Source organism: Nelumbo nucifera, chromosome 1 (assembly GCF_055504915.1).
Source record: "Nelumbo nucifera cultivar China Antique chromosome 1, China Antique-T2T, whole genome shotgun sequence".
Taxonomy (NCBI): Eukaryota; Viridiplantae; Streptophyta; class Magnoliopsida; order Proteales; family Nelumbonaceae; genus Nelumbo; species Nelumbo nucifera.
Window position 1 is genome coordinate 198,012,409 of NC_142649.1, and position 288,358 is coordinate 198,300,766.

Genomic DNA, 288,358 nt, shown 5'->3' on the forward strand with positions numbered 1-288,358 from the left:
TCTTCCCTTTTCTTCTACTTCTCTATCTTCTCCTTCTTCTTCTGTCCCCTTCGCCCTCTCTCTCATTCTCTCACCGCGCTTGCAGCGGCGGTAGCTCTTTTTTTCTCCGCCCGCCCGCGCTCGCTCTCTTGATTCTCTATCTCTTTTCTTCTTATCCTTTTTCCTCCTCCTTTTCTCCTTCCTCTTCTCTCTTCTTCTTCTTCTTCTCCTGCTTCCGCCGGATCTATTCTCAGACACTGACGGCACTGCCCATCTCCTTCTTCATCCGAACCCAGAAATACAGCGGTGGTGCGGCGGCGAACGAACCCCCTTGGATTGCTCATTCTTTCCCTGTAAAACTCCCCCTCCATTCACTTCATTTTTTTTCTCCTTCATCGCCTATCCCATCTTCAACATGAAGCAAAGGAGTTGCAGAGCAAGCTCCCGTACGGACAGAAACCCCCTGTGCAAATGAAGCATTTCGCGTCCGCTCACCGGTTCTCCCGTCTCTATCTTCATCGTCAGCTCGTTCAGCGGTGCTGTAAATTGAAGCCTTCCTCCTCCTCAAGCTCCCCTGGTTGAAATCGGGAGACTGAAACTCAGTTGAAGTTAGCCCCGTCTGATGATATTGGATTAAACTCGACATCGCTGGTATTCCCGTGCAGATAGTTCTCAGGCCACATCCTCCTCATGTAATTCCTCCTCTTATTCTGTGTGTTCTGGTTTTCTTCCCCTTGGTGTTTTATCGGCATCTGTAGTTGGGAGTAGAGGGAATGGGTTGACTCAGCCCAGGTACCTCTCGGTACCAACCCAGATTAGGCTTAGGATTTCATTTTTTTTTCTTTGTTTCCAGAATAAGCTGTTTCATTCGTGAATCATGTGATTAATCTTGAGATTTCCTGTTGTTATTGTCGCCGTTCTTCCTTATCACCGATCATCTTATTTTATTCTACCCCTCTCTCTGAAATTAATTCCATCGTGCTAGGCAAAATTAGTGCAATAGCTGTTAGTATAGTTCACTTAATTGTCCTAATCCATTTATTTGTTTTAGAAATTAGTATAGCCTGCGATATTTTAATCTTCCTGTAGTGTTCAGTTGGTTTGTTTTCTCTTTTCATAGTTAGATTATACTCTCTTGTTGAGTTTTTTCTCATTAAATGAATATCCTGCTGAGAAATAAAGTTCTTAAGGGAACAAACATGCTCGTGGGTGAGCAATAAACAAAATAAAATATGATCATGGTGTTTCTCCTGTGATGCTTTGTTATTTGTTGGTTTGATTCAGTGAATAATCATCTGTCTTGCGTTTATGCTTATTTGAGATCAACATGTGGGCCCCACCTATTGGACTCGGGAGAGGGGTGACTAATCTCTTCCCTCTCCCAACCAGTCTTACCTAGACTGGTTTAGACTGGTGCCTTGGGTCTTGGAGTCACTATTAAAATAAAGCATTTTAAAAATCATTTCCGGATGTCCCATCACCTCTAGTTCCTAAATTGATGGGTGGTGATTCCATATCTGCCCAAATGGTAGGTGAACGGGTTTTTCCTGACGTTCATAGACCGGCGACTCCACTCGGGATTTAACTCGGACCATAGGTGGGGCCCATTTGGCTTGCATTTGTCTTTTGTATATAGACATGCTTTTATGTTATTTTCTACACTTTATGATAATAATTGCTTCTTTTATGATGCTCATTGGATGATTACTTGCCTTTTTTTTTACTTTCATTATTGCTTGCCTGATCTCACTCACAAAGTGCACACACCATTTGCATTAGATTTTAGAATCCATGTCCTATTAGGAGGGGGGCCAGTAGATGCCAGGACATTTGGACAGCATCGACAACCCACAAACCAGCCACCAACCTGAGAAGCTCACTTGTCCGACGGGTGGAGGTTTGAAGGCTGGCCACCTTGTTGGAGCCGTGTGTCTAGAAACAAACCGGGTAAATCCATGCATGTTCACTTAGATCTTAATTCATAGTTTAGAAAGGAGTGGGATAAATTACCCTAGTTTCTAAAATATGAAATGTGCGTTGTGCACTTTAGCATAAAAACAAAAGAGAAAACTAAAAAAAGTAAAAATGACAAAAAAAGAAAAAAGTGAGAAAAATCAAAAAAGAGAGGAGAAAAAAAAGGAAAAAGTATAATAAAAAAATATAGATCATAAAAATTGAAAAGGAATAACAAAAATTATTAAAAATAAATAAAAAATAAATAAAAAATGGGATGAGAAGATCCATCCATGATCTAAATTTTTGAGAATCCAAGTCAATTAGCCAAGTGATAGGATCTCTGCTTTTCCTTAGATGTTGATTGAAGTTTGGAAGCATGTTTTTTTATTTCCTTTAGTTCAATCTAAATCACCATTGGTATTCAGATTCACACCTGCATGTTGATTGGCTCTGCATCATGTCTTTAAAGCCCAAGGTTGATTCAAAGCTAGTGTTTCAGTTCGTGGTCGAGGGTAACAGCTTTGTGTTCAGGTATTTACCTTAGATCTGGGTTGTAAATTTGATACAGAAGTTGGAGCTGTCAAAGGGTAAGTAGAGAGTTGGAAATGCAGTTTAGGCTTTGGATTGAGTCTTTCTTCCTATGGTCTACAGGGCACTGTCTAATTTGAATAATTGATTCCTAAGAGATCAGCTTTGGTCCTTGTCTTCTCACTCCAGCATTAATTTTCATAGGAGAAATTTCCACTTCCCAGGCCCATTTCAGCTTTTTGAGATTCCAGGAAGTGATTCTAGGTATGTATAGAATTACTGACATGGGGTTTTCATTGGGGTTTGGGGTTCAAGGATTGAAATCCTATTCCCTAGTAAGAATCCAACTCAGATGTATGGGTTGTAAGATTGACTGCGGGGAGCACTTTGGTGGTTAGCTTAATTTAACATCATAGGGTAGCAGTTGTTTTAATCCATAGAGACGTGGATTCCCTTGAATTTAGGTCCCACACCACATTTCTTCACCATTTAACCATAAGAAGGTCTGTGGCTATGTGCAATTTGCCAAACTCAAAAAGAAAATCATAAAAACAAAAAATATAAAGAAAAGAAGTATAAAAAAATAAAAAGAAGAATAAAAAAAACTCAAAACAAAAAAGAAGAATGATATGAGTGAATCCTACACTGAAATTACCATTCAAAAGTTTTAGTTGTGTAGATGACTGTTAATTTCATATCACCATCAGAAAATCTTTCTGCACAGTGAGCTTTCAGATGGCTAGTTAATCCATGAAAGGGATCTCCATGGTGTGTTACCCATGCCAGTTTACTTCCAATAGCTAATTTAGACCTGATTTCAAATCTAGAGAGGCCCTTGCGAAATCTCCATGGTGTCTTTGGACCCCTACAGTGGTTCTCATGGTGATTGTTGCTAATTCTTAATTGTTGAACCACTGAAAAGGTAAACATCCACCTCGAATGGGAATTGGGAAGTTTGACTTGTTGATTGAGCTGTATGCATCTTTTCTTGATTTAAATAAGTTACTGTTATTGAATCTCAGAATTCTTTTGTTTGATGGCCCAAGACAAGTTTTTCTTCCCATGCTAAGGTTGCTTCCCATTTTGTCCAAGGAATGATTAAAGAAGTAATTTTTTTTCTTTCCCATGCTTGACTCTCAATTTAGATGTGGGAATAGCCCCGCCTGTAGGATGGAGTTGTCTAATGCAAATTTCCATTGTTCGCAGCCTTGGATAATGCAGTAGACACACCCCTATCTGAATTGATTTCTCTGTGTGTTCATTTAGTTGTAATCGCCATCTTCACCAGCATCTTATGGCCAATTTCAGTGCTCTGTTAGAAATAAATGTCTCTTCTCCCATGGAAGAAGATAGATACCAAACTGAGGTAGGCTAAACTAAGGATCATGGCTTATCTTACCTTTCTGCTTTCCTGTACATGCTCAGACTCAGCTGCATGATGACCTGCAAATTTGGCTTAGAAGATTGAATAATGGTGATTGGAGAGTACAAACATCTGTTGTACTAGCCACGTGACTTTCCTTTTGATCGCCATGTTTTAGATTTGAAGGTGGAAGAGGAAAATTCTGTTTTTTTTTTTTTTGGATTTACTTTCAGGCTTAGTCCTCTTTTTGTCCTAATATGGGTTTTAGAATGTTCTATGAAACTTTTGATTGGATTTTAGGTACAGGCATACAATCTGAGTTTTGTTGTTGTGTCTTGTGTAAATAACAGATGTTTTGCCGCGATTATGGCTAAAGGCAGTAGAGGATTCGTGTTTGCTCACAAATTCCTTACTTTTATGTGAACTTCAAGCATTTTGAGGATGGTAGCTGGTCTTTGAAAAAAAAAAAAAAAACAGCAGCAATTAGCAAATTTAACCAGCAAATAATGAATACAGGCTGAATCATTGTTGGGCTAAAATGGGCAGTTAGATTAAACTTGCTATCAATTTCTTTGATTAAACCGGGTTCCTTTGAGGCCACATGGCATACCTTTTGTTCTGATAATCTTCAATCCATGATGGAATTGGAGCCACTCTTAAAAAGGGTCTAGTGGACCAAAGAAATGAACGCGGATTAAGCATCAAGTAAGGTAGACTATACTATCATGTTTATGCCAGTTGCCTTATGGTTGATAAATCTCTGTTGGTTGAGTTAGTTTGTCAGTTGTCTGATGTATGGCGTTGGGCATTTTTGAATAATGTGGTCTCTACATGTGTTGTCCTTTAGTTTTCCAATGAAATTATACTCTCTCTAAGCCAAGCCAAGCTTGGAATGCTTCCATTGAGTAATAGATGATTGTATTAGGATTTGAGTCCTTTTGAACCCGAGATTGGACCTCCATTAGAGACGAGGCATTAAGTAGGTCTACACAACGCCTAACCTTCTCCATATGCTTTGGGCGTTAAGTTGCTCTTAGAATTAAGACTTGAACCAAGCAGGTCTACACAACGCCTAACCTACAATTGAACTGAACCAACCCGTAACCTTTTGCTGGTCCTCACTTCAGAGAAGTTGGACAAAGTAGCTAAGAATCCTGCCCTAGAATGTTCGGGTGATAGGGCTTCTGAGGCTTGTAGGAGGGACTACCAGGAATGGGAAGAGAAAAATTCCCTAGCCTGCTGCTACATCATTGCCTGCTTGGATAATCCGATACAACGACAGTTCGATCAGATCAAATTGTCTAAGGATATCTTGAATAGTCTGAGGACGATGTACAAAGAGCAAAATCGTTCTACTCAGCAGAAGGTTTTGAAACAACTCATGATCGCGCAGATGTCCAAGAACCAGTAAATTCATGACCATTGTTTAAAGATGATGGGTTATATTAATGAACTTTAGGCTCTTGGATCCGGGTTGGACCATGTGACCAAGGTAGATGCCATCCTAAATTCTCTACCTCCTTCCTTCAATCAGTTCATTATGAACTACAACATGAACAAGCTAAATGTTAGCATTCAGGAACTCAGCAATATGTTGCAGAGGGCCGAAGAAATGATTAAGAAGGATTAGCCCATTGCCATGCTTGTTGAAGCCGGCAAATCGGGCAAGAAGAAGAGGAAAGCAAAGAAAAAGCCTCAGAAGAAAGCTACTAAGTATAAGAAGTAGAAAAAAGACAGGGCATCAGATGCTTGTCACTTCTGCAAACAGGCCGGTCTCTGGAAGAGGAACTGTCCTCAGTACCTGGAATCCAAGAAACAAGGTAATTTCGAATCCTATGTCATAGAAACCAATTTGTTGGTAACTTCTGCTTCCTGGTGTATTGATTCCAGGGCTTCGACTCATGCGTGTAACTCACTGGGTGACGGAGAAGTAACTCTTTACTTGGGGACTTTTGCAAGTGTTGCAGCTACAGCTATAGGAACTGTAGAGTTAATTTTCAAAGAATGAACTATTGTACTAAAAGATTGTCTTTATGTACAGAATTTGAGAAAAACTTGATTTCTGTTTCAAAACTGTGTGCGGATGGATATTCTGTTATTTTTAGTAATGCGATTACTATCAAAAGAAATAACAAATTCCTTGCGTATAGAGAACTTGAGAATAGTCTCTATGTTCTCCATCATTCTCCGGAAACTAACATAGCCGAAACTATGTTGGATGACTGATGTGTGGCTCATTATGACACTAGCAAGTGCACTAGCCGCTCAAGTAATAGAGTAGTGAGTAGAGTATCGTTACCACAAGGACTTATGTAGCAACTACTAGTAATAAATCAGTCAACTGTTATCTGATCAGCCGAAATGTAAAACTAATGAAAATCTGAAATTCTAACTACAAGTTATTTCTAACACATTAGACCAAACACCTTGTATGCAAGTGAGGAGACAAGCTAAAGATGCATAGAAAAATAAATTCAGCAACTAGTTTTCTAGGCAATTCGAGTAGAATAGGATTCAGCCTTGGTTTGGTGAAATCCCAAAGCAATGAACAACCTCTCTCGAGCGCATGTTCAATTTATGCATGAGTGATGGTCCTTATATCTCTATCAAGGATCTAATCACCATGCATGCATTCAGATCTTAGCAATTCTAGGGCTTCATTTCAGCTGGATGATCATCAACTCAACTGAATGAACACCAACCGAATTGTGCAAGTTATCTCTAACCTTGCACTCAATTCGGCTCTTGATTAGTAGATTTGAATTCTTAGAGTATTTCTCAAGCACTCTAGGAATTCCAAGAAAGATGAGCAAATCGGCCAGACTGAATTAAAGCTACCTGAATTCTTTCTCAAGTAATTCATGTATTACAAGTTCATGATTTGAAATCACAGATCTGATTTTATAGAATAGCAGTTCGGATCTCACTATTTCATGATCTGAATTTACAGATATGAGATTGGAAAATAGCAATTCAGACCTTGTAAATTCATGATCTGAAATTTCAGATTTGAGATTTTAGAATAGCAGTTCGTTCAACAATCCACAATTGATATTCCAAACAAGAAACTTCAAGATTTAATCTACTTTACTCGAATGAACTTAGAAAACAAATTACAGAATTGAATTTACATAAAACATGCTTTGATTACAGCAAGAAAGGAAAATTTGATGGAGAAGTTACATAAATCTTAACTGAATTCGATTACCAATTTGTGCAGAAATCAAGTGAGGATAAAACATTGATCTCCAATTGCTTTCTCCCCCTTTGAATTCAGCTTCTTCTTCTCTTGAAGCTGCTTGTTCCTCCTCTCTTCTCCTCTGTTGCGCCTATCTCTCTCTCTTCTTCTCTCTTATAACAGGAGCTCAAGGAGAGTATGAAATCAGGTGTTGGACCATTTTTCCCCCTCTAGAGGCCTCCTTATATAGGCTTTCAAGGAAGCTCTTGCCTCTTCTTGAAGTCTCTAGAATTGGGTGTATTATACCTCTCTTGAACCTTTTAGAGTGCTCCCTCATTCTCTTCAAGAAATTTCTAGGAGTTGCCGCCCCTAGCTCCCTTTGGGCTGTAACTTAGCTTGCTTTTGAGCTCATGTAGGCTGCACTCTAGGTTGTTCTTTGTGCTAAAAATGGGCTGGGCCGAAATTTCCTTCTTGCTAGGCTTCTTTCCTTGGGTTTTCCAAAGAGTTAGCTTGCATTACTTGGGCCGAATGAAACTCCCTTGCTCTCATGGCTGGGTTGGGTTGAATTTGATAAATTTTGGGCTTTCATTTTTTGCTTTTGTTTTCTTTTTCTTGAGTTGGCTGCCCCTGAAATCTTTCTTGCAATAGGGCAAAATCTAATTAAACCGGCATAAAATTTCATGCAAAATCTCATAAAATATAGATAAATTGTAGGTTCATCAAATACCCTCAAGCAAAGACATTAGCCATAAACTGAACATTCCCCCCTCTATTTTCACTATTTACCTGATGAATTTAAGATAGAAATGCATTGAGTGGTCAGGGAACTTTTGTAAGTGTTCAGTTCCTATTCTTATAAATTACCATTTTAACACATGTATAAGTTCCAGGGGAAGGAGAATATGAATATCATCATAGTCTAGCCATCACTCCTAATCCATATATAAATCCGCTCCTTAATTGTCAAGGTTAATGATCGAATTTCACTAAGTTTCACATCTGTAACTAAATCTTAATGAGAGTTCAACTTTGGAGTGCCCCTTTAAACCTCAATTGTCACCAAAATTACTTATTTGTAGGGGTGAATGCATTTTATGCTCCGTCTCACCATTTTCTTCTTCTTTTAGTGTGAATGCATTTTATACTCCATCTCACACTCTTCTTTTTTTTTTTGGTATGAGTGCATCTTATGCTCCATCTCACACTGGTCACATGCTTGAGGTAAGACTCATGCTCTAAGCTGCTAGTTTTACTATTCAGCTCAAAATAGCGGAGTCAATTTGGGCTTTTGTCCTTTTTTTTTTGCAATTATTGAACCTCAAGAATCATCACTTCAGATGTGCACTAGCTTTCTTGACCATTAACCATGAAATCAAGTGCTTTCATACACATGAAGGTAGTTAGGGCTAGTCATGCTAAAAGACATATTCAGCTCCCCTTTTTCTCATGCATATACTAAGTTGGTCATTTGCAAGAATAAAAACTTAGCAAATACATTGGTCTCTATCAACTCATTGTATTCCTTCTTAAAAAATCACCTAATAAATAGCAATGGACTTGGGGGGTTCCAGTTTATTTGGGTATGTCATTGCCTGCAAATGTGTGTTGGGGTGAATGAGGTGTATGGCTTTAGCCCCCAAATTCTAGTTCTTAGGCTCACTCCCCCACACTTAAGATGAACATTGTCCTCAATGTTCGTAGTGATAGGGAGTAACAATAAAATCAACAAGAGCAACATCAAGTAATAGGAGGTGTTTAGAGCACTTCCCTTAAATTCTACAATAGGCTGTCAGTGGGGAGCTTCTTCTGCTAGAAGGGGGAGATCAGTAAATTTATTCAATTAAATTCGAAGAAAAACTAACTAAACTTAAATGCTATGAATGAAAAAGAAAAACAGAAAGCAAGTAAGACAGTTTATGACTAGGCATCTGAATTGGGGATTCTCTCAACAGCCTCTTGTTCTCTTTGGTTGACCACGGTGTTGCTTGGTAAGGTACCCGGAACCCTTTCTGAAATCATCTGTGCCAACTGCCCAATCTGAGTTTCCAAGTTCCTTATCAATGTTTCATTATTCTGAAATCTAGTTTCTGCACTAGCTATGAACTTGGTCATCAGCTCCTCCAAGTTAGATTTCGGTTCCGGCTGATGGAAGTTTTGGTGGAAAGGCTTAGGTGCGTGATGATTCTGCCATGGCTGATTCAGGTGGCCTCTCCATCCGGGGTTATGGGCCTGATGGTACTGATTTCCTGGCTGTCTTGTAAAGTTGCCAACAAAGTCTACTTGTTCTGTGGACTGAAAAGACTGATTGCCAACTTGGCATTCAGTGCTATTATGGCCTCCCCCACACTTATCATACTGTACATGCATAGCTGCCATCTGCATCTCATCAATTTTTTTGCTAAGTGCTCCAATTTGTGCAGAGAGAGCTGTGTATGTATCCACATTATGAAGGCCATGCTGCTTTCTAACTGGTGTCCTTTCTGAATGCCATTGGTAGTTATTGGTTGCCATCTCCTCGATGAGTGCATGGGCAACCTCGGGAGACTTATTGTTTATGGAGCCCCCAGCTGCTGCATCTAAGATGGTCTTGTTTGAATCGGTCAGACCATTATAAAATGTTTGCACTTGTAGCCAAATCGGAAGGCCATGGTGAAGAACCCTCCTTAGTAGCTCCTTGTAACGTTCCCAGACTCATAGAGAGATTCCCCCTCTTGCTGGAAAAATGTAGTAATATCATTCCTCATTTTTGCAGTTTTAGAGGGGGGAAAATACTTAGAGAGGAATCAGCTAGCCATTTCATCCCACGTGGCTATAGATCCTGCTGGTAATGAGTTCAACCAAGCCTTGGCTTTATCCTTCAAAGAAAATGGGAATAACCTCAGCCGGATGGCATCATCACTTACCCCATTGTGTTTGAAGGTGTCACAGATTTCCAAGAAATTAGCAATATGGGCATTCAGATCCTCATGGACCATACCACAAAATTGAACCGTATTTTGTATCATTTGGATAATGGCCGATTTAATTTCGAAGTTATTGGCAGCAATAGTTGGCCTGATAATGCTGGAGGCAGTCCCAGTAAGGGTGGGCTTAGCATAATCCATCATAATTCTTTGTTCAACCATTTCTTGTGCTTCTTGTCTGACTTGCCTAGCAGCTCTCAAACGGACAGTCCGTTCAATCTCCGGGTCGTAAAGGATCTCCTCTAGTTCAGTTCTGCTTGTCATAAACTGTAAAGCTCAAAGCAATAAAAAGGCCAATATTCACAAAAGAAAATAAATAACTAATCTTATTACAACTGAAAAATGTAGTGAATTATTGGAATACAAAAACCTACATCCTAAAATAAATAAATGCAGCTAACTAAAAGCAGATCTGAACCAACATCTTATTCAATATACAAAATTCAGTAGCAATTTACAAATTCTTAATCAGTAACGTCTGAGAGTAGTACAATAGTTTACAAATTCCTTCTCTTCATATTGCTGAAATCAATGATGAGATTACACAGATCTGAATTGCTGAGACCTGAAATCTCAGTAGCTACTGAGAACAGAAATATACATATCTGAAATCTTAGCAGCTATTGAGGACAGCCATATGTGGATCAGTAGTGACTGTGTTCAGGTCTGAGCTTCAAATGGAAAGGCTACTGTGTGCTACTGAAGGTCAAAACACAGAGCTGAAATCAGTGTAAATAGGATTGTGAGAAAGCAATTCAAACATCAGTTCTACACAAAATTGAGATCAGATCTGAAATCTCAGAAGCTACTGAAAACAGCAATAACAGCAACTACTGATACTTAGAACAACTGTGACTGCTACTGAGATCAGATCTAAATTCGGTAGCCACTGAGAATAGTACAATTGTGTTTAGATCTGATTGCAGAAGTAATAGGTAAGGTAATCAGATCTGAAATCTCATTATTTTCAAAAGAAAAAGCAAACCAAAAAGAGCAGAAGCTATAGCAACTATAATGAGTTCATATCTGCAATCTGAGTTCACACCACTAACCTTATTGAGTACAGATGCTATGCATGGTTTTTACACATTTAGATTTGAAATTTATGAGGGTACATGCATAAATTATTTACACATTCAGATCTGCATTCTTAAATTTCAGCAGCTTGTATGGCTGCCATCTACTGTGATTAGGGCTGATATGAGAAGTCAGCAAGGAGAATTGGTGTATACAGATCCGAAATCAGTGGTTATGAATGGTAGCAAAGTTTTAGGTCTGTATATCAGGTCTATTCTAACTTGCTTCCCATAAGACTTGCTAAATATCCGAATTGATGTGGGTTTCAAATCTGAAATCATGGTGAATACAGGTCTGATTTCAGATCTGAAACTCTGAATTGAAAGCACCAAGTTAGAACAAAAATGTTTCATTAAGTGTTCAGATCTGATTGCAAAAGTGATAAGCAGTGTGATCAGATCTGAACCACAAAATATGTAGCAATTATAGCAATAAGTTCAGGTCCGAATTCTATAGCAATTATAGCAATAAGCAATTATAGCAATTATAGTACGGGGTGGGGAAGGGCCACCCCATATTGCTCCGGACTACGAAGTAGTCCCGCTTCCAAGCTGAGACTTTGCTCGGGAGCTTGAGCATGAGTTTGAAACCCGGGCGGGGGGACAGGTAATAAGACCGCCTATGCCCGGGGAGAGCGCCCGAAACGCTCTTCTTTATAGCCAAAATTGTACTGAGAACATCTAAATCTATGGAGAGGGAACGGTCAAAGCAAAGAGAAATGGACCCCACCACATTCCATATGGAGTTCGGGTGGAGTTGGTCCAGGGTGATATTAAAGTGTACCAACACCTCAACGATCAAAGGGTGAAGGGGAAGTCTGAGCCCGACTATCAGTTTTTCCCTAAAGATCACGATCTTGTTGGGACTGTGCTCCCATGGAAAGTTGCCGGTGGGAAGACTATATGAGTACTCATTAGGGAGGTGGAACCTGTATGAGGTCCTGAAACCTCTCCGAAGTCATTATAGAAGGCCCAAACTGATCTGGATCCCGACCTCGGTGGGAGGTGGACGCCAGATGACCCGAAGCTACCCGTACTTCGGATGGCTGGGCAGTAGAGGAGACACCTCGAGTCGAGGTACCTACCTTGGGCTCGTCGATGAGACTGTATACACTAAACGACATACTGAACTAAAAGAAAGAAACAAACTAGAAGGGAAAAGGAAGCTCAAGAGGACTCACCAAAGAAATGCAACTGGATTGGAAGAACAGAACGAACTGGAGGACCCGAGATAAGAGACCCCTGGCGCGAACTCAAACGCGAACGACGAAAGCTTTGTGGCGAAGAAAATGGCCAAGGGACCCCCTATTTATAGCCACAACCGCGGGTTCATCGAGGCGAAAACGATTTAGCGCGTTTTTGGCGTCTGCAAAGTCCAAGTCGCGTGAAGTCCGCACGTAATTTGGACGCAACTCGAATCTTTTTTCGGTCGAACCAGGCGCTAGACCAGTACAACTGGACGGAGCAAAGCGACATAAATACCGACGCCAAATCCACCCGGTGCGTCATGACCTCCCCGCGCTGGGTCACCGCCGCCAATGCAGGGAGTGGGGGGCAATTGATGGAGGGTGATTTGGCCCAACCTTGTAGCATAGGTACACGTGAGCGTGACCTTGCTCAAACAGTGACTCAGCATGACAGCGCAATGAGCGTGAGCACAACTCGGAGGGAAAGTCCCACCGAGTTCAGCACGGCAACTCGGTAGGTAAACTACTCATCGAAAGCCGCCTTGCCCGCGCCTCCTCCACAGGGTTAAGGTGCTTCGGGGGGTCCCAAATTCGGGGCACCCTGACCCCTTTTTTGAGACCCGAGTTCCCCTCAATGGACCTCGGGTCACTCCCAGGCAAGAACGCACTGATTCTTCTCCGGACCCCCCGAGGCACAAACACCTCGGATCGGCTAGCTCGGCATAACCGGCTACAGGCGGCCCGTCACTCAAAGGATAGCCCAGCTCAAGGTAATTTGCAGGAGACCAGTTCGGTATACCATAGAAGGGCTTCCTGCCCTACCGCCGTACCCGACAAACCTGTGGATAGTAGGCATGTCCCCCTCGCCTCGCATGCCACCTTTAGAAAGGCGTTTCGCACCAGACGGACACGTACCCTGCAACAACGGCCCCGCGTGTGCCACCTCAGCCCTGCCTGTAACGGCTGTGGTAGACTGACAATGGCGGTTATACCTGCTCTGTCAGAGGTCAGAAAGCCTGAAGCAACGGAATTCAGTTATAAGGGGCTTATTCTCTAGGAACAAGGTATCTTAAATCACTCGCGCAACCTGCACTCTTAGCCTTTGTTTTCCTTTAGCTTTTTGCACACAATACTAACTTAAGCATCGGAGCGTTCCCGTGGGGAAACCCCCCGGGAGTTCTTCCTCTTTCCTCTCATTTCAGGTACCTCTCAAGAGCCACGCGAGTGCCAGCTAGGAGTGACCGGATTGCGCTACATCATTTGGCTCCATCTGTGGGAAACGCTTCAAAAGGCCTTTCTCTCTAAACTCTTTCAGTTCTTTCCCACCTTGAAACAATCCAATGCTCATGGCTTCCTCTAGCAACGTCGGACGAAGCACAAAAATGGATAACTCCAGGGAACAACCCCAGCTTCCTACTATCTGTATCGGACAGTTCACCGTCCCCCTCTCAGCGGACGGAATCCCCAGCTTGAATGCCTCTCACAATGGCACCTGTCATCGCCCCACTCCCTGCTACAGTCGGAACGACGTTCACCAAACCTTCAATCGTGCCCCCAGCGGCCAGCCCGAACCAGCTAAAGGATTTGATGCAGTGCATGAGGGCCTTGCAGGCTCAAATGCAACAGTTCCAACAACTTCAGCTCTATCAACAACATGTACTGCACTAGGTCTCCCAGTATCAGTATCAGCAGCAGTTCCCCCAGCTGCTCCAACCTCAGCTTCAGCAGCCTCAGCTCCTGCCTCAGCGCCCAGCCTCGCAGCAAGCCAAGTCTCGCCGCCAGAACGAGCACCCCTCCGACCAAGGAGAGGCCCCCCAAAATCTCCCAAAAAATCAGGCCTCCCCCCGCGGCAGACAGGAGAGACCAGCTACCCCGATCTCGCCGTGGGCGGATAGGTCGGGAGGACCCCAGCTCCGCAGGTTTACATCACCTCGACATTCAAGGCTTGGAACCCCGATCCTTGAAAACCGGTTTGAGATCCTGGCAACAGACTCCAAGTAGGACCCCTATGTCCACAGCCATCACCAGCAGACCGGGTTACTTCCTGCGCAAACCATTCCAGACAGCGCAGAGGTCAGCAACATGAACGCTGAGCCCACCAAGAGGCAGAGATGCCACCGCCGAGCTCGTTGATCCGTCACCCGCGATTTTCCCGAGCTCAGGGGCAAAGAAGAGGTAAGCTCGGCTGAGGTCAAAGCTCCCCTCCTCTCAGTTCCATCCCCCCTGTCTTTCGAACTCCTGGCAGTCCCGATGCCCAAAGATTTCAAGCTCCCCCCTCTTGACAAGTACGACGGGTCGTTTGACCCGAATGATCATGTAGATGCCTTTCGGTCACAGATGCACTTGGCGAGAGCTAGTGAGTCGTGCATGTGCGTGGCCTTCTCCACCACTTTTAGAGGAGACGCCCGCACGTGGTACCGGAATTTTGCACCTGAGTTGATAAGAAGTTGGGCGCAGTTCGCACAAACCTTCACGTCTCACTTCGTCACCAGTAAACGGTGCCCGCGAACTAAAGAAAGCCTCCTCAGCATAGTGTAGAGAGAAGGAGAGTCCATCCGGGGATATATCAAACGGTTCAACGATGCCTGTATGCAGATACCGCGCCTGGACCCCGTCGTACGCCTTGCAGCAGCCAAGAAGGGCGTGACACACATAGAGTTCAAATGGCACATGGTCGTCAACCAGCCCGCGACCATAACCGAGTTTCTGAAGCTTGCGGACAAGTTCATAACCACCGAAGAGGAGATCAACCAGCAGGGCGAGTGCACACCCGAAAAAAGAAAGAGGGAAGGAGAGCCTTCCAGTCAAGGGGACAGCCGAAAGAAAAAGGAAACAGTTTGGGGGGCAAAGTCGGGTCAATTGTTTCGATCTCCTGCAGCGGACCGAGCTGATTACACCACACTGAACGCGAAACGGGCCGAAATCCTGAAGGCGATCAAGGACGCCCCGTACGTGAAGTGGCCATCCCGTCTAAGGGGAATCACAATGAAAGAAATAAGAGTCTGTATTGTAGTTTTCACAAAGATCACAGTCACAGTACCGAGAGTTGTAAAAACCTCCGCGACGAGATAGAGGAGCTCATTCATCGTGGATATTTGAGAAAGGGGAGCATGGTAAGGATGCTCTCGAGTCCAATAGCAGGCTGGTCGAACAGTCATAGAGGCAGCTTCCGGAGGAGAGGCCAGTTCGGGGGACCATCCACATGATAGTGGGAGGTTCGATCGTTGCGGGTTGCACTTCAGCAGCATCTCAGACGTCAGTTCCTGAGGCCACCCGGGAAGAGCAGAACCCCCCAAAGTGGCCGAAGACGGGAGACTAGATTTTCTTCACGGAAGACGATGTGCGGGGGGTCCACTTTGCCCACGATGATGCGCTCATAATAAAACTAAGAATCAACAACTTCGAGGTTAGGCGTGTACTCGTTGACTCAGACAGCTTAGTGGACATTCTTTTCAAAGTTGCGTTCGACCAACTTCAGTTGCAGAGAAGTGACCAGAAGCCTACAGACACTCCTTTGGTGGGTTTCAGCGGAGAAGAAGTTTGTCCCCTTGAGAAAATAACAGTATCTGTAGAAGTCGGCACATGGCCTTGTGTGGTCAGTTTCAAACACGACTTCCTGGTGGTCGCGACCCCCTCCACCTACAATGCCATAATAGGTTGACCAATCACCCATGTCCTACGGGCGGTGGTCTCCACTTACCATTTGGCTATGAAGTTCCCAACAGACTTCGGTGTGGGAGTAGCACGGGGCGACCAACTCGAGTCCCGCAAGTGCTATGTTGCCCCCCTGAAGGGGAAAACCAAGGTGGCCGATGACCTCGAACTGGAGTGACCCACGGAGCAAGGCGATGAGCGAGCCGCGCCCACGGAAGAAGTAGTCGCGGTCCCGACCTCAGCAGCAGACCCAGCTCGGACGCTTCAGATCGACGCTTCCATCCAGGAGCCCCTACGATCCGAACTTGTAAGCTTCTTACTTCAAAATTTAGATATTTTTGCATGGTCCGCGGCGGAGATGCCCGGTATAGACCTCGACCTTATAACTCACAAGCTGAATACTGACCCTGTAGTTAGGCCCGTTAGACAGAAGAAACGCAACCTAGCCCCGGAGCGGTGGAAAGCGGTCGACGAGGAGGTCGAGAAGCTCCTCGTAGCTGACTTCATAAGAGAAGTCCACTACCCGAGCTGGGTAGCCAACCCCGTCCTGGTAAAGAAGGTCAACGGCAAGTGGTGCATGTGCGTCGACTACACCGACCTGAACCGGGCTTGCCCGAAAGACTGCTTCCTGCTCCCCATAATTGACTGTTTGGTGGACGCGACCTCAGGTATTGAGTTGCTAAGTTTCTTGGATGCCTATTCGGGCTATAACGAAATCAAGATGGACCCGGCGAACGAAGAAAATGCCGCCTTCATCACGGAATTCGGCCTGTACTGTTACAAGGTCATGCCATTCGGGTTGAAAAACGTTGGAGCAACCTTTCAAAGGCTTGTAAATAAATTGTTTGTGCTGATAATCGACATAAAAGTAGAATGCTATGTAGATGACATGGTCGTCAAAACTCAATTCTCGCATGAATTAATACAAGACTTGCATTCCATTTTTGAAATTCTGCGTAAGTTCAATATGAGACTGAACCCAAACAAATGTGTATTTGGTGTGACCTCGGGCAAGCTTCTAGGATACATCGTTAACCGGCGTGGCATTGAAGCCAATCGGATAAGATTAATGCCATCTTAGACATGAGACCACGCCGTAAGTTGAAGGAGGTTCAGAGGTTGAATGGCCGCATAGCCGCCCTGAGCCGCTTCATGTCCAAATTGGCAGACCGCTGTCTGCCGTTCTTTAAGGCAATCAAGAGCAAAGGGTTCGAGTGGACCCAAGACTGTCAGCTCGCGTTTCACGAGCTCAAGAAACAATTTGCTAGGGTGCCGCTCTTAACCCGGCCCGAGGAGGGCGATGTTTTAGGACTGTACCTTTCGGCAAGTGACGAAGTGGTCAGTTTGGTACTAATAAAAAAGGTAGATCGGGTTCAACGACCCATCTATTATGTTAGTAAAGTATTGTAGGGAGTAGAGACGAGATACCCAGAGATAGAAAAGCTAGCATATGCACTGGTAATCGCAGCTCATAAGCTCCGCCCGTACTTTCAGGCTCACACTGTTATCGTTCTCACCGACAAACCTCTGAGGCAAGTCTTACTTAAGCCCGAGGTCTCTGGTCGGCAGACGAAGTGGGCCGTTGAGCTCAGCGAGTACGACCTCCAATACAAGCCGCAAACTACCATTAAGGTCCAAGCCTTAGCAGATTTCATCGCCGAATGCACATTCAGCTCTGAAGCCACCAGGCCGATTGAGCACGAGGCTCCCAACTCGGGTGAGCCCGAATCTCCCAGGCCGGTCGAGTCCGAGCCCCGTGAGGTAGCAACCAATGCGACATCTCTCCTAGTTCGGCCAAGCCTGAGCTGGAATGAGGAGCCCTAGATCCTTCACGTAGATGGCTCCTCGAACCAGCAGGGCAGCGGAGCCAGAATAGTCCTACATGGCCTAAGTGGCACAAAACTGGAGTACGCGCTATGCTTCGAGTTTGCGGCATCTAACAATGAAGCGGAGTATGAGGCGTTGATAGCTGGGTAGCTCTAGCTAGAGAAGTAAAAGCCAAGCTCTAGCTACAGCTCGTTACAGAACGGGTTGCTTCAAGGCAGCTCGCTACGAAGGAGCTCGCTATTGAGTAACCCGGAGTCTTCGGGAAACTTCTTATCCGACAAGACCGTGCCTGTCATACTGCTCCCACGTCTCTTGTATGGCGGCGCAGCACTGCCAGTCTAGAGGACTACACCCACGTCTCACGTCAGGCGGCGTTGTGCACGCCAGCTCTGCATAACGTCTCTCAACTGATAGGACCGTACTTTGCGACGGTTACCTGCACCAGTCGAATCAGCCTGGCGAATAACGACTGTAGCAGAGAATCAGAGGCAGTTACACCCGATTTGACAGAGCATCAGTATATAAAGGCCCTGATTTCCAAGGGGCAAGGTAATTTTTTGAACGAAGTGTGCATCTCCACTCTTAGCTCATTTTTCCTTTACAACTCTTTAGGCTCTCCACCGAATTCTAACTTAAGCATCGGAGTGTTCCCGCCGGGTGAGCTCCCCGGGAATCCTTCGTCTTCTTGTCCTTCTCAGGTGTTGTCCGTTGCCAGTTAGGAGTGGGGCCCCTGCTAGCTCGGCGTGATCAGATCGCGCTACATCATTTGGCACCGTCTGTGGGATACACTTCGAAAAGCCTCTCTCACCAAGCAACTTCAGTAAACTTCAATGGCTTCCTCTAGTAACGCCGGACGAAGTGCCGACCAAAACACCTCCGGGGAACGACCTCAGCTCCCTACCGGTTCACTGTACCCCTCTTCGTGGACGGAATCCCTACCTTGGGCGCGCCTCAGGTCATGGCGCCAGTAAATGCTCCACTCCCTTCGCCGATAGAGGTGACCTTTGCAGAACCATCAGTTCTCCCGGTGGTCAGATAGAACCAGCTAGAAAACCTAGTACATTGCGTGCGAGCTATGCAAGGTCAAATGCAGTAGGTTCACCAGTTTCAGTTGTACCAGTAGAAAATGCTCCACCACGTCTACCAACAGCAGTTCCCCCCGCTGCCTCAGCATCAACAGCAAGTTCCACCTCGACACCCCGCTATGCAGCAGGCCCAGCCCCGCCGTTGCGACGAGCGTCTCCCCCGCCGAGGAGAGACCTCTCGAACTCAGAACCCTCTCAAAAGCCAGGTCTCATCCCATGGCAGGAGGGAAAGACAAGTTACTCCCCCACCTCGTAGCCTGTAGTCAGGTTGGGGGCCTCTCAGCTAGTCAAACCCGCTCGCCTCGGCCTTCACAGTTCGAGCTTCCGCTCGCCGAGAATCAGTTCGAGGTCCTGGCCGCGGACTATAGACAAGGCCCTTCAGTTCACAGCCACCGGCAGCAGTCCGAGCCCCTTCCTGGGCCTACCGAGCTCGACAGGAAGCAAGCAGTACTAATGCCGAGCCAGCGAAGAAGCAGCGGAGACGCCGTCGAGCTCGCCGAACTGCCACTAACAACTTGCCCGAGCTCAAGGGTAAGGAAGAGGTAAGCTCAGACAAAGTGAAAGCCACTACGCTCCTCTCAGTGCCGTCTCCCCTGTCTCCATAACTTATAGTCGTCCCTATGCCAAAGGACTTCAAGCTTCCTCCCTTGGACAAGTATGACAGATCGTTCGATCCAAATGACCATGTCGATGCCTTCCAGTCGCAGATGCATTTGGCAAGGGCCAGTGAGTCCTGCATGTGCGTGGCCTTCTCAACAACCTTCAAAGGAGTAGCCCGCACGTGGTACAGGAACCTCGCGCCCAGATCTATAAAAAGCTGGGCGCATTTCGTGCAAGTCTTCACCTCTAATTTCATCACCAACAAGCGGTGCCCGAGAACCCAAGAGAGCTCCATCGGCATAGTTCAGAGGGAATGAGAGTCCATCCGGAGTTACATCAAGCCGTTCAATGACGCTTGTTTGCAGATACCCGACTTGGACCCCGTAGTGCAGCTCACAGCAGCCCAGAGAGGCATCATGCACAAAGAGTTCAAGTGGCACGTGGTGGTCAATCGGCCCAAGACTATAACCGAGTTCCTCAAGCTCGCGGACCAGTTCATAGGAACGGAGGAGGAGATCAACCAGAAAAATGAAAGTGTGCCGAGAAAAGGAAAAGGAAAGGTGAGTCCTCGATCCAAGGGGACAACAAGAAGAAAAAAGACCCAGCTCGGGGGGCAAGGCCAGGACAGCCTTTCCGAGCTCCTCCAGCAGAAAGGACTGACTACATACCCCTGAACACGAAGTGGGCCGAGATCCTTATGGCGACCAAAGATGCCCCATATGTGAAGTGGCCACCCCGACTGAAAGGGGACCCCAATGTAAGAAATAAGAATCTGTATTGTACTTTGCATAAAGATCATGGTCATAGTACCGAGAATTGTAAGAACCTCCGCGATGAGATAGAAGAGCTCATCCATCGCGAATACTTAAGAAATTTTGTACAAAAAAGTAATAATAAAGCAGGTCGGCAGGGAGAGCAAGGTGGAGATGCTCCCGAGTCCAGCACCAGGCAAGCAGAGCAGCCACAGAGGCAGCCCCCTGAAGAGAGACCAGTTCGGGGGACTATTCATGTGATTGTCAGAGGTTCGATCGTCGCGGGCTACACTTCGGGTGCAGCTCGGATTTCAGCTCGAGAGGTCGAATGGGAGGAGCAGAACCCCCCGAAGCGGCCAAGGACAGAAGACCTGATCTTCTTCACTGAGGACGACGCACGCGGGGTCCACTACCCCCACGATGATGCGCTCATCGTAAAGATAAGGATTAATGACTTTGAAGTCAAGCGCGTCCTCGTTGACTCTGACAGTTCGGCATACATTCTTTTCAAGGCGGCATTCGACAGGCTTCAGCTCCAGGAGAGTGATCTCAAGCCCGCAAGTACTCCATTGGTAGGTTCAGCGAGAGGAGGGCACCTGGCCTAGCATAGTGAGGCTTAACCACGACTTCTTGGTGGTCGCAACTCCCTCCCCGTACAACGCCATAATAGGTCGGTCCATCACCCATGCTCTTCGTGCGGTGGTCTCCACCTATTATTTGGTGATGAAGTTCCCCATGGACTTCGGAGTTGGGGTAGCGCGAGGCGATTAGCTCGAGTCTCGCAAGTGCTACGTCGCCGCCCTCAAAGGGAAAGCCAAGGTGGCCGACAACCTCGAGTTGGAGCGATCTACGGAGCAATGCGAAGAGCAAGCTACACCAACGGAAGAGACTGTTTCCGTGCCAACTTCGACAGAGGACCCAATTCGAACACTTCAGATCGACGCTTCAATCAAGGAGCCTCTGCGATCTCAACTGGTAAGTTTTTTGCTTAGAAATTTAGATATTTTTGCATGGTCCGTGGCAGAGATGCCCGGTATAGACCTTAGCATCATCACTCACAAACTATACACTGATCCTATAGTTAGGCCCGTTAGACAGAAGAAACGCAACCTCGCCCAGAGCGCTGGAGAACAGTTGACGAGGAGGTCGGGAAGCTGCTCGCAGCCGACTTTATCAGGGAAGTCCATTACCCAAGCTGGGTGGAAAACCCCGTTCTGGTAAAAAAGGGTAACGATAAATGGCTCATGTGCGTCGATTATACCGACCTGAACCGAGCTTGCCCAAAGGACTGCATCCCACTCCCCAGGATCGACCGTCTGGTGGACGCGACCTCAGGGCATGCATTGCTGAGTTTCCTAGACGCCTACTCGGGCTATAACGAAATAAGAATGGACCCTGCCGACGAAGAAAAAACACCTTTTATAACTGAACGAAGCCTGTACTGTTACAAGGTCATGCCCTTTGGACTAAAAAATGCCGGGGCTACCTTTCAAAGACTTGTAAATAAATTATTTGAGCCATTAATTGGCAGAAAAGTGGAATGTTATGTAGACGACATGGTCGTCAAGACTCAGTTTTCACATGATTTAATAAAAGATTTGCATTCTATTTTCGAAATTTTGCGTAAGTTTAACATGAAATTAAACCCAAACAAGTGTGCCTTCGGTGTCACCTCGGGTAAATTCCTAGGGTACATCATCAAACGGCGTGTCATTGAGGTCAACCAGGATAAAATCAAGGCTATCCTAGATATGAGACCACCCTAGAAATTGAAGGAGGTTCAGAAGTTGAATGGTCGTATAGCCGCCCTGAGCCGCTTCATGTCAAAATCGGCAGATCGTTGTCTGCCTTTCTTTAAGGCAATTAAAAGCAAATGCTTTGAATGGACCGAAGAGTGCCAGCTCGCGTTCGACGAGCTCAAAAGATACCTCGACCCGAGGAGGGTGATGCTTTGGAGCTATACCTCTCCGCGAGTGACGAGGTAGTCAGCTCGGTAGTAATAAAAGAGGTAGATCGGGTCCAACGACCTATCTACTATGTTAGCAAAGTGTTGCAGGGGGCAGAGACAAGGTATCCAGAGATCGAAAAATTGGCGTATGCTCTAGTTGTTGCAGCTCGGAAGCTTCGCCCATACTTCCAAGCTTATACTATCGTTGTTCACACTAATAAGCCTCTAAGGCAAGTCTTGCTCAAGCCCGAGGTGTCTGGTAGGTTGACGAGGTGGGCCATCGAACTCAGCGAACTGCTATCAAGGCCCAATCCTTAGCTGACTTTGTCACGGAATACACTTTTAGCACTGAAGTCCCTAGGCCGGTCGAGCCCGAGGCCCCCAGGTCGGATGAGCCCGAGGTTCCCAGGCCGATTGAGCTCGAGCACCGTGAGGTAGCAACCAGTGCGGCTTCTCTCCTAGTTAGGTCGAACCCGAGCTGGGATGAGGAGCCCTGGATCCTTCACGTGGATGGCTCGTCCAACCAGCAGGGCAGCGGAGCTAGAATCGTTCTGTATGGGCCAAGCGGGGCGAAACTGGAGTATGCGTTACGCTTTGATTTTGCGGTGTCCAACAATGAAGCGGAGTACGAGGCATTAATAGTCAACCTGGCTCTAGCGAAAGAAGTGAAAGCCAAGCATATCGTCATCTGCAGTGATTCTCAGCTTGTGGTCAACCAAGTTACATGTGAATATGAAGCTCGCGAGCCAACCATGATCGCCTACTTAGCCAAAGTAAGAGAGGCTCTGCTCAACTTCCAATCACACTTCATCAAGCAAATCTCGAGATCAGAGAACACTAAGGCCGACGCCTTGTCCCGGTTTGCCAGCACTAGTGATAATACCATGAGAACCGTGTACATAGAAAACCTGCCTCAACCTAGTATTCTCGGGGGGAGGGGGGGGGGGCAGAGGTGGCCGCTTGTGTCGTACAAGAAGAGCCGAGCTGGATCAATCCGTTCGCGAGCTTCCTGCTGCCCGGGACCCTCCCTGCGGATCGTAATGCCGTCAGGCGGGTAGAGCGTCAAGCAGCCAAATACGTCATAATAGACGAACGGCTGTACCAAAAATCTTATACGCTCCCCTATCTGCGCTGCTTGCGACCTTCCGAGGCTGAGCTCGTGCTCCGTGACACTCATGAGGGCTTGTGTGATGGACACTTGGGGGGCAAGGCTCTCACCCGGAAAGTGCTGTGACAGGGATACTACTGGCCAACGATGAAGGCAGATGCGATCGAGCTCGTCAGAAGATGTGACAAGTGCCAGAAGCACGCCGGCATCCACCACCAGCCCGTGGCCTTTCGCAGAGTGGGGGATCGATATACTTGGACCATTTCCGCTAGCGATAGAGCAGAGGAGGTTCTTAGTGGTGGCAGTTAATTATTTCACTAAATGGGTAGAAGCTGAACCTCTCACAACGATCATAGCGTGGAATGTGCAGAACTTCTTCTGAAAAAATATAGTGTGCCATTTTGGACTACCCCGAGTACTGATCTCTAACAATGGTAAGTAGTTCGAGGATATTAAATTGCAGAACTGGTGCAAAGATATGGGAATTCAACAAAACTTTACCTCGGTGGCACACCCTCAAGCAAACGGCTAAGCGGAGGTCACGAACAGAGCCATTCTCCACGGACTGAAGGCACGTCTCGACCGAGATAAGGGACTATGGGTAGACGAACTACCAGTGTACTATGGGATTATTGGACCATCGTAAAGACTGCAACAGACGAACTACCAAGTGCACTGAAGCTGTCATCCCAGCCGAGATCGAGGTTCCCACGCTACGTCTAGAAGTGTATGACGACAAAACAAACGAAGACGAGCTATTCACCAACCTCAACCTACTTGACGAGGTACGGGACCTCGCATACGTTAGGATCGCGGCCAACCAGCAAAGAGTAGCTCGGAACTATAACACCAGGGTCAAGAAGCGGAACCTCCGCGTCGGATACCTAGTTCTTCGTAGTGATGGTTCCTGAGCCCGGTGTTGGTAAGCTCGGGCCAAATTGGGAAGGACCCTACTGAGTAAAGCGGGTGCTCGGGGAAGGAACGTATGAGCTCAAAACCCTAGAAGGGAAACAAGTACCTTGGACATAGAATATTGTCAACTTAAGGCAATATTACCTGTAATCATCAAGTTGAGTGGGCTACAAGTCGCTACCAGAGCCTAAGGGCCAAAATGCCGAGCTAACAAAGACCTCGGCACTATAAGACCTAGTCGCCTCTTCGACATGGATAAACTCCAAAAGGGGGTGGACCGTAGTCGCTTCCAGAGCCTAAGGGCTAAAATGCCGAGCTAACAAAGACTTCAACACTATAAGACCCAATCGCCTCTTCGGCACGGGCAAACTCCAGAAGGGGGTGGACCGTAGTCGCTCCCAGAGCCTAAGGGCCAAAATTCCGAGCTAACAAAGACCTCGGCACTATAAGACCCAGTCACCTCTTCGGCCTGGGCGAACTTCAAAAGGGGGTGGACCGTAGTCGCTCCCAGAGCCTAAGGGCCAAAATGTCGAGCTAACAAAGTCCTCGACACTATAAGACTCAGTCGCCTCTTCGGCATGGGAGAACTTCAAAAGGGGGTGGACCATAGTCGCTCCCAGAGCCTAAGGGCCAAAATGTTGAGCTAACAAAGACTTCAACACTATAAGACCCAGACGCCTCTTCGGTATGGGCGAACTCCAGAAGGGGGTGGACCGTAGTCGCTCCCAGAGCCTGAGGGCCAAAATGCCGAGCTAACAAAGACCTCGGCACTATAAGACCCAGTCGCCTCTTCGGCATGGGCGAACTCTAGGAGAATGGACTATAAGTCACTCCCCCAGCCTAAGGGCTAAAACACCGAGTTAACGAAGATCTCGACATCGTATAAGACCTAACCGCTTCATCGGCATAGGCTAAGTATTAGTACCAAAGGCGCAGGCAGCTCGGGTGTAAATCCTATGATGCATAACCCGCCCCGGTATACAAGTTGGACCTGTTAGGGACAACTGACTTTAACTTCAGTAACACAGGTCGGGCATATGCCTTACTATGTTGCTCACCTCGGTGTACATCATAAAATCACCCCCACTAAGTACGGGGAGAGCTCGAGCAAACAAGGCGAAGGCGCAACCTCAACCCCGAAAGCAAGGCAAGTTGGCGTAAAAGAAAATGAGGCTTGGGGCCCTCCTATTTATAGCCACTATGCCCGAAAGCCAACGGCTCCGATTAAAGCGAATCCAACGGCTCACAATAAAGACGGCCGCATGTCTTCCGAAATTGAAGGCAGTTTGGCGCATTTTTTGGTGCCCGAAAAAACTGAAAACCACGTGCGGTCGGTCAAAGTAATTTGAATTACGGGTCAAATCCACCCGTCATTTCATGAACTCCCCGCGCTAGAACAAGACCCTTAGCCCAAGGAGTGAGGGGCAATTGATGGAGGGTGATTTGACCCGACCTCCTAACCAGGGGACACGTGGACATGACTCGACGTAAGCGACAACTCAGCATGACAGCTTGGCTACAACTCGGAGTAATGAGCTTGCTGAAATCCCAGCATAACAGCTCGCCACAAGACAACTCGCTACAGAACGGCTTGTTGCAAGGCAACTCACTATTGAGTAACCCGGAGTCTTCGGGAAACTTCTTATCCGACAAGACCATGCCTGTCAGACTGCTCCCACATCTCTTGTCTGGCGGCACAACGCCTGCCAGTCCAGAGGACTGCACCCACGTCTCACGTCAGGCGGTGTCGTGCATGCCAGCTTTGCATAATGTCTCTCAACTGACAGGACCATACTCTGCGACGGTTACCTGCACCAGTCGAATCAGCCTGGCGAATAACGGCTGTAACAGAGAATTAGAGGCGGTTACACTCGATTTGACAGAGCATCAGTATATAAAGGCCTCGATTTCCAAGGTAATTTTTTGGACGAAGTGCGAATCTCCACTCTTAGCTCATTTTTCCTTTACAACTCTCTAAGCTCTCCACCGAGTTCTAACTTAAGCATCGGAGTGTTCCCACCGGGTGAGCTCCCTGGGAATCCTTTGTCTTCTTCTCCTTCTCAGGTGTTGTCCGTTGCCAGTTAGGAGCGAGGCCCCTGCCAGCTAGGAGTGACCATATCGCACTACATCCATTTTTATTTCCAATTGGTTTTAAATTTTACATTCCTTTTTCATCATTAATAAAAACATTTCTTATTTAACATTAGGGGTGGATTCGAGCCGAGCCGAGCTGAGCCGAGCCAAATAGTACGAGGCTTGAGCTTGGCTCGAGACTATTCTACAAGGCTCGAGCTCGAGCTCGAGTCGAGTAAAAAATTCATAAAATCGAGCTCGATTTTGAGAAAACATGTTTTATAAAAAAATTATATATAAAACTATTTTTTACTTGATATTTAAAGAATTAATAATTATAATATTTTAATTATATATTATTTTCTATAATTTTATTATATATTATTTTCTATAATTTTATTATATATATATATATATATATATATATATATTCAAGCTGGCTCGCGAACCTCATGAGCCAAGCTCTAGTAGGCTCAAGCTCAACTCGTTTCATAATCGAGCTAGTGAATTGGGCTCGAGCTCAGCTCGGCTCGGAGCTTTTCACGAGCCGAGATCGAGCTGCTCGTGAAAAGCCTGGCTCGTTGCCACCCCTATTTAACATACTTACTATTGTTTAATATGTATGTTAAAAAATGTTCCCACTATATATTGAACCACTATTATTTTTAAATCAATCAATAAAACCGTTCGTGTTAAACTATTCTATTCTGATCAAGATTCTAATTTTTGTGGCAAATTCCTAACTATTTCAGATACAAACTTGTATGGACCTTTTCCAATGAAGAACACTTGCTCCTAAACTATTTTACTTACAAACTTGTAAGGACCTTTGCCAATGAAGAACACTCGCTCCTAAAGACTCATTAAATCGTAGAAGTGTTGTTAAGGTGGAGGCATTGCCGGAGGCGGTGGGGGGCGGTGGCGCTAATGAATGATATGCAAGAGGAAGAATATGAACAGCAATTTTATCCTTATTTGATATTATTTTTAAAAAGTTAACCTATTTTTGAAGTTTTATTAAAAATATTACTTTTATTGATATTAGGGCCCAAAAGTTGCCCTTATCTGTTATAATCCCAAAAATATAGAGCGTGGCGACTTCCGAAGCACTTGCCTTGTGGCAAGGTTGAAATTTTCAAGGGCATTGCAATTGATGTTCTGTATTTTTTTTAATGTCTTGTGGTGGGTCATTCTTTCAATCATCTAGGCCAAATTGGTCAAGATATGACATCATAAAAGAAATAATAAAAATATATCAAAAATTAAAGTTATAGAAAATAAATTGGACATGCCTCTAACATCATAGATTTGTCAATTCAATATCACTTATTTTGAATAAACATAAGTAAAATAAATTAGATTTATTGTTATTAATGATAAGAATGACTAAACACACACACATAGAGAGAGATGTCTAGTTAGGATCCATTTGGTTCCCTAGAACAGGTGTCTGGAATGGGAATTAGAATTATTACCCATTTAATTCTAACCGTTTATTGAAAGGGCCATTCCTATTCCCATTCTTTGTGGAGTGGAATTCCCCATGTGAATGGCCATTCCAAGCTCCCCCCCTTGGGAATGGGATTCCCATTCCATAGTCTACTAAGAAGTAAAGAACTCATCACAAAAAAACCCAAATCCTAATATTAATTAAATATTATTAAAGTAATAATAAAATAATATCGTATTAATAATTAAATAATAATAAAACAAATAATTGTTAATAAAATGTTAGTAAGATAACAATAAAATAATATTACTATAATAAAATAATAATATAATATAATTAAAGCAATATAATAATTAAATAATAAAATACTAGTACTATAATAAAATATTAATACTATAATAATAAAAAATAAAGATATTAATTATTAACTAGTAAAAAAATAATATTAAAATAATAGAACAAAAAATAATGAATATTAATATTATAATAAAAAATAACATTAAAATATAATGACATAATAATTCAATAATAACCTATTAATAAAGCTAATAAAGTAATAATAAAATAATAAAATATTCATAAACTAAGAATAAATACTAAGTTGTTAATTAATAAATACTAATAAAATAATAAATAACAAAGTAACAAAGTAAGAAAGTAACAAAGTAAGAAAGTAACAAAGTAGTATAATAACTGAGATTGAGACTGAGGGAGGCAATATACTATGCATGAAAACAACAAAATAGTATAATTCGATTTCTTATTAAAGAAAGAACATACTAGGTTAAATGATCCAAAATTGAAACTTGGATTTGAGATAAACTAGTAATGATGCCCTTAAGAGATGCTTATTTATCTCTTTATCTCTTTGAGCTGGACAGAGTCCAGATTAGGAAACTTGGATTTGAGCTTTTTTCTGATAAGATTCAAATAGCTTGGAAAACTTCATTTTTCTTCCATTGGTTTTAATGTTGGTGTGAGATGGAATTTATCCCACCACTTTATTTCCATGACGATTTTAATGATTGAGGGCATCCATAAAATATCTAGATGAGTTGTAACAGTCCAACCAGTTCAACCAACAGCAGAAAGCTGAAGCGGATGAATCATGATCTTTACAGTGAACCGGATCAACATCCGGGTAGGGTTTTAGAGCAGTGGTTAAATCCGTTTAACTGTTCAGACAGCGATCCATTTAGAACACTGATTGCTCTTCATAGGGCAAACCATACCGTTCTAACAGTTTTTTGCAATCTTGCACTAGGAATATCTCCTATGAAATAAACTCAATTGCACAAGGCTGCTCGAATGGGCTTTGCCCTGACTGAAGCCGAACTCCAATATAGTGGCTTCAAAGCCTTCAATTCAAATACCCCAACTCCTTTACGAAACCAAGTGAAACGAAGACCGGACGAGACCAGCAACTGAAGACTGGTACAATGAAATTGAAGCACATACCAACTCCTTTCCCCTTACCCTTTCTTTGTCAGACTAACAAGACTCATGCCTCCGAATCATAAAGAGAAGACTCGACGCGCTCACTCACTGCTTAGTTACCCATAATGTCTCTCTGCATATTTCATTTGAAGCTCGACGTTCGATGTTCATGGCTTCCTCAATATGCAGAACACTTGTTTCCAATATTGTCCTTCACCCCATAACCCGTCTCAACCCTTCATCATTCGGCCGCATCAAGTGCCAGCCGGTTCGAAGCATGAGCTCTGAATTGTCTCAGCGCATTTTTCAGTTGAGATTCAATCCCTTGACAGGAAACTCGGAATGGGTAGTCATCGAAGAGAGCGAAGAAGAAAATTCACCTAAAGCCCTATTGTCATCGACGTCTTATCTCGACATGCTTAACGACTCACCGCGGAATAGAGCATTCTGTAAAGCCATAGAAAAGACCGTAATAAAGCCATGCCATGTTCTTGATATCGGGTACCTTAACGTTCTTTCCTTTTTTGGGTTTCTATCTCTATTTTTTCTCGTTTAAATAAATTCGAGTTCTGATGTCTCAGTGATACCGCATAGATTGTTGATTTGAGTTAGCTGATTTACTTTATAAACACAAGGAGCGTTGAAACTTTTCTTTTTAAATAAATTCAGCGCATTGTAAGTAAAAGTGGAAGTTCCCCTCTATGTAATTCAATGCATTTCTTTCTGTAGTTAGTTATTTTAGTTACTTCTGAACCCCTCTGATAATACTGTCACTGAAATGATGAATAGATATTCAGCTAACTTATGAGTTTGTTGACAAGTTTCATTTTTATTCCTCCAGGATGCCTAAACACTCATATTTCCCTCTACTTCACTTATATCATTAGGTTACCATTAGAATTTCTTCACCATTAAAGGATGGACTCTTAACCTAAATACTTCTCAAGCCTCATCCCGAAAATACTGTTACTGAGACGATGAATAGGTCTTCAACTAGATTATGCGTTTGTTGACAATTTTCACTTCTATTCCTCCAGGATGCCTACATGCTCATATATTCCCTCTACTTCACTCAGATCATCAAGCTACCTTTAGAATTTCTTGACCATTAAATGATGAACTCTTCATCTAAATATGGGTTTTGGTGTTGTCTGAGTTTGTGCAACCTTTATATCACCATCTGAGACATGATGCTCTCAAGCAGTGTTTTAAAAGTGCAAGGCACATGGTGAGGTGTGCACCTTTTCAAAGCAAGGCACAAAAATGCAAAAAATGCTAAAAATTAAAAAAGCTAAAAAATAAAAAAAAGCAAAATATTAAACACAATATTAATTTAAAAAGTATAAACTTAAATTTTAAAATAAATGTTTTTAAAAAACTATTATCTCATATTAAAATACATAAACATGACATGTAAAACATATTTAAAATGAAAATTTAAAATAAAATCAAGTATAACATATAAAACATATTCTAGCATGTAAAACTCTCAATCTCATTATTTTTTTTCCAACCGCATTACTTCAAATAACTTATGTGATGTTTTTTTGGCAATAAAATAAAAAATTATTAAAAGAAAAAAAAAGAAATTATAGGGAAGAGTGACAAAAAATACTCGAAAGAAGAATGAAGAAAAGCAAGAATTCAACTCCCAGCCAAGCAAACCAACTGAAGCTCAAAAAACCAAACACAAACTCAAAAGCCTAGCAAAACATCAAAACAAACCCCCTTGACACCACCGGAAGCAAAAGCAATCCAAAAAACAACTCAGACTCAAAAGAAAAACACAAAAGATACAACTCTCATTCCCAAGCACCACTAGCCCAAAAACACCCTCACAAAAATACAACCTTTAGACCACTAAGATCTTCTTGTGGATTTCTAGATCTTCAAGATCTTCTTGTTTGGTTTAATCCCAAAGAGACTCCCTTTTAGTTTGGCAAAAGCCTTTGAAACCAAAACATCTCGATGTTTTTCAGTCTAGCTAATGTGATGTTAAACATTATGCATTCTTGATTCCACATGTTGCCTTTATACCAAATCCCTCAAGGCAAGCCCAAACAAGTTTATATCAAGGTTGTAAATTCTTAATCCCTATAAAAAAGGTTTTATAACTGATAAAGTTTAGACCTGCACTTGAATTCAGTTAGAAATAGTAGTAGAAGAAGAATGTTAGAGGAGATGGAAGAGAGAACAAGAAGAGAAGAGAAGAGAAGAGAGGAGAAGAAGAAACTAGTTTGAACAAGAGAGAAAAGTCAATTCTCTCTAGTCGGCCAGGTCTGTTATGCCCCTACTTAAGTATGGGACAAATCACTTAACTTAAACATTACACCTCACACCAAAACATAAAAGACTAAACCACCCCTACACACTCCCCCTCAAGCTAGTGAGTATATATCATATAGTCCTAGCTTGTTACATATGTAGTCCACTCTTATCCGCCTCAACCCTTTGGTGAACAAGAATGCTCATTGACTTCTTGTGTGAACATATGTAGTATCTATCACTCTACTAAGCACCTTCTCTCTCACAAAGTGACAATCACTTCTATATATTTTGTTCTCTCATTAAAAACTTGATCAGAAGAGATGTGGACTGCAGCTTGGTGTCACAATAAAGCTTCATCGGAGTGTTAATCGAGTATGCCGCAGCTTGGTGTCACAATAAAGCTTCATCAGAAGAGATGTGGACTGCAGCTTGTATGTGCTATGGCTTTGTATTCAGCTTCTGCACTGCTTCTTGCCATCGCTATCTGCTTCTTACTCTTTCATGTCACCAAATTGCCCCCAAGAAAGGTACAATAACCTGTAGTGGACCTTTTGTTAGATACAGAGCCAGCCCAATCGGCATTAGTGTATACCTCAATTTCAAGGTTTCCTCCACTCTTGTATAGGAAGCCATGACTAGGAGCTCCCTTCAAATACCTTACAATCCTCAGAACTGCATTCCTATGTGGAACTTGAGGATTTTGCATAAACTGAATCACCACACTAATTGCAAATGAAATATCTAGCCGAGTGATGGTTAGGTAGTTTAGCTTGCCCACCAACCTCCTCTACCTTCTAGGGTCCTTGAACTCCTCAGCCACATCACTATTCATCTTGGTATTTGGTTCCATAGGTGTTTCAGCTGGTTTGGCACCTAACAATCCTATCTCCTCCAAATCAAGAACATACTTCCTCTAACACAGGTTAACACCTTGCTATTTCTATCCCCAAGAAATATTTCAATTTACCAAGGTCCTTTGTTTGGAAGTGCTCTTGTAGAAAGGTCTTCATCCGATCAATCCCCAACCTGTTACTGTCAGTAATAACAATGTCATCTACATATACCACGAGTAAAATCTTCCCAGTATGTGAACCATAGCTGAATATTGAGTGATCAACCTAGCACTGTTTCATGCCAAACTTCTTTATCACTTCATTGAATCTACCAAACCACGCATTGGGGGACTGTTTGAGTCCATAAATGACCTTCTTTCGCCTACACACCTTACCACCATCCTCCCCCTGAGCAACAAACCCCGATGGTTGCTCCATATAGACCTCCTCAAGGAGATCACCATGTAAAAAGGCATTCTTGATGTCAAGTTGAAACAAAGGCCAATCATACATAGCAACTAGAGATATCAAAACACGAACTGAACCAATTTTAGCAACTAGAGAGAAGGTCTCGGTGTAGTCAATACCATACATTTGGGAATATCCTTTGGCAACCAGTCGAGCTTTCAACCGCTCTACACTACCATCAGGTAAATACTTAACAGTGTATACCCACTTACAACATACAACATGTTTACCAGGGGTAGCATGGTGAGATCCCACGTACGATTATGAGCCAAAGCTAGGAGTTCTTCTTCCATTGCATAGCGCTACCCTAGAGAGGCAAGAGCTTCCTGGACATCCATAGAAACAGAGATAGAAGACAACATAGAAACAAACTGGTGATGGGAGGCAGAAAGGTGAGATACAAAAACATAATTTGAAATGGGATGAAGTGTGCAACTGTGTTTGCCTTTCTGCAAGGCAATAGGAAGATCAAGGTTAGAAATAGGAAGTGGGGCTGGTGTGGGAACAACTGTCGGATCTGTTGACGACGAAGAAGCTGGAGGAGCTGGTACGTGTAGTCGATGCGTATACACTTGGCGGATGGGTGGCCATTCAATGGGGAGCTGCACTGGAGGCGAAGACTTGGTCACTATTGGGACAAGTGGGATGGGGTCGTCAATAGGAATTGGAAGAGGAAGAGGAGGCGGAGAAGAAGAAGAAGAGACATCACCTGACCTAAAAAAAAAAACGGAATAGACTCAAAGAAAGTAATATTAGGGCACACAAAGGAATGCCGAGAACTGGGGTTATAACACTTACACCCTTTCTGGGTCCGGGAATAGCCAAGGAAAATACACTTAATGGATCGTGCATCTAACTTTTCCCTTCCCGGTCCAAGATTATGAACAAATTTGACACACCCAAAAACCTGAGGAGTAAGGGGAAACGGAGACAAGGTAGGAAATAAAGTGGTGAAGGGAGAATGACCTTCAAGGATGTGTGTGGGCATCCAGTTAACGAGGAAGAAAGATGTAAGCACAACATCACTCCAAAAACGTTTGGGTACATTCATATGGTGCAAAAGGGACCAAGCGGTTTCCAAAAGATGGCGGTTTTTTCTTTCAATCACCCCATTTTGCTGTGGGATGTAGGTACATGAGGTCTGATGGATAATGCCATGTTGTCCCAAATACTCTTGAAACAGTGTATAAAAGTATTCTCGGCCATTATCAAAATGAAGGATCTTAATGTGTACACCAAATTGGTTGCGTATTTCAACATAAAATTTTTGGAAAATGGAAAACAAATCACTCATTTCTTTCATAAGATAAAGCCATGCCATCCTTGAATAATTATCAACAAAAATAACAAAGTATTTGTAACCATTGTATGATGCTATCTTATTTGGACCCCAAATATCTGAATGAACTAAAGAAAAATAACTCAGCATATGATTATCAACCTTAGGACTAAAGGGAACATGATGATATTTCCCTAATTGGCACGACTCACAATCCAAAACAGAAAGATGACTCAACGACGAAACAAGTGACTTCAATGCTTTAAGTGATGGATGACTAAGTCTATAGTGCCACTGAAGAGGAGAAGGAGATGTCTAAAGAGCTGTTGGCAAACCACCACCACCATCAAGATAATATAGTCCACTAGCTTTGTGCCCTTTACCAATTTTCATCCCCGTCTTGAGATCTTGAAAAACACAAGAAGAGGAGTAAAAGGTGATAGAGCAATTAAGAGACTTGGTCAGCTTACTAACAGACTTAAGATTCAAAGGAAATTTGGGAACATGCAAAATTGAGGACAATGATAAAGGGTCTTTGTCAATATTACCAACACCACAAATGGAAGATGTGGAACCATTAGCAAGGGTAAGAGAGTGTGATGTAGGGCAGTGAGAAAGGGAGGAAAACACACCTGGAGTCCCAGTCATGTGATTGAAAGCTCTAGAGTCGATAATCCAATAGGTGGGTTTGGATGCTAGACAAGCCATACTTGAATGTGCTAGGGTAGCTGTATTCTGTTGAGATGTGGCCTGGATAAATCACTCATACTCATCACGTGGAACACTCATCATCTTCTTCCTGGAGACATTTGTAGATGTAGAAGAGATCTGGTTAGCTGTTTACTATCTTGTCTTGAACTACCATCATTGGCTACTGCATGATTTACCCAAGTTGAAGGTGGGCCATGCAGATCATAACAAAAGTTGATGGTGTGCCCTTCCATACCACAATGTGTACACCTCGGACCATTACTACGTCCTCTGCCACGAGCGCCCCCTGAATCTCGACCTTCAATTTGTCCACCACCATGAGTATACATCGGTTGACCACCACCACTACGACCATACATGGGTCCACTACCGGTCTACCACCACTATGACCGGGCTGAACTCCCTGAGCTCCCCCTCTAATCCCACGACCTCCCCCTCTTGTCACTACAAAAGCAGACTTGTTAGAGATATTAGAATTCTCTGTAGGTCCAACAGAAATCCTCCGAAGTTGGGCAAACACCTCTTCTAGAGAAGGAAGAGCTGACCCACCTAATATCTATGCTCTCACTAGTTAATATTCAGGTTTCAACCCTACTAAAAATCTGGTTAGGTCTAGTTGTTCTCTCTGTTGTTGCTGAATCTTAACATCAGACGTGAGGGGATGGTACACATTCAACTCATTACTAAGATTCCTCATGCTAGCATAGTATTCCTCAAGACTTTGATTACCCTGTTGCAGATTAAAGTGCTCCTGATAAAGCTGATACACTCTAGTAGTATTGTTTTGTCTAGAGTACAACTTCTTGGCATGGTCCCAAATCTCCTTGGCTGTATCTAAGAACATAAGATTCATACTGATCTTGGGTTTCATATTATTTCATAACGAGGTCATAATCTATGCATCTTCTTGTTCCCAATCACTGTACTCCTGAGAATCAGTGGGAGGTTTTTCTTCTCTTACATGCTTCACTTTCTCCTTGGCTCTAAGAAAGACCTCTATAGATTTCGCCCAAGGCACATAGTTCTCACCATTTAGTTTGATAGAAGTCATCTGAACGTTTAGGTAACTGGTGGGAACCATAACACTAGATTTGTGTTCACTACCGTCTCTCATATCTGCTTTTTTTTTTTTCTTTTCCCTTCCCCCCTTTTTTTCTCTTACCTGTATATCACACTTCTAATTCATTTCTCACCACACTACACACTAGTGACAAGTTATTGCTGAAAGCACCTACAGTCACAGTTTTCAGCAATAACAGTCACTGATATTCTTCACTCTCAGCACCCCAAAACTACTTGAATACACACCATAACCATAGCAACTCACCAACCACTCGATTCACATTGAAACACCCATACAACCCACCTATCTGATCAACAAAAAACCAATCTGCACTCGACTGTCCACTGCACCACCTGAAACAACCCTCTTCATACCATCAATTAGAGGGCTTCCTACAAACCACCACAAACACCCAGTAAACCATTGACAGGAGGCATGAAAACCTCCAATGGGAAAGGGCGATCACTCTTTTTCAGCCCTTTTTCTTATCTCTAACATATGATGAAGAAATCTGGAAAACCCTAGGCTGAATGGCGATGGAAAAGAATTCTGGGCAGATCTGAATTTGTCATAGTAGCTCCGATGCCATGATAAATGATAGCTATAATAATATAACCCTAGCAAGTGCACTAGTTATCAAGTAGTATAAAGATATCGTTCCCACGAGGATTTAACAAAATAAGTATTAGAACTATAGTTTCCCTCAATTATTTGAACAACCGAATTCTAACAATAGGAACTACTAAAAATTAAAGATAGAAAAAGAAAGAACAGAAATAAAAACCAAGGCAATCAACGACTGAACTTGCAACGATTTAATTGAAAGCGCTAGGACTATTGGTCCACCTAACCATCCCAATGAACATCAGACCTACTTCTATCAAGTAACTCTTCGATCCCTCGATTAGGGTTCTCGAGATAGAAAGTGCATTAAGTTCTATGAAAAGCCTGTATCATTAGATGAATCATGTATATATATTCCTATATATCATTCAATTCACACTATAAGTTATTTAGTCTCTTATATGAATTCTTCTTCCGATTCATCCACATAAACCAAATCAACTAAGAGGTGGCCAAACTCCTAATTGTATTACGCATAATAACTCATAGATAATATGAAAATAAAAACAACTTGATTGAATTAAATAAAAATCAATCCATGGTCGTGGTTGGGCTTTCCATAGCCCTAGCTATAAATAAACTAATTCATGATAAAGGAATTTAAACAAACAAGGTATAAGAAAGAACTCATGATGTCGCCCTTGAGGTTAAGATCGATGAGCTTTCTTCTCCTTGCCGCCGCCTTCCTCCTTTTCTCCTCCTACGTTACTGACTGCTTCTTGAAGGCTGAAGCTTTCTTGGAGGATTTCTCCTTGATTGCTCCAGAGATTGATTGATTGATTGATGCTAGTCCGCCCCCCCTTTATATAGCTTTAGGAGGAGGGGCTGTTTCCAATTCCTTTTTGGAGTTCTTTCTCAAAAATAGAAAGTCCTAATTCTTTTTAGATCTAATCCTATCCTATCTCTTATCTGGTAATCACAATCTCCTTTATCTTTCTAGAATTACATCAGAAAATTAAATCTGATAGGACTCTTTGTAGTTTCCTTATTCTTGTATTCGTATTGGGCTTCTTCACGAATTGGGCTGCTGCAAGGCTTCTCTGTGAACTGGGCTTCTGCGAATTGGGCTTCCTGCGAATTTGCTCAAACTTTGGGCCCGATTTTGACTGTGATGCAGTCCGAATCTATCAAAACTCAAAACATGAAAGTTGTAGAGTTTTTTCTTATCTTTCCAATGCATCTTGAATCATCTCAGTCGGAGTCCGGATGGGGGAGTTATGTCCAGATTACTACGCGGCGCCGAAACTGTGAAAAATTACCCGATTTGCCTTGTTTTTCTCCTGACGCCTTCTTTCATGCCCTGAATCGAAATACAAGCATAATGAGTCCAATTAAGTACTAATTAAGTATAAAAGACTGAATATTTTGTGATAAAAATATGATAATTTTTATTCTCATCAATAAAGTTTAGACCTGCACTAGAATTCAGTTAGAAATAGTAGTAGAAGAAGGTTAGAGGTGATAGAAGAGAGAAGAAGAAGAGAAGAGAAGAAAAGAGAGGAGAAGAAGAAACTGGTTCGAACAAGAGAGAAAATTCAATTCTCTCTAGTTGGCCAGGTTATATGTATAGTTTTCTATAATAAAGCAAAAGGTCTGTTATGCCCTTACTTAAGTGTGGGACGCATCACTTAACTTAAACATTACACCTCACAGCAAAACATAAATAAAAAGACTAAACTACCCCTACACAGTCGACACTAAAATAACTTTAAGTGTCTTTTAAAAATATATTTTTATTAAGATGAATGAATGAGCAACATTAGCAAATAGGGGGTTCTTAGGTCTAGGGGCGGAGCCCCTAGCCCAGCTGATAGGCATAGAGAACAGAAAAAATGCACAAAATTTCCAAAGGCTTGTGCCTGGGCTGAAGCTAATAAGCTTAGCTGTGCCCCTTAGGGTAGAGAATAACATTTTTCTTATTAGTGAAACCCTACCACAAGTTAGTATTTATTTTACTATTAACTAGTTCTCATATATGCCAGATCTATAAGAGATACATATTGCCTATTCTTTTTTTGGCAATAAATAAAAAAGAGAATTCATTAAGAAAAAAGAGAGAAATTTACAAAGTGGTCACAAGGAGTCACCTGTCACCCTCAATACAGAACAGAAAGATCAATAGCCCTAGAGGTCTGTCTTCCCCTTTTAGCCTTCCACTATTAGTTCCCCAAAGCCAAAATCAAAATTATCCAAACCTGAACAGGAAATAACCCAAAAATACAATAAAAGAATCTTAAACCCCTAAACAACCTGAAAAGATCTAACTGACTGACCCTCAAGAATCCAATGCCCACAACCCTAACACCAAACAAACACAAGACCCTTCAAATAATTGCGCAACCAATTGCTCAGTTATTCATCAGCTTCAGTGACTGCAGCAAGAGCCTACACCCATTCTTTTCTCCTTTTCCTTCCCTACCTTAGCTAATTTCTTCCTCATTCCTCAATGTCATGATCCTCTAAACAATTCTCAATATTCCTACCTTCTCTCCAACCTCTATTCCAAATGTTGCTTTGTTAATATTAATCTCAGCCAACTTATCCTTTTCAACTCCTTCACCACCAGTGTCCTTGCCCTCCTCTCTCCCCTCAACACTTTCTTTTTCATTCCCTTCCCAAAACAAGATTTGACTCATTGCTTAAGTTCTGTCCCTCCGCTAACCCCAGCCCCTCTCTTCCCTTTCTCCTCCTACCCTCTTCGAAATCTCTTGTTTTGTTTTTTCCTCTAAAAGCCTAGTTGTCTCCTCTTTGAAATTCACTCTCTATCCTTAATTTATCTCTGGTGTCACTTGAAACAGCTGTTTTGCGGCCCTCACCAAGATCGATTATTCAATTTTTGCCTGTACCCTCTCAAATACTCCTCTTTTTCTTGAAGGACACACCTCTGCACTTGGCCAACCTGTGGAACTTTTCTTATTTGAACAACATTCTCCTTCTTCGTGGCTTTCATCTAAGGTTATCTCGTTGTTTCTGTAAACAAGCCTTGTTTTATACCAAGCAAAACCATCCTTATCTTTGGATGAAATCTCCTATATTTTGAATTTGATAATTTAATAATTGCTGTTTGTTAATGTTGACTGTGTAGGGGCATTTTAGTCTTTATATTTATGTTTAAAGCTGCTGATGTGTAATGTTTCTATTAGATGGTGTGTCCCGTACTTGAGTGGGGACAAAATAGTCTTTTGTTATTATGGATAGAAACATATAAATCCAATCTGGCCGACTAGAGAGGAATCTAAGTTCTCTAGTTCGAACCAGAATTTCCTTCTCTATTCTCCTCTCTTCTTCTTCTACTTCTTCTTCTAGTCTCTTTAATATTTCTTCAACCCTAATTCTAACAGAATTCTAATGCAAATTAGGTTTATAATATGGTATCGGAGCTACTGTGACAAAATCGAATCTGCCCAGAATTTTGGTTTTCTCGCATTCAGCCTAGGGTTTTTTTATTTTTTCTTCATCATCGGTTGAAGATAGGGGAAGGGGCTGAAAAGGAGTGGTCGCCCTCTTCCCTTGGAGGTTTCTGTGCCTCCGGTCAGCAGGTTTGTGGGTGTTTGCAGTGATTCGTAGGAAGCCCCCCTAATCGATGGTGAGAAGAGGGCTGGTTCAAGTGGTGCAGTGGACTGTCGAGTGCAGGTCGATTGTTTGGTGATTAGATAGGTGGGTTTTATGCAGATTTCAGTGTGGATCGAATGGTTAGTGTCCAAGTAGTGTGGTGAGAATTCAGGTTGTCGTGTAGTAGGGTTTTGTGCAGATTTCAGTGTGGATCAAATGGTTAGTGAGTTCCAAGTAGTGTGGTGAGAATTCAGGTAGTCATGTAGTAGGGTTGTGGTGTGGAGAGTGAAGAATTCAGCGACAAGTGGTGCTGAGTGCAGTGTGGTGTAGTGTGCAGTGTGGTGAGAGGTGAATTAGAAAGAATTTTTTTTTCCAGATATGGGAGATAACAGTGAAAACAAAACTAGTGCGGTGGTTCCCACCGACTACCTGAATGTTCAGATGGCTTCTATCAAATTGAATGGGGAAAACTATGTGCCTTGGGCGAAATCTGTAGAGGTCTTTCTTAAAGCTAAGAAGAAAGTGAAGCATATAAGGGAAGAAAAACCCTCTACTGAGTCTCATGAGTATGGTGATTGGGATCAAGAGGATGCACATATTATAACGTAGTTATGAAATAGTATGAAACCCAAGATCAGTATGAATTTCAGGTTCCTTGATACGGCCAAGGAGGTTTGGGACCATGCCAAGAAGCTGTATTCTTGATAAGACAACACAACTAGAGTGTATCAACTTTATCAGGAATACTTTAATCTGCAATAGGGTAAACAAAGTCTTGAGGAGTACTATGCTTGCATGAGAAACCTTCACAATGAGCTGAACATGTACCATCCCCTCACCTCTGATGTTAAAATTCAGCAACAACAAAGAGAACAACTAGATGTGACCAGATTTTTGGTAGGACTGAAACCTGAATATGAACCAGTGGGCACAAATACTAGGAGGGTCAGCTCTTCCATCTTTAGAAGTGGTGTTTGCTTGTCTTCGGAGGATCTCTATTGGACCTACAGAGAATTCTAGTATCTCTGACAGGTCGACCTTTGCAGTGTCAAGAGGGGGAGGCCGTGGTGTTAGAGGTGGAGCTTGGGGAGCTCAATTTGGCCGTAGTGGTAGTAGTGGATGTATGGTTGTAGTGGTGGTGGTGGACCTATGTATAGTCGTGGTGGTGGATGTATTGGAGGTCGAGATTCAGGGGGAGTTCATGGTAGAGGATGTAGTTCTAGTCCAAAAAGATGTATGCACTGTGGTATGGAAGGACATACCATCGATTATTGTTATGATTCGCATGACCCACCTTCAACTTGGGCAAATCATGCGGTGACCAGTGATAGTAGTTCCAGACAGGAGGGTCATCCAGCTGATCAGATGCCCTCTATATCTACAGATGTTCCCGAGAAGGAGATGATGAGTGTTCCACGTGATGAGTATGAGAGGTTTGTCCATGCCACATCTCAACAGAATACAACCACTCTTGCACACTCAAGTATGGCTTGTCTGGCATCCAAACCCAACCCTTGGATTATTGACTCTGGAGCCTCCGATTACATGACAGGAACTCCAGGTGTGTTTTCCTCCCTTTCTCAGTGCCCAACATCATACTCTGTTACCCTTGCTAATGGTTCAACATCTTTCATTTGTGGTGTTGTTAATATTAACATAGACCCTTTATCTTTATCCTCAATTTTGTATGTTCCCAAGTTTCCTTTTAACCTTATGTCTGTTAGTAAGTTGACCAAGTCCCTTAATTGCTCTATCACTTTTTACCCTTCTTCTTGTGTTTTTCAGGATCTCAAGACGGGGATGAAGATTAGTGGAGGGCATGAAGCTGGTGGACTGTATTATCTTCATGGTGGTGGCAATGCATCAACAATTCTTTAGATATCTCTTTCTCCTCTTTAGTGGAACTGTAGACTTGGTCATCCATCGCTTAAAGCAGTGAAGTCACTTGTTCTGTCGTTGAGTAATCTTTCTGTTTTGGATTGTGAGTCGTGTCAGTTGGGGAAATATCATCATGTTCCCTTTAGTCCTAGGGTTGATAATTGTATGTCGAGTCATTTTTCTTTAGTTCATTCAGATGTTTGGGGTCCAAATAAAATAATGTCATACAATGGTTATAGATACTTTATTATTTTTGTTGATGATTATTCAAGGATGACGTGGCTTTACCTAATGAAAGAAAAGAGTGAATTGTTTTCCTTTTTCCAAAAATTTTATGCTGAAATTTGCAACCAATTTGGTGTACACATTAAGATTCTCCGTTCTGATAATGGCCGTGAATACTTTTATACAGCATTTCAGGAGTATTTGGAACAACATGGCATTATCCATTAGACTTCATGTTTCTACACCCTACAACAAAATGGGGTAGTTGAGAGAAAGAACCGTCACCTTTTGGAAGCTGCTCGATCCCTTATGCACCATATGAATGTATCCAAACCTTTTTGGAGTGATGCTGTGCTTACATCTTGCTTTCTGATTAATTAGATGCCCACACCCATCCTTGAAGGTCATTCTCCCTTCACCACTTTGTTTCCTACCTTGCCTCTGTTTCCCCTTACTCCTTGGGTTTTTGGGTGTGTCTGTTTTGTTCATAATTTTGGATCGGAAGGGACTAGTTAGATGCACGATCCATTAAGTGTATATTCCTTGGCTATTCCTGAACCCAGAAAGGGTATAAGTGTTATAACCCTAGCTCCCAATGTTCCTTTGTATGTGCTGATGTTACTTTCTTTGAGTCCACTCCGTTTTTCTCGGGGTCAAGTGATGTTTCTTCTTCCTCACCACCTCCTCTTCCAGCCCCTATTGAGGACCCCATTCCACTTGTCTCGGCTGTGACCAAGTCTTTGCCTCCGGTGCAACTTCCTGTTGAACGGCCACCTATTCGTCAAGTGTATACACATTGACAACATGTACTGGCTCCTCCAACTTCATCACTGTCGACAGATCCAACAGTTGTTCCCACACCAGCTACAACCCCAGTTTCTGATCTTGATCTTTCGATTGCCTTGCGGAAAGGTAAACGCAGTTGCACTCTTCATCCTATTTCTAATTATGTTTCTGTTACTCATCTTTCTGCTTCCTATCGCCAATTTATCTCCTTGTTATCTTCTATTACTGTTCCTACGGATGTCCAGGAATCCCTTGCCTCTCCAGGGTGGCGCCATGCAATGGAAGAAGAACTCTTTGCCTTAACTCATAATCATATGTGTGATCTCACCACACTTCCTCCTAGTAAGCAGGCTGTCGGTTGTAAGTGGGTATACACTGTTAAGTATTTACCTGATGGTAGTGTAGAGCGGTTAAAAAGCTAGACTGGTTGCCAAAGGGCATTCCCAAACATATGATATTGACTACACCGAGACCTTCTCTCCTGTTGCTAAAATTGGTTCAGTTCGTGTTATGATATCTCTAGCTGCTATGTATGATTGGCCTCTCTTTCAGCTTGACATCAAGAATGCTTTCTTACATGGTGATCTACTTGAGGAAGTCTATATGGAGCAACCACCGGGGTTTGTTGCTTAGTGGGAGGATGGTAAGGTGTGCAGACTAAAGAAGGCCATTTATGGACTTAAACAGTCTCCTCGTGCGTGGTTTGGTAGGTTCAGTGAAGTGGTAAAGAAGTTTGGTATGAAACAGTGTCAGGTTGACCACTCAGTCTTCAGTTATGTTTCGTAGGATGAAAAGATCTTATTGGATATGTAGATGATATTGTCATTACCGGGAGTAATAGATTGGGAATTGATAGGTTGAAGATCTTTCTGCAGGAACACTTTCAAACAAAGGACCTTGGTAAACTAAAATACTTTTTGGGGATAAAAGTAGCAAGGTCTAAACATGGCATTAATTTGTGTAAGAGGAAATATGTTCTTGATTTGTTGGAAGAAATAGGATTATTAGGTGTCAAACCAGCTGAAACAGTTATGGAATCAAATACCAAGTCGGGCAGTGATATGGGTGAAGAGTTTGAAGATCCTAGAAGGTACAGGCGGTTGGTGGGTAAACTAAACTGCCTAACCATTACTCGGCTAGATATTTCATTTGTAGTTAGAGTGGTGAGTCAGTTCATGCAGAAACCTCGGGTTCCATATTGGGATGCAATTTTAAGGATTGTAAGGTATTTGAAGGGAGCTCCTGGTCGTGGCTTGATATATAAGAGTGGAGGAAATCTCGAAATAGAGGGATATACTGATGTCGATTGGGCTGGCTCTATATTTGATAGAAGATCCGCTACAGGTTATTGTACTTTCCTTGGGGTAATCTGGTGACATAGAAAAGTAAGAAACATATAGTTGTGGCAAGAAGTAGTGCAAAAGTCGAATACAGAGCTATGGCACACACCACTTGTGAATTAGTGTGGTTGAGAAATCTTCTACAGGAGATGGGATATTCGATTGACACTCCAATGAAGCTTTATTGTGACAACCAAGCTGCAGTGCACATCTCTTCTAATCCAGTGTTTCATGAGAGAACAAAGCATATAGAAGTTGACTGTCACTTTGTGAGAGAGAAGGTGCTGAGTGGAGTGATAGATACTGCACATGTTAACAAAGGAAATCAATGGGCAGACCTGTTCACCAAAGGGTTGAGTCGGGGGAGAGTAGACTATATATGTAACAAGCTGGGACTATATGATATATACTCACCAGCTTGAGGGGGAGTGTTAATGTCGACTGTGTAGGGGTATTTTAGTCTTTATATTTATGTTTAAAGCTGCTGATGTGTAATGTTTTTGTTAGATGATGTGTCCCATACTTGAGCGGGGACAAAGTAGTCTCTTGTTATTATGGATAGAAACATATAAATTCAATCTGGCCAACTAGAGAGGAATCTAAGTTCTCTAGTTCGAACCAGAATTTCCTTCTTCTCTATTCTCCTCTCTTCTTCTTCTACTTCTTCTTCTAGTCTCTCTAATATTTCTTCCACCCTAATTCTAACAGAATTCTAGTGCAGATTAGGTTTATAATACTGTTTGATACTGTTTTCATAAACTGTATTGGTCTTTTTTATCCTTCTTTTCCCTCTCCCACCTTTTCTATTTTCAATTTTTTGGCTTTTCATTTAATGAAAATATGGGTAGTCTGAGACTCTGATTTACTCATTTACATCATTCCCTGGATGACCCTTTTCACATTATTATTAAACATTTTCTGCAGTTCTGGTACTGGTTTGCTATCAATGATGGCTGCACGGGCAATGGATTCTAGTGATGCAAAACATTATACTGGTTCCAAAGGGATATTATCCGCATGTGAGTCTTACCTTCCCATGGTTAAGCTGATGCGGAAAGTTCTGCGAATCAATAATATGGAGAAGAAGATACGAATCTTCCATAAGCGATCTGATGAACTCAAAGTTGGGCACGATCTTGCTTCACGTGCAAATATTCTAGTAAGAATTACATCTGCATTTTTCATTGAGATTTATTTATTTATTTTTGAAGTTGTATTAATCAAAAGGAAAAGGATTACAAGCGTGACTGTTCACTAAACAACAGGATTCTATACATATTAGCAACTTTCAGTCACCCCCCCCCCCAAAAAAAAAAAAAAAATCAACATCCAAAAACGAAGAAGAATAAACATTCTGCTTGAATAGTGGATTGACACTCAGTCAGCCTCTAAGAGTCTCCACTATTATATTAATCAGCTGCTCTTCTTGAAAGGAGTTTCTGCTCAATATTCCTTTCACCCCAAATGACCCATAGAACAGCCAGAGCTAAAACCATGAAAACTGAAAATTGAGATTTATTGTCATCTTAAATTTGGTATTGTTTGCTTTTCTTGAGGCTTGACTTGAAAATCAAACAGTTTAGCCACTGCAAATTGAGAAGTTATTCTGTTTGCTTTTGATCATTTCTGTAATCAGAGATAGGGTGCATGCCATGAAAACTGAAAACTCTGCTAAAGTAGAAAGAGTAGAAATTGCATAAAGAGAGCAACACATTCTTATAGCTCAGCACATCAATTAAGTTCACTTCTCAATTGGGTATATTTGTTTATGTTCTCTACCTTGAGGAGTTAAAGAAGTGGTAGTGGATTTGAAGGCCAATTCTTTGGTCTTCCTTGTATCGCCACAATGATGTGAAGGGTTTTATTTTGTTGAACACAACAGCTCTATAAACATAAATAACTGCAGATTTTGTTTAAACAGGGAAAATGTTTATAAAGTTGACGGCCGTTGTGTAGGCCAGCCAGAGCCTGCATGGTTTACTGATCCAACAGTTTGGTTGATTGAATGTTGACCATTAGATCAGATTTTTACTGTCCTATTCTAAAGAATGTTTTTCTTTTTCTTTTTTGTGGTCAAGATCATCCATAGGAACTACTTTTTCTTTTGTTTACTTTGTATACTTTACTATTGTAAAATTTGTTTAGTTGTTATTATTGTTTTTTATCATGTCATCCTTTCTCCCTTCTGTATCTTGTTTCGTTCCCATTTTTCTTCATTTAAAATACATTCTTGTTATTATTAATGAGATTTTTCTCAAACACGAAACTGTTAGGATACATAAACAGGAAATTTTGGTTCATTTGGATGGTCCCGATTGAGGGCTAGATTGCACTTCCCTTATCATGGTTTCAATTGTTTTATTATATTCTTCTTTTCAGGTAGGATCTCATAGCTTCAGTAATTTGTAGAGAGATGCTCCAATGTTTTTTCCCATTCTGATGATTGAATGCTAGGTTGACCCTGCATCAGACAGTATGGTGATGACAAAGTTAGCTGTCACCATGTCTTAAAACACACTTTTGCAGGAATGGAGACTGAAGTGTTGCTTGAGAGAACATATTCCAGGTTTCACACCATGAATATCCTTGAGTCTTGTAATAGGCAGCTTAAATTTTGGGGGATTTAATTTAGAATATCATCACCTTGTCACTCATCTGACTTGGCTTTTTACAAGAAATGCATTTTCATTGTAATAATGCAAAGGAAATTTTGTGAATGGAAGGTAAAGTTATCAAAGGACATACACCCTCTTGACCAGAACAAAACTCATATTGTAAAAGGAGTTCAAAATGACGGATTATGCAGTTCTTAAGAGTTGGGGAGATGGTTGAACAGTTGACACAAAAGAAATATTTCCCAGCTCAGATATGCTAATGCAAAGTCTTGCAGTTCACCCTCAAAAAAATGTCAAGAGCTGTGCTGGAATGGCTAGCATATATGCCCCATTGGCCAATTTAGAGAATCCATGCATGTATTTCTTGCATGAAAGAACATCAAATTCCAGTTTTTCTGGTCAATGTTCATATGGGATCCAAGGGTAACTGTCAAATTAGATACGTTTTTTCATTTCCTATTCTGCATATTTCAGGGTCTCATATCATATGCTATCTCTTGATTATGTTATTTATTTTTAATATTTACTACATGGTATTGCCTTTTGAGTCCTTGCTTACAAGTTAATTGGACATATCTAATTTTAAATGTAGGTTAGTGAGATACTAGACTCAGAATTATTGGGTGAAGGGCTAATACCGACTCTACAACAGGCTCACGATGAGCTATTGATGGAAAATCCACAAACTGTTCCATCCCGAGCAACTATTTATGGCCAGGTGTTCAACGGTGCCTGATTTTCTTCTTCTATACTTATTTTCCTTTTGGAAGTGGACATAACATGTCAAAGACGTTTATTAACAATTCCATGTGAAGCAACTACTTGCTGCCAGGTGTTGAGCCCCACCTAAGGAACTGAGTAGCCATTTGATAACAGCTGATTTTTTTTTTTTCTTATCAGCAGGGAAATTTTATTAACTGTAAATTGAGATTAGCACAACATGATGGAAAAACCAACAAGCAACAATCCAAGAACATAAAAGTTTAAAATGATGCCCCAAATAGCTGCTGTCTCATGACCCCCTGTTTTGCTAGGGTAACAGCCATCCCATTTGCAGTTCTCACCCACTTAAATTCAACATTTAAGTCCTTTGAGATACTTTCCACTTCCCTACATGCCTAAATGTCCAGGGAACATGACAGCTGCACTCTGCCCATGAGATGATCAACTTTGAGTCCCCTTCCACGTCCAACTGTTAGAAATCTGATTGCTTTGCTAATTGTAGGCCTTGCAGCAATGCCATCAATTTGTTTTTTTCAAAGAATTTCCTACTCCAATAGGCCCTGGATACAGAACCACCACCCTGCTTTCAGAATTCCTGAATACACTACTTATACCTGCCAATCCTGGATTTCCCATAGAACTCCCATCAAAGTTCAGTTTTAACTTGTTAACTTCTGGAGGTTTCCATTCCATGATTATCCTGTCTATTTTCTTTAGAGGACTGTGCCGCCTCCATCCAAGATCTTACTATTTCATTCGAAGGGAAGACTTGAAAGGTTTCCACTGTCTCTACCCAATGTGTGATCTTTATGCATTACAGCTGCAGTTGCCGAACCGAAAAGTTTATTACTTTGTCCTTTATGGTGAATACATTTTTAAGGAGGTTGTGCACTAATGGCTGAAGCTGAAGCTGCGTAGATTACTATACCCTTGAATATTTTATTACTTAATTATTTTATCCACCAAAAAATAAAGCAATAGGTCGTTCAATTCAGCAACTTCAGATGTTAACAAATGGCCCCTTGGTAGCTATGTCAGATTGTACTGTTGAACTTTCTTTTGGTCAAACTTTTTTGGAAAAAAACCCGATTTTATTCTTTATCTTTGTGAAAATTTTCATGGAACATAGATGTTTATATTTGTGTTTTCTTTCTTGAATATATGAATTAAGCTGTTATGAAGTATTAGAAATGCATTTGCATACCTAATTTATTACGATTGTATTGGTAGAACGAAAAAGGGCTAATCTTTCCTATATAGTAAAGTAGTATCAGCAGGTAAATGTAGAGTGAAATACTTTCCAATAAATGAAGTGGTGCGTGATACTGTCTAGGTGTGTAGGCTCTATTTAATTTTACCGAGTTGACTGTCACAAAGAAGGGGTCCTTTTATGAATTATGACAGGCAGATTCAGGGGGCTGTTAGGGGGAACATGTTCTGGGCAGTGTTGTGACTTGGTGATTGTATCTCAAACCCTACTCTAGGGGTGACAGTTGTATTTTTAAGTTTTGTTTAATGAAGCTACCGTTTTCGATAAAAAGAAAAATTATGACAGTCAGATTCACTCTACCTGTCTAAGGGCATGTGATGTGTGCACTTGTGCATATCAGCATATACCTATGTGTTCTTGTACAAGTCCATGTTACATTTATTTTTGTTTGGTGTCTTATTCCCAAGGTTTAAAATATTCATATCGGTGGAAACACCAATCATCCAAGTACAGAAACATGCCAGAAATGGTGGGATGTTGAAATGTTGTATGTAAATATTGTGAGAATTACATGGTGGAAACATTATGAAATATGCAAAAATTATACAATGATATTTTATGAAATGATAAGAGAAGCATAATTATTATCTTGCTCTAAACCATCAAATAAAAGCCAAGAAATGAAGGTTAATAGACAAGAGAATATGCTGCAAAGTTCTGTGGACTTTAAGAGTTTAAACTAATCTATACAATACAGTAAGTTCAAGCGAATTGAACTTACAAAATGTGCAAATACTTCTAATAGATCAACCAAATAATCTATTACACAAATAAAAACTACGGTTTAACATCACATCCAAAAATAATTTTGGACCAGGGGTCATCATCACGTTATAATACAATATTGTGTACTCCTTCACATAGCATTATTAGTTTTTCATTAGGGAGTATGCCAATTCTTTAGTAATGTTTTGTGTCAGTACCCATGTAAATGGAAATATGTTTTTTTTTTTTTTTTGATAATTGATGGAAATGGAAATATGTTGTGGAATTAGGAAATATGTCAACATTTTAAACTATGCTAATGCTTATTCCAAGGTTTCTTTCACTATTTCTTCCCTTTATTACTTATAAGCAACCTTTAAGTTAGGAGACTTACAATTAGTGCCAGACCTTTAAGAGGGGTAGGATAATGTGGAGGTGTGTCAGGGCAGCATTGGTCTGGACGACTTGGGAGGAGAGAAATGCAAGAATTTTCACTGAGAATGCAGTGTTGGATTGTGTTGTGAACAGAGTTAGACATTGGGTTACCACTTTTCTTTTGGTGATATTTGGAAGAATTGGGAAGCTGTAGCAAAGGGTTCAGCCAACAAGGAAAAGGCTCCCTCAGCTTGGGTTGGGTACCACCTGAAGAAGGTTTTATAAAACTCAACTTTGATGGAAGCAGTCTAGGTAACCCGGTAGTTTTGGGAATTAGGGGGAGTTTACAGAAATAAAGACTGGCATATTATTTCTTTATACTTGGATGCAGCAGGAATAGGGGACTCCGTTAAAGCTGAGTTCCAAGCAGTGTTGCAAAGGGTACAGATAGCTAGAGATTTGAATTTTGACAGAGTACTCATTGAAGGGGATTCCAAGCTGGTAGTTGGTTGGTTGAAGGAGACAGACACAATAATATGGACTTACAGGGAAGCTATCAAGAGATTTAAGTGGATGACTACAAATATGGCTGTAAGGATTCAATAGGAAAGGAGACCGGCAAATGGGATGGCAGACTATTTAGCTAAGAAAGGGGTGACTAGGTATCATATGCGTTGGGCTCAATTGTAATATATCTTATGCAATTGAGGCTGCATCTCACACATCTGGTTGGGAAGTTTTAATTGTATATTACTTTGTTTTGATTAAATTAATAAAATTTCTATTACTTTTCAAAAAACAGGCGAGAACTTTATTTTTTATGTTCCTTTTATTCGTCATTTTTTGTTCCTGTTATGCTTGAACATCTATTCTTTATGATTTATATTAGTTTGTAGTAAAGTAGTTTTTTTAATACATTTTTTGGTGTTGAGAGAGGATTATTCTAATGATATCAAGGCTGAATTACATTTCATCTTTTGATGCTTCAGCTGGTTGAAAGTACATTCTTATGGAAACTGCATGATTTATACAATAATGAAGCAAAAGCATTGGATAATGTACATCTTGTTCCAGCTGAATTGGAGAGAATTTTAAGAGTCAAACCACAACAATATGCTATGCATTGTGATGCAATAGCAGAAGAGATAAGATTGGTATGAGCTTGAATTTTCCATTAAAAAGTAATTAGTTCCTTAGCATAAAAGTGGTCTAATTTCTATTCAATTTAGTGTTTATCCAGTTGTCAGATCCATTCAAAGTTTTTGAATTTGACTTTTCAAAACGACCAGAAAGTCATGGACAAACTGAACTACACATAAAGGCAACTAGTGATGGTAGAGTTCATGCTATAGTTTCCTGGTAAATATATTGTCCAGTAATAATAGTCCTCTACCACAAGTTTTCCCAAAGCAATTTAGTTTCACACAATTATTTTGCTCTTGTCTTCTCAGGTGGGTACTTCAGCTTGATTACGAGGGGACGATCTTCTATTCAACTGCCCCTCGGTGGATAAACTTGCCTTTCAACTGTGAAGATTTGCAAACACAATCTCATAGTGAGTGGTCATACTCGTTCTATCTACATCCAAAACAAATTAAAAAAGGAAAAAGAAAATAAGGCTTCTAATTAAGAAAAGAGCCTTTGGATTATTATTTTTTTGATAAATAAATTCATTTCCATTAAAATAATGATTGGATACAAGAAAATCCCCTTAAAGGTGCGAGATGCCGCCTCTCCTAACAGCAAATAAAAGAACTATAACAGAATTACATGAGTTTTGATGTTAAAGCAAGAGTTACAGTTGTGCCCAGAACAATGTTTCCCTATTTACCCCTTGTTTGGCCAAGGCAAGAGCCTTTGGATTATTAAATATGATCCGTTTGCTCTTTCCTTGGCATAGGTTTTGAAGATTTTGAATTATTAAATGCATGTCACAGTGGACTAATGAGGCTTTCCTCTTTTTTTTTTGCAGATTGGTGTGACCATTGGAAACAGTGTGTTTGGTTCATACCAGGGATAGGAATTTTGGTATCCAAGGATGAGCAGGTTGATTTTCAAGCAGTTCATAATGATATTAGTATCTCATACAATCTCAAGCATGGGGACTCAAAATTGGAACAAGGGTATCCTGACTTTCATACCAGAGGTTGTCAACTTATACTATCACCAGAAAGAATTGCTATATATGGAGACAGAGAATGGAGATATGATATGCTAAGAGCTGTGATGAATGCAGTAAGAAATTATCACTTTTTTTTTCATTTGATAACATTTGATTTTACCAAAGATGAAGTGTACAATGGTTGGTGTAAGCCAAGGGAAAATTGTAAAGAGATAAAATAACAATAAGAACCACAATGATATATTCAATCATTCTTTTTCGAAATCATGTACCAACCTAGGTGTCCAATGTATATGCAAAAGCATAAACCTCCAATTCCTTTTTGATCATATTAACACTGGTGAATGCCAATCAAACAGGATTTTATTGATAAAGAAAAATCCCTGCTATTCAAATCAAACACCAGAGAACAGATAAGAGAAAAAACAGTTTGAAACTGATAGGAAAAAAATCTGTAACTCAACATAAGAACCAGTCTTGTAAATGAACCCCTGGCCCCAGGACTCTCCATGCCATAATAGGTCATACCTTAAAAGTTTTTCTCTTTTGAGACCATTATCTAAAGAGTTTGCTGATCTAGGTGTCCAGATGAATCTGATGTTCAATGAAACAACTAACACTTTGGCCTCTCTAATTAAAAATCTAAAAGCCAAGGTCCCATAAGACTACCCAACAATACACTCAATAACAACTTGGTAGTCACCCTCTCTACTAAGACATTATTCCAACCGAATGAGAAAGCCAGTTTTAGTCCTTGCAGGTGAGCTAGCAATTTTGCTCTAAGAGAGGTACCTTCTCTGATTGGGCCTGAAAAGGTCAACAGAATGTTACCGGCACCTTCTATAAAGACCATTCAAATACTAGAGGTACCCACTTTTCCCAAAGGTTGCCCATCAAAGTTTACACTCTCATTGCAAGCACTCCAAGTTAGAGCCCCTCTAAATGGGCTACATGCCTCCCCTTGAATTCCTTGGTAGAATCCAATTTGCAATTCTAACTGATAGTAGATCAATAAGAATATGCAATTTTTGCTCCAAGTTTTTAAATGTTCTTGAATTTCTTTCATTCAAAAACACTCCAAAGAATTGGTGGGAGCGGATTTAAAAATGATTGTGTGTGGCTCAAGAACAATAGTGTGGGGTTCTGGAAATACAGGCATATTCTGAGAGAAATCAGACATTTAACCAAAGAAATAGGAGCTAGCTTTCTTTGGATTCAAAGATTGGCTAATTATGACAGATGAGTTGACCTAGCAAGGGGCTAACAGGACACAATTGTATTGGGGGAGGGTCATTCTCGGAATGATGACATGATGCATCTAAGGCAACAAATAAAGGCATAGGGGAGAATGAGTTAGGTAGTAGGGCTAGCCTAGAACTTAGTGTGATATTTGGTATACTCCATTTTACATATCAGATGAATATTCAGTTACTGATCAATAAAAGGGAAATGACCCCGTCACTTTCATGGTATCTTAGACTCCTTGTAAAGCCAAAATCTCAATCTTGAGAAATAAGTAAAAGGAGAAGCAGTTTGTTCAGTCTTGAGAAAGGTGAGAAATAAAAAAAAAAGTCTTGGGAAAGGTTGTCACAACTCACAAAGTTTAGTCTCTCCTCCACCAATCCTCCAATAACTTGATCTTTCGGCCATAGACTGGTCATACATGCCATGCTCAGAAAAGAAAGGTAGGATAGCCTTAATGGCTTTCCAAGGGCATCACATTAACACTTTGGAAGCTGAACCAGAATCCCATCAATTCACGTCTCACATTGCCTTCCATTCTTGATAGTCAAATCACCTTCCCATGTTAAGAACAACTCCATGGATATATCCTTATCTTTCACAATATCTTAACCCCTTTTCCTGAAGAGCATTAATTCATACATCACAAGAAATCAATCTATCCTTTAATATGGTCAATACAACGTTCCACAAATTACAGTTAATCAAGGAGGAGCTGAAGGGGAGAAGGAAAGAAGTGGTTGGGGAAGAGGAGAATAGAAAGAAGGAAGTGTTGGAGAAATTATCAAAGCTGGACAGGTTACTAGAAGATGGGGATGGCAAGAGAGAAGTTCAGGTGGAAAGGCCAGTTTTGGAGAAAGAGTTAGAAAGTCTAATTTTAAGGGAGGAAATTAGATGGAGACAAAAATCCAGGTTTAATTGGCTAAAAGGAGATAACAACTCTGCCTTTTTCCATGCTTTTGCAAGTGGCAGAAGAAGGATAAATCTGATAACAAGAATCCAAGTGGGTGGAAACTTGGGGAGAGATTCAAGAGACGGTGGTGGACTTTTACGAGGCTGTATTCAGGTAGACAATGGAGCTGGGTGTCATTGGGCGGCTAGAAAGGTGGTTTGAAAAAGAAGTTAGGGAAGCTTTGAAGAGGTTAAACGGGGACAAGGCGCCTGGACCTGATGGTTTTAACTTTAACTTTATTAAAATTGTTGGAAAACGTGGGGTTACTGGTGCAGATCTATATTTGGTAGTTGTGTAAAAATAGAATTGTATATATTCCTAGGATTGTGGAAGGATTGATTTATAAAGTTTTTCTTTCTATTTCTTTCTTTCTATTCTTGTACTTTCTATTTTCTTTTCTTTCTATTTATTGCAGCAACTTACTGTATAAATATGCCGATTGGAAATAGAATGAAATACATCAGTATTCTACCATTCCAAAACATGGTATCAAAGCTCTAGGTTTGTCACCCTTGAGATTTTTTCGGCCTTCATTGCCAGTTTTTCTCTTCTGGCCTTCAGTGTTGATCTGTAACCAGAAGTGGTCATTTATTCTCCTTTATTCCGGCCAGTTCTTCCCTCCTTTATTCTCCTTTCCTGTTGGCCTTATTTTTCCTCCATTAACAATGTCCGACATGACTGCAACAAGTGCTCCCGTCCAAACCGATGAAGGAGCAACAAATTCTCATCCTCACACTGGTGATTTGCAGAATATTCAGACAACATATAGACTAAATGGCCAGAACTACTTGAAGTGGTCACAACTGGTGTGTACCTATTTGAAGGGAAAAGGAAAAATTAGTCACCTCTTGGAACAGGGCCAAAGTTGGGCGAGCCAAATTTTGATGCTTGGGACGAAGAGGACTCCATGATTATGTCATGGTTGTGGAGTTCAATGACACCCGAGATCAGTGATACTTGTATGTTTCTTCCCTCTGCAAAGGCTATTTGGGATGCTGTTCGACAAACCTATTCCAAAGCCTATGACACTGCTCGTGTCTATGAGGTCAAAGTGAAGACAATGGCGGTCAAACAAGGGAGTAGAAGTGTTACATAGTATGCAAATTTGCTGCAAAATTTATGGCATGAGCTTGATCATTATTGGGTTCTTGAGACAAAGTGCCCTGATGATGCTGTGATCTTGAAGAATTTTATTGAAAGAGATAGGGTGTATGATTTTTTGGTCGGACTGAATGCTGAATTTGATCAGGTCCGAATACAAATTCTTGGCAAAGAAGAAGTGCCTCCATTGAATGAAGTCATAGCCCTTGTCAGAGCTGAGGAAAGCCGCCGTGGAATCATGCTTGAGCCTAAAGATCCCGAAGGCTCAGCCATGGTGGCAAGGGGAGGAAGTTACAGTGGTTCAAAGGGTGAGAACAATCACAACTTGGCTCGTGACACAACTACCCGTGATTCTAACGATAACCTCTGGTGCACCTATTGCAAGAAGCCTAGACACACAAAAGATCGGTGCTGGAAACTTCATGGGAAACCTCCCACATCCAGCAAGGAATGGGGAAATCGAGGAGTTTCAAAAGGAGTTCAACATGCCCATAATGTCTCCACAACCCCGCAGCAAGAACACTCAAGTCAGGGACCATTTAATGATGAAGAAATTGAAAGGCTAAGGAGCTTCCTGAAATCCTTGAAACCAGGAAGTGGTTCTACCTCTCTTGCTCTCTCAGGTGAGTCTTTATCTCTAGGATTACATGCCTCGGCTAGTGTTTTTCCATGGATTCTTGATTCTGGAGCTACTGACCACATGACACCTTCTTCACTACATTTTCTCACCTATACACCCTGTCCTAGTAATAGAAAATTTTTTGTTGCTGATGGTTCTTTCACCACAGTGGCAGGGATTGGGAATATTCAAATTACTCCATCCCTATTGCTTAAAAATGTGCTTCATGTTCCTAAGTTATCCACTAGCCTTATCTCTATACATAAACTCACCCAGGATGTGAACTGCAATGTTGTGTTCTTTCCTTCTTACTGTGTATTTCAGGACCAGGTTTCGGGGAAGAAGATTGGACTTGCTAAGGAAAGGGATGGACTCTACTACCTTGAAGCAACCAACAAACCATCTCACACTGTTATGCATGTCACACACAAGTCATTCTTATCTACCTCCAATAAAGATTTAATTTGGCGTCATCACTTCCGTTTCGGTCATCCTTCATTTCCTGTTTTAAAAACAATGCTTCCTTTCTTGTTTAAAGGAATTGATGTTGAAACTTTTCATTGTGATGTTTGTGAATTTGCTAAGCACAAAAGGGTTTCTTTCCCAACCAGCAATAAAAGATCTTCAACTCATTTTTTTTATTCATTCGGATATATGGGGCCCTTCTCAAATTCCCAACATTACTGGTTCTAGATGGTTTGTCACCTTTATTGACGATTGCACTAGGGTCACATGGATCTTTCTTCTTAAGTCTAAATCTGATGTGGGTACCATTCTTCCCAACTTTCATAACATGGTCCAAATTCAGTTTGGTGTGAGAATTAAAAGGTTTCGATTTGATAATGCTACATATTATTTTAATCAGAATTTGTCCCCATTTTTTCAGAAAGAAGGCATTGTGCATGAATCCTCCTGTGTTAACACTCCCCAACAGAATGGGATAGCTGAGAGGAAAAATGGCCATCTTTTGCAAACCACTCGAGCCTTTCTCTTTCAAAACCGGGTGCCAAAACAATATTGGGGGGAAACTGCCCTTACTGCTGCATACACCATAAATAGACTACCATCTAAAGTTCTTGACAACCGAAGCCCAATACAAGTCCTTTCTCAATTCTACCCTGATATTCGAACCTCAAATAATCTCACATCAAGATTTTTTGGCTGCACTGCCTTTGTTCATGTCCATAATAAGGGAAAATTGGATCCAGGAGCAATCAGGTGTGTCTTCTTGGGATATTCCCCAACTCAGAAAGGTTATAAATGTTATCATCCTTCCACCAGAAAATTCTACACCTCCATCGATGTCACATTTGAGGAGGGACAATCCTTTTTCACTGAACCTTATCTTCAGGGGGAGCCCTCATTAATGGAAGATAAGGCCTCGGATTTACTCTCCTTAGATGTATTGCCCTCCTCACAGTCATCCAACCGTTAAGAATCACATCCCTCTGAGTCACAATCCTCTAAGCCCCACATTCCCGAGTCTCAACAAGAGTCAAACAACCCGACCATTGAACCAAATTCAGACACTGTTAACCCCACCAATGATGTGCATGATGATGTGAGATATATGCAGGTTTACTCTAGGAGAAGAAATCCAGATCCTCAACTTGTGCAAGTCCAAGATTCAACTCCTAATCCTGGAACTGAGGAATATGCAGAACCTGAACCTGCACCTTCACAGTCTGAGTATGACCTACCTATTGCACTGAGAAAAGGAACTAGAGAATGTACCAAACGCCCATTGTACCCTTTAGCCAAATCTGTGTCGTTCCAAAGATTCTCTAAATCCCATAAAAGTTTTCTAGCCAGGCTTAACACCATTCCAATTCCTAATACGCTAGCCGAGGCACTTTCTAATAAGGAGTGGAGAAAAGCCATGAGAGTGGAAATGGAGGCACTAGAAAAGAACAACACATGGGAAGTTGTGGATCTACCAAGAAACAAGAAGACTGTAGGTTGTAAATGGGTGTTCACAATTAAGTACAAATCTGATGGGTCATTAGAAAGGTACAAAGCACGACTGGTAGCCAAGGGATATACACAGACTTATGGGGTAGATTATCAGGAAACTTTTGCCCCAGTAGCTAAAATGAATATAGTAAGGGTGTTGCTGTCTTTGGCTGCTAACTATAATTGGGATTTGCAACAGTTTGATGTAAAGAATGAATTTTTCCATGGTGATCTAGAAGAGGAGATATACATGGACATTCCACCGGGTTTTGGAGAAGGCATTAAGGGGAACAAAGTTCGTAGGTTGAAGAAAGCACTATACGGTCTCAAAACAATCTCCGAGAGCATGGTTTGGAAGGTTTACAAAGGTGATGCTTAGTACAGGTTACAAGCAAAGTCAAGGTGACCACACATTGTTTATCAAACACACAACCTCAGGGGGAGTTATTGCACTATTAGTCTATGTGGATGATATAATCGTTACTGGGAATGATAAAAAGGAGAAGGAAGCATTGAAAAACTACCTTTCCAGAGAAATTGAGATAAAAGACTTGGGGAGACTAAAGTATTTTCTCGGAATTGAAGTTGCACATTCTAAACAAGGCATCTTTATCTCTCAACAAAAGTATGTTGTTGATCTTTTGAGAGAAACAGGAAATATGGCATGTAAACCAGCTTCCACGCCTATAGATCCCAATCATAAACTTGGAGAAGCCAGCGAGAATGCAAGTGTAGACAAGGAGATGTTCCAAAGACTGGTTGGAAAACTCATTTATCTTGCACATACACAACCAGATATTGCATACGCTGTAAGTGTAATAAGTCAGTTTATGCATAATCCTAAAGTTCATCTGCAGGCTTCTCATCAAATTCTGCACTATTTGAAAGCCAATCCAGGAAAAGGAATTTTATTCAGAAGAAATGGGGGACTGGCTCTTGAAGCATATACAGATGCCGATTATGTAGGATCTCCAGTAGACGGTCCACTTCCGGTTACTGTGCCTTCTTGGGAGGAAACTTAGTCACTTGGAGGAGTAAGAAGCAAAATGTAGTGGCTCGGTCAAGTGTAGAGGCAGAATTCAGGGCTATGGCACAAGGAGTGTGTGAATTACTCTGGTTGAAGATAATTTTAGAAGACTTGAAGATTCCACGAGAAGAGCCTATGAAACTATATTGTGATAACAAGTCAGCCATCAATATTGCTCACAATCCTGTTCAACATGACAAGACGAAGCACATTGAAATTGACCGACACTTTATAAAAGAGAAACTGGACAGCAAGTTGATTTGCACTCCCTATGTGTCTACAAAAGGACAACTGGCCGATGTACTTACCAAAGGGCTCAATAGTACAGACTTTCGAAGAATTATAGCCAAGCTGGGAATGGAGGATGTCTATTCACCAGCTTGAGGGGGAGTGTTGGAAAACGTGGGGTTACTGGTGCAGATCTATATTTGGTAGTTGTGTAAAAATAGAATTGTATATATTCCTAGGATTGTGGAAGGGTTGATTTAGAAAGTTTTTCTTTCTATTCTTGTACTTTCTATTTTCTTTTCTTTCTATTTTTCTACTTTCTATTTTCTTTTCTTTCTATTTTTTTTTCTTTCTATTTATTGCAGCAGCTTACTGTATAAATATGCCGATTGGCAATAGAATGAAATACATCAGTATTCTACCATTCCAAAACAAAAAGTTGCCAGCATTTCATGGAGGAAGATGTTTTGAACTGGTTGCAGGAGTTTTGGGATTCTGGATTACTAGAAAGAAGGGCCAATGCAACTTTTCTTTCCCTAATAAAGAAGAAGGATGGGGCTTTGAACTTGAAAGATTTCAGGCCAATTAGCTTGATATGCAGCCCATACAAGCTTTTGGCTAGTAGGCTGAAAAATGTGGTGCACGAGGTGGTAGGGGAAACTCAGATAGCGTTTGTGGAAGGTAGGCAGATCTTGGATGGAGTTTTGGTGGCAAGTGAATGCATAGACTCAAGATTAAGGAGTGGGAGGCCAAACCTGATCTGTAACCTGGACATAGAAGAAGCTTACGACCATGTGGAGTGGGGCTTCTTGGAGGAGAGTCAGAGGCTGATGGGGTTTGGGGAGAAATGGAGAAGCTGCATTTATGGCTGCATCTCTTCAGTGTCCTTTTCCATTATCATCAATGGGGTCTCATTGGAATTTTTTCAAGCATCAAGAGGGCTGAGGCAAGGGGATCCAATTTCCCCCCTGTTGTTTGTATTAATTATGGAGGTCCTGACTCCTGAATCTTCTGATGAATAAAAGTTCTCAGTTGGGTTGGATCGAAGGTTTCAAATCAGGGGTAGAAGGGCCTACTATCTCTCATCTCCAGTATGCAGATGACACCCTCATCTTTTTAGATGCATCTGCTGATCAGGTGCCGAGTTTGATAACCACTTTAGCAAATTTTGAAATGGTGACAGGTTTGAAAGTAAATCTTGAAAAATGTCACCTTATCGGAATCGGGGATATTAGCAGAGGTAACATGGAGCCGTTTGCATCAGTGCTGAATTGTCAGATTGGGGAACTCCCTTTCCTTTATCTGGGGATCCCGGTTGGTTCAAAGATATCTGCTGTTAACGTCTGGAGTCCTCTGTTAGAATGGGTGGAGAAGAGGCTGGACTGGACAGTTGGAAGGCAAAGTACTTATCCTTTGGAGGTAGGATTATCCTCATTAGGAGTGTGCTTTCAAGCCTTCTCACATGTTATCTATCTCTATTGAAGATTCCAAAGGAAGTGGCTGTCAAACTAGAGAAGATCCAAAGGGATTTTTTGTGGGAAGGGGCAGGAAGGGCCAAGAAGTTCCATCTGGTGAGCTGGGATAAAGTGTGTAGGCCTAAGGAAAGGGGAGGTTTGGGCCTTTGGGTATAAGAAGAATTAGGACTTTTAATAAAGCTTTATTAGGAAAATGGCTGTGGAGGTTTGGGCAGGAAGGAGAGGAGGAAGCACTGTGGAGGAGGGTGGTGGCTAGGAAATATGGGGTGGTGAGGTTTGGGTGGGAGCCAAGAGAAGTTTCAAGGACTTATGGGGTTGGTGTGTGGAAGGGTATTATGAGATTCAACCAGGACTTCAGGGATCTGACAAAGTTTAAAGTTGGAAAGGTTCAAGGATAAGATTCTGGGAAGATGATTGGACTGGAGTGGGGAAACTTTGTGAAATCTGTCCAAGGCTATATAGACTGACTGAACATCAGGTCACTATTGACCAGTGGGGGGGGGGGAGCAACTAGTATGGATCCCAAGATTCAGAAGACCCCTGCACGAACGAGAAGTGGAAGAGTGCATTCAGCTGTTGAACAAACTAGAACAGTCCAATGTCTCTCCTTCTTCAGAGGATGGTCATTGGTGGAAAGAGTGTAAGGATGGCAGGTTTTCTATGAAATCCTTTTACTTGGCTTTGGTAAGAGATGATCAGGTTTCTTCTAGCTTAAAAGGAGTGTGGGGGAACCCAGTGCTGCCGAGAGTGGAGGCATTTTCTTGGCTGGTTGCCCTCAACAGTATTCTAACCACAGGTCACTTGAAGAAAAGAGGCTTTTTCCTTCCAAGTTTCTGCTATTTGTGCAAATTGGATGAGGAGACACTGAGATAGTGTTGCATCTGTTCAATTTGTGCAAAGTGCCAAAATTCATCTGGAATTTCTACTCCCTTTTTGGAAAGTCAGTCTTCCAGCCTTCATCTCCTGCTGAGATTTTGTCTAGATGGCTGAAAATCAGTGGCAGCAAGAAAGCCAGAATTATGTGGAGCTGTATTCCTTTTGCAGTTTGTTGGTCACTGTGGGCTGAAAGGAATAGAAGAGCATTTGAAAACAAAGCAAAAAATATGGATTTGATAGAGAATTTGTTTATTGACAAAAAAGAAAAAAAGTTTCTGCCGTGGGTTCTTGGGTCTCAGACTGGGTGCTGGTTCTTCCAGAGTTTGATCAAGTTAGAAGGGAGGAATTGATAGAGAATTTTTGGGGTGTTCTGGAATTACAACCTTGTAAGGAAGAATCTTCTCAGATTGTCTAGCTGTTTCTCAATCTGGGATGTCTCCTTGACTTCCAATGCTTCGTTATCTTTTCTTTTTTATAAAATTTTTATTCTATCCTTCAAAAAAAAAAAAAACATTCTTAGCACTTAAAACTATAATATAATTCATTCTCTGCTTGGTTAGCATTTCCATTTAGTCTTTGTCTCTCAATCTATCCTTTAACATGGTGAGGACATATTTAGGAATTGGGGAGTGGTTGCAGCTACAACATCTATAAAACCTATTGTGCAGGAAATGTGGTCCCCTCCAACACAACAAAGAATAAAGTTGAACTTTGATGGGAGCTCTAGAGGTAATCCTGGGCCTTCAGGTATAGGGGGAGTTTTCAGAGATGGAGATGGGGGAATGGTTGCTATGTTTTCTGGGCCAATAGGGGTGGGAGACTCACTGAGAGCAGAAGTGATAGCTCTGCTTCAATATGTAAAATATGCCAAGCAATTGGGATTACACCAAGTTGAGATAGAAGGAGATTCTAAATTGTTAATGGACTGGCTGCAATCAGGCAAGTTGGAGCATGGATGTATCGACAACCCATATGGGAAATTCTCAATATAAGAAGGGATCTTGATGCAGGCTTCAAGATCAGCTAATGGTCTGGCTGATACCTTAGCAAAACAAGGGACAGCGAGGGAAAGTTTGTTCTGGGCAGTTCTGTAATTCAAATTACTTGGGCTCAACTCCTATCTTAGGGGTTGACATTTGTATCTTAATTTTACAGTAATGAAGTTACCATTTCCAATAAAAAAATCTATCCTTTAACATGGTCACCCTTCCTCTTTGTTCTTTCATCTTCTCTTCCATCAGATGACTAGATGACTAGATGACTAGATGACTCTTGAATCAGATCTGCGCACCTTTCATTGCCCCTTGTCTCCATTCCTCTTCTCTTACAAAATACCTTTTTGCCACCAGCAAGTGCATATGATAAGCTCATGTATGATACTGCATTTCTATCATTTCAGTTTTTACCACTGGTACATATTATTCACTTTAGGTACTCTGATAGACATTGGCAATTTATATGATCTTGTACTATTTAATATTGTGATGGTAAGCACAGCCTATTGATAACGATATATTCTTTTGCAGTTGCAGAAGAAGGTTTCCCCCTTGTGCGTTGTTGCAGATGATAGTGTGTTCTTAACAATTCTTCTTGCAAATCTTTCACCATCCTCAAATATAATATCAGTATTTCCAGGGCTACAAGAGAAGGGTGCCCAATATTTACAAGCTGTAGCTGATGCAAATGGTTTCTCTATTAATCGTGTTAATGTTCTTGGGAAGAGACCAACATGTTTGACTACAGATGATACCGATCAGAAAAAGGTAATGTGTTAATGTAAGTGGTATGCCAATATGAATCTGTAAGTTGACAAATCACTACCTTAACCTTTATGTCTTTGCTCCATAAGATCTCCTCTTTACCTTAGATGAGCATCAACTTTAAGTTCTGTGGAGAAATAGTGTAGTAAATTAGTTACTGTAGTTGCCGTTAATTTTTTATTATGTTTTTAGTTGCTGTTATATTGCTGTTAGAGTTACTTGGGTGGCAGGGGTATTTATGTCTTTGTACTGTTTTTTATATTAAAAACATATAAATACTAATTGAGAGAGTGGGCGGCAGACTTATTAGCTGCACCCTTATCATTCTATTCTTCTTCTCTTCTCTTCTCTTCTCTTCTCCCCTGCTTTCTTCTATTCTTTTTCTCTTTTCTTTCTTTTGTTTCTTGCTGAAACTACATCAGAACTGTCAAGACTGCTGGAACAAACCAACATAAGGCAGTTAAGCAGTTTTACAAGAGGAGGCCACGTCAGCACAACTAACAATCCACTTGTAACAACTGTAACAATCAAGATTGTAAAACTACAAGTAGTAGAGCAGGAAAGGGAATAGGACATTGATTGTTTCAGCATTAAACTCTCTCTCTCTCCCTCTCTCTCTCTCTTTTCCTCTCTCTTCTTCCAAGAATTCAGGAGGTTGGCCCCTCGAAGAGCCCTGAGTTAGGCAGGTTCCTAACAATTTGGTATCAGAGCCAGCATGACCAACACAAGAAACACGTTAGTAGACACCCAAATGGATCAGATGGAGGTAGAGATCCATCGAATGTCTTTAGATCTCAAAGAAATGAAGGAAGGCTTCACTGCTCTCCTCCTTCGATTGGAGCAGGAGGCAACGAACATTGATAGAGGAAGCAAAGAAGAGCGCAGTAATGAAAACAGCCGCAGAACAGGGGCGGCAACAATAATAGCCAAAATCGACTTCCCCATCTTCTCAGGCGGCGACCCAACTCCCTGGATTCTCAGAGCTGAAAGGTATTTTGATTACCATGAAACACCGGGGCAAGATAGGGTAGCTCTGGCTTCTACGCATCTTGAAGGGGAAGCTATCCTCTGGTTTCAATGGTACAGAAGGGGGCACCCTCGTCAAACCTGGGCAGACTTCACGAACGCCGTGACTGTCCGTTTTGGATCATCTGGATTCGAAGATCTTGATGAAAATTTGGCAAAGCTGTGGCAGGTGGGATTAGTAAAAGAATACCAGATGGAGTTCGAAAGGCTAGCCGTGAGAGTTCAAGGGTGGACGGAGAAGGTAATTGGTTCCATCTAGTCATAATTTCACCTTACTACCTGTGAGATACCCTAGTTTACCTCTACTTCAAACATAAATCTGTATGGATTATGGATTGTGCCCAAGCTAGGTAATTGGTTCCATCTAGTTTAATTATGGTCTCACTAATCAAAAAGGAATCTACCGGACCAACCTTGGATACCGGCATCTGCTTCATTTCACTTCCAGATTGCTCCATTGATCATACGAAAATAAAAAAAAACTAGTTTTTCAATCTTTATATACCTAACTGAGGTCAGTACAATACCTAGAGATTCAAAAACTAGGGTTTCACTGCACCCGACGTTCGGGAAGGAAGAGAGAAGTAGCTGCTCCTACCAGAGCTTACCAACCTTCTTCAAATCTCAACCGCACACTTCTGGGGATCAAACTACACCTCCCAAGCCCTAAGCGCCACACCCAATCCTTATCCTTAACCTGTAACTTGAAATCTCACTAGTCGGCTAGGGTTTTGGGCAGAAAAATACAGCTTCAATTCTTGGCAATTTTCGGCTAGATTCTAACTCTCCAAACCCTCTACCAACTAGGCCAATAGCCCTCAAAGGCCTCTTGACATTCTCTCGTCCAATGCCATGGTTGGTTCTTCTTAAGGAGATTAGTCAAAGGTGCTGTGAATTTGTCCTTCAAACCTGATAAAAAAAAAGAAAAGTGAGAGAGAAAAGAAGGTTATTGCAGAATAGAAGAAGATGGAGGAGAAGAAGAGAGTTCGATGGGTTTCTCTCTCCCTTCACTAATCTTTTATTAATCTTAATAAGCCCATTAACTCATAAAACAGATAGAACACTACTTAAACATAAAAACAAATATTAGGGCCCATTCAGCTCAGTCTCTCTGCATATACAAAGGGAAACAACGTTGCACCTTATCTATTGCCCATTCCATCTCCTAGTTTCTTTCTTATGAACACCTTTCACCTTCATATAAATCCTTTTGGGTAACCATTGCTGCTATACCCATTCCCAAAATAGTACAGGAAGCCTTGGTAGTACTTGAGTGGAAGGAAGTGGTGAAAGTTGAGATGGATGCTCTGACAAACTTATGGTATTGATTATGTACAATGCAGATGGTTCAATTGAAAGGTACAAGGCCCTACTGGTTGCTAAGGGATACATGCAAACTTATGGTATTGATTATGTAGAAACTATGCACCAGTTGCAAAAATTAACACTACCAGAGTGTTGTTGTCACTTGTTGCAAACTTCTCATGGCTGTTGTTCTAGATGGATGTTAAAAATGCTTTCCTGAATGGTGATCTATAGGAAGAGGTAATATATGGAGTTGCCTTAGGGTTTCTATGCTGGGGATTTTGGAAAGAAATTTTGTCAGCTGAAGAAGGCTTTGTATGGTTTCAAGCAGTCTCCAAGGGCAAGGTGTGACAGGTTCGGACTTGCCTTGGAGAAATTTGATTATGTGCAGGCTCAATTTGATCACACTCTCTTTATCAAGAAAACAGGTTCAGCCTTAACTCTTTTGGTTGTGTATGTTGATGATATTGTGGTGACAGGCGGTGATAGTGATGAGATTAATTCTCTGAAGGAGTTAACTTAGTAAGGAGTTCGAGGTGATTTGTGATATTTCTTGGGAATTGAAGTAGCCGGGTCTAAGCATGATATCTTCCTCTCCGAAGGAAATCTAGAAAATTGGGAGTTAAACTAGTAGACACACCAATTGAGCCAAATCATAAGATAAATGCAGTAGGGGTTAAGCCACTTGAAGATAAAGGAATGTATCAAGGACTGGTTGGAAAGCTTCTCTACCTCTGCCTAACACGTCTTGATATTTCTTATGTTGTTAGTGTTGTTAGTCAGTATATGTAGTCTCCTAGAACATCCCATCTCCTTGCAGTCGAGCGGATACTTGCCTATTTGAAGAGGTGTCCAAGCGGAGGTATACTCATCAAGAATAATGGTCACATGAAGATAGAGGTATACACTGATGCAGATTATGCTGGATGTGTTGATGATACATCTACTTCAGGCTACTATGCCCTTGTTGGGGGTAATCTTGTTTCTTGGAGGAGTAAGACACAAAATGTAGTTTCCCGCTCCAGTGCTGAAGCAGTGTACAGATCTATGACTAATGGTGTGGCTGAAGTGTTATGGCTAAGATCCCTACTTGAGGAGTTAGAGATTGAATACGAAAGGCCCCTTATGCTGTATTGTGATAATCGGGCCGCTATTAATAATGCTCATAATCCAATACAGTATGATAGAACCAAACATATTGAGGTAGACTAACACTTTATTAGAGAAAGAGTTGCCTCTCAGGAAGTGTGATAAAACTCAGACTAGATGTTGTATTAGTTCAGATCAGAAGAAAGAGGAGAAGAAGAGAGAGAAGAAGGAGACGAAGGAGAAGAAGAAGAAGGAGAAAAGGTCACAGCTGAACTAGAGAGAAAAATTCAAATCCCTCTAGTCGGCTCTTCTTTTATTTATACTCTTCTAAGATATACAAGAATTACCATTGTGCCCTCACTTAAGTGAGAGCCACATCAGCTGAACAATACATATATAACTAAACATAAAAGGACTATACTACCCTTGTACAGCCGACTATAACACTCCCCCTCAAGCTAGTGAGTATATGTCATATAGTCCCAGCTTGTTACATATGTAGTCCACTCTTCTCCGATTCAACCCTTTGGTAAACAGGTCTGCCCATTGATTTCCTATGTTCACATATGCTGTACTTATCACTCCACTAAGCACCTTCTCACGTACAAAGTGGCAATCCACTTCTATATGCTTCGTCCTTTCATGAAACATTGGATTAGAGGAGATATGAACTGCAACTCGATTATCACAGTATAGCTTCATAGGAGTGTCAATCGAGTATCCCATCTTCTCTAGGAGATGCTTCAACCACACTAGTTCGCATGTTGTGTGTGCCATAGCCCTATATTCAGCCTCTGCACTGCTTCTTGCTACCACTGTCTGCTTCTTACTCTTCCATGTCACTAAGTTCCCACCAAGAAAAGTGCAATACCCTGTAGTGGACCTTCTGTCAGATATGGACTCGACCCAATCAGCATCCATGTATCCCTCTATCTCAAGACTTTCTCCACTCTTATATAACAAACCACAACCTGGGGCACCTTTCAAATACCTCACAATCCTTAGGACTGCCTCCCAGTGTGGGATTCGAGGGTTCTGCATAAACTGACTCACCACACTGACTGCAAATGAGATATTAGGTCGAGTGATGGTTAGGTAATTAAGCTTACCCACCAACCTTCTGTACCTTCCCGGATCCTCGAACTCCTCACTTGTATCACTACCCAATTTAACATTCAGTTCCATAGGTGTTTCAGCTGGTTTGGCACCCAACAACCCTTTTCTTCTAGCAGATCAAGAACATATTTCCTCTAACACAGATTAATACCATTCTTGGACCTCGCAACCTCTATCCCTAGGAAGCATCTTAATTTTCCAAGATCCTTTGTTTGGAAGTGATCATGCAAGTCTTCAACCTGTCAATCCCTGGTCTGTCACTGCCTGTGATAACAATGTCATCTACATATACCACCAAGAGAATCTTCCCAGCATTTGATTCATAGCTGAATACGGAATGGTCAACCTGACACTGTTTCATTCCAAACTTCTTCACCACTTCACTAAATCTCCTAAACCATGCACGGGGAGATTGTTTAAGTCCATAAATAGCTTTCTTAAGTCTACATACCTTCTCACCCTCCCCCTAAGCAACAAACTCTGGTGGTTGCTCCATGTACACCTCTTCAAGAAGTTCACCAGGTAAAAAAGCATTCTTGATGTCAAGCTGAAACAAGGGCCAATCAAACATAGCAGCAAGAGAAATCAGAACACGAACTGACCCAATTTTGGCAACCGGAGAGGTGTCTGTGTAATCAATACCATACTGCTGTGAATAACCCTTGGCAACTAACCGAGCTTTCAACTATTCAACACTCCCATCAGGTAAGTATTTAACCGTGTACACCCACTTACAACCGACAACATGCTTACCAGGCGGAAGAGTGGTGAGGTCCCACGTATGAGTACGAGTCAGGGCCGAGAGTTCTTCCATTGCTTGGTGCCACCTTGGAGAAGTGAGGGCTTCCTGGACATCCTTGGGAACAGAGACAAAGGATAACATAGAAACAAATTGTCGATGTGAAGCCGAGAGGTGAGATACAGAAACATAAATGGAAATGGGGTGGAGAGTGCAACAACGTTTATCTTTCCACAAAGCAATAGGAAGATCTAGGTCAGAACTTGGGGTTGGGGCTGGGGTGGGAACAACTGCCGGATCTATTGACGGTGATGAAGCTGGGGGAGGAGCCATTGCCTGACAATGTGTATACACTTGCTAGATAGGTGGTCCTCTCTCAGGTAGCTGCACTTGAGGCAAAGACTGGGTCACAACTGGAACAAGAGGAACGGGATCTCAATAGGAACTGGAAGAGGGGGTGATGGCAACGGAGAATTATCTGACTCGGAGAAGAAAGGAACATACTAAAAAAATGTAGCATCAGAACACACAAAAGAACGTCGAGAACGAGGATTATAACACTTATACCCTTTTTGAGTCCTGGAATAGACAAGAAAGACACACCTAGTGGATCTAGCATCTAACTTGTCCATTCTAGGCCCAAGAATATGAATGAAACACACGCATCCAAAAACTCTAGGAGTAAGGGGAAAAGGAGACAACGTGGGAAACAAAATAGAGAAAGGGGATTGACCTTCAAGGATAAACATGGGCTTGCGGTTAATAAGAAAGCATGATGTAAGTACAACATCACTCCAAAAGGGTTTGGGGACATTCATCTGACGTAAGAGGGACTGAGTAGTTTCCAAAAAGTGACGGTTCTTTCTTTCAGCCACCCCATTTTGTTGAAGGGTGTAGGTACATGAGGTTTGATGGATAATGCCATGTTGTTCCAAATATTCTTGAAAGGGTGTGGAAAAATACTCGCGGCCATTATCAGAACGAATAATTTTAATATGTACACCAAATTGATTGCGAATTTCAACATAAAATTTCAGGAAGATAGAAACCAATTCACTCTTTTCTTTCATAAGGTAAAGCCATGACATCCTTGAATAATCATCAACAAAAATTACAAAGTACTTGTAACCATTATAAGACACTACTCTGTTTGGATCCCAGATGTCCGAATGGACTAAAGAAAAAGGACTTGATGTACGACCATCAACTCTAGGACCAAAGGAGACACGATGATGTTTCCCAAACTAACACGATTCACAATTTAAATTAAAAAGACAACTCAATGACGGAACAAGCAACTGAAGAGCTCTAAGAGACGGATGACCAAGTCTGTAGTGCCACTGATGAGGGGAGAGAGATGACTGGAGAGCTGTTGCCGAACCACCTCCATCAAGATAATACAGTCCTCCAGCTTCATGCCCTCCACCAAATCTTCATCCCCGTCTTGAGATCCTGAAACACACAAGAGGAAGGGTAAAAAGTTATTGAGCAATTAAGAGACTTAGTCAATTTACTAACAGACATCAGGTTAAAGGGAAACTTGGGAACATATAAAACTGAGGAGAGGGATAATGAGTTTGTGTCAACATTACCAACACCACGTATGGCTGATGTAGAGCCATTGGAAAGAGTAACAAATTGGGAAGTGGAGGATGGAGAAATGGATGAAAACACACTTGGAGTTCTAGTCATATGATTAGAAGCTCCAGAATCTATAATCCAACGGGAAGGTGTGGATGCCGTACAAGCCATACCTGTGTGTGCAAGGGTAGCCGTGTTCTGTTGAGATGTACCCTGAATGAACCACTCATACTCATCCCGTGAAACACTGACCATCTCCTTTTTGGAAGCATCTGTAGCTGTAGTGGGGATCTGATTAGTAACTTGAGAGTCTTGTCTTGAGCTACCACCATTTACAGCTGCATGATTTGCCCAGGTTGAAGGTGGGCCATGTAGATCATAGCAAAAGTTGATAGTATGTCCCTCCATACCACAATGAGTACACCTTCTCTGAGTATTACCACGTCCCCTACCACGAACTCCCCTTGAGTCTCGTCCTCCAACACGACGACCACCACGATTATACATGCCACCACCACTACCACGACCATGTTGACCTCCTCTACCACCACGACCTCGCCCTCTCGTAACTGCAAATGCAGACCTATCTGACATAGTGGAAGTCTCTGTGGGTCCAACTGAAATCCTTCGAATACGAGCAAACACTTCCTCAAGAGAGGGAAGAGTAGATCCACCTAATATTTGTGCCCTTATGGGTTCATACTCAGACTTCAGCCCTACTAAAAATCTGGTCACATCCAACTGCTCTCTCTGTTGTTGCTGAATTTTGACATTGGGTGTAAGAGGATGATAAACATTCAACTCATTTCGTAAATTTCTCATACTGGCATAATAGTCCTCAAGACTTTGATTCCCTTGTTGCAGATTGAAGTACTCTTGGTACAGTTGGTAAACCGTAGTAGTGTTATTTTGTCTAGAATATAGTTTTCTTGCGTGATCCCAGACTTCCTTGGCTGTATCTAAAAACATGAAGTTCACACTAATTTTGGACTCCATGCTGTTCCATAGCCAAGTCTTAATTTGAGAATCCTCCTACTCCCATTCATCATATCCCAGAGAATCAATTGGGGGTTTATCTTCCCTCACATGTTTCACTTTCTTTTTGGCTTTCAAGAAAACTTCAACAGACTTAGCCCAAGGGACATAATTCTCACCATTCAGTTTTATAGAGGTCATCTGCACATTCAGATAATCAGAAGGCACCATCACAGTTGATTTGTATTCACTGTTGTCTCCCATGACTGCACAAGAAAACAATGGGAAGCTGTACCACTAAATTGTTACTCTACTGCCCTAATGAATCACCACACTCCACACAAACGACTGAACACCACTAGGGTTCCTAGTACCAGGTTTCAGCAACAACACTCACAACTATTCACCACTGTTTCAACAACAATATTCACAACTGTTCACCACTCTTAGCAACAGCACTACTGTTGCCGTCTACTGTCAGTACTAGAAACCCTCACAACACACCTCACGAATAGGATATTCAGTTCTGCAACATATAAAAAAAACTTGCTACATACCACAACTTAGTTCGAAGATCATGTACCTGTCGAGTAGAGGGTACCAAGTCTGCACTATCACCATCACAAAACCAGCCCTCTTCGAATTTCCGAGTAGAGGGTTTTCTACCAACCACACAAAACCACAACGATTGCACTCACTGGAGGCATGGAAACCCCCGAAGGAGAAAACGACCAGTCCTTTTCTTTCTTTCTGGAAAACTCTCTAAGTATCAATGATAATTCTGCAAAACCCTAGAAAGGAATGCACAGAACAGAGAGAAAAGGAGATGACTGATCTGAACTGATTATCGTGGCTCTGATACCATGATAAAACTCAGACTAGATGTTGTATAAGTTCAGATCAGAAGAAAGAGGAGAAGAAGAGAGAGAAGGAGACAAAGGAGAAGAAGAAGGAGAAAAGGTCACAGCTGAACTAGAGAGAAAAATTCAAATCCCTCTAGTCAGCCCTTCTTTTACTTATACTCTTATAAGATATACAAGAATTACCATTGTGCCCTCACTTAACTGAGAGCCACTTCAGCTGAACAATACATATATAACTAAACATAAAAGGACTATACTACCCTTGTACAGCCGGCTCTAACAAAGTGTGCCTTCCCTATGTTGCCTCCAATATGCAGCTTGCTGGCCTCTTTACCAAAGCAGTTACAAAAAACAAGTTAGAGACAGACTTATGCAAGTTGGGAATGACCAATATCTATTCCTAACTTGAGGAGGGGGAGTGTGGAGAAATGGTGCAGTAAATTAATTACTATAGTTGCTGTTAGCTTTTTATTATGTTTTTAGTGGCTGTTATATTGCTGTTAGAGTTACTTGGGCGGCAGTGGTATTTATGTTTCTGTACTGTTTTTTTTTTGTTTTATTTTAGAAACATATAAATACTAATTGAGAGAGTGGATGGCAGACACAGCAGACTTATTAGCTGCACCTTCTTCTATTCTTCTTCTCTTCTCCCCTGCTTTCTTCTATTCTTTTTCCCTTTTCTTTCTTTTGTTTCTTGCTGAAACTACATCAGAACACAGGCCGACTATGAACAGATCACCCAACTTGTTCTTTGTGGTTCATTGCGTCTATATCTGAATTATGATTATATTCTGTTAGAGTAACAAGAAAAGCATGGAGCAAGAAAGGGCTTGATCAATTTTCTTTAAGTTGTTTCTTTTTCAGACTGGCAATCATATTAGTAGATCAAGAACTACATATCCATTTCTAAATTATTAACTTTTGGTATCAACTCTCACGGGCTTCACCAATCTTGTTGTCTATAAAAAAGAGAGCAAGTTGACATCTACAATTGTCTCTTTGCTTCTCTCCAGCACTTTAAAGATTCTTGCATTCCATTCTTCTCATATTGTCCAAATGAGTGCTATTTGGGTTCCTATTAATGAATTTGACAAGCTCACACCTGCACAAGGGTGAAAATAGCAAGGGATATCAATAAAGTGTTATAACTAAGAAATTATTTGGAACATCAATAGTGGGTTTAAAGAAAATATGGGGAAAGGGTTTCTATAGGGAGCAGCTTACTCAATGTTAAATTCTCATGAGTTTTCCATGGTTGCAAGAACGTCTACAAGGTGGTTCTTATATCACCAAGTGTGTTCAGAGGATATTGTACCAAACCATTGGCATAACTTGTCTTGAAGCTTATGATACAATGCCATCCTTGGTCTTCCAACCGCCTATCTGGTTTAATGGCATGGAGGTCAAATTGTTTCTTCACACCTTTATTACTAATAAGAAAAAGAAGGTATAGTTAAAAGTATACCCTCACTTAAGATAAGTAAGATTTTACATAACAACACTTTGACAGAACTCCCTTTCAAGATGAAGCATAAATGTCTTGCATGTCCAGCTTGTCATGTGCTTCAAATAACTAAGATTTGCCAATAGATTTTGTCAACACATCAACTAATTAATCATCAATCTTTACAAATAGCAAATGGATCTCTTAAACGTGAAGCTGCCTTCTCAGTTCTCACAAACAATATGTTGATCAATTTCAATGTGTTTGGTTTAATCATGCTATTACGAGATCATGCGTAGTGCTAATGGTGGCCTTGTTATCATATACAAGCTCATTGGTCCTTCTACAGGACATCCAAATTGTTTGATAAACATCAACTTGAAGCAACTTACAAGCTCCAAGTGCCAAGGCTCTGTATTTTGCTTTATACAAGTGTCAACTTTTTTTTTTGGCTTTGCCATGCAACAAGATATCCTTCAACAAATGTATGAAACCCATCTTCTATTTGTCATTGATCCAAGTCCAGTGTGCATTGGTTTAAGCCTCAACTCACATATAACTGTTTTTGAAGAATAGGACTCACACAACTGTTCTGTGGTCAACCATATATTATTTACTCACCAAAAAGAAACATTTATTATTTGATTTGATTAACTAAATTATTTTCATCTTCCTCTATAGGTTGACCTGTTAATTGGAGAGCCATTTTATTATGGAAATGAAGGGAAGCTTCCATGGGAAAATTTACGCTTTTGGTAAATAATATACACTTAAATGATTTTTGCATGGTTCCCATTATCTTTGTGCAAACCAGCTGAACTTCATTTTAGTAGGGATGTGCTAATCTTATTGATAGTGACTTATCCCAAGTTATTTGCCTTACTAACCACCTCAATATATCTTTTAAACATATTTGAACTGAAACAAGCACCATAGGAATCTTAATCCATGTTATGTTTATTGTTTACTAAATGTGTATAAAGTTATTTATGAATTGAGAAAGAAAAAACAGGATAATTGCAACCAAAAGTTCTTATTCTTTTTCTTTCCAGTGACAATAAAACAATTGCATCAATGAAGAAAAGGGAGTAGATACAATCCCTTTAGGAATATCAGAAAGAAGCTAGGGTAAGCTCAAGCCCTTGAAAATGGGCTTAGAAGTACAGCTTTCCTTGCAAGGTGGGCCTGAAAACAACTCCACACCACTCACCTTTTGGAAAGTTTAATGGCACTAAATTGGTGGTTTAATTCATCTTAATGAGGTTCAATATAGGATAACAACCATAGATGATGCTTCTTTGATCTAGTACTAGAGTGTTTGTTGACCTTTAGGCATTTGTATTTGCTCATGTAGTCTAATTTATCTCATTTTGAGAGTCACCCTGAATGATAAGTCTCTCAAAACACACGGAGAAGGATAAATGGAGCCCTAGATTTTGGGATACAATTGTTTGGCCATGCAGTTTTGAAGTTTAAGAACAAGAGGACTCCTCCAATGGAGAAAGCACGAGAAAGAACTTTTGAGCAGGCTAGGTGATGGAGAAAGCAAGTGATGATAGAAGTGAAGGACTTCATCACTGAAGAAACAAGAACAAAGAAGTTAGAGGCATTGAAGTTGTGAGAAGGGGAGAAGCTACATTTTTTTTTGGCGGAAGGAGACCTATAATGGTTCAAGTGTTTCGTAGTAGGGGCTTGCAAGTTGTTTAGAGTACAAGAGTGGAGGAGTCTAAAGAGTTATGGAAAGTATTTTGAAGTGGAAACAAGAAACAAAAGGATGGTTTATTACTTTGGCCGTGTCCTTGCAAAACCACAAGGCATTCTTGGAGCTCCCGCTCCCTTTGAATGACTTCCATTTGTAGATTCAAATGAAAGAAGGTTGTATCAATGTCTAGCGTTGGAGCCCTAGCTTGAACTCAATTGCTCTGGGGGAGAATCCTTGGGTGAAATCGTGGGACTTCTTTTCCATCTCTAGGCGAACTCGACATTCCAAAAAAATCACACAATTATGTGGTGGGGAGCTTGAATATCTTAATTAGGCCTTTAAACGGGTTGAATTTGAATCGAGCTAGATTTGAATTTGAAACCAATTACGAATCGTGATATTTGAATTCGATTCGATATTCGACAGATATCTAAAACTCAAGTTCGAATTCGAATTCGAGTACAAGTTGAATATTCGATTCGATTCGATTCGATTCAAATTTGACCATTAATTTGCTCTGTAGCATAACCCTGACATTCTAATTCCATGATAAAATTTTCAAGCTTCGTATGAAACAAAACCTCGAAAGAGATCGTTCTAACTTGAAGAAAAAATAAGACAAACATATAAATGTTGGATTAGGTTTTCGGGTTACCTGAGAAAGGGGAAGTGGAAAGAATGAAGAATCCTATTGTTGTACCAGAGCTTTAGAATTTTTTTTTGATATCTTTTGAAGGGCTACACAATGGAGAGGGGGGGGGGTAGCCCATCCCCCAACCCATAACCCCTCCAACCCAGGTGTAGGTGGGATTCGATCGCAAGTCTCCGCTATGACTAACATGAGACTAGAGCTTCAGATTAAAACTCCAAATCTACAATCTGAAAAACGACTTGATGCTGGAATAGGTTTGCTGATGCGAGTGTGAGATGATGGTGGCCGATGATTGGTGCTAGACGCTTGGATTGCTGGAGTCATGGAGTGGTGGTTGCTTTGCTTGAGTTAGGCGGCGGTGAACTAGCGAGCTAACGAACTAGTGGACAACTGATTGAGAGAGACTGATACAACAGTGCCAGTGTGCGACAATGGTGCTGCGGTGGTTGGTGACTGGTGCTGGATGCTTTGATCACTGGCATTAGTGGTGGTGTTTGTTTGAGTTTGGCGGCAACGAAGGGTTAGGAACTTAGGGTTTTGGAAACTTCAGAGAGGAAGATGAGAGGTCTGAGAGGCTGGGTGAATCGAATAGAATGACTCAGTTGAAGGTCGAGCACCCTCTCTTAATCGATTTTACCTATATGCCCTCATTACTTAAAAATTATTGTTTATATATATTATATATATGTATATATATATACATATATATATATATATATTAATTAATTGGTAAAAAAAGTATATTCAAATTCGACTGAATACCCGATTTGATTATGCCGAATCTTGGATTCAAATTCGGATTTTCGAATACTGTTTACAAGCCTAATCTTAATACTAGCAACCCTCAAGCAGCTTCCCTCAAACTTTGGGAGTAAAACCAGAGAATGTTCCTCGAATGGTGGAAGTTCAAGTAGAAGGTGTGGCATACAAAGTCTGGATCCTTTCGACAATGGAGGCAGAACTTTGAGAGGAAGCGGAGGAAGAAGGTGATGACATGGATCTAGGAAGAACATACGGCACCTTTCTATTGGGTGGAGAAGACAAACAACCTCTTGCTAAAGAAGGCTAATAGTCACATCGAGGAGGAAGTTACCTGTAGACTATCAAATTTTCTGATCCGTTTATATTAGGAGATGAACCGAGACAGATTAACTCAATAGAACCAAGCCTTGTAAAGGCACAAAACAACATAAGAGATCATGTGCCCTACTTAAGTGCTTTAGACGATGATAATAGGGGTCTATCATTGCCCCCTTTGCTCGATGGAGAAGCCCCTACGATATTATCTCTTGAACCGGGCTTGACCTTAGGCGAAGAGAGCTTTGCCCCTTTAGAGAAATGTGAAAAATGTTCCTTAGTTTGGGGGCTGGTGCAATCGGAGAACTCTACAACCCTAGATAGGCCAAGCCCGATGTATTGTAGAAGTACTGATGAAGATGAGGAAGATGATGAGTAGGAAGATTCACAAGATTTTCACTTTGTAGAGGAAAAGGGAGTTAATGAACCCTGCAGCATAGGGAGCATTGATTCAACAAAGGCTTGTAAGAAATGGGAGGATGAGGGGGTCTGGGAACAGAATTTTTATTTGCAGAAGTTTTGACTAACAACACTATGGAGTTGAAGGGTGTTGGGGTTGAAGATCCTACCATGGAATGTGAGGTGGTGAATTCTCAATCCAAGAGGGACAAAGAGCTGCTTCTTAACCAAAGCCAAGAGTAGGTGTTATAGTAGAGGAACATAGATTTCACCACTGATCTAAGTGTGGCAGCAAAAGAGGGACAATTATAGGATGTAGTCTAGGTGCTTTCTAACCTTTTAGGCAACCAAGAAGGGCTTAATCCAAGGGAAGCTTGCGAAAGAGTGAAGCAGGGAGGATCTAACCCTTCTAACTCCCCCCCACCCCCTGTCTTTTGTTTCTCCCTTTTTTTACAGTAAATTACAGATAATACCCTGTACTTTGGGGGTAGTGACAGATAGGTACCCTAACTTTCAATTGCAACACTTGAGTACCTTGAACTCTCAAAAAGAGACACTTGGGTCTATCTGTTAGTATTCCGTCAGTTAAACATTACATAATGTCAAAAATAACCTTTTCGTGTATTTTGGAGATCATTATACGAAGTAAAATCATCACCAGAGAATGCCACCGTAAGAAAATTTGAATATGTAATTTACTGTCCATGTGAGAACATCATCATGGGGAGACGTTCGATTACCTGAGAATGATCTCAGAAATATATGAGAAGGGTATTTTTGGCATTATGTATTGTTTAACTGATGGAATAGTAACGGATGGACCTAATATCTATTTTTGAAAGTTTAGGGTACTCAAGTGTTGCAATTGAAAGTCCAAGGTACTTATCTGTAATTTACCCTTTTTTTAGTTCCTTTTTCTACTGGCACTAACCTGGAGTCCTCGGTTCCTGTTTCTCCTATGTTTATAGATCTAGCTACAGGACAACCACCCATTTTGTGAGCTTTGGGAAGATCGTGGCCGACTCACAACAAAGAGTTGCCACCCATTTAATTTAAGAGGAAATGGGTCCTCTATAAATTCTAGAAAATTGATTTTATTTTGAAAAATAGTGACTCCATTTCTCCACCTATGAGTCACTCAACCAAGAGATTCTAAATTCATTTGGATTGGGAGAGGGAAGGCGTTTAGCACCCCTTTCTCCAAGCTGTAAATGACAACCCACTATGGGAGTTGTTTATGCTTACAACTTCACAAACTTTAATTAAAAAAAAAAAGATGTAACTCTAATATCTTGTGAAAAATCCCTTTTAGCAATTCTTAATCTTGGTTTTGAGGGGATGTTACAAGGAATTAGGAACAAATTTCCCTAAAACCCTCACCTCTATCTCTGTAACCCCAAAATTGCAAGAAACTTAAAGAGAAGCTTCCACAAGCTTAGAATCTCAAATAACTCAAACTTAAACTAACGAGATATGTTATAAAAATAACCAAGTAACCAAAAATTAACTAAAAAAAGACAAACAAGACGGGTTAGGAGGCTTACCTCTTCGATTTAGCCTTGATAGAAGCTATCCTAGAGCCTGAGATTGGCGTTTTTTATGTTTTAGACCAACAAAAATTAATCTTAATGCAAAAGAATGTATACTTGAGTGGTTTTTGCTCTTCTTTAAGGTCAGAACGTGAATACACAGAGAAATGAGGCAATTTTGGTAGGTTCTAACCCTAGATTTTGAATTTTTCTCATGTTCTTGTTAGAAATGGTTGGGGATTTGAATGGGGGTTTTCTCTTTTGTTTCTTCCATCTGAAAATCGCCCCTAGAACTCGATTTTTGTCATATTTATAGAGAGGGAAGGCTAGGAAGGTTTGACGTGTGGGTTTTGGAAACCTAAACTTGCAAGAAGACTTAAAAAGCCGATCTAATTGGCTTTTTCAGAGGATCTGTGAGGGTTTAATCAATCAAACCAAGATTTCCAAGAATATTTCTAGGGTTTCTCATGCCCAATGGGGTTATTTTTTGAACTTTTATATGTTAGGTTCGAATCTGACCTCTCAGTGGCGAAAACGTAAATTGAAAATGGCCATAATGGCCCTTATGTCACTTTCTATGTTCAAGAAGGGTTACTTTGGGGTTTTTGGGTTGCTTTAGTATATTTGGCTTGTCCTAATTAGTTTAATGGGCCAGTGGCATTTAAGTGAAGGGCTGACATCAGCCCCCACTCTCTTGAGGTCTTAGGTTGGGAGTTGGGACAAATGAAGGTGGTTTAATCTAGTGCATTAAAAATCTTTTATATTTAAAGGTCAAACGTATGAATTAGGTCGTAAAAATTGACATACTGGCCTACTAGTTTTTTTTGGGTCTCTGAAGATGGTGGTGAGGTTTGATTGGTCGAATAAGGCTTGGATGATGGAGATCTACGGCTTGATATGCTCTAATCATTGAGATTTGTTGAAATGGAACATTGGCTTGATGCTGGGTTAAACGAGAGAATTTTGGGATGAAATTTGGTGGGTAGGCATTTTTTAATGTCCTGAATTTGATGCAAGAGATAGATTTTTGATCAAAGAGGTGGATTGAAAGATTTGGTTCAGACTTCAAACCAAGGTTTTAACTTATGACTCCTTAACCAATGAGAAATTTTGAATGAAATCTTGCTTGTTTTGGAAGGAAATGAAGGAATTTAAGGCTAAAATTGGATGGGTGGGTTATTTTGAGGATTTTGGACTTAATGAGAGGTGCTTGGTTGCTTGGGCTATGACTTCTTGTACACTTTAATTATAAACATCTAATTGATAACTTTGTTGATCATACGATTAAATAAAGGAATTTTAAATTAGAATTTGGCGTGTGTGCATGGATTAAGATGAGGAGTCAAGTGAAAGTTTCAGATTTGAGAAAGAATCTATTGATCTTAGTTGTCTAGTTTTATTTATCAAAGGCTGTCGAAATGGAATGTTGGCATTTTTATGGTTTATTGTTGTAGGTTTATGGAGGGATTTGGTGGTTGTTTATATCTTAGTATCCTTGAGGCAATGGGTGTGTTGGATTTGATTTAATGTAGTCAAGGTTTTGAACATTGTGCAGATTGGGACTGTTGGAGGGAAGATTGGTGTGAACGGTGTAACTAAGCTATAGTTTCCTACGTCTAGGGGTCGTGTCTGATCGGGGTACTAAAGCCTATGTAGTCTACACGCAATATGGGATTTTGGGGTTTTAACAAGTCTTAGATTGGCCTGGTTATGATTTCAAATTTTGGGGTCTCAAAAGGGGGTATAAAGAGGTGGGTGAAGGGACCAAACAAAAATTGGGTGCTGACACGTGTACTAAAAACTCAAGTGCCAATGGAATTGAGGGATCTTAGGAGAGGACAGTAAGGAAGTGGGGGATGGGAGTAAAATTCTTAATCTAGTGATGAACAATTTATCTCCCTTATTGGAAGAAGAGGTGCTATGATGGATGGCGGGTACGTGAGCCCTACATGTAGGGAAGCTCTTGTACTAGAAGAAGGAAATGAGAACCTGAAGGCAAATAGTGTCTTGGAGGCTTTGCTAAAGTAAAAGTTTACTCAAGAAAGGATAAGGAGGGGAAAGCAGAAAAAATGGAAAATGAAGAGTGAAATAGAGATTGGTGACTGAAATAACTTATGAGAAGGAGAGTTAGTAAAAGGAAAGAAAAAAAGGCCTCCACTGATTTGGCCCATGGCATATAATTTTCACTACTCAACTTGATGGAAGTCATTTGTACATTCAGAAAATCAAGGGGAATCATAACACTGGATTTTTTATCACCGTTCTCTCCTAGGGTTGCCATGGGTAAAAAGAAAACTTCACTTTACAACACTTCACAACACCACACTATACCACAACCAACCAACTACGACCAAAACATGTGCTGTATTTAATTTTCAGCACCATTCTGATATGGACGCGTTCCTCGGGAAGAAATATCATCGCCGCCGGCAACAGCAGTGATCCGATGTTCTCATCCTATCCAATTCGGCAGCAACAATATTCTTATCAGTTCGGCAGATTGGATTAGATTACCTTATCTTATCTTATCTTATTAGGTTGCCTTATCTTATCAGATTAGGATTAAGAGAGACTTATCTTATCTTATCAGTCTTATCTTATCAAGATAAAGCTGGAGGTCTCCCTATTCAGCAAGGAGTCTCCCTAAGAACAGGACTCTTTTAATCTCCTATTTAAGGAGCCACTATTAGTGAATAAAGGCATTGAATATTCAGTCAAGAAGAGAGTAAGGAGAGTTGGTGATCTCTTGAACAAATCACCAAGGCGCCAAGATGGGTACCTCAAGAAAAGGAAGGGACAAGGGAAAACAGGAGGTTTTTCCCGTGGTCCAACCTGTGATGAGATTCTATTCCCGGGCCCTTAACAACTTGGTATCAGAGCAAGGCGTCATGGGTGATCTGGAGCAGCTGCCGTCCAGGGTCCACGAACTCGAGCACCGGCTCATGGAGACTAGATCGGAAGTACGTGAAATCAAGGACGAAGTCAGGGAGCTACAGCGTCTGATGGAGTTATTCCTTTCTAGCAAGGAGAGGAACACAGAAGGGGCGACAACCACTAGCGGCTGCCGACCACATCTGCTAGTCTTCCGGCGAGCAGCAGATCGTCAACCAGGGGGCCGCGGTCATTCCCAAGTACAGCAGGTTGGAATTCCCATCGTACAACGGCAACGGAGATCCCTTGAGCTGGCTGTACCGGTGCGAGCAGTTTTTTCGGAATCAACGGACAGACGACCGAGACAAGGTAAGCCTAGCCGCCTTTCACCTAACAGGGGAAGCGCAACTCTGGTTCTATCGATTGGAATAGGAAGAACTCGGGCTCAGTTGGACCTAGTTCAAATCCTACTGTCTTATTAGGTTTGGGCTCCCACTGACAAGCAACCCCTTAGGCGAAATGATCAACCTTAAACAAACCGACACGGTGGCAGAATACCAGCGCCAGTTCCAGACCCTCCTCACCAGGTCATCTTCAGTGCGACCGGACCAGCAGGTAGACATGTTCACCTTCAGGTTAGCAGAACCCCTGAGGGTGGACGTGGAAATGCAGAATCCCCCCAACCTAGTTACAACCATGAACTTAGCCCGTGCGTTCGAGCACAAGCTGCAACTCAGCCGCAGGACCTTCAGTATGGGACGTCCATTGACTTCATGGGCACCCCCGAAATCAGTGACAACAACCCCTTCTTCTGCAACCAGCCGAGAACAGAGGTCTCACACGAACAACATCTCCAGATTGACGACAAGTGTAGGGAGCAACGTAGTGGCTCCCCCCATTAAGCGTTTGACCAGGGCCGAGATGGCAGAACGCCGAGCGAGGGGTCAATGTTTCAACTGCGACGATCTCACTCGGCGGGACTTTAGCGCCCTAGGTCCTATTTTATGGTTGATCACCCTAGGTCCTATTTTATGGGACTTTAGTGCCCTAACAATGACATTCCACTTGAATGAGAAGCAAGTCTCTTGGCAAGGTTGCAGGGTAAAGGCGAGAACGCCACAGGTTCATGCGCTTCAAACAGAAACGACGCATACGACAACCATGGAAAGACTCCTCTACGAATTTTCAAATGTGTTCTAGGAACCCAAGGGACTCTCTCCGCCCCGAGCATGCGATCATCGAGTCCCCCTGGTGGCGGGTGTAGAACCAGTCGTTGTCCGGCCTTATCGCTATTCTCATCTACAAAAGGACGAAATAGAAAAACAATGTGTTGAGATGCCGAAACAGGGGATCATACGCAATAGCCGCTCCCCCTTCTCTTCGCCGGTCCTGTTGGTAGCAAAACGGGATGGAACTTGGAGGTTCTGTGTTGACTACAGAGAGCTCAATAGCCGGACGGTCAAGGATAAGTTTCCTATTCCCATTGTGGACGAACTGTTGGACGAGTTGCATGGTGCCCAGTACTTCTCCAAGTTAGACCTTAGGTCCGGGTATTTCCAGGTCTGAATGGCTCTCGGAGACGTGGAGAAAATTGCCTTTCGAACCCACCACGGTCACTTTGAATTTTTAGTCATGCCGTTCGGTCTCACCAACGCCCCATCCACATTCCAGTCCCTGATGAACGAGGTATTTCAGTCCCATCTGCGCAAATTTGTTTTAGTATTCTTTGACGACATTCTCGTTTACAGTAAATCATGGGTAGAACATGTGCACCATCTGCGGACCGTTTTCGAGCTCTTGTGCCAACACAAACTCTTCCTTAAACGGTCCAAGTGCTCCTTCGAGGAACAACTGGTTCTTTATTTAGGTCACGTCATCCACGGGCAAGGTGTGATGGTCGACAGTTCCAAAATTCAAGCTATCAAGGAATGACCCAAGCCTCAATCCGCCAAGGCCCTACGCAGGTTCCTAGGTTTAACAGGTTACTACCGCAAATTTGTGCAGAATTATGGTCTGTTGGCTGCCCCGTTAACCAACCTACTAAAGAAAAATTCCTTCTAGTGGGACGACGCAGCCGATACAGCTTTTGCGACATTAAGAGATGCCCTGTCCTCCACCCCAGTTCTGCAACTACCGAATTTCGCTCTCGAGTTTACAATCGAGTGCGATGCATCCGGAATGGGTATCGGGGCCGTATTACAGCAGCAAGGGCACCCGATTGCCTTCTTCAGCCGCAAGCTGGCCGACCGACATTTAAAACTTCTAGCCTATGAGCGCGAACTAATCGGGCTAGCTAGAGCCGTCTAGCACTAGAGACCGTACTTGTGGGGGTGGTCATTCGTCGTCAAAACCAATCACTACAGCCTCAAGTACTTGTTGGAGCAACGACTCACCACTTCTCCTCAACAGCATTGGGTTAGCAAATTGCTTGGGTTCGATTTTCGGGTAGAATACAAGGCGGGATCCTCGAATCGTGCAGCTGATTCTTTGTCAAGACGCGATGAGGACGCGATGTTTCTATGTGGAATTTCCCAACCCCGGATCTCTCTATTAGACGACATCAAGAAGGCAATACCACAATCACCTGAATGGTCGCTCCTTGTACAAAAAGTTCAGTCCGGGGCCGCCGACTCCAATTGGTCCCTTCATGACGGGTTGGTATCGTATAAGGGCCAGGTACATCTCCCACCAAACTTCCCTTTGATTCCCTCCATCATCTCCAGCATCCATAACTCCACCCATGAGGGCATTCAGAAAACGCTGCACCGCGTCTGGGCTGATTTCCATTGGCAAGGTATGAAGGCTTCTATTCGGGATTTTGTCCAAAATTGCTCCACGTCCCAACAACATAAATGGGAAAACCTGCACCCGGCAAGCCTCCTTCAGCCCCTTTCGATCCCAACACAGATCTGGGCCGACATCTCCATGGACTTCATCGAGGGACTACCCAAGGTAGGCGGCAAATCAGTTCTGTTCGTGGTGGTGGATCGCTTCTCTAAATATGCCCACTTCATTCCTCTATCACACCCGTACAACGCCACTTCAGTTGCCCTCACCTTCTTTACGCATGTTTTTCGCTTACATGGGTTACCGGAATCCATCGTTAGCGACAGGGACCCGGTTTTCACTAGTGCCTTCTGGAAGGAACTGTTTTGACTACATGGCACCACCTTAGCCTTCTCCTCCGCATATCATCCACAGACCGACGGGCAAACGGAGGTGATAAACCGCACGATCGAGATGTATCTTCGTTGCTTCGTAGGGGACCAATTGTGACGGTGGGTGGATTGGCTTCCTTGGGCCGAGTACTATTACAACACTGCCTACCATTCTTCCTTCGGATGACCCCTTTTTGCGTCGTCTATGGCCGGGACCCTCCTCGCTTGTTATCCTATGAACCCGGTTCTACTCGTTTGGAGGAAATTGATCGCTCCTTACAAGAACGCGATGCCCTTCTAGCCGACATACACCTTCGCTTATAGCAGGCCCAGCTCCGCATGAAGCTCACCTATGACCAGCACCATCGGGAATTGTCGTTCGAACTGGGACAATTTGTTTGGTTGAAACTTCAGCCCTACCGGCAACGCTCTTTGCGCCACAGGGCTGCCCCTAAACAGGTCCCTAAATTCTATGGCCCCTTCAAGGTTCTGCAGCGGATTGGCGCAGTTGCATACCAGCTGGAATTACCGGAGAGTAGTCGGATTCATGATGTTTTTCACATCTCCTTGCTAAAACCATTTACGGGTGTTCCTCCGGACCAAGTCCCCTCCCTGCCACCCTTGAAGGAGGGCAAACTTATTCCCCAACCTAGGGCTCTCGTCCGCTCCCATATCAATCGAGGTATTCTTGAAGTTTTGGTGGAATGGGACAATCTACCGACAGCCGAAGCCACCTGGATCCCCTTGACTGAGTTCCAAGCCACATATCCTGAGTTCGAGCTTGAGGACAAGCTCTTAGTTCAGGAGGGGAGTAATGATATGGACGCGTTCCTCGGAAAGAAATATCATCGCCGCCGGCAGCAGCAGTGATCCGATGTTCTCATCCTATCCAATTCGACAGCAACAGTATTCTTATCAGTTCGGCAGATTGGATTAGATTACCTTATCTTATCTTATCTTATTAGGTTGCCTTATCTTATCAGATTAGGATTAAGAGAGACTTATCTTATTAGATTAGGATTAAGAGAAACTTATCTTATCTTATCAGTCTTATCTTATCAAGATAAAGCTGGAGGTCTCCCTATTCAGCAAGGAGTCTCCCTAAGAACAGGACTCTTGTAATCTCCTATTTAAGGAGCCACTATTAGTGAATAAAGGCATCGAATATTCAGTCAAGAAGAGAGTAAGGAGAGTTGGTGATCTCTTGAACAAATCACCAAGACGCCAAGATAGGTACCTCAAGAAAAGGAAGGGACAAGGGAAAACAGGAGGTTTTTCCTGTGGACCGACCTGTGACGAGATCCTATTCCCGGGCTCTTAACACATTCTCACACATATCATCCACTTTTATCAAGAAACACAGACAAAGTCTTTGAAACATGTGCTGTAACAGGTTTCAGCACTGTTCTCACACCTATTACTTACTTCCACTAGAAGAGAAATCCAGAAAAAAATACTTCTCACCTCTTAATAGGCCGACTACAACCAGTCCAGAAAACCACAACTTTGACCTTTCAAATAATCATAACACTCAACATGAGCTGTTGCACACCAACTGATCACCGACAGTCCCTCTTTGATACATTGACTAAAGGGTTTCTCTAAAACTCCACTGAAACCAAACCTTCTACAGAAACTGGAGGCATGGATACCTCCCTAGACAAGAAACGACAACTCCTTTTTAGTCTCTCTTTGATCCTCCAAGTATCCACCAAGAAATCTGAAACTTGATCTGCTGAGGGTGCTGAGAAGAGCAAAAAAAAAACTGGGAAGAAAATCAGGGCTCTGATACCATGTTAGATATTCAATTAGACCTGGTTTCCTTCCTGAAATAAAGGGAAAAAGAGAAGAACAGAGAGAAATAAAGGGCACAAAGTACAATGGGCTTTGTGCCCCTCTTTAAGTATGGGACACTCTTTGCAATCTCAAACCTAATAAACAAAACTCACTAGAATAAACTATTCTGAAATGATTCAAATACCCTTGGGCTGTCAACTCTAACAGTGTTCTAATTGTATTTGGATAATCAGTTGGAAGTGTCTAATTTACTCACAGTAATGTAACCTCCAATTTAATTATACACTTAATAAATTCTACCTTTGCTGATAAAAAAGGGTAAATGGAACCCTTGAATAAAGGATTAGGGTGCTTAACACCCTAATTTTAGGGTAGCTTCATTGTCTAACACCCACCATTTCATCTATTTCTTTACATATATAAAAATCAATATCCAATGGATGCATTGCCCCAAATACGGTTTTGGCTGTAGCAATTGTCTAGCTAATGCATTAGCAAAGTTGTTTGCTGATTTCTGCACTCGTGACCTCGGAAGATGTTTCACCTCCCTTATGATGTGTTTGTACTGATGCATACCTGAGTTAATACTTTGAACCTAGCCTACTGTCACCCTGCAAATGCAATCACCTCCGGCCTCAATATTTTTGTAATTTGAGTGATCTTTCCAATCTCAAGAATTGGACCAGTTTGGAGGTACACAGTTTTCTTGCTGTTGAAGAGCATTGTGGATCTAGAAAAGATGGTCAAAATGTCAAAATTGCTGTTTCTGAGAATGATTGGACCAGTTTGGAGGTTCACAGTTTTCTTGCTGTTGAAGAGGTTATTCTCCCAACAAAAAGCCTGAATTAGGGTTGGAGGATAGTGTAACTGTTTTGTTTATATAGTTCATTTTGAAGATGTTTACCTCTTCAACGGTTTCTTGCTTGTTGAAGAGGTTTGTTTAGCAATTGATAAGGTTGCCATTCTCTTTTTGTTTTATTCTGATCATAGTATAATTATTTTCATGTTGGTCTCACTAATTTAGAATTACTCAAATGATTTAAAAATTGCCTATTAATATCATCATCATCATCTTAAGTCTGTCCCAACTATTAATATGTTTTGACTATTTTTCGTATTCTGAGATTTCTTTAGGAAATATGGGTATCCAACAGGGATCATGTACTACTTTTTTATAAACGAAGTAGCTCACCTAAATTTCACTTTCTTGAAATGGGATAGGAAGGAAAGAACAATGCTTGACAAAGTCTTATCCAAAGATGTATTAATCATGCCTTGTAAAGGGATCTTGAAGGGTTGTGCCATGTCTCTTCCAGTGAGTTGGCTTGCATTTAGCACTTCTATGAGGTTTATGTTTCTTAATTCTAAACAAGTTTATATAATGAGCATGTAAACTTTCTTGTTCAGGATTTATGGAGAAGTCGTCGTGCCCTTGAAATTATTGAAGGTTTTGATCATTCAGTTGTAAATACAACCTTAGGGGCCTGTGGTGATTTACCTGTATCACAAGGTCCTTCCCTTCCATATTTTATTTGGCAGTGTGGGGAGATCAAGGTATCTAGTCAACAAACTTTCTTCAAAGATGAGGCTTTTTTATGGGGGGAGAAATTTCTTATTTTGTATACCATCTAGACCATAGCTCTTGTAAACTAATGATGATATGACCATTGTTCAATAAATTCAGGAACTGAGTGAGGCATTTACAATCATGGAATTTGACTTCTCAAAGCCCATAAGCCTATCTTTTGGGAAGACCAAGGTATTGTTGGCTTGTCTTTTAATGTCATATTAACACATTTTTTCTTTAATTGGTGCATAGTAAGCATGCTTGGATGGCTGCATGCAATCTCCCAAAATAATAGTTTGCAAATCATTTTGACTCATGCAAACCAGGTGGTGTCATGAAGCCAAAATAAAAAAAAAATGTATTGCCTTATTTATTTATTTTTTTGATCATTGAATAGTAAGATTTATTAAATCATAGCCAAAGAAAGTACAATTTAGGGAGAGGCACGAGATGCTACCTCCTCTTTAAGGAGGGGGGATGGAGGATTCCATCTACCCTTCAGTTGAAAATACATAATTAAGGACAAATAAAATTACAGAGAAGCCTAATACAAAGTAACCCGAGTAGCCCTTTGTTTAGCAAGATAATCAGCCAAGGCATTTGCTGATCTACCCACCCACTGAAACCTAACTGTCATATTCCTCGTGAGCCATTTAACCTTTGTTAAAACATCCTTAAAGCCCCAAGTGACAGTACCCAGGTCAGCCAACCATCCTACTATCACATTGGAATCTCCTTCAATTTTTAAGTTCTGCACTCCAAACAAGGTTTAAAATGTCGATGTCGATGTCGATGGAAATGTTGCTTACCAAAATATAGGACATATGTTGCAAATGTCGAGGGGAAATATTATAAAAATTAGAGGCATTGTGGATTTACTGATCAATAACAAATTAGTAAATAACGATTATATAAAGCTAAGAAACTAAGATCAATAACAAATTAATAAATGACGATTTACTGATTTATTAGGCATTTTGATGTTTTTACAAATTTAATAAATTTATTCTGATTTTTATATTAAATGTAGAATATGATTTATTATAAAATTTAATAAACATGTTCTGATTTTAATAAATATTTTAAAATCTAACTAGTTAATATTTTATTACATGAAAAATATTTTATGTTTTATATTATAAAGTAATTAATTTATTCTTTTATTTTATATTTTGTTAACTTTTTTTTATAAATATTAAATAAAAATTATTAATGGAATAACTTATATTAATGTATTGTGTTATATTAATATAGTATGTTATTTTAATATATTATATTATTAATGTACATTAGTCGACATTCTGTTGACATAATAGGAAAAACTGCCTTTTTTTTTTGGTTATTTGGACCGATTTGGTTGACATTTCCGAAATATAGGAAATGTCGACCGAAATAATGTAATTTTTAGATTACCATCCATTTTCATGTCGGTGAGCCTCGACATCGACATATGTCGGGCGACATTAGCGACATTTCGCGACATTTGAAACCATGACTCCAAGTTGATATACAATCTATATCCCCTGTACCGCAGCTAGGAGTTCAGCCCTCATAGAGTCTCCTATTCCCACTAGTTCTAAGAATAAGAGAAAGAATGTTGTTGCCTTCGTTTCTCAATATACCACCAATGCCAGACAGTCCTGGATTGCCCTGAGTCCTTGACTACTCCCATAAAAATTCAGCTTAACAAAACCCTCCATAGGCAGAGTCCAAGTTGCTTGAATTCTGGGCTTCGTAGAAGTAAAGACAATTGCAGACCAATTCCTCCTTATATCATCGAAGGAGTAATTTTCAAAGTGTTTTAAGGATTTCAGCCACAAAATAGCCCTTGTCAAAATAGTCCTTGACCTCAAGAATGGCTCTTTCCTTCTCCTGTAATATTCTGGCATTCCTTTCTTCCCAAATAGTCCATAGGAGAGCTGCTCTTTTACATTTTATCATTCTCCCTCTTTTCATGGGCCACACAAAGGTAGAAGGAGAAAACAACAAATTTACCTTAGCTGGAAAGTTCCACCTGCACCCAAACAGATCAAATACCCAATTCCAAAGAGCTGCAGCAAAAGAACAGAAAATCAATAAATGGTAACAGTCCTCATTCTGCGCTTTGCACGGAGTACACCAGTGAGGGGGTAAACACAAGAAAGGTCTTTTCTTCTATAGGTTATCTAGCGTGTTGATTTTACCATAGTATACTTCCCAACAAAAGACAACTAGTTTTGAGGGAATAGGCCTAGACCAGACTTCTTTAAGTGGGAATGCCCAACCCTCTACGGAAGCCAAGGTCCCAGTTTGTAGACAAAAGGGGTAACCAGGGATAAAAGAAAAGTAGACACATGCTCTTTTTTATAAAGGGAAATAGAGAAAGGAGAGGGGAAAAGGTCCTTGAGGGGCAAAGTTCCCACCCAAGTGTCTTCCTAGAAAAAAAAACTTGAGTCCTAGAGCAAGCATCATAACTTACAAAGCGGAGGAACTTGGGGAGGATGCCATGAATTTCCTTCCAAGGTGTTACAAGAGTAGCCCATCTAGATACTTCTGCATCCCAACCATTTTTTTTTTTATAAATAACACTTTCATTAACTCATCAATAGAAGATTTACAATAGGAAGACAAACACGCTTATCTTCCAAGAGCAACAAAGAACCTCAAGAAAAGGAAAAAAAGAAAGAAAACACACTATAGTTACAGCTTAGCCCAAAACAGTGAATCCCTTTCTGCCCCTTGTTTAGCTAAACCGTCAGCTAGGGAATTAGCCGATCTTTTAACCCAACGTATCTTAACTTCCATCTCCTGCACCAGCCACTTGAATTTCCTCCTCTCATTATTGTACTTCCATAAGCCACTGTGATCTTTAATCAGCCACCCTATCACCACCTCTGAATCCTCTTCAATTAAGAGTTTCCTGATGTTCAACTCCTTAGCTTTCTGGACTCCTTCCATAACTACAAAGATCTCAGCTCTAAGGGAGTCACCCACTCCAATTGGCCTGAGAACATGGTAGAAATGACCCCATTTTCATCCCTAAAAACACCCCCAATTCCCGATTGTCCCGGATTTCCCCTGCTACACCCATCAAAGTTTAGATTCACGAATCCACCAGGTGGAGGGGTCCAAGCCACACTCATTACTGACTTGGTCTGTGTGCAATTTGCAATTTCACCCCACTTCCTCAGCATGTCATCCACAGTGTAATCTGTGAAAAGCTCCAAAGATTTCAGCCACTGTACCGCCCTAATATGAATGATAGCCCTCAGATCTGCTGCTCCTCTCTGAGCTTCTGAGAATATCATGGAGTTTCTTTCTTCCCAAAGTGTCCAACATACTGCAGTCCTTAGTCCTCTCCACATTGTCCTTCCCCTTTTTATCCGCCACCTGAAAAAAGAAGGGGAAAAAAGGCCCTGCAAGTCTGATGGAGGATTTCAGCTACATCCAAATAGGGACAAAGCCCATTCCCAAATTGACCTCGCAAAATGGCAAGACACCAGTAGGTGAAAACCAGTCTCCCCATCCGCTTTACAAAGAACACACCACTGAGGTGACAAACAAGTATTGAGTCTCTTCTTTTGGAGTAGATCACCAGTGTTGATTCTTTCCAAATAGGCTTCCCAACAAAAACTACCAACCCTAGGAGGTATTTCTCTGCACCAAACCTCATCAACAGGAAAAGAGGGGAAGGTAGGACTGGTGGACTGACTTAAGACTTTGAAGAAAGAAGCACAAGAAAAGATGCCGTTGGGGGTAAGTGTCCAAATTCTAGAATCTGCCCTAGTGGGGTCTAAGACAACGTTATCAAGAAGTGCAATAAGGCTCAAAATATTGTCAAAGTCTGAGTCCCTCAAATCCCTTCTTAGACCCAAGTTCCACCCAATTCCAGAAGTGGAAGAGGACGGGGTGGTGAAGGACGAGATTGACTCATTTTTCAATCATGGATACTCTCCACCACCTTGGGAGCCTGTGCCAAAATGTATTGCCTTATTAAACCTTTTTCATTAGTCATTAGGAATACAGGTACTGATTGGCACAGGCCAAGTCTAGAAACATAGGTCCAAAGTTGAGTTTTACACACAAATGGCCATTGAAGATTGGAAAATGTAGTGACCTGGGTCCCTCAGTTTAGGAGGAACTTGTTTGACTAGGAACTGAAAAAGGTTGTAAGGCTTCTGGCAATTCTTCAAAATCAGGTATTAGACATTAATTCAGAGGATGAGTGGAGTTGGAAATGGAATAAGAATGGGTGCTTTTCAGTTAACTCTTTGGCTTGCAAGTTAAGCAGTTCAGATATTGAGAACTTTCCAAATAAGCAGATTTGGACCTCTGTCAGTCCTGAAGTTAACTTTCTGGTTTGGACTATGGCCATTAACAAATGCTTGTCCAAAATGAACCTAGTGAGGAGAGGGGTTCAGATTTCTGATATCTGCTGTGGGTTGTGAGAAACACATCCTGAATCCACTGATCATCTGTGTTTGCACTGTCCTGTAGCAGCCAAGGTATGGGCTCATTTTCTCAAGGTGATGGGACTTAGTTGGGTCATGCCGAGAATTCTTTAGTTGCTGGAAAATCAGATGCTTGAAAGAAAGAGGAAAAGTGGTGTGGAAGACAATCCCGGCAGCTGTTCTGTGGACCATTTGGTCTGAGAGGAACAACAGAGTATTTTGTAACAAAAAGAAGAGTCCTGAAGAGATGGTGCAATGTGCAGTTGGCAAGCTTACTTCCTGGATTGCTGTCAATCCCGCTTTTAATCATTTGAATGTATCTCATGTATTGAGAACTCAGTCTCGTGTTTGTAAAGGCATTTGTTTCAGCCTTTCTTGGGATGATTGTAGTTGTATTCTAGTTCTCTTTTTTAATGAATTTACTTTACCTTCTCAAAAAAAAGGGAAAAAGATTGCAACTTTAATAAAATTCTATTCCGTATTAATAATCAATTCATACAATAAAATAATTAAATGAAATTGAAAAAAAATTACAATGGAATTGAAAATTTACAAATAACTCACAAGTTACAAATAAAATTAAAATTCTCAAAATTTACAATAATCTCAAAATTTTTCTTCAATTTCAAGTTCCACATTCTTCTTCATATGGTGATACATTGGATGATGTGTCATGTCCTCCTTTATTCCCTTTTTTCTGTTGCTCCATGGGGCTATACAATGGGGGTAGTCCATACCCCCAACCTTAGTGCAGGAGGAACTCGATCACAAGCCTTCACTACAAGCAATAGGAGGCCTTACCAACCAACTAGTTGGCGCCCTGCATGTCCTCCTTTATCTTGTAGCCTATCTTGCGTCTAACCAATCTTTTAGGCAAATGCACATCTCCAATGTTTCATTTGTCATCTGGCTTCTCTCATCCAATACTTTGTTTTCTACACTAAAATAAGATTTTGATGCTACTGTGGACACCGGAGGATGTAGTATACCATGTGTCATGGCAGAAAGCACAAGATAATTATTTTCTTTCCACCAAGCTAAAATATCAAAATTATCTATTTCCTCAAATGTGAGGAAACTTAAAAAAAACTATTTTGCAAATAAAATTAAGTTCATTGAAAGGTGAACTTGAAGTAAAAGAAGAATATGGAAACAATGCATCTATTTATTAAAGACCACATCTTAGTTCTACCTAATATGGTATTACTACTACTACTACTACTACTACTACTACTACTACTACTACTACTAGGTTTAACATGTAGCACTGAACTATTTTACATATTATACGTATCAAATAATATGTTCTCAATATTTTTTAAATTTAATTTCCATTTGTTCAACAATATTTTCAAAATATTCTTCATTTCTATGTTTCGTAAAACACTCACTAATTAAATATAAGTTATTAAATAAAATAAAGGAAATTGGATAATAAATACTAGAAAAATGTTTATACAAATTCCCATATCCCAATCAAATCAGTTATTATATCATTTGGCATTCTTTCATTATAAACGTTTGTTAATATTTCTCTATATACTATACTATTTTCCAGTGTTTTAAAAGGCTTGGGAGGCGTACGTCTGGAGGCACGACGCTCCCAAAACGCCCTGAGGCGTATGCCAGAGGCGCTGATACCTTTGAGGCGTACGCCTCTTGCGCTTTTTTCATGAGGCGTGCTAGAGGCGTACGCCTCTTGCGCCTCATGCACACCTGATATGAAAATACAGGAAAAAAAAAGAAAAAACAAAAAAAAAGGAAAGGAAAGGAAAGGAAAAGAAAAGAAAGGGAAAGAAAAGGAAAAGAAAGAGAAGAAAAAAAGAGAAAAGGAAAGAAAAGGAAAGGGAAGGGAAGAAAAGGTAAGGGGAAAGAAAATGGTTTGCCCCCTGCCCCTTCCACTTTAAACTATTGTTATGCATCTTTATCCTTCTTAATATAAAAGATTTTTATTAAAAATAAAGAAAAAATGAGATCCCCCCTTCCACTTCATCCTCCTCCTAACCCCCCTCCTCTTAAGAAGGCTTACACCTCCTTGTGTTCAGGAGGCTTACGCCTCTTGCGTTCTGAATTATGCCTCACGCTTCTAGGTAGTGGAACACCTCGCGTCACACCTCCGCGTTTTAAAGCATTGCTATTTTCTAACATAGCATAGGTGGAATTCCACCTATGTTGGAGATTTAATGAAACTTATTTATGAATTTTTCCACACTGATGAAATAAATTTTTAAAATATTGTTTTCTTATACCTGAAGATCTATCTATAAAATACAATTTCTAATTTTTGAACATGTTGTGAAATAATTTCTAAACCTTGTACAGATAAATTTAAAATATGGCAAGCAAATCCAATATGAAATAATTTTCCTTCTAAAAGAGGTTTTAATTGAGATTTTAAAATACTTGTAGCTAATCGTTATTACTAGCATTATCAAACATTATTGAAAAAAACTTTATCTTCTATACCACATTTACGTATAGTATTTTAAATACTAGCTGCAATAGCTGGGATAGTATGTGGCCATTTTAATCTTGTAAAACTTAAAATTCTTTTATGTAAAACCCATATCTTATCAATAAAATGAACAATTACAAAAATATAACTAATATTATACCTAGAAGACCAAACATCTAAAGTAAGAGCAATTTTACAAGAAAGATTTGTCAAATTAGAAATTATATTTTGTTTATATGTTTCAAAAATTTTGATAACATCTAATCTAGTTGTATTCCTATAAACTTTTCTACATGCAGGATTAATTGATGTTTGTACAAAATTTTCAAATCTAGTATCTTCAACAAATATAAATGGTTATTCAACATGTACTTTATTTATACCTAGATAATGCTCGTCTCATTTTCTCTTTTGAATAGTGAAAATTAGAAAATGGTCCAGACCCAAAAGCAAATTGGGTTTGGTCTAATTCATTTTTTGAGTTTGTTGAATATGTTTTAGCATATATCTTCTTAAATGGCTAGTCCCACTACTACTTTGATAACTGAATTCACTTTTGCATTTAATGCAAACTGCTCTCAATCCCTTTCCCAATAGTTCTTTAGGCTCAGTTTGGAAAGAGTACAAATACGGTAGAGCGTAAAACCTTATATTTTATATTATTTTGTATGTATTTACACTGTACATATTTGTATTTGTACTCCTTCCAGATCGAGCCTTAAGTGTAAAATGTTCCTAACAATTGCTAGTTTTTTCCTTTGATGCCTTGAAACCTAAACCACTAGGACCTGCCTCATCTTGGTTCTATTCAGTAGTGCTAGCACCAATGTAACATACTATTATTGGGCTTCAGAATCATCAAAGCCAGTAACGTCAAAGTGAAAGGTTGTTTAGAGGACTGACCATTTTAATAAATATTAAAATTTAAATTTATAAAAAATCCTACTAACCCACTAATTGAAGGTGACTCTAAGGTGGTTGTTGGATGGTTGGATGGCTCTAGACTAGATTGTTTGGTGTTTCGAAGAACTTATAAACAAAGTCAATTGGTTAATAAGAAACTAGAATGCGAGATGCCAAGGGTTTAACAAGGATAGCTTGTTAAGAGTGAGGATGCACCTTGTGCCTCCCTTAGACATGCTTGTAACAGTCTTATCTTTTGATTAACAAAATATCTTTCAATTATTAAAAAAAAAAAAAAACTAGTGGTTTATAGCCGTTGGGGAGCATTTAAGTCATTTTGTGCACCCCCTTTGGCAGAATACACAATACCTCCCTAAAGTAGTTGTTTATAGCTATGGGGGGGTATTTTTGGCATTTAATCCCTCTAAATCGTCATATAGCCATTGTAGCGGTCACTGAACCACAAGGCTGGCACAGCCCGTTTTACACCTCTAGCAATACCTTTTGAAGCAAAGGGAGCTATACTATAGAAACTCATCTTCTTTCGAACTTTTTGGGACATTTGGATGGGAAGATAATGTTACCTATCCAATATTTGCTAGAAATTGTAATTGGAGACCAAGAGATAACTCAATGTGGCCTTGCCTAGGTTTGATAGTTCATAACAAGGGAGAGATTGAGGAGGATATCACCCATATAAGTAGAAGGATGGGCAAAATCGAAGGTTGATCTAAAGTTTGTGTGATAGGTAAACCACTTAGATTAAAAGGAAAATTCTATAAATAGTTTACGGCTGGCTATGCTGTGTGGAGCAAAGTGTTGGGGAGTCAAGTAACATGTCCAAAAAATGAATGTAGCAAGAATGCGTATGCTTGGATGGTTGGAAAAACTAAAAATGATAGGGTTAGAAATAAAGTCGTTTGAAGGAACAAGGTTCATGATAAGAGTAGCTCCAATAGGTGATAAAATGAGGGAAAGTAGACTTATAAGATGGTTCAGTCAGGTTCATGGAAGACCATCAACAGCTCCTGTAAGAAGTGATCTGTTGCAAGCTGGAGGGGCTAGAAAGGCTAGGGGCAGACTAAAAGGTACATGGGTTGAAGTAAAAAATTGATTTAAGCACTCGTAATTGAACAATAGGTACTGCATTAAACGGAATGGAATGGAAAAACAGGATACATGAAGTTGATCCCATATAGTTAGAATAAAGCTTAGATGATGATGATGATGATGAACCCATCAAAACACAAGAAGCGAAAAATTATGGGTTTTTGTCTTGAACCATTTAAGTTCTGCCAGATATCATTAGAGGTAGCTAATTCTCTAGCAAAAAAGGAACATTGTATATTTTTTAAACATGCATGCACATGCCAGTAAAATTGCAGCTCTGTTCTTCCTGATGCAGGTTGGGTTTACTGAGGCAGGTATTTGCCATGGATTTGTACTTTGGATTGATTGGATACTCGATGTTGACCACTCTATTGTGCTGTCAACAGGACCAAGTAAGTTGTGTTTCCATGTTAAACTATGTTAGAGAACCTGGTATAACTGCTGTTGTGGTCAATAGCAGTCAGTATCGAAATCAAAATCCCTTGGAATCAGAATCGGAATCAGAATGGTCTATTCCCATAGTCTGTTTGGTTGAGACAGGAATGGAATTGGAATTGGAATAAGCTGGAATGGGATTTCATTCCTGAGGGGGGAGGGGATTGCCATTCTCTCAAATGGGGGAATGCCATTCCAGTAGGAATGGGAATGGGATTCCAATTCCACCCAACCAAACAATTGGAATTGGAATGACCCATTCCAATTCCAAACCCCTATTCCTGTTAACCAAACGGGCCCTGAAAGTTGTGCATTTGTGCTTTTTACCAGTGTGAAACTTAGAACTACATATATATTCTCATTCTATATTACCATGGAATCTTTGTTTCAGAACATAGATATTGGAAACAAGGAGTAAAACTCCTGAGCAAGCCTGTAGCAGTTGGCAACCATGGATCTTCTGGTATTGGTGATTGTTCTTTCACTGAAATTGAAGCATCATTTAACCCATCAGATGGTGAACTTATTATAAGACATGATTTTTTGTAACTGAAGGATATGAAGGGATAAAATATTTAGACAGTTCCTGTTGCACAAGCTTTTACTTTCTTCTTTTCTTTCCTTTTTTTTTTAAGTTTCCCTTTACTGAAAAACTGTCTTCAGAATAAAGATATATAGAAGGTGTGAAGAAACTGTCTTCAGAATAAAAGGGATGGAGATAGAGCTAAAAATATGCAATGACTGAAAAAATTCCGCCACTGAGCCTAAAGCAAAACTGAATTTTCTGCAATTGGGCATGTTGCAAGGTAACTGAACGCCATATTGTCACGGTCATAACACAAGTTTAATCTACCTATGCTTGGTGGGAATTGGGATGCGTTGAGTGGCATTATTGTAAATTTTCTTCTGCTGCCCAAGCTTACCCCGTAACAATATGTTAATTTGATTATGGGAGACTTGTTCATGGTCTAGTCCGGGCTGGGCTTTGCCTCTATATTAACAGGATATAGAGGCCCAGAGCCTGGCCCCACTATTGGGCTTAGATCTTTATTCTGATTCCTGAGCTTGGCTCCCATATAAAGCCACCAAGAAAATTAGGAAAGAAGATTTTTTTTTTATTTCTACTCAACAATAAAACTACTTTAGTTATATTAAATAGCCTAAAAAAAGTATGTATCAATGTATTATATATTTTTATTATATAAAACATTTAACGTCAGGCTCAGGCTTGAGTTGCGGTTTTTTTTCTTTTTTTTTTTTTTATGACAGCCGAAGTCCATCCTGAAAAAAAGTTGGACCTAGTATTTTGTGCTTGAGTCAGCCTGAGCCCACATGTTTAAAATCTTGTCCAATCCAGACCAAGAATGGGCTGGGCCAGCCTTGTCGGGCAGTTGGGCTACCCGGCCCATGAACTCATATGGGAGTGATGATCCAATAGGAGTGCAATAATTAATAAGCCGTGAGCATCCGCTATGTTGGCCAGTAGGCTTGAAAATTCAATATATGCTCTTTGGATCACACTGATGTAAAAACCATATCTATCAATAACCAATCCAAGGAGTTGACTTGTTTTCTTTAAAAATTAATAAATTATTCAAAGAAAAATAAAATATACTAACTTAAATAAAGAAAAAACAAAAAAAAAAAGTATTTTTTAATTATTTTCATCATATACATGTTTTTTATAAAAAATAAATAACAAATTTCTAAAAAATACAATATAAATAAATAACATATATATTTTATATAAATAAATGTCCAACATATGCTGAATCGGACAGGGGTGACCCAAATTCGACCAAATAGGATCAGATCTCCAATTGGATCATGATCTGATCCATTTGCACCCCTACATTTAACGTTTAACCTGTGACCTAGTGATTGGGTTGACCTGAATCAAACGATTTTTCTTTCCCAAAAAAAAATCAAATGATTTTAATCATCTCACAATTTTAAGAGAATCGGACTTGAGTCATAACTAGGTGGTCTGGGTGACGATTTGCAGTTGGAAGAATGGACGCGTCCTTGTTTTCTTAATGCATGCCATGCAAGAATGTTTACTTGATTTAACGTAATTTCCTAATATAATACAAGTCTAATTCGAATCCTACAAAATCATGGATCTAGGCCCATCTGATACGATTTGATCCAATCCGTCCACGTATTAACACCATCAAATTGGTCTCTTCAAAAGATCAATGTGTACACACCAATAGTAGTTGTTGGTTTAAACAATAAGTGAAGCAAATATGGGATTTTATTTTATAATCTCACTAAAAAGGAATGGGATTTTCTTTCTTTTCTATTATTATTGTCCTCAATTACATCATCAGTATGCAGAATTCTCAGATTACACTAAGAATATGGAGATAAATTAACTGTGACAAGCTCGATGAAATGGTGGCTACAAAAGTACTTTGGTAACATTTCAAGGCATGTGAAATTGCCAGAGGTGGGCCCGATTGGGGTTCAAATTCAAAATGGCGAATTACTTTTAGATTCCATGTGCTTCCTGTGGTATCATCAATTCCCCATAGTCATCCACTACCACCTGCATTAAAATTACCAAAATGAGATAAACCCACCAAAGGTTCAGCAATAGCAAACGACCAATGAGAAAAATTAATACCTCGTATCGCTTGCCACTGCAAGTGTACTCGACATACAATTTTTTGGGTTCTCCAGGACAGGGATCACAGAAGCCCATAATGCCTGACTTCTTTACACCCTTATGAAGCTGCAAAATTATACCGTCAGATATGCAATGTGAATTTAAAATAAAGAGTAACAGAGGAGATAATGAATACACAACAAAGGAGATAATGAATAGGAAGTAGCCTACAGTGTTAGAACAGGAGGGGGCAAAATGGAGGGTATTTCCAGACTATTATGTGATAGGAGAATATCACTCGCTAAAAGAAAATTTGTATAAAACATTAATAAGTCCAGCAAAGTTGTATGGAGTCGAGCATTAGGCAGTCAAGAAACATGTCCAAAAAAATGAGTCACAAAAGTGAATGTTGAGATGGATTTGTGGGAAAAATAGAAAGGATAGGATCAGAAAAAGAACTCATTTAAAGGAACCTAAGTGCTCACATATAAGAGTAGGCAGAGAAGAACATAGTTTGCAAAAGGTATGATTGTTGCTAGCTCTTCTGATTGTTGAATCAAAAGAAGATTTCACAGTAAGCCTACAACCCACTAATTTCAGCCACCTAGTATCACGTGATAAAGGGTTGATATTCATACTTCTAATCTACTTAACAGATCAACACATTTCTCCAAGTCTATCCAAAAGCAGTCTTCTAAATGCTGAATACCAAACAACCTGACCTTACAATAGTTTCAAAACATCGACTCGGTGTGATATCTTAAAAAATTATAAGTCAACACAAGGAACCATCAATTATGTAACATAGCTTGCCAACCTCACATCGTTCATTCCTGTTGGAATAATGTTAAAATAACTTGGTTGCAGATGTTAGGGCCTGTTTGGATAATTAAAGTGTTTTTTTTATTTCGTTTTTTTATTTCTGTTATGTCTGTTATTGTACTCAGGGGCACAAGGGTCTTTTCCCTTGTTATTTCTGTCGCCCTATATATAGTAAAATAAACACTGGCACCACCAGTACTGTTACATTGCAAACCTTCTCTCTTCTCTCCTCTTCCACTTATCTCTGGCCGGCTACACTGTCAAGATGGTATCAGAGCGGGAATGCTGATTAAAAGAGAGCAGATCGATCAACCCTACTGTCAAGAGAAGATCGATCAACCCAAAGATTAAAAGAGAACTGGTGGTACAGTTCTCCCTATTCTCTCTTCTTTACTCTCCTTGGTCATGTGCCGAGTGAAAACCCTATGAATCTGGGGTGGCTGAATGCTGTCAAACCTGTATAACCCTAGTTTTCTTGGATCGTGTGATCCTGTTCATGTGTTAAGACAACTGTAGGTCAATGCTGACCTGTCTTCTCAATGGTTTGAGTTGACTATAAGTAAGAAGGATCTCTCCTGCTGATTAGTGGTTGTTAGACATTCTGGAATTCTGGTAAGTGGGGACTGATAAAACTATACAGGTCTGAAATCTGCCGAATATTACCTCAGTTTTTGTCCGGAATTTGGTACTGTTTGTGCTCAATCTGGTTGGTAAACCCGAGTGTGTGGGTGTGAACTGAGTGGAGCATTGTTTTGTGGAGTAAGGAGGGGTCCTAAGTCCGGTGTTTGGGACTGATTAACTGCTTGACCATGTCAACTGAGAATTCTGCTACTTCAGAGATCTCAGGGAGTCACAATGGAGTGAGTGGGGGAATGGATATGAGCTTTCCCATGGCTGTCATTCCCTTTGATGGTCTGAATTACCTTGAGTGGTCTAGGGGGACAAAACTCTACATCACTGCTAGGGGGCGAATAGGATACATCAATGGGAGAGTAAAGGAACCGAAGTATGGAAGTGCTGAGCATGATAGGTGGAACCAAGAGAACAGTATGGTGATGTCTTGGCTCTTGGATTCAATGCTGCCACGAGTAAGGAAGACTTATGTGGGCTGAAACTACTTGTAAGATATGGGAACAAGCGAAGTCCACTTATTCAGAACAGAGACACTATGCCAAGATATATCAACTACAAGCTGAATCTTCTACTTGCAAGCAGGGGGAGAGGAGTCTCTCGATGTACTATTCTGATTTGACATCAATATGGAAAGATCAGAATGTGAATTGGAAGTGTGATGAAGATGCAAAGGCTTATAAGTCACTTGTATCACAGCAACGCGTGTTTGCCTTCCTCCTAGGGCTGAATTCGTCATATGAGTCCATCAGGGTACAGAGTAAAGACTTGCCATCAGTCCAGGAGGTGTATGCCTTGGTGCAGTCAGAAGAAAGCAGAAGAAGTGTGATGAATGGTGTAGAAGGGGAGTCAGTTGCCCTAGCGGTCTGGGGAAATTCAGATACAAATGTCGGAGGTGGCTTTAAAAGGGGTGACACTCAGAAAAAATCAGAAGATAAAAGCAAGCTTTGGTGCACTCACTGCTAGAAGACACGACACACTAAAGAGTCAAAATTGGCTTTAAAAGGGGTGGGGACCAGCAAGGCCTAATGATGCAGGAGCTGAAGAGTCAAAATTGGAATTTTATGATATTTTATGTATTTCTGTATTTTTGGACAATAGGGGTATTTTTGGTATTTTTGAAATTTTCAGTGGGGTCCAATGATAAGGTTTAAATTGTCTGGTTATAGTTTGTTTATGTTTAAAAACTCAGAGTCATTGCATTAGTAGGATTAGAGTTAGTGTCTTCTTTGAATTGAAATAGGACATGACAGTTTAGTTTGAGTCCTAGGATTATTGAGTCTAACAGTTTGATTCCTAAGACTATTATGAGTCTAACAGTTTGACTCCTATGATTATTATGAATTTAGAGTCTATAAAAATGTATGGACGTTTTACACAAAGGCAATGAATCATATTGAGTTTTCTTCAGCTTATGCTAGCTATGGTGAGTGATTCCCATGCCCTAGAGTGATTCTAGGCACCCTGTGAGTGATTCCAGGTATTTCCTTTTTTTCTTTTTGAAAAATGTGATTCCAGGTATTTTCTCTCCTTTCTCTCTCTCTATTTTCTCTCTTATTCCTTTAAAAAGCCATTACAGCAATTGACAGCCATAAAACTCTGATCAAGAAGACCATTCAACATTCTCTAAGGACTAGAACTGAGCTGGTCCTTCATCACCTAACAACCTCTTTAGTGGGAGAGGAATCAGCTACCTCCCTCCATTTCCTCATATCAGTTCACCTACCGAAATGTCTAAAAAGGTCTAGTGTCTTCACCCAGTGGATCAATCCAATGGAAATGGTTTCAATAACCACATCCCTAATTCTATCTTTATCCAAAAAGATTCTTTGGTTCCTTTACTCGCAAATCGTCCAGCAAATTGCAGCCCTTGTACATCACGACAATATTCTTCCCCTCTTCTTTGCCCAGCTTAGGCGGAGTTTCCACCTGCACCCAAGCAAAGAGAAAAACCAATCCCAATTGAAGAAGAAAAAGGGCAAGATAATAGTAAGTGATAGCAATTCTCACCATTAACCTGGCAAAGAGAGCACCAATGTGGGGAAAGGCATCAATTAGATCTTTTTCTCTGCAATAAGTCACAAGTATTAATTCTTTCCAGATACACTTCCCAATAGAAACCACTCACTCCATACGGCATAGGATTACTCCAAATTTCTTTTACCGGAAAAGATAACCCAAGAATATCACTCGGCTGAATCAAGGATGAGAAAAACAAAGCACAGGTAAAGGTACCAGAGGGAGAGGAGGTTCAAAACCTACTATCCCGTTTTTGAATTATCAAGGCACACCCCCTCAAGACCTTGAAGTAGGTTCAAAATGCAAGTTCACCCTCACGTAAACCACTTTTAAACCCCAAATCCCAAACAATACCAGTTTCTGAATTAGTGGGACCATGAAACAGGAAATAGACTCTTCCCTACAGTTGGAGATGGCAAAAAGAGAGGAATTGCTCTTTTAGTGGTAAATTGCCCACCCAAACATGTCCTCATAACTTGACAAGAGTACCACAACCAGGATTATATATGATGAATGGTAAGAATAAGGGAAGGATATCAAAAATAGACTTCCGAGGAGATGCTCTTGTAGCCCTAGCCTCCAGTTGCAAGCCCATGAATGCTAACAATCACCTCTGCACACAATTTGTATCTTTCATTTGGCAACCTCTACAACCACTTCCCCAACAGCGCCATATTCCTTTATTGGATGTTTCCTAGACCGAATCCTCCAAATTTCTTGCTTCTGCACACCACTTTCCATTTAACTCTATGATCTTTGTTGAGTGGGCTGATTTATGTTGGGTCGATTTATGTTTAGTTTGTTTTCTTTTATTTTAAGAAGTTGTTGGGCCTTGGGCCCATTAGTCTTTTATTTTTAAAGGAATTGTAAGTACTTAGTTAAGTTGCCGCCCTACTAGAGGCATCTTTGTAATATCCCATATTTAAGTTAATTATAAATAGAATGAGGTGCTGGCGGCTAGGGTAAATGATCACTATCCTAGTCGACCTTCTTCTCTTTTCTTCCCTTTCCTCTGTCTATTGCTGAAATCCCCAACTTTCTCCTCTTCCTTTCACAAGAAGCTTGGCCGAAATCAGCACATAAGGTTTTCTACTTGGTATCAGAGCAGGTTGAAGGTTCTTGAAGAGATTCATTCCTGCAGCCCAAGATCGGCCGACTGCATGGAGATTTAAGAGGCTGATCGAAGCTTTCAGGTAAGCCCAGTTTTTGGATTTTCTTGATGGATCTGTATGCCCTGTAGCTGGTCTAGGGTTTCTCATCAGAATCAGGAAAAACTGGAGAAAGGGGAAGAGTACTGATTTTGTTGGACTCTTCAATTTTGACCTAGGTAGTGGCGCCCTATTTTTTTAAGTTTCCTCTGGGTTTTTTGTAAGGGGCGATTCAAGTTCCATGTGGTTTGGAGGCCTCTAGAGAGGGCAGTTGCTTCTTCTCTCTCTTCTCCCCATCCCACCGAAAAGGAATCTTTCGTGGGAAGAAAGTCCAGGACACCAAAGGAGTGTCATTGGTTCCAGAAGGTATTCTGTTTGTTCTTATTGCATTTTTTAGCTGTTTTCTGTACCTCTTTGAGACACATGGAGGGACACAGAGTTGAATATAAGCTCGGGAATGAAATGGGACCAGTGGGAGAAGGTGCTGGAGACCCCTTTGGAGCCGGAACCATTACTACAGTTAGGTTGGATGGTACAAATTACTTGGAATGGTCCCAAACTACAAAGATGGCCATTGGAGCTCATGGAAACTTGGGGTATATTACTGGTGAAGAGGTAAAACCTGAAACTGGCAACTCCCGGTGGGTGCAAGAAAATTATATGGTAATGACATGGTTGGGTATATCACAGAAGGAGAATGTTGCTAGGGCTTATCAACTGAGAAATCAAATTATTGCCACAAGGCAGGGAGATAGATCTGTTGCAACCTATTTTTCAGTCCTTAAGACCCTGTGGTAGGAGATCGACCATCTAGAAACCTTTGCTTGGGAAACCACCAAGGATGCAGCTACCTATCAAAGACATTTAGAGAAGTATAGGGTGTTTGAATTCCTTGCTAGCCTTAACCCTGAGTATGACATTGCACGACAGCATCTTCTTTCCAGAGACAGTGTCACTCTCTCCCAAGCATATGCCTTTGTGTAAGGAGAGGAGTGCAGGAGGGATGTAATGATGACAAATCTCAGTTCTGATCAGTCTGCTATGGTAAGTGTTGTGAAACCTAAACAGAATGGCAATGAAAACAAAAGGGAAGACAAAAGGGACTTGGTCTGTGACTACTGTAAGAAGCCTAAGCATACAAGAGACACTTGTTGGAAGCTTCATCCACATCTTGTACCGACCAGATTGAAGAATAAGAAAGGAAATGCACACATGGCAGTTACCGGTGATACTTCGCCCCCCCTACTACAGCTGCTTTGGAGTCCGTTGCAGCTGCTGCAGTAAGGGCCGAGCTTGAGAGGTTTGGGTTACTTCTGAATTAGAGGGATACAGCTAGTTCCAGTTCAGCCGTAAGCGGACAAGGTACAGGTGGAGCTCACTCTACCTCCTTTGCTCACATAGGTAGTTCACATGTCACTGCAAACTATGTTTCTACTTCAGGTAAGGAGAGATCTCCTTGGATTATAGACTCTGGAGCCTCAGAGCATATGACCCATTGCTCTACTTTTTTCTCCTCTTATCAACTCTGTTCTGGCAGAGATAGGGTCTCCACAGCTGACGGATCCCATGTTCCTATTGTTGGGAAGGGATCTGTCAAGATTAATGATTCTATTTGCTCCTCTGTCCTCCATGTTCCTAGATTGAGCACTAATTTGTTATCTGTTAGTAGTTTGACTAAGAATCTGAACTGCTCAGTGATTTTTTCTCCTGGACGCTGTATTTTGCAGGATCTGGATTCAAAGAGGACGATTGGGAGTGGTCGTGAAGTGAATGGAATCTACCTCCTGGATGCTCTCCCTCTTCACCAAAGCCATCATGTTTGCAGAGATAGGGAGTCAAAATCTGTGGATCAGATTATGGTTTGGCACAACCGTCTGGGTCATTTATCCTTTTCTTCTTTGAGTTGTTTGTTTCCAAAATTGTTTGAGTCTGTGAGTCTGTCAAGTTTGAAGTGTGAGGGTTGTGAACTTGGAAAGCATTGTAGACATTCTTTTAAACCTAGTAATAAAAGATGTTCTTCTCCCTTTGATGTTATTCATTCGGATGTGTGGGGCCCTTATCATGTTCCCTCTATGAGTGGCTATCGCTATTTTCTCCTGTTTGTGGATGATTTCTCTCGATATTCTTGGATTTACCTGATGAAATCACGCGATGAAGTACCATCCTTGGTGAGGCAATTCCACCATATGATACTAACACAGTTTGGGACAAGAATAAAGATGTTCAGATCTGACAATGCTAGGGAATATTTTGAGAGACATCTTGCCTCATATCTATTGGAGTATGGTGTTATCCATTAGAGCAGTTGCTCCTATAGTCCACAGCAGAATGGTGTTGCAGAGAGGAAGAACAGACACATCGTTAAGACGGCAAGAAGCATGATGATCACAGCCACAGTTCCGGTTCGTTTTTGAGGTGATGTAGTTCTCACGGCAGTATATCTGATTAACAGAGTGCCCTCTCGTGTACTCAGATTCAGGACCCCATTCAGCCTTCTTTTTCCTCAGAGGGAGATGTTTCATATTCCTCTAAGAGTATTTGGATGTGTCTGCTTTGCACATATTCTTGGTCCTCACCGTTCAAAGCTTGATCCCAAGGCAAAGAAATGTGTTTTCCTTGGATATGCAGAGAATCAGAAAGGGTACTGCTGCTATGATCCAGTCTCTGGGAACCGGTATGTTACTATGGATGTTACCTTTTTTGAATCCACGTACTTCTTCTCAAAGGATCCTTCTCAGGGGGAGTGTTTTGGGGAAGTAAGTCAACAGTCTATCCCTCTCCCAGTTCCAGTTCCTGTGTCTACTCCTATGCTTGACCACCACCCGATGTCACCCACCTTGCCACCTCCTTTGCGTTCCATCTCACAGCATTACTCACGGCAAAGATTTCATAAGGCAGTTGATTCCACTACAGCAGAACTCACACCACTTCCTGTCAATCCCTTGGAGACTCCAGATTCGGCTGATACGGATTCAGGTATTCCTCTTGATCCCACTATTTCAGTTCCCATAGATCCTACTGACACTGTTACAGATAACCTTGATCTCCCTATTGCTCTTAGAAAAGGGAAGAGAAAGTGCACTGCCCATTGTATCTCACAGTACTTATCCTACAGTGGACTTTCTCCTTCCTATCGTGCTTTTCTCTCTTCTCTTGATTCAGTGTCTATACCCAAGGGTGTTAGTGAGGCTCTCTCCAAACCTGAGTGGAAGATAGCTATGCAGGAAGAGATGGAGGCCTTGATTAAGAATCAGACATGGGAGATTGTGGACCTACCAGATGGCAAGGAGACAGTTGGATGCAGATGGGTTTACACAGTAAAGTATAAGGCAGATGGAAGTATAGAGAGGTACAAGGCAAGACTTGTTGCAAAATGATGCACACAGACCTATGGCATTGATTATCTAAAGACATTTGCGCCAGTTGCAAAGATGACCTCTGTTCGGATACTCCTTTCCCCTGCTGCCTCATACTCTTGGCCCTTGTTTCAACTAGATGTAAAGAATGCGTTCCTAAATGGGGATCTGCAAGAAGAGGTGTATATGGATCTTCCAGCTGGTTTTTGTGATAATGCTGAAAAGGGAAAGGTGTGCAAACTGAAGAAGTCACTATATGGCTTGAAACAATCTCCTAGAGCATGGTTTGACAGATTCAGAAAGGCCCTAATTGTTTTTGGCTACACTCAAACTCAATCTGATCACACCTTGTTTGTGAAACGCAGGGGATCTTTGGTGTTAATCCTAATTGTTTATGTGGATGACATTGTTGTCACTGGGAATGATCTAAGTGAGATTGATAGTCTAAAGAGGAACCTGCATAAGGAATTTGAGATTAACGATCTTGGAGAACTAAGATACTTCTTAGGCATTGAAGTTGCAAGATCAAAACATGGAACTTTTATCTCTCAAAGGAAGTATGTCTTGCACCTTCTCCAAGAACAGGGAAGCTTGGAACAAAGGCAGCTAGCACCCCCATTGATCAGAACCATAGAATCAGTGCATCAGAAGGTGAACCAGTGAAGGACCTTGGGAGATACCAAAGACTTGTGAGTCGGCTACTATACTTGTGTATGACAAGTATGGTTGTCGAAGTGACATTTCAAAGGAAGTATGTCTTCATCGCTTGTGACATTTCAAAGCTCAACTTTGCATCAATTATGGTTGTCGGAGTGAAGCCGGAGGAAGTTCCTCGAGCACTTGAAGTTTTCTCAGATGGGGTTTGGACAAAGGTGTGGGTTGCAACAAAACACGAAGTAGCGCTATGGGAGGAAGGTCGAGAGGTGGAAAATGAAGCGATTGTGGCTAGATAGAGATCATGTGGAAGCAAAGGATTGGAAGGTCTATTGGCAAAAGGTTCCATCCTGGAAGAAGAAAGGTTGCGGACGACAACGCATTTTAACTGCATTTTGGAAAAAGCAAATAATTTTTTTGGCCTTGGAAGGGTGGAGAGTAAGCTCCAGATGCGAAAGGTCATCGAGAATTCGAATCCAATTGTTAGAGTAGATCCGAATGGCTTAGGAGATAAGGTTGATGAAGAGAGTGGGTTAGGTATCCAAGGCATTGGCTCTGAACTAGGTGGAACTCAGATGGAAACCCGTCAAATTTTCCCGATCAGTTTGCTTATAAAGGAGATGTTCGAGAGATTAAAGGTTCTAAAAACATTGAGCTCAACAACACTCGGCTGCAATTCAGGACCTCGCCCGAATGACTCCTCTCACTGACTCACTCTTTAGGCACATCGAGAGATGATCAAATCTTCAAAGCTACCTTAGGCAAGGGAAAGAAGGAAAATCGCTTCAGGAATAGGATCGTTGGTTTGAGACAATCTTTAGGGCTTATCAAGCCAATGCTGAAAAGAAACAAAGCAACAAAGAGGACTACAGTGGAGGCCAAAAAAAGAAACGAAAAAAGGTAGATTTGGTTAATAGCCATGTTTGACAAAAGTGGAAAAAAGAGGATTTTACATGGCTCCAGAAAGTTGCTTGAAAACGATACATCTATTGGGTTTGGCAATGATGGTAGATGTGCTATGGTTTGTAGGGAGTCTGATGGGAGATATGTTTCCCCAGATTTTAGGGGATTAAGCAAAACACTACTTGAGTGTAGCGCTGATTCAAGAAGACCTGCTTTGCTACACTCGGAGGATATGATTTCCTTTGAATCAGTGAGGATGGAAGGGGTGTGGAAAAGACTCCGGAAATAATAGGAAGCTTCGATGTTGAAATGGAAACTGAGGGCGAGGTTGTGGGAAAGGAAATCTCTTGCGGTGATGAGTTCATTAAAGGACATGTTGAAAGGCAAGTTGAAAAAGGTTTGGATAGAGAAGGTTTGCATTATGAAGAGGTTGAGGTTGGAAGGTTGGGTGTAGATTTGGGTCGAAGGGTTAATCATGAAGAGGAAGAGTAGAATAATGGGATAATCAACAAGAAGCTACGCAATTTGAGATCTCGCGACATTGTTCATGTAACAAAGATCTTTTCAAGGCTAAAAATTGGCTTGGAAGGGGCAGGACCTACAAAAAAATTCAAATGGGAATATAGAAGAAAAAGGTGGAGAGGCAAATGAACTTCTAGCACTGACCATAAAGGAGTGGCTGCACCAATTCAGGCACCAGATACCTTTATGTTAGAGAAACATCAGGAAATCAAGATGAGTGGCGATGGCTCTGATTCTACTATGACCAACATAACGAAGAATTCTGACGTAGTTGTTGAAAATTCAAAAGGAGTGAAGCTACAAAATCTAGTCGACAGAGAAGTTACAATCAGGAAAAGTTTGGGACTATTCTTCTTGGGCGGTGAAGGATTTGCTAGGAAAGCATTTGAGGAATTTGAAAGAAAAAAAAGGAAGAGAAAGATAAAAACAAAGCTCAGTCGCAACAGAGAAGGGAATGGGATGAGGATTTCTCAAACCAAGAAGATGAATTCACTGATGTAGGCTTTAGGATAGGGTCCTTTGTGTCTTGTTAGGGGCAGGCTAGAGGCCTTTTTCTTTGGTTTTATTATGGGTTTATGTTTTCCTTTTATGTTGGGTGAATGGGCATTGATTATGGTTGTAAGTTGTGACTGTATTGGCTTTTTGGGCATGACTTTCCTGATTACGATGATGTCTTATCACCTTCTGTTGTATTTCTTTTTTCTTTTTAATGAATTTTTTTTGAACTTCAGAAAAAACCCTAATATGTGCCTCACCTACACACACCTGAGGTATGCCTTTTAAATCATTGCCCCAGGTAATTTATAGGCCACAGAGAGACCAAACAACCTAAAACTTCTGCATTTTCTACAATCTCTCTTTCCTCCATATTCAACCCCATCATGAAACTCTTGTCAAAATTAATTTTCAGATTGGACATTCTTTCAAAGACTTGTACACCAGCTTTAAATTCCTTATCCAACTAACCTCACCCCCTTCACAAAACAGGATTGTATCATCAACAAACTGTAAATGAGTAATCAGTACCCTCTTATCTCCCCACCCTCCATCCAACTTCTATAATCAGCCCTTTCTATGAGTCGCTCAAACACATCAGCAAAGTGAACAGAAAGGGGGAAGTGGGTCCCCTTGTCTAATTCCCCTAATGGCTGGGAAATGGTCTACCACCATCCTATTTACCAATATTGAATAGTGACAAGTCCTAACACGTCCCATTATCCATTTACACCATCTTCCACCAAACACAAAATTCTCCATCACATCATTCAAAAAACCCCAATCAACCAAATCATAAGCCTTTTCCAGATCCAACTTGCAGACAAAGCCTTTCTTCTTAGCTTTTTTCAAATACTCAACACTTTCATTAGCAAGTAATATTTGATCAATAATTTGCCTACCTTTACAAAAGCCCCCTACGACTGAGAAATTATGGAGGGGAGAACTACCCGGATCCTTCGTGAATGCACCTTATCAATGACTTTATAAAGGCAATTAACCAGCTGATCGGTCTAAAATCTTTGGGATGCAAGGCCCCATCTTTTTATGGAATCAATGCAATGAAGATTGAGACTGTCTAGTTACTCCTTCCTGCTAGAGTCAACTAAAGCATTTGCACACTACAGAAATCCAGGAGAAAGCTGCTCCAATAGTGACATCCAGGTGTCTAGCTTCCCAGATTCGGTGTAAACTCTAGGGACCAGCACTTCCATCTTTCCGCCAACTAATGATTGTTTTCGAACCCCTTCCATAATGAGATACCCATACCTTCGATGTTTTTATCAATAATAAGTTTTCATTTATTGAAAAGTATACATTTTGTATCCACAAGGCAAATATATCTTTATGCCACATATATAGAAGCAGCCTATTGCTGCTCTCTCCACCTTCCAGATATAGCTTTGATTTAGAAACAAAACTAACTCCTGAGGGTAGCCCCCATACCAACTAATGTCTGCTTACTCTTTGTCAAACTGGAGAGTCAACAATGGAATTAGAAAACTGGAGAAATCCAGTTAAAAGTTGCTTCCCTGTTGCTTGTCAGGTGCCTTGCTTCCCTAATGCAGTGCCTCAAGTGCCATGGTCCTTCCCCTTCTCATACTATGGATGCATCTCCAAGACCCCAACAGCATAGCATGTTTTCTGTTAAATCATAATTCAATTTTTTATTCAATGATGCATTTGGCTTAAAAACCCAGAACTATTAAACTTCTCATTGATTTACTAAGAGCCCTAACCTTGTAATGAAATACCAGAAACTACACCAATCACATGAGGAATATGTGAAGGTGGGTAAGATACAAGTGGAAACAAGCATGTACAAGAATGATTGATTGAATGTTTGTTATCTGTTTTCATTATTTCTTGTATTTCCATCAAAGGATAAAATTGCATTCTATTATGGACCTTATTACTGGTAACAAAACACAATTCTATTAATATGATTAAAGTGAAGATATATAAAAAGTTAACACAATGTTGTACTTAAAACAAAAGATTTTACTTATGGCAAATGCAATGTGACACATCATGCTCAATTAAGACCTACAACTCAAGAAATTATATTCTTAGGTGGAAGCTCAGTTCCAGAAATTTATGTAAGACCTTGAAATATGAAATCATATAACAGAAAGGTAAAAGGTCTCAGACTTGCATAGAGAGAACTAGTACGTGTAGGTAATGTAGGATGATGCACAAGCATATTTTGATTAAAATGCAGTTGTTGGACATTATTTAGAGGTTTTCAATCATATACCTACTTACAGTCACAAAACAAACCATAAAAATGGATAGCATATAAAATTTAAGGATACCTTAAGCTGCCCAGAATCATTTACAAGGAAGTTCATAGGTAAAGTGACATCCAAGACTTGTGAAACCAGTGGATCATCTGTATCTCTTGATTCATTCTTTTTCTTAAAAGCTTTACAGTTTCCATATATTGCTTTTGTAATAACTAGGCCACCTGTTTCCTGTTGCTTATTTCTCTTCCTGTTGGCAACATTTTGTAATAACTTCTGAGCTTTCTCAGCTGCTGCCCTTGCCTGTTGCACCTGCACAAAACAAGGGAAAAACAAAATAAAAAACCCAGATATTTTCAACTGAGTCAAAGATGCAACTTTTGTACATCCAAAACCTTCTACAAAACTTGGGATAAAAGAACTGACACTCCCAAACCTTGTTCAGCTGCAGACAATAAATCCTAGCCCGGATAAAGATTGCACTACTCAAAGCTTACTCAATCCTCTTTTTTACTTTGAGCTAAGACTTCTTGCTCATCAGCCTGTCTATGAGGATAGGTTAATTCTATAACATGCCACATCCCACCTTAAAACAGGTTTGTTATGCCCTTGATAGGGTTAGGATTGGTTTGGGTTGCAAATGGTACCGTGTTACAGTTTATGGTAGTATCCTTTCCAAAAATGCAATGTTATATGGGTTTCAAAAGTTACCATCCTTTCTTCACATGGAAAAATATGCAATAATGTCAAACGTGAATCTCAGATTATGTTTTATCAGGTCTAGAAAAGGACCCATTAAAAATTGGTCATTAGAATTGCATTCACTAGGCCAGCTATTTGTATGGAGCAGAGTGTTGGGCAGTAACAGTGTTTTAAAAGTGCAAGGCACAAAAAAAGCGTAGGGGCCAATTTGGAGCCGAGGTGCAAGGCAAGGCACACACCTTTTGAAGCAAGGCACAAAAAATACAAAAAAATGATAAAAAAAATAAAAAAAATGTAAGAAAAATAAAAAAATCTTAAACATAATATTAATAAAAAATTTAAAAAAATGTTTAAGAAAACATATTATCTAAAATTAAAATACATAAAATAAAACATGTAAAGTGTATTCAAATGAAAATTTAAAAATAAAATCAAACATTTTCAAGCATGTAAAAGCCAAAATCTCTTTCTCTTCTTTTTTTGTGTGAGAACTAAGGATTTAAGACCCTATCATGGACTTGTTTGGGCTTGCCTCAAGGGACATGGTACAGGGGTCCGAGGGTGGAGTCCCCGGCCCAGCCACTAGGATAAAAATAAAAAAGCAAAAAAGCATGAAATTTTCAAAAGGTGCACACTTGGGCTGAGGTGCAAAGCGCATCAGGTGTATGCCTTTTTGAAAGGGCTACGCCTAGGACCTAGGCGAGGCGCATACCCTAAAATGCGCCTCGCTTGTGCACCTAGGTGCACCTTTTAAATCACCAGGCAGTAAGAAACAATATGTCAAAAAAATGAGTATGGCAGAAATTCATATGCTCAGATGCATGAATGGAAAAACTAGAAGCAATAGGATCAGAAATGAATCATTTGATGGAACGTAGGAGTATATTCAATAGAAGATAAAACAAGATAAAGTAGAAGACCATCAATAGCAGCTGTATGAAGTGATTTGTTGCAAGCTGAGGGGGCCAAAAGGGCATGGATAGACATTAGAAATGATCTAACCACCAATAATTTAACAATGGATATGGCATTATACAAAACAGAATGGAAAAACAGGATAAACAATGGATATGGCATGATGATGATGATGGTGATAAGGATGATGAGAATTGCATTTAATAAAAAGCATATACTCTAAGGACAAAGAGATATAAATACCTCCTTGAGAAAATAAAATATAGTCATAACAGAACCAGGACTTTGAGAACAACTTCACAGGGTTTATTCCCCCGCCCTTCATTTCCTATGGTGGGTAACAACCAAAACCTTACTAATAATGGGTATGATAAAAGAATAAACAAAAGAGGAGGGGGAAAACCACCTCCCTGATACAAAAAAAAAAAAACTGTTTTAGGAGTAATTAGCAACTGTCAAGGTTCCATCATAGCTATGTTTTTGAAAATAATAGGTACTGAAAACCCTATAATAGCTGAACTTGTAGTGATTTTACAAGGTCTAATATTGGGAAGGCTATTGAATATTAGATCTCTGATGGTGGAAGGGGACTCTAAAGTTGTTGCCAGTTGGCCTAACAGGACTATGTTGAGAGAGATAAGAGCAATTGCAACAGAACCAGAGTCCACTTTTTTCCTGGATCCATAGATCAGCAAATGATCTTACTGATACCCTGGCAAAGAACGGAGTCAATGGCACTAAGCTCTTCCAAGGGCATAATTGAAGTGTATCTGTGTATGTAAAAGTAAAAAAAAAAAAATGCAAAAGACTATTTACATAGGTGATAAGTGTCAACCTAGAAGGGGCTGTGCAGCAGAAACTTTTAACAGTTACCAATTAAAAAAAATACAAAAGACTGTTTACAAAGTAGTGGCATAAAGAAATATGTGCATTGAACCACACAAGTTGTATTAGTGATACAAGAAAGAATTATATGCATTGAACCACAAACAAAACATCACAACACTAATCTTGTTAACTACAACCCTATAGTAACATCCATTGACAGAAAGCAAGTCTCATGTTGCTATGTTATTGCATTTCTCCTTCATAAACCTCGTACTTGCAAATCAAAAGCCAAAAGCAGTAATCACATTCTTCAAGAAACAGAATGTAATTGCACAGATTGACTCAGATAAACAACAAATATCCCATACCTGAGCTGAAGATTTTTCCATCTTCTCCAATGCCTTTTGCTTTTGCCGTTTAAGGTAATAAGGCTTAACCACAAATATCTGCAAGCACATGCAACTGAAATAGAATAAGCACATTACATATTAAATGGGCATTGCCCAATCAAAGAAAATGGGAATCAAATTTGAATTCTGGAGGACCACCCTTCCAAGTCAGAATTGTTTAGAGTTGAAAAAGGCAAAGAGAAAGAAGCAAATCTCCCATTTAACTAAATACTGAAAAGAAATACTCTTGTTATTTCCAAAACCAGGAAAGGCAGCACCAGAGAAAGACAATCCAAATGGTGGACGGTATTATAACAAAGACACTTCAAATCTAATGGCTTATAGAACGAACCTTCCATGATGTTTTCTCTTGGATTGAGCCAATCATGAGTAGTTCTATTTAACCAATATTCGTGTTAAAGTTTGTCCTTCATGTGGACCAGAACGGAAAAGGAACAACAGCTTTTTATCCATAAAATGCAACAAAATAGGCAATAGCCTAGCAGTTCAAACTCAAGATCAATGTGGAAAGGAATTCAGAAGACATATCCTTTGTTGATAAAAGTTTTCAAATACATAATCGATGGCTCTCTAATTTGTTTCTGGAGAGATCCCTGATTTTATGGCAGGGCCTGAATGAAATCCTTCTACACTTCTTTGGAATGCAAGGAGACTTTTGTGGTGGAAGCCTACAAAATGAACAGCGCTATGCCAATCTGGATCTTACATTTAGTAAGTTAGGGTGGCTGTGTGCTGATCTGTATGGGAAGAGAGGAACTCTAGAGTTTTTTCAGACAAGGAAAGATCTATGGAGAACTTAACTGAATTGATACACTTAAGGGTTAGTCACTGGCTGAAATCTTTGGAGCTTTTTTCAAATTTCTCCATTGCTGATCTTTTGAGAAAGTGGAAAGAAATTGCTACCTCAGCTCAGTGCAAAAGGACCTCTAGACCTTCTTGGTCCCCCCCTCCTTCAGGATTCATGAAACTGAATTTTGATTGTTGTAGTTTAAGGAACCCTGGGCCTTCTGGGATTGGGGGAGTTTTCAGAAATGAGGCTGGGGTTATTAATGCTATGTTCTCTGGCCCCATGGAGAGGGTGACTCTCTTAGGGCAGAGATTTTAGCAGCTCTGGAAGGAATCAAAAGAGCAAGAGAATTAAACATTCGGTGCTTGGTCATTGAAGGGGACTCGGAGGTGGTAATTAGGTGGTTGAAGGAAGACAGCAATGGTTTGTGGAGCTAAAGAAATGAAAAGAAAAAATTTAAATGGCTGAGTAGGGATGTTGAGGTGAAGTACAGCTGGGTGAAGAGAAGTGCCAATTCCATGGCTGATGGGTTAGCCAAGCAAGGGGTGCTTAAGGATTCTTTGTTTTGGGCCATTTTTTATCTTTCTTTCTTGTTCTCTGTTGTGGGGGAGTTTAAGATATTTTACCTCCCCTTTCTTGTACTTAATTTCACAACTTTTATAATCTAATAAAGCATTCTGTTATTGATCAAAAAAAATCCAACATTTAGTAAGAGGTTGAATGATTTTTAGAGGTCAATGAGGTTGTTGATATGCTCCAACAAATCCATAGAAACCCTCTAAGTCACCAATCTCAAGATATAATGGTTTATGAGACAAGTCCTAGAACTTCCCACTAATGTATCTTTTTCAAACAGATGGTGCCTTTTCCTTTATAAAAATATATGAGAACACTCAGCTTCAACATAAGGTTTCTTTCAACATAAGGCTTCAACATACGATATGGGGCGTATCGTATCGATACTTTGAACCTTGATCCTGCGAACCCATTGCACTTTCTGTCCCCATGAAATGGAATCAGCAAATCACTTGTTGCAGTGCCTATGTCAGTGTTGCCCACAAACAGTTCAGGAATTGTTAGCAGCATGAAGAATCAAAGGCCATAGTAAGAAAGGAAAGGTATCTTGGAGTATCCTTCCTCAACTTATAATCTGGATGATATGGAATGAAGGGATTAAGGGAACATAAGAATCTTTGGCGAAGGACACTCTGGAGGAATAAGTGCTTACGAAGGCTGTGGGAATGACAGTTTTGGCTATTAGTACACAATAGTTTCAGGGATATGTCCCATAACTTATACTTCACTCACGATACACTTGTGCAGAGATAGGAGTTGAAATTCATTTTCTCTTTTGTTTTTTTGGGGCTGAAACTTCCCTGTATGACTTCTCACTATGTATGAACTATATTTGTAATATTTGCACACACACGAACCATACAACTACCTTACCATTTCATAAAAATAATAAATAAAAGAGACAAAATGTAGATATCCTTAGAAACCTTGAGAAGAAAATAAACTGATGTTGGAATCACCAAAGCTCCAGTTGCAATTACTGCATCCAATTCCCTAGAAAGCAATATCTGCATATATCCAATAATAAGTCACTGTAACGATAACATGGTATAGATATATTTTTTAACAAGCCACAAAATTATTTAATGAAATGAAAAGATAAAAAAAGCATGTCTTGGAGGTGAAAATTCACATACTTAATAGTTTAGTCCCATGTGCAACCCAACCACATTCAATTTCCCAGGCTTTAGATATAACTATATAAGTATTGAGACTGTGAGACAGGGATTATGTGGTATATGAAAACAAAATGTCAGCTTCACTGGATAAACAAAATGGTGAACTTGTGAAATATGAAAACCTGCCAGTAATTGGCAACCACATGGATAACCTACACAATGGAATGATTCATTTATTTACTATTAATCACTTACCGGAGAAAGAGCATAACCTTGTATCCTCCAAAATTTCCTTTCCCTATTTTACTTTTAAGGTATTTTTATTTGCTAGTTTCTCTTTACTAATAAACTTCAATGCAATTGCACCTTTTTTGATAAATAACAGGTTTTATTAAACAAAGCATATACAAACATACATACATACAAAGGTGGAGAAAAGAAGAGAAGAGTTATGAGTGGTGTATCTTGTTAAAGTTGCCCTTACTTGGGAGCCCAAGTACAAATGAAAGGAAAAACCCAAAATACCCTTACAACATATTGCATATTCTCAACACTCCCCCTCAAGCTGAGCATAAATATCTATCATGCCCAACTTGCCTAGGTTATTGTCCAATTTCAACCTGTGAACACCTTCAGTAAGGCAGTCAGCAAGTTGACCATAAATGGGCAGGCAAATTTCTCCACTATTATTCGGCCAACCCATCCATATAATGATTTCAGTTACAAAATATCTCAACCAACTCTGAGCTCTCATAACAAACTCTGAGCTCTAACGAATTCATGTGGATGGACCAGTTGACGTGCTGCTCGCTGCAGTCGAGTGCTGCTTGCATGCCTTCTTTCTCAGGTAGGGGCAGGTAAGTGGAGGTCTAGGCCTCGGGTTTGGGTCTGGGTCTTGCTTCCCAACAGTACCCCCTTCCTCAAGATGAGCCTTGTCCTCAAGGTCCAAATCGGGAAACTGATTTTTGAGCTGCCAATATGGTTTCCATGTGGAGTCATGGAGGGGAAGCCCAGTCCAGGCTTCTAAAGCTTCCTTCACTATGTTCTTCCCGCGATGGACCCAGCGGTAATCCAATATCTTGGCGGGTGTGAGGGTAATACCTCCTTACTCTGTAAATGTTGCAAGGTCGCTGCTAACTTTGGTCATGTCCCCCACTGACTTCTTAAGCAAGGAGATGTGAAAAACCGGGTGGAGGCAAGCTGTTTTGGGAAGGTCCAGTCGGTAGGCAACATTGCCTATCTTCTCAATTACCTTGAACGGCCCAAAGTAGCGAGGGGAGAGCTTATGCCAGGCCCTTTTTGCTACTGAGGACTGTCGGTAGGGCTGCAGCTTGAGGTAGACATAGTCCCCCACCTGAAAGTCAACGGCCCGATGTTTCTTGTCATACTACCTCTTCATGAGTTGTTGGGCCTTGTGCAAATTCTCCTTCAGAAGGCTAGGTACCTCATCTCGTGCCAGCAACTGGGTTTCAACTTCAACTACTGCGGTTGAGCCCATTTCATATGGGAGGATGTGGGGTGGATCCCTTCCATACACAGCTTTGAATGGTGTCATACCTGCTGCCGCCTAGAATATAGTGTTGTACCAGTATTCGGCCCATGGAAGTCACTTTGTCCAGTGTTTGCGCTTGGAACCCACAAAACAGCGTAGGTAAGTTTCCAAGCATCTATTCAGTACTTCAGTCTGTCCGTCGGATTGGGGATGATAGCTAGTAGATCAATGAAGCATGGCTCCCTGTAAACGGAAATACTCCTTCCAGAATTGACTGAGGAAGGCTGGATCCCGATCTGAGACGATTGATTTAGGAGTACCATGAAGTCTTACCACCTCTTTGATGAAGGCTTCAGCTACTGATGCTGCGGTGTAGAGATGGGATAGGGCGATGAAGTGCCCATACTTAGAGAGCCTGTCGACTACCACCAAAACCACCGTCTTGCCCCCAGAGGATGGAAGACCAGTGATAGAATCCAGGTATATGTCTTCCCAAATTTGGGATGGAATTGGAAGGGGTTGCAGAAGCCCAGGGGGAAATTGGGTCGAGTATTTTTGTTGTTGGCATACGGTGCACTGCTACGTGTTGCTCGACTGCCTTCCTCATGTTGGGCCAATAAAAATGTGAAGATAACCTCTTATATGTCCGGAGAACATTTGAATGTTCGCCCAACACCGAATCATGATAGAGCTCTAGTAGTGTCTTCTGATGTGCTGAGGTAGGAGAGAGGACAAATCTTCCTTTAAAGAACAAGTCTGGTCCCTTCATGGTGTACCCTGGTGTGGAGGTGGGGTCCTGTAAATATCCTTGCCACAGCTTTTCGAGGCTAGGGTCATTCCTGGCCTCCTCTCGCAGAGCATCAAATAGAGGGTAATGGGGCTGAGAATGTACTAACAGTGACAAATCAGCCTTCCGAAACAACGCATCTGCCGCCCTGTTGGTAATTCCAAGCTTGTATTCAATTAAGAAATCAAAGCCCATCAATTTCATTATCCACTTCTGCTGATATGGACTGCCATCAGTTCCTTTGTGTATGTTGACTGATTCTAGGGCTCTAGCGGAGAGGGCCTTGCTGAAATAAGATATGGGCCTTCCATTTTGCATGAGCACCACTCCAACTCCCACACCTGATGCATCACATTCAACCACAAAGGTCTCTTCGAAGTTTGGTAACATGAGGACTGGTGGGCTGATCATGGCCGGATTTAGAGAATAAGCTTTCTGGGCCTGCTCCGTCCAAACGAAGCAGTCCTTTTTGAGAAGTCCAGTGGGGCTGCTAGTGACCCATGGTTGCATATGAATCTCCGGTAGTAGCTAGTAAGGCCCAAAAAACCGCATAGGGCTTTGACTGTTTTGGGCATGGGCCAGTCTTGAATACAATTTATTTTTTCTGGGTCAGCCATGACTCGTCCCACTGCAACCACATGTCCCAAATAATGGACTTCAGTTTGCCCAAAAACGCATTTTGAAAGCTTGGCAAACAGTTGATGCTGTTTCAGCAAGCTCAATGTTTGTTCCAAGTGTTGAAGATGGGAATTCCAATCCTTGTATACCAAAATGTCATCAAAGAAGACCAAGATAAAGCGCTGGAGGTAAGGCCTGAAAACATCATTCATGATGGCCTGGAAGGTAGAAGGGGAGTTGGATAGCCCAAATGGCATAACTAGAAACTCATTGTCCATCATGGGTTCTGAAGGTTGTCTTGTATACATCTTCGGAGTGGACCCGGACTTGATGATAGCCGGACCTAAAGTCCAATTTGGAGAAATACTTGGCTTGTCCCAGCTCATCTAATAACTCATCCACAACCGGAATCAAGAACTTATCCTTGACTGTGATATGGTTCAGGCACCGGTAATCAACACAAAAGCGCCAGGTCCCATCTTTCTTTTTTACAAGAAGCACTAGGGACAAAAATGGGCTTGTACTAGGTTGTATCCATCCCTTATGCAGGAGCTCCTTCACGAGCTTATCAATCTCAGTTTTTTGGAAATGTGGGTATCTGTAGGGCCGCACATTAGTTGGGGCAGCCCCTAGAATAAGAGGTATTCGGTGGTCTTGGAACCGGCTTGGATGGAGCTGGTCTGGGTCTCTAAAAACCTCTGGAAATTGGCCTAGCACCTTTTGTATATCTTCCTGGTCCTTCTCAGATGAATGGACCTCATTTACTAGCTTTAGTAAAGGCCCAATAGGGACTGGGCTAATCTGCATCAGCAGGTGTTCTCCTCCTTCCCCCCCTCTTGGCATGGAGTGTAGACCTTCCTCTATTGGGTTGGGTAGCTCCTAACCTCGCAGATGGCAGCGGAGTCCATCACAATAGAAGTCCATGGTCATGTGTCCCCAATCACAAAGGACCAGGCCCAGTTGGCTCAGCCATTGTGCACCCAACACTACTGCCCCGCTGAAATCCAACGAGTGCAAGTCCACGATGAAGGTGTGGTCTTGGATTATCAGCTTTTCATATTTGCAAATACTTTCACATTCAATGTGGTTACCATCCGCCATTCTAACAGCAAAAGGAGAGGTGTAGAGAACTGTCATACCTAATTGGCGTGCCAATAGTTGTGTGATGAAATTCAGTGTGCTCCCCCTATCTATGAACATGGATACCCATCGGCGTCGGCCCCTGAGTTTCCCTTCAACCCTCATAGATTTGGGGGATGCCAGCCCTGGTAAAGCTTGCAAAGAGATCCCAGGGTTGTCATATTGAGTCAGGTTCGGTTCCTTTTCCTCCTCAACCATCTCCTCCTCCTCACATTCCTGCCCAGTCTCCTCCCATTGCAACAAAAACATCCGCTGGGTTTTGAATCGGTGGCCAAGCCCAAGCTTCTCATCGCAGTTGGCACAGGCCCTTCTCGTGTCGAGCCTGCATTTCGGCCTAGGAAAGGCGTTTGAAGGGGACTAGGCTCCTGATTGGCGGTGTGGGTCCCTAGGTGGGCCGAGAGGTTTCCCTAACAGTTCGGCTGGGTTCTGTCATGGGCCGAGGGAGAAGCCCAACTTGGCGGGCCGAGGTTTTTAACGGGGGCCCGAAAAGTCGAGTCGTCACCTTAGTCGGTCGAGACGCTCTTCTTGCAGCCTTGCCAGTCCCACCGCCGTAGACAGAGAAGTGGGCTAAAGAGCCTCCACCTCTACTTTGATGTTGTCCCTCAGTCCTCCAACAAAGCAGCCGACCAACGCCTTCTCCAGCCACTCGTATACTCTGTTGTCTAGCCGTTCAAACTCGACTCGGTAGTCCCTCACCGTACCTGTCTGCTTTACCCGGGATAGTATCTCATCGTAATCATCATACCCAATAGGACCGAATCTAATGCATAATGCCTCCGTGAATTCCTGCCAGGAGATTTGGGGTCGGGAGCACCGGAACCACTGAAACCACAAAATCGCCTCCCCTCTCAAATGGAAAGAGGCGATGGTCACGCGTTGGAGTCCCTGTATCTCACGGTACTCAAAATACTTCTTAGCCTTGATGATCCAGGGAATCAGATCTCCCCTGTAGAATGTTGGGAAATCCAGTTTGGTGATTCTTCCTGGGGCATAATTCCCCCTCCTGTTGCTGCCCCAGCTGGATTCTTCATTATCACTTTCTCGTCTGGCAGCGAGGGGAGTCTTCTCCTTCTTGAGATGCCATTACCGACATGGTCTCCTTGATCTCCTTAAGTCCCATGACCACCTGGTGGAGATCGACTTCGATCTTGTCCACCATTTCATCTAGTGTCACCGATCTGGTGTTAGTCATCTTCGATTGCTCAAGTTAGTCGACACAGCTATGATACCAATTGATGAGTTGCTACTCACCTCAGGAGTCTCTTCGAGGGAGACCCTTCCACCTAAGAGAGAAGAGAGAAGAGAGAAAGAGGGAGAGAGAGAGAGAGAAGAGAGGAATTAATCTTTGCATGCTTCATTCATTCGGCCAACCCATCCTTATAATAATTTCAGTTACAAAATCAACCAACTCTGAGCTTTAACGAATTCATGTGGATGGACCAGTTGACGTGTTGCTTACTGCAGTCGAGTGCTACTTGCGTGCCTTCTTTCTCAGGTAGGTGCAGGTAAGTAGAGGTATGGGCCTCAAGTTTGGGTCTAGGTCTTGTTCCCAACAGTCTCATGGGAGTTTCTGCTTGAATTCCCATTTTCGTTAGTAAAGTTTTCAACAATAGCAATTCCAACACCCCATGAGCCATTGCCTTGTATTCTGCCTCTACACTATAGCAAGCAACAATAGCTTTCTTCTTGCTCCTCCAAGATATCACATTGCCCCAAACTAGAGCATAGTAGCCAAAAGTAGACATTCTGCTATCCACTGACCCTCCTGAATCTGCATTTGTGTAGGCCTAAATCTTCAAATTACTATGATTGCAATATAGCATTCTTTTGCCAGGACAACTCTTCAAATAAATAAGAATCTTGTTGACAACTTGCATATCAAAGCTTTTGGGCTCTTGCATATACTAACTAACTACACTGACTACACAGGATATATTCGGTCTAGTCAAACATAAGTAAAGAAGACAACCAACCAATCTTTGATAGGCCTCTCTATCTAGAAGAACATCTCCATTAGTGGCATTCAATTTGTGATTATGGTCGATTAGGGTTCCAATTGACTTACACCCCAACTTCCCAACATCCTAGAGCAAGTCAAGAACATATTTTCTTTGACAAATGAAAAAAAAACCATCTTCAAGCTTGCTACTTTAATTCCCAAAAAGTACTTAAGATCATCAAAGTCCTTGATTTCAAATTCAAAGGTAAGGAAGGATTTCATATGAGAGATTTCACAGATCTTATCACCAGTCACAACAATATCATCAATATATACTATCAACATAGTCACCCGATCATCATGCTTCTTATAAACGAAGTATAATCAGCCTAAGATTGAGAGAATCCAACCATAAAGATTGCTCTGCTGAACCCGTCAAACCAAGCTCTAGGAGATTGTTTGAGTCCATTCTAGGACTTCTTTAGATGACAAACCTTCCCCCTCACTATTAAGAAGGATCACTCCTGGAGGTAGGTCCATATAAACTTCCTCCTATAGGTCTCCAATAAGAAAGGGATTCTTCACATCCATTTGATATAAAGGCCAAGAGAAATGTGTTGTAAGAGACACAATCACATGGATAAAACTCATTTTTGCCACTAGAGCAAAATGTTTCTTGTTAATCGATGACATAAGTCGGAGTATACGACCACCAACTGTGCCTCATATGTTTTAATAGAGCCATCAATCTTGTGTTTAAGAATATATACCCACTTACATCCAACTAGAGACTTATCCTTGGGAAGAGAGACAAGCTCCCAAGTTTGGTTCTTTACAAGAGCATCCATCTCATGGTTCATAGCTTCTCCCCAAGTCTAGCTTTTTATTGTTCAAAGATATAGGCACACTAAGAGGGTGAGAGAAAATCATAGGAAATATAATTGTAGAGATAATGGGTCGAGTGGGCCTTAGTTTCTTTATATTTCTATAAGTTGTGTTTATGATTTGTGTTAGTAGGTAATGCACCTGTTTTTCCTCCTTTTATTGTTGTCCGTAGTCATGGATGCCCTACTAAATGCACTGATGTAATTATACTTAATTTTTACAACAAAAGAATAAATGAGATCATTGGGGGATGAAGAGAGGTTTGAACTCTCTCTCTCTCTTCTTCCTTCCCTTTCTTCCATCTTCTTCCTCCTTTACCTTTCTCTCTCCCATCTTCTTCTTCTCTTTTGTTTTTTCGTTTCTTTATTTCAGATTATTGCAGGTGGGATCTACAACTTGGTATCAGAGCAGCGATCCAACCTTCTCTTCTCTTCTTCTTAATCCCATACACAGGTTGTATGGAGAGTTGATTGGTTAATTGATTAACAAGTATTCAGCCCAATTAGAGGAGGTTTTTGGAGAAGATTGCATTGCTGCTTTGGGGCCCAAGGCAGGTTCTTGGAGAGTTTCCTAAAAACCCTAGCTAGCTGAAGAGCCTTTTGATTACGAGGTATAGAGGGAGTCTGAAAGTGGCGCTTGGGGATAGAATAGAATCATTCTAACTATCTTTGAGATCGATCCAAGTTGGAAAAGTTTTTGAAGCCTCTGGTAGGAGCGGCCAAACTTTCTCACTTTCTCCCATTTTATACGGTCCAATGAAAACCCTAATTTGGTTGTTTGAAGAGCAGTTTTTGGCCAAAAAAGCAAATTGGAGGTGAGACGAAACTCTTCACCAATTTTGGGTTTGGTCCAGGAGGGTTTGTGGAGACTCTGCTAGGGGCAGTAACCTCAGTAAAGTTGGATGGAACCAATTTTTAGCTTGGTCTCAATCTATAAAGATTTATGTTTGTAGTAGAGAGAAATGGGGGGTACATCACTAGGACTACGAAGAAACCCGCGGAGGATGACCCTACCTATGAGAGGTGGATGTAGGAAAACTACAATGTAGTAGGTTTCCATGCAACCCCATATTAGTTAGGATTACCTGTGGATGGAAATTGCAAAAGGGTGTGGGGCAGTGTTATAGAGACCTATTCCTAGAAGTTAAATGTTGCTAGGGCCTACAAGCTGAAGAAACCTTTGGCTATTTATTTTTTTGTGGTGAAATCTCGTTGGCAAGAGATTGATTTGATGGAGACTGTTGTGTAGGGGTGTACTAAAGATGCTAGGGCTTATAAGAAATCAAAGAGTTAGTGGAGAAAAATCGGGTCTTTGTGTTCCTCACTGGACTCAATCACGCCTCCACTCCTTTGCTCCCATACCTTTTTTGTTCCACCCATTCATTGGCAATAAGAATTTGATCAACAATTTGCCTATCTTGGGTAAATGCTCCCCGGAACTGTGACATGATAAAAGGAATCACAACAATAATTCTTATAGATAGGACCTTAGAAGTGGTCATATATATACTTGTCACCAAACTTATTAGCCTGAACTCTCCAGGAAAAATACTCTGGTTTTTTGAGTACCAATACCAAGAACATGGCATTGACCCCTAGGTTTATTAAACTTTTGTCATAGAACTCCTCAAAAACCTCCACAAGATCATCCTTAATTATTTCCCAACAATCCTGGTAAAGACCATTATGAAACCATCAAGGACTAGAGCCTTAGATATATCCATTGAGAAAACTACATTCTTTATCTCTTCAATCTCAAACTTACCTTCCATCAACTCCACATGGTTCCTTTGAACAGTAGGCCAAACTAACTTATTGAACTCCATCCTACTATTCAGTTGGACTTATCCTTCAATGCCTAACTTCATGGTAATGATGCTGCCCTATATTTGGGTGTTTCGCTCTAGCTACTACTTTAGTTCTGAGTATTCCTTCTATTTTACTTGTTTCAAACACTGGACCCTGAAATCTAGCTAATTAAGTGAAAACAAGCTTGGACTGAAGATCTTCTAGTCCAATAAATCTGAATGGGGATTTGGATATGGCAACACAATCATATCTAAGTCATATGCACCTGTAGTTGATCAGTCTGATCCTTCTGCACTCTACAACACTTGGTACATTCCATCGTGTCCCCCCTATCTCCTCCTAATTCAACCCCATTAGAAGTTCCGGTACTCTCAAATTTAAATGTGGATGCTAAGGCTACCATTTACACATGAATTATTAAATCTAACTCCAAGAATGCTGTATTTGTTGAATGGACCTTATGTTCACTATTACAAAAGGAACCATCCAGATTCCACCTTCTCTTCCATCATAACCAAATTTCTGTATTCCAGTTAGTTTGCTAAGGTTGCATTTGGTATAGGGTGCATTTGGAATTGCAGAGAAAACTGGATTTGTCAATTCCTCGAGTCTCCATAATCTACCGATTTGATGCACTTTTCCAGAACCACGGAACTCAGTGAAACATATAAAGTTTTTCTATGAGTAGTGAAACATGGAAACCTTGCAAGAAAGTTTCAGGTTTTAGCAGAATTCAAGAAGAGGGGGTTAGTTCCAATTCCATGTAATCAAGGCAGAATTGGAATTGAAATCCACTCTGCCCCCACATTTTTTTATAGATCATTCAATTCCTACAAATCCAAAGGCTTCCTAATTAAAGTAGCAGTAAATTTCATCACAACAGGGTTGAAATTTCTAAGTTTTTACGGTGCTGATTTAGGAAATGACCATTTTTAATAATTGGGCACATCAACAATAAAAGACAAAAGATATCCTTGTTTATAGCAATAAAAATGGATACAGAATGGCAATTTTTTCTTTTAAAACAAGTGTTCCGTATGAACAAAGGGGCAGTATTTCTAGCTTATCATAAATGGAATGTGTTGACACCAACTTTTTGTTATAGGTTTGTTTAAAAAAGGCTTATGCCTTCAGGCACAAGGCATACACCTTAGAACAAGGTGGCCCTTCAAGGCTATAGCTTCAGGAGTGCACCATGAAGCTATAGCTTTGCACTCATGCTTCAGGATGTGAACACTAAATGGTATATTTATAGTCTCACTATTGTGAACCAAGAAATATTTTAAACATCAAAAAATGAAAAAGAAAAATGTCTTTTTTATCCTACCTGTCAGGAAAGATACGGAGAGAACCTTAGTATCAACTCATCTTTTCTTTATATTTCCCTCCCTACTTAACCAAATAAAATCTCAACTTTTGCTATGGATTCCAGGGTTAAAGGCAACCTACAATCTGATGTTCTAGTAAGTTTTTTATCACTATCTGCATGCTAATTTAAACTTTGATTTTTGCTAAAAAAAATCAATCACTTTATATGTACCTCCATATTCAATAAAATCAAATGTTATTTTCTGCAATGGATTTCAGGGGGGACAAGGTGACCTACAATCTGATGTATGTGTGATGAAATTCATAATGATGGCCATACCCTGTACTAGCTACCTACAGTCAGCAACAAAATCCTGCTATGAAATTCCACTTTATATTAATATCTTCCTTTCATGAATGGGCATATGACTCAGCAAATTCATTCATGGCGCAGAAGAAACCACAAAAAGAGCAGGTAAAGTATACAAAGCTCATGCAGCTAAAAGGATAAGACTAGCTTACAGGAAGGATTAGCTTTTGTCCCCCACGATGGAATTCAATTTTCCAAAAGATGCCCTATGAAAAAATAGGGAAACACATGATAAACATATCCCATATAAAAAGCACTTACCATCTCAAGGATAATAATGTTCAAGAAATAAAGTTGAAGTAACCATATGCTGATAAAATAACAACTATGGGAACTTCCTTTCGATCATTTTCATTATATAAATAAATTATTAGGTCTTAAAATAGTTGAACATAGAACAGAATAGAAACTTTCAGTATTATTTATCAATGTAGAAACTTTAAAGAAGCCGGTTCCATTAAAAGAAAAGTAGATAGTTCAAATAACAGTGTCAAACTAAAACATTTGTAGGAAATAAGTTAGTTTCATCATCATCACATGGGATTCGCTAAATAAATCCCTTTCTGCTGTTAGGGGCAGTTTTGACTCATAGGTATTTTACTTATGGAGGCCAGTTTAGTCATTTCATAGTTAGCCAATGGTTGCACTCTTGTATTCTCTTCGCAGCATCAACATAGACCATGAAAATAATATATTCAGCTTCAAAATGGTGACAAAAGACAATAATCAAATTGGTACCTTTTCAACCCAAAATAAATCACCAATCACTAAATTTACCAAACCAGACTCATGGGGACTGCTTCAGTCAAATATAGCCTTTTTCATCAGTCAACATATATTCCCTTCAAAACCCCCTAAGCAACAAACCCAGCTGGTTGTTCCATATACACCTCTTCAGAGAAATTTTCATGCAGAAATGCATTCTTTACAATTAAATGACACAAAGGCCAATGAAATGTAGATGTGGTTGCAAGAATGACTCAAATAGAAGAGATCTTAGCCATTGGAGAAAATGTCTCATCAAAATCAGTTCCATGAGCCTGAGTAAAAACCCCGTTGCTACCAATGAGCTTTCAACCTTTCAATAGTTCCATCAGGCTAAAACTTAACAACATAAACCAATATACAACCCACTAACTTCATACCATGATGAAGATGAACTAAATCCCATGTATGGTTATCATGTAAGGCAGCCATTTCCTACTTCATAGCTATCCTCCAGCCAGGATGAGAATATGCAGGGATTTAGAAATATAAAAGATAAAGAAGAGATAAAACTACCGAACAGGTGGGCATAATGAAGCATAAGAAACAAACTAAAATAAATTATTTCATTTTATTTTATATTATATTATATATCATATTTATAAATATTACAACATAACACAGAATATATTTTTATATAATATTTTAATATTTTATAGCATAGTTTTCAAGGCTCCAAGGCAATATTTTAATATTACAACATAGCACCTTGTCACATAGTCGCCTAGGCGAAGAGTTTTTTAAGTAAAAAACATGTATCCTAGGGTAGTTCCCTAGGTTCCATAACCATATTTCCTTAAGAATTATCCATAATTTTCATAAAGAAAGTATAAACTTCATGTTAAAGTATAGAAAATCAACATATTCCAACATTTTCATGAGAAGAAAAAGAAGAAAGAAAAGAAAATTCAAAAAATATAGGGGCTGAAGCCCTATTTCTGATCTAGGAAAAGAAGAAAAGAAAAGGTGGAAGAAGCAGACGAAGAAGATATGGAGGAAGAAAATGTGTTGATTAGACAACAAAGTTCCTTACTTATTGGTTCAGGTTTTGAAGTCTTTGAGGGTTCAATACAGCATTTAGCAATGTTTGTGTTGACTAAACCCTAACAAATAAGAAAAATTAGTATATAAACGCCCAAAATGAATGATTTAGTTTAATAACGTCTATTTTATAATTATAACCTCAAAAGATTAAGAATGTAAAAGTTTTTTATCACACTGTACAAAACTGTTTGGCGATTAGGCGAGGCGATCCCCCAAGGGCGCCTTGTCGCCTAGGCGTCACCTTGACAACTATGTTTTATAGTTATATAAACCAAAGCATATGTTTTTATACATATATTATATGTCTTCTAATATAAATTATTTCACTTTTTAAATAATTAAGTATTTAGTGACATAGACCCAGAGCGTAGCCTGACTCAGCCAGGGCCCACATTAACCCAAGCCCAGGCAAGCTAATAGCCCTTATCACAGGTCCTACGTCTGGCCCGTCCCAGCACATGATCACTCCTAGAGAGGGCTAATGGGACTAATTTGCATTGGAGGCCTGACTTGGAGGGTAAGAAATTGTTAAACAAGGCTGGCTTTGAATTTTCATTACTGTATTTTAGGACTTGCTAGCTAACTAAGGTTAAGCATATCTTCTTTTAAATAGAAATAGTTCTTGCTGATCTGTTATTGATCAAAAAAGGAAACTTTAAGGTGGAGGTTTGCGGAGTGGGGCTAAGGTTTTAGGGGCATGTTACCAGAGAGGCTAGATCTTTGGCAGCTAGAGTATCTTATCCCAATGGGTTTAAAGATCAGCAAATGCGTTAGAAAAGCCTTTTATGTACTCATCCAACCCTTCCAGTTTCTGGGGGTTGTTCTCTGAAAGTAAAAATAAATTTTCATTAAAGAAAGAAAAACAAACATCCTGAAAGGTGATAAGGAATCACCACTTACAACAGCATCAAAAAAAAAAATACAAAAAGCCTTCAACCAATATTTTCCACATTACAAATTTGAAACCCCAACACTTCCTCAAGTGTATCCCCAAGATCCTCCCTTGTGATTTGTCTATAATCTGGTAATATTAATATCCGATCTGCAACAGATTTGCCGACAACTTCCACACTTTTATCCACATTGCGTGATTTGACTTTAAAAATTCTTCTGTTCCTTTCCTTCAATCTATTCCAACAGATTGTCAATGGAATGCAGCTCCAAATCACCATTGCTGCCTTTTAGAGTGGAGGGGGTGTCTTGTCAACCAGGGTTTTTATGTTACTCTAAACTATTACTTTGAAAAAATAAATTAAGTGCAAGCTTCCTGAATACATTTCTTTATGAATGTTATATGAACGAGCATAATGCACCATATGCTCAAAAAGACCTCCCTAATAAAGACAACAATTATGAATTTATGATGTTTGAATATAGACTGCATTATTCAAGGGAATACCCTAGTATCATACCCTTTAATTTCTAAGGGCTTGAAGAATTTGCATAAAACCTCGTGATAATTCTTCATGAATTGAAAGCATAATTCTAACTGATGGAAGGGCATACCTAGACTATTACAGATGTGTCTCATTTTGAACATCAGAACCAATCTTCCACCACAGAGACTAGAGGCAAGAGAACTGACAATTGTATAGATGGTTAATTTGAAAATGCAAGAACTTAAACAGGGAGAAGAGAACCATCAATCAGTAAGGAACTTATTGATCCTTTTCAGAAATGAAATCACCTGAATCCCTAGCGAATAGAACATCCGAACAGAGCTGAAATCAGAGATCTTTCTTCCGCCACCAACTTCAAATTCAAGAGCAGTGCTGCAAAATTTGAAAATGGCATATGAGATAAAAGGTTTTCCAAATAGCTCACTTAGGGCTTATCTGCCTTACACCATCTACTATTTCATCAATGTGGAGGGATCGCATGACCAATCCATACTGTTGAAAGGACTGGATCCTTTTAACTGGCCATGAAATTATTACCCACGCCAACTCACATCCAAATGTTATCTAGTATTGGGTGTTGGAATATTCCCCTGCAATCACAACTTTTTGACGTCTAAATTTTATTACTGAAAAATCCCAAAAGATAAATGTCTTTGGCAAGTGGAAGGGGTTAGGGCTGAATTTTGCCATAAGAATAGAGGGCATGTGATGAAACATCACTAAGAAATCAAGGACTTCTGAGGTAGTTATATCTTACTAGGTAACTATTTATCAAATACATACATTAAATGTATCTTATTCCAATAGTGATAAATGATACAGGACAACAAGAATAAGGTAAGCACTGGAGTTAATGCTATCTTCTTAGCCCCAATCCCAAAGAAGATAGATGCAAAGGACCCAAAGGATTTAAGGCCGGTTAGCCTAGTGACAAGCATCTATAAAATCCTAGCTAAAGTGCTATCTGTGAGAATTCAAGTTGTGCTGCCCTCCATCATTAGTCAAGCACAAGGTGCTTTCGTGCAAGGAAGGCAAATAACGTATCAGACCTTATAATAGCAAATGAGTGTGGAAGGACATGAGAAAGTCGGGAAATCAAGGTTTTGCTTGTAAACTGGATTTATAAAAGGCCTATCATCTTGTGGATTGGAACTTTTTACTGGAGGTCCTTGGGTGTTGTAGATTTGGAGATAGATGGTGCAATTGGGTAAAGCATTGTATTAGTTCCTACCATTACTCAGTCTTGGTTAATGGGGTGGTCAAAGATTTTTTTCCAAGCTTGTAGAGGCCTTAGACAAGGTGACCCCCTCTCCCCTTTTCTATTCACCTTAGTTGCAGATGTATTCAGTAGATTAATTTCTAAGACAAATAGGGAAGAGGAAGTGAGAAGTTGGAGGATAGAAAGAAACAATGTCCAGGTGACCCACCTACAGTTTGCCAATTGCATCATAATCTTCTGTGAAGGGGGTGATAGGCGAGAAGTAAGGAATCTCATAGCTCTGCTACAACACTTTGAGAAATTCTCCAATTTGAAGATAAACCTGGACAAGAGTTGTGTGGTATGTCTTAATAAGAATGAGAGGGTTATTGAGTCTGTGGCGGATTGTTTAGGTTGTTCCATTTCTTCTTGGCCCTTGCAGTACCTAGGTCTCCCTCTAGGTGCTAACCCAATAGAGATTAATTTTTGGACCCCAGTTTTAGAAAAGTTTGAGAAAAGATTAGCTTCTTGGAAAAAGAACTACATCTCTCTAGGGGGTAGAGTGACCTTATTGAGAGCCACCCTAGCAAACATACCGGTTTATTTTTTTCTCTATTTTTAGGATTCCTATTAGGAAGGCTAAGAAGTTGGAGAGATTAATGAGAAATTTTCTTTAGTAGCCAGGGGAGGAAAGGAAATATCACTTAATTAACTGGGAAAAAGTTTGTAGGAGTAAGAGTAGGGTGGACTGGGATTAGGAAGGCTAATTCTCAAGAATCAAGCTCTCTTAAGAAAATGGTTGTGGAGGTGGCCCATAAAAAGGGAGAGGTTGTGGCATGATGTGATAGCTAGTATACATGGAAGATTGGAAAATGGATGGGATGTGGGTGTATCACATCGAGCTACATTGGCAACTCCATGGAAAGCAATCCAAAGTATTCTCCCTCAATTTCTCAATTATGTCAAGTATGATGTCAACTTTGGTAACTGTTTTATTTTGGGAAGACATTTGGGTGGGTACCTTTACCCTTAAGGACCGGTTCCCGTTCTCTATTCCCTTTCCCTCTACAACGAAAAATTTATTTCTCATTTTCTCCCACCACCTGCCTCACCCTCCTCCTTAAGTTGGGACTTTGATTTTCGTAGAGGCTTGAGAGATGATGAACTTATTAGTGTTTCAGACTTGTCTCTTCTTGGCAGTGTTTTTTTGGACCCTCTTAGATTGGATGTGAGAATATGGTCCCCTCATCCAAAAGGTTACTTCACTTGTGCTTCCTTTTTTAAGGCCCTTTGCTCTTCCCCGGAACAGTTGGGTTTTCCGACCAAGGAGATTCGTCTAGACCTTTTCCACCTAAAATTATTATTTTCTGTTGGGAGGTGTTTTATAGAAAGGTTACCTTGGACTGCTTGCAAAAGAAAAGGCCATTCATGTGTTTGTCCAATAACTGGTATGTACTTTTCAGGGCTAGTGGTGAGGATTGCTCCCACTTACTTTTATCTTGTTCCTTTTCTGTTGCTATTTGGAGTTGGATTTTTTCTTTGTTTGGGTGCAGGTGGAATCTGACCACAGACTTAAGTCAACTATTTGATCCTTCCTTTTTTGTGTGGCCTACAAAAAAAGGAAGAACTATGTGGAGATGTATTAGAGCAGCTGCCTTGTGGACAATCTGGGAAGAAAAAAATGCAAGGTTATTCAAAGAAAAGGAAAGAAGCATTCAGGCTGTAGAGGATTGTATCTTGACTAGGGCAATTCATTGGTTGAGAACTATGGACTCCTTTAATACATTTTCTTTTGATGGTATTTAGAGAAACTGGATAGCAGTGGCTAATAGTCATACAAGGAAGGACAGGATATCTGCAGTCTGGGTGCCTCTCTGAAGTTTGGGTAAAGCTGGATTTTGATGGTAGCAGCCAATGAAATCCATGCCCATCGGGGATAGGAGGGGTGCTGAGAGATAAGAATAGCAACATCTTAGCCTTGTTTTGAGGCCCCGTGGGAATAGGAGACTATAATAGAGCTGAGATTTTAGTGGCTGTACAAGGTATTCAGATTGCAGAACAATTAGGAGTTCAGAATTTGGTAACTGAAGGAGACTCCAAAATTGTTGTGGGATGACTGACAGATCCAGGCTCAGCTATAGGGCGATACAAAGACTTATTGAGGAAAGTTAATTGGCTCACAAGGAGCATAACTGTTACCTCTCTTTGGGTGGGAAGATCAGCAAATACCTTAGCGGATGGGTTGGCTAAGCAAGAGGCTTCAAGGGAACATTTATTTTGGGCTGCACTATAATTTTTATTTCTGTTTTATTCCTGTTTTAACTTGATGTGATACTTTGTTAGGAGAGGTAACAGCTCGTGTCCCTCCATGGTTTTCCTGTAATGCCTTAATTCTCTGGTTTAATAAAATTATCTTCATTCATCAAAAAAAAATATATTCATTTAAAAAACAAAACAAAACAAAACCGAATCCACTATGTTACTGAGAAAGTATGACAGAATAAGAAGATAGAAAATAAAATGTCCTAATACATGAAAAGAAAAAGGGTATGAAGACCTTTATTACTCTACTCTAAAATGGCTCAGCTATATGCAATAACTAGCTAGCTAAGGTTTCAATGATGTTTTCTCATTGAAATAGAGTATCAAAGTTAGTAGTATAAGTAACATATTATGGTGCTAAATTGCTAATTACATAGAAATATTTACTCCAATAATCTATGGCCTCCCTTAGCCATAACTCTCCTACAGTAGAATACCCTTGATGCAGAAACTTTCCCAAAAGAAAAACAGTCAAAATGCAAATAGCTTTTCTACCAAGCGGCATTGCCAAGCTAAAACCTTCCTAACTAACAATGAATCATTCTTCTGTGCAACCATGAAACATGCTTCCACAAGTATCATTCAAAAATTCAATAAAGAAGTGTTTCAAACTAATATTGAGATAGGTGCCTCACCCAGGTCCTAGGCGCAGCACTTTCAAAAGGTGCACACCTAGTGCGCCTAGCCCAGGTGTGCGCCTTTTGAAAATTTTACGCTTTTTTGCTTTTTTTGGAACCTAGCGGCTAGGCCGAGGGCCCCCTATTTGCTAATGTTGTTTTTTTCACAAGGCGCATGCTTTTTTGAAGAACATGTGGCAGCTAATTTATTTAAATTAGTAAAATAAATAAATAAAGTTTATTTATTATTGGGACGGGACTGGTATAGGCTATCTCAAGCCAGACCCGACCCACTGACAGCCCTAAATATAGGGCTATGAGAGAGAGAGAGAATCAGGAATAAATAAATAATTTAGTAAATTAAATAAATAAAAGTTTATAGATAATAATTTATTTAATTTAATAAGATGAATAAATAAAAGTTTATTGGGGTGGAACTGGTACAGGCTATCCCAAACCAGATCCAACGCATTGACAGCCCTAAATGTTGGGCTCAGGGTAATTATTTCTAAATAAAAATAATAATAATTTAGTAAGTTAAAAAAATAAAAGTTTATAGATAATAATTATTTAATTAATAAAATAAATAAATGAATAAATAAAAGTTTATTGGGATATGACTGGTACAAGCTATCCCGAACCAGACCCGACCTGTTACAGCCCTAAATATTGGGGTTGGGGAGAGAGAGAACGAGATATTTTAATAAAAGAAATAAATGAATGGATGAATAAATAAAGATTATTGGGACAGGACACGTACAGGCTATCCTGAACCAGACCCAACCCGTTGACAGCCCTAAATATAGGGCTGGGGGAAAGAGAGTGAGATAGTCTAAGAAAGAATCGGGTGAGAGATAGAGAATGGGAGAGATAAATTAATAAAATAAATAAATAAAATTTATTGGGACACGATTGGTACAGGCTATCCCGAACCAGACCCAACCCGTTGACTGACCTAAATATAGGGCTGGGGGAAAGAGAGAGAGAATCGGGCAAGAGAGAGGATAGAGAGAGAGAGAGAGAGACGACTTTTGTCATCATTTTTGTTTTATATGGGGCAATTTAGACATGTCCATGGGCCAGGCTCGGGCTTGGCTTTTGCCAAATTTTGAATGGGGCCTGGCCCGTGAACAGATCTATGGGGCATAACCATAAATAGTTAAATATTCAGTATCAAATATGAAATAGGGAGAGTTATATGTTGTCTTGATCACATTTGTCTTGTATTGTGGCGTTATCTTAAATAATTAGAGGTTTAGTGGCACATTAGTTAAGAGAGACATCAACTGTACACAAAAGAACTGCCAACACCTTTGCTGATGGGTCAGCTAAACAAGGGGTGAATAGGGCTGTTTTATTCTGCGCTCACTTGTCATTTTTCTGTTTTTCACTATATTCTTGGGAGGGTAATGACTTATGAGAGCTTACCTCTCCCTTTTGTACTTTCTTTCTAATTTAATGAAATCTTCTCGTTATTGATCCAAAGAAAAACAGAGAAGGCCTCACCATACAGGCTGCCTTTTGCTATTAGATAATAGATATATAGATTTGGGAAAAAAAGAGAAATTAAAACTTTATAAGGATAAATTTGGGAAAAGAAAATTCCATTATTGAAGAAAGACATGAAAAGAGAGAGCATCAAACTCTCTTTTATTATAGGTATATGGATACACAATCTTACTGTAGCTTCTTCAAAAAAACAGAATAAGAATATTTTGGCTTTGTAAAACAGTAAAAAACAAAGAAAAATAAAGCTCCTGAATGATAATAACAATCGAAAGAAAGGCAAACGTGTCTAAAAAGCAATTTTAAAACAGTTGGGCATAGGCTGGATATAAAGAGGACCTAGTGGGCACAAGTTTCCATCGAAGGATATTTTCTACCAAGGCTCAGTTTGGATGGAGTACAAACACAAATATGTACAGTGCAAATACAAGATTTAGGAATAATACACAATACAAGGTTTTGTGATGTACATATTGGTTTGTACTCGTCCCAAACTGACTTTGTTCCACATTCCCTATTTGTATGTGAAAATTTAAAAATGCCCATACTAGCAACTTTCCCTAAGGCTCAGTTTGGAAGGAGTAAATATACAAATATGTATTGTGCAAATACATACAAAATAATACAAAATACAAGGTTTTCCATAGGGGTGGCAACAAGCCGAGCTTTAAATGAGCTGCTCGAGCTCGGCTCGGCTTGGTTTCAACTGTGCTCGAGCTCGAGCCCAATACAGTGGCTCGATTATTTAACGAGCCGAGCTCGAGCCTACTAGAGCTCGAATATATATATATATATAATATATATATATATGATATTTAATATATATATAAAAATATATACATTAAAATTATAGAAAATAATATATATAAATAAAAAATATTATAATTCTTAATTTTTAAAATATAAAATAAAAAATTTTATATATAACTTTTATTTTTATAAAATATTTTTCTCAAAATCGAGCTTGAGCTTATGCACTTTTTACTCAAGCCGAGCTCAAGCTCAAGGTTCTGGCTCGAACCGAGCTCGAGCTCTAGCCTTGTATAACAGTCTCGAGCCGAGCTCAAGCCTGGTACTATTCGGTTCGACTCGGCTCGAATCCACCCCTAGTTTTGCTTTGCACTCTACATTAGTGTTTTAAAAGCGCAAGGCGCAAGGCGAGGCACGCACCTTTTTGAGGCAAGGCGCACAATTAAAAAAAAATAAAAATTCAAAAAAAATGCAAAAAATCAAAAAATTATAAAACATAATATTAATAAAAATATAAACTTAAGTTTTAAAATAAATGTTTTAAAAAACCTATTATCTAAAATTAAAATACATAAATATAATATGTAAAGCATATTCAAATGAGAATTTAAAAACGAAATCAAACATATAAAACATTTTCAAGCATATAAAACCCACAATCTCTTTTTTTCTCAATTGCATCAAGTATCTTATGTGGCATTACATTCCTCCTAATTCTACAAGCCGCCTTTGTGCCACACCCCTAAGGCAAGCCCAAACAAGTCCATGTTAGGTTCTTAAATTCTTAGTTTTCACACAAAAAATAATAATTTTATAGTTTTAATTGCTTTTAAGAAGATATTTTATTAGGATGAATGAATGGACAACATTACCAAATAGGGGATTCTCGAAGCTTCGGTGAGCAAGCGAACCCAGCCGCCAGACTCAAAGAAAGGGAAAAGGCAGCAAATTTTCAAAAGGCGCACGCCTGGACTAAGGCGCAAGGCGCACCAGGCATGCGCCTTTTGAATAAGCAGCGACTAGGACCTAGGCGAGGCACCTACCCTAAAATGTGCCTCGCCCGTACGCCTAGGCGCACCTTTTAAATCACTGCTCTACATATTTACACTTGTACTCCTTCCAAACTGAGCCTAAAAAAAAAACAGCACTCTCAAGACTAACAACATTTCTTCAAGTGAACTAGTAAAAGCACAACATGAAGGCTTGTTTAGGTAATGAAGTATTAAATTTAAGAGGTAGATAACCTTTTGTCAGATTTTTGTTGCCAGCAATACTAAATACTTTAGATTTCATATCTGTGTACCCATTTATGCATGCATGTATATAGAATTCAAAATGCATATTATTCCATATGGTACTTAACTACTTATTCGCATGCATAAATACATACAAAAAACTAGTTGTTTTGAATCTCTTGTTTACTTATTCGAAATATTAATTTCAGCTCCCACGATTCAATGATCTACGTAATAGCTCCAAATCAATCTTCAGGAAAGGAGTGGTGAAAATCCAAAGGTAAGGCAGTGGTGACAGCAGTAGTGATTAAACACCAAGATTTAGATATTTCAAGGTCTTTTCCAAGATTTTCTAAGGATCAGGCTGTGCCAGTTCAGGTGAGGAGTGAAATTTTAGCTGAGGTCGATCAAAGAACAAGGGGTGAGAAATAGGGGCAGAGGTTGAACCTGGAAATGGGTTTGAGGCATTGACAACAGTGTAGGGGAATGCTTAGAGAGATAAGGATGAAAAAGTTGCTGAAGAAAAGGATGAGGGTGTTGTGACAATAGCCAGGAATTGTCCTTAGGATTTTGATAAAGGGGGTGTGGTGTTTGATAAGGTGTGCTGTCCTAAAGTTGGTAGTAACCAGCTGATTACTGAAATCTTTGTGGGAAATCGAGGAGTTGATTTGAGGTGTCAGAGGAAGGATTCTGAAAAGGCCAAGTCTAGTTCTGTTCCGGTAGCTTCAAAGACTCCCAGGAGTTTGGCTAAATCTTATATTGTGCATGTCACTAAAGTGTTTTCACGCTAAAAGAAGGTTTGCTAGGCCCTACTAACAAGTACAAAAAACTGTACAAAAGGGAAGTAAATCAAAAAGTTTTGGACCATGGGGTCCGTATTGGAGAGGAGATTGATCATCAAAACGTCAACAGTAAAAACAGGCAGTCGTTTTGTTCGCTTGCAGGGGAGCTAGAGACAAGTGGAGTATCAGAGAAGGAAAATGAGGGTGGTAATGCAGCTGAGGAAACAATTGTCGAGGTTTCCTCAGAGGGTCAAGGGAAGGAGAGAGGCAGTACGGAGATCAAGAAAGTTGGTAGACAGGGACATGAAGGTTGGCAGCTCTTTAGGTCTGTTTTTCGTAGGAGGAGAGGTTTTTGCCAAGAGAGCAACAAAAGGGAAGAAAGACTGAAGAAATCCAATGTTTAAGGAGGAGAACTTGGAATAAGGAGGAAGGGCAGGAGGAATTTTTTGATGGGGAGGATTGAAGAGTGTGGTGAGTCAGGATGGGGTCATGATGCTTGCTTTTTAGGGTAGCTCTTTGGTCGCTTTATTTGTACAAAGCTGAGAGTGCTCCTAAGTTTTATTTGTGAGCAGAAGAGGGTGTCGCATATGTAGGTGGTTTTTCTTCTTGGGCTGTTGTCTGCTTTTTGGTGGTGCTGTCTTAGCTCCCCCTTAGTGAATGTATTTAGCATCTTTTTAACTTTTTAAATAAATTTTTTCTTTTACTATCGAAAAAAAAGTGGTAAAATAATTACCCTCTCCATTTCTATCACATTATAGAAACGAACTAGAAATTTTGAGAAAAATAATAAAGACAAACCAGGTTAATGTAATGTCATCTAAAGTATCATTACCTAATGGTAATCCAGCCAATTATCCAATACAATGCTATCAAAATTGTAGAAAAATTGGAGCACGTACCTTCCAATTCTAGCTGCAATACGGCCATTAGACTTGGAGGAGAAGTAACGAGTATAATGAGCTGTTGCTCCAAAAGAACTTGTACCAAACTGCAGACATTAACTAAGCCTGAATTCAAACAAAATAAAAACATATCTAGACTCTAGAACAGAATAACATGCATATTGCAAGATAAATCCATAACCACAAAGATAAGAGTGGACATGAAGAAGTACATTTAGATCTTTTAAGCTAATGATCACAAGAGGATGCCAAAAGTATTCAAATTTATCTCAAATACAATTTTGTTGTGAATGTTTTCTAGTTTTATCTTTCCCTTTATTAGGGGACTTGATATTTTTATTAATAACAATTTTACCTTAACACCTTTTCAGATTGTAATCCTTTCTTTTTCTATTACCATCAAGAAAAATTTAAGTTTGCATTGATGTAGAGAGAAAAAAAAAAAAAAACAAACAAAGCAATAGATGTAGAGAGGAAAACAAACAAACAAAGCAAGGTGATGTAGTGAGCTCAGAAATGAAGGTAGCAGTGTTTGGTGTTGAAAAAGCCAAAGAAATGAGGATTGATAGGTTGATTGTTGAAGGGGACTCAAAAACTGTGGTAAACTGGCTGAACAAAGGGGAGGGAATAATTTGGCAGTTAAGTAATGAGTTCAGGCACTTCAAACAGGCTTCTAAAGACATGGTGATTCAAATAAGATGGATTAGAAGATCAGCTAACAGCATGGCTGATGATCTAGCTAAGCAAGGAGTTCAAAGACAATCTATGTTTTGGGCTATATTCTAGTTAGTAGGATGTTTCTGTCGGGTTACCTTTTGGGCTGTGTTGTAATTAAAGGGACTGCTTTTGGGTTTGTTTGGGGCTGTGATGTATTCAGTAGACAAAGTGGAATGCTTGTCTGCCACAACTTCTTGTCGTACTTGATTCTCTAATTAATGATTCTTTTCTGTTTTGCTGATAAAAAAAAAAAAAAACAAACAAAGCAATAGTGCTAGTAGAGTCAAGGGTTTTAGTATCAATGTGTACTGGCTGTAAGGGCCAAAAAGGCCAAATATGTATCAATTTTTCACACTAAGGCCATGTTGCACACTAGAAATGGCCCAGTTTTGGTTCCATTCCTCATGTTTCTATTGCTTTTTATCTAACTGTATTGGTCTGATACATTATGATGCCCTGTGACTTTCTTTTTGATAAATGTTAAGATACCTGTAATGTGGATCAGTTTTCCCTCCACTTTTAAATTTCAAGTTTTTTTTATTTCAAATCTCACATTAAGACCCGCAATCATAGGCTTTTAAATTTCTAATCCTCAGCCATGTCATATGCCAAATTATTAGATGATTGAGGGACCAATCTATATGATTTGTCCACTCTAGGGCTTTTAAATTTCTAGACACCAACAAAAGGGACAGAGCATCAAAGTTGAGTGCAGATGATCTACAAACGAAGATATGTACAGTAGACTACAGAACAAATCAATGCCAGTATTCCATAAACATAAGGTGTGGGCCCCATGTGTATGGAACACTGGCATGTTCACTCTTGATTGGTTCCATGGCCCATTGTACACACCTTTGCTTGTAGCTCATCCCATTCCATCAAAGCTCCAATTAAAGATGTAAAGCAGTTTACAAGAAATCTTCCAAGACATCCACCAAGTAATTGGTTAATTAAGGGATCCATCTAAATAAGTTGTTCAATCTGAAACCAACAATCTAGCCTCTGATAAGTTGGTTACATCTAAAGCTCCATTTAAAGATGTGAAGTGGTTTACAAAAAACCTTCCAAGTCGTCTGCCAAGTAATTTACAGATGGAGGGATCCATCTGAACAAGTTTTCAACCTGGAGCTAACAATCGAGCCCATAGTGGCAAACTGACTGAACAACAAAGCTCCATTTAATTATGTGAGCAAATTTACTAGAAGTTTGCTGCTTTGATATGTAACCCATCGCAGACCCATTTTCATTCCAGAGTATAATACAATTGGGAGTCCATTTACTCTGCTCCACAAAACAAAAATGTTCCTTCAATATTTGGAGTCATAAATATGTACATAATATAAGACTTAGAGAGGAGAAATGATGATAACCAAGAATGCTTAAGATCATTTTACTCTTTTAATCTCCTTGTTTCTAATATATATTATTGGTTTTTTGGGGTGAGGACAATATAAGAATGCTTAACAAGGAATAGGCCTGACCTTCAGCTCTCCAGCCACAGCCATTTTCTCATCTTTCTTTTGCCAGCCAACAGCAATAGATGACTCTGTCCCTAAAGCAAGCTGTATCTGAAAAAGGACAAGAAAGTTTCAAAATTAAAACCTTCACATTATAGAAGCTGGTGGATATCTGCATTCCATGAATCTCAATTTGCACACAACAAATTCTAATGCAACAAAAAAGGAGGGTAAAGATAGAGAAATAAAGACAAGGAGAAATAAAGGCATCCAGGTATCAAGAGAGTTAGAGTTACATATTTACTAAATCAAAAGCTATTTGTATGCAACAAAGATTGGACTATTAAGATTTTTCATTGTCATCATATTTTATGCTACTACTCCCACTCAAAACCTAAGGGCATAAGTTCATAGTCCTAATCTATGTTAACAAAATAGTGCAAGGAAATGGCTGGACAAGGTGTCAGATAGAGAATTTACAGTACAAAAAGAAGCGTCCAACATAATATAGCATCCATGTATTAGTATACAACATCTTGGAGAGAAGAGGCCAGATTAGTTGGACATGTGCTTGTGCAGATATTCTGTGATGCATTTGAGAAAAATAATGCACACACACCTGAGATGAAGAATATTGATTTAGTCACTAAAAAGGTGGTCTACTTGTATACTAACAGGAGATGAGTTAACAAAGACTTAGAGTGGAGTTAAGTGATTAGAAGATGGCATTCAGTGCAAGCTCTTTGACCTGAGAAATATATGTGATAAAGAAATAGCATTATCCCCCCCCCCAGCTATAAGCTTAGCTTTGATGGGTGCACCCTCAGGAACCTCGGTCCTTCCGGTGTAGGTGGCTCGTTTAGACAGGATTATGATCTGCATGGTGTACTCCAGTCAATTGGAGATGAACATGCCATAAAAGCAAAAACCGATGGCTGTATGCGCCATTACTCCAGGGCTCATGTTAAGGTAAAGCAAAACTGCAAGAGCACTGGCATCAAAATTGAACATCCCCATTTAGATGGACCCTCCACTAATCTGTTGGCAGATGGTCTTACTAGGGAATAAGGACACAAGACTAGTTTTGCACTGGAAACTAAAGTACAAGTATATCCTGCATATGTACTGGTTTTTTCTTTATTTGCTATTTTGTGTTGGCCTCTTTTGGTCCCAATTGCCTGCCTTAAAGTTGTATTTTCTTGTTTTTCTCTTCATCATAGCAGAGGTTATTCTGCACCTCTTACATATAGGACATTGGTAAAACCTTTGTGTATTTGTGGCCACTTCTTCAATATATCCCCACTTTCCTTTCTGAGATTATGATTGTTGATGGAATCAAAAAGATTTAACCCAAACAATTAACTGGGAAAAAGCAACATAAAATATATGGCAACCAAAACCATACATGTAAATCCTTAACTGTCTTTAAAGTAAATCCAGTTTTAACATAGAACTGATCTTACAATATCTCATCAGTATAATTGATGCAAAGGATAAGAGAACCCAAAAAAAAAAAAGAAGAAGAAGAAAAAAATAGCCCTAGACACAAATGATCATGAGTGTTGAGAAAGACAACTTGGAAGGAATGAAATCCAAATCTTTCAAAGGGGAGATAGCTGGGATCCAGGTGATGTTATTCTTCCTTATGGGTGTGCACTGTGGAAAGGTATTCAAAGTAGCAAATCAGATCTTTTGAAAGGAATAAGATATAAAATTGGGCATCATAGTTTCCAAGGCGCCAAGGCGAGGCTAGGCAACAGGGGGCACCTTGTCACCTAGTCACCTAGATCCTAGGGTAGTTACCATAACCATATTTCCTTAATAATTATCCATAATTTTCACAAGTATAGAGTTCATGTTGAAGTATAGAAAATCAACATATTGGTGAGAAGAAAAAGAAGAAGGAAAAGAAAATTCAAAAAATATAGTAGTAGTAGTAGTAGTAGTAGTAGAAAGTTTAATAGTGCCTATTTTATAATTATAATGTCAAAAATACATAGTACAAAACTGCTTGGCAATTAGGCGAGGCAAGCCTCAAAGGGTGCCTTGTCGCCTAGGCGCCCGCCTAGGCGTCGCCTTGACAACTATGTTGGGGATGGTAATATTTAGTTTTGATCAGTGAATGATAATTTTATTAATTTAAAAACAGATTACAAGTATTTTCCAGAGCGATACAGTATAGAAAGTCCCCAGAATACAAAGATCATCTATCCTCTATTTTAACACATTCAACAACAGTACTAGTAGAAAATGTGTTGATTAGACAAAATTTTAAGTTCTTCCTTACTTATTGGTTCAGGTTTTAAAGTCTTTGAGGGTTCAATACAGGATTTAGCAATGTTTGTATTGATTAAACCCTAACAAATAAGAAAATAATAAAAAGAATTAGTATATAAACACACAAAATGAATATTTTAGTTTAATAGTGCCTATTTTATAATTATAATGTCAAAAATACATAGTACAAAACTGCTTCGCAACTAGGCGAGGCAAGCCTCAAAGGGTGCCTTGTCACCTAGACATCGCCTTGACAACTATGTTGGGGATGGTTTTTTTTTGGATCAGTGAAAGATAATTTTATTAATTTAAAAACAGATTACAAGTACTTTCCAGAGTAATACAGTATAGAAAGTCCCCAGAATACAAAGATCATCCATCCTCTATTTTAACACATTCAGCTGCAGTTTTGCCCAAAAAAGAGAAGGCCTATCAACTCCCTGCTTTGCTAAAGTGTCTGCCAATCCATTTTCTGTCCTTTAGTCCACCCACGTGTAGAGATAAATTTCTTGGCCAGTAGTTCAATCTCCCTGTAATTCCATGGTGCTGAGCTCACTTGCTTAGCCCAAGAAATGACTAACAGTGAGTCCCCTTCTACTTCCAATTCTCTATCTTCTAAATGCACTGCTAATTTCAAACCTTGTAAGAGTGCCATTGTCTCTGCGTGAACCGAGCCTCTATACCCAATTGGTCCTGAGAATAAAGCCACAATCTCTCCAAGATGATTTCTGAAAAACTCCCCCTATTCCAGCCCTCCCCGGGTTTCCAAAGGAACTTCCATCAAAGTTCAACTTCAATTTATTTGGCTTTGGCAGTTTCCAATCCACCTTGGTTCTTTCTTTATGCATTTCCATTTGTACCACCTCCTTCCATTTTCTTATTATATCATTTGTCAAAACATCTTTGAAGATGTGTAATGTCTTTACCCAGTGTGGAGATCTGATTTTTACAGTTCCAATTACCTCCTCTTTAGATCTACTTTTCTCAGAGAAAATCCTTTGATTTCTTTCTTCCCATATGGTCCAAACTACAACTGCTCTTGTTGCCCTCCATAAGCATTTTGCCCTTTCTGTTGCCACAATAAATTGGGTCTGAAAAGGATCACCACATCTTGTGGAGGATTCCATCTGCATTCAAAAAGTGAGGAAAAGTAATCCCAAATACAAGATACAAAAGAGCATGAAATCAGTAAATGAGGAAAGGTCTCACCACTAGCCAAACAGAGGATACAAACATGAGCATAAAGGCACTTTGTTGGCCTTCTTTTCTGTAGCAAGTCATAGGTGTTAATCTTTCCAAGGAACACTTCCCTAGACCTAGTCCTCCTTGATCCTTGGTTTTACACACTTGTTCCCATTTTACTAGGTGGTCTTTCTTTTCATCTCCCAGTTCCCACAAGAAGTCCCTTATTATTTTTTCAAATTGCCTTCCAATTTTTACTAGGACTTTAAAGGTGGACAGGTAATAGGTGGGCAAGTTGGCTAGTGTGGATCTTATCAAGGTTATTCTTCCCCCCATAGAAATGTAGTTCCTTTTCCACATGGCTAACTTCTTTGCAAATCTTTCTATTATTGGTTTCCAAAAGTTATCTGCTCTCAGATTTCCCCCGCCCCAAAGGCATGCCAAGATAATCTAGAGGCCAGTTCTTTACCTCACAGCCTAGAATTCCAGCTAACAAGTAAACCTCTTCCTCTCCCAAATTCACACCTGCCACACAACTCTTTTCCCAATTAATTTTTAACTTGAGGTTCTCTGGAAACAGTCCACTAGGGCTTTCAAATGTCATAAGTTGGATTCCAAATAGTCCTCAGAAAAAATTATTATATCATCAGCAAATTGCAAGTGAGTCACCACTTGGCTCATTTTCCAGATCAGCCTGCTTAGTACCTCAACAACAAGGGTGAAGAGGAAGGGGGAGATAGGGTCTCCTTCCTTAGTCCTCTTTTGGCCGGGAAGAAGCCTTGTGCCACTCCATTTATCAGAAATTCAGAAATGAGAAATGAGCCGAGTCGGTGCAGCCTTTGATCCATTTTTTTCCATTTTCCACCCAACCCAATTTTTTCTAGAAACTCCAAGAGAAAGGACCAGTCCACCATATCATAGGCTTTTTCTAGATCTAATTTGCACACTAAGCCTTTACCTCCCTGTTTTTTCTTTTTTGCCACAAGAATCTGGTCAATTATTTGTCTCCCTTCCACAAAAGCTCCTTGATTTTGTGAGATTACCAAGTAATAAGCTCTTGAATCTTCCCACCAAGACCTTAGCAATTACTTTGTACAAGCTACCCACAAGACTTATAGGCCTATAATCCTTTGGAGATCTAGCTTCTTTCTTCTTAGGCACTAAAGTAATGAATGTTGCATTTGTTCTTGAAGAGATCTTCCCTTTAGTGTGGAATTCATTAAAGATATCTATCAAATCTGATTTTATAGTTTCCCAGCAATCCTGATATAATGCCATGGAGAAGCCATCTGGTCTAGGGGCTTTAGATATCTCCATTGAGAAAATTGCCTCATGAATCTCTTCAACAGTGAACTGCTTTTCTAGGAGAGTTACTTGTTCTTCCGAAACTCTAGTCCAATCCAGATCCTCTGCCTCCAAACTCCTTTCACCTAGAGTGGAAAAAATTGACTTGAAATGATCCACAGAAGTCTTTACTATGTCATCCTCTGAAACTAACACTTGACCATCCACCTCAACACTATAAATCAGATTTTTCCTTCTTCCATTGGCCATCGAGTGAAAGAATTTAGTATTGCCATCACCTTCCAAGAGCCATTTACATCTTGATTTTTGTCTCCAAGAGATTTCCTCCTTCCTCAAAATTTCCTCTAATTCTACCTTTAGGTGCCATCTCTCCGACCTTTCTCCTCACTACACACTCTTCAAGCCTCCTTTTGATCTAAATCCTCAATCGTTTTAGCAATTAAGTCCTTTTTTTCTTCAATTCTCCCAAACTCCTCTTTATTCCAATCCTTTATCCTTTCTTTCAACCTCTTCAATTTTTGGAACTTCTAGCCAATGTTTTCGAACCTAAAAGGTGTGGGGCCCCCAATGGGATGCTCTTGATCAAGACACAAGGGACAATGATCTGAGGTTACCCTAGGGAGTGCCTTCAAAATTAAGTTTCCCCAAAGATCTTCCAGTCAACGAAAAAAAGGATTCTATCAAGTTTAGAACACACTTGGTTTTCCTGAAAATTAGACCAGGTAAAGGAGGCTTGCAAGAGGTGGGGTTCTTTTAGCTATGGGGTTTCTACCATGGCATTAAATTTCCTCCTAACTGCTGCAAGCCCCTCCCAAAACAGGTCCCTTTCTCTATATGAGTTAGGGCCATACACATTTGTTAATACCCATTCATTTTCATCATTGACCCTCTTGGCTTTTATTTATTGACACTGAGTACTGCCCAATTAATTCTTCTACACACTCCGCCTCCTCAATCTTCCAAATCATAAGAATACTCCCAAAGGCACCCCAATACGGGGCAAATGACCAACTCAACCCCCTACTGCACCAAATGCTTCTTATGAGAGTAAGGTTTGGGGATGGTAATATTTATCAAAAAAAAAAATTGGGGATGGTATGAGAGTAAGGTTTGGGATGACCTCTGGTATGAAGAAATAGGTTGAAAGAGATATATCATGGGCTTTTCGACTTAACTGTATTTCTTTTTCTTTTTTTGATCAGCACTTTTCAACTAGGCTGTTAACAAGGAAGCTTTGGTGGCAGACTTGTTGACGTTTCAAAGTGGTACAGCAGTGTAGTCTCCTACTTTCAAGAGGAACTTAAACAATTGGGAGGTAGAGCAATTGGTTGATCTGTTGCATAAACTTTATAGTTTTATACCAAGATGAGGGGAAGTTGGCAAAAGAGAATGGAGATGATGCAAGGATAGCAGTTTTTCAGTTAAGTCTTTTTATAGTAAGCTAGTGGAGAGGGGGAAAAGAAGTTTTCCTTGCAAGAGCTCCAAAGAAGGTTGCTTTTATTATGTGGACGACCTCTCTTAATAAATGTTTGACTATAGATAATTTACTGAAAGGTGGGGTTCTAATTGATAGCACTAAATGCATCTTCTGTAATAAGTTTTTAGGCATTTTTGTGCATTGTTTTTTTGCTAGAAAAGTGTGATACAAAGTTTTTAGACATTTTTGGGTTACACTTTGGTTTTCCAACATCTCTGGTCAAGCCTTTTAACCAGTTGGCAGTTGAACAGCCTGAGTAAAAAAGGGAAATTAGTTAAGAATGTGATTCCTCTGGCAATATTTTGGACCGTGTGGATGGAAAGAAATGGCAGGATTTTTTAAGCTTTGGAGAAATCAGAAGATATAATTGTAAAGGAATTATGGGGTAGAATTCACTCTTGGGTTGCAGTGAATAGAATTTTTACATATATACCATATAGCACTTTTTTGAATCCCACTTGGTTATTTTTGTAATGATTGAGCATTAAGGAGTGTCTTTTTATTTATTTGGTCCAATCCCAAATAACCCTCCTTTTGATCTAGCAAAGACATTTAACACCAAAACAAGTTGAATACTTTTTTCATTTTTGATTCTTCTGACGGCGAGATTATGCTTCTTGAGCTCCAACAGATCCCTAGTCTCCCCATTACTTCTTTCCAATTCCAACACTGTTATTCTCAAAAAATTGGTCTGCTTCCAAAGCTTCACCCTTATCATTGCTGACTCTTGCATGTCCATTGGATGTTTGTCCATCACTAAAGCCTTCAGTGTCTGTCCATCATTAAGGTCTTTTAACTAGTGTAACGTGTGTAAATTGAATGATGAGACTGCATATCATCTACTAATCCTGTCCGTTGGCTTGTTATATTTGGAATTGGTTTCTGGCTCTTTTTGGTTGCAGGTGGGATCTGCCTGTCAGTTAGGATACGTTGTTTAATGCTTCAGTGGTTCAAAGTCAAAAGAAAAGAGGTAGAATAATGTGAAAATGCACAAGAGCAGCAATGGTATGGGCAGTGTGGGAGGAAAGGAATGCAAGGATATTTAAAGAAAACTAAAGAAGGAAGCTCTAACTGAAAAGATTACAACAAGAGTTTCGCATTGGGTGAGGGCTTGGAATTGTTTCCTGATTTCACAGTCAATGATATACTTAGACAATGGGGGATGGGGGCTCCAGCATTTTCCTCTAATAAAGACAAAAGTTGTACAGGAGTGGGCACCCGCAGGCAGGGAGTGGTGGAAGCTGAATTATGGCGAGAGTTAGGGCTGTTCATAACAAGACCCAAACCGACCAAACCAACCAACACGGTCCGGTCCAATCCGAGTTGGCCAATTTTTCTTTAGCACCGGTCAGTTTTGGGTTACAGAAAAACATAAACCGATGGTTCGGTTCGGTTTCGGTTTTCGTTTGTGAAAACCGAAACCGAACCGACTTAGATATATTATATATATCTGATATATTTCAGTTTTAATATATATCTGATATATATATTTCAGATATATGTTTGTGGAAATATATATATATATATTTATTTATTTATTTATTTCAGCTTTACTTCAGAAATATACATATTATATATAAAATTTCAGCTTTAATCCATCAAATCATTTTTAATTTCCAGGCATCCAGCCTTCGCTTCTTAGACTTGAATCCTTTACCGTTCACACCGGGAGAATCATTCACAAAATCGACCCAAACCGACCATGTCGGTTTTACTTAGTATTGGGTCGGTTTCGGTTTCATTTCTAGGTAAACTGACCAGGTCGGGTCGGTTGGAAAAACGCCAATAAACCGACCCAACCCAACCCGTGAACAGCACTAGCGGGAGTAGTATGTGTAATCCTGGGCCATTAGGTATCAGAGGTGCAAGAAGGGATGAGAGTAGAAGTATCCTAGCAATATAATCGGGTCGGTTGGAAAAACGCCAATAAACCGACCCAACCCGACCCGTGAACAGCACTAGCGGGAGTAGTATGTGTAATCCTGGGCCATTAGGTATCAGAGGTGCAAGAAGGGATGAGAGTAGAAGTATCCTAGCAATATAATCAGATCACATAGGAGGAGACTCAGTAAGGGCAGAGTTAATGGCAGCAAGTTTTAAAGCACAGAAAGCCAAGGAAAAGGATGCTGAAAGATTGATTATTGAAGGTGATTCTAAGGTGATCATTAGCTGGCTATCAGAGGAGGCAGCGGCTGCATGGTGCTTTAGTAATGAAATCAGACGGTTTAAATGGTTTTCAAAGGATTTGCATATAATTATTCAATGGATACAAAGATCTACTAATAGCTTGGCTGGTGTACTGGTAAAGCAGGGAGTTAATACCGGGAAAAAACACTATCAACTTTTCTGTTCTTTTACATCATCACTTCTGGGCAGCAAAAGTACATATATTAAAATTTAGAGAGAGAGAGAGAGTACAAAGGGAGAAAAGAATTAAACAAAAAATGGTAGAAGAAAAGATGCCAAATGGCCCAAACCCTGCCAAGCTAAGGTGCACCAAAACCAGAAAACATCACCAGGCCCCATTAAACCCCATCAAGAAACACAACAGAAGCATCAATCAACTTTTCCCTTTCTCTTTAATCTCCTCTTTTTTCAGATGTCTTCTGGTTCTCTGATACTAATTAGCCAGATTAGTTTTATCAGTATTTTCCTTTTTTGGTTAATTAAAATGCTAATCTCCTAACTCCAAATCAAACTTCATCTTTGCTTCCTGGGATCCAATTAGCCTCCATCTGGCTCCTCTTTTTTGCATAGTAATATAAATCGAACTTTTTTTGAAAGAAAGAAATATAAATCATACTTCAACTAGTTCCAAAAAAAACTTCTGTTTCATCATTCTCCTTTGTACTTTTAAATAGTCTATCCATTTTTTTTTTGATGAATAAAATAGTCTATCCATTAGAGGATCACTTGAGCACATCGGCACATCCTAGTTTGACTGACTGAGGGTTTTGGAGTACAAATTCAGATTTCGTGGAGGATGGCATCCTCTGCAATTTGTTGGTACCTATGGTCTATGGAAGGATATAAACAAACTCTGAGGATGAAATCAAGCATATTATAATTTTTGGTGTTCTCTCTCTGAGTTCAAAAATCAAAATAGTCATTTTGACAAATGGTTTCATTAACCAATAAGCCATACTTCATGGCAATGGCTTTTGTTTTAAGTAGAGATGATGGAATGCTGGCCCTTCTTTCAGAACTTGAAGATGTGCTCATCAGGCCAGATTATAGGAACCAGACATCATGGAAGGAGGAACCCAAGGGGAAATTCTCTGAAATTATTCTATGTTGCCTAAGCTAAGGGTATGACAGAGATAACTGGTATGGATTGCATTTGGGGAAGATGTATTCCTTCAAGCCTCGAGACATTCATGTGGTTGGTATGACAGAGTTAATAAGGTGCACAGTCCCACTACAGTTCACCTAAACAACGGGAGATGCAAATTCACAACTGCTGTCATGTGGAAATCAACCAAGGAGGACAATTGCTTATCCCTCTTGTCCAGCGACTTCATTCCTCAGAGAAGTCTTTTGCCCTTCGTTCAGATTTCTTTTTTTATCAGTACCCTTCATTCAGATTTATTGGTCTTGTCTTTCCTCAATAAGTGATTCTATCATGGCCCTCCACTTTGATTGGAAATAGGGTGCTATCCTCGCTATCCTTTAGTTCATGGTTCCTATGCTGATAATCATGAGATTTTAAAGGGATGTAAACAGATGGTATTTTTTTATCAGTAACTGTTTGAAATTTTATAAATTATGAGTAAGAAAACTGTAACTATCATGTACAATGCTGGCAATCACCGAAGGTAGATAGCCTCAGATAACCACCGCTTAAAGCCTCAATTACAAGTCCCCCGCTGGAGCACTAGATACCAGAGCATTTGATCTCTTGATGTCCCTTGTTTTGCCAGACCATCTTCTAGGTTGTTTGCTGATCAAGATACTCATTTGACACTTATTTTCAGCTCCTTCATTGGCTTTTTAATCTCCTTTAAGAGCATGTGTGTACTTCCAAGGTCTATCCCAATTTCTTTGCAGCCACCCTGTTATGAAATGGAAGTCACCTTCAATGATTAGATTCCAGTAATCCAACTTTGCCCTTCTTAAACCCCATAAAACAGCATTCAATTCCACTTTAGTTGAAATCACCTAGCCTAATAATGATCAAAAAAAATCACCTAGCCTAATATTGATCAAAAAAAATCACCTAGCCTAATATTGATCAAAAAAAAAAATCACCTAGCCTAATAGGGCCAGAGTAAATGGCTATCATATTTTCATCCCAGTTTCTGATTGCTTCCCCAATACCAGAAATTCCTGATTGCCTAGGTTGCAGCCATTAAAGTTCAAACTTTATAAATGTTGGAGGTGGTAGGCTCCAATGAATTGTTGGGTCCAATCTAACCAATGAGGAATCAGCCGTGAATGATGTCATCAGTCGTGAAGGGTACAAATACATACAAGGTTTTCACCCAGCGTGCAACCTTAATGGATATGTTGTCAACCTCTCCCTTCTTTTCTTGTATCTGTTTCTAATTTTTAATAAAAGTTCAGTTATTGATCAAAAAAAAAAATCTTCCTACACACACCACAACATGACAGCTCACATGTATCTTCTCCACATAATTCTGCCTCCATTTCTTGAGGAGAAAAAGGAGGCTTCGAGCAGATAATATTTTATGGCTTGCAAAAATTTGCTATATCTTTGTGGCGATTAGGGCTGTTAACAGAGTCTGAGTCTTACACCCAATCCATTTACATAATCAGATTGGATTCAGATTTTGTAAGCTTGCATCTATTTAGAAACCAGATGAGATGTGAATTTGACCATATCCAATCTGATTAAGATCCAAGCCCAATTAAATTTCATAATATACATATTATATAATTATATGTATACACACACACACATATATATATGGATGATATATAATCATATAAAGTTTATAGTTAAGAAACTAAGTATTTTCTATTTATAAAAATTTATTTTAAAGTTAAGAGTGATTAATTTGTTAAATTATTTTAACATTTCTTATTATAAAAACAATGAAATGTACTTGGACCAAATCTGGATCCAATCTGAAATCTGATAAGATCCAAATCCAGCCCAGGACCCCTATATCTAATCAGATTTTAGATCAAATCAGATTCGAATGTGGCTGGGTCCGACCCAATTAGGGCCCTAGTGGGGATGTCAGTAATTTGTTGATGGATTCAGATCTTGTTCCTTTTTTATAAATAAGATCTGTATTAATGAGAAGGAGGGAGGAGAGGTTTCCCAAAAAAATAGAGATTACAGATCTAGCAATACAAACAAAAGAAAACACCATGATCATGCATGTACTAAATTACTAATATCCACCTATACACTATAATAAAAGTAATTGGCCCAATGACGAGGGCCATATGTTGTAACACTTTTCTGGTTGCAGGACCTTTCTGTAAACCTTCATAATAAAAGTCTAATTACCCATAAATAGGCATGTTCATGGGCCACGTAGCCCAATGGGCTGGCCCATTCTAAGTTGGGCTTGGTCATGAATTTAGGCACAGGTTCGGGCCCAAAACACCAGGCCGGGCTCAAGCTTTCTCAAAAAAGCCCAAGCCTACTTGATGATATATTATATAACAAAAAATATATTTTATTTATATAATAAAAAATATATACGCTATGCTTTTTCTTTATTCCTCTTCTTTTTTCCAAGTCATAGTGATATCTTTCAATATTTTTGGGTTTTGAGGTCTTTTAATATAAATAAAACAATTTTTCATTGAATAAAAAAGAAAAAATCTTTTCCCAAATTTCTGGTGGGCTTCAAACCCGGGCCTGGGCTTCGAGCTTTATATGAGGGCCAGGCTCAGGCTCAGGCTCAAGACCTGGCCTGATGGTCGGACCAGGCTCGGGCTCAGGCCTGAATGTATTGCGTTAGTACAGAGACAAAGCCTGGCCCGGCCCAGCCCATGAACAGGTCTGCTCATAAAAAAGGTCACCTTATATAACTACTCTCACACAAACATAAACCCAAAGACCATATCTTTGGGTTACACATAAAATATTCCTATATATTTTTTGGTCATGGCTACAGTAATAATAATAATAACAATGTTTTTTGGTGATAAAAATAAAATTTATTAAAACGAAAAAAATAAATTACAAGGGAGAGTGACCAGAAGTCACTCGAAGGAGAACAAAAACAAACACCACTCCAAACTCTCAAAACAAGAAACCAAACCAGCCGAGCCTCAACATGATCAACAAAAGCCAAAAGCCCAAAAACCACTAAAAATACAACTCACAACAACCAAGAAACAAGCACCCAAAAAAAAAGTTAAACTCAGAGAAAAAAAAAAACTCAAAACAAAATCACTTCAAAACCCCATGAGAAAAAACAATACCACAACCCCATCAAGCACTGCAACCTCTAAGCCACTGACCACTAAAAACTTCTATAGGTTTTCTTGGTCTTCTAAATATAATAGTGTAGCAAATCCATTATTCATGAGCATTGTATCACAGGTTTTGCCAAAGGGTTGCACTTATGACATTAAAGCCTAGACACATACACAGACAGACAGAGAGAGGGAAAGAGTGTGTGGTATACATTTCCATTTGATGTTTCAGAGAGTTGGCGGGTCCAGGCATTGGAAAGATTGATTGAACCATCTCTCAAAGATATTGCAATTCCACTTGTTGCAGTTGAATGAAGGGATAGGTGCCTGGGAAAATAAATGAACAAGAAAGGTCCAGTAATTGTTGGAAATAATGGTACAGAGGATTCTGAGCAATGAAGATAAATTACAGAAAAAGTAATCCTACCGGGATGTTTGTACCCCAATAAGTGCTCGTAATCCAGCTGAAGCCATGAATTCCACAGAAGCAACTGAAGAAATTTGGTGCCTCAGCACAGCAGTGGCAGCTCCACCACCAGAATTTCCAGTAACTGCCAAGTTTCCACCAACGGCAATGGTGTTGCGCTTGGATATTTGAGACTGAACTTCAGTAGACATAGCCATTCTGACATTTATACATTGTAACTGAACATAAATAACCAGATCAAAACGATTTGCAGAGTTATTCTGATGCTGCACATAACAATATCTTCTTTTTTTGGAAAGAAAAGGTAATATATAGTGTATTTCCTTTGATGCACATAATAATACCTATTGCAAAAAGGTATTCATTGATGATGAACAAAACAATAATATCCTACTACTATAAAGTAATAGATGTGGAGTAAAAGTCCTAATAAGGTCAAGCATTTGAAAATTGAAACAGAAGGGTATGTAGGATAAAATACAGGAGAAGCTTGTTCAATAAGAATTGAAAAGCATGAAGTAGCCCCAAACCCTAGTTGGAAAATAACAAGAAATAAAAGGTTGATGAGTATTCCTTCACAACTTCTGGTTGTACTGTTTCTCTAATATTAATGAAATTGATTTCCTGAGTTATTAAGCAAAAAAAGGGTTGATGAGTATTGAATAGTTTCACCTCTGGCCTTATATAAACCTTATTGACATATTATCAAACAAAGTTTATCCAGGATTTTCCCACAGTCTCAAGGGTGACTTTTAAGAGGAAATTAATGAGCATCACTAGTGTATTTCTAAATCCCTGCACTCTTCCAATTCGAACAAAGATGAAGTCTAAGCCAACACAAAAGTCAACTTTTGGTCAAAAAAACTAGAAATAAAATTCAACCAAAACACACATCAAGAAATTAGAAGTTATCCATAAGCAAGACCTTTTCTATCAAACATTTTCAGCAATAGTTTTGAGTCAGATTGTAAAACAAGATAACCTAAAAGAGAAGCAAGTATACCCCTTCATAATGCCGCCACCATTTAGGAACTGTGGAACTGACAAGTTTGCAAGAATTGAACCAGAAGGTCTGACATGGGCTGAGGCCTTTTCTTGTTCCTTTCGACGCCGTAATCTTTCAAACTCTTCCTTGATCTCTTCTGCTTTATTCAGCTTTGGGCCAAGCTCCAAACCTGATGTTAGTCCTTCCATACCATAAATATCATATATTTGCCTTTTATGTTCATCTGTTAAGATTTCATATGCTTCACGAATCCGTTGAAAGTTCTCTGTAGCAATGTCCTTCATCTGAAACAAGCATGTGACAAAACACATCCTTACATAGGAAATTAAAAAGAAGCAATGATTATTCAACAAGAGAGAATTATCAGTTCATATGAACATATCACGTGATATGAACACAAATTCAGTAGGAAAATGAGTTACAGCAAGAAATAAAGAAAAAGTAAAAGAAAAAGAGGACTAGATCACATATTGGCATGTAAAGAAATTATGAAACAAAAGAGTGGTAATACAATAGCCAACAAGAATCAAATACTTCCAACTATGAGAAGAACTTCAAATGCATTTTGTTTAATCACTTGCAAAGACCTACCTCCTTTAGTAAGAAATACCCAATAAATCCCAAGTAACAGAAAGCATACAATCACCCCCAAGGGCTGGGAGGAGGACACTACAACTGAGACATCACTTAAGCTCCCAAACACGTATCAACTCCCTTCTAGAGAGAAAATCGTGTTCACATGGACAGGTAACGCATTGAAAGAGAGAGATGAGCAGATTGTGTGGAGACCAAAATTTAAACACCCAACCATGCATGGTTTTGTTCTCCAATTTTGAATTCATGAAGATTGATTGCAGTGTAGCAGATGCAAGATGGTGGAAAGCATGTACCAATTGGAAGTTTGCAGTCAAGTCATATATGATGCAATGATTTGCTTATAACAAAGATAAAATTTTATTAAAACAAAATGGAAAAAAAGTAACAATTATTGATGAAGAGGTTTCACCAAAACAAGTTACAACTAAACTGTCCAAACACAATACAATCAGCACCCAAAAAAAACTTAAGAATTGCATCACATAATTCCAAAGTTGCCCATAATTTATCTCCAAAATCCTCCCTCTCAGCCTCTTTGAATTCTGCATGTATTAACACCCAATCCACAACCAAAGATTCAATATCAGCCACAAGTTTGTTTTCCAGTTATTTTTTGCCACAAAAATGCATCTACTTCTTTCCTTCCAAATACCCCAGCACACTGCAAAGGGTATAATGTTCTGGAATATCTTTGCTTTTATATGAAAAATCTCCTTTGACTGAGATAGAGCTGAACATGTAACCTGAACCAATGAAAAAAAGAACCCCCATACAAATTCCACTATCATGCAATGATTGAAGAGATGTGAAGCATCTTCTTCTTGATCATTATTACACACTAGACAGATCCTTGGTAACTGATAGCCTCTTGATTTTAGATGATCCAAAGTTAAAAATGCTATCAAGTGACAATAGCCATGCAAATGTTTCAACCCTTGGAGAGATCAGATTACCGTACACACCTACAACAAATGTACTTTACACCTGCTCCCTTACCAAGGCTTCACAAAAGCCTTGACAGAAAATTTCCCATCCTAAGACAAGCTCCCTATCTCAATTTGGATGCAATGAATGCTGAGGGTGATTTAAGCAATTCCATTTAGCACAGATAACTACCACAAAAGGGGGTTGGAATTTGGAAGCTTGCAGGGCTTTTCAGAGAGAATAAGACCTTGGGCATCCATGTTGAATGTTTGATTTCAGACTAATGTTAAATACTATTTTAAGGCAGGCTTCAAGAAAATTTTGTATTTTGTGTCCTGTTTCTGACATGTTACAATCTATGCATATGTTGAGGGACCTTAGTTTTGGAGCTTTTCTTTCCCTTCCTGTATCTCCCATCTCTTTCATATTAAAATTCCCCATGGTTAGTGGTCATATATGTTTCTTGTTCATAGTGCCTTAAATTTACTTTAGAGTATCATGCCAAGAAGATTGTCTTATATATATATATATATATATATATATATTCTACATTCACATGGAATGCAAGAGAAAATTCAGACTATATTCTTTCCAGAGCATATGATTTCTTATATTCGTTAACCAGCTCATAGTTTTGGAATAAAAACATTGATTAATTCTGACTCAACTAAAACTTGGGAGGAAGAATAAACTTAAGAAAATGGAGAATACCAAACAAAGTTACAAGCAAGGTGGACAAAATAGACATGAGAATGAGATGGAAAGAATTATATGATATTACTCTTTTTTTCACTTATTTTAGAGCAAAAGGGGGGGGGGGGAAGGACTTTGCATATCATCATCATCATCAACTAAGCCTAAGCCTTGTCCATACCATATGGGGGTCAGCTACATGAATCCCATTTCACCATTCTGTTCTGCTGGGTGTCATTCCATTTTTAAATTATGGTGCTTAAATCATTTCTTATTATTTCTATCCAAGCCCCTTTAGGTCTGCCCCTATCTCTTCTAACCCCTTCAACTTGTAACAGATCAGGAGTTCAGGACTTTGCATCTAACCTTCCTAAATTTAATCTAATCACTTGAAAAACATGTATATGTAAAATGTCCGGTAAGCGGGAACACGAAATCCAATTTGACAATGTCGAACCCCATAAATAGCAGCTTGCGATGTCTCCTAAATACAGTATAGTACATTAAGTTGCATACCCATGCTCTGAATGAGACAAATTCCACAATATCCATTTCATGTGTGTTTTTCTAATGATGGATTATTCATTTCGTATGTGTTGATCATCGGGTTTCGGGCATCCGTTATGAATATCACAATTATATGTATTTCACATATTGCAGTGCTACAAGAGAATTATACCAATAAAAAAACGCTCAAGGACAATTTTTGAGCTTCCCAGGAACCAACGCACCATAAATTTGGTTTTGTAATGCACTAATAATTTTATAGAGCTGCAAACACATGAAAAGTGTCGGCGATACATTAGAAAAAAAGAAATGCTTTACCTGTGGAGATTGGTATTTATCGGGGTGGTAGATTTGTGCCCATTGACGATAAGCTTTTCTTATTTCTTCGTCTGATGCTTCTGGAGATATGTGAAGTAGAGCGTATAGCTCTCTGTGTGGGGTTTCTGTGTCTTCTTCCTTCATACCTTTGCCGAGTCGAGAGAAGGTTAGGGTTTTACAGACGGCACGTCAGGTGGCACTGAAGAAGCCTTGGCCTTGGGAAGTCACTGTGAACTGGGGCTTGGGGTTTTAAGGGTTTTGGGCCTTTTGCCGTGCCGTATGGAGAGACAGGAATTCCATACTTGCACGTGGTAAACCATAGCCGTATCCTATTTATGGCCCGTTTGAGAGGGCTGAGCGATTCAGTGAACCGGTGCCCGTGAGAGCTGAAGCGCAGCGGCTTCCGGCTTTCCGATGCGGCCCTACGTGGCAGCCTTGAAGGTTGGCACGTATAAAAACTGAGAAGATTGTGGCTGTTTGGAGAAAAACAGCTTGGGCTGTCTAAGATAGAGGTGTTCAATCCCACTCCGGATATGCTACTCACAAATTATTTTCACATCCCAACACATATCTTCCCAAACCCCAATAATGAGAAAAGGGAGATATACTCAATTCCCGGTTGTGATACCTTGTATGCAGGGATGTGGGAACAATGTCTGGACAGCAGATCCCATAAAGCACATGAATGAATTGGAAACAATATTAATCTTCTACCACCAATAAATCACATTCTAACACCATTCCAACATGATCTCAGAAACCACACATCTCACCACGAGACTGAACCCGCTAGGATGTGTGGTGTCATATTATATTGGAAGGGTGCTGAACATATTATATTGAATTTGAAATAGTTGACCGCTTTAGTGTTGGTTTCACAGCTGCTTGAATAGTTAAAGTGTTTAGCTAAATTGCTCCATTGCTCAATTCATCCTAATCTAGAATGTCCAATTGAAAAAATATGATAAACGAATACCAAATCAAGTTAACCAGTTTGATAGATTAGTTTTATGTTTTTTTTTTTTTGTTATGATTTTCATGTAAACAATATTAAGTTTTCTTATAAACAACCAACTAATATTTCATCACCAACAAAACATATATCTACAATAAATATTTAGGAAAATGACGGTTCAGTCCAAAGTCAGAATTTCTAGGCCCAAAGTACAGTTGGGATAGGTGCCAGTTCGGAATTGATGCCAATTCGGGATCAAGCATTGATGTATACAGTGGGGTTTTGACATTTTAAATGTTTATAGCTCTGTAGCGGAATTAGAAATATGCATTGGGCTTGCCTATACCTTTTTCTGTAAATAATTATTTATAGTGTAAAGAAAAAATATAATAACTACATATCTAAATGCAACCAAAATAAACCAGACAACTAATAATCATTATAAAAAAAATGCATTAATCTTCAACGCTCACAACTTCGGATGACTTAATCACTCTTAATAATGTAATTTATAAATATATGGGTCAGTTCGATTAACTACTAGCCTTATTGTGGGTTAATCAAAACTGAACCGAAAAACTGAATATCTAGAAAAAACAAACCAACATAATCAACTATTTGGATTTTCGGTTATGATTGCCAGTTATGGGTTGATTTTTTTTTTTTTTTTTTTTTGCTTTTGAATACAAGTTAGATTTCGGATTTTCATGAACGCCAATGTTTTTTTTAACGTCTAAAAGCAAATTCATTTATAAAGAAAGGGAAAAAAATGCAATTATGAAAGCATACTAATTAAACTTGCTAAGACAAAAGCAGGTAACGAAGAACATTGGGAAAAAAAACTCGAGAAACCTCTACAAATGGCACAAACTCAAGAAACACTAAAAAGGTTGGCTAGATGCCTCAAACATAGTTGAACTCAAGTGTCTTTCTACCATTTTAGTAGCATAAAATTCATAAAAGATGTTGGAGTGATATTCAAAATTTCAAGAATTTCACCTCATTCATCTTTGCCTTTTTTTTACTTTTGTATTTTCTCTCTTCTCCTCTCTTGCATGTAGGTAAATAGCTCTTGTCCCACATTGGTCTAAAAATAGATAAAGTTGAGTATATTAGTAGGCTTGCTTCCTCTATGGGTAAGGTCTCATAGGAGAAAAGAACTATATATCACTACATGCACGTGAAGGGGGGTTGGAGAACTTTTCACATATGTGCCTTGTGTGTATTCGTTAACCCAATGACACATAACAATGCACACAAAACACACCTTCCCTCTCCGTCAATCGTCCATATCTGAACATCATATTGACCACCTTTGCAATAACCATATCCTAAATTGCATGTCAAATGAATTATATAATGTCTACTGTTTTTACAATTTTGCCTAATAAATTTTGAATGCTTTGAACAAAAAATATACTCTGGAAAATGTCGAAAATAAAAAATATGTCATTGCTAATTTTCTCCATTTTACCATGAATGAAGACATTGATGTGTTTGCCAAAATAGATGAGTTACATGTACTTGTGGGGGAATTAGCTGAGGAAGGCATGATACTACTAAATGAATTTGTTGTTAGTTCTCTCATAAAGAAATTGCCATATATATGAAATGATTTCAAAACTAGTATGAGACACATGAGAAATGACACTACTTTGGATCAAGTAGTGGTTTGAATCAAAATAGAAAAAAAAATAAAGAATGATGAAGTTCAACCAATATGGTGGAGAAAATTACTACAAAATTCAAAGAGAACTTCAATGTAAAACCAATATGTATCAAACCAGGCATTACAAGAAAGATTGTCATCACTGAAAGAAGAATGACTCTAGGAAACGAAAAGTCAAATTGTCTAGGGATATTATTGCAGCCATGATAATCGAGGCAAACTTTGTTGATAAACCAAAATAATAGGTATTGGACACCAGTGCTACTAGGCACATATGTAGGGACTATGGCTCTACAATTCAAACTAAGGGCCCGTAAGTCTTCATAGGAAACTGAAAAAAACTTATAGACTTCAAAAGTCATTGGCAAGGCAAATGTGCTCATGAAACTAACATTGGGAAATATCCTAATATATATAAGTATACAACTCATTATAAATCTGGAATGGATGGTTTTTCATCCAAGAAATGGAATCTATTCGTGCAAATAGATTGAAGGTGTCACGTGCAAATAATTTGTGCGTGTGTGTAGGTAGGGCAGAGGTCGATCACCTCTCTCGAGGGGATGCTTGCCGAGCAAGTCACTCTCCTCTTTTAATTCTCTCTCTCTACTCTTCTCTCCTCTCTTAATTCTCTATCCTTCTCCGATTCCTCTCTCTCAGTTCTTGATGATGGTGGATTTGGCCCTCCAATGATATTGTGACATATGGCACCTTAGAACAACTAGGTGACACCCGGGACCACTTTGGCAACAACTTGCCTCAGCCAAGTTGATGGTGTCTGACCTGGCAGCCTGGCACAGGCGCGACCTGACGACTTGGCACATGCGCCGACTAGGCGACTTGCAAGACGTGCTCGCCGACGAATTCGGCATGCATATCCAAACACTCCCACGACCCTTGGAAGTTGGCCCACGTGTCGAACGATCTGGAGGTGGACGCCAAGAAAGCAGCGGAATAAGTGGGCGAATTTCAAAATTTTTTCTCCTTTCAATCAACTGGGAATCGTATTCCCTTATTTTAGAATCAATTATTCAAGGACCTACTTGTACCAAACCAAACCAGATCTGAACCAAAGATCAAGGGAAGGGTTATACTTGATACGGAGAATCAAGATCTCCCAACGTTGGTGTTCACGCCCAAAGAGAGGTCCAAGATCCGCTCCCGCTGAAGATGACACAGCGACGGTGGAGCAGAACCAATAGTGTGCGTCCTACGCACCGAACTCTTCGCAAGAATCCGATGGAAGCTTAGAGCACCAAACCAAATCAGTCTTTCAGCAATGACTAATGTCAAGAACTAGCTTCTTGATCGTCCCTTCAGAGGAGTTCGAACCAAGCAGTAAGGTGGCGGCGGCTGGAAGAGTTCTTATGGTTGAAAGTGGCGTGGATGCAGATTTCAACTTAGGAAGATGAGATCCTATCTCAAGCTTGCAGAAGTAGTTACTGCAAAACCCTAGGTCGAATTCTAATAATTCAATATTAGGGTTTTCTCCTTTCTTAGTGATTAAAAAACCTCATAATCCTATTAAGAATTATCCCAATCCAAATCTGAATTTGGATAGGGGATAATCTTAATTCTATCTGCAGATTAGGTCAGCCCACTCCTGATCTTATCAAGAGGTTACCAGATTCAAATCACATTTGAATTTGGTCTCCAAGAGTGGATAGGGTTAAAACCCTAATCCTTTTTCTAACCCTAATCCCATATACGCCCCCTTAAGTGGGTGATCATATCAGCCCAGGTCGAAATGGGCTTTTAGGCCCAATAAGTAATTAGTGCTTAATAACTTTCCAAACTGTTGTCCAGTTGGACTTCTTTGTATGGTGTGGGAATCAAGCATTGATCTACACATCAGCCACATAGGTTCGGCCCAACCTTTGTTATAAGGCCTAGCCGAATTCACTAGAAAGCCCAGTGAACCCCTTGAGCCCATCACATGGACTCTATGGGCCCAACACTTACACTAAGTGGTCCCTGGGCCAAGCCATCTTATAAAAACCCAGGGACTGCGGGTAGATGCAAGATTAACCCATCAGGTATTACCCTAAATGGCCTTACACTTAACCTCTCAGCCCATAATGATCAAACACTGCCCAACAAGAGAGGACCTCTCCCTCGGCTGCAAGGAACAGTGCTGCACTCTCTACTCACATGGATCCCGGGAATTAAAATCATTTGCAAACATTTTGAATCTGTATATGTATATATATCATATATATATAATTTGCAAAACAAAATTCCAATGATTGAAATCAACTGTCGACAGTTTGGTTTCCATCAAAGAGAGTGCATCCCCGATCATTACATTTGTCCGACAAAGGGGCTGATCCTATCACTATGATCACCCACTCAGATGAATTCTCAGACTGTCCCAACATACCCAGGTTTTGACCCCCACTAAGGATCTCACTGATTGACATATCAAATACAGCCCAATCTGACACCTAGTGCAGTATCATAATCAAGTTTAGGGGTTAGGTGTAACTTTCCAGTTTTGCCTATTAATCTCCAAGGTCCAGGGCAATATTGGAAATCTGGTCTGGTTCAAGGATTCAAATAATCCTACACTGCATGTGCCTTGGGTCTCACCCTGGCGGCTGAGATAAGCCACCCCAACACTTGGCAGCACACCAGTGTCAGCCTTGGTAGGATAAATCTCCCCAGACTTATCCAACGGCTGTGAATGTTCTAAACTAACACGAGTCTCATTAAGTGTCCAGTTTAAGGGTCTTACACAGAAATATACTACACAACATGAATCAAACATGTACTTTATTTATTTACACTAAATGTCAAAAGTACATCAAAATTGATTGGAGCTAAGGGCATACAAAACTGTCTAACATCAGCGTGCATGGCGGTTACCTCCAGGAATCTCGAACCACTTAGACAACCTCGCAGAAATCTCGGATATGGTGCGTGAAGCCCACACCAAACAATGCCTATATAAAGGCACCAACCCCAATGGCAAGGGGGGAGAAAGAAAGCAAGTAAGCAAGTTCTACCTCTCAGACTTTGTGATTTTTAGCTCGTAATCTACTATGAGAGTACTGACTTAAGCATCGGAGCGACCTCGTCGGGTTAACCACTCTGGGCCCTCTGACATTTGGTTCTTTGTAGGTCTCTAAAGAGCAACAAAGCTCATCAATCCAGCTTGCCTCACAGGCAGTTCGGCACCTGGTCAACCCGACACCTCACAGACAGCTCGACACCTCATAAGCAGCTCAACACTATAGTCAGCTCGCCATCTAGCTTGACTAGCTCAACTCAGCTCAGCAGCCAAGGTTCTCCTCTTCGGCTTCTGAGTCATCAGCCACTTGGAAGCAAACCAAATGACGAGGTAGTTAGCCAAAAAATTGATACATGACAAAAAATCAATTCATGAGTTCTCTCTCACTGTACTCTTCTCCAATTCCTCTCTCTCGGTTCTCTCTCTGTATCTCTCCCTACTCGGTTGCTCAGTGATAGTTGAAGTTACAGAATTCGTGGTTCCAACAATCGAAGAAGATTGACGAATGAGAGTCTCTTCTTCGAGATGCTTCTTCCCAAGTTCAAAGGGAGAGTCTCCCTCTTCGAGAGAGCTCATTGTCCTTTCGAGTCCGACTCTATTTTGCCATCCGAGGAAGAGTTGCTGTGTTTTGCCATCCGAGAAAGAAATCCGTCAACAAAATCCGGCGACCCGAAAGAAATCCGAGGCAGTATGCATTATACGTGTAATGCATGCTGCCTCGTAGATCTCCCGTCACTGCTCGTCGCCTTGCATGCATTATACGTGTAGTGCATGCTGCCTCGTAGATCTGCCATCACTGCTTGTCGCCTTGCATGCTACTGGATCTGTCTCTTCATCACTTGCATGCTCGGCATCTATAATCATTTCTTCTCTTTCTTAGGGCAGATGTATTGGCATGCTAATCTTTATATATATTGCTTCTTACTGCTTGGGGGTTCTTCCCGTTCTATTTTCTGTTTTCCGTTCTTGCCGCTTGGGTTCATTCTGGTGTTCTTCTCGTGTTTGTATGTGTTCTTCTGGTGTATCTATTTTCTATGTGTTGAATTGTTTTTTTTTTGCCAGGTTCTTCTCGTTGTTGCCTGAGTTGTTCCGATTGTTGCTTGGGTTTTTCTGCTTTTACTCCAGGTTCTTCTCGTTATTGCATCATTTTTATGTTCTGTATTTTCATAGTTTGTAGAAGAGGATTAGATAGGGAGAATCCCCCAATCCATTTACTTTTTTCATTGGTGATTTCTTTTTTTACTGGAATATTATTGAGGCCCATTGTGGTTATGGATGGTATCAAGAGATTTTCTCGTGTGCCAATAAAACATTAGCTTGATACTTATTCCTAATGTAGCAGTAGATTGTTCCTTTGTATAATAGTTAATTAGATGTAGAAATAGTATTGGTAAATTATCACCGGCTATAAGTTTTTAAAAGTAACAATTGAAAAGCATTCCTTAATTGTTGATTAAAAAGTATTTTCTATAATTTAAGGTACTCTTGACAGCTGTTAATCTTATAAGCTTCTGTTCGTTGCTAATAAGTGTCCTGTCTCCTAGAGCTCATTGTTTTGTTTTTGACGATATGCTGTGTCTCTCTTTGATGGATTTCTTTCTATTGTCACCTGTCTAGTGTAACTAAGATATATGAGTACAGAGAAGCTTTAATCAGGTTCTGCATTCCCTGAGCTTCTCTTGGAGTTAAATAGCTATTCTCAATTGCATCTGTAATAATGATTTTTGGAAAAGAGGTCCTTTATTAGAAGGTTGTTCTAGCTGTAGGCTGTACACTATATCCTCTGGTATCTTCAGGTTTTTCATTGAGGTTGTCTGTGATAAACACTAAGCAGGTTCTTACTCTCTTCATATGCATTAGAAGAGCAGGCTCTTCGGTAACTATGTGCCAGATTAGTGGGGTAGCTCTGACTTTTTTCAAATTACATATTAGATGGTCATCACCCAAATGGTTGGTATAAGGCTCACATGAGTTGTGCATCATCGGTTTGATCTTTTGATTTTATGAATTGCTCAAGTTTGGTTATGCAAATATTACTCAGTAATCTCATATGGTCAAAACATTTAGAAAATTCCTTGGCAGCAAGATTGATCATAAACTTGTGATATACCATTTTTATATTGCATAAATAAAGCAATCAAGTGAACTGCAGGGAGAACCCCAAAACTACAGCAGAAAACTCCTTTGCTTCTATAGCAATATAGAAGCAATATATAGCAATCAAGTAAACTCATTTGGGTATAATTTATATTTTAGGGTAAATCCTTTAAACCTCCCTGGTTTTTTCTGAGAAGGAAAGGGTCTTAAACCTCTCCTAACCTTTGGGTATAAAGTACTTATAAGATTCTTCCTTTAATTTACCGTTAGAAGTCTAACAACTGTTAGTTTTGTTTTTGATCATTGGAATACCCTTCAATCTTTGATAAAAAAGGGATAAGTAGACTGCACTCCACTTCAGAAATCTGAAGTGGAGTTCTCGAGTTGAATGATATCATTCCATTTTTCAAATACATAGTTACTGCTTGGTTTCCCTCTGAGTTTCTTTTATAACTTGCATTGTTCTCTCCTCTGTCATAGTGCTCTCGAAACTCATTTTTGCTTCTTGTGTGTACTAGGCAAAGGTACCTGACATAGGGAAGTGCTTAGATAGCAAGCTGAAAAGGGTACCAGTGAGGCTTGTTTTTCATAATTGTATTTATGTTTTCCTGCTGGATTGTCATTACATTTTGATACTTCTATCTAATATATTCTCCTAAATTTCATGTCTACATAAGGCTTTCATTTCTTTCTTGTTCTTATCTTTTCCTTTTGTTGGGAGGGATGTCTTGACATCTATATTGATTGTTTTGGAATCCCTAAAAGTTATGTGTTGAATATGTTACTTCGATTATGACACAACAATTGAGGGGAATCTTTCATCCAGAATATTTCACTATAAAATCTTGCATTTTGAGACAAAGTTCTTTTTTTTGATAAAAATTAACATAATAATTAATGATCAAAGGAAAACCTGAAGTACCCAAGAAGGTATCAGGATCAATACAACAAGACAGCAAAAGCTGACCATACAAGAATATACTCATATAGACACCCCTGTTACAGCAGAACCCCAGGACCTGGCATTACCCCCAGTCAGAACCTTGTCTAGATACTCCTGTTCTGGCCAAATAATCAGCTAGGGAATTAGCAGATCTGGGAGTCCACTTGAATGAGCAGTTCAAACTTCTACCTAGGAAAGATGCTTCCCTAACCGAAAGTCTGAATCTCCATGGAAGGTCAGGTCCTCTTCAGAATTTAGCCAAATAATAACCACCTTACAGTCCCCTTCAATTAGTACGTACCTCCAGTTCTATGACTTAAGCAGCTTAAGGCTTTGAAGTAGGGCCATCAACTCTGCTGTCAAAGAGTTACAGATATTAATCCAACCTGAGCTCAGCATGATGTTTCCATCTTGGTCCCTTACCACACCTCCCACACCAGACTCAACAGGATAGCCAGCCTACTCAACACATTGCTCCTACCAAAGAATCTGTCAGCATGTTTGCACTTCTAGGGAAGGAAATGTTCAAAGAGGCACCTAGGTAGTGTGCCTATCTCATCAGGGGCCTAAACTAGGGATTATTTCATGAGCTTTCACACAATATATTATAGTTTGGCAGTCTCCCTTCACTTCCACATCTTTCATTTCTTGCACCTTCATCAATTTCACACCTTGAACTAAAGCCAACATTTCAGCCCGCAAAGGATTACCATGTCTAATTGCACCTGAAAAGTTGAGGATAATGTTGCCACAATGGTCCCTAACCTCACCAATCCTGGGATTACCAAACAGCACCCATCAAAGTTAAAAATGAGTTTCTCCACAGCCGGGGCAATTCAATCCGCTACTCTTAGTTGCCTCCTGAACTAGAAATCCGCCACAGCTTGCCAGCCACTCAAAATGTCATTTAGGATAATTCCTTTGAACTTATCACATATTAAAACCCAGTGAGCAACTCTTATCACGGTGAGTTCTTACTTCCTCTGCTTGATTATACTGCTCTCCAAAAATACAGGCATTCCTTTCACTCCACAACCCCCATAACACTGCTCGTCTTGTACATTGCCATAATATCTTTTCCCCATGGGTGGAACAGCTTATCAGAGATGATCTAAAAAGGTGTGGAAATTCAGACAGTGCCTCTAAATCTCTTCCAAACAAATAAAAAAAAGTATTGCCACACCTTAGATGAGAACAAACAATATAAGAGAATGTAGTTAATGCTTTAAAACTCTTTAAAGTACACCATGGTAATGTTACATCAAAATAACAGCAGTTGTTCTCTAGAAGTTTAGATCCCAACCAATTGCTTCTTATGCTTTTAGGAATAGTAGACAATAAATTCCTTTCATTTTTTTCTAATAGTTAGCTTCTCTAAGCGGTCTACATTCAGATTTGGGAACCTGATACGCCAGGTATAATTATTTTTTATTTGTTTAGATTTTTTGTTATGGTTTTGGGTATTAAGGCCTTCAACAGAAAATGACATGTCCATTATGCAAAAGGACAAGAAATTAGTGCTTGGAAGTGTGTTATCAATAGACAAGAAATCAGTGTTACATTTGACTGTTACTTAAGAAACTTGTCAATGTAGATTGATACTGCCAATAGCTTAAATTACAGATCCAATTTAAAGACCTCTGCCTTACATCCAAGTTACTGAGAATCCATAAGTTTATGATACTTTACATAGATTTTTCCCCTTTGAGTGGTGACAGATAGAGACTCGTATAAAAGGAGGAAGGGAGATGTGAAGATGGACAAAACCCTTGTAAACAAGCCAGGCCAGCTCATGCTCTCTCAGGTAAGTCCAATGGTTCCAATGGACGACGGCGATTTGGGTCCGCCGTGGTTGAAACCCATGTCGAAGGCTAGCTACTTCGTTCCCTGTTTAACCCACGGAGATTCCAACAAGAGCGAGTGCAACCTGTATTGCTTAGACTGCATGGGGAATGCTATCTGCTCTTATTGTTTGATCCACCACAAATACCATTGCGTTGTTCAGGTATGTTTTCCATCTTGCTGGACTTCGTTTTTCTGCTGTTTCTGTTTGGGCCGCAAGTCTCTCTAACGATGGATTGGTCTTCTAATTCATCTGCGTTGGGGATACCTTGTTGAACAGATAAGGAGGTCTTCAAACCACAACATCATTAGGGCTAATGAAGTTCAGAAGTTCATCGACATCTCCGCCATTCAGACCTACATTATCAATAGCGCGAAGATCGTTTTCCTCAATGAAAGGGCAACCAAGGCCGGGAAAGGGCGGGCGTGACTAACACTTGCGAGATTTGCTCTCGAAGTCTTCTGGATTCTTTCAGGTTCTGCTCACTGGGGTGCAAAGTAAGATTCTCTACTCTCCTGGGGAATACCCATTACCCGTTTTGGTGATTATTAGTTATTCATTGAATTTAGCATTTATCGACATCACTTGCTTCTTCGTCTGTTATTGTTTATCTGGGCTCTAGACTTGTTATAGATCGATATTGCGAATTTACTTAGTGCCCTGTCGTGTTTTTCACAGTTCAATCCCATCTTTGTATATATCGTTCCATTTTCGGGTTTCTTTCTGAAACCATCGGTTTTCACTTTGTTTCTCCACTTCAGTTTTCTTCACCCCTGCCCGCGCCCCCAATCTGTTACTTGACCTTGCTTTTGCTTTTTATTTTTTATTTTTTTTAATTATTTCCTTGTGGTTTGCCACCTGCTCTGTTATTTGTAATTTGTGATTTGAATTCTAGATACTTCGGAAAATTGGGTTTCCCATTCATTCCAGCTCTACCACAATGGAGTTGGACAACCAAATGACGAAAATATCCTCGTTCCTTCATTTGTCAGCTAGGAGGCATGAAGTGTGGCGACCCGGATCTGGCATTTACATTGCGGTTGAAACACAATCGGGGTGCGCTCCATGGCTCTGATACAGATGCTTCGTCGACCCCCAGGAAGCTTAAGAAATATTTTCAACCGTTTCATGGCCCAGTATTGTCATCCGACGGGGAAAAGGATTTTGCGGAGAAGAACACGAGTTCAGGTGACGAGGAGGTGAAAAATATACGTCTGGCAACACGAGTTCAGGATTTTGCGGAGAAGAACACGAGTTCGCATCTCCGCCCCACACGCCGAGCGTCCGCCATCTGTCCTTCCGCACGCGGTTGGCATTCCCGCGTGTTAGTCCAAAACCGAGTCAAAACCCTAATTTACTCATTTCTTCTTTCCCGCGTCCTTGAACTGGCCTCCCCTGACCCCGTTCTCCCCTCACCCGAGCTCTCCTTTTCCGGCACCGGCGACCGCTCCGGTGAGTTCACCTTGACCAGGTATTTTCCAACACTCATATTTTATTTTGCTATTTCGTTTTTTTATTTCATGTCAGAGAAGAGCAGAAGTGATTTGGTCCATTTGTTTTTCATTATCAATATTACAGAGAAGAGCACTAGAGCAGAAGTGATTTGTGCAGCATCAGTTTCAGATACGCTGGCCTCTACGTTACAAGCTAACATCTTCATCGTCAAAGTCGGCAAGCTAGAGAAGGCCATAGGTATAACATTAGAGAAGCGAGCGAGTTCTCCGAATCCCGCAGCTCGGAATATATTGACGCATATGATCACTTTCCCTGTAACTGTTCCTTGGATGAACTCAAAGTGGCATGCTTCACCTTCCGGGCTTTCCAAAAAGCTGCCCACCCGCTTATAATATCTACACAACCATCCATTCTTCGAAAGAAACTCACAGACCATGACCTCCCTTTAAGATCCAACAACACTGCTTTTCCCTTGCCTGTGATCCCAACTTTTCTTGCTACAACCTTTGGAACAACCTTAATTATTTCCTCACCCAACATAAATTAAGTAAAAGGGCGATCAGATCAGATCAGATCAGATCAGTTGTGAAGAAAACAAAATAAAAGTAACTACATTTTCAGAATTTTCGTTTTTTTTTTTTGTGAATAAAATATAAGGACCAGAACTCACCATATGGCTTCTTCTGGACTTTCCATAAAGTGCTGCGAAATGTGGAAATTCTGTTTTGTACGAAGACGCGGCTTCAATGGCCTCACTTCTTGGTTGCCTTTCAATCCCGTAATTTGATTTCTTCCTTGGTTTGTCAGAGCCACTTGCAAGAAAGTTATATCGATATTTATCAGCTTTTGCGAGATCGATGCACAGTTAGGAAGACTCGAAGTAAAGTTACCGTTTACCTTGCTAGAAACAACTGCTTTCATGGTGGATTTGACCATTGCTTTGCCACGTTTGTCCATTTTTGGGTGATAATAACTTTCTCAGAGCACGATCAATATCTTTGGAGAATACCTGGTCAAGGTGAGTTCACCGGAATGGTCGCCGGTGCCGGAGGAGAGCTCGGGTGAGGGGAGAAGAACGGGGGTCAGGAGAGGCCAGTTCAAGCATGCGGGCACGCGGGAATGTAGAAATGAGTAAACGAGTGTTTTGACTCGGTTTTGGGTTAACATGCGGGAATGCCGACAGATGGCGGACGCTTGACGTGTGGGGCGAGAGGCGGTGGGGCGGAGATGCGAACTCGAAGAAGAAAGGGTATCCTCGTCGTGCTCCCTTCTGAGTTCTGACTTGTCAAACAGAGGGAACGCCGAACGAACAAGGAGGGAGAGGGGGTGTAGGAGGTCTGTACAAAAGTAAAGCCTTTGCTTTAGAGGAAAACAAAACGAAACTTACGAAAGTAGAAACAAATCTAAAATATACACAAGAAATATAAAGGCGAATGTGGATACAAAAAAGGAAAAAATGACATTCTAGCGTTTTGGGTTTTTTGTGTAAATAGAAAGAGCACAAGGAGTGCTTTGTTAATATTTCTCTATCTCGACTCTTTTTTTTTTTTTAAATTAACTAATAAGTTAAGTAATTATAATTTTGTAATTTAATGGGCTTCTTCACTAAAAAAATTAAGGGTCTGTTTGGTTTTGCAGTCAGAATTGGAATCGGAAACAGAATGGTACATTCCCATAATCTTCAAACAGGAATTAAAATAAAAACTGAAACCCTATTCCAATTAACCAAACGGGGCCTGAGTATATGACTGAGATTTAATAGCCTTCTTGGAGGGAATTTTATTTTTTCATTTTGGATTTGCATAAGTCATGTTTGCTGATTTTAAATTTTATTTTGATTTTCTAGAGAGAAAAAATATTTTATTGGATTAATTTAGAAAAGGAATCCGATTGAATACTTTTCAGACCACAGACATCTTCTCTTTCTTTCTCAGTCCAAGCATCAGCCATCGGTACTCTACACACACTCTACCTCCTCTTCTCTTATGTAGACTTTCTCTCCCCCTCTCAATTAAAAATTCATTAATTAATTAAGTAATTATTTTATACAACTCAGTTAAAATAAATAGTTAATTAAATCACTTAATCAACTAGATTTAGATTAACTAACTGGTTTAGCTAATTAATTTATTAGTATTAATGTAATCATTTAAATTAAATTAGTTACTTTAGCATATTTCTAATACATAAAGAATTGGGGGAGAGAAAAGGAAAGAGATGGTTTTCTACGAACCCGAAATCATAGAAGATAGGGGGGTGGTCTCTTTCTTTCTCTTAGCTACTTCTCTTAAGATTTGGGGTATAGGGTAAAGTACACTCCCCCTCTCATTTTGTTAAAAGATGGATACATAATTAATTGACTTATTATAATTACATCAAATGAAATTACTAATTTTTTCTCACACCGTTTTAAGCACATAGTTTTTGTTTTATCATTTTATTTAACTTACTTTCACAATTCCACTAGCCCCTAGGCCCCTCAGCTAGTGCTAAATGATGTGTTACATGTACTAGAGATCAGACGAAATTTGGTGTCGGGTGCACTGTTCAACAAAGTAGGACTAGATTTTACATTTGAGGCAGACAATGTTGTGTTAACTAAAAATAATGTATTTATTGGAAAATGATATAATGTTGGTAGACTGTTTATACTAAGTATTTTTGAAATTATTATGAATAAGAATGAATTTTCTTCTACTTATATTGTTGAATCTTTTGATATTTGGCAAGCTAAATTAGGGCATCATAGTGCTTCTTATTTAAAACAATTATGCAAGTTAGCAGTTTTGAATAAGGTTTTTAACTCGTCGTTGGCCCAGATGGTTGAACCGTTTGAATCATCACCCGGTCGACTTTTTGGGTTCGGTTTCTATAAAGCATGGTATTTTCGTAAAAACTGTTGATAAGTCAGTGAACCAGACAACCTGGATGGTTGAACCATTGAACTGATGACTCGATAAGTAGGCGACAGTTCGGCTATTAGTCCCCTTCTCTTTTTATATTTTTTAGGATTAAAAATTTGTAAAAACCCCCAAAAGTTCCAACTCGAGCCTCCCTTATCTTTTTTACATTTCTATCACTTTCTCTATTCTAGATCTAGGGTTTATGCAAGATTTAGAACAGGAGAGGACGAACTCATGAAGAGGACGGACGATTGAAGAAGATTGATGAAATATGATCTCTAGTCGTTCACGACACCTAGCTAAACACCATCCTCCTTCCTCACCTTTGGGTGATGCTATCGACTATTCTTCTATGTTTTGGTGATGCTAGATCGTCGAGTTTGGGGCTTTGGGTGACACTGGTTTGGGCAACACAACATCACATGCTTCACAACTTTGTTTCTCGTCGACGAACGGTGATTGCATTAACTATCAAGCCTCCATAATAAGAGTTAAAAGCGGTGATTCTGTATTAACTATCACAGGCTCACCGACGAGCAGCGAATGGCACAACATCACATGTATGTAATATATAATTTTTTAATATTTCAATTACGACGTCACCAGACTAAACTGTTCAACCAGCCCAATCGAACTAGTGACCCATGACCCAATAGGAAAACCAGGTCGACCTCCGAATCGGTTTTAAAAACATTGGTTTTGAATGTTCCTATTAATTTTACAAGTAAAAAATGCCATGTATAGAACTAAAAATCACTAAAAAACCTCATAAAATTGTAGAAAGAGAAGCATAATTACTGTAACTTATGCATAGTGATTTAGGGATCTTAAATTTCATAAAACTAGAGGAGGAAAAAGGTATTATATAATATTTATAGATGACTTATCTAGATATGCAAAAGTAGTCTTACTTAGATTAAAGGATTAAGGTGAACAAGCTTTTATAACATATAAAATGAAGTAGAAATCAGTTAGAGAAAAAAATAAGAAGACTTATACCCGATAGAGGGACTAAATATGAGGGAGAAACAATCAGAAAAATCTTTGAATAGAGGGACTTATACATGAAACTACAGCCCCTTATCAACCTAAATTTAAGGAAGCTGAAGAGAAAACTTAATAAAACATTAAAAGAAATGATAAATGCAATGTTAATTAGTTCAAGTGTATCTCTGAACTTGTGGATAGCAATAATCTTAATGGCTTGTCACATGTACAATAAGATACATCTCAATGAGAAGTGAAACCATTTGAACTTTAGCATAACACGAAATCCATCATAAACTACTTAAAAGTTTGGGGTTATTTAGCAAATGTTATAATACCTGAACATAAAAGAATGAAACTTAGACCAAAAACATGTGATTGTATATTTTTTGGATGTGCACAAAATAGTGCAGCTTACAAATTTCTTGTAATTAAAATAATGAAGAATACTATAGAATATAATATAATAATTAAGTCCCTAGATGCATAATTCTTTGAGCATATATTCCTATTGAAAAAGGAAACAATGAATAGGGAATTCCCTAAGTCTATAATAGAAATTAAGAACAAGAATTAAATGTTCAAGAAGCCAGTACTTCAGTTAGTTAATGAAACATTTATTTTAGTAATTGATGATGCGCAATCCGCTCGGTCCTAGTTGTCGGTTACCTCGCTTCTGATGAGATTGGAGGTGCCTGAAACAAGGAAGAAGATGGAGACTTCCAGGGAGGAACCCGGTTGGAACACTCCGAAACTCAAGTTAGTGCTCTTCAGAAGGCAAGGGAAATGAGGAAATCTAAGACCAGAAAGCGCAAGAATCACATACCTCCTCCTTTGAGAGATGGGGGCCTTTTATAATCACCATGTACACTTACTTCCAGACCTCTGCCAGTTCGGGTATCATTACCTCCACCAGATCGGGTATCATTTCCTCTGCCAGATCGGGTGTCATTTCTTCTATTGGATCAGGTGTCATAACCTCCAATGCCAATTGCCAGTTGCCAGTTCGGGCGTCATTTCCTTTGCCAGATCGGGTGTCATAACCTCCATTGCCAGTTGTCAGGGCCGTCTCTACCACGTCTGAGATGGCGGTGGAAGGTGGCCGTTGGAGGGTGGCTGTCATGTGTCAGACCCCTAATCAGTCAGGTGCGTCGCCTCCATGTACGGGCTTTCTGGGCGTCAGGTACGGTTGTTCAGTCAGGCGACTTGGAGCTGAAGTGGTGTGCAAGGTGAAGTCTTGAGTTCGGATAGAAGTATGGCCCGAACTGCCCCTGGGTGGGTAGTTCGGGTTTTTTGCCTTTGTGCTCCTTGTAAGGCTCAGGACCTCAAAGGGAGAGCTCGGGTTGTGGGTTCCTTTTTTGGGGGAGCTCGGGACTCTTCAGCTCGGAGCTCGGGTTGTAGGTTCCTTTGGGGGAGCTCGGGACTCTTTACCTCGGAGCTCGGGTTATGGGCTTGTTGCCATGCCGAGCTGGCGCTTCTGCCAGGTCACTCTCGGTTGCTTCCACGTGTCGCATGGCCAAGGGGTTGGGTCAAATCTCCCTCCATCAATTGCCCCCCACTCCCTATGCCCGGGGTCCTGACTCGGCGTGGGGAGTTCACGGGATGACGGGTGGATTTGCCTCGGGACATTGTGGCCTTGGGTTGTAACTTCTCCGGTCTGACATGCTTGTGTTCTTGGCTCAACCAGGGTCGGCTTGGTTTGGCCAGGGGTCAATCCCGGGCTGCGTGTAGCTCACGCGCGTAAACGATTTTAAATTTTTGAACGTCAAAACGCGCGCCAAACAGACTTATTCTCGGGGGGTGCGCAGTCAGTTTCACGGGGAGCCGTTAGATGGTTTCGATCTTGGCCGTTGATGCGTGAGTACAATGGCTATAAATAGTGGGGGCCCCTGGTCACTTTCCTTCGCCATCCTTCAGCATTCGTTCCTTGAGCTCGCGTCTCAGGCTATCAGCTCGCGTCACTTTTCATAGTCTGATAGCTTTTCCTGGTGAGTCCTCAGCCTTCTCTTTGTTTCGATGTCTAGCTCGGGTAGTTTAGGTAGTCTCCTGGGGGGTCTGATGCTGGTTCTACGAACCAAGCTGCTGCCCCTGACAGCCTTAGTAAGTCCGAGGCGGGGCCCGAGGTAGAGCTCGAGGAAGAGCTCGAGTTTGAGCCCATAGGCCAAGTCACCTAGGGTAGTTTGGCATCCACCTCCCGTCAAGGTCGGGTGCCTGATAAGTTCGGACCCTCCACTATGACGTCTGAGAGGCTTTGGTCCCTTATCGTCCAGTACAACCTGCCCGGGGAGTATACTTACTTTTTACCCTCAGGCGACTTTCCTTGAGAGCACGGTCCGGATGAGATCATGATATTCCGGAAGCAGCTTGTTGCCGAGCTACGCCTTCCCTTCCATCCCCTTATCGTCGAGGTCATGAACCACTTCGGCCTTTACTTATGAGTAAGAAAGATTCACCCAGCTCTAGCCTTCTAGATGAACAATAGAATGCAGGGAGCCAACTACATCACTTCCTTTGCACATACAGGTAGTTCATATGCAACTGCGAATCTTGCATCCACTTCAGGTAAGGAGGGACCTCCCTGGATTATAGACTCAAAAGCATCTGAGCATATGACTAATGCCCCTACCATTTTCAGTTCTATCAGCTGTGCTCTGGTAAAGACAGAGTATCTACAACAGATGGTTCACATATGCCCATTGCTGGGAAGATGACAGTTAGAGTGACCAATGATAGAATTCTGTCATCTGTTTTACATGTCTCTAGACTTCATACCAACCTACTATCTGTTAGTTCTTTGACAAAAAATTTGAATTGTTTTGTGACCTTTCTTCATGATAACTGTGTTTTGCAGGATCTGGAGTCAAAGAAGATGATTGGGAGTGGTCGTGGGGTGAATGGAGTCTACCTTCTGGATGAGATTCCGAGACATTAGGGCCATCATATTAGCAACAACACTAGTAGTGGGTCAGAGTCAATATACCGGATTATGCTTTGGCACAATCACTTGTGACATCTTTCTTTTAGTTCTTTGAAATGTCTTTTCCCAAAATTGTTTGAGTCTGTTCAATTATTACTTTGGAGTGTGAGAATTGTTAGTTAGGAAAATATTGTAGACATTCTTTTAGACCAAGTAATAACAGATGTACTTTTGCTTTTAATATTGTTCACAGTGATGTATGGGGCCATATCAAATCCCATCCATGGGAGGATTCCGTTACTTTATCTTGTTTGTGGATGATTATACACAATATTCTTGGATATATTTGATGAGATCACGTGATGAGGTTCCTAACTTAGTACGACAATTCCACCAGATGGTTCTCACACAATTTGGATTGAGAATGACCTAACCATGTATCTCTTAGAACATGGTGTAGTTCATCAGAGCATTTGTGCATATACACCGCAACAGAATGGAATTGCTGAGAGGAAAAACAAACACGTTATGGAGGTGGCAAAGAGTCTTATGGTGTCTACTTCAGTTCCTATGCAGTTCTAGGGAGATGCAGTTCTTACAACCGTACATGTGATTAATCATGTTCCTTTACGGACTTTGGGGTTTAAGATGCTATTTGGCTCCTTTTTCCAGATGGAGAGATATTTCATATACCTCTAAGGGTTTTTGTCTGTGTTTCTTTTGTTCACATTCTTGGCTCTCATCGCAAGAAATTGGATCCTAAGTCCAAGAAATGTGTTTTTCTTGGGTATGCTCAGAACCAAAAGGGGTATTGCTATTATGACACAATGTCGATGAGTAGATTTGTCACTATGGATGTTACCTTTTTTTAATCCACATTCTTCTTCTCGTGTGGTTCTCCTCGGGGGGAGAGTTTTGGGGAGGAGAACTCACCATTTGTTCCTCTTCCTGTTTCTGTGGTGCTTTCATCAGTTCAGCCAGCATGGTTCCAGCCAGCACATGCACCTCTACTTTCATTACCTGAGCCATTACGGGTAGCCTCAGAGCAAAATCAGCGTCGTCAAATGATGGTTGACTCCACACATCCTCAACCCACACCACTCTCTGTCAGTCCTTCTAAAACTCCAGATTCGGCAGATACAGTTTCAGGTATTCCTCTTGAGCTTGTTATGTTTTCTGATGATAAAGTTTCTGTCCCTAACCCCATTGTTGCAGTTGATCCCACTGACCTTGATCTTCCCATTGCACTTCGTAAGGGGAAGAGAAAGTATACAGCCCACTACATTTTACACCATTTTTCCTACAGTGCCTTATCACCCTCCTACCGTGTTATTCTTTCTTCCCTAGATTTTGTGTCTATACCCAGGAATGTTTCTAAGGCTCTCTCCAAACCTGAGTGGAAAACAACCATTTAAGATGAGATGGATGCTTTGATCAAAAACCAAACTTGGGAAATAGTTGATCTCCCCCAAGACAAGGAGATAATCGGATGTCGATGGGTATTCATAGCGAAGTATATGGCCGATGGCAAGATAGAGAGGTACAACGCAAGGTTGGTAGCAAACGGGTATACTCAGACCTATGGTGTTGATTATCTAGAAACCTTTGCACCAGTAGCTAAGATGAGTTCATTTTATATTCTTTTATCTCTAGCAGCCACCTATTTCATGGCCCTTATTCCAGCTTGATGTAAAAAATGCTTTCCTCAATGGTGACTTATAGGAGGAAGTATATATGGACATTCCAACAGGCTTTTATGAAAATGTTGGTAAAGGAAAGGTGTGCAGACTCAGAAAATCTTTGTATGGACTGAAACAATCACCTAGGGCTTGGTTTAATAAGTTAAGAGGGGCACTCATCCATTTTGAAAACATGCAGACACATTCTGATCACACCCTCTTTGTGAAGAGGAGAGATGCTTTGGTGTCAATTTTGATTGTGTATGTGGATGATATAGTGGTGACAAGAAATTATCTGGAGGAGATTGATGATCTCAAAAAATCATTGTAGCAAGACTTTGAGACTAAATATTTTGGTGAGCTCAAATACTTTTTAGGGATTGAAGTTGCAAGATCCAAGCATGGGATCTTCATTTTACAGAGAAAGTATGTAGTTGACCTACTGTGAGAAACTGGGAAGATGGGGACCAAACCAGCAGACACTCCTATTGATCCAAATCATAGAATTAATGGTGTGGATGGTGAATTGGTAAAAGATGTGGGGAGATATTAAAGAATGGTGGGCCGACTACTGTATTTGTGTATGACACGACCAGATATTTCTTATGTTGTCAGTGTTGTGAGTTAGTACATGCATGCACATCGGGTTCAACACTAGGAAGCTATTGAGAGAATACTTGCATATATGAAAAAGCACACTGGAAGAGGCATTTTTTCTCAAATCATGAGAATATGAAACTAGAATCCTATACAGATGCAGAGTAGGTAGGATGCTTAGATGACAGGAGGTCTACATTAGGAGTGTGCACCTTTGTAGGTGGAAACTTGATCTCCTGGAAGAGTAAGAAGTAAGCGGTTGTGGCAAGGTCAAGTGCAGAGGCTGAGTATAGATCCATGGCTCATGGTGTTTCAGAACTTCTATGGGTTAGATCTCTTTTGAATGAGATTGGGGTGAAAGCAGAGGAATCTATGATGTTATACAGTGACAATCAGGCTGGAATCAATATTGCCCATAATCCAATTCAGCATGATAGGACAAAACACATTGAAGTTGATAGACACTTCATAAGAGAAAAAGTAACAATCGGAGAAGTTTGTTTGCCTTAGGTCTCTTGAGAGTTGCAGCTGGCTAATGATCTTACTAAATGGGTGGTAAGGAACAAGCTTGAACATGATCTACGCAAGTTGGGAATGTGTGACATTTACTACCAACTTGAGGTTATATATACGTTTTTTGAGTGTTCTGTGAGTCCAAATTTTATTATGTTTTTTGAGTGTTATATATATTGCCTTATGTTTTGCCACCCTATAAGGGCATAGTTGTCTTTGTATTGTTCTATTATTTTAGTATAAATAATAAGTGAAGGGGGCAGCTAGATTATTGCTCTCTTTTCTTTCAACTTCTTCTCTTCTTCTCCTTTTCTCTTCCTTCTCTCTTAAAGAAAATACTTTCTTTCATATTTTTTAATTCAACAGATTTCTACTGCTTCAAACGCAAAACTATAGGGGGACTCCTCACCCTTGATAGTACCAAACAAGAGCATTCGTGCGGACAAGGTGGTAGGGGTGCTCATGATTCAGTTAACTGAACCGTGAGCCTTTTTCTTGTAACCAAACCGTGAGCAGTCGAAATCAGAACCATCTTGACCATTGGTTTCTAGGTCGACGGTTCAACCGTATGGTTCGAATTGATGCCACATTCTGACAAAAAACAACTTAAAAATTAAAAATTAAAAATTAAAAAGGCCAAAACCATTTAACGGGTTGATGGTTTGACTGTCCTGATCAATGGGTTGTTGATAAATTCAACATTTTTTGGCCAAGGACCGAATTTGAGGTAAAATGTAACCGGTTGCCTGGATGGTTCTTGGGCCGAATGGTCTGACCATCCGTGTCAAAAACGGTTTGGAAACACTAGGTATAAGCATTTAGTCGCTTTGAAGGATCAACTTTTTTCTAATATCAAGAGATCATCTTCGTACAACTAAGGGACTTTTGCAAAAACTTGATCCCCGTCAAAACCATTACCAAATTAGACCTTAAAAGACTGATTTCAAAAATCCAAAAATGAATCGAGTAGAATGTGGCATGCTTTGGACACCATTTCCCTTGTACCAGATATCTTGATGTCCTTATCAGTAAGAACTTTAAAAATAAGAGTTTGCTGCCATGAGTCTGGCGGTGGTACATCATCTTGTGTGACAACAACTGGATTGATATGTGGGGAAGCAAGAAGATTTGATAAGTTTTGAAGTAAATTGTGATATTCTATGTAACAGAGAGAACATGGAGAGTAACAACAATGAAAGACGACTAGAAGTCAGAGCAAAACCTAAAGAACCATAGGAGGGAGACTTGCAAAACCACTATTATAACTTTTTGGAGCTTTTTACGTATAACACGTTATTGTAAGTGTGGTTAAGATTAGAGGTGTCAATTGGACTGGATTGGATCCAATCCAGTGTGAGTCCATTTACAAATGGACTAAACCTAATCCGGTCCAAAACCAACATAAGCCAAATCTAACCCAATCCATTAAAATGTAAATGGACTAGATTGGATTCAATCCAAACCGGATGAAATGTAAAAAAATATATAAAATAACAAAACATATAACAAATTACAAAAATATATTAAAATGAAGAAATTCTGAAACATACATTTTATATATAACATTGTAACAATATAACCTACTACCCTTATAGTGAAGGATTGTATTGTTTAAATTATATGATCTATAATTTATAAAAAAACAATGTAGCTATTATACCAAAATAATATGCTTCGGTAATACATTAAATATAAAAAGTGCATTTTAAATTATCCATTATTTATAATAATGTTAAATCATCTTGACCGCATCTTCATTGTTATCGACTTGTGAACTAAAAATGTTATATACAATAACTTTTAGTCATTGAAAAATATTTATTAATTTATTCAAAGTAATAATTATCAATCATTATATACCATCACCGAAGCGGTTACTCCTTTATAATGGAAGAGTTAAAAAATAACCTTGTATTGTTCATAACATAAATAATATATCCTGTTGTGATGTTTAACATTTAAGAAGAGCTGTTATATTATTCAAAAAAATAAATTTGATGTTACCTTTATAATGGGATACTTTCATGGAACTTCCAATGACAATAGAAAATTTTATTTTATTTCACTAGTATGAAAATGAATAATATTTGCAAATTTGTTTCATAAAGTAAACATCATTGGAATCAACGTGTCATCAACGATACATATAAATGTTAAACGTTATACAAAAGCATATTAAATAAATGTACTATTGATATAATAAAACAATTTTCTATTTTTTTGAATTTGGATACAAAACAGGAAAGCATCACACATAAACGATTGCTCCATTGACACTTATATTAGATACAAATGTTAAAAAACATTTTAATTTTAATATATTTGAGAAAAAAGAATAAACTAAAACATACATGCACAAATCTTTTTGCATGCATATTCTGAAATGCCATCAGAAATAATTATCCTTAAAGGTAACAAATATCAAATTGTACATTTTTTTAATATACTTACCTTTTTAAAAAGTTTGGATTTCTAATTTTCTGATAAAATACCATTTCAAGTTACAATACATTTTAATAAAGTTCATCTTACAAATTAAGATTGGGTAAAATGTCATTACGTTAACATAATCAAATACTTAATATAATTTTTGTTGTAAATACAAAAATGAAAATAATAAAATGATATATACATAACAGTTTTAAATAAAGCATTTAGCGAACAGTATCAAAATAATAAAATTCAAAAAGAATATTTTATTTAAAAAGTTTAAAAATTCATATATAATCAAAATTTATTCCAAAAAAATAATAAAGTATCTATAAAACTAAAACAATGAAATAATATTAATTTTATGTTCATATGTATTGTTATGAGATAATATATATGTAATTGTTGAATCACACTTTGATTTAAGAGCATTGATAATGACATCAATTACGGGTTAAGATGGATATTGCAATGGCATATATGATGGGCGAGTTTTATTAATTCTTTGTAAAATACCTTTCTTTGTTTGGATAATAATATTTTCATGGTGAAAGCATCATACCCATCACCGACTATCAATGCAACTATTTCATTTGTCGTTGACCTGATATACTGTATTCCTTGTCTTGATTATATAATTCATCATGCTTTTTAAAATTGATCTAGCAACCAAACCGGTCAGGGCTCCCACTGTTGGCCGATTTTAACAAAAAAATTGAAAAAATTAAAAAATGGTCAAAACCGTTCAAACGGTTAACCGGCCGGTTTAGCGGTTTGCTAACCAAAATCAACGGTTTTGGGGAAAACAGAACCAGTTAGGACCGATTCCCGGTTTTTTGGTCCGACCGTCTGATCCGGTCAAGTTTTGAAAACCATGTGATTCACATACACAAGTTTGGAATATGCTCATGGTTGAGCATCTCTCTCGCTCTTCGGAAGACTTTTACATAAAGATTTGTCCTATCAAACAAACATTGTAATTTTTGCACAACTAATGTATCAACATTTGTTGCGTCACTATTCATTCAAAAAACTTGAATCTGATTTTGAACTTCATGTTCTGTTTCATGAATGTACAATTGGGCAAACTTAGTTTTGACCCCAAATTATGAAAGTAACAAACCAATTCGGTGAAAATTTTCTCCATTGATCCAAAAACTGTATCAACCTCTTCCATCCAATACACTATGATCTATTTTTTTTCCATCGATTTAAATGACAACATAGAGTTCTAATGTCTTATATTTTTTTAGATTCATATAAGTGAAAAGCATCTCCAAATAATCAAGGGTGATAAGCAACATTGGTAAATCCACTTGGCCATTTTGACAATATAGTGTAAACTTGAGATTTTTTTTTATGAAATAAAACATTCTTTTATCAGAAAATTTGGGATTTTTTACTGAAGAACCCATTTTTTACATAAGTGTCAAATAATATGTGCATTTTGCAAATATTACACTAAAATTCCTCGCCCATTAAATTTTTTTTGTCATTGCTGTAAAACTATAAGATCCTTAGTATGGAGTGGGGCATTATTTTGTTCATTATTTCAAAAGATTTTGTAATAGATTCACTAGGTGGCAAATGAAGTTAGTGATTTGTAATAGAAAAAAATTACCATGCTCATCCCATAATTGAGTTATGGTTATACCCCCACCCCAAACAAAAATTGCATCATTTTTCAATAAAACAAAAGCCTTATTGAAAAACATTAGCTTGTCTAATCAAATCTGGTGATTGTTTTCTAATGTTTGATATCTCCAAAAACAATCTCTTATGTGACATAGTCCCCAATCTGACAACTCTGTTAAGTATCCTTGTTAAAGACATATCTGATTTCTTTTGTTGGAATTTCATCCTATGCCCTCATTTGTACTAATTTATAACCAAGGTTTGTCTGATACAGATTTTGCAAACATCCTCGAAAAAGTTGACCAAACGACATTTGATTTATTGCTTCATGCTTTTTCAGGAGAATAGAAGTTCTATTCAAAAAATGGTTATTGCTTCTAACCAAATTTGGAGATTGAATTTCAGGAAATGTTATCTCAGTTAACAATTTCTTGTGTAATATATTGTTTTTCTTATATCTTAAGTAATTTTTCTTTTTGTAAACATGTCAGGATTCTCATGCATAATTGTCATCCAAAGTTCTCTAATCCTCTGTAGTAATTGATAAGAAATGTTCTTCTCGTAACCATTGTTTCATTCTCCTATAAACATATATGTATTTATAATCCTATAAACTAATTTATTGGAGATAAAAAGAAGGAATAAGTTTATAAAAGCATTTGAATGTATCCTATATAAATATGGAAAGTTTATAATGTAATTTATAATATAGAATAAATATAGGAAATATAATATAGAATAGTTTGTGCTAATTTCATTTAATGTCTACTAATTTCTACTATTTATCCTCTCCTTGCTCCATTACCCCAACCCTGCAATTTCTACCAAATTCTATATTTGTATGATAATTTGTGCTAAATTCTAATAATTTGTCATAATTCTAATAAGTTCTAATAATTTCTATTATTTCATGAGAATGGTTTATATGTGAAGTGAGTATGGTTTAGCTTCACATATAGCTTTACATATAGACCGTCCTCTTCTTGAGTCTTTCAAAATTATTGTTGAGCAAGTTAGTTAACCCTACATTCATTGGAGGGAACATTTAGGCCACTAGGAAAATGATTTGAAAAATTTATTTTAACGCAATAGTTGCTTTTAAAACATGAAAGCACGAAGAGTATGGTGCACTATGAAAATATAAAGTGTTGGAGATTTGTAGGGCTGCTATTGCTACTGTTGGTTGCAATTATTCCCCTCCATTGAGCAAAGAATAAAAAGAAGAAAACACTTTTTAGTCCCATAATTATGTTTTTGCATTATTTAAAAGCACAAATCTCAAAGTTATCCAAAACAAACTCTCTAGGCATGAAAGAAATTGGATTTGGTCATCACGAAATTGTCCTCACAGCCCCTTGCAGTTGTGTATTGGGATCCCAATGCGTTGAAGATGGTGTGATGATGATTTTGTGAGGACCAAATTCGAATGTACCGAAAATTGAATACAAACCCCATAGTATGCAAAGTAATATTTGTTTGTGTGACTTCAAATTCAAAGCTTTAATCCCAATAATAGTAGTTTTTTGTGACATGGGTTATCTAAATTTAATATATTTATAATTAGATGAAATATGAGTATAACCATTCCAATCCAATAAAATTCTAATTCATTCAATTCAATATAAATATGTTTGTTCATTTAATTTACATTTTATCCATTAGTAAAGTGGTTTGAATGTTGCATTTTCACTTAAATTATCATTTGCTTAAGTTTCACACAAGTTAAAAAAATAAAATAAAATACAAGTTACTTTGAATTCATTTTCATTCATGGATTGCAATGTCAAATAATTTTTACCAACACAAATCAAAATATTTTCCGATTGTTGAGTTTGGGCTAACCACACTAACTTAAACATACCATGAATCGAGAAAACATTACCTTTTGTTTTATTGACTTTTTTTTATATTCTAAGAATTCCATTTTTCCCTTTGAAATAATAGGCCTCTCTCTAATGATTATACCTCATTTATTGCCTTGTTTTTATAGTGACAACAAGAGAGATGGGGACATTGGCTTCATTACCAATCTCCACCTTAGCATTAGCAACTCCTATTTATTCATTTGAAGCCCACCTATCTAACATTCTCAATTGTACAACATTTAATAATAAAGGCTTAACCCAATTCTATTTGAAAATTTTAGTCAAGTTAACCCAATATATTTGAGCAATTTCCCATCGAATCTGATGCAAATCTCAATCAGGCCAACCCAAGATGAATACCTATATCCAAAACAACATGATAAATGATTATACCAATCCCAAAATCGGAGTTGATTTTATTCAAAAATCATATCCTAGCTACGATTGCAAAACATATTGGATCGGATTCGATAAGGGTATATCTGATCCATTAAGAAAATCCAATTGATCTGAAAGGATCAATCAATTTTTTCAATAGATTCAAATTCGAATTGTAATATGTTATTAGAGATCCGATTCGATTATAATCGTAATAAAAAACTTAATGATGTAATATAAATAATATGTTACACTATTTAAATAATATGATAAATTATATATAGAATATACATACATAATATGTAAATAGTATATATATATATATATATATATATATATATTTCATAACTAACAGATCATATTGGTCTATTATTCGAATATGATCGATTAATTTAACAGATATGATTTTATGATTCGATCCATTTTATTAAGATCAAGAGGGATATTTGAATCCACTTATTATCGGATCGGATCTAATCGACTTATTTGCAACCATACTCCCATCTTATCTCATAGGGTTGTTCACGAGTCGGGTTGGGTCGGTTTACTGCGATTTTTCCAACCAATCCGAACTGATCGGGTTACTTGACATTGAAACCGAAACCGACCTTGTGTTAAGCCAAACCGACCTGGTCGGTTTGAGTCGGGTTGGGTCGGTTTGGGCTCTAAATTCAACCATGCCCCCCATGTGCATGTGTGGTGCAAGTTTGGGTTGTCAGTTTGAGAATTTATTCTCGCTAGAAGTGAAGACGGCAAAAAGAAGACAAATTGATAAACTTTTGGGATTAGAGATTAGTTTCACCACGAAAACTAAAATCATGAATTTCAAACATTATATCAACTTGTATACACTACACAAAGGATTATGAACAACTAAACAAAGTATACAATAACATGCTTCTTTTACTAAGTTCAGTTTCTGCACGCAGTACAATTTGAATTTAGTAACTTATATCGACTGTCCAATATCCACCAAATTCATAGGAATCCTATAGCCCGCTCTTACTCGCATAAACAACAGCACTTGAGTTCCCAATCTTGGGCCTCTGTCCGGTACAAACAAATGACGAGTAGATTGGGTGTATGGATAAGATCTGCTCCAAGAAGAGTGAAAAATGGACGTCAGACCAGCTCAGTTGTTAGCTAGACTAGGACAACTTTAAGATCCCAAGCACACCATTATATCACAAGCAGTACTGGAAAATTCAAGTGCGAAAAGTCAAAGTGAGAACCATAGAAAGACAACTCCATTGCAACAAAACCCACCATTATAAACATCAATGGGGTATAGTTGCCTATCCAAGAATTCCAAAGTAGTAAAATTTTCCAACAGGAAATTCTGACAAGCTCTGTGATCAGTTTTGCTCCTGTACAAAAAGGACATAGAAGGAAATTTATTTGACCTCCTCATAGATTTAGTGGTGACTTAGTTGCTGTTCAAGAGTGCAAGACAAATCTGAATTCATAAATTGATCATCATTTCAGCCGTCTCCTATGATAAAATTTAAATGAAAAATTAATCACAAAAGTTGTTCATTAATCACTAATCCAAAGTTTCTTGCAACCATTCAAAAACTAGGTGGCCTAATGGGCTTTGGAACTTCATTTGAAGAAGAAATGTTGCCATGCTAATAACTCAACTATCAAGATACAAATAAGAAAAATTTGTTTTAAATTGTCACATTACTTGAAAAATGAAAATTTAAATTGTAGAAAAAATAATTATACTTGTAAAGATTATTAAGTCTTACCAAAACACCAATCATCATCACTTAATTACACTTGTTCCATTATTCCTAAGAATTCTAAAACAAAGAAACAAATATTAGTATGTAACCCAAAAAAATACATAAGTTAAAAATAATATCATGAAATAAAGTTTATTCACAAAATAACAAATATTACCTAATGCAATTTCTTCATATTTTTCCACTTCATCCATAGCTTATCGAATATCAATTGGGATTGGTTTGGACCATAACCAATCTTGGCCACATATAAGAGCCTCCTCCATTTTTGGAGATAATGAACTCCTAAATGGATCAAGTAAACGCCCACTTGTGCTGAATGCTAATCCAGAAGCAACTGTATAAATTGGCATGGCCAAAACATCTCTTGCTATTTGAGAAAGTATAGGATACTTTTGAAAATTCATTTTCCACCAAATCAAAATGTCAAATGAATCACTTGGCTAACAAATACCTTGCAACCTCAGATTTACTTTCTATACTTTCTAAGTGTTTTGCAAATTGAGATGCTAAGAATGTCAATGTATTTTCTTCAGTATCATCAAAATCTATCTCATTAGAAGCTTTTACTTGAACTTGATGCTTCATGTCCAGCATTAAAATTTGAATTGCATTCATGATCATGATAATGGTAATATAAACGATTAAAAGTTTCATCTACTCTCTCAGTTATCTTTCTAGCCCTCAAACTATTATATATTTGACCAAAACAAAGTTTCACATATTTTAATTTGCAACAAAGATCCAAAACAATGGCAACATATAACAAGAAATTCAGATTTTCAAGGTTCTCCCAATATTTATCAAACTTCTGTTTCATGCGCTCTGCCATAGAACTCAAGAGACTGTCTTCACTTCTACACAAACGAATCAACATAGTTTGCAATGCCACAAGTTCATGAAAAAATGCATTCAATGTGACATAAAGAGATCCCGAAAACCACAATATGTTATATTATAGAAAAACTTTAGAAACTTCACAAAATATCTGGCGTTATCCCAATTATCATAATTAAGAGGCCCAACATGCTTATTCCCTTTCCCTTTTCCTCTCCTATTCCCACCTCCACTTTCCTCATTTTCATCCTCATCACTGCCTTCAAAGTTTAAGAGATATTTTGGGTCATCCTCACCTAGCCGGTCAAAAGCTCTTTCAAAATTTTCCACAACTTCCAACATCAAATAGGTAGAATTCCACCTAGTCTCAACATCAAGGCATACAAGATTCTTGTTTTTTATTTTTTCCTTCTCAACACACCTTTTGAAAGTTTGAAACCTAGATGGATATGATCTCACATATCTTACTGCATTTCGGATTTTGAGAATAGACTCATGTAAGTCTTCCAGTCAATCTTTCACTATCAAATTCACAATATGAGCAGAACATCTTAAATGCATGAATTCATGTTCTAAGATGGTGCATTTCCAATCCCTAGTTCTTCTTTTTAAATATCTAATTGCACCATCATTAGAACTTGCATTATCAACAATAATTGTAAAAATTCTATCAATGCCCCATTCTAGATATCAATCCTCAATAGTCTTAATGATTGTTTCTCCCTTGTGATTAGGAACTTGACAAAAGTTTAAATTATATTATATATATCTGTATTTCAGTAAAAATATATAGTTTTTGTGCAAATTATGAAATTACTATAAATATCTATTACTATATTTCAAATATATATATGAAAAATATATATTCCGAAATATATCAGATATATATTTATGGAATATATATATATATTTCAGATATATATATATATATTTCAGTTTTAATATATATATATATATATATATATATATTTCAGATATATTACTATATTTCCACTTTATATATATAATATTTATTTATTTATTTCGGAAATATATATATTATATATAAAATTTCAGAATATATTTTCTGGAATATATTTAAAAGTGAAATATATAATAATATTAAAATACATAGTTTTTGTGCAAATTATGACACTATAAATATCTATTACTATATTTCAAATATATATTCCGAAATTTATCAGATATATATTTATGGAAATATATATGTATATATATTTATTATATATTTCAGTTTTAATATATATATATATATATTTCAGCTTTATATATATATATATATAATATTTATTTATTTCAGAAATATACATATTATATATAAAATTTCAGAATATATTTTCTGGAATATATTTAAAAATTAAAACTGAAATATATAATAATATAAAATACATAGTATATATATATATATATATATATATATATCGGAAATACACATATTATATATAATATTTAAAAATATATTTTCTGAAAATATATATCTGATATATTTCAGAACATATACTTTTTAGATATAGATTTTTTCAGATATTTCGGTTTTTATGCAAAACCGAAATATCTTTATTTAACGGTTTTGAATATAAAAGATATTTAAATTGAAACCAAAATATATATTTAAAAAGATTAGGTTTTTCATACAAAACTGAAAACTGAAGTTTTTAAGTTATTTTCTGGAAATATATTTAAAAATGAAATATGTATTTTAGAAATATATAAATATTATATATATATATATAAACAAAAATATACATACAAATATATATTGGAATATAGATTTTCTGGAAATATACATTTGACATATTTCAGAATATATATTTTTTCAACAGTTTTAAATATAAAATATATTTAAATTAAAACCAAAATATATATTTAAATAGATTAGGTTTTTCATACAAAACTGAAGTTTTTTGTGCAAATATCATTAACCGGATTTTTTTCAAAGCTTAAACTTAAACTAAACACAAATAAAATATATCAACTTGTAACATGCATTAAATTAAAAAATTTAAATAAAAAAATACTAACCTTTGAATGACTGAATGTGATGCTTGTTTGTTGTTGCTTGAGTCTTAAGAAGTTGAGACTTGAGCTTGAGTTCTGAGAATGAGAAGATGGGAGTTGGGAGAGCCAAGTTCGAGTGATGTCTTGAAGTTGAGACTTGAGAATTTGAAATTTCAAATTTTTTATTCTTGAGAGTCAAATTGTATTAGAGATTGTGCTTGAGTTGAAAAGCTAAGGAGGGCAGACCAAGTTAGAATAGAAGTTATCAAGAAAATAGAAAGCAAACTGTATTAGAGAAAGAAGACTGGAATTTGTATATTTCAAGAATAAGTAAAAAAGGACACATAATTCTAATTGTAATTGGTTGCCTATTTGGTGTAAAAGACCATAGAAACTAGGATCCTTTGTTTCTTTTCTTTAGACTTTTACAAAAAATTCCTTGTCTAATTGTCTTACAATACTTGCCATTAATGTCATTCCTAAGTAGAAGATTAGAAATTAAGTTAGGTTGTAAGTAGGATAGAGACAACTTAGTTAAGTAGGAACTAAGTAGGTTGTAACTACTATCTAGGAACTAACTACTAACTACTAAGTCGGTCCGATTCGGGTCGGTTTCGGTTTTCACACAATAAAACCGAAACCGACCCGAACCATCGATTTATGATTTTTTACAACTCGAAACCAACCGGTGCTAAAGAAAACTCAGCCGGTTTGGGTTGAATCGGTTCGGATTGATTGATTTGGTCAGGTTGGGTCTTCTTATGAACAACCCTATTATCTCAGACTTATAAATTACTTTTTAGCTCATTATCATGATAAGCTTGAGATGGTTTGTCATTAAGTTTAGGATTGGCTTATCTAGTATTTGCCAAGCTCCTCCCAGTTTAGTTCTTCTAACAAAAATTTTCTGAGCGAATCTGAACAAATGAGATAAATGTGCTTACTTATAGGCAACAGTTTCTTCGTCGATGATTATATTCCATCCATTTATATAGTTACCTCTTAACTATTTCTCGATCATCATCACAAGCGAGAATTCCATAATCTGATTTTCTTTGAAAAATTGCCGAACAATGAAGGTTAAAAATGTCTTTCAATTGGTTATTGTCATATACAGCAATCACATAGTATATTTAAGTCTGTTTAAAAAATCCAAGGAAATGTTTAAGTCAATTTATGAAAACTTAGTGTATATTTATGTCTTTTACCCTTTATTTTACTAATGATATATAGTGTTATGGTCTTTAACTTACCAACACCGTGTTTGATTCAAATCCGATATATATCAAATGAATAACATATCTAATTTGAGTATTATGTAACGATGATCATACGTGGTGATGAGATGGGTTTTGGACCTACGATTAGAATCAATTCAAATCAGCGTATATCTAAATCCGATTTGACATTGTTATGGGATATTGATCGGATCTCATAAATGTGGATTTGAATTTGAATCCAATGAGACTGTCAAATCTTTGAATTTGATCTGATCCAATCTAATAAAAAAATGTTTGAGGAAAATAAAATATAATAATTTAAATAACACAAAAAAATATACAAGTATATTTTCAACTATTTTGGACATATATATACATGTTTTTTTAAATAAATAATATAATAAATTTACAAAAATGCAATATAAATAATTTATTTATAAATAAATAAGTAACATATATGTGTTATATATACTTATACAAATAAATAACATATATTTCGGATCGAAACTTCTCGGATCAGATAAGGGTGATCCGAATCCGGTTAGAAGATCTACACAGGGAAACCCGAATTCGACAAAATAGGATTGAATACAATCCAATCCAATTACACCCAAAATTATCACTTGTTCAACAATCAACAAACCAACCATCATGTTTAGCTAATTTGAATTATTGACTTTGATGTTGGAAATGCTTACAGCCAATCAACTCGTATTGTAAAAGAGGTGACCAATCAGGTGGTTTTCTTCAAAATTCATGGGGGTGTTTTGATTGGTTAAAGCTATTCATGTACCATATCTTCCCGGTATCATAGATTTTTTCCATTAGAATGTAAAGTATTTTATGATAAATTCTGACAAATTTTTGAATTTTTACTAATTTTATTTAGTGAATAATAATTTTTAAATCCATAAACAATAATAAAATTAAAAAACTTTAAGACTTAAAGATAAAGTATGATAATTGTATTATTAATAAATACTACTAATTATATTGAATGTGGTAATAACCACTTCTAAGATGTTGTTTCTTGAAATAATAAGATGCCACTTGTCCTAAAAAAAGGCTTATCATGTTCATGACATTGCCCCTTCACCCAAAAAAAAGTAATCATCATTAATTCTACATGAGCGGATGGCCAGTTGGCCACATAAATAGTGGGCTCTGTATGCCATGATTGTGAGAGTTGTCATTACCACCACGTGTATAACATCATGAGCCACGATAGAATGGAGTTAAATCGTGTTCTATCTGATTTTTTTTATAATTTTTTTTTTTGCATTAAATGAATGTATAAGTCATTGTCTTTTTTGTTTTTCTTAAAAATGATGACGATTCGATATATTATCTCATATATGATATATTATATGAATCTAATGCTAACAATTACAAAATTTAATATATTGATTTTGAAATTCAATTGCCAACAACACTATAAGACAATGTCTACCAAGCTAGTTATTTTGTCTAGCGCCTAGTGCACGTGCAATGGAATGGCCCAACAGTCACAGGATCTAGGGTTGATAGTGATTGGAGTCAAATAGTCCGGATATACTTAGCACCACACATTGCAGGCCAAGCTCACCTAGCCACATACATGGAACATCAATTGGGTAGTGGTCAATAGATCCGAACTCTAAATCAAACGTTGATCATTTTCAAGAAACAATGGCATCTTACTATTTCAAGAAACAACATCTTAGAAGTCGTCATTACCACTTTTAATATAACTAAACTATTTATTAATAATATAACTATCACAATTTATCATAAAACTAATATGTGAGATTATATAACTGATGTGGCGCGATCCGAGCACTCCTATCTGGCTGTTGGCAACGAGCGGTATCTGAGAAGATGAAAGGAAAGATTCCCGGGGATTTGCCCGGTGGGAATACTTCGATGCTTAAGTTAGTACTGTATATGGGAAGTAAAGAGAGAAACGAAGGCTAAAAGTGGAGGTCGCGCTTTATCACTATACTCGAGAGATTAGAGGTCTCAAGAAGAAGTTTCTCATCTGCCCCGAGAGCTTTTATAGGAGCGCTCTTGCGAGATCGGGCATAACCGTCACTGGGTCCCTGCCAGAGCCGTTACCTGCCAGGGCTGCGTAGGTGGCCGTTGGGACGTACTCCTTACTCGGGCGAGTGACACGTCCCCAAAGTGATAGGCACGCCTCCGCCTACTGAGAGACGTGGGCGCAGACTGTCGAAAGGACAAGGACTGCGCCGTCAGTTAGGAACGTGGTCCAGTCTAACTTGTATGGCTTATTAAATAGAAGCATCCTGAGGAATGCTCGTGCGGTCCATTTGCGAGCTACTTTGCAACGAGCTTCGAATATTTCAGAAGTACCCTTAGTAGAATTGGTCCTCGGGATGACTTGTCTTGTTCGGGAGCTCGGGCGAGCTGGTTTTCTTAGCTCGCAAGTTAAGGTTTGCCTCGGAATATCCCTTTAGAGGTAGCTCGGGGAACCCGGAGCTCGCGTTGTGGCGAGCCCCTCCTTTAGCCCACTACCATGTAGCGAACTGCTTTATGGGCCCATTACTTAGTTGTACTGGACCACAATGCTGAGTTGTCGCTTACGCTGAGTCAGCATCCATGTGTCGCCATTTCATAGGTCGGGTCAAATCATCCTTCATCAATTGCCCCCCACTCCTCGAGTTAAGAGTATAGCCTTAGCGCGGGAAGTTTATGAAGCGCGATGGACTAATTTGACCGAAATTCAAACTTGATTGACTATCCCCATTAAATGCATTTGCGGGAATCAAGAGATCTTTTGACTTCTGAGTTTTCGGATTTCGAAAACGTGCTGAGGTGGCCTTTAATTCCGAATGTCGTGTGGCTACGACTACCTTAATCGTGGAAGATGTGCCACCAATCGCCTTCGGTTTTCAGAATGCGTGCGGTTAGGGCACCCGCGGACCGTTGGATCTGCTTTGATTCGGGCCGTCGGTTTGAAAGGATGGGGGCTATAAATAGGGAGCCCCCCTCGGCCCCATCCTTCCACGCTATCTTGCTGTCTTTGGACTCTGAGGTCGCGTACTTCGCCTAGTCTACTCGAGTTCCTCAGTCCGCTCCGTTCCGTCTACTCTGGTGAGTCCCAATCGTCGTCAACCATGTCTGGGTACCCACGCCATACCTATCACAAGAGCGATGGCCAGGGTAATGATGCTCCCTTAGGCTCGGGAGGAGCCTGGGAGCAGATCCCGGAGGCTCGGGAGGCCTCTGGCGACATGGCATCCACTTCTAGGGGAGGGAGCTTGATACCTTTGGCCCTTCCTTAATGACAGCGGAAAGACTCTGGTCTCTGATCTGCTACTTTCGCCTTCCTGGGGACCTGGTTTATAGCCTTCCTACTGGCAACTTCCCCTGAGAGCATGGTCCCAATGACATAGTGATCTTTCAGGAACAGCTCGAGGCTGGCCTACGTCAATGTCACTATTGACCAGCTTCACCCCAATGTTGTTCGAAACATGGTTGGGACTATATCCCTGTGTCACGAGTACTACCTCTCTTTGGACCTTGACATTTTTGTCTCTATCCTTTGTATAAAGAATGCTGCTCTTGGGGTTCCTCCGGAGAGACGCTTTTATTACCTCTCTCCCCATCACGGCTATAAGCTCTTGTATGAGCTGCCGAATAAGATTCCCGCCTGGAAGCGGGACTATTTTGTGGTTCGTAACCCTGAGGGGTGGCCCTTTCCCACCGCTTGGAGGGGCGCCATCCAGGACCCCGGGGCCGAGCTGAACCCTGAGATTCGGAAAACGATGTTGTCATGGGCGTCGGTAGGCTTCCTTTGCTCAGACTATTTGGCCGAGGAGAAGCTCGTGCTGGCAGGCTTGAGCCCGGGTAGGTCAGCCTTTTAGGTCGCGTAGTGTCTTGTGACTATTGTGTACACATGCATTTTGCTTTCTGTTGGACTAATATCTTGTGGTCTTTTGGCAGCCATCATGTCTAGTGCCAATTTGTGCCGCCTTCTCTCGGGCAGCCAGAGACGCCAGGTGAAGAGGACGCGCCCCGATCAGACCCCTCCTTCGGGAAGCACTGAGTTCGGGTCTGCCGAGCCGGTCTTGCCCTCTCCTCCGCCCGAGGTTCCGATGCCCCCTCCTGAGGGGACTAGTGGGATCAACCCTGGGGGAAGCGAGCCCTCTCCGCCGGGGGAGGCCCCCTTTAACCCCCTTCAGCCCTGTCCTTACCCTCGGTTCTCAATGGGAAACTGGGAAGGGGTAAACGATTATCTGGTAGCTCGCCGGTGGAGTCGGAAGGTAATCAATAGCGACGAGATCGCTCAGTGGGGAAACATGGAGCCTGGGGATCTCTTTGCGTTCGCCTCTGCCCACTGCATGGTGGTAAGTGGCCTTTTTCCCTTTTTCCCTCTCGTTTTACCCTTTTCCGCTGTCTTCTGATCTTCTTTTTCATCGATAGGTAAATTCTGCCATCCATGCCATGGCTCTCCAGACGCGCATCCATCGCGTCGACGCCCTCGACCAGCGTGCTGCCAACCAGAAGCTCCAGGTCCAGCTCGATCGCCATCCGGGGCGAGCTCCATCACACTCGCAAGGGGAGTGAGTCTTAGGAGCTGCTCGTTCATGACCAAGAGGCTCAAATCGCTCGGCTTACTGAAGAGAGCGCACGCTATAGGGAGGAATCGTCGAGGATGGCGGGGGAGAGGGAGCTCCCCAGGCAACAGGTGTGGGACCTGGAGTCCACTTTTCTAAATCGGACCCGAAACTTTGACCAGATGGTGGAGGCTGAGCGAGAGAAAGCGGTTTGGGATTTTAAAAACTCCCAGGAATTTCATGACCTCCAGGCGGAGTATGGTTCGGCTTCGTACCGCTCAGGGTTTAAGCTCTGTCGGTGGCTAGTTCGGAAGAAGTTCTCCGGGCTTAACCTCGACGGCATTACTATGAAGGGTCTGTCCCCTGAGACAGTAGACCAAGCGGATGAAGAGAAGCCTGACTCTCCGAAGGATGAGGAGGCGGATCCTTGAGGTGGCGTTTCTCTGGGCTTCTGTGGCTTCCGGGTGCCATAAACCTGGTCTTTCACAAGTTTTTTGGTTGGGCAGTTGTGCCCTGTGATGATCAAACCTTTCCCGAGCTGTTTAGCTCGGTTACTGCACTTGTTATTTTCCTTTTCTGCACTTGTTTGTTTTTTTTTTGACAATGAAAGTCCCTTCCTTCTACTGAGTATGATGAACTCCCTTTATTTTTGCTAAAGCGATCTCATCATTTGGGTTATTGAACTTACCCACCCAAAGTAGGGCTCTTCGGTAGGCGTTATCCCAATTTTTCACATTTAAGGCCTCTATGGTATACCGCAAAGTGATTACTACGTATGTCCGAACTAAGCATTGGTTGGTTATTCCTTAGTTCGACCGACGTATCGAGACGAGCTATGCTTCGTAGGGTTTGAACCCGAGCTGCTTACGCCTTTAATATTTCATACATTGCCTTTGCCATTGAAGTGATTGTCTTTCTTCACGCCGAGGTCTTTGTTAGCTTGGTGTTTAGGCCCTTAGGCTTTGGGAGTGACTCGTGACCCACTCTCGGAGTTTGCCTATGCCATAGAGGCGACTGGGTCCTCTTGTGGCCCTCATGCTTGGGGAGGGACCCGTAGTCCGCTCCTGGATTCTCCCAGGCCGAAGTGGCGATTGGGGCCTTCTTGTGCCGAGGTCATGTTAGCTCGGTATTCTGGCCCTTAGGCTTTGGGAGTAGCTCGTGGATTACTCGTTTCTTACAGATAATATTGCCTCAAGTTGACAATATTCCATGCTCGAGGTACTTGTTTCCCTTTGAGGGTCTTGAGCTCGTATGTTCCTTCCCCGAGCACTCGTTTCACTCGGTAAGGACCTTCCCAGCTGGGCCCGAGCTTACAAGCGTCGGGCTCGGGCACCATAACTTTCCGAAGGGCCAGGTCGCCAATGCGAAGGCTTCGCTTTTTTACCCTGGCGTTATAGTACCGAGCTACTCTTTGCTGGTAGGCTACGGTCCTAATGTATGCGAGGTCTCTTACTTCGTCGAGTAGGTCGAGGTTGGTGCGTAGCTTTTCTTCGTTTATTTGATCACTCTATGCTTCTTGGCGCAATGTAGGTACTTCGATCTCTGCGGGGATCACTGTTTCGATGTCGTAGGTGAGATTGAATGGTGTTTCTCCCGTGGCGATCTTCTCCGTGGTCCGGTAGGCCCATGGGACACTAGGTAGTTCATCTGCCCACAATCCTTTAGCTCGGTCCAGCCGTGCCTTTAGTCCGCGGAGGATGGCTCTGTTCGTGACTTCTGCCTAAGTGTTTGCTTGAGGGTGCGCGACTGAAGTAAAGTTCTGTTGGATCCCCATGTCTCGACACTAATCTTGAAATTTGATGTCCTCGAACTGTTTGCCGTTGTCGGAAATCAATACCCGAAGTAATCCGAAGCGGCATACGATGTTCTTCCAAAAGAAGTTTTGGACATTTCGGGCTGTTATCGTTACGAGGGGTTCGGCTTCTACCCACTTGGTAAAATAGTCCACTACTACCCACTAAGAACTTTCTTCCACCCGTTGCTGGCGGGAATGGCCCGAGTAGATCGATGCCCCACTGTGCAAAGGGCCACGGACTGGTGAGGTATTTGATGTCGGCAGCAGGTTGGTGGTGAATATTGGCATGTCTCTGGCATTTATCACATTTTCTAACGAGTTCAATGGCATCTGCCTTCATTGTTGGCCAATAATACCCTTGTCAAAGCGCTTTTTGGGCAAGGGCCCTTCCCCCCAAGTGTCCGCCGCACAGACCCTCATGAGTGTCGCGGAGTACGAGCTCGACTTCGGTAGGTCGCGAACAATGCAGGTAGGGGAGCGTGTAGGATCTCCTGTATAGCCGCTCGTCTATCATGACGTATTTAGCTGCTGGGCATTGCACTCTTCTGGCTGCATTGCGCTCTATAGGGAGGGTCTCGTGTAACAAGAAGCTCATGAGTGGGTCAATCTAGCTCGGCTCTGCTTGAACAACGGGAGCGACCTCCTCTGCCCCCCCGAGAATGCTAGGCCGAGACAGGTCCTCTATGTATGCGGTTCTCATGGTGATGTCGCAAGTGCTACCTAACTTGGACAGGGCATCGGCCTCAGCGTTCTCCGACCTAGGGATATGTCTGATGAAGTGTGACTGGAAGTTGAGCAGGGCCTCTCTAACTTTGGCTAAGTAGGCGACTATGGTCGGCTCGCGAGCTTCATACTTGCCCGTGACCTGGTTGACCACGAGCTGGGAGTCGCTGCAGATAACGATGTGCTTGGCTTTTACTTCTCCTGCTAAGGCTAGTCTGGCTATCAATGCCTCGTATTCTGCTTCATTGTTAGACGCCTCGAACTCAAAGCGTAGCGCGTATTCTAGTTTCATACCGCTTGGGTTGTGTAGAACTATTCCGACACTGCTACCCTGTTGGTTCGAGGAGCCATCTACGTGAAGGATCCAGGGCTCCTCATCCCAGCTCGCAGTTGGCCGAGCTAGGAGAGGTGCCACACTAGCTACTACTTCACGGGGTTCGGACTCGACCAACATGGGAGCTTCGGGCTCACCCGAGATGGGAGCCTCGCGCTCAACTGGCCTGGGAACTTCGGAGCCGAATGTGCATTCGGCTATGAAATCTGCTAAGGCTTGGGCCTTAATGGCAGTTCACGGCTTGTACTGGAGGTCGTACTCGCTAAGCTCAATGGCCCTCTTCGTCAACCGACCGGAGACCTCAGGCTTAAGCAATACTTGCCTCAGAGAAGTGTCGGTAAGGACGATAACAGTATGAGCTTGGAAGTACGGGCAGAGTTTCCGAGCTGCAATTATCAATGCGTATGCTAGCTTTTCCATCTCTGGGTATCTCGTTTCTGCTCCCTGCAATAGTTTACTAACATAATAGATGGGTCGTTGGACCCGATCTACTTCCTTTATTAGTACCGAACTGACCACCTCGTCGCTTGCCGAGAGGTAGAGTTCTAAATATCGCCCTCATCGGGTCGGGTTAGGGTCAGCACCCTAGTAAGGTATTCCTTGAGCTTGTCGAACGCGAGCTGGCAATCTTGGGTCCATTCGAACCCTTTGCTCTTTATTGCCGTAAAGAACGGCAGACAGCGGTCCACCGAATTAGACATGAAACGGCTTAGGGTGGCTATGCGGCCATTCAACCTCTAGACCTCCTTCGGCTTCTGGGGTGGTTTCATGTCTAAGATGGCCTTAACCTTATCCGGGTTGGCTTCAATGCCATGCCGGTTAACGATGTATCCTAGGAACTTACCCGAGGTTACACCGAACACACACTTGTTTGGATTCAATTTCATATTAAACTTACGCAAAATTTCAAAAACAGAATGCAAGTATTGTATTAATTCATGTGAGAATTGGGTTTTGATGACCATGTCATCTACATAACATTCTACTTTTCTGCCGATTAACAGCGCAAACAATTTATTTACAAGCCTTTGAAAGGATGCCCCTGCGTTTTTCAACCCAAAGGGCATAACTTTGTAACAGTACAAGCCGAATTCAGTGATAAAGGCAGTCTTTTCTTCGTCCGCAGGGTCCATCTTGATCTGGTTATAGCCCGAGTAGGTGTCCAAGAAACTTAGCAACTCATATCCTGAGGTCGCGTCCACCAAACGGTCGATTCTGGGGAGCGGGAAGCAGTCTTTCGAGCAAGCCCGGTTCAGGTCGGTGTAGTCGACGCACATGCGCCACTTGCCATTGGTCTTCTTTACCAGGACGGGGTTGGCTACCCAGCTCGGGTAGTGGACTTTTCTTATGAAGTCCGCCGCGAGGAGCTTCTCGACTTCCTCCTCGACCGCTTTCCACCGTTCTGGGGCTAGGTTGCGTTTCTTCTGTCTAACGGGCCTAACTATAGGATCAGTGTTCAGCTTGTGAGTTATGAGTTCAGTGTCTATTCCGGGCATTTCTGCCGCGGACCATGCAAAAATATCTAAATTTTGAAGTAAAAATCTTACCAGTTCGGATCGTAGGGGCTCCTGGACGGAGGCGCCAATCTGGAGCATCCGAGTTGGGTTTGCTGTTGAGGTCGGGATCGTGACTGTTTCTTCCGTGGGCGCGGCTCGTTCTTCGCCTTGCTCCGTGGGTCGTTCCAATTCAAGGTTATCGGCCACCTTGCTTTTCCCCTTTAGGGCGGCAACGTAGCACTTGCGGGACTCGAGCTGGTCGCCCTGCGCTACTCCCACACCGAAGTTTGTTGGGAACTTCATAGCCAAGTGATAAGTGGAGACCACTGCCCGTAGGACATGGGTGATCGGTTGACCTACTATGGCATTGTAGGGAGAGGGGGTCCCTACCACCAGGAAGTTGTGTTCGAATCTGACCACACAAGGCCATGTGCCGATCTCTACAGGTATTGTTATTTTCCTAAGGGGCCGGACATCTTCTCCGCTGAAGCCTACCAAAGGAGTATCTGCGGGCTTCAGGTCGCTTCTCTGCAACTGGAGCTGGTCAAACACAGCTTTGAAGAGTATGTTGAACGAGCTGCCTGAGTCGACGAGTATGCGCCTGACCTCGAAGTCGTTGATTATCAGCTTTATTACGAGCGCGTCGTTGTGGAGGTAATGGACCTCTCGCGCATCGTCTTTTGTGAAGAAAATTGGCTCTTCCGTTCTCGGCCGCTTTGGGGGGTTCTGCTCCTCCCAGGTGACCTCACGAACCGACGTCCGAGCTGCTGCTAAGGTGCAACCCGCAACGATCGAACCTCCCACTATCATGTGGATGGTCCCCCGAACTGGCCTCTCCTCTGGAGGTTGCCTCTACGGTTGTTCGGCCGGCCTGCTACTGGACTCGGGAGCGTCTTTACCGTGCTCCCCTTGCCGATCTGTTCTATTGCTATTATTATTGTTATTATTATTTTGTACAAAGCTTCTCAAATATCCGCGACGGATGAGCTCCTCTATCTCGTTGCGGAGGTTTTTATAACTCACGGTACTATGACCGTGGTCTTTGTGAAAACTGCAATACAGACTCTTATTCCTTTCATTGGGATTCCCCCTCAAACGGGGTGGCCACTTCACGTATGGGGCGTCCTTGATTGCCATTAGGATTTCGGCCTGCTTTGCGTTTAGTGGGGTGTAATCAGCTCGGTCTGGTGCAGGAGCTCGGAACAGCTGACCTGGCTTTGCATCCCGAGTTGTTTCCTTTTTTCTTTGGGTGTCCTTTTGACTGGAAGGCTCTCCTTCTCTCTTTCTTTTTTCGGGTGCGCCCTTACCCTTCTGGTTGATCTCCTCCTCAGTGGCTATGAACTTATCCGCAAGCTTTAGGAACTCGGTTATGGTCGCGGGTTGGTTGACGACCATGTGCCACTTGAACACTTTGTGCTTCATGCCCTTCTTGGCTGCTGCAAGGCGTACGGCGGGGTTCAGGCGTGGTATCTGCATACAAGCGTCGTTGAACCGCTTGATATAATTTTGGATGGACTCTCCCTCTCTTTGTGCTATGTTGAAGATGCTTTCTTCACTCCGCGGGCACCATTCGCTGGTGACAAAATGGGACGTGAAGGCTTGTGCGAACTGCGCCCAAGTTCTTATCGACCCGGGTGCCAAGTTCAAGTACCACGTGCGGGTTTCTCCCCTGAAAGTAGTGGAGAAGGCCACGCACATGCATGACTCACTAGCTCACGCTTGGTGCATCTGCGACTGAAAGGCATCTACATGATCATTTGGGTCGAACGACCCGTCATACTTGTCAAGAGAGGGAAGTTTGAAATCCTTGGGCATCGGGACTGCCAAGAGTTCGGAAGACAGGGGGGACGGAACCGAGAGGAGGGGAGCCTTGGCTTCAGTCGAGCCCACCTCTTCTTTACCCATGAGCTCGGGCAAATCGCGGGTGATAGATCGGCGAGCTTGGTGGCTGCGTCTTTGCTTCTTGGTGGGTTCGGCGTTCGTGCTGCTCACCTCTGCGCTGTCCAAAATGGTTTGCGCCGGGAGTAGCCCGGTCTGCTGGTGATGGTTGCGAACAGAAGGGGCCTGCTTGGAGTCTGTCGCCAGGATCTCAAACCGGTTTTCAAGGATCGGGGTTCCGAACTTCGACTGTCGAGGCGACGTTGACCTACCGAGCCGGGGTCCTCTCGACCTGTCCGCCCGCGGCGAGATCGGGGTAGCCGGTCTCTCCCGTCTGCCGTTGGGGGAGGCCTAGTTTTTTGGGAGATTTTGGGGGGGCTCTCCTCGGTCGGAGTGCTCGCTCTGGCGGTGAGATTTGGCTTGCTGCGAGGCCAGGTGCTGAGGCTGGGGTTGGGGCAGCTGGGGGAACTGCTGCTGATACTGGTACTGGGAGACCTGGTGCAGCACGTGCTGTTGATAGAGCTGAAGTTGTTGGAACTGTTGCATTTGGGCCTGCATGGCCTTCATGCACTGCATTAGGTCCTCCAGCTGGTTCGGGCTGGCCGCTGGGGGCATGACCGAAGGTTCGGTGAACGTCGTTCCGACTGTAGCGGGGAGTGGGGCAATGACAGGTGCCATTGTGAGAGGCACATTCAAGCTGGGGATTCCGTTCGCTGAGAGGGGGACGGTGAACTGTCCGATACAGACAGTAGAAAGCTGGGGTTGTTCCCTGGAGTTACCCATTTCCGTGCTTCGTCCAACGTTGCTAGAGGAAGCCATGAGCGTTGGATTGTTTCAAGGAAGAAGAAGGAATTGAAAGAATTTAGAGGGAAAGGCCTTTTGAAGCGATTCCCACAGACGGCGCCAAATGATGTGGCGCGATTCGGGCACTCCTAGCTGGCTGCTGACTGGCTGCTTGTTGGCAACGAGCGGCACCTGAGAAGATGAAAGGAAGGATTCCCGGGGATTTTCCCGGTGGGAATACTCCGATGCTTAAGTTAGTACTGTGTATGGGAAGTAAAGAGAGAAACGAAGGCTAAGAGTGGAGGTCGCGCTTTATCACTATACTCGAGAGATTAGAGGTCTCAAGAAGAAGTTTCTCCTCTGCCCCGAGGGCTTTTATAGGAGCGCTCTTGCGAGATCGGGCATAACCGCCACTGGGTCCTTGCCACAGCCGTTACCTGCCAGGGCTGCGCAGGTGGCCGTTGGGATGTACTCCTTACTCGGGCGAGTGACACGTCCCCAAAGTGACAGGCACGCCTCCGCCTACTGAGAGACGTGGGCGCAGACTGTCAAAAGGACAGGGACTACGCCGTCAGTTAGGGACGTGGCCCAGTCTAACTAGTACGACTTATTAAATAGAAGCATCCTGAGGAATGCTTGTGCGGTCCATTCGCGAGCTACTTTGCAACAAGTTTCGAATATTTCAGAAGTACCCTTAGTAGAATTGTTCCTCGGGATGACTTGTCTTGTTCGGGAGCTCAGGCGAGCTGGTTTTCTTAGCTCGCAAGTTAAGGTTTGCCTCGGAATATCCCTTTAGAGGTAGCTCGAAGAACCCGGAGCTCGCATTGTGGCGAGCCCCTCCTTTAGCCCACTACCATGTAGCGAGCTGCTTTATGGGCCCATTACTTAGTTGTACTGGACCAGAATGCTGAGCTGTCGCTTACGTTGAGTCAGCATCCACGTGTCGCCATTTCATAGGTCGGGTCAAATCATCTTTCATCAAGTGTTTATTTTCACTCAAAGTTATTATAAAATTAGTATAATATATTCAACAAAACAATTTCTTTTAATTGGTTAGCCGTAACTATTTAAAATTACCATAAGTTATCAATGAATTTTTGTTTTTTAATAAATTAACATTAATTGTGTAAGGTTGCCAGAAATTAGTAATATTTAAAAATCAACAATTAATAACATTTAAAAAGTAGGAAAAAAACTAAAACTAAAATAAGTAAAATTTAAATTTAAAATGTAGTATCATTTAAAAATAATAATTAATTACATTTATAAAGTAGGAAAACTAAGTAAAAACATGTAAAAATTAAAATTTTAAAAAATAAGTAAAAAATTTAGTAAATTTAGTGAAATTTAATAAAAATCATAATAAAATAAAATAAAATTCTGATTAATTTAAAAATTAGGTTTAAGGCGTTGAAGCCCGAAACTTGGGATTTATGTTGAGTATTTTTGTTTTTCTTATGAATTAGTTGAGGAATTTGTATTGATATCTTTAAGAATATGGTTGGGTGTGTATGAATGTATTTGAATATGTTTGGGTATATTTGGATATAATTGGAAATTATTATTTTATTTTTGAAATGGAAAAGAGTAAAAAGAAAAAAATAAAATAAAATGAATTTGACATCATAAAAGAAAAGGCGATGAATAGGGATCTGCATAGGGATTGGGTTGTCTGGCATCTTACTTTGTTAAGTAATAGCATCTCACAAGTGGTTATTACCACTTTCAAATAAGAGTCTATCCATTCTCAAAAAAGTGAAAGTGGTTAACTCCACTATCAATGAAAAAGTTAACACTCGTGGCATCATTTCCCAAAAAAAAAAAAAAAAACTCCAATTGATGGCTTTTTCAAACAAAAACTATTTTAATCGTTCCTTTCTCTTTCTCAAACAAAGTTGCCATTTCTCTTATTTTCAACGTTTGTGTTTTTCTTTTCGCTTTTTTCTCCTAAATCCCATCAATCTGCAAGAAAAAAAGCTTTAGTTTCATTCCATTGCATACAATCAAATGACAACATCACTGAAGGTTTTGTTAGTCCAAATAAGGTTGGTTTTATTGTTACTGTATTTTTATATTGCAATACTGAAAATATAGAGTTTGCGAGTCCAAAGAATGTTATGTCAAATTGTCGGTTTATCCTGACATGAAAGAGATTAAATAGTAAATGTGATTTCTGAATTTATGGTTGGTTACTAACCTACCCACTACTACGTTTATTATGTTCTACGAACTTGGTTTTTGATCCCTAGTTGCTCCCAATCTATATACATTATAAATCTTTTTTATGTGTCTTTTGATGTACATGCTAGATTGAAATAACATACTTCCTGATGAGGGTGGATTTGGCCTTCCAATGACATTGTGACACATGGTACCTCAGAATAAATATGTGACACCCGAAACCATTCAGGCAACAACTTGCCAAGTTGATGATATCCAACCTGGTGGCCTGGCCCAGGCACCGACCTGGCGACTTGCGAGACGTGCTCGCCGCCAAATTCGGCATGCATACCCCACGATCATTGGAGGTTGGCCCTCATTCCGGAAGATGATCAACGTGCATGGTAGTTACCTCCGAGGATCTCGGACCAGTTAAACACAACCTCCCGGAGATCTCGGGGGCGGTACATGAGCAAGGCCTATATAAAGGCACCAACTCCAATGACAGGGGGGCGAGTAAGCAAATAAGCAAGTTCTAGCTCTCAGACTTTGTGATTTTTAGCTCGCAACTACTATGAGAGTACTGACTTAAGCATTGGAGCGACCTCGCCGGGTTAGCCACCCCGGGTCCTTTGACATTTGGTTTCTTGCAGGTCTCAAAAGAGCAATGAAGTTCATCAATTCAGCTCGCCAACAGGCAGGTCCGCCCTCTGGTCAGCCTAGCACCTCACAGGCAACTCGCCTCCTAGTCAGCTCGGCACCTCATAGTCAGCTCGCCACCTAGCCCGCCTAGCTTGATTCAGCTAGCCATTCAGGTCCTCATCTAGCCAAAGTTCACTTAGCCTGAGTCATCGGCCACTTGGAAGCAGACCAAATGACGAGGTACTTAACCAAAAAATCAATACATCAACAAAAATCGATCCATCACTTCCCATCCATAAAATATTGGCTTGATCAAGCCAAGCCATGATCTAAATAATTGATATGGTCAATCATAACAGACCAGCCTGATAGAGTTTGAAGATTGAACGTACGTTAACTTTCAGGCCATGCTCTTTTTTCAGAAACACATTTACCTAGGTAAATGCACTTACCCATGTTCTTTTTTTTATTTACCCTAGTAAAGAAAGTTTCGTATTTTCCCATGTTCTTTTGCAACAGCCACTTTCTTGGGTAAATTGCTATTATTTCATCTCTTTCCAATTTTACCCTTTGGACATGGATTTGAAAAACATGTCACAAAGTCTTAAATGCCCCTAAAATTTTTGGAAATAAACCATGCTGCCTCTTCTTTTAAACCCAATTTGAGCCTAATTCAAGTTTTTCCTCTAGAACGATAGAAGAAAACACCATCTGCCATTATTTTGGGCTCAAACTTTGGGCATTTAAGACTATTGTGTCATAATTTCTGGTTTCCTTTATGAAAATCAAACTAGTTCTGGTTATTTAATGAACCATTGAATTTTCACAAATAACAAATAGAACTCCCACTCTGACTGGTTGAAACCTCAAGAGCTCCTGTTAATCCTGCACCTACACCAGCTGGCTTTTTCTTCTTTCGTCGTCTTCCCTTTTCTTTCTCAATCGTAACTATGAGATTACCAGTTTGTGGTGATTCCACCAAACTAGAGATCTCAACTAATGCTGCAGACTTCGACACTGAAGATGATGATAACAAGAGTGCTTCTTTTTGAGGTTCTGACACATTGATAGTTCTTTCTTGGTAACCCTGCTTATCACATTATTTATGAAAAAGTTACACGAGTCTCAAAACAATACAGAAACTAAGGATCCAAATACAAAAAAGAAAACAAATATTGATTTGTTGCAGGATTTTACAATTTATGATTTCATCGACATCTGATCATACCACCACAAAGATTTTGTTTCACTCTATCCAAGAATCGGAAGAATGTAAGCCTCAATGACTTGAGGAATAAAATAGGACCGAAGACTCCCCAAAAACCCATCACAAACCCCAAAACCATGGGAATGATAAAAGTATCTGTAGCCACTCCTACTCCATTGTCATCTTTATCTCCTTCAGCTCCACCACCACCACCAACCGTTGGAATTTGGGACATATAATCTCCAGTGCAGCCTTTTGTGAGTGAAGGTCCACAGAGTCTTTTGTTACCAAGAAAACTGGATGCAGTAAAACCTTGAATTTGTGTGCCAGATGGAATTCTTCCTGACAAATTATTATTTGACAAGTTCAAGTGACTCAAGAAGGTCAAATTGGACAAGCTCTGAGGAATAGCACCAGAAAGTTGGTTTGCTGGAAAGTCAAGGGATTCCAAAAATTCCATTTGGTTTCTTCAGTTATACACAAACCAACAGTCAAGGAATTTATAATAATCAACCCAACCTCAACTTTATTCAAGACAAAGCAATAAACCATTGAGTAGTTCAACCACTTCATTTTCTATAAAACAAGGCCACTAAAATGTAAAGGTTCGATTTAAAATATGAATATGACTTAACTTTCATGTAGATGTAGGTAAGCATTAAAAAAAATATGTAGGTTGGATCTGCTTCAGGACACGGTAGACCCAACCCCTACGTGATGAGAATGTTCAGAACTAATTTCAAACCAAACCCCATAGGGTCTTTCGACTGGGTCTAACCTGAACTGGACTTGGTTAGTCCGCCATCTGTGGATTCGTCCAAAGTTGCAACCCCTTAAAACTATTTAATGCGATATCTTAATGGTAGTAGGGCTGTCAACGTGTTGGGTCTGTGTAGAACTGAAGAAACCAATATAGCCACTTGACTTTTGATCAGAAGCCATGGCACTGAAGTTGTTAAAACACTGAGGCATGGATCCTGACAACTTGTTATGCGAAAGGTCCAAAGAATTCATTCTGGCCAATGTTGATAAATAGTTCTGTGCAATTCTGCAGAGATGAAGGTAACTCTCCAGTCAACCTATTGTTACGCAAGTGCAATGACTGGAGCTCGGTTAGAGAACCAAGGGATTTTGGAAGGTTCCCACTTAGGTTGTTGTACCCCAGATTCAGCACATTCAGCGATTGCCAGTTCATCCAACAATCTGGAATCTGTACTAACAGAAGATTGTTTGAGAGATCAAGATATTCCAGTAAATTTGGTTCACTGAACTGATCACAAAGGAAATGGGTGATAGACCGAGAAAACAAGGTGTTGGAAAGGTCGAGTTCAACTACACCAGAAATGAAACGGGGTAGTAGTCCAGTTAAGTGATTGTGACCTAAATATATTGCTGCACAATCAGCTTGTGTTCTCGACAATCCTGGAAAGCTACCATGGATTTGGTTGTGAGACAGGTCTGCAAAGAATATCTGAGAAGGCAATTTCCAAAACCAATTAGGAATGGTATCTGAAATTCCTGTATTGGACAATACAGGATAGTCCTTTCTTGGTACATTACACATATACCTTCATCAATATGATTCAAAGCTTATCTATTCCCTTTTTTCTACTAATGGAAAAGTATCCCTATCACAGGTCTCATTTTGCAAATTTGACTTCAATAAGCACATCCATATAGTTGAAAGTTCAAAAGTTAAGAAAGTATCACCTGAATGGGAGTTGCCTTCTTAATGGTCTTTGGTAATTCATCAGCCAATATTGGCCAGAATGGGCTTAATTCTTGGCGAACCTAATAGCAGAAGTAAAGGTTAACTTGACAAAAAAGGAAAAGAAGTGAAGATACCGAAAGTAAATGAGAAGTAACCAATGCTACATTACATCATCACCTTTTGTATCGCATGCCATGTCGACTCAAATGGGTAGGCCTCTGAAGTTCTAACTACAGGCTCATCTTCTAATAAAACTTTGACACATGCCAGCACCGAATTTGCCAGAGAATCAAGATTATAGCCTCCTTCTAGAGCCATCACTATCTTTCCCTAAGCAAACTCCATTAGCTGAAAAGCAATTGAAAAATAAAATCAAATGAAAAGCAAGATAAAGAATTCTCCACAAAACAACTTTCAGAGTGCAAAGTTATGAGAGATACTTTTCTGGGCAATATAATGAGTTATTTTGAAATCTGAGTATAAAGTTTAGAAAGAGAACACAGAGCAGGCATAATTGAATGCTAACCTTTTTCATCATAACAGAATATCCATATGGTGTGATTTGACAACCTCCTAGAGGATCACCTATGGCTGTTCCAAGAATCAAACCTTTTCCATGCTCCCAAGGAATCAAAATATAGTCCCAAACTGCCAGGTAGTCTGCATCACCACATTGCCCATGCTCCCAGGGAACATTTACATTATATCCTGCACCTAATCCTTCTCCAACCATAGTGTAAAAACCACCATCTCCCCTGGATAAAAGCTTCCAGAGTCAAACCTACATGGATAGAATCAGCCCATAAAAATAATGATTAGAGGTTTCCTTCTTTCTTAAGACAATGAAAAATAAACTCTGTTCAGTTATTTGGTATCGAATATGCAATCCGGTGGTTAATGGTGCAGAAAATCCAGATAAGGTGCAGTCTCAAGTCTATCAAATCTGTCAAGATATCTAGTCTAAGTGTTGGAAAATGCAACCAAATACCACAAAGAAATAGATAAAAAAAAGCTTCAAGAAAATCAATGAAATTGATACAACAAGAGTGATTAGAGCTCCAATCTTCTTTACAGGTTCTGTTCAAGGCTGCAACAATAAGGTCAAAAAACTGCAACCTATGAGTGGGAAAAGTTTTTAGAGATTAACATTCTTATATACCTATGAACAGAGAAGAACAACACCCGAGGGTCCTTCCAGAACATTGGTAACAATAAAAACACCCTTTCAAACATTGGAAGCATGAATATAAAAAGGAATGCAAACCTTTGATCGATCCCACTCCATCAGCAAAGCTGCAAGATTATTCTTTACCTGTGGAAAAGAATATCAATTAAAAGAGAGAAAAAAGCCAGCAAACCCTTGCATTCTACAAATCACATCATGGTTTTCCCATCTAACCCATGGAATTTTGGAATAAAAGTAACAGTAGTCATAAGACACTTACCCAAATTATAACATCGCATTAGGAATTCTGAGGAAGACTGAACTCAAATGACCTCTTATTTAATTACTTTCACCTTTGTGAGGATGATGGGTGAGTCCATAGTGCGAATGACTTTTACAAAATAGAATAGGGAGCTAAGTACAGTCAGAGTAACTATTGAAGATTAAAGAGTGAGATTTCAGTCATAATATGGAATTGGGATATATGACATTAATATTTATCTCTTGAACTCACATCCCAAAACAAATTCTAATGGAAAAAGAGAACTCAATATTTCTAAACCATACTGATAGTAGTGTGTCCTTGTCTCACATTACACCAAATTCGTATAGAAATATTATGAAATATGAACAGTACTTTTATCAATGAAACATGAACAGTATTCAATTCCATAAGCTGAGACCAACAATGGGTAGTGGCCCTTTTATTCAATTCCATACGCTCTTTATTCTTCAAACTTCATTCAACACAACATAAGGTGTTCATTGGTCTTGAAGGAGTTGGGATTGGATGTATGCATGTCTGAAATCCAGTGGCAAGCTGAAAAAATATTCCACCTCACTCATGTCACTAGTCATCTTCCTTCCTACCTTCATCCTTGCATTCATGCTTAAACTAGTGACCTTCATTAACTCGTCAAACACCCTCATCCTCATCTCTCTACCCTCTTTGTCAATAAGAGCATCTGCCACTTGAGATATTATTTCCCTTACCACGGAAAAGTGTTGTCCCACCCTAGACAACTCATCTACAAGAGCCCTAGCCACGGGATCATCATCTGTGTTGCTTCTTGATCTCTTACTTGCTCTATGAGGATGAGGGGCTGATGAAGCACCTAATTGAGGTAGATGATTAGGGGATTGTGTGGTAGAATGAGAAGCTATGATGAATGAACTCTATTCCATAATATTGGGTTTCTTCACCATTGATTGATTCACCCACTATAGGCGGGTTGTTATACTCCTCCCTTTCCACATTTTCTGCAGCATCAGCAGGAGCCTCTACACTCTCCCCAGTTGCTCTATCTCTCCCAAATATAATGGAAAGGCCATCAAAAAATGGGAAAGGCTTGTTTCTTAACCCCTTAGCATGTGGATGGCTCTACATTTATTAAAACAAAAGTACATTAACAAATTAGAAGTTATGTGAAATAGATATAAACATTTGCTTCATTATAAATTATAATTGATAACAATTACCTTAACCCAACCATTGAAGACCTCGTCTTTACAAGTGATACACTTTTTTACATCATCCCATCCAAACCCTGAGCAACTAGGGCTGAGCATCTCACAAATGGCTGCATACTGTCTCTTCATATGTTTCACTCTAGACTCAATGTGTGGGTTTGCTTTCAATCCACATCCAGGGAGGTTCGTTTCCATGAACCTCTCTAACTGATTCAAGTACCCTGACTTGAAGGTCCCATTGTCTGATCTCCACATCCTAATATGAACTAGCATCATTAATCCTTCAATTAACTTGCCTTCTTCTTCTTTTGACCAAATTCTATTTTGTCTAGTTGGTTGCCTTTTTTCCTTGTCTTTGCTAGCCATGTCTAAAAAGCAAGTAATATATAAACATAAGGTAAATACAAGCAAATAAATCAACAAATGCTACTGAAACAAACCACTATTTACTAAACATCACAAGAGTAATACACAATAGTCTCATAGTAAACATAATGAACAAGTAGTACTTTATTACAACACAAAAGTAACAAATAGAAATTGCTATTGGTGTCTAAAGTGTTGCCACATTTGATTCGCCAAGTCGTCTCTAAATGTATTTCACTCCCTACTACCATCGAGGCTTGTTATTCGTTCATCATCTACATCAGTTGTACTTTGGCCTTGTTCACCAACAAAAAATTCTTCAAGTCCTGCTTCCATGGGGTCATTTGGCATGCTTCTCCGTATGTAGTTGTGTAGGAGGCAACATGCAATAATGATCCTAACTTGGGTTTTTATTGGATACCAAGTTGAGGTCCTAAGTATTGCCCATCTTATTTTAAGGAGGCCAAATGTCCTCTCAATTACATTCCTGGCTGCGGAATGTCTCCTGTTGAAAATCTCAGTTAGGGTGTTGGGTTGGTGCCCTTGCCTCCACTCATTTAGATGATATCTTTGTTCTCTATAAGGTGTTAAGAATCCATCACTATTAGGGTACCCGACATCACACAAATAATAGCAACCTAGACAAGTAACAAAACATATATTAAATTAGTAAATACTCGCATTGGTTCTCTCTAAACTATTTCCTTAGTGGTTAGGGTTTATTATAAACCTTGTGGTACTTTCAAGCCATTTCTCCTTGAGATGGCATCACGCAGGACTCTGGTGTCATGGGCAGATCCCTCCCAACCAGGTAAAACATAAATGAATTGCATGTTTAGGGAGCAAACACCCAAGACATTTGTTGCAATTTCAGCCTTTCTCGTTCAATACTTAGGCTTATCCTTTTTAGGCACTCGAACTCTAATATAGGTTCCATCTAGAGCCCCTAAACAATTCTACACACATACACCAATAAAAAGATGCATTTAAGGATAATAATCCTAAATATATGTTGTAATGGAAAAACAAATATATAAAAAAGTAGACAAACCTTGAATCACTTCCATTTCTCATCAATTGAGTTTGAAGTCATAGGCCAGGGTTTTTTTGAGTAGAACTTCATGTAGGCATAGCACTGCATTCAACACCAAATTGAAGTCCTTACTTATGGTAGACCCAAACCTCCTATAATGCCATTGTTGCTCTCTATTCTTGACATCATGTGCCAAAATGTTTAGGAAGCATGCAATCATCTCATCCACGCCACATCAGAAACCACAACCATAGTTTTGATGTTTGAAAGCCTTCTTATAATCCTTTGCTCAGTTGTCTCCATATTGATGTCATCTTCACCATCACTACTTAATCTCCTAAAGACCCTCAACATTCTCTTCCTATTTTGAATGGTATCAGTAACCAATACAACCAGAAAAGTATATTGCAGCAACATTGCATAGTAAGAACAAAGCAAAGTCGCAACCAATTTTTTCTTCCTATCCATAGCTAGTGGAGGCCGAGGCATGTCTCTGCAAAAGATCACGGCTTCATTCAGTTATGACATACATAATGAGTCCAACCAATTTTTACTTGCAATTTGATATAGTTGTCCATGTTTCTACATTATCGAGATGATATGATGCATTGATATTACATCACAAGATTGCAAAGCACATATACCAAAAAAAAAAAAAGAATCAACCCAAGATAACAATAAGCTCTAGTTCAGTCCTTTATACAATAAGGTAGCATAAAGGGGAGGCTGTATTGAAAGGTAGAAGTTTTTTTTCTCAGTTTGTTGTGTACCCTTTATTTCTTTCCTTTAATTCTAATAATGTTGTCTAGATCAGTCCTTATACAACAATAATGTAGTGAATTATGGTTAATTATATTTGAATTAGATTTCTGTAATTGCATTTGCATGGGTGCTGTTTTAAACTCTTGACGTTCTTGATTTTTGAATGTTGGTTTTTGTCTCTTGATCTTGCTTTGCAGGTGTGGATAAAGATTCTCATTCTCCTTCTTATACAGGGGATGTTGTATTGAATGTTGCTGAGTTCAATTCTCATTTTCATTCCTGTCCAAACCAAATAGACTATGAGAATAGACCATTCCAATTCCAATGCAAATCAACCCTAAATCATTAGATTTGGTCACATCAATAGTTTCAAACGGCCTCTTACTCAAGGGAATTTAATAGCTGGCTTGTGAAGTCCATAATCGAAGCCCACTGAATGCCTAAACTTTACCAATCAGAGTTGTCCATTAGATAGGATAGGGTGAAATGTTTACTCCCCTGTCCACATCAGCCCTACAGTACCTGCCTATCTGGAGTTTTCTTTCTCAAAGTGATATGAAAGCTACAAAGCTTCATTTTTGTTAAATTAAAAGTTCATCATTGATAAGGACTTATTTAAGGAAATGGCAAGGCAGTTTAGGCTGAAATTTTCCCAGTGCAAATGCTCCTTATGCTGCATTTAGTAAGAGTATAGAAAGTAAATGCAAATCTGTTCAAATAGAAGGGTGCAAAACAGGTTCAATTTTGCACTGAGAAAATTTAGTGTCTGTTTGATTGTGATGAATGCAAACATGAATCCCGGGGCCACTCTATTTTACATTACCTAACTTTGAGTGCAAAGTTTATGACTATTAACATTCCACAGTGGGGAAGCCTCCAAAACATATAAGTTGTTTAAAATGGTTAGAGTAAGAACCATGGGCAACCACATACAGGTATAAGGCTATAAGCTTTACAGATGTAGGTCTTTGGCAATGAACCCAATACAACAGAAAAGTTTAATAAAGTGGGACCGTACTTAGTAGAATTAACATCACATGAGCCAAAAGCAAGAACATTAATGGAGTTGCTTCACCTATAGTGAAGAGAGCCTAAGCAAGAGTCTGAGTGCCTTTGAAAATACAGAAGAGTTGGATCAGTTAAAACCTATAAAATATAAATTTTACAGTAAACCCAATCACCATGACATCTGTTTTTTGTTTGTCTCATGATTCTCCCACATTCAACCACTAGCGCACCCTCCAATCCATCAGTCACTATTCTTGTTCTAAAAAGCATAAAATTTGAAATTTTACAGTTGAATCCAAACCCTAGACTGCCTGTCCTCTGCAGGTTGATTCTAATGAGAGAGATACTCTCAGCATTAAGTTGCAGTTTTTTATGGTAATATAAAATATATTTTCATTAAACCAAAAAAATAAGTAGAGCAATTTTTTGAAAAGTTTTTACCAAATCATCCACAAGAATACAAATAAGAATAAGTCAAAATGATCCATCAGATACATCAGACACACATCTCCCATAGTCAAACCAAAAGTAGCCCATAGGTTTTCTCCAAGATATAGTCTACTTATATCCTTAAACTCAGCATAAGATAATAACCAACGACAAACCAGGGACCAGGAACATATCTCAGCTACCACTTTCCTTCTCAGATGATACTTATATTCAAAATGCAATTGTTTCTTTCTTTCCAAATGCCCTCAACAAGTGTACAGTGCTCCAAAGAATTCACTTTTATCCCACCCAAGATCTTAGGCCACTTCGAGAAGCTTTCTAAGGATTAACCAGGCTTGGCTTCTGGATGTCAATCATATTGAAAAAGCCCCAAATGAAAGTTGTCCATGAGCAATGAATAAACAGATGTCTCATGTTTTCCTTTTCTCTACACAAAAAATACGTGTTGGAAAACTGAAAGCCTCTTGATTTCAAATGTTCCAAGATCAGAATGCTGTCATTCTGTACAGCATAAAACCATCCATTTGCTCCATCTCCCAATCCATAAGCCATAATCAACCCCACAATATTTGTTCCTCCACCAGACTTGAGAACCACAGCAATTCCTCACCCCATCCCAATGCACCCTCAACGGGTGCAACTTGGGTAGGCTCAGGTTGAGCATTTGTTAAAATTTGAGCCCAAGCTTGATGCTGTATAAATTCTTCAAATCCAGCACCCAATTTGCGCCCATAGCACCATCCATCATTAAGTTTCCCAGCACAGAACCATATACAATAGAAGAGTTGGAAAGAGAAGAAAAGAGAGGAAGACAAAGGGAAAGAGTGGGAGGGGTAGGCTTTGGGTGCCATCAGTCACATGCAGGAGAATCATGACATGAACAAAGAACAGAGGGTAAATGGTAATTGGGTTTACCACAGTTTATAGTTTCTAGGTTCTAACAGATATAGATGCAATACAGAAATATATTTTAGAGTGGTTGTCTACAAACATTTATCTTTTTTTAAAAAAAGAAAACTATATTACAGAAATAAAGGGTTACAAATTAAAAAGAAAAAAAGAAGAAAAAACAAGTATTGAGATAACGCCCAACAACTAGCAATTACATGCACACAAATCACACAAATCTAACTCTTCTAGCCACCCACCCCCACCAACAGAGATTATTTGGCCAAAACCAAACGACCACATCAACCATACAGACACCTCCTTAAAGTTATCCAAGGACTTATGGACTGAAATTTGGGCATTGATGGAATATGTAAGGACGAGAAAAGGGTGGGGAGGATCTTTTGACCTCCCAACTCAACTCTACTCTGCTGAGCAGCCTAAACTGAGTTCTGCCATCAGAGGACTCTCGCCTCTTAGGTTGGGTCTAGGTCGCCAGTTCACCCTGGGCCAAGCCGCCAGGTGGGACACCATCAAATTGGCAAAGACAAGTTGTTGCCTAAGTGGTTCCGGGTGTCACCTAATTGTTCCGAGGTGCCATGTGTCACAATATCATTGGAGGGCCAAATCCGCCCTCATCATTTGCCCCCCACTTCCGAGCTGAAAGTAACTCGGCAAAGGGAGTAGGTTGCTCCTTTTGGCCTGAAATGACTAATTCGATGAGCTCATAAGCGTCGATTGAATTCCTTAGGCTCTGGGAGCGACTCGCAATCCACTCTCCTTACCCTTGATTTTGCCCATGCCGAAGAGGCGACTGGCTCTTATGTGGTGCCGAAGTCTTTGCCAGTTTGGCACTTTATCCCTTAGGCTTTGGGAGTGACTTGTAGTCCACTCTCCTTGATTTTTGATTTTTCCCATGCCGAAGAGGCGACTGGGTCTTATGTGGTGCTGAGGTCTTTTATCAGCTTGGCACCTTAGAGCTACGGCTGCGCTGCATCAGTCTCGTTAGTGACGTCGATTACCCACTCTTACAAGAAGCTACTAGGAGCTCGACCTACGGGGGCAGCACTATTGACTTTAGGTCACCAGCTCGCACAGGAGCTTTGGAAGGCTCAACCGGCAGAGGCGTCCATGCAGTCTGTAGGCCGCCTACTCCCACGGAAGCCACGAAGAGCTCATCCTTGTAGAGGGTACCTCGCGAAGAGGACTGATGAGGCTTTATCCAAGTTGAAATAAAGTTGGTAGAGCTGCTTAGTCTGTTGGCCATCAACTTCCTGCATAGTCTTTGAGTTCATAAAAAATGGAAACTAGAAAGTGAGAGCTTTTAGTTTCTAAAAGGTAAGAACTTAGCTTTCTGTAGCATTTCCCACAGACGGTGCCAATTGATGAATCAATTTTTGGTGATGTATCAATTTTTTGTGCTAAGTACCTCGTCATTTTGTCTGCTTCCAAGTGGTTGATGACTCGGAGGCCGAAGTGAACTTTTGCTGGATGAGGACCTGGATGCCGAGCTGACCAGGATGAGCTGGGGGCAGATTAGGTGCCGAGTTAACTGGGCCGAGCTAGGCAGGTTAGGTGTCGAACTGACTAGGCCGAGCTAGGCAGGTTAGGTGACGAGCTGACTGGGCCGAGCTAGGCAGGTTAGGTGACGAGCTGACCAGAGTGTCGAGCTGCCTATTAGGTGCCAAGCTTACTAGAGGGCCGAGTTGCCTATTAGTTGCCGAGCTGACCAAAGTGTCGAGCTGCCTATTAGTTGTCGAGCTGGATTGATTGTTGAGCTTCGTATTTCTTTAGAGACCTGCAAGGAATCAATGTCAGAGGACCCGGTGAGGTCGCTCCGATGTTTAAGTCAGTACTCTCATAGTAGACTACGAGCTAAAAATCACAAAATATGAGATCTAGAATACACTTACTTCCCCCCCCCCCCTTATGCCATTGGGGTTGGTGCCTTTATATAGGCATAGTTTGGCGTGGGCTTCACGCACCGCATCCGAGATTTTCGAAAAGTCGTCTAAGTGGTCCGAGATTCCCTGAGTTAACCGCCATGCACGTTGACCACCCTTCGGATCGTTCGGCACGTGAGCCAACTTCCAAGGATCGTGGGAGTGTTAGGACATGCATGTCGAATTTGTTGGCGGCACCTGTGCTAGGCCGCCAGTTCGGCGCCTGTGTCAGGCCGCCAGGTCGGCGCCAGTGACAAGCCACCAGGTCGCGCCAAGGCTAGGCCGCCATTTCGCGCCTGGGCCAGGCCACCAGGTCGCGCTTGGTCCAGGCCGCTAGTTCGCGCCTGGGCCAGGCCGCCAGGTGGGACACCATCAACTTGGCTAAGGCAAGTTGTTGCCTAAATGGTTTTGGATACCACCTAGTTGTTCTGAGGTGCCATGTGTTACAATATCATTAGAGGGCCAAATCCGCCCTCATCAATTGCTTTTTTTTTTGTCAAAATAACATGCAGAATTATTTTCTTATAAAATAATATATGTGATACGGATGTTTCCACTTTAGAAATCGAGAAAAGTGGAAGTAGTTACTCCATTCTCAAGTCTCAAGGAAAACGAAAACTCGGCTTATAAAGGAAGTGGAAGTAGTTTCTCAAATTGATGAGGTTTTTGCGAAATGTACTTCAGTTTTATTGATATTTAAAATACTTGCCAAAAGGGAGATTAAGCACAGTATTCCTTCTCATGTGCAACTATACTTGATGTTAATCATGTAAACGTGGACCTCTTTTGTCATTGCAAGACTTTTGGAAACTTCAAATTTCATTGTTTTTTCTTTCTTTCTCCATCCACTCGTCTCTAACCACATCTCACCCTCCTCAACTAGTGATAGTTCTTTTCCTTTTCTTCTTATTTCCCTTCTATATACATGTTTTCATCTCTTTCCCTTTAGCTTTATGATTAAATATGTAAAGGTCTATTGTGTCATGGTGTTTTCAGAGTTTAAGTTTTCAATGCACGGTCTGTTAGGGTTTGTTTGATTGCTGAGAAAATTGGACTGAGAAAGGATGGGATGAAAAGAGGAAAAATTATTTTCTTAGTTAGTTATAATGTGTTTATTTGCTGAGAAAATTTTTGTGAGAAAATCCACTTTCTAGTGTTTGTTTTGCAAGAAAATTTATAGGAGAAAAATCATGCTAAACTATAAAAATGCATGTAATTTACTTTTATGACAACTTGCACCCCCCAAATGTTGGGATGACAAGTTGCTTGCTCTCAAATGTTTCAACAGAATTTACATGTGCATAACCAAATCTCTACATTCAACCATCAGCAACTCCCTGCAGGTTATTTTTTCCTTTTTCTTTTCCATAAATCATTATCTGCAGTTCTTAATGAAGATATGTGCTCTTTGAGAGAGTATCCAATGCAAGAAGAATCAATTATCTCTGTGGAATAAGGGGAAAATGGGAGAATATATTTGTTGTTATGGTGATTTTATATGTTCCATAACCCGTTTGTTGAACAAAGTTAGTTATTTACCTTGGGATCCAAAAGTCTATTTTGAGTTGCTCCCACTGTCATGTTTCTTTAAATGAATTAATTTTCTATTATCTTCATTCTTCATTTTCTATGCTAAAAGTTGCAATTTTCTAAATGACTTTGCAACCATTGAGGCCATTCAAAGCATAGATTCATACATGAGCAAGTTCAATATGATGAGATGATGAAGCTGCCTCAGAAAAATTCATCCTTTCCATGAGGATAACTGAGACTACATTTGTGCGATTGTACTTTTTAAAATGTGATCAGAAAGTGCCAATGTAGGAAATAAGTCTATCCACAATTTTTAATAATAAATAAGTTTGCAATCTGGAAGTGAGGATAACTGAGACCACATTTGTGCAATTATACTTTTTAAAATGTGATCAGAAAGTGCCAATGCAGGAAGCAAGCCTGTCCACAATTCCTAGTAGTAAATAAATCCATGTTTAATCTGACATTGTTACTTCCCTTTGGCTTCTCTGCCTAAAAACAACAGCCTCCAGAAGACCTATGGAAAGTGGCAATTGAAAAGAGCTGGTTTCTTCCTCTTGTAAGGAGTTTCTCATAATAGTTTATGGGCCTCTCCAAATTATTTTTGGTGGTGCTCACAATGCAATCTGAGTTCAGAAAAGAAATATTCATTTTTCTTATATGAGAAAGAAGATATGTTTCAATTTTTCACTCCATTGAAGTAGATGAGCATCAATATCTTTGGCTTGGGTCCAAATGAGCTTTGCTTTGTTGAACAGGGAGATATTTGCATAAGTTGGAACCACCGTAGGAAACAGAGAAAATATTGTAATAGTCTTATAGAGATGAACTCCCCTCTAGGATGCTAATGGATATTTAAGCTCAATGTTGACAAGAAGTTGTTTGTGAATCTAAGTTCAGCATATGTGTTGGGTCCATTTTTGTGAATATGCATGTGGATTGGTGATGAGCTTGTTAATCTTATTATTTCCCACATTCAGAGATGTAAATGAAACCACAACAAAAGCTTCCAGGAATACTCTGCTCCTTTGTTATGTCTCCTGTTTCAACTTTCAATTCAAGGATAACTCTTAAGTTCCATTATATGGGTAAGGAAATTTAACCAGCCAGAGTAGAAGACCAGCTAGTAGGTACACTGAGAATATGTGTTGGGTCCATTTTTTTTTTTTTATCTACCATAAGCAGGGGCAAAGCCATAATTTTTTCTTGGGGGGGGGGGATCTACTTTGGTTACTTAAACACGGATCTTAATTTTTATAGTAAAAATTCTATTAATTAAAATAAAATCTAATGCATGACTATAAAAACCGAAATTCTAAAGTTAATATACAATTTTTTTTCTTATACTTTCAAGATATCCTTAGCTCCTAATTCAATTTTTTTGTTTGCATATTAGATTAGTTCAATAGTTTAATTTAAATATTATAACTAAATTATATTTTTTATTATGCTTATACATTTATTTTCATTAGATATTTTCTATTCTATTGATTTCAAGATGATATATTGAAAATAATAAAATTGTTTCACTCATCAAAATGTTTAGTGGTTTTGCAGTTTTGATTGAGTGTTTTTCTATTGTCATTGACTACTTGATTAAGAAGAAAAATATTTATTGAGTGTTTTTCAATTGTTGTTTAATCTTTTATATATTTTTCTTTTTTTAATTGGATTTCCTTGTTTTCTGCCTTGTTAAGTATAAGGGGGTTGGGTGGCTAGGTCAAGGTGGGTGGGCTTGGCAAGTGGGTGAATTGGGTATGGGCACAAGGCGGGTAGGCAAGTGCAGGTGGGTGGGCTGGGCATTAAGCAAGCCCAGGCAGGTGGGCCAGGTAGTGGGTAGGGGGTGCAAGCACAATCATGCAAGTGCTTGCGTGCACTGGGTAGGGTTCATTCATTGCTAATGCTTGTATATTTCAAAATTGATCATTTACTCTCATTCATTAATGTAATTTTTATGTTGTATCTCAAATCTATAATGTAATAAAAAAATGCACCAATAAGTAAAACAAAAATACAAAAAACTAAATAATTTATAAGTTGTATCTCAAACTAACAATACAAAATTAGAAAAAAAAAATCAAAATTAGTCTCTCATACTCCTCTAATTAATCATATACATGACAAAAATAACTTTAAAAATGGAAGAGATTCAAGATTGAAAAAGGGAAAAATGAATCAACCCCCCCCCCCCTCGTTCAACTTCAATTGTGCAAATTAATGAATAATTTGCATTTTTTGGTAGTGTTCAATCTTCTAAGAAAAACTTGAACAGTGGACAAGAACATAAAAAAGCTGTTCAAACATGTAACCTATGCAAGTCTTTGGTTCGACAGTTCCAAGTTTTTGTTATAGGCAATGTTCAAGCAGAGTCCAAGTGATTCTATGCATTAGGCATCAGGTTCTTTGATTGAATCTTGGTTTAATTATATTTTTTATTTTCTTTTCATTTTGCAAATTAATAGGTAATAGTAAGTTAATAACACATGTTATATGACTGAATCCACTGCTAGCGATATATAACTATTTGAACAACCCTGAGGGGGATCCCAACAAGCCCTCATTTCTCCCCAATACCCATAGTACACAGTAACGTTTTTGTCAAATCATAGGAGGGGATGGCTGGAAGTGGTGGTTGCATCCATCCTCTACCCGGGCTGCTTTTAGAGTTCGGTCTATTACAAACTCATTTCAGAGTCTATGCACATAAACAATCTTAATATCACCTTTTCTTTGTTGTAGAAATGCTTTTGTGAGTGAAGTTAGGTATCAAAATTAAAATAATTTAGAAAATAATAAGTTTAATTTGTTTTATTAGGTTGAATTATTAAATTAAACAAACTAATAATTTTTGTAACAATAATAAAAACGCAAAGCTTTTATTGGTTAAAACTAATAAAATTATTAGTTTGTTCTTTCGGTTACATGTAACTAAAACGTATAAAGGCTTCAATTCTTCTATAGATATGAGACTAACTTAAATAAAAAACCATTGTAAAGACTTTGTGATGTGCGTTCCATTTTTTGATCAAATAGGCTGTTAATTGAAAATTAAACCTGATTTAATTTTTTTTTAAGTTAAATAAGAAACTAAAATCAAATTTATCATATAAGGATAAGTTGTGAATCTCAAATGACATAATTAATGGTTCGGGTCCATTATTTTAAATAAAACATGGCAAGTCTCTTAAATCAAATAAAGATCTATTAACAAATAAATAAAAAAAACTCAACCTTAATTTTAATATAAATGATTTAAAAGATTGAAATAGCTATCGGGGGATTCCTAGTTATCGTATTTATTAAAAGAAGAAAAATGTATTACAGTATTGTTGAATGGTTGCTTTTTTGGCAAATTTCTTAAACTACCCCTATAGTTTAGATAATTGACTAACTCTACCTTTACTATTTATCTATTGTATTAAAGTACGTTTATGCTTCTAACAATTGTCTAAACATCCACTATTGTTAACCAATGTTTTTGAATCATCGTTGGTTCGAATGGTCGGACCGTTCAGTCCGGAAACCGTCCAAGTAACCAGTTCCGTTTCACTCCTGACCCATTATTGGGTCAAAAACTGTTGATTTTGTCAGAAAACTGTTGACCCGGACGATCGAACAGTCGATTCATTTTACCCGAATATCGGTTTGCGATTTGAAAAATTGCAGAGAGGGAGAAACTCTGAATCTGAAACATGAACTCATATCTGATATCCAAAAAGACTAAGAGAAGAAGAAGAAGACAAATTTGTAGTTTTCTCATATCTCATATCTTGATCTGAGTTGAATGACTTCTTGCTTCTTGGGTGGTATCTAGTTCAATTTAAGTAATGTGTCGAAACGGGTTATGCCGGACAGTGACAATTATTCAAACCAGTCCTTTGATGGTCACATGAAATCCAGTAAGAACAGTGATGAGTTAACTCGTCTTCTCGTACAAAAATAAGCTAAAAGGAGGTCTAAATCGATAAGTGAGAGTTTCATTTAGAGTTCTGATTGGGAGAATAAGAACAATAACAATGCAAAAGCAAATGACGCAAAGAAGGCTAAGATTAGACTATGCATACTATCAATGATATAAAGAAAAGACACCCCACAAAACAATTTTCTCATTCTCTGATTCTCCCTCTTCCATGTCTACCATGTGCAGCTTTTACACATCACCACGTTTGTAGGGAACCACTTCATCAAACAGTTTTTTTTTTTTTTTTTATGTGGTAGGTGGCCCCCCAACCAAGTCCACGCAACATGGGATTGTTCGTGTTCTTTGTCCCCACTTGATTATGGATTTTGGAGAGGTGGGTCCAAATCTTTCATCTCCATACAATATTTATTCATTTATCAAACAAATGAATAAATATTGCTGACTGTTACAACAACTTTCAGTTGTTGACCTGAATAGTGACCACTAACAACTTGTTCTTACTGTCGTTTGTACTCTTATCAACATTCACTTCATTTTCCTGATCTTCGGCTATAGTTACATGATCAACTTCTTGGTATTCTTGAAAAAATTCAATAGTTGGGTTTTATTTTGAAAATTTGATGGATAGTAAAGGGCAAATTTAATATTTTGTTTTTTGGGTCATTTATTAAAACACCACTATAGTTTCGTTAATTTATTAAAACTTATCATGTAGTTATTGTTTTACTAAAACATTCCCTATAATTTGCAATTAATTTACTTAATCGATCTTCCATTAGATAAAAAATAGAAAATGATGGACCCTAAATCCATTTAAATAAATTTAATCAAAAGAAACTATAAACCAAAATGTTTTTTTTTTTGCCCCTGATGGTGCACGATCTGGTCACTCCTAGCTGGAAGTGGCTACGCTCCTAGCTGGCGACGGACGAGAGGTACCTGTGAGGAAAAAGATGAAGGAACCCGGGGGGCTCACCCGACGGGAACACTCCGATGGTTAAATTAGTAACCGGATTGAAAGCTGGGAGAGAGAGAGAGAGAGTTGCAGAGAAATTAAAGAGCTAGAGTGATGATGATGCAATACCTTCGCCCCTGGGGGTCGGGGTCCTTATATACTAGTATCCTGACATGTCAGGTGCAACCGCCTCCGAATCTCTGTTGCAGCGATCTGTTGTCAAATAATGGATTGGAGTGGCTGGCCGTTATTTGTCAGAGCTGAGCTGGCGGGCAAGGGTGATTGCTGCAAAGTACGGTCCTGCCAAACAAGAAACAACCTCCAGGGTTGGCAGGCACAACGCCGCCAGGCGAGAGACATGGGCGCAGTCTCCGAGTTTGGCAGATACGGTTGTTGGGCAAAAAACCCCCTGCGATACGCCAAGCTGCTTTGCAACGAGCTACCTTACACCGAGCTGCTGGTGATGCGCCGAGGTGCTTCTACCCGAGGCAGGCCTCCGAGGTAGCCTACTTAGGTTTGGACAGGAGCGAGCTTATTCTAGTTAGGGAGCTGACGAGCTTAACCCAAAGTGTCTTCAGTTCGAGATGCTCCCTACTTGGGAGGGTCTTAGCTCGGGGTGCTCCCTTATTTGGGAGAATCTTAGCCCGGGGTAACGGAGTATTATCTTGTAGCGAGTTGTCAGGCTGGGTTATAGCGAGCTTGTTACGCCAAGTTGTAGCGAGCTCGTTATGCTGAGTTGTCACTTATGTCGAGTCACGTCCACGTATCCCCTTATTATGAGGTCGGGCTAAATCACCCTCCATCAATTGCCCCCACTCCCAAGTTGAAAGCAGCTTGATGAAGGGAGTAGATCGTTCCTTTTTGCCTGGAATGACTGATTCGATAAGCTTGTAGGCGTAAGCATTGGTCAAATTTGCTTCTTAGGTCGAAAGAGTCCAAGTGTTTGCAACCTCACATAGGACCTCACCGTCCTGATTATCGGGGCACAAAGGTACCCCGAGGACATCTACCTCGTCAAGGGGTTCTGCAATCCGACCATTACCTCAAGAGTGAAGTTTATCATGCCATCCTCAAGAGAGGGTTGTGACTACTTTATCAGGTCGCTCCACCTAGGTAGACTTCGACGTAGTGTTTCTCAAGCTGGTTCTCAAAAGAGTAGCCAGCGAGTTTGATGCGGAGCTAGGAACCAAGGTGGAGATCGACCGTGAAGAGATTGGCCAAGTTTGTGTCCATCATGATGTTGAAAGCAAAGTAGTCTTTCCTTTGTTTTTTCTTTCTTGTGTTGAATCAATCTTCCTTCCATCGTTTCTTTTTCTCTCTTTTTTCTCCAAAAAAATTTCTAAGTGTGAATTCACCCGAGGTGCTGAACTGAATGCACACCGATGAGGCTAAACGCGAACAACTTTTTTTTTATTTTGCCCATGCCGAAGAAACAACTAGGTATATGTCCGAACTGACGTGGATAAGTGTGGATTACTAACGAAGTGTCAGGCTAACGAGCTTGACTCTAATAGGAATAACCCGATCTCAATGTATGCCGAAGTGAATAGACATTGTAGGGTATGTGCCCGTCCTACCTGCGCACAAGCTACTTTTTTATTTGCCCATGCCGAAGAGGCGACTAGGTCTCATGTTGTGCCAAAATCTTTTATCAGCTTAGCACCTTAGCCCTTGGGCTCTGGGAGCGACTTGCGGTCCACTCTCCTGTATTTAGCCAATGTGCGACCTGACCTTTCCGCCTAAGCGGGTGGTCATTCTGTAGTAACTTCTCATATGGTTGCTTCTGCCGAGGTCTTTTATCATCTTGGCACCTTAGCCCTTGGGCTCTGGGAGTGACTTACGGCCCACTCTCCTTATCTTTATTTATTTGACGTGCAACCTGACCTTTCTGCCTAAGCGGGTTGCTTCTATGTCATCCCGTGGGATTATCTTCTTGGGTGAGTGCTTGCGAGACCATAACGTACATGTTTTGCCCCCCTTGCGAGGGCATAACGTTGTTGTCGGTGTGAGTCGACAGTTCAAGTCCACGACTGCACTGCATCAGCCTCGTTAGTGACATCGGTCATCCACTTCTACAAGAAGCCACTGGGAGCTCGACCTGCGTGGGCGGCACTATTGCCAGCTCGCACGAGAGCCTTGGAAGGCTCGACCTGCAAGGGTGTCCGTTGGCCGTCGACTCTTGCGGGAGCCACGAAGAGCTTGACTTGTAGAGGCGACCTCGCGAAACGGAGCTAATGAGGCCTCGTCCTAGCTGATTGCTATTGAGGATGAGTTGAGGTCGTTTTGCTACTATCTACATCGGGCTTCTCCCATACTCAGATAAGAAAATTCATGCTTCTTCTCATAGAACTACTACGCTTCAATCCCGGCGGGAACCACTAATGGCTCTACCGCGGGGAGAGGGGCATTCACATACGGTACCGGGGTATTTATCTGGAGCACTGGGGATGTTGAGTTTTAGCCTGAACTTGTCTGATTTGTCAAAGGGGAGTTCTCCAGGTTCATCACAGATGTTTTTTGCCCCCCAGTAATCGGTATTCGTTCTGAGTGTTGATGCTGCTCAAAAGTGCTTTTTAGAGGTGAGAACTTAGCTTCTTGTAGCGATTCCCACAGACGACGCCAATTGATGGTGCGCGATCTGGTCACTCCTAGCTGGCGATGGACGAGAGGTACCTGTGAGGAAGAAGATGAAGGAACCCGGGGGGCTCACCCGACGGGAACACTCTGATGGTTAAGCTAGTAACCGGATTGAAAGCTGGGAGAGAGAGAGAGAGAGTTGCAGAGAAATTAAAGAGCTAGAGTGATGATCACGCAATACTTTTGACCCTGGGGGTTGGGGTCCTTATATACTAGTATCCAAACATGTTAGGTGCAACCGCCTCCGAATCTTTGTTGCGGTGATCTGTTGTTAAATAACGGCTTGGAGTGGCTAGCTGTTATTTGTCAGAGTTGAGATGGCGGGCAAAGGTGATCGCTGTAGAGTATGGTCCTTCCAGACAAGAAACAACCTCCAGGGTTGGCAGGCACAACGCCGCTAGGCGAGAGATGTGGGCGCAGTCTCCAGGTTTGGCAGGTACGGTTGTTAGGCAAAAAACCCCCTGCGATACGTTGAGCTACTCTACAGCAAGCTACCTTTCACCGAGCTGCTGGTGATGCGCCGAGGTGCTTCTACCCAAGACAGGTCTCCGAGGTAGTTTACTTAGGTTTGGACAGGAGTGAGCTTATTCTAGTTAGGGAGCTGACGAGCTTATCCCGAAGTGTCTTCAATTCGGGATGCTCCCTACTTGGGAGGGTCTTGGCTCGGGGTGCTCCCTTATTTGGGAAAGTCTTAGCCCGGGGTAACGGAGTATTATCTTGTAGTGAGATGCCATTTGCGGCGATCTGTAATGCTGGGTTATAGCGAGCTTGTTACGCTGAGTTGTAGTGAGCTCGTTATGTTGAGCTGTCACTTATGTCGAGTCATGTCCACGTGTCCCCTTATTATGAGGTCAGGCCAAATCACCCTCCATCAGCCCCTTAATAAAACACGGGTGACCATGGGTCCATGCCCTTGAACAATTTTTTCACTTAGTTTGGGAGTACTTTTAGAATAACAACCATGGATCCTGCCCTTGAACATTTTCTCGTTACTTTAGGTGATCATGTTGCTATTTTCATATGACAAAACAAATAATTTATAGTGAAAGGTCTATTAAGTAAATAGATTGCAAATTATAAGGGATGTAATAGTAAAATGCAAACTATAGGGTATGGTTAAGTAAACCTGTGAAACTATAAGGGGTGTTATAGTAAATGACCATTATTTTTTTTCGTTAATACTTAATAGCAATATGAATTATCACTTTTAAGACAATATGTAAAAGTAATGTATAGAGTACGTATTGTTAAGAGAACTAGTAACTGTGCACGTGCTTTGCATGTGGCGGTTCTAGATTATGATAATGATAGTAATAATATATCAAAAAATTTCTATAAATTTTGTGTTTTTTAGTGTTTTATTTTTATATATTTTGGTTGTTTTTTGTTATTAATCAGATGAAGGTTGTAAAATCCAAATATAATTACATAAGCACCTCATCCAAATATGTGATAATCGATCGAGTTGTGTTGGTTAGACTATTTTCTTTTGTAGTGTTTTAATTTTGTGGTGTATCTTTATCTTTTGTTCATTTATAAAAAAATGTAAGGTTTAAATGGAGAGAATTAAATTAGGTGAAAAGTAATAGTTCAATTTGCAATTTAAACATTATAGTTAAATAGGAACTAAACTCAAAAAATGAGTATTTTAGTCCAAAGAAAGTTCCACAATTTTATTCGTATTTTTAATAGCTATGGAATTATAGATGCGTTCAAATTTTTTCCATTTTGTTGTCTTTTTGTGTGAAAATAATTATGACACTTACTTTTTATTTAATACGACAAATATATGATATTATACATGTGCCTAATGCTTTCTTGCAAAATTTATGTATTTTTTCATTTTGTATTTTATATTTTAACTTTTATTATTTATTTATGGTATTAAAGATTAACACATTTAATCCGAAAGTTGAATTATTTATTATTAATTTTTATATTTCACTTTTCATTATCAATAAAAATAATTATATTTTATTACACTTATTTTTTAATTTGATTAATAAAAAAATCATAAATATTTAATTTTTTACATTTTTTTATAATTTTCTATATTTATTTTCATTTAAAAAATTTGATTATCTAATTATAATTTCATTGGTTGATCAATTTGATTGGGATGGTTGAATTGCTTAGTTACTATTTGGATAAAAAATAATTTTATTTTTGAATCAATTTTAACATATATGGATTTATTTAATTAAAAATATAGAGATAGATAGCATTTATTAGTAAAAAATAATTTAAAAATATAGAATTTAATAAAGAGAATTAAATGAGGTAAATATATTGTAGATATATAAAAGTAATGGATAAAGTAGTCAATTTGCTAAACCATAAAAAGTAAGGAAAATTGCAAAAAAAAAAAAAAAACAAATCGTATTACCGTAGTTTCCTTCCAATCAAAGGTCGTATTTGTACTATCATATATATTGCTCTCTCCTAATGCGGAGTGGTTCTGGATTTCTGCCTTTCTGGCACTCCTCGAAAACAGTCTCGGACATATTTTTTCGGGAAGAAATAATCAGACAGGAATTAGGTGATTCAGGATTCCATTTCCATCCATGGATTCCAGCCAACTTATCGACTCTCTCACTGCTCACGTAGCCTTGTATCACTCATCCGCTTCTTCAACATCTTCATCTCCTTCTATCAACCCTAGAGCCTCAATACTTCGCTGGTTTTCATCTCTCAATGTGCACCAGCGACAATCATCTCTCACAATCGTCGACGCCAAGTTTACCCAAATTCTCATTCAAATGCAGAAAAAGCTACATAACCACGGCCATGGTTTCTTCATCATCCTACCCGATCTTCCCTCTCGCTATCATCCGTCCCTCCCCAGTCTCTGCTTTCGAAGATCGAGAGGTCTCCTAGCTAGGGCCAGTTCTTCTAACGAGTCGGAACTGTCGATCTTTAATGCGGTGCAAATGTTCAGTTCCATAGAAGGAGAGGGAGTTGAAGGATGTTCCTGTTCCGTTGGTGGCCTTGACTCAATCACTGTTTCTGAAGATTTTGTCGGGGAGTTGAATCATTTTGTTGCGGTGATGGACGGCATTTCCAATGGGCAGTTTCTGAGAGGCGAAGGCAGCATCTTGGGTTCTTCTTGGGAAGAATTACCGTGGCTGAAGGCAAAAGGATATTACAGCATGGAGGCATTCGTGGCGAACAAGTTGGAACTCGCTTTAAGGTTGTCATGGTTGAATTGCAATGCAGGAAAGAAGCGCGGACCAAAATTGAAAGAGAAAGCCAATATTGCAGGTATAGCGGCAAATGTCTACTGGAGGAAGAAAGGATGTTTAGACTGGTGGATTGGGTTGGATTCTTCCGTGAGGAAGAAGACTTTTCGGGTAGCTTTAGGCAAAGCGGCCAAATATCTGGTACTTTTCGGGAACTTGGCTCCTCGACGTGGTTTTATTTCTTCTTTGTTTTTATACAACATTCCCAATGAATTCAGCAATGTGGATAAACTCTCAAATGGTCATAATTAAGATTCGCCGAAGGGGAAAGTAAAAGGGAAAAAAGCCATAAGGGGGCAGCTCTCTTGTCAGCATAGTACCTCAATATCGAGTGCTTAGTCAAAACGCAGTAACGGTGGCAAGAGAAAGAGTTTCCCCTCCAACTGTTCATAAGATGTATCAATCTGCCCCCTCCGTCCATGGAAAAAAAATGTCAAAAGAAAAATTTTAAATCCACTTACCGTTAGGTGTCAATGAGCCCAGTGGTCAATGATAATGCTTGAAGCTGTTAATTTATCCATAAGAAGCCTGACTGATAGGTACATCCCTGTCTCATCAAATATACACGTGGGAAGTATTTATTTGCATGGTTTCTCTTTTTTTTTTTATTTTTATTTTTTGATGATCAACGCATGGTTTCTCTTTAGTCCTGCGAAGCTCCTGCCTGAGTTGAGAGATGACACGGATTTCAAATCTTAGAGTATAGTGGACAGATTAATTGATTAGTTATTTAAATTCCCACCAAGTTGCCGTGTAGAGCTCTGCTGCAGCTTGCCGATAAAAGCATATGCTATTATGCTATTAAAGTTGCTTTCATATACTTTTGAAGTTTGAACTTGCAGGGTGTAAGGTTTATGTCATTTCAGGTCATTCTACATGGCTACAGAGAGTCAGATCAGAGGCATTATAATACACTCCCTATCCAAAGAAAAAGGGAAAAAAACCCTTGAGGGCTGCTGACCAATCAGCTCCCAAATACTCCCACAAGCTAGGTAAGTAGGGCCAAGCCATAGTACCACTCTCCTCCTCCCTACATTCCCCTGGCTGGTGAATTGGCTAGCTCATTAACTCACCTCTGGGTTTAACCGAATATGATGTTTCCTTAGATGCTAAAGACCTAGCCTCTTTGATATGATGCTGCAACTCTCAAGGACCTCATCCTCCATTCATCCTATCAATCATTGCCTGGAAATCTCCTACCTGTGTCTAATGTTGTGTTTGGTACCATTGCCACTTCTATTTGCAATGTTTTAGGTCGGTAAATACAAATTTTATGAGAATATATTATTTTCTATAACAACTACTTTGAGTTATCAATACAACCTTTGATACCATTGTTGTTTCTTGAGAAAATGTCAAATTTAGTGTTTCTACTATAAATGCCAACACCCAATGTGATGTCTATGTTTTTTTAGTGGAAGTGGTTATCTGATGTGATGCGACAAGACGATTTCTCAAAAAGTTGTATTAACCAACCTAAAACATTGCAAGTAGAAGTGGCAATGGTACAAACACAACCTAAGATAGTCTAGAGATGCCTTTGAAGGTCCTTCAGAAGGGAAAGCAACCCTGCACTAGAATCACCATATCCTATTGGACAAGATCACACTTACAAATCCCCTTGGCCCTTAACGAAGGCCTTTGCTTTGTTGGGATCATGGTTCACAATTTCGATATTGATGACACTGTGCCATGCAGAAAAGGGGAATTTTACTAATTTCACCAAAATATTTGGAAATAAAGAAAGGGGAAATTATAAAAACATGAAATTTGTTAATTGTTAGAAGAAGTCCAATTGAACAACATTGAAGACACAAAAAAACTGTAGCAAACAACTGAGTATGAAAGTAAGAGTTTTTTTTTTTGATCGATGAAACTTATATTATATTATATTAAAATATGTGAAAAAAACATTACAAGTTTAATTTAATGACCATAGTGTTGGCCCAACAACCAACACTATGTTACAAAGATGCCCAAAACAATTGCTGCCTATCTACCCCTTGTTTAGCAAGGGGGTTAGCTAGCCCATTTGTGCTTCTTCTAAGCCATTTAAATTCAGCTCTCTTGCAACCCTTTCTATTTCCTTGAAAGCATTCTTGAGAGTCCATGGACTATGTCTGTTATTTCTTGCCCAAGAGGTGATAACTTTGGAATCCCCTTCCACTTCCACTTGTCTGAGGTCCAATGGCTTAGCTATCCTAAGACCTTGTAGTAAAGCCAATAATTCATCTCTAATGGAGTTAGCCACACCAATTAACCTAGAGTAAAGGGCCTGCAATCTGCCCCCCGGATTTTTGATTGCCCTACGAATACCTGCCATACCAGGATTGCCTAACGAGCTTCCATCAAAATTCAGCTTAACTTTACTACCTTGTGGGGGTTACCAATCTATTTTTATGCTGTCTTTTTTTCCTAGAGGATTGTGCTATCTCCTTCTAAGCTCTTAGAATATCGATCATTTTGAAAAGCACTCCATGTTTTTGATCCAGAATGCAACCTTCACTTTTATTGTCTCAATAACTTCCTCCAACAATCTACTTTTGCCATTGAAAATTCTGTTGTTCCTTTCCTCCCAGACTACCCACACAGTTGCAGCCTTAGTAACTCTCCACATCAATCTTCCTCTTTTCTTTGATTGCCTTTGGAAGTTAGGCTTGAACCTTCCTGGGGAGGGATCCACCTGCAGCTGAAAAGATCACAGAAAAATATTCCCAGATAAGAGAGACAAAGGGACAAGGAATAAATAAGTGGGGTAAGGTTTCTCCACTTTTCCTACACAACAAGCATTTTTGAGGAGAGAGGCAACGAAAAGGCCTTCTTTTCTGCATTGCGTCACAAATGTTAACCTTTCCAAGGAAAGATTCCTAGCATAGAGCTTGAACCTTAGATGGGATAGGGTTAGACCACACTTCTTTGACTGGGAAGTCCACCCCTTGTGAAGTAGGCGAAGATAAGGACTTGAAAAACGAAGAACAAGTGAAAAGTCCATCCGGTGAGGGAACCTAGATTCTAGAATCTTCCGAAAATGGGTCCAAAAAAGTAGTTTCCAGGATATTAAGAAGGTTAACCAAAGATGTACACTCACTCTCCCTTAAACCTCTTATAAAACCCAAGTCCCACTTGAGGCCCGAGGGAGAGGAAGTGCACAAAAAGGACATAGGAACATATTTAAGCCTAAAGAAGGCAAAAAGGTTAGGGAACTAATCTTTTAAAGGAGCCTCCCCTACCCAAAGGTCTTCCCCAAGGTTCGAAATTTTGATACGTATCAGACCATATTGGCATCGTATCAGGAGCCACCCGATACACCCCTACAGGGGGTGTTTTGGGGTCTCGACCAGTTCAGAGGGTGGATGGACCTTAAACCGGTCCCTTTGAACCAGATTTGAAAAAAAAACTAAAAAAAAGCTATGTGTATGTTGATCGTGCCTTTTAGTTATATGGCACTAAACAGAATGGAATGGAAAAACCATGGTTTTCAAAAACCGGTCAGGTGACCGGTTCCGTTTTCCCCAAAACCGGATTTTCCCCAAAAACCGTTGATTTTGGTCAGCAAACTGCTGACCCGAGCGGTTAACTGTTCGAACGGTTTTGACTATTTTTTATTTTTTTTAAATTTTTTATTTTTTTGTCGGAACGGGCCATCCATTTGGCCCAGGAACCGGACCCCTGACCGATTCGTTCTCCAGGTCGGTTTTAAAAACCTTGGGCAAAACATGATTCATGTAGATTGATCAGAAAAAGAAAAGAACATGATTCATGTAACCGATCCCATATAATTGGGACAAGGCTTTAGATGATGATGACCTCTTAGTTTTAGGCCTTTGAGTATCTTACCTCAAATTGTCTTCATTTTGATGTCCTATATGAGCTACCTGAATTCAAGTATGCAAGCGCTTATTTATTTATATGTATTACCTCTTAGTTCTTGACCTCTGTTGGTTGGTTGGTTGCTTGTATGGATGGTTCAATATTATTTCTTTTGCACATTTGGTTTCTTGCATAAATATGACTATTGGTTCTGACTTTTGAAAGTTGTAAGTTGGCAGACAAATGAGATTGTGAAGGCGGCGAATGACACATTGGGGAATGAAGTTTGTTTTTGTAGTACAAGAGCAGAGCAGTCATTGATGTACAGTACTATCTCACATCAAAGGACTGCCAGGATGCTCTCAGTAGCTGAAGCAGAAATTTGTTTGGTCCTTCCATCTCCTACATCTGGAAAATATGGTTCCTTAGCCAATCTCTTCAAAGGACTTCTTGTGCTTCAGGAGATTTCTATGATGGTATCATCATGTCGGCATGGTGGATATGAAAAAGAAAGGCTATTTTTCAGTACACTGGGTTCTGTCCTCACCATTTCAGACTGCATACTAAGGAAATTACGAGGACTGCTTATGGTTGTTTCCAGTGATTGCATAAAACTTGAACTTCTAGGAGAGGGGAAATTGAAGGCATCCATAAATAAATCTGAACAGAAGCTTGGTGCTGGTAGCCGGAGAGGGAAAGGAAAGAGCCGTAGTCTGAAAAGGAAAAATCTTGTTCTGAAGTCATCTGGAGCTAATTTTGCAGTTGAGAAATGTCCTGAGGTATCATTTCCTTTTTCACGAACTTTATTGAAGGCTTTCTTATAGACAATTGCTTTTTGAAGAAACTGGATTTTAATTACTGCTAAGGGCTTCCTTCCAGGAGCATGAGTGCAGATTGGCCCACCCAGACCATTCCGAACTTGTTAAGGCTAATGGGGAGAGTGGTGCACATCTGGGGAAGGATTCTCATGATGAGACCTCATTACCAGGGGTTCAGATGGTAACTATTAGCTTTTCTCAATTTTATTATATTTGTCATGAATGATCAAACACTTAATGACTGGATTTCTTGTCATCAGGAACATGCCAAAAACAAGGTTCAAACTACTGGAAAGAAGCATAAGAAAGAAAGCTCTAGAAGTAAGAGATCTAACTTAAATGAAACAATTAAGCTTGATTCTGATGTAAGAACTCTACAAACTACCTCCCAGCCTGTTACTTTTCAACCTGAGGTTGCAAAAGATAACATGTTATCCAATACTTCAGCTGTTCATAATCTGCCAACTGATATTCCAATGGGTGGCAACAACATTATACCAAATTCAAGTTTTTGTATATCCACGAGTAAGCCTAATAAAGAGGATAGTGCTGAAGTGGCTCAAAACAGCCAAGAAGAGTCTGTTGTTGGTTCGACTGAATGTAGTCCTCATATTGGTTTAGAGTGTTTGTTCTTCCCAAACACAACAGCTGGAACTAATGCTACTTCTAGAGTGGAGACAGTACATGCCACACCTGCCTTAGAGCTTGATAATATCATAAAAAACAAGGAGCACATACGTGAAGGATCTGGACAGGAGCCTGATAATGTTATAACAAATAAAGAACTCAAGCATCAAAGTTCTGGACAGTTAAGTGCTACTGCTGCTGTTTCTCCATTGTTAAAAGAAAGCATCAACTTCAATGAAGAAAGCACCCTCTTTCAGAAGCAAGAAAGTGGGAACTGTTATTCTCATTGCCCCACAAGTTCTTCTGGGTGCACATCATATGAATGGCCCAGTATTGCACCTGTTCATTTCCCATCTGTCAACTCTCAGCATCTCCCAGCTGCCACTGATAGATTGCATCTGGATGTTGGTTGCAACTGGCGTAATCAGTTCCATCAATCCTATTTGTCCACAAGGCATCAGTCAAGAAATTCATTAGTTGAAGGTGGCTGCAGCCGGATCATGCCTCAAACTTCATTGAGTTTAGATTGGCCCCCAGTGGTACAAAGTAGCAGTAGGTTGACTCCTTCAGTGGCTTGTAACTATGACTCTGGATTTATTCCAAGGATGCAGTCTCCATTTCGGCAGAGTTTCACACCTCATGGCCTTCAACTTAATGGAATGATGCCTGAGGATGACAGGAAGCATTCTGGGGATGTTATAGACTCATGTGACTTAACAAAGGCATCTGAGCTAGCAGATGATTGTGATAGCCATTGGGTATCGGAAGAAGAATTTGAGATGCATGCATTTTCTGGAAGAGATTATAATCAATACTTTGGTGGTGGAGTGATGTACTGGAATACCTCGGATCATGCAGGCACAGGTTTCTCTCGTCCTCCTTCTTTAAGTTCTGATGATAGTTCATGGGCTTGGCATGAAGCGGATTTAAATAGAACCATTGATGATATGGTTGGCTTCTCTTCTTCATATAGCACAAATGGTTTGACATCTCCACCTGCATCTCCATTTTGTTCTCCTTTTGATCCTTTAGGATCTGGGCACCAGTCCCTTGGTTATGTTATGTCAGGAAATGATGTAACAAGCAAGGTTCTGCACTCTTCATCAGTGACAGATGGAGTGCCAGAAGAGAACACAACTGGATCTTTGGCTAATTCACCTGGTGGTGTTGTAGAAGGGCAGACTGGGGATTCACTTGCATATCCCATTTTGCGACCAATTATCATTCCAAACATGTCAAGGAAGGGTTCTGAGTTTAAGCTCAGTCGTGATCATAAAAGTCCATGTATTCCTCCTACCAAGCGAGAACAACCTCGGATCAAACGACCACCATCACCTGTAGTACTTTGTGTTCCACGAGCTCCACATCCACCTCCACCTTCTCCTGTTGGTGATTCCAGAAAACAGAGAGGTTTCCCAACTGTAAGGTCTGGTAGCTCTAGCCCTAGGCACTGGGGCATGAGAAGTTGGTATCACGATGGAACTAACTGTGAAGAAGCTCGCCTCTGTGTGGATGGTGCTGAGGTTATTTGGCCTTCATGGGGAAACAAAGGCCTTTCAGCTACATCAATGATTCAACCTTTACCTGGATCTCTGTTACAAGATCGCCTAATTGCAATCTCTCAGTTAGCTCTTGATCAGGAACATGTATGTTATCTGTAAAAGTTCCATGCCTATTATATGCTATTCTGATGCATTTCATTTGTTGATAAAAAAATATTTTGCAGCCAGATGTAGCATTTCCTGTGCAACCTCCTGAATTACTGAATTGTCCTGCTCGTAAGACATTAGTTTCTTTGATGCACAGTCTCCTTCACGATGAAATTGATTCATTCTGCAATCAGGTCTGAAGCTAGATAAATGCCATTTTCTGTTTCTTTATTACTTTCAATATGTGCAATCAAAGTTTCTGTCAAGTCTTACAACTTTGAGCTTCTGTTTCTATTAAGCATGTAAGCAAGTTTTCCAAGATTACTAATGGTTTGATCCTGTGGTGGAACATAAGGTTGCTGCCCAGAATTTGGCTAGGAAGCCATACATTAATTGGGCTGTTAAGAGGGTTGGACGGTCTCTCCAGGTCCTATGGCCACGGTCCAGGACCAACATCTTTGGTTCATATGCAACTGGGTTGTCCCTGCCAACCAGTGATGTGGATCTTGTGGTTTGTCTTCCTCCTGTGAGAAATTTGGTAAGAGTAGTCTCTGAAAATCTGTTTTGATAACTCCTACCAGTCATGCTTATTATGTTTATGGTAGATTTTCTTGAAAGTTATGGCTGGAATTACTTACTAGGAACCTATTAAAGAAGCTGGGATCTTGGAAGGTCGAAATGGGATTAAGGAAACTTGCCTTCAGGTACATTGCTGGTGTAGATTTTATGCTTGTCATTTATATTATATCTATAAGGTCCAACAAATTTTTTTTTTTTTTTAATTGAAATAAATGGTACAATCTGGAGCTCATAGGGAAAAAATGGAACACCAATTCAGAGGGAAAACCCCCCAGTCCAATGACACTGAGCACTGCTTTATTCTTTTTTGATAAATTTACCAAGAACCGTTATATGCCCATAACCACACTAATTAGGTAGGGCTGAACTCCACTGCAACTCATCTTCCCACCTCACTTCTAGACAGTGAGTCTGATAGCTCATGGGTAGAATAATGTATTTTCTTTTTTTTTTGGAAGGAGATAAAAGGGAATTTCATTAAACTGAAAAAAAGCAGTACATCTCAAAATGCTGGTTGTCTAGTTGACAAACCAACTTCAAAACAGAAATTACAATTTTTTTTTTTTTTTTGGAGAGGAACGACCTCTGGTTTGATGCTCCGAAGCATGTTCCTCACTGATTCCCTCCTTCCATTCCTCATATCCCTTACAGTCCAACTAAAATCCTCATCTTCCTTCCCCATTCCCTGTCTTCCCCCTCCCCTAATTTACTCAATCTCATCCAGCCCCACCTCTTCTCCTCCTTCCTCATCCCACCCCTTTATTTTTTTAAGTATTCTTCCCTCTTCTTTTTCTCTTTTCTTTTCTTTATTTTTTTTAAACTTCTCAAATGCTATTTTCACGAAGCCTTCCCTTCCCCAAAAAACCAGGCCGAGAGACTTTCCAATCTCCACCTCCCTCTCCACCAGTTTATTAGTATTTACCTTCCCATTTTGAACTATTTCCTTGACTTCTTGATTTTGTGTCTGTTCTGCTCTTTCTCTGTCCCTATCCCCAGTCTCTGAACCTTCTCCTTCTCCTTGTTTCTCTTCTTTTGAACTCTGAGTAGTGCCTCTGGGCCTTCTTTTTCTATTGTAAACCCTGTTTCATACTCCACCCCTTCCCTCCTCTCGAAGTCTTCTCTTTTCTGTTATTTTCTCTCCTATCTCTTCTTTTGTTCTTTTTCCTTCTTCCCCTTCCCCGCTGTTTGGAGTTTCCAGCGCCAGAATGCTTGGTGAGCCAGATTGACTCACCTCCATGATTCTGTGCGAAGATACCAGGTTGCTTGGATCAGATCGCACATATGTTCTTCCTTCCCTTCCTTCTGTAGCCTTACTATATTCTCTGTAGAGCTTAAAACCTGGTTGACCAAAGATCTCTTCCCCTCCTGAACATACAACCTCCCCCAAGACCCCAACTCTTCTTTGCCGGCTTCTTGAGAGATTTCTTCCTTATTGCTTTCTATCTTCGAGTTAGAGTCGGAATCCCCTTGTTTCAGCCTGTTGGAACTATCTTTTTTGATTTTCTGGGCTTCTGTTTCTTTACTTCTCTCTGAATCCACGATCTTCTCTTCTATGTTAGTTCTCTGCAAATCTCCTTCCACTGTCGAGCTTATCACTGTCCTTTTGTCTTTCTCACCTCCTAGGATCTTAATCTGTCTTCCGTTCTCGTATTTGGTCACCACCCAAATCCATTTTCTTTTTTCTTCTTCCTTGTCCCCTTTGTAGACTTGTTTCTTGGAACTCGAGTGGCCGAAACTGGTTTTCTTTGAAAAGGAGATTGTTCTTTCAATTCTACTCCTCTTGTTCACCCTTCTCTTGATTTTAATGCTAACATGTGGAAGCGGTAAACTCTTTTTCGCACCTCACTCCTTGTCACCGATTACTGATCGGCCCCCCTCTTTAAAACTATCTCCTCTTGCTGATTTGGGCCCATTAACCTCCAAGTGTCCCTTTTTCGAGAAAACTACACGTGGAGGGTGCAACTCCTCCAGGACCTTCTCGAGGAGTTTTTCAAAAAATGATTCTTCATTTCCCAGTTGCAAAACTACCTTTTTATCCCCCACTTTTCCCACATCTCTCCTCTCTCTTCCTCTTGTCCTTCCAATAGGGCTGGCACTCTTGACCCTAACCCATTTGACCCGCCCAACCCACCCAATCTATTGGTGGGTCAATATGGGTCGAGTAACCCATTAGGGTCAGTGGAAAAGGGTTAGGGCGGGTTGGGTCGAGGTTATCCATTAGGGTTGGGATGGGTTGGGTCAAAGTCAACTCTATCTATACTCGCCAAATTTCAAAAATTAGAAGTTGCATTGATTCGAACTCATGCCTCCTATTGTGGCCACATCTCATTAGACTTCCAAACCACCATGCCACATTTCATTTTGAGATTAAAAGTGAAATAAAATAGATTTTAGTAACTTTCGTGTTAACATGCAATTTATACAAAAGCACTTTCACAAAAACAATTTTATGAAAAGGACTTTTACGAAAGCACTTTTACAAAAGTACTTTTACATGAAAGCACTTTTATAAAAGTACTTTTACGAAAGTACTTTCACACAAAAGCACTTTATGAAAGTACTTTTCCGAAAACACTTTTATGAAAGCATAAAAGCACTTTTATGAAAACGCTTTTACAAAAGTACTTTTACATGAAAGCACTTTTATTGAAGTACTTTTACGAAAACACTTCTATGAAAGCATAAAATCACTTTTATAAAAGTACTTTTACAAAAGCACTTTTACACTTTTGCGAAAGTACTTTTATGAAAGCACTTTTATATATATGTAATAGTATCAAGCTAGGCTTTTATACTATAAAAGTTTTGTATTTTTTGCATTTTCTACAAATTTTTTGTTATTTTCTGCATTTTCTAGATTTTTTGGTATTTTCTGCATTTTGCAATATTTTGGTATTTTTCTACATTTTCTAAAATTTTCTGGTATTTTTCCGCATTTTTACAATTTTTTGGTGCTTTTCTGCATATTTTCTGATTTTTTCTGCAAAAGTTCTGAATTTTCTGTAATTTTTTAGTTTTTTGTATTTTCTACAATTTTTTTGGTATTTGTTTTGCATATTCTGCATTTATCTACAATATTTTGCATTTTCAGGTATCTGGGTTGACCTGACTCATTTTTTGTCATGTGGCTGTCTTGAGAGAGATTATTCTCTCAAAATTTATTATTTTGGGTATACGGGCCATCCCGACCCATTTTTGTATTTATAAGTGATGGTAGGTGGGTTAGTATGGGTGAAGGTGGTTAAGGGTCAATATGGATGGGTCAAGTGGGTCAATATGGGTGGGTTATGACCCTTTAACAAGGATTGATGATGGGTCATGGTGGGTTGGTGGGTCAATATGGGTGGGTTGGTATTCAACCCTTACCCAACCCAACCCGACCCACCCATTTGCCACCCCTATCTTCCAACTCCCCGACCTTTCGCTTTCCGTTGTCTTTCTCCTCCTGACTTGCGATCTCAGGTTCATCCAGCATCCTAATTTCCTTTGCAGAGCAATCTAACTCCTGAATTCGATCAGGCAAGACCACTGAATCCTCCTGAATCCAACGAAATGGGATGCAGCTTTCAATAACCAACCTCAAATTGTACCACTCTCCAGCAAAGTTTAACGCCATACTCAGAGGGATTAGATGTATGTTCTCTACTTTGACCAAAATTCTTGCTGCTACCAGGTTTTTAGCTTAAACGTTTGGGCATCTACTCTTCTAAAGCAACCGCAAGCATTTCTGATAGCACGAATATTTAGATTCCATGCATGGAGTGGAATTCCTAGGACATTAATCCAGATTCCAGACAAGACTCTTGCTACCCACTTCTCTAATTGCCCCCACTAGCGGATTCCATCTACCCAGCATGAGCTCCGGCGACCTGAACTTTGATATTTCTCTATCCAGAATTTTGTCTGCCTCCTCCTTGCTACAGAAGATGAAGAGAAACAAACCTGCATTTAACTTTCTCACCTGGATGTCTTCTTTTGAACTCCACTCCAATTTGACCCATTTCAATACTTCCCCTTCATCAGGTTTAGCGTTAATGAATTGCCCTTCCAGACACTTCTCTAACCAGCGCACCCTCTCTAAAGCGCCTTAGCTCGAATTTACGTAGATCATTCTCATGGCACCTGTCTCTTTCATCTGATCACAGTTATCCCCCTGTGGCACATACTACATAGAATATTAACAGTTTAACAGTATCTGGTCCTACGCTATCATGCCTGCCTGAAATCTGATAATGCATTACTCATGAGCTGTACATTGTACATTAATGATCTGGCCTCTCTAATCTAGTGCCAATTATGCTGTCATTTGTCTCCATCCTTCACCATCCTGCTACAACCAGAGGTTCTCTTTGCACTTCCACTCTGGAACATCTTGAATCATAAGTTAAGCACAAACGCAGATAATTTGGTGTGCCTTCTTGATTCATGGTCTTGTTAGATGTTTCTATCTGTATTAGGTATTTCGACTCTTTCCATTGCAGTTTGGGATCACAGCATGATAATCAACAAAGCTTTAGGTGAACTGGGCCATGCTTTGTTAATGGTTCTTATCATCTTATGTTTATGCAATGACTTTATCTACTGGACTATGTTTCTCTCATGAATGTACAGTAATGCAATTATTCAAGTTTTCTACTTGTATCTTTCCTCTTTTTCACATAAGTTATTGCTACCCTGAAGCTCCTTGATGGTGTACCAGAGGGATGGATCCTAAAGGGCAAGCAACCAGGGTGTTTGATATAATAGCATGTGTAATGAATGGTTGATTTGTTAAGTGTGCAACTTGTATGTATTACATAAGAATTCTTAGGTCATTTGTTGTTTAGTGAGCATCACTTGGCATGCCATTAATGAACATCATGAGAGCATTTCCCTAGGGCAAAAATTCATCATTGCCTTTTGCTTTTATATCTATTTGGACTTAGTGGTACCAACACCATTCCAATTTGGTTTTCCAGCATGCAGCTAGATACCTTGCCAATCAGGAGTGGGTTAAGAATGACTCCCTTAAGACTGTAGAAAATACAGCTGTAATACTTCTTCCTTTTTGACTACTCAGTTGATTTTGCTCTTTCATCTAAATATCTATTTCTTCAATTATCTGCTTAACATGCTACACCTTTTCTTTTAGATACCTATTATCATGCTTGTAGCTGAAGTTCCTCTTGATCTTAGTGCTACTACTGGAAAACTTTCAAATGTGCAAACACCAAATATAGAATCAACCCAAATGACTGGCAAACTTGACTGTACCACTCAGTCTGATATAATGGGTTTAAGCAACTCTTCTTGGCCAAAGTGCTCATCGGTGGAAAATGATAATGCCATGGATGTCAAGTCGGTTCGTCTGGATATCAGTTTTAAGTCACCATCACACACGGGACTCCAAACTACAGAGCTGGTAATTAGCATAGAACTTTGGATTCTTTCTTCTTTTTTTTTTTTTTGGGTTTTCCAATAGTTTGCTATGGAACTTAAAATTTTATTGTCTGAAGAATTTTCTACTCATCAATGAGGTACTCAGGTTTCAGTCAGTTATGGTGATGGTATCAAATGGAGTTTCTGCTAATGTACAGCTGATAGTCCGCCTATCTATGTGAGATTAATTATAGTTTTTCTTTATTAAGAAAGCTAGTCAATTTCTCCATGCGCAAGGCATGTGGAGGGCCTCATAACATGAAATGAAGCACAAGGGAGGAGCACTGACATCTCTAGTGGGAGATAGAAAGATGTTATAAATAAGAGAATTAAACGTGCCATCTACTATTTTTGTTAAAATTGTAATGCAAGATTTAAGTGAATAATTCAACTACAATTCTATTGGATGTGATAATAGTGGTATTCAAAGTGCCATCTACTTGGGGTTAATAGGGTTCACATGTACTGGGCTCAATTGCAATTTGAAGTATGTTAGGAGAGGTAGTAGATACTAACCTCTCCATATGATGCTTGACTTGTTTACTTGTTTGTACATAGATACTAACTAGCACTGACTACACTTAGTCCCATTTCACTGATATTGTGTTCTACTTCATTACCCTCTATAATTCCCAGAACAATTTAAAATTTCAATAGTAGACAAGAAAAAACTTCTAAAAACAGATTGATCCCCTTTGGGAGCCTCAACAAAACTTCTGGCACCAAAAAACCTTCACTCGGAGACATTCCTGTCCTCTTGGGAACCGGTATAAATAGAAGAGGCTGCTGCTCCTTCCAAACACCTCAGAAATCACTAGAAATTGAACTGCCCCCTTCAGAAAACATCGGAATCCGGTAAAACCTGAGCGCCTCTTCCTAGGTCAAAAATAAAGAGTCCTACTTCTATCAGGACTCTTGCTCCTCCAGTTCTTCCTGGTTTCGGTGATCAACCCAAGATCTGACACAAAGGGTTCTAGATCCACCAAAAAAATCCAAGAACTGAGCCCTTTTGAAATCTTCGATCAGCTCTCTAACTTACCATATAGTCGGCTGAACTAGGGCTGCAATAACATAAAAACGTACATAAACTGTTGGGCCTTGGGTCCAATAACACTAATTAAAAGGAAATAAAAACTGCTAAACCTCAACAGCGATAACTCCTCTTCCTATGGCTTTCTACCTTTCCCAATATTATCAAGCTAAATTTTGATGGTTGTAATTTGAAGAACCTAGACAATTCAGGTATTGCAGAGTTTTTAGAATTAGAAGAAGAGAGATAATTGCTTTGTATTCTGGACCTATTTGCTTTGGCGTTCAATCATGCTAAATTATTGGCTGTACTTGAAGTAGTAACTTTCTTACACATAACAATAGGCTTTAGCCACAAGTATTAACAGGCAAAAAAAAAAAAAAAAGAAAAGGAAGCAAGAATAACTTCTACTTTAGCTGCTGGCTATGGTAGAAACAGAAAAAAGAACTCTATTCACTAGTTAGCAGGACCAAAAACAAAATGATATAGGGTATGATGCTCTTTATGAGATCCATTGAAACCCTTTTATAGATCAACCGACCAAAAAGTAACATCCACCTTGGATTCTAATGTCTACTATTAGATTTCAAACAAAGTAGAAACTTCCTTTTACTGATAAAAAAAAAGTAGAAACAAAGGAAGAATTGGAAATGAGGTCAAATAGTAGACCTGCAGAAAGCATCATCAACCAGAAAAGAAGTAACTGTTTGACCAGTCAAATCTTGTTTGATCTGGCTGAAATTTGGTGGCATTAAAGTACACTTATAGTACTCTAATGCTGTAGAATTTCAGCTCAATCCAACATGTGAAAGTGCCTCAACTAAAGACTTCAAGTTGGCTAAATTATGTGTTCTGCAAGCCATGGTCAAAGTGCTAGTCAACAAGTTGACTAGCTGACTAGCATTTATTAGTAATTCTCATCATTACTATTTATAGTAAACAAGGATTAAAATATCGATACACTCGAAACCCAAAGCTAGGTATTGGTGTGTATCAATATGAATGATAGTCTCTTTAATCCAGGATTTCTAGCTGCAACAAGCTTTGGACTAAGAAAAAAGGCGGTGGGAGGTTATAACTATATCTCCTTGATCGTAACCACAGCCTCTTGTTGTACTTTTTTATTTAATTAATGAATGAAATCTTCATTTTTGTTGCTGATTGAAAAAAAAAAAGATCTGGACTGGGAAAGAAAGTGAATAAAATAAGCATGATTTAACCTGCATTCAACTGTTTTTCTTGTATTGGTGAAAAAAACAAACAAATGTACATAATGAGAACTAAATGTGGGGCTTATATGCAGGTTAGAGGACTCACTGAGCAATTTCCTGCAGCTACACCCCTTGCTTTGGTACTGAAACAGTTCTTGGCAGATCGCAGCTTGGACCACTCCTACTCTGGTGGCTTAAGTTCATATTGTTTGGTAAGTATCTATATTTACTAATGTGATCTTACATTTCAGATGTTTCTTTTTTTGGATAGTAAATAGAGAAATCCATAAAAAGAATAAAGGAGATAAAATATCAGGTGATAAGAAATCACCGAAAGCATGAAAACAAACAACACCAACATCCACCTCTTTCTAACAGCAAATAAGCAGAAACTTCTCAAGGTATGCCCATGCACATGTGAATGACTTACATGGGCTATGAATCTTGTAGGGAAGGTTAGGGTTTCAAAGAGAGGATTCTAGAGAGAGAAGATATGCTAAACATATTAAGAATTTTTAGGAGTATGGAATGAGGTTTTTTTTTGTTATATTGAAAATATGACAAATTAAACAAAATGGGCCGAAACCCGAAAGGACTTTGTGCATGATTGAGATATGGAGGATGGCTGAGGAATTGACATGGTTTTTCTAAGGTTTCTAAGTTGGATGGTTTCTAGAGAAAGAAGTTCTAGTTTAGAGTTTCATAGAAACTCAATAAAAGTTGAAGAAAGGGTGGATGTCTGGGAGAAATTTGGAGGTTGAAGGAAGATTGCATTAAAGAAATTGATGCCTTTTAATAGATGGAATTACAGCTCCATTCAGTAATTTGGTCAAACCTGTAGAAGAATAGTTAGGGTTTATGACAAAATTATCCTTATGACTCAAAACTGCAGGAAAAATTGTAAATTCTTAACCTCACCACTATGGGCTGCCAGCCTCTGATCACTAGATTTACTGAGGTGTTGCTGAACTCCTATACTCTAAGAATCCATTGAGCCCCTCTAATTGTAATGTCAGCAATGATAATCTCGGGGAAGCACATGAGGTTGTAGAGTTCCTCTCCTCCTAAATGTACCATTGGATTAGCGTTCTAAAATTTCATTTTCACATGATCTTGCCCCTCTTGTGGATGGTCAAGAGATTCCTGCCCCAAAAGGAATCATAGCATTTGGGGAAGGTTGTCACCTAAACCTGAAAAGTTGGCTTCAATCGATCTAAAACCTTGATCATGTATGCATGGTGCATAAATAAATGATTAATGAAGTCACGACTTGCCTTATGTAGGAGGTTTTTATGTGCAAAGGAGTTCAAGTCTTCCGTCTTTGTTCAGAGGTATTGATTTTCATTTGTATTGCTTCCCAAAAGAGGGCTTTTACTTTTAACTGGGTTGGGCCCAAGTAAATAGCTTTAGCAAGTTGAAGGGAATTCAAATTCTTGGAAAACATTACTTATTAAGAAAAACTTGGAAACAATTTCTTGAATTTCTGAAGGGGAGTTGTTCTCCAAAGTGTGGAATTGAGTAGGATTTGGGGTTCCTGTTGCTCTATTAGAATGCTTATGCCTAACAACTTTCACTTAGTCAATGGAATGTTCTGAAATCTGAATTATCATTGCTGACATTACAATTAGAGGGGCTCAATGGATTCTTAGAGTATAGGAGTAGCAGGTGGAGATGTCAAACCATTGAGCCCATAGTTCTGAAGGTGGCAACCCAAAAAGGTGGCATTAGAAGGTTTCTCCTCTCTTATGTGTTTTACCTTCTTCTTTGCCTTCAGAAAGACTTTGACGGATTTAGCCCAAGGCACATAATTCTCTCCATTTAGTTTAATGGAGGTCATCTGAACATTCAGGTAGTCTGTAGGCACCACCACATTAGGTTTACAATCACCGTTATCTCCCATTCTGTTATCACCGATTCTGCACACTTGCTGAATTCTATTACCACTGAATTCTGCACACTGCACACAACTAGATCACACTCGTCACACTGATTTCAGCACTTGTTGTTGCTGAAAAGTGTGCTCTTTTCACCACAAACCCTACCCCTACGGCTACCTGAAATCTCACCACTATATAATCACAACTCTTCCTTTGAAATACACAAAAACCAGTATAAACCCTAGCACACTACTGTCTGAAACCCTAGCATATGGTCTGAAACACACTTCCTATTTGATCCATAACAGATATCATGCACAAAAATTTCTTACCTTATCACTGAAGGAACAACCACACGAGTAGGAAATCAGTCCACACAAGACAGCCACTGCACCACACAGATCGGCCCTCTATTCTTCATTGATTAGGGGAGGGCGATCTTAGAAACCACAGCAACTGACCACACAAGACCTGACTGGAGGCATAGAAACCTCCAAGGGAAGAGGGCGATCACTCCTTTTCAGCCCTTTCCCTTATCTCCAGTCGAATGCAGAAAAATCGAGAGAAACCCTAGATAGGGTGCGCAGAGAATAGAAATCTAGGCAGACAAAAATCTAGGCAGATTCAAGTAGCTCTGATACCATGTTATGATTCGGCTTGCCTTGGAGTTCTATCTGTCTGAGATCGGTTATGTAGAAAGAGGTAGAAAGGTGGAAGAAAGAGAGAAAGAGAGAAAGGAGAAAATCTGGTTCGAACTAGAAGTCTCAAGCTAGCTCTCCCAGTCGGCCAGACAGTACTTTTATTATTAAAAATAAATGGATAGACATATGTGCCCTTATTTAAGTAAGGAGCACTGGTTCTAACACAACATTACAAATCAGCAACATTAATTTAGGTATAAAGACGGAAATACCCCTACGCTAACACATGTCAATTGGAGATGTATTGATTCTGTGTTGCAACACATGAATTTTGGGTAGAAATGGAGGAATTGGATCAAAGTATGTATAACCTCTTCTAAATTCTTAGTCTTGATTACTGGTCAGTCAGCAGGTTTTTTGACAGTTCAAGGGGTTTGAGACAGGGTGATCCCCTCTCCCCCTTGCTCTTTATTTGTGTTATAGAAATTCTTGCTTTTTTTTGCAAGAAGGCAGCTGATTTTGGTTATTGGGATGTGTAGAGAACATTGATGTGGGCCCCACAACTGTGGTACCACTCTGTCCGTAGGGTAGAATGTATCTAGTCACAGCTGTGGTTATTTTGTTGTTCTGTTATTTCTAGTTTCAGTTTTATATTGGTTGTTATTTGTTAGTAGTTATGATGTAAACACCAAGGGCAGATATGTCCTTTCATGTAACTAGCATAACCTATATATATTAACTTAAAGTGGCGGCGACAGAATATTGACATTCTGTTCTTCTCCTCAAAATCTGTGTTCTATTGCTCTTCCATCTCTCTTTCTTCTACATCCTCTTCACTTTCTCTTCTCATCGAACCTAAAATCTCTTAGTGATCAAGACTGAATAGCAGTCTTGAAAACCTACATGGTATCAGAGCCAAGTTAGGGTTTTTCATGTGAGTCTAATACCAGCCGATCACATGAGAATCTCCTAGGACTGAAAGCTGAAAAGGAGGAGTTCGCAGACTGATTCTTGGAGATCGCCAGAGGTACTAGCAGCTGTTGGAAACTTGCTAGGGTTGCAGAGTGTTGGTGGTCAGGAAGGATCAGAGAAGACTAGGGTTCAGGTAACCCTAGAAGGCAGCGAACTATTTTTTCCTTGTAAGTTGTTACTTTTTAATAGAAGTTCTTTCAGAGAAGATAGGTTGGACCTATCTGGAGGGGAAGGCCGAACCATTCTAGCCTTTTCCTTCTTCGATTTCCTAGGGTTTTACATCAAACCCTGGACCGAACTGTGTTTCTCTCTACTCTAGGGTTTGAAAGTGATCTGCGGCAAGCTCTAGTGGTTGACTGAACTCTGTGATCTATCTAGAGCTACTCTTAAGTTGATTGGTAGGTCCGATCAGATTCTAGGGTTTCTTATTAACCCTACTGCAAGCTCATTTATACAGTTTGGACTGTGCGACTGAATTGCTTCCTTTCAGGACTGATTAAAACCCTAACTTTCCCTAGCATATCAGTTTTGTTTTAAAGCTGTTCTCAGAGTTCTAAGGGGGTTAGAGATCTACGGACAGCTACTGCTGTGTTGGCTAGTTGGTTTCAGATCAGAATTACTTCGGTTTTGTGCACATACACTGAGAATACAGATCAGGCCTATACTGTTTTGATTGTGATTGGTGATTCAAGTACTGTTTTGAGACTTGACAGAAATGGAGTCTAAAATTCAGGCAGAAGGCAGTCTTGGGAACATCAGTTATGGTGGTATTTCTGAGATGGGTGGTCAGATTACGACCGTAAAGTTTGATGGATCAAACTATTTGGAATGGGCCCAATCAGCCATGATGGCTATTGGTGGAAGAGGTAAATTAGGGTACCTCCTTGGAGATATGAAAGAACCTTCCAAGGGAGACCCGACATATACCAAGTGGATGCAAGAAAACTACTTGGTTATGATATGGCTGTGTAATTCTATGCAGCCTCATATTAGCCGGAATTATTTGTGGGCAAAGACAGCTAAGGAGATATGGGATGTTATGAAAGAAACTTACTCCCAACCCCTTAATGTTGCCAGAGCATATGAATTGAAATGTGAAGTGAACACCCTTAAACAAGGAGAGAAACCGGTATCGGTCTACTTCTCTACCTTGAAGTCCCTGTGGCATGAGATTGATCACTTAGAGACTCTTGAGTGGGTGAGTCCCAAAGATGCTCAGACCCATAGAAAGCACATCGAGACAAACAGAGTGTTTGAGTTCCTGGCGGGACTGAATCAGAATATGATATTGTGAGGCAGCAGATTTTGACTAGAGACAGTGTGACTCTCTCTTAGGCTTACTCATTTGTACACAGTGAAGAAACCAGAAGGAAGGTTATGATGCAACCCATATCAGCCTTTGTAGAGGCTACACCCAAATCAGGGGGTGATTCAGAGAAGGACAGGAGGAAGAAAGACAAGAAGGATGTAGTATGTGAACATTGTAAGAAACCCAAACATACAAAAGAGACATGTTGGAAACTGCATCCCCACTTGGTTCCTGCGAAGTTAAGAAACAAGAAGGGCACTGCTCATGTAGCCATGGACACTGATTCAGCATCCTCATCTAGCACAAAAGGAACATCTTTGGAGACCTTAGCTGCAGTTCGGGCTGCACTAATACAGCTAGAAAAGGAGGTTGGAAATTCAGCTCAGCCACCGCAGCCTCCATCAACCCCTGTCACATCTGCCTTCGCCCATTCAGGTACTCGAGCTTCAGCCTATCATGCCTTAGCTCCAGGTACTACTGAACCTTGTTGGGTAATAGACTCAGATGCATCTGATCACATGACTAGCTTGCCTTCACTGTTTACTACTTACCATTTGTCTTCTGGTAGAGATAAGGTATTTATTGCTGATGGCTCCCTGGTTCCTATTTCTGGGAAGGGTGACATCAAGCTTTCAGATACTATCTCCCTATCATCTGTTTTGCATGTGCCTAAGCTTGATACTAACCTTCTTTCAGTCAGTAGTATTACCAAGCATATGAACTGCTCAGTAACCTTCTTCCCTGACCGATGTGTTTTTTAGGACTTGGAGACGCAGAAGGTGATTGAGACTGACCGTGAGACGAATGGGATCTATCTGCTCGGGGAGCGGTTTCGTCAGGGAGAGTCAGTAGAGAAGTTGTCTTTTGTTTCTAAGAGTGTGAGTCCGGTTATGCTTTGGCATAACCGATTAGGTCATTTGTCTTTTCGATCTTTATAGAGTCTGTTTCCTACTTTATTTGAGTCTATTGAGTTATCTCAACTACAATGTGAAAGTTGTGAGTTTGCTAAGCATTGTAGAAAGCCTTATTTATTGAGTAATAAAAGGAGTGATAATTCTTTTGATATTGTGTATACTGACGTTTGGGGGCCTTATCATATCCCTTCCATGGGTGGGTACATATATTTTTTGTTATTTGTTGATGACCATACCCGCTTTTCTTGGGTTTATCTCATGCGTTCATGAAATAAGGTACCTTCCCTGACCCAAAATTTTCACCAAATGATCCTAACCCAGTTTGATGCCAAGATCAAAGTTCTCCGATCTGATAACGCAAAGGAATACTTTGCTAAATCATTGACATCTTATCTTCTTCATCATGGGGTTATCCACCAGAGCTCTTGCCCTCATACACCTCAACAGAATGGAGTTGCCGAGAGGAAGAATAGGCACATTTTGGAAGTGGCTAGAAGCCTCATGTTTACTTCCAATGTCCCTATTCGCTTCTGGGGGGACGCTATCCTCACGGCGGTATACCTTATTAATCGGGTCCCTTCCAGGGTCCTTGATATGCGATCTCCTTTTTCGCTTCTACACCCACGTGAGGACTTGTTTTCTATTCCCCTTAAGACATTCGGTTGCATTTGCTTTGTTCAGCTTCTCGGACCCCATCATGAAGAATTTCTCTATTTTCTTGGAAGGAATTTCAGTCAAGATAGGCAAAAGGGATAGAACTAAATTTTGGAAGGACCCTTGGTGTCTTGATGGCCCACTGGCTGATTTCTTTCCTCTCCTTTTCCTGTGTGCTTCTAATCAAGATTCCTTGGTGGCTGAGAGTTATTGTTCATCTGGAGACTTTTATTTGGACCCCCCTCTTTAGGAGGAATTTATTTGATTGGGAGTTGGAAGAGATTATGGAGCTGATGGACCTTTTACAGAAGCAGAAGATAGACCTTTCCTTGGAAGAGATTCTGTCAAGTCTCTTCCTTCCAAATTGTGCAGCTCAGGTCTCATAGACTTTCTTGCTACTCAGATCTGGAATCCAACAAGTCCACCTAGATCCAAGTTTCTGGTGTGGACTATGGCCCTAGTGTTCTTTGTGGCGTGGCATTCAAATCTCGGATCCTTCTTGTGTTCTTTGTGGCATCCTCCCAGAATCTACAGATCATCTGTGTCTTCACTGCTCAGTCTCCTCTCAGGTGTGGGAGCACTTTCTGAATTCCATGAACATCAACTGGGTTATGCCTAGGTCGGTCAAGGAACTTCTGTGCTGCTGGAAAGTTGCCCAAGTAAAAAAGGAAAATTAGTGTGGAGGACCATCCCTGCAGCAGTCTTGTGGTCCATCTGGACTGAAAGGAACAACAAAATTTTCTGTAATAGAGTTAAAAGTCCTGAAGAGCTCGTACAGAGAGTAGTGGGCAAGCTGATTTCTTGGATGTCTGTTACTGAGGAGTTCAGACACCTGAATTTGCCTCTTTTATTTCGGTCTCAGTCCTGTTGGACCTTGTAACTTGTGTTGTTCCCAAGCTGTTTTCATTGGCCTGAGCTCTGTTTGTATGCTCTCTTTGTTTGAATAAAATTACCTTACCTTTTCCAAAAAAAAGTCAATTAGAATAAGAGTTGTGTAGCGGGAGTAAATATATGGGAAGATGAGGTGCAATTGGTGGCTAGGTCTTTGGGCTGTGAGGTTAGTGGTTGTTGGTCTTTGGTGTATTTAGGTCTGCCCCAGAAGTGTAGCATTGTTAGGAAAGTGGTTGTGGAGGTTTCCCCTAGAGCAGGACAATTTGTGGCACTTGGTGGTGGAAAGTATTCATGGGATGGCAGTTAATGGATGTGATGCTGGTGTCGACCCTAGGGCTACTTATTTCTCCCCTTGGAAAGCCATTGCTGGAGTCTTGCCTTCCTTTCAGCCTTTCATCAGACTTGATCTGTGTTCAAGTAATAAAATTCTGTTTTCGGAGGATCTTTGGTTTGGGAACACCCCCCTTAAGGACAGATCCCCAGTAATGTATTCTCTTTCCATAGATAAATTCAAAACCATTTCCTCACTCTGTGTGTATGAGGGGACCTAGGACTTGGGTTTGAGAAGAGGGTTGAGGGAGTCAAAATTGGCTTGTGCAGATGAACTGTTCAGTTTTCCTAGATCATTCTTGCCCAGACAGTAGAATTTGGACAAAATCCTCAGTTGCAGAAACTAGGGTTTCAAGAGAGAGGAAGAAGAGAAGAGAAGAGAAGAAGAAGAAGAGGAAGAAGAGAGCGAGTGTCGGGAGGTGTGTTATTCACTGTTCACACCCTCAAAAGATTACTTTATAATTTGAGAAAATAATAATTTCAAGAAGGCCCCTATATGGGTGCCCAAATACTGAGAGTATAAGAAAGGAGAAAAAAACCAAAAACACCCGTCTAGCCATTCTCAACATCCTCTTCAAGGGTCTTCTCTTGCTCTTCTTTTTTCAATGCCCTAATTCAGCCTTCTATTGTGCCTTTCCTTTTTTGCTAAAGAAGTGTGGTATTCTCCTGTTCCACCAAAGGTTAGGGCTTTTTTTCTGGGAAGTTGCTTTCCAAAACATCAACACTATGAATGTATTTCAAAGAAAAATGTCAGATTGGTGCCTTTCCCCACATGTCTGTTGCCTTTGCTTAAGAAATGGTAAGACAATGACTCATCTTTTGATTTCTTGTCCTTTTGCTTCTTATTTGTGGGATTAGTTCTCATTGCTTTTTGGTTGTAGGGTAATGTGGAGAATAATAAGAGCAGCCGTCTTTTGGTCGTTTTGGGAAGAGAGAAACAATATGATTTTCCAATGGCAAGAAAAATCCAAGGAAGCACTTGTTGAGGTCATTACCATCAAGATTCTGCATTGGTTGAAAGTGCAACAACTTTTCAAGGACTTCTCTTCAGCTGATTTAGTTAGAAGTTGGAGTTCTATAGCTGTATCCTCTCCCTATTCCCTTGTAATTCAAGAGGAAGGAAAAGTTTTGGGGGTGTCTTCAGAAATGAGGAAGGAAAAGTTTTGGCCTTTTACTTGGGCTTGATTGGGGTGGGAGATTCTTTGAGGGCAGAAGTCATTGTTACTCCAAGGACTGAAATTGGCAAAACAATGGGGAATGCAGCACTTAGAAGTGGAAGGAGACTCCAAGCTGGTAATAGAGTGGATGCAATCTAGAAACTTGGGAGTATGGTCACTTAACCTCTAAGAGAGATTATTAGCTTAGCAAGGGAACTTGGGTTTCAATTTAATTGGGTTAGAAGGTCAGCAAATGGAATGGCTGACGCTTTAGCTAAGCAAGGAGTTATTAGGGAGGCTTTCTTTTGGGCTTGTTTGTAAGGCTTTTGTTCTGATTTTTCCGCCCACCCTATGGGTGGTGATAACTGTACTCTTTATTTAATATCATCAATGAAAGTTACCGTTTCATATAAAAAAAAATTTGAACTTTGATGGCAGCAGCATGGGTAATCCCGAACCTTCTGGAATTGGGGGATTGACAAGGAATGGGAATGGATCCATATGTGCAATTTATACGAGTCCTATAGAAGTAGGTAATTCAATAAGGACAGAACTTTTGGCAGTAGTATTTGGGGTGCAGTCAGTAACCATCTTTCACTAATATTTATCTATAATCTTCATGAGAAAGCATTAACTTCATTTTAGAACATAGAAAATCAACATATTCATGAGAAGAAAAAGAAGAAAGAAAATTGAGAAAATATAAGGGCTATGTTCTTGTTTTTGTCCTAAAAGAAGAACATGTTGATTGGACAGTTTTAAGTTCTTCCTTGCTTTTTGGTTCAGGTTTTGACTTTTGAAGTCTTTGAGGGTTCAAGACAGCATATACCAACACTGTGTGTTGATTGATGTCTATTTTATTGTAATAATCTCACAAATAAAGAATATAAAAATATTTCACATTGCCATGTACAGAATTTCTAGGTGTTGAAGTGAGGCGAACTTCTATGGGCACCTTGTTTCCTAGGCATTGCGCCATCACCTTGACAACTATGTTTTTCTGCATTTATAGTCCCCTAAAAGATATGAGTTCTGTTCACCCCTTGTTTGGCTAAAGAATCAGCCAAACTATTTCCATGGTCCCGGATTGTTGTGTCTTAAGCATATCACTGTTATGCACGAGTTTCCTTCTTCCAACGTGATATCCATTAATTTTGAATAACCAATGGGCTTTAAATAAAAAAAAACAATGCTGATAATTCTGCCTTTAGGGAGTTCAGCTATTGGGCCTGAGTGTACTGCCAATGTTAACCCACTTCCATCTCTAATCACACCTGCCATGCCTTAGTTGCATGGATTCCCCATTTTACTTACATCACAGTTCAATTTTAGTTGATTCATCTCAGGAGGTCACCAAAAAAGAAAAGCTGATGTCCTTGTTGAAGATGAGTTTAGGGAGTTCAGCTATTGGGCCTGAGTGTACTGCCAATGTTAACCCACTTTCATCTAATCACACCTGCCATGCCTTAGTTGCATGGATTCCCCATTTTACTTACATCACAGTTCAATTTTAGTTGATTCATCTCAGGAGGTCACCAAAAAAGAAAAGCTGATGTCCTTTTTGAAGATGAGTTCGCGATTTTGTTCCAACCCCTTATTATTTCTCCTATTGAGGATGGTGCAAAGACCCAATGGGCTACCTCAGTACCTTGCACACAATATTTTCCATTAAAACCTCCTTGTGAGCTTATTCCTTGAACGCCTGTACTTTCCTTTTTCCCATATGGTCCAAAGAATTGCAGCTTTTGAGCAGCTCCATAGTAAATCAGAAAATATAGAAAAAAGAAAAGAAATAAAGAAGAATGGAAGGTTTCAGCAAAAGCTTGTGGAAGAAGAAGAGGAAGGAAGAGAGAGAGAGAGAGAGAGAGAGAGAGAGAGAGAGAGAGAGAAGATGTTCAATCCTTTCTCTAGTCCCCTCAAGATGTCTTTTATTTCTTAATGTAAAACTGGGTACAATTCCTCATATGCCCTTAGTAGGGCGGTTAGCACTAAAGAACTAATAAAATAAACAAAAAAGGCCCATAACTAAAAGAACATAAACTTAAAAGTTAAAACATAACTTGAAAGAAATAGAACCACTAAGGCCCATTCGGCCTATTCTCACTACAGAGCAGTGGTAGGACAAAATCTGTTTAACCAACCCAAAATGATTGGGACCAAGACTGATTTGAGCTGGCAGCGACTCTTGGATACTAATAAAAGAAATGAACTCCAGGAGTCTTATTTGAAACACAATAACATGATGCTTCTTTATAAAAAAATTCTTGAAATATTGTATTCTGATGAATCTTTAGATAGAAGAAGGTTGGGAAGGGGTGCCTTGTTGTGGGGGGCCCCAAGTCCAGGGGTAATTTTTAAGACTGTAACTCTGTAGTATCAGTCATGGCATAGTCAGCTGTATTCTGTTTTTGTGTCTCCATCTTACTTTGTTTTTGGGGAGGTTAAAGCTTTTTTCATGATCATAAAGTAATAAAATCTACTGTTACTGATAAAAATAGAAAAATAACATTGTATTCCGATAATCCCAATAGAAGAACTGGTGCTTCAGCCAAGGTTCCAAATATCGATACAGTTTGATTCCCTGGATGGGGCGTATCAGACTTTTCAACAGCATGCTTCATATATATATATATATATATTTTTTTTTTTACTTTTGTTTTATTCAAAACCTGTTCAGGGGGATCGGTCTAAGGCCTATCTATCTCCTTAAATAGGTTAAAACTCTAAAGTCCCAGAATTTCTCTTATTGGTGACCCACTGATACGATATGTATCGGCTGATGCAGGATGATACATTGCAAAATTTTGATCCTTGGCTTCACCTTCCATATGTGTGCCCTTCCCAGGCTAAATGCATACCATGACTTACAAGTTACCATGAGGTGTATATTTTATTCAACTCATGGCAACTTTTTGAACTAGAAGCAAGACTTTCAATGTTGGTTTTGGAAATTATAGTCCTACTTCTAATCAAAGTTGAAATAGAATCATAAACTATTGAATTTTCTTCAAAATTCTATAAGATTAATGGGCGTTTTATAGTCAAAACTTGAGATCTCACAACTTCCATAGTTGCTGACGATCTAAATATCATCTTGAAATATTAGTCTCTATTGAAATTCTAAGATCTTGACTGAGAGCCATTATTTAATCATGTAGCTTATGTTTTTTTTTTTTCTTTTTTTTTTTTTTTTTCCCGCTGGGAATGGGGACATCCATCTTTACCATACTCCCATGCTAGGGGAAATTTTTCTTTGTTTCTTCATGAGGTCAACTTTTGGCACAAATCAACTGATGTGGTCTATTTTTAGTTGCCACTGGATGTTACATATTACTTCCATGGGGAGAGCATGTTTTGTGGTGGAAAGATGTTCCATAGTTGCAATAGTTGCTTATTTTCTTCTCTATGTTGACTTTTTATTTACCAAAGATAAAGCATTTGGTACTACAATTTTCAATCTTACATTCTCTGATGCTTTGTGTAGGTGTTACTGATCATACGGTTTCTACAGCATGAGCACCATCTTGGCCGGTCTATTAACCAAGTAAGTATTTAAACTTTTAGTTGGATATGACATAAATAATATGGAGTTTCTTTTATGCAAATGCCACATCTGGACAACCTTATCCAAGTTTGATGGAAATTTGAATTTAATATGTAGACATCAAATTGATACTTCCCCCGCTCCCACAAAAAAAAAGGAAGAAGAAAAACTTATCCATATTTACTATTGTTGAGAAGCCCTCCTTTGAGTGAGCTTTTATAGATTATGTTCTTGCAGATTGCGGTTATTAGGGGTTAGATAAGGGAAGTGATTTTGGCATATTCTGTTTTGATAAATGAGGTACACTCCTAATGATGAAAAAAGAAAACTTCATTGGCGAAAAGAGAAGGAAGTCTTGAGAGAATACAAAGTCTCCCACAAAAGGTACAAAAAGGAAGAAATTAAAGAAAACATAAGCAGGGAGCAGGAAATAAAGGAACCAACTCAGCAAGTCAATCCCAATAAAAAAGTCAGTATACAAAAACAAGCCCAAATTCATCAAAAAAAAAAAAAAAAAAAAACAAGCCCAAAGCCCCCTAATAACATAGTGATTTAATAAAAAAGGAACTGAGAAATGTTGCATTTTATTTTTGATAGGTAAGTGAAAGTTTATTTATTAATGAGAAAAAACAAAATATGTACAAATTCACAGTTACCTTTCTATGTACAAATGTTATATTTGTGCCCAAGAGAAATGTTGCATTTTGTCCAAGAGGGACTGATTTGGGCACATCCCTTGATAAATAGGATGGATCCCCAGTTAGAAGAGGTACCTTGCTCATAATGATAAAAAATTAATGCACAATATTCTTGTCTTTTAAAACATGTACAATTAATAATAATAGTAATAGTTAAAGTCATTATTATTTGTGGGATATGTGGCTACTGTTATAAAGCAGCAGATTCTGACATACTCAATGCCTTAGATCATACCTAGAAATTATATTCATCTTTTCATTCCTATCATGTTTGTTTTAAATTTTCATTTGTGTGTTTCATATAATTTATCTTGCGTTAACTTTTTTATAAATGCCTTGCAGAACCTAGGAAGCCTATTGATGGACTTTCTCTACTTCTTTGGGTAAGTAGGTTGTGGACCACAGAGCTATATCAGTTCTTTTTCACCTATAATTTAAATTGTTCTTCAAAACTGATTGTGCTTTTCCATGCATAGTATTTTTCTATTGATAGCAAAATAGAAGAGCTTTATTAAATAGAAAAATGAGTATACAAAAAGGTAAGAGTGTTCAGAAAATATACAAAACAAAAACAAGCAGTGTCTCCCTCTATGAGGCTATACACTAAATGCAAAACTACATATTCTCTGTATGTCTAAGACCATATCATCTAATAAGGATCTTTCTACATCTCTAGATCCGGATGGATATCAACGAGGAAACCAATATCATCATTTTCTTTGAGAGTCCAGCTTCTCTCTTTCAACATATACTGAAAGGGATTGATCTCTGAAAAATCTTTGCCTTAATGTTACCTGAAAAAAGATGGAAACAAAGAAAACATTTTCTGTGAAACGGCAGACCTGGATATCTGTTTCTAAACAGAGGAAAGCATAAAACATTTTCTTTTCAGTTAGTATAAATTATACTTCACCAGTTCACCTTTAAAAAAAAACTATGTTTACCCCATTGGTATGGAGAATTGCTTAGCCATGCCAAGGGAGTTAAAAGCTCCGACATAAAAAAAAATTGATTAAATTTTTTAGAGATGGTCTTGGGACTATCCAAGGTAATATTTAGTACCCATAGGACACGGAGACTCCATAAGAGCTGTTAGAGTCGGCTGGACAAGGGTAGTACAGTCCTTTTATGTTTAGTTATATATGTATTGCTCTGCTGATGTGGCACAATGGTAATCCTTGTATATCTTAGAAGAGTATAAATAAAAGAAGGGCCGACTAGAGGTTTTGAGATTTTTTTCTCTCTAGTTCGGCTGTGACTTTTCTCCTTTTTCTTCTCTTTCTCCTCCTTCTCTCTCTCTTTTCCTTCTCTTTCTTCTGATCTGAACATATACGAACATCTAATCTGAGTTTTATCATGGTATCAGAGCCACGATAATCAGTTCAGATCAGTTCTCCTTTTCTCTCTGTTCTGCGCATTCCTCTCTAGGGTTTTGCAGAATTCTCATTAATATTTAGAGAGTTTTCCAGAAAGGAAGAAAAGGACTGGTCGTTTTCTCCTTTTGGGGGTTTCCATGCCTCCAATGAGTGCAGTCGTTGTGGTTTTGTGTGGTTGGTAGAAAACTCTCTACTCACAATTCGAAGAGGGCTGGTTTTTTGATGGTGATAGTGCTGACTTGGTACCCTCTACTCGACAGGTACATGATCTTCGAACTAAGTTGTGGTATGTAGCAAGTTTCTTTCATATGTTGCAGAACTGAAAATATTATTTGTGAGGTGTGTTGTGAGGGTTTCTAGTGCTGACAGTAAACGACAACAGTAGTGCTGTTGCTAAAAGTGGTGAACAGTTGCGAATATTATTGCTGAAACAGTGGTGAATAGTTGTGAGTGTTGCTGCTGAAACCTGGTACTAGGAACCCTAGTGGTGTTCAGTCATTCGTGTGGAGTGTGGTGATTTATTAGGGCAGTAGAGTAACAATTTAGTGGTACAGCTTCCCATTGTTTTCTTGTGCAGTCATGGGAGACAACAGTGAATACAAATCAACTGTGATGGTGCCTTCTGATTATCTGAATGTGCAGATGACCTCTATAAAACTGAATGGTGAGAATTATGTCCCTTGGGCTAAGTCTGTTGAAGTTTTCCTGAAAGCCAAAAAGAAAGTGAAACATGTGAGGGAAGATAAACCCTCAATTGATTCTCTGGGATATGATGAATGGGAGCAGGAGGATGCTCAAATTATGACTTCGCTATGGAACAGCATGGAGTCCAAAATTAGTGTGAACTTCATGTTTTTTAGATACAACCAAGGAAGTCTGGGATTATGTAAGGAAACTATATTTTGGACAAGATAACACTACTAGGGTTTACCAACTGTAGAGTACTTCAATCTACAACAAGGGAATCAGAGCCTTGAGGACTATTATGCCAGTATGAGAAATTTACGAAATGAGTTGAATGTTTATCATCCTCTTACACTTGATGTCAAAGTTCAACAACAACAAAGAGAGCAGTTGGATGTGACCAGATTTTTAGTAGGGCTGAAATCTGAGTATGAACCTGTTAGGGCATAGATATTAGGTGGATCTGCTCTTCCCTCTCTTGAGGAAGTGTTTGCTCGTCTTCGGAGGTTTTCAGTTGGAGCCATAGAGACTTCCACTATGTCAGATAGGTCCGCATTTGCAGTTACGAGAGGGGGAGGCCATGGTGGTAGAGGAGGTCAGCGTGGACGTGGTAGTGGTGGTGGACCCATGTATGGTCGTGGTGGTGGTGGAATGTATAATCGTGGTGGTGGTGGTGGACCCATGTATGGTCTCCTTCTTCTCTCTCTCTTTTCCTTCTCTTTCTTCTGATCTGAACATATACGAACATCTAATATGAGTTTTGTCAAGAGCCAAAGTGTTGGCAGTTCTGCATGGCCTAAGTCTGGGAAGATATCCCTAAACTTCAGGGATGTGACAGTTGAGGGGGATTAAGAAGTGGTGGTGGGTTGGTAGAAAGGTAGTAGAAATGAATGTGACAGTATAGATACATCATGAGAGAAATAAGAAGCCTGGCAAGGGAAATGTTACCAACGCTTCTTTAGTTCCAAGAGCAGCTAACTGCTTGGTAGATGCATTGGCCAAAAGTTGTCATTAGGGGTGAGATTTTTGGGGGACAATTGTAAAAACAAGTAATATCATCATGATTATCATCATTCAAGCCTTATCCCAATTATATGGGGTCGGATACATGAATCCTGTTTTGCCATTCTGTTCCGTTTAATGGCATATTCATTGTTAAATTATTGGCACTTAAATAATTTTTTTACTACTTCTGCCCCTGTTCGTTTTGGTCTACGCCTAGCCCTTATAACCCCTTCAACTGGCAACAAATCACTTCTTAAAGGAGAAATGGTGGTCCCCAATTTACACTTACTCTAGTCTTTAAAGAGGAGCAGCTTGCCACTACAAACCAATTCCTCCAAAAGTCATTAAAGGAGAAATGGTGGAAAAGCTCCGAGAATTTCAACCACTGGATAGCCCTGTTCAAGATGCAATCCTTTAGCTCTTATAGATTTCTCTCATTCTCTTGAAATACTCTGGTGTTCCTTTCTTCCCGAACGGTCCAAATCAAGGTTGCTCTTGCACATCTCCACATTAATCTCCCTCTTCTTTGGCGCCAGGCAAAGGTAGAAGGATAAAAAAGCAAGCTTACTTCCGCTGGTTTGTTCCATCTACGCCCAAACATCAGAAGGATCTGATCCCACAACTTTGCAGTAAAAAGAACAGGAAATTAGTAAGTGGTAACAGTCTTCACCTGTTCACCATGGGACTTACAAAGGATACATCAGTTGGGTGAGATACAAAGGGACAGTCTTCTCTTTTGTTTTCCCATAGAACACTTCCCAGAAAAAGACCACAACCTTAGGGGGAATAGGCATGCACCAAACTGCCTTAACAGGGAAAGACTGTTGAGAAGGAATAGGCCTGATCCAAAGGATACACCAGTTAGAGCTTCACATACCTTCTCCTAGATTATCCCTTGTGAACACAACTGCAGAATGGCACATGATCTAAATATTTGCTTTGGACCATGAGTTTTGTCATCATATGCAGTTCTTGATGTTTTTTATTTCATTATCATGTACACAGCATATGTGTGATCCAGATACAGTTAGGACATGGATAAAGTGTAGGACATGAAATTTACACTAAAGGAAAAAGGATACTAATGGGTTACTCAACTCAACTAGCCTAAAATATTTTGGGGGTGCTTGGCATGCTTATATTTCACCCATTTTTTATTGCAAATCAATAAAGAATCTGCTGAGTTAATGATAAAAAAGAAATTCACTAAAACTTGAAGCGTCCAGCACAATACAACACACATGTAGAGGTATCTGGGAACCATACCAGCATAACTAATCATTGAAACACTGGAAATGGAAATAAAAGCACTACGTTCAGCCTCTAGTTTGTGTACAAGACCTGGGATCCTCATTCTAACACAGGTTATTGACCATTTGGATGAGCTATTCAACCTAGATGACAATGCCTTAACTTCTCCAATATGATATCTAAGGGAACATGGGCCTTCTGTTCTAGTTGACATCAGAGCAACCATCACTCTACAATCCCCTTAAACAGGTAAACCAGTCCGACCTGAAGGGAAAGCAAGCATCAGATCATGAAGAAGAGAAAGGAGTTCAGCCCTTGGTAAGTTCCCTTGCTGACGGGCTCCTAATAGCTCAACAAAGCAGTGCCCATGCTTCTTGTTAATCTTGTCAACATTTCAATGGTGGGTTTGGGTTGAGAATTTGCCAAAATTTCAATGGGCCCTAAAACGCCGGATGGAGTTCGTGCAGGCAAGTCAGTGGAGGAGATCCTTGAAGATAGAAGCAAAAAATCTCTTGTTCGAAGAGATGAGAATCAAGGGGAAGATAAGCCTGAAGGTAAGGGAAGCGAAAAAGGGTACAATATTGCTGGAAGGATTAGAAGTGATCGAGTGGCTAAGAGAGTTCATAGCTGGAGCCTGTTCAAAAGGTAAGCAGATAAACTGGCAGGATTTTAGTACACTAGAAGGGAGAAGATATGTTGTTGAATGTAAGAGGAATAGAAAGGGGTTCTTCATAGCTTTGGCTGAATTTTTTGGTAAGGGACAAAGGCAACTGGTGTGTCTACCAGCAAGAAAACAGAACCAAGGTTGGGGGGAAGTTGACTGGTTGCTCAAAGAGTAGCAAATTGGAAAAAAGCCTCCATAAGGGAGGAGAAGGCATATCTCAGCACCAGCAGGGTAGAACAAGGGCCAGTGGTCATGGCAAAAACAAAAGGCCATTGCAGAATGGTGGGAGGTCTAGAGAGAGAGGAGTGGGATAGTAAGTTTGTGATACAAGCCAAGGAAAAGGTTTATGATTGGAGGAGGGTAGCTGACTTACTGGCAACCAGGTTGAAGTTGAAGAGTGTTTTCATAGTAACCCCCTTCGATAACTGTAAAGCCATCCTAGATCCAATAGAGAATGATTTGGAAATATCAGCTATCAATGTTCAGGCTGAGTTCGGATCATTCACAGTCTTCAAATGGAATCCAACATCCAACTCCAAGGATTTTTTTGTCGAAGATGGTGTGGTGGTGCGTGTAATAGGCTTGCCATTCCATCTATGGAAACAAGAAATAGCAGAGTCTATAGCTGTGTTGTGTGGAGGAATCTTGAAAGGTGCTTTCTGGGGCGATCTCTATTCAGTAGCAATCCTGCTAAGTGGTGTGAAGCCAGAAGAAATTCCACGAAAGGTAGAGGTACGAACAGAGGGGAGCTTTGTCTCTGTGTGGTTAGCTTCCTCCATTGAAGTAGGGCTGTGGAAGGAGGCTCGTATGGTAGGAGGGGAGGAGGAAGAAGCACTACATGGACTTGTGAGATTGGGTAATTCAAATGGGAAGGGATGTTTCACTAAGGGCCAACAAATTCTGGGAAGCCAAAAAGCTTTGGGGCAGTTGGAAGGTCAAACCTGGAGAAAGCAAGAAAAGGTTATGACAAATGGCAGATCATTTGCGCAGGTGGTGTCAGGGAAACAGACAAAAATTTTCTAGTGTCGAAAGGGAGAGGGCTGAACCAGCAACCTCAGACAGGGAAGGTTGTTGGTTCGACCATTAAAACAGGGGGGCGTGACTCTTTAAGTGGTCACATGGGACGAAAAGAAGGGCCCAATCGAGTGGATCTCTTTTATGGTGAGCCGAAGAAGGCATCTCAAATAAAGGCCTTAAAGTTGATCTCCTATAGTCTTGAGCCCAAGGCCCATTACAAGACAGATGGGCCGAGGGACACGTTAAGTAAGCACGTGACTGGGAGGAGGGATGAGCTGATAGACGAGATAAAGCGTCTATCTTCTTCAACCCCAAACCCCTCCTCTCGATCGAACAGATCATGCGCAAAAAAATCTCAAGGCTCGCAGTCTCGAGGCTCTCTACAGTGGGTCCCATCCAACCTGGCGAACCGTCTCTCACCAGATAGGCGCAACCCGAGTTACCTGAAGCCTAGTGTTGAAAACAGAACAGGGCTTGAAGATTGGTTGAGTGAACAAAACAGCAATGACGATTCTGATAGAGATGAAACGCCAAGTCTGGGAAGTCTGCCTCCGAAAAGCAACAATGATTTTCTTGAATTAGAAAGTTTGCATACAGAGCTGTTGTTTTTAGAGGAAGAGATTGAAGAGGCAGGTGGCGGGAAGACTAGAAATGGTGAAGAAAATGGTTCTAAAGCTGTGAAAACTTCTCCCTTCGTTGAGGGAGCTGACCCTGAGTCTAATGAATTACAGGATGTTGGTGGAGAGGGACAAGAATTGGCCGTGAGGATGGATGCGGGTATTCCAGTGTCGGAAACACAGAGAAGGGTTTTCCAAGTGGGTAGGTCGTCAGGAAGTGATTCTTTCACCATGTCTACTTCACAACCTTGTCCAAAAAGGGGAAAGGCTTTAAAACCATTTGTCACCTGTCAGCAAGTCATTTCCAGTGTTTCTAGTCCTACCCCCGTTCTATCAGGTATGGGTGTCAATTCTGTTTTAGGTACTGACTTGTTTGCTATGCTTGTAACAGATATCCCAACTTCTCATCCAGGAGGTTCTGATGCAAGAGAGAGGGTGATAGTGGAAGGAGGAGAGAGGGTGTTGGAAGGAAGTAGTAAGGGGGAGGCAGATAGAATTTGGGAGTTGATCTGTACAATGATGGAGGAACAAAAGAAAAAGGAAGGACTCGTAGAAAGATGCTGTAGCCAAAATAAGTGTGAGTAGGGTAAAATTATTTCTCAAACATTGGTTGGAAAGGATGGAGGAAAGAAAAAGGATGATTGCTGTATTGGGAAGGGCGGGAAAAGAGGAACAAATAAGAAAAAAAGATCTGAAGTGGAAAGGCTAATTCAGACATTGAGGGGGATTTAGAATTCAGTGGTAGAGGGGATAGGAGGAAGGGCCTAAAATGAGGAGAATATGGCCTCTTATTGGGTTCCTTTGCTATTTTGTCTCAATGAAAATTATTAGCTGGAATGTAAGAGGGTTAGGGCGTGCAAGGAAGAGAAGGGCGATCAAAGACCTACTCCGAAGGGAAAAACCTGATATTGTGCTGTTACAAGAATCCAAACTGATGGAATTAGATGGGAGATGGGTGAGGAGTTTTTGGAGGTTTAGAGGTTTAGGTTGGAGCTCGTCTCCTTCTTGGGGAGCCTCGGGGGGGATTGTAACACTGTGGAGGGAGGATGTGGTGGAAGTAGTGGAAGAATTGATAGGCAGATTCTCAGTTTCCATTAAGTGCAAGAATGTAGAAAATGGGTGTGTATGGGTCTTAACCAATGTTTATGGCCCTAATTCCTATAGAGAGAGGAATGAGATGTGGGAGGAACTATATGCAATCAAGGGGCTATGGGATGGTCCTTGGTGCCTGGGCGGGGATTTTAACGTCATTAGATTCTCTGATGAAACCAGTAATCCCCAACAGGTAATCTCAACAAGCATGAGGAAATTTAATGGTTTTATTGAAGATTGTGAACTGATAATCTGCTGCAAGCCAGTTATTCAGGAAACCCCTTTGTGCTCGAAGTTGGATAGATTCTTATTTAACCTTGCCTGGGAGAATAGTTTGGAAAACTTGGTTGCTAGGGCGTTACCCAGGGTCACCTCCGATCATTGTCCTATCCAAATAGGAACCGAGTCTTTTCCTATAGGACCCAAACCTTTTAGATTTGAAAATATGTGGCTTACCCATCCAGATTTTGTGAAAAAAGTGAAGGAGTGGTGGGGTGAGGAGGAGAGGGGGGTAAGATGGAAGGGGATCAAGTTCCATAAGAAATTAAAAAGGTTGAGAGCCAAAATAAAAGAGTGGAATAGAGATAAGTTTGGTAGAATTGAGGAGCAAAAATTGGGCCTAATCTCTCGAATAGAGAATTTGGATGTAAAGGAATCTCACAATGGGCTGACCGAGGAGGACAGAGTGTTAAGGAGACACTTAAAAAAGGATTTGGAAGAAGTGTTATTGAGGGAAGAAATCAGATGGAGACAAAAATCTAGACACAAGTGGATTAAGGAAGGCAATGGGAACACTAGATTCTTCCATGATTTGGCAAATGGGAGACGAAGAAAGAATTTTGTGACCAAGCTAGAGATAGGAGAGGAGGTGATTAACAACCAGGATGACATAGCCAGAAAATTTGTGGACCACTTCAAGTCGATTTATAGAAGGCCTTTGAGTGAGAGAACAGTCATGGAAAGGGTGGATTGGCCAAGAATTGATGAAGGAGTGGCAAGGTGGCTGGAAAGGGATTTCGAGGAAGAAGAGATAAGAAAGCTATCTTTCTAATGGATAGATCCAAGGCTCCGGGTCCAGATGGCTTTACAATGGGTTTTTATCAAGACTGTTGGGAGGTGTTGAAAGAGGATCTAGCTGAAGTCTTTAAGGAATTTGCAGACAATCACACCATAAGCCCTGGAATTAATGCCACCTTTTTGGTCTTGATACCTAAGAAGAATGATGCCAACCACCCAAAAGATTATAGGCCTATTAGTCTGGTGACAAGCATCTATAAAATTCTGGCTAAAATGCTCTCATTGAGGATCAAAACAATCCTCCCTCCCATCATTAGTGAAACCCAGGGGGCTTTCATTCAAGGGCGACAAATGACAGATCAGATCTTAATTGCGAATGAGTGCGTGGAGGAAATGAAAAGGTCTAGTAAGAAAGGATTCATTTGTAAATTGGATCTTGAAAAGGCCTATGATTTGGTGGATTGGAAGTTTCTATTAGAGGTTATGCGAAATGGTGGATTTGGGGACAAGTGGTGTAGTTGGATTTTTGGGTGTATCATTACTTGTCACTACTCTATTCTGGTAAATGGTACGGTGAGGGACTTTTTTCCAGCTTGCAGGGGTGTCAGGCAAGGGGATCCACTTTCACCCTTCTTTTTTACCTTAGTAGCTGATGTGATTAGTAGGATCATTACTAAGGCTGACAGCGAAGATGCCATTAGGGGTTGGAGAATAGGGAGACACCAAGTCCCCGTCACCCACCTTCAGTTTGCAGACGACCTAATGATTTTTTGTGAAGGAGGTCTTAGTGAAATGGTAGCAAACCTAAAGGAGCTAATAAAAGGATTTGAAAGTGTCTCTAATTTGAGAAAAAATCTGGAAAAGAGCTGCATAGCAGGTATAAATTTGGAGGTAGGGGAGGTCGAGGCTATTGCGGAGTGTCTTGAGTGTTCCACCTTTGCTTGGCCTATGTCATATTTAGGACTTCCTTTAGGGGAAAATCCTAGGGAGAGTAGATTTTGGACCTCGGTGTTAGAAAAGTTTGAGAAGAGATTAGTCTCATGGAAGAGGAACTATATCTCTTTAGGAGGGAGAATTACCCTAATTAGAGCTACCTTGGCTAACTTACCTACCTATTATTTGTTTGTCTTTAGGATACTAGTTAGGGAAGCTAGGAAACTGGAGAAGTTGATGAGAGACTTCTTATGGGAGCCGGGACAAGAAAAAAAGGATCACTTGGTTAATTGGGAAATTGTGTGCAGAAGTAAAGAAGAGGGGGGTTTGGGAATTGGGAGGGTAACTAGAAAGAATCAAGCTCTGTTAGGGAAATGGTTGTGGAGATGGCCTTTGGAAAGAGAGAGATTGTGGCATGAGGTGGTGGGAAGCATTCATGGGAGGTCAGAGAATGGATGGGATGTTGGTGTATCGAGGCAAGCTAACCTAGCAGCACCTTGGAAGGCTATTCACAACACCCTTCCTCAATTCCTCAATTTTATCAGGTATGAAGTTTGTTCTGGCAACTCTATCCTTTTTTGGGAGGATATTTGGGTAGGAGACTCACCGTTAAAGGATTCGTTCCCTTCGCTTTTTTCTATTTCTTTGTACAAAAAAGAGGTGGTCTCAAAATTTGTCTCACCTTTGGGAACACCCTTAGATCCTACTTGGGATTTTGGGTTTCGTAGAGGACTTAGGGATGCTGAAATTGAGTCTCTTTCTATTTTGCTTGGTTGTCCTAATCAGGTTTGTTTGGATCCCTCCAAGCCAGATAAGAGGGTTTGGACTCCTAGACCCAATGGAACCTTCACTTGTGCTTCTTTCTTCAAGTCCATCTCTCAACTTCTACTCACCAACCCTTTCCGTCAAAAGAAATTTGGTGTAGGCTAGTTCCCCCAAAAATTATGGCTTTTTGTTGGGAAGTTTTCCATGGGAAAGTAAACACTTTAGACAACCTACAAAAGAGAAGACCTTTTCTCTGTATTTCTCCTAATTGGTGTATCCTCTGTAGAGCTCACGGTGAGGATTGTTACCATCTATTAGTATCTTGTCCCTTTTTTGCAGACCTTTGGGCTTGGCTACTTTTGTTGTTTGGGGGTAGTTGGAGTCTACCAGTAGAAGTTCACATGCTCTTCAACCATTCTACCTTTTATTGGCCTATAAAAATAGGGAGAATTATGTGGAGATGTGCTCGTGCTGCCTTGACTTGGACTCTTTGGGAAGAAAGGAATCTCAGAATTTTTCAAGATAAGGAAAGGAACAACCAAGATTTGAAAGACTGTGTGTTAAAACAGGGCAATACATTGGCTGAAGACCTTGGAAATCTTTCATCAATTCTCCTTTAATGACATTTGGAGAAATTGGTCAACAGTAGCAAGGTGTTCATCTCTAAAGGACAAATCAATTACAAGCTGGTCTCCTCCACCCGAAGGCTCAATAAAGTTGAACTTTGATGGAAGCAGCATGGGTAATCCAGGATTATCCGGAGTGGGGGGTGTTTTGAGAAATGAGAAGGGAGAGATTTTGTTGCTCTATTCAGGTCCCTTGGGAATTGGGAATTCCATCAGGGTAGAACTTTTAGCTGTTGTACAAGGGGTCCAATTTGCAAACCAGCTGGGGGTACAACACCTAATAATCGAGGGGGATTCCAAAGTGGTGGTGGGTTGGTTGAAAAATTTTGAAGAGGCTATGTGGCGATACAAGAATGAAATGAAGAAATTTAGTTGGTTGACAAGGAATATGTTGGTCACTGTACAGTGGGTGGGGAGATCAGCAAATACCTTGTCAGATGTGTTAGCTAAGCAAGGGGTAAATAGGGAAGAATTATTTTGGGCTCAGTTGTGATTCTTGTTTTCTTTCCTAGTTTACTTGTAAGTTTCAAGGAGGGGCTGCAGCTCGCGCCTCTTGTTGGGATGATGTATGAACTCACTCTAATTTGCTTCTGAATCAATAAACTTATTATTATTCATCAAAAAAAATTTCAATGGGCCCTGCCCAAGTTGGGCACCTGGCTTACGCACCTATTTAGAATCTTTTCAACTGTTTCTTGCCAGTCTTGAAAGATGCTGACAGAATACATTATGTGTGTGTGAGTATCTATCTATCTATACATACACATTGTATGTATGTATTGACAGTCTTGATGGTCATATTTTTCAAGCCATGTTGTCATGGTAAGATTTTTTGAGTTTTACAGATATGGTCCTCATGGTGATTTGTCCCAACTAATATTATTCCTGCTGCTTATCTAATAATGTGTGGTTTGTCCAGAAATGTATTTGATCCACGTCAAATGCGTATCTCAATTCAAGGAAGTGGAATTTATGTAAATAGGGAAAGAGGACATTGGTGATGATTTCTTACTCTTTTTTGGATCATGTTTACAACATTTACATATTTACACTAAGATGCTTCTACTGCCCTATCTTTTGAATATTCATTTTCTGATTCTGACTTTGCAGTATTGACCCAATTCACATTGATGATCCACTTTTCCCAACAAATAATGTTGGGAGGAACTGTTTTCGCATACATCAGTGCATCAAGGTTTGCTTAATCCATCTTGTTGAATTTATGTATTTGATTCATGGTGACCACGGTTTTGAAATTCATGAGTGAGACTACTTGCTAATGAAAAATTTATGATTTGGGTGTTAAACTAGTTCACTGAAGGGACCACTTGGTTTTGCGTTTATGAGATTAATAACTTGTGTGATAGTTAATATTTATTTGAACAGATACACTAATAGAAAATGTTTGGAAGGAGAAGAAAATATACAAGACATGATGGAAAAAAAATTTGACATGTATTATTTACAAAAGAAAATCCTACATGTTTTCCTTGAAAAAATGTTAGAATTTGGTCATATTACTTATTATGCAAAAGGAATGCAAGTAGTTTTGTAAAATTTGAATGGTTGCTAGTGGATTTCACCTAGAAGATATCTTAAATTGGGCAATCTATGTATTGAGAAACAAAAGAAAAGAAATGGCTCATTAGATGAAAGTAGCTGATAAAGAGTGGTGTATGAGTATAGTGGGAAAATTCACTCTTTGCTATTAACTTGAAAGATAAAGCAGAATTGTTTTGAACACCATCTAAGCATAGGTTTCTTTGAGGTAAACCAAAGGAAAACCTCTTGCATGGTACTAAATACTAATCTAAGAAATCCCAAGAATTCTTGAATCATTCAATGCCAAGATGCAAATATTTCTTTCAATAATAAAAGACTTGCTTACAGTTCTTGGTAACTTCTATTTGTGAAAAAAAAACTAACATGTAATCTATATCTAAGGAATCAAACCCAACCAATTATCTAATCTAAGTACGTAAGGAAATTATATATGGTTAAAATACTCCTTAAGTAGTGATGATGGTGTGGCTACCCAACAAACACATGTCCAGTCTAGACCTATTCATGGGCTGGGTAGCCCGACGAGGTGGCCTCGTTCGGCCTGTTCTATATTGGGCTTGGACAAATTTTTAAGCCTGCTGGCTCAGGCTCCAAGCACCAGGCTTGACTATTTCTCGGGTCAGGCTTGGCCTTTCTCCCAAATAAGCTCAGCTTGAGCTTGAGGCTGGCCCGATAATGTTATATATATAATAAAAGTAATAAGGAAATTTATGGTTTGCTCCCCCTTACAAATTCTTATTGGTTTTCTGAGTATCTTGTCCCAAACTCCCATCTATTGCTATAGTACCCCCCTTGTATTGTGATAGATTCTCCCACCTATCACTTTTCCTAGTTATACAAACCTATAACAATTTATGAGGTGGAGGAGTCTATAAAAACCCCAAAATAATATATATTATATAATATTACGTAATAATATTATTAGTAGCAAAAATGTATCATATAATATTCTATAAATTATAATATAGAATATTATATAATATATAATATATTATTAACAGTATATAATTAATATATTATAAAATTTCTGTTCAGGTTGGGATTTGGGCTTTATATAGGATCGGGTTTGGGCTCGGGCCTAGTCATTTTTTGTTTATAAAGAGGCAAAGCCTAGCTTGAACTAGGCCTGGCCCATGAACAAGTCTAGTCTAGTCCATAAATTGGCCATAACTTGCATAAATGACTTGGTCTTGGAATGTTGAGTAGATCATTGAAGAAGCTTTCGACATATAAGAATATGGAAATCTAGGTTCTCTATCTAATAAAAAGCACAAAACCATCATAATGGCACAAGGCAAGTATGCAACTACATCGAAGACATAAATTCAGGAAGACATTAAGAAGATCAAAATACTCCGGTTGCTGCTTTAGTTGAAAATTTGCTACCTGAGATCCCATCTGCAACAGCTAGGGATTTAGGTATTCAAGAGATCTTTGTTTTTATTTCTTTTAAAAGTTAATAGAACATTACTAATGGGATGTGACAATAAAAGGTTAATTAGAAGTTAATAACCATTACAAAGTACATATGAATATATATAATGGTAACCAGAAAAGCAAACTTACAAAGTCTTGCACATGGGTTGCCTTGTATTGTAGCTGAGGCATGTGCCTAGGCACACTAGGTGGTAGGGGTGACCATTTCAGCCTAGCCCGATTCAGGCCCACAAATTCCAGGCCCGGGTTAAAATGATTGTTAGAATCGACAGCACAAGGGTAGTTTGGTCATTTGTCTATTTAATTAAAGTTGAGTTGTCTATTTTGTGTGAGTTTAAGTTGTGTGTCCTATACTTAATGTGGGACAGATTTGTCTTTTGTAGTCTAATACAAAGATTATAAATATAAGGTGGGTCTGCTGAGAGGGATTGACTTTTCCTCTTTTCGGACCGAAACCTTTCTTCTTCTCCTCTCTTCTCTCTTCTTCTTCTTCTTCTAGGACTGTACTAGTGTTAGTCAAATCATTGACATGGTATCAGAGCACTAGAAAATCAGTCTTAAACTCTGTGTTTTTTCTTCTTTCCTTCCTCCTAGGATTGCCATATTAGAACTTCTTTTTGAAATAACTCCCAAACTAATTGGAGGATCAATAAGGGACCAAAAAGGAGTGGTCGTTTTTCCTTCTTGGAGGTAACTATGCCTCCAATTGCTGTGGTGGTTTGCTAGAACCCTTTCTTCTTCTCCTCTCTTCTTTCTCTTCTTCTTCTTCTTTTTTCCTTCTTACTTATCTCAGACCTAGGACTGAACCAGTGTTAGTCGAATCATTCACATGGTATCAGAGCACTAGAAAATCAGTCTTAAACTCAGTTTTTTTTCTTCTTTCCTTCCTCCTAGGATTGCCATATTAGAACTTCTTTTTGAAATAACGCCCAAACTAATTGGAGGATCGATAAGGGACCAAAAAGGAGTGGTCGTTTTTCCTTCTTGGAGGTAACTGTGCCTCCAATTGCTGTGGTGGTGGTCATTATGGTGGTTTGCTAGAAACTCTCTAATCGATAACTCGAAGAGGGATGGTTGTGGACAGGTGTGAACAGAACTCTCTAGTCAGCTGATAGTGTAGTGTGCTCTCTCTCTTTTGGACTGGATTTCATCCATGTGGCAGTGTTGATTGATAGGTATGCGTATGGACTGTTTTCTCTCTTTTTTATGTCTGAATATGTGTGGTAACAGTAGGGTTTTCTGGTGCTGAACCTATGACAGCAGCAGTGTCGTAACAACAGTGTTTTATTGTGTGGTGTGTGGTGTAGTGCTGAATAGTGAAGGATGACTTATGTCTCTTGTAGTTGATTTTGTTATAATGGCGACATCTGGAGAGGGTACTGATAATAAAACTAGTGTTGTGATTTCCCCCGATTACCTGAATGTTCAAGTGATCTCTATCAAATTAAATGGTGAGAACTATGTGCCATGGGCTAAATCAGTGAATGTGTTCTTGAGAGCCAAGAAGAAGGTGAAACATGTCAGGGAGGAGAAATCCTCTTTTGACTCTCCAGGGTTTAGTGAGTGGGAATAGGAAGATGCACAAATTATAACTTGGTTGTGGAATAACATGGAGCCTAAAATTAGTGTGAATTTTATGTTCTTGGATATAGCTAAGGAGATTTGGGGCCATGCTAAGAACTTTATTATGGCCAAGATAACACTACCAGAGTGTACCAACTTTATTAAGATCACTTTAACATAAAGCAGGGAAATCAAAGTCTAGAAGAGTACTATGCAAGCATGAGAAATATCTGTAATGAGCTTATTGTATATCACCCTTTGACTTCGGATGTTAAAATTCAGCAGCAACAACGAGAACAACTTGATGTGACAAGGTTATTAGTGGGTTTAAAATCTGAATATTAACCTGTTCGAGCACAAATATTAGGCGGATCTGCCCTCCCCTCTCTTGAGGAGGTGTTTGCCCGACTTCGGAGGATTTCTATTGAACCTATGGTGCATTCCACTCTCTCGGACAGGTCTGGTTTTGTGATGGTGAGAGGGGGAGGTCGTGGAAATAGAGGTAGTGGAGGTGGTCGTGGATTTCTAGGGACCTGAGGTTGTCCTATGTTCAATCGTACTGGTGGTCGCAATGGAAGTCGAGATTCATGGGGAGGTCATGGTAGATGACGGAGTACTGGTCCTAGAAGGTGCACATATTGTGGATTGGAGGGGCATATTGTTAACTTTTGTTATGACTTACATGGTCCACCCAACACTTGAGCCAATCATGTTGTGACTAGTGGTGGTGGTATAGTTAGTGAGAACTAGCAGGTTGATCAGACACCCTCCACATCTACAGGTGTTTTTGAGAAGGAAATGGTGAGTGTCCCACATGAGGAGTATGAGAAGTTTCTTCAGACATCCTCTTAGTAGAACACAACTACTCTTGCACATTCAAGTATGGCTTGCTTGGCATCCTAACCCTCGTATTGGATTATTGACTCTGGAGCCTTTGATCATATGAGTGGGTTGGGACTCTAGGTGTGTTTTCTTCACTTTCTCAGTTTTCCACGCCCCAAACAGTTACCCTTGCTAATGGTTTTACTTCTCCCATTTGTGGTGTTGGTGATGTTGATCTCACTTCTTTATCTTTATCCTCTGTCTTATACGTACCCAAATTTCCCTTTAACCTTATGTCTGTTAGTAGATTAACCAAGTCATTTAATTGTTCTATAACCTTTTATCCCTCTTCTTGTGTGTTTCAAGATCTCAAGATGGGGATGAAGATTGGTGGAGGGCATGAGGCAGGTGGATTGTATTACCTTGATGGTGGTGGTGGTCCGAAAGTAGATTTTCAGTCTTCTTTTCTTATTCCTCTCCAATGGCACTACAGACTTGGTCATCTGTTGCTCAAGGCCCTAATATTATTGGTTCCATCTTTAAATCATCTTTCATTATTGGATTGTGAGTCATGTAAGCTTGGGAAAAATCATAGTCTCTTTTAGTCCTAGAGTTGATAGTTGTGTTTCGAGTCCTTTTTCTCTAGTTCATTTGGATGTTTGGGGTCCAAATAAAGTAGTCATACAATGGCTACAAGTACTTTGTAATTTTTGTTGATGATTATTCAAGGATGACATGGCTTTTATCTTATGAAAGACATAAGTGAATTGTTCTCTATTTTCCAAAAGTTTCATGCTGAAATTCGTACCCAATTTGGTGTTCATATTAAAATTCTTCACTTGGATAATGCAAAAGAATACACCTCAACAATCTGGCGCTCACAGGGATTCCCTTTTCAGTGATAGTTTTTTGCTTATGTAACTTTCTAAGTGCTTAATTGCTGTGTACATCTCCTCATGTACCTTTCTTTTCTTCGAATAAAGTTAACTTTTTCTTCAAAAAAAAAAAAAAGAATACACCTCAACACCATTTCAGCAATACTTAGAGCACCACGAGGTAATTCACCGAACTTCTTATTCTCATACCCCACAACAAAATGGCATGGCTGAATGGAAGAATTGACACTTACTTGAAACTGCGTCTATTATGCTTGATATGAATGTTCCAAAGCGTTTTTGGAGTGATGCTGTCCTTACATCAGTACCTTTTCTCAGTCTTGTTCCCTACTCTTTTCATTCCCTCTTACTCCCAAAGTCTTTGGTTGTGTTTGTTTTGTTCAGAATTTAGGGTCTGGACTAGACAAGCTAGATGGATGTGCTACAAAATGCATCTTTCTTGCCTATTCTAGAACCAGAAAGGGTATAAGTGTTACAACTCTAGCTCTCATCGCTCGTTTGTGTGTTCTGATGTCACTTTCTTTGAGTTTGTTTCATTCTTTTCTAATTTTGATGTTCCTCTTGCTCCTGTGTTTCCTCTTCCAGTTCTACGTTGAGGACCCCCTTCCTATGGTTCTTGTTGTGTCTCAGTCGTCGTCTTCTCCAATGCAGGTTAATACTAAAAGACCACCAATCACACATGTGTATACTCACAAAAGGGTACCGGCCCCTCCTCTAGTTTAGCCCTCATTGACAGATTCTGCAGTTGTATCTCCTTATGACCTTGATCTTTCTATTGCATTGCGGAAAGGTAAACGTAGTTGTACATCTCATCATATTTCCCATTATGTTTTTGTTGCTCGCCTTTCTACTTCCCAACAACAATTTATATCTCTGTTATCATTTGTTTCCATTCCTAAGAATGTCTAAGAAGCCATTACCTCTCCAAGGTGGTGGCAAGATGGAAGAGGAATTGTTTGCACTGACACACAATCATACGTGGGAGCTTACCACTCTCCCTCCTGGTATGTTGTTGGATGTAAGTGGGTATACACAGTGAAGTATTTTTCAGATTGTAGTGTGGAACGGTTGAAAGATAGGTTAGTGGCTAAAGGCTATTCTCAGTCGTCTGGTGTTGACTATACGGAGACATTCTCTCCTGTAGCTAAGATTGGTTCAGTTCGGGTGTTGATTTCTTTAGCAGTAATATATGATTGACCAATCTTTCAGCTTGACATAAAAAATGCCTTCTTACATGGTGATGTTGTTGAGGTATATATGGAGCAACCACTAGGGTTTGTTACTCGGGGGGGGATGGTAAAGTTTGCAGACTCAAGAAGGCGATTTATGGGCTGAAACAATCTCCATCTGTGTGGTTTGGCAAATTTAGTCAAGTAGTGAGGGACTTTGGCATGAAATAGTGTTAGGTAGACCATTTTGTGTTCAGTTATGAATCAGAAGCTAAGAAGATTTTGTTAGTGGTGTATGTGGATGACATTGTCATGACTGGTAGTGATAGCAATGGGATTGATAGGTTGAAGAACTTTCTACATGATCACTTCCAAACAAAAGATTTGGGTAAACTGAAATATTTTTTGGGAATAGAAGTTGCAAGGTCAAGACATGGTATTAACTTGAAGAAACAAGGTTGTTGGGTGCCAAATCAGTTGAAACACCCATGGAACCAAATGTCAAATTGAGTATTGATGCAGGTGAAGAGTTTCATGATCCTGGAAGGCATAGGAGGTTGGTGAGTAAATTGAACTACTTGACTATTACTCGGCCAGATATATCATTTGCAACAAGTATGGTGAGTCAGTTTGTTCAACATCCTCGAGTTCCACATTGAGAGGCTGTTCTAAGAATTGTTAGGTACTTGAAGGGAGCACTGGGTCATGGGTTGTTATACAAGAGTGGAGGAACTCTTGAGATAGGGGTGCATAGGTGTTGGTTGGGTCGGATATGTTTCTAATAGGAGACCCACTACAGGGTATTGTAACTTCTTGGGTGGCAATCTAGTGACTTGGAAGAGCAAGAAACAAATTGTGGTAGCAAGAGGCAGTGCTGAAGCTGAATATAGGGCCATGGCTCATACTACATGTGAACTAGTGTGGTTATAAAATCTTTTGTAGGAGATGGGGTTCTTGGTTGACATACCCATGAGGTTGTACTATGATATTCAAGCTGCAGTCCACATTTCTTCTAATCCAGTTTTTCATGAGAGAATAAAGCATATTGAAGTTGATTGCCACTTTGTAAGAGAAAAGGTGATCAATGGAGTGATAAATATAGCTCATGTGAGTTCAGGAAACCAGTGGGTAGATTTGTTTACAGAAGGGTTGAGTCGGGGAAGAGTGGATTACATATATAACAAGTTGGGACTATATGATATATACTCTCCATCTTGAGGGGGAGTGTTAAAATCGACAGTACAAGGGTAGTTTGGTCATTTGCCTATTTAATTAAGGTTGAGTTGTCTATTATGTTTGAGTTTAAGTTGTGTCTCATACTTAATGAGGGATAGATTTGTCTTTTGTAGTCTACTACAAAGATTATAAATATAAGGTGGGTCGGCTGAGAGGGATTGACTTTTCCTCTTTCTTCTTCTTCTTCTTCTTCTTCTTCTTCTTCTTCTTCCTCTTTCCTTCTTACTTATCTCAGACCTAGGACCTAACTAGTGTTAATCGAATCATTCACAATGATCACCCCTACCACCTAATGTGCCTAGGCACAATACAAATTATTCTACATATTTGCCTGGTTCACTGTTATTCCCAAGGTTCAAAATATTGCAACGTATCGGGCCGTATTGGCCGATATGTATCGTTCCGATAAGATCTCGATACATGAACGTGTATAAACAACCCGATATGTATCGGGTTGTTTTGGATCTGTATCGGCCGATATGGGCCCAAAACAGTTCGATACAATTCAATACATTTGATCATTTGGGTTCATCATTAATTTCGTTAGTCAATATTTAATACCAAATCCGTCATTAATGTTGTTACTCCTATATTTAAGTCTAATTTCTCTTTCATTAATTAGTCAATTACTCCAAAGCAAATTTAAATTTGAATTTTCGTGTCTAATTCAAATTCTCTCATTAGTTCCTTTAATTAATGACCCCCTCTCATTAATTTTGTTTTGTTAGTGTAAAAACTTCAAAGTTTAGCTATAGCAAGATTTGAACCTTGGTCACTTTATTTTAACAACCACAAGTTCGCCAATGAGCCACATATATTTGTTTGCTATGATCATAGTATTTTTAATTTTAAGTAAATTTTCACTTTTCTTAATGTGTGACAAATGTTTATTAATAAATGCTGGAATTAATTATTAAAATTTATATACTAATAAATATTAAGATTAATTATATTGTTTTTTGAAAATTGACATTCACATTTTAGTTTTTTTTGTTTTTTTTTAAATTTTAGTTATTCCATCAATTTTCAATGGTTACTAGTTGTGCCCTAATATGTCACACTTTATATAAACCATTAAATTATGGTTTTTTTTTTTACATTTAAATGACTTATTTACAATCATATAAAATTTGTAAATATTCTTCGTAATATATTTTAATTTTCTACTATATTTATACGTATCTTAATTTTTTGTCTGTATCCATACGTATCCAAAGCGTATCCCGATACGTCTCTTAAAATTGTCTTTCCGGTACACCTTGCATTTCCGATACTTTGAACCTTGGTTATTCCTTGTATTGATGGACATTAAAGTTTTTATTTTTTATTTTTTTATCAACAACAACCATAATCTCATTAAAGCATGGATGCCTCACACTTCAAAAACGTTGAAGTAAAGGAACTAATACAACAGCCAAGGCTGATATTACAAGTTCACCCTGGGCTAGGTGCCCCCTGTAACAGATTTTCCCTTCTTACCCTACCCTTGCTAAAAGCATTGGTGAATTTGTTAGCTGATCTAGGTATCCACCTGAACAGGCAATTCAGGTTGGATGACAGTGCTTTTGGCTCTCTTAGTAGCAAGTAGGAACTGACATATCATCCAAAGGTCCTTGGGATCTTTTTAATCCAATCACCACTTGGCATTTTCTCTTCACTATCAATTTATTCCAACCTGAATTATAGGCTACTAAAGACAATTGCTGTTGCTGTGAAACTAAAGACAATGTTACCAAGGTGGTCAATACGCATACTACCCACACCTGATGCACCTGGATTACCAAGATATCAGCCATCAAAGTTAAGTTTAATTCTTCCCTGCTGCATACACCTGCAGCCTTCTAGGGGCATACTGGCATAGCCAGCGAAAGAAGGCCATCTTCTCAAATGGAATAAACCATAATCCCTTTGAGCTCCGTCCTAACTCCTTATCATCAGCAAATGTGCTACTCCCACCATGATGAGGCGAAAGATTCATCTGTATTTGGTTGGATAATGAAAAGTTTCATCTATTTGGAGGTCCTGTAATATGGCTGCGTTTGTTGCCCAGGGGTTCTAGCCTCCCCTACTTTTTGGACATTTGGGCCCCAGTGTTTAGAAAATGCTTTATCATTTTAGCTTTGTAGCTTGGGGTATCTGCCTCCCTTAATTCTTTTTAGTGAATGCTATTTACTACCAGCAAATGGTAAATAAATTACTGGTGCCTGACCACTTGCTTAGAAAATAATCTCTATTGGCCCCACTGAATTTCCTAGTGTCAGAAGACAGGAAGTGGAATGAGAACCTAATTGTGTTGTATGTGCGATGCATGTACATTTTTCTGGATCATGTCATATGCAATTCAATTCTCCTGTCTCTGTGGACAATAGACAGCCTTTTAGCCTACATGAAATAAAGGGCTTATTGCCAATTAATATATCAAAAAGAGAAGAAAATATTTTAGATTGATCTTGCATTTTGTTTTATTTTATTTATTTCTTGTCATATTCTAAAATAGTGAATGGTGCAGGCTTTTGCAGATGCTTATTCTACTCTGGAGAATGAGCTTACGTGCCTTCCTAGTGATTCTGATTCAAGGACTAGGCAGTCATATAAATTACTTCCCAAAATTATTCCAAGTCTTGGTCTTTCATAGGAACATTCTGTTTTCCAAGGAGTTCAAATATGGTATGTACTTTTTACTCCAAATTGTATTTTCTGACAACTATTTCGATGCTCAGAGTTTGACCTTTATTTTTCTGACACTGCAAAATTTTTAAAGATATAGAATCTGATTAAGTTATTGCATATTTTAGGTCAAAATTCCACAGCAGTTTCCAATAACTTTCATCTCAAAATCAGCATGAAGTTTCGTCTGTGCATTTGAAGGTATAATTTAATTATGGTATTTTTTGAAGGCTGTATTTTGATCAACCAGACCCTTGGAAATTTTGAGATGGCATCCCACTATGAAAGTGGACCATAGAATGAAATCTGGAATTGGAAACTTGCAGAATTTGTGGGGGGGGGATCAATTCCATTTCTACCTTGACTTCTATCAAAACAAAGCCTTATGGGATGTGGTCATTATGCAAATCCCTTGGTTTTCTTCCCCCATTTTCTGCCTGTTTTGTTCTATATCTTCTGTTAACAAAGTAGACATTTTGTTTTATGAATATGAGGAAATTTTATTAAAAAAATATAAAGAGAGATTATTGATTGAAAAAAGGATGAAGAGAGTTGCAGAAGGTGAAAGTTGTTGGGGTAACACTTTGAGTATAAATATAACCAACTACAAGATTCCAATACCCCAAAGGACCTTCTGACAAAGTCTTATCTTTCTTCCTAAACTAGGAATTTTCCCTTCTTTTATATGCTTTTTGTAATTCTACCTAAAGATCACTTTTATCACACCATTTGTACTGTATAATCCTGAAAAGAGCCATAAGAAATAAATGTTATGGATCTATATGTCCACCCGCTGGTTCAATCGCCGAAATATCAATACCATTCAAACTCAACAACTCATCCCTATAATCAATGTCTGTTGTTTAAATCTTGAATCATGAAAATATTTATCTTATTCTCCCTCATCTTGATTCTCAATCTTGCAGTTCCATGATAGAAGTCTTATTTGGGACCTCTTAAATGTTCCTCCTTATCTCCTTTTGTACTTGTAGAACTTCTTTCTCTCAATGTTACTTCTCAAATCCCCATTCAAAAACTTTTGTACTTCCCTTGTGTTCCCAATTCTATTAAAAGGTTGGTGTTGGAGGAAATATCAGTCATTCAAGTATAGGAAATATGCCAAAAATGTTTAGAAATATTGTAACAATTATAGACATAGTGGAAGCATTGTGAAATATCTGAAAATTTAATTTGATATTTTATGAAATGATAAAAGAAGTATAGGTATATACCCTTTTAAATTATTATCTTATTCTGAACTGTCAAACAAAGCTAAGAAACTAAGGTTGATGGACAAAATAAGATGCTGTGAAGTTGTCCTACAAACTACATGATATATTGAGTTCAAGAAATAGTCTATTACATAAGCAAGAACTAAGATTTAACTTCATGTTTGGAAAGAATTTCTGTTGGTTCAAAGTGTTAATCATGTCTTTTGGGTAGACAATAATACTACCCCACATATTTACAATATTGTCACCAATTTATGTTATAATACCATCTCTTCTACTCCACATGGTGCTATAGTTTTCAACGGAGAATGTGTCAGTTCTAGTAATATTTCGTGTCAGTACCCATGGAAATAGAAATATTGTGTGGAAATATTAGGAAATATATGGACATTATGAACCATGCTTTCACCTTTTACAGTTTCCTTCCCCACCCAAAAAGAAGGTTCTTGAAACCATATCATCTTGTCTTCTCGTCCCTGATAAATTTGACAAGATACTTAACAAAGTTATTCTTGTGCATGGATACATTTTTGAAACAAAACTATGTTGTCCATAGATACAATTAAGTTTGACATTCTAATAATTGCTGGTGACATTTTTAGTGGAATAACCTCCAAATGATTGGGCTCATACCTGTAGGTGATGTGGTGAAGATTGAAGAATAGCTGCTATTCTTGGTTGTTGATGTGGAAAGCTTCTATGTTCCTGGGACCCCCATTAGCAGTAAATTACAAATCTAAGGCGATTTGAGACCTGCTTACTGAAAATGTTTCAACACAAACTGGTGGGCTGGAAGAAAACTTATCTATCCAAAGTTGGTAAGCTGATGCAAATTAAAAGTGCCATTTTCAATCTCTCAATCTACCTCTCTTCTCTTGTGGTATTTGTAGCAGATGCTTAAAAAATGGAAGATTTTTTTTTTGGATGGTTCAAATGACAAGGAGAAATACCATCTTGTTTCAATTATATCTGACAGAAGAGGGGTAGGCCTGGATCATTTCGTTTGGTGAATAGTGTCTATGACATTATAGTGCAGAAAAAATGCCTATGGATAAGTCTGATCTTCTCTTGATTGTGATTTCCTCCTGCCCCCGCACTATCAACACTTATGGGGCAGGTGTTTGGGGAGGCATAATGCATACAAGGGATGAATTTCTCAATAATATTGCATTATAAACTGAGTAAATGCGACCAATTTATTTCTGCAGTGATTGTTGAGTTGGTGAAGGATCCCTTAATTTTGAATTTCCACATCTTTTTAACCTGACACAGGCCTAGTAAAGCAGTGCTATGAAATTGTGGGTCATTTGATTTGGAATGTAAATGATTGGTAAATGGATTCACTGGCCGCTTTTCTGAAAGACTAGTTTACACAATAATCAAGTTGAGGCACAGGATTTGAAAAGCTTACACATGATGGGATGGAGGATAGAAACAGTATTTTTTTAATACAATCCTTCTATGAGTCTGCAGGTCTATCTCAAGTTGTGTTCCCATTCAAATGGATATGGTTAGCCCATACCCCAACCTCAAGACAAAGTCCTTGGTAACAACCATTTAATACAGGTGGGGCCTTTGACTACAACTGCATTATGATGAATGGAGGAAACCGTTCATGAAATATGTGTTGACTGCTTACACTGTGCAAATGTATTCGTGAAATATGTGTTGACTGCTTGCAGCTCTTCAAATGAAATTGGGTAATCCTTAAGGAATAAGGGCCTCCCCATGCTAATATCACTATGGAGAGATTATTGTAGAGAGGGCTTGGATTCCACGTTTGATAGAGGGAACTCTCTGGTGGATGGAAAGATTGAAAGAACTCTAGTAAGCTGGGTTTTAATCCTCAAGGACTTTGAAATACCTTTATGATCAGTTCTGATGCAAATGAGGGGGGGGGGGGGATATCATCTTCAACTCATCTTCTAATGTATAAAGGGGGTGTGCTTGTATATATGCTAAACATGGTTTTGGATTCATTAATTATACTTATACAATACAATATACTATTTATAAAAAAATATTCAAGGTAGCACATGGATTGAAGATTGCTCCAGCAAGTTCTTTCCCGTGGTAATAACTATATATTGATGGCAAGAGCATGACTATGTAAGTATATATATTCTTTTTTCTATTGGAGTTGTGTGTTTTGTGCGATCATTTGCAACTTAATATCTTGGAGCATTGTTTCTTTCTATCCTTCGCTGTTTTACAATGCAGCTTGACTCACTAAATTTGCATTATGATCCTGGCAACTATTTCATTTGACACTTGCTATTTGGATGCCCTGCAGTTACTGGAACCAAGCTGTTAGGTGGCACTATGCTTTTATGTGTTGCAATCACATCTTGCACCTTGCCTTCTTTATTCAGCAGATGCCATGTCCTTGTCAAGACCATCCTTGTAAAGTGCATCACATTCAATGTAATTTCATCCCGCAATCAGTACTTGTTTGTTATTTTTTGTTAGAGATTTGAACTGTGCCCATGAACTATTACCAGTCATATGACTCGTCTATTTTGCTTCAAAATATTTTTTGTTTCCTTCAATCTCTAGGTTTGACTATGTACAGAAGCTACAGAAGTTTATGGTGAATAATCCTTGTAAAGTGCATCACAATCAATGTAATTTCATCCTGCAATCAGTACTTCTATATTTTTGTTAGAAATTAGAACTGTGCCCATGAACTTACCAACCATATGACTCGTCTATCTTGCCTCTTCCTACAATCTTGTGTCCTAAAATATTTCTTATTTCCTTCGGTCTCTAGGTTTGACTATGTACAGAAGCTACAAAAGTTTATGGTGAATCATGCATGGTCAGCATTTTTCTTTTCTACATTTTGCTGTATATTGCATTGCCTGTGTTTAAGGTATTCTATTCAAGCTCTTCTAGCAGTTTCATGCATTTATCCTGAGTGCTTAGTGTTGCTTCCTTGCTGTGCATGTTTAGCTGCAGGGTTCTTACTGTTCTTGTTACTGAGAAGGTACGGGAAACAGGGCCAATCAATCAGTTGTGAACTTGTGGGCGTGGAGTGGGTGCAAGGAATGGGAAGCCATTCCATGAGTGGAACTCCCCCGTTTAACCAAGATGCACAAGTGGAGGCATCAGTATCATCATCATCCATGCCTTATCCCAACTATATGGGGTCCTGTTTTATGCACAAGTGGAGGTCTCATGAAACCCCTTGTAATTTTCTGCAGCGTGACAGAAGCTGTGCAAGACAAGAACCAGAAATTGGATGGTTGACATACTTGATGCTGCAAACCATCGCTTTGGCAATGAAATGAGGAATAGACCACCAATCTACAGTGGACTGCAGGAACAAGCTGTATTGCATTGGTAGATTAAAAGCCAGTTTTACAAGCACATTAAGGCTTTTGATGCTTAAGTTATTCAGGTAATGTGGTCTGCAGTACATCAATTTTAAGCATTAATTCATCCAAGAAGAATATGTTCTCGTTCACTGTTTTGACTGGATGTGTTAGATTATGTAATATTGGGCCGTCCCAACCAAATTGGAAATGGTTGGATGGTTAGGGTCATCTAATTTCGCTGAATTTTAATGTCATCAGGATTCAGGATATGGACAAAGAGGAGGATAGAATCGCAAGTTTCAAATCATAAATAAAAAACCGCTTACCCAAAAGGTCAGTTGGGTTGGGCCGAGTTGAAGTTTGAGTTAGGGTTTAAAAATATAAACCTGACTTTGGGGCAATAATCGGCTCCTACGATGTTGGAGGACATGTGTCCTATCACCTCTGATTTTTAGATCTAAACCCTAAGCCTTAAAATTTAAACACTAAACCCTTAAAACCCCGAACTCAGCCTCTAAATCTTTACCCTAAATCTTAAACTCTAAACCCTGAACTCTTAATTTAATCCTAAACTCTAAAATTAGTGTATGAAAGGGCTATGGTATGATGCATGTCCACCAACGTGGTTGGAGCCAAGTATTTTTCCTAGCTTTAGGTTGTATCAGGGTTGAGGCCTTGGC

General features: G+C 39.8%; 4 protein-coding genes, 1 long non-coding RNA gene and 1 pseudogene across 27 annotated transcripts; 4 read left to right on the top strand and 2 right to left on the bottom strand.

Moving 5' to 3' along the window:
• Window positions 1-530: 530 nt before the first annotated feature.
• On the top strand, window positions 531-4,250 carry LOC148804334 (uncharacterized). Its single transcript, XR_016080884.1, has 2 exons — window positions 531-671; window positions 3,889-4,250. It is a non-coding gene; the product is annotated as an uncharacterized LOC148804334 (long non-coding RNA).
• A 24,556-nt stretch (window positions 4,251-28,806) lies between these two features.
• PRMT7 (protein arginine methyltransferase 7) lies at window positions 28,807-98,078 on the top strand. Of its 3 annotated transcripts, none has more exons than XM_010265983.3 (14): window positions 28,807-29,577; window positions 45,028-45,262; window positions 47,311-47,436; window positions 50,781-50,945; window positions 51,032-51,150; window positions 51,243-51,346; window positions 51,764-52,026; window positions 62,913-63,149; window positions 73,966-74,039; window positions 87,691-87,784; window positions 87,877-88,023; window positions 88,154-88,228; window positions 97,249-97,326; window positions 97,761-98,078. In XM_010265983.3, the coding sequence occupies exons 1-14, from the start codon at window positions 29,240-29,242 to the stop codon at window positions 97,785-97,787; spliced, it is 2,082 nt and encodes a 693-aa protein (XP_010264285.1). In that variant the 5' UTR covers window positions 28,807-29,239; the 3' UTR covers window positions 97,788-98,078. The 3 variants fall into 3 exon arrangements, with proteins under 3 accessions (XP_010264285.1, XP_010264284.1, XP_010264283.1); XM_010265981.3 differs by having other exon boundaries at window positions 28,811-29,577; window positions 97,230-97,326; XM_010265982.3 differs by lacking the exon at window positions 47,311-47,436 and having other exon boundaries at window positions 28,808-29,577; window positions 97,230-97,326.
• Window positions 98,079-99,608: 1,530 nt separating this feature from the next.
• On the bottom strand, window positions 99,609-160,547 carry OWL1 (DNAJ heat shock N-terminal domain-containing protein). The gene is made up of 13 exons (XM_010265984.3): window positions 160,266-160,547; window positions 157,224-157,510; window positions 156,221-156,418; window positions 156,006-156,120; window positions 143,178-143,264; window positions 140,974-141,062; window positions 131,952-132,036; window positions 128,608-128,661; window positions 117,917-117,997; window positions 115,586-115,663; window positions 112,845-113,084; window positions 99,999-100,106; window positions 99,609-99,920 (listed from the first exon to the last, which is right to left on the bottom strand). Exons 1-13 carry the CDS (start codon window positions 160,407-160,409, stop codon window positions 99,864-99,866), a joined length of 1,623 nt encoding a protein of 540 aa, XP_010264286.1. The 5' UTR covers window positions 160,410-160,547; the 3' UTR covers window positions 99,609-99,863.
• A 5,742-nt stretch (window positions 160,548-166,289) lies between these two features.
• LOC104602343 (uncharacterized) lies at window positions 166,290-172,936 on the top strand (annotated as a pseudogene). Its single transcript, XR_016080885.1, has 4 exons — window positions 166,290-170,944; window positions 171,062-171,279; window positions 171,775-172,234; window positions 172,361-172,936. The product of XR_016080885.1 is annotated as an uncharacterized LOC104602343 (transcript).
• A 35,893-nt stretch (window positions 172,937-208,829) lies between these two features.
• LOC104602426 (uncharacterized) lies at window positions 208,830-215,676 on the bottom strand. The gene is made up of 6 exons (XM_019198594.2): window positions 215,282-215,676; window positions 212,494-212,541; window positions 211,756-212,010; window positions 211,407-211,577; window positions 211,229-211,309; window positions 208,830-209,398 (listed from the first exon to the last, which is right to left on the bottom strand). The coding sequence occupies exons 4-6, from the start codon at window positions 211,545-211,547 to the stop codon at window positions 209,135-209,137; spliced, it is 486 nt and encodes a 161-aa protein (XP_019054139.1). The 5' UTR covers window positions 211,548-211,577; window positions 211,756-212,010; window positions 212,494-212,541; window positions 215,282-215,676; the 3' UTR covers window positions 208,830-209,134.
• Window positions 215,677-231,768: 16,092 nt separating this feature from the next.
• Window positions 231,769-287,932, top strand: MEE44 (Nucleotidyltransferase family protein). 20 transcript variants are annotated; one of them, XM_010265986.3, is made up of 21 exons: window positions 231,769-232,741; window positions 236,650-237,189; window positions 237,290-237,409; window positions 237,489-239,501; window positions 239,582-239,698; window positions 239,860-240,042; window positions 240,146-240,208; window positions 245,042-245,113; window positions 245,215-245,484; window positions 247,835-247,954; window positions 259,972-260,031; window positions 261,072-261,112; window positions 272,696-272,773; window positions 272,887-272,971; window positions 282,972-283,129; window positions 283,258-283,330; window positions 285,001-286,470; window positions 286,655-286,785; window positions 286,918-286,985; window positions 287,132-287,233; window positions 287,314-287,932. In XM_010265986.3, the coding sequence occupies exons 1-15, from the start codon at window positions 231,926-231,928 to the stop codon at window positions 283,095-283,097; spliced, it is 4,704 nt and encodes a 1,567-aa protein (XP_010264288.1). In that variant the 5' UTR covers window positions 231,769-231,925; the 3' UTR covers window positions 283,098-283,129; window positions 283,258-283,330; window positions 285,001-286,470; window positions 286,655-286,785; window positions 286,918-286,985; window positions 287,132-287,233; window positions 287,314-287,932. The 20 variants fall into 20 exon arrangements, with proteins under 20 accessions (XP_010264288.1, XP_088751923.1, XP_010264290.1 ...); XM_088895797.1 differs by having other exon boundaries at window positions 287,132-287,179; window positions 287,320-287,932; XM_010265988.3 differs by having other exon boundaries at window positions 285,001-285,179.
• The last annotated feature ends 426 nt before the right edge of the window (window positions 287,933-288,358 follow it).

Coding starts and splice junctions, on each gene's coding strand:
- PRMT7 (XM_010265981.3), top strand. CDS start 29,240: ATGTTCATGGCTTCCTCAATATGCAGAACACTTGTTTCCAATATTGTC. Junction 50,946..51,031: donor TAGCAGAAGAGATAAGATTG/GTATGAGCTTGA, acceptor GTGTTTATCCAG/TTGTCAGATCCATTCAAAGT. Junction 52,027..62,912: donor TAAGAGCTGTGATGAATGCA/GTAAGAAATTAT, acceptor ATTCTTTTGCAG/TTGCAGAAGAAGGTTTCCCC.
- OWL1 (XM_010265984.3), bottom strand. CDS start 160,409: ATGAAGGAAGAAGACACAGAAACCCCACACAGAGAGCTATACGCTCTA. Junction 156,419..157,223: donor GGTGGCGGCATTATGAAGGG/GTATACTTGCTT, acceptor TATAAATGTCAG/AATGGCTATGTCTACTGAAG. Junction 99,921..99,998: donor GCAGTGGCAAGCGATACGAG/GTATTAATTTTT, acceptor ATTTTAATGCAG/GTGGTAGTGGATGACTATGG.
- LOC104602426 (XM_019198594.2), bottom strand. CDS start 211,547: ATGGCTCTAGAAGGAGGCTATAATCTTGATTCTCTGGCAAATTCGGTG. Junction 211,310..211,406: donor CATGGCATGCGATACAAAAG/GTGATGATGTAA, acceptor TTCTGCTATTAG/GTTCGCCAAGAATTAAGCCC. Junction 209,399..211,228: donor AGAAGGCAACTCCCATTCAG/GTGATACTTTCT, acceptor TGTGATAAGCAG/GGTTACCAAGAAAGAACTAT.
- MEE44 (XM_019198608.2), top strand. CDS start 231,926: ATGGATTCCAGCCAACTTATCGACTCTCTCACTGCTCACGTAGCCTTG. Junction 237,190..237,289: donor CAGTTGAGAAATGTCCTGAG/GTATCATTTCCT, acceptor GCTTCCTTCCAG/GAGCATGAGTGCAGATTGGC. Junction 237,410..237,488: donor CATTACCAGGGGTTCAGATG/GTAACTATTAGC, acceptor TCTTGTCATCAG/GAACATGCCAAAAACAAGGT.